At 42.1% G+C, this 288,358-nt stretch overlaps 2 protein-coding genes, 3 long non-coding RNA genes and 3 pseudogenes across 37 annotated transcripts in view; 5 read left to right on the forward strand and 3 right to left on the reverse strand.

Moving 5' to 3' along the window:
* Positions 1-3,119, reverse strand: part of LOC147376136 (uncharacterized) — a 3,620-nt gene extending 501 nt beyond the window's left edge. The window contains exons 1-3 of one of the 2 annotated variants that reach the window (XR_015161658.1): positions 2,124-3,119; positions 1,593-1,712; positions 1-596 (exon numbers count right to left, since the gene is read on the reverse strand). The exon at positions 1-596 is cut by the window's left edge and continues 501 nt beyond it. This is a non-coding gene — a long non-coding RNA (uncharacterized LOC147376136). Of the gene's footprint in view, positions 597-1,592; positions 1,713-2,082 lie in introns of both variants that reach the window. The other variant, XR_015161657.1, reaches the window with a different exon arrangement.
* Positions 3,120-8,530: 5,411 nt separating this feature from the next.
* LOC147376137 (galectin-related protein pseudogene) lies at positions 8,531-14,587 on the forward strand (annotated as a pseudogene).
* Positions 14,588-37,707: 23,120 nt separating this feature from the next.
* SLC22A15 (solute carrier family 22 member 15) lies at positions 37,708-151,339 on the forward strand. 13 transcript variants are annotated; one of them, XR_015160767.1, is made up of 13 exons: positions 37,708-40,937; positions 58,930-59,142; positions 95,205-95,337; positions 95,976-96,140; positions 104,820-104,949; positions 109,712-109,927; positions 115,284-115,424; positions 122,380-122,465; positions 137,905-138,025; positions 139,525-139,597; positions 142,212-142,400; positions 142,942-144,216; positions 144,603-144,666. XR_015160767.1 is itself a non-coding variant. In XM_086392030.1 (12 exons), the coding sequence occupies exons 1-12, from the start codon at positions 40,851-40,853 to the stop codon at positions 143,029-143,031; spliced, it is 1,644 nt and encodes a 547-aa protein (XP_086248156.1). In that variant the 5' UTR covers positions 37,708-40,850; the 3' UTR covers positions 143,032-151,339. The 13 variants fall into 13 exon arrangements, 10 of the variants coding, with proteins under 10 accessions (XP_086248156.1, XP_086248155.1, XP_086248157.1 ...); XR_015160768.1 differs by having other exon boundaries at positions 139,525-139,601; positions 142,942-151,339; XR_015160769.1 differs by lacking the exon at positions 142,942-144,216 and having other exon boundaries at positions 139,525-139,601.
* Positions 90,779-94,017, forward strand: LOC147376139 (baculoviral IAP repeat-containing protein 2 pseudogene; annotated as a pseudogene). Its single transcript, XR_015160766.1, has one exon. The product of XR_015160766.1 is annotated as a baculoviral IAP repeat-containing protein 2 pseudogene (transcript).
* Positions 151,340-162,854: 11,515 nt separating the features above from the next.
* Positions 162,855-172,090, reverse strand: LOC147376140 (uncharacterized). Its single transcript, XR_015160774.1, has 2 exons — positions 171,935-172,090; positions 162,855-170,463 (listed from the first exon to the last, which is right to left on the reverse strand). It is a non-coding gene; the product is annotated as an uncharacterized LOC147376140 (long non-coding RNA).
* A 3,368-nt stretch (positions 172,091-175,458) lies between these two features.
* On the reverse strand, positions 175,459-185,433 carry LOC147376141 (endogenous retrovirus group K member 6 Env polyprotein-like; annotated as a pseudogene). Its single transcript, XR_015160770.1, has 2 exons — positions 183,303-185,433; positions 175,459-177,819 (listed from the first exon to the last, which is right to left on the reverse strand). The product of XR_015160770.1 is annotated as an endogenous retrovirus group K member 6 Env polyprotein-like (transcript).
* Positions 185,434-195,791: 10,358 nt separating this feature from the next.
* On the forward strand, positions 195,792-242,734 carry MAB21L3 (mab-21 like 3). 12 transcript variants are annotated; one of them, XM_086392041.1, is made up of 8 exons: positions 195,792-195,839; positions 196,676-196,731; positions 196,840-196,903; positions 206,512-206,652; positions 210,926-211,217; positions 215,897-216,075; positions 216,538-216,732; positions 221,103-224,284. In XM_086392041.1, the coding sequence occupies exons 3-8, from the start codon at positions 196,868-196,870 to the stop codon at positions 221,334-221,336; spliced, it is 1,077 nt and encodes a 358-aa protein (XP_086248167.1). In that variant the 5' UTR covers positions 195,792-195,839; positions 196,676-196,731; positions 196,840-196,867; the 3' UTR covers positions 221,337-224,284. The 12 variants fall into 12 exon arrangements, 9 of the variants coding, with proteins under 9 accessions (XP_086248167.1, XP_086248172.1, XP_086248174.1 ...); XM_086392046.1 differs by lacking the exons at positions 195,792-195,839; positions 221,103-224,284 and adding exons at positions 195,846-196,068; positions 232,769-232,898; positions 241,474-242,734 and having other exon boundaries at positions 196,676-196,903; XM_086392050.1 differs by lacking the exon at positions 195,792-195,839 and adding an exon at positions 195,931-196,068.
* An 11,828-nt stretch (positions 242,735-254,562) lies between these two features.
* Positions 254,563-260,807, forward strand: LOC147376143 (uncharacterized). Of its 7 annotated transcripts, none has more exons than XR_015160777.1 (5): positions 254,563-254,690; positions 255,275-255,513; positions 256,323-256,421; positions 256,561-256,669; positions 259,497-260,807. It is a non-coding gene; the product is annotated as an uncharacterized LOC147376143 (long non-coding RNA). The 7 variants fall into 7 exon arrangements; XR_015160778.1 differs by having other exon boundaries at positions 254,564-254,941; positions 256,564-256,669; XR_015160779.1 differs by having other exon boundaries at positions 254,564-254,941; positions 255,288-255,513.
* Positions 260,808-288,358: the final 27,551 nt, after the last annotated feature.

Consider the following 288,358-nt stretch of genomic DNA (forward strand, 5'->3'; position numbering starts at 1 on the left):
GAAGGCCGTTGGAAAACCCCGTCTGATTGGAAGTTCCTCCTGAAAGCCAGGTCTCAGGGTTCTTCTACAGATGCATCCAATTCCAACTGATAGGAGAGCCATAAGGACAGCCTTGTGAATGCCCCTCAGAGACCTTATGGCCCAGATTCCAGAGCATTCTGGGACCTACAGACCCAAGGAAAAAGTGGGGAAAGAACTGGTTTGCTTTCCCTCCTTCACTCACTATGGAGATATATTGCATAATTGGATGCAGCTTCTTTTTTGCATTGTGTCTCCTCTTTCCCTGATTCCTGCCTGCCTTGCCTTCTGTTTCTATTTCCACTCTTTTCCAAGATGTTCATTTCCAGAACTGCTTCTGTGCTTTCTTCTCTGGGCATCAGTCTACCACAGTATCTCCTTTCTCCCCTTTCTCTCTTCCTTCGTGTCTCTCTTGAGACAGGTCTAGTGGCCTGGTTGCCATCTGCTGCCTTTTTTTTTTTTTTTTATGAGGTTGAGATCAGATGGCATCTAATCGATCGTCATGGTCTCCATGGTTACCAGGGTGACAGAGCACTTGGGAGAGACACATTCTCCAGCCTGGGGCTGTCAGACCATTCCTGAGAGGGAGAAAGAAAATAAAACCTCTTCCATCATATTTACACATTTACATCTTTCTCAAATGCAGCAGGACACAGGCCCTGTTTATGTTTTACATAGCTACCTAGTGGCTTGAGGCCAGGGAATTCAGAGTGACTTTTTTCTATCCAAAAAAAAAAAATGCACAAGGACGAAAGTAAAGATTTTTTTTTGAATCTCAGAATACCCCCATCCCAACTCCCCACACACAGATTATCACCTTTTTTCCTTTTGCTTTGTAATGTCTGGGCCTTAATTTCTTAATTCTAATGAGGTGTTACCCTTCCAATAAATCACAGAGTAGTTCTAAAACTGACAATTGACAATTATTTGCTTCAGAAAAAGGAAGAGCCACTTATAAAATCAGCATCACTCTAACCTTTGATTAAAATCAGTGATGACATTAGTTGTGACTTGTTCTTTGGCCAAGAATTATTTGTAGTGCGGGAAGCCATTCTTCCCAAGAACAGCTGTCACATATGATGAAATGTAGGCGAAATAACCCTTCTTAATGCAAAAAGGTTCCGGGGCATAACTGGTCGGTAACGCTTTAATGCACAGGGGCTGGCCAACCCGGGCCTTATTATAATAGAATATGCTGGCATTGACGGCCCAGGTCTGGTTGAAAGAGATGTGAGAAAGGTCTGGGTAATAAGGATGTATAACTAATGGAACAAAGGCTAGATTTTTGGAGAATCTGGGAGAGAAGGAAACAACCAATCTTCATATCATTAAATAATGTTAAAACTGCAACTGGAATGCGGTCTTTGATTTATTCACACACCTTTAATGCTAGACACAGATGACCTGGGGCTATTGGCTGTTTTACTTCCTCTCCTGGTAATATTTTATGCTTCATAACACTTATTGGAAATTCTGCTCTTTTTTCATCTTTGTCTGAGAAAACTAAACTTAAAATTATGACACAGGTCCAAGGCCTATAAGTAATTATTCTTCATTTAAAGTAAAAACATCACCTCGAATGACGGGCAGTGCCTGTTTCTTCCCTTTGTCTCTGATGTCACTTCAGACCTCCTCCATCTCCTCTGTATAGTATCTTAGTAAGATTCAGATATATTCATCTGCAGTGCCTTTGGCTGTTAAGCAAATATCACACTGATATTTGAAATAGAAATGATGCCATCAATTGGAGGAGAGACTTTAATATAAAGGGGAAGTAATTTCTTGTGAACACAACCCCTCTTACTCACTTCACACTTCTGCCCGTCTTTGCTAATGCCTGCTTCTCTTCCCGCTCTGCAATTCTTCCCACCCTCCCCCTCTTTCCTGGTGACTTCTGTAGGATAGCCAGGGGAGTCCCACATCCTCAGAAAAGCCCTCCCCCCAGGCCCCGTGGCTCAGAGACCAGTGGTGCCTTATGGTCTTGCTGATGTGTTCGTTATGGATACCTCTGGTCTCTTAAGCTCTAAAGGGGCCCTTGCTTCTGGCTCTTCCCTTACTTTCTACCTGGTTAGCCCTCATGAAGGCTTGATGAAGATGATGGCAACCTGTTTTATCTACCATAGTTGGCTTTCCGTTTTAAGGCCTTGGATCTTAGCATTCTTGATCTGCAGAGATTTCACTTGCTTCCTGGCCTCCCAGACTCTTGCATACAAACGTGCTGCTCAGAGGTGTGTTCCCCCTTGGAATGAAATGAGTCGTTTCTTCCCATCAGGACGACTGCCGCAGCATGGTGTCAACGCACTCCTGCCTTTGGTAAATTGAGTTTGTCAGTGCTAAGCCACACAGCTGAGTGAAATGTTGTGTGATGTGGGCTGTCTCCTGGGAGAGAGAAACTGGCATAAACCACATCCTAATGGGATCCAGAAACAAAGAAGCGTGAATGAAGTGTTAATTGCATTCATAAAGACATTAACAAAGGAATTAAAATGGCAGCGGCTTCCTCCTCCACTCAAGATTCACAGGAAAACATGTGACCCCAAAGAATGCTTTAACGATAATCATCAAAGTGTATTGTTTGCCCACTGCAGAGATGACTCTCCACAAATATTAACTTATCAAAGAACAAACATTTTTTGTTCATTATCTTAAGTACATTAACTAGCAGACAGTTTAACTGTACCCCACCTCCAATTCTGTTCTCCTTCCTCGCTGCCTTTGTATGATTTAAGTTTCCAAAGAATCAAGAGGCATGTTCAATGCTGCTTCATTAACCATAAGGATGTCTGTTAACAGTTTGAACCTAATCAATCCTACAGTTCTTATTAGAGCAAAATGCTCATTATCTGGGAGATTTTTTGCTTTTTAAAGTAAAATGATGACTGGGGGTTTGTTTTGCAGTCCTTGAATATTCCAGATATCATCAGCAGTGTGGGCAACCTGGGGCTCCCTCACTCTGCCCTTTGGCAGGGCCCTCAGCTGCTGACAGCAGGGCTAAGCTGCAAAAGGGCAGAAAGCTGCATTTGACTGAGGATGGATCACATTGATGAATATTGCGCCTGTTAATGAAGTTGAGGCCACAGATTTGGGGCCTTTTATGGTTCTTCTCACTCAATTTCACCCTCACAAACCACACCACTAATCCCAGTCGGTCATTCTGTGTATGTTTGCAACTGGTGACTCGGGGACTAGATAAAAGTAAATGAATCTCATCTAGATGACAGTGACCAGAAATCTCAGTCTAAAATGGAAACAGAACTGGAAAATGTGTTCACATAGAGGATCTCATGTAGTGCACGCTACTCCAGGAGACAAATATAGGAGATATTCCTACCCTTGTCCTGCAAATAAGAAAACAAAAACCTAGAGAAACTAAGTCAAGTCCTGGGATTAGAATTCAGGTATTTTCGATCATCTGACTGCTCTTTCTACTGCGGGAATCTCACTCTCTTGGGATCTCCTTTGATTCTCAGAAGAATCCTGTGAAGTAAGGTAGGCTGTATAAACAAGGGAGCCGATTTGCCAGCAGCCATATTAATGCAACCAGAGAAGCAGGTGCTCTGAAACCCTTGCCTAGAATTTGGCCGAACAACTGTAGTTTTCATTCTAGCCTGAGTCAACCATATTCATAGAAAGTGGCAGATTTAAGTGACAAAATTCTAGTCTGTTGTGTGTCCAGGCTGATCAACATGGGTCAATCAGAAGAAGCAGCTCGGAAGTGCAGGCAGCATCTTAGGAGAGCTACATTGCAGTCATCAGAATCAGACCCAGTGAGTCTCTGGTAGCTTCTATCTCTGTTGAAAATATTGAGGGCATTTCTTTTTGGATATTACCTGTACATTAAATTTAAGGATATCACAAAATTCTTCAAATAAAAAATTTGGGATTCTGTGTTGCTTTGTATTAGTTGTTCTTAGTTTCATATCTATATTACCACTCAAAAATGATTGACTTCATACAAGAACACTTCATCTATAATATTGAACCCATAATCTTCAAGCAAATTTTGCTCCAGTGTAGACATACCACCAAGTTGTTCAGGAGTCTGATTCAAACATCAGTTTGAATTAATTATCTAGATGTTATTATTTAACAGTAAGTTATTAATTAATTAATTATTTGCCTAAAAATGTTGACTGAGAATGTGAAAGAGTTTGATGCTATTAATATAAGCATCTACTGATATTCAAAACACATAGGTAATCATCTAGTAAAATACCTGGTTTTTATAAATTATTTTCCTTTCATTTTGTCATTTGGATATTGAAAACACACACTCTGAGATGTCACCCAAATCCTGGAGGGGAGTGAGACTTTCAGGCTTTTATTCATTCTATTTATGTCAAAATTAAAAGAATTAATTCATACTTCTACACCAGAATTGTGTCATTATCATACAGTGATCATTTTGATCGTTCTTTTCCATTCATGGAAATCCAAATGGATGAAGTCATTTTACAAGTCTGTACTGTCCATTATGGGTAGCTACTAGTCAAATGTGGCTGTTTAAATTAAAATTAATTAAGATTAAAAATTAAGAATTAAGTTTTATATTCTAAGTGCTCAGTAGCTACCTGTGATTGGTGGCTACTATATTGAACAGTGCAGATTTATAGAACAGTTTTGTCACCATGGAAAGTTCTATTGGACAAAGTTGTCCTACATCAAAAGATTGAAACCCACACAGGCTACAGAAATACACCCCATACCCAAACATCTATTTATAGAAGAATATAGTTTCAGTGGGTCTTCCCAAGTGATGTTAGTGGTAAAGAGCCTGCCTGCCAATGCAGGGACAAAAGAAAAGTGAGTGTGACCCCTGGGTTGAGAAGGCCCCTGGCGGAGGGCACGGCAACCACTCCAGTCTTTTTGCCTGGAGAACCCCATGGACAGAGGAGTGTGGTGGGCTACAGTCCAAAGAGTTGCAAAGAGTTGGACACGATTGAAGTGACTGAGCACACACACACGCATAGATCCACTGAGAGTGACTTGTAGGACCAGGCTGCTAGGGCCTGGGCATCAGTGAGGAGGTGGCCTGCAGCCTTCTTTCTCAGAGTGAGACCTGGCCGTGAGTGTCATGAGAGAGGATGAGCCTAATCTCTAGAGAAAGGGCAGGTGCAGATGAGCCGTTTCCATTTTCCACTCCTGCAAGTCCCAGAACCTCCAGTCAAGACCGGCCGCCAAGTTGTGCTCACACAGAAGCCCAAACCAAAGAGCATTTTGGATTAATTTTCTGGCCGTTACTTCTTTGCAAAATCTATCTTGTGCCTTTGATTAAGGATTTTCTTTCTTTTTGCCATGAATTTAAATGAGTCTAAACCTAACAGTGTTTTCCACCAGTCATGATATTTAACATAGGCATTGACCAACAGAAAGAAGGCTTTGGACAAGCTAGGATTATAAGAGACTGAACAGTACAGTCTGGTGTTCCTGGGCTAACATCGTTAAGTGAATGCCATTCACTGACTCTGCATCATTGCAGCAAGTAAACCTATGCACAGACTGAAGTTCTTCCTCTAAGATGGCAAAATGGGAATAATCCCCAGTGTTTGCTGCATTAGCCACTTAACCTTGTATAAACTTATAAAACTTAAAAGTACTACATCACCAATCATATCCTTTTCTCTGATGTATCATATGAGGACTATCTTTACTATATCAAGAATGAGATTGAGATGGGATGTCTTTTATAAGATTTTCAGTCATTTGCAAAAAACACATGAGATAGACAATTCTCATTGTTTTAATCACACACTTCTTCAAAGTGGGCTTATTGGGAACATATTTTATATTCTTAGTAGACTCTAAGCCCCTTGAAACTGCTAATACATATTTGTATCCCACAAGTACCTGATACAGTAGGAGTTTCTCAGAACCTTGCTTCAATTCCATTAACAGATATTGCGTTGGCAAAAAAATTCATTCGTTTTCATTTACTGAACAAACTAATGAATGAATAAGAAGATTATGGGTGACAAATTTGTCTTGCCTGGTAACTTTTAGCTAATATCTGTAGGAAGTTGGAGGGCATGGGGAAGAGTTTCAAATTTTGAGAAGAAACACAGATCGAGAGCTTTTTGAAAGTGTATCACTTCAAAGCTTCCTTTGACTTTCCGTAGGATTATAAGGAGAGAGAAAATTTTTGAAGGTCAACTGTTTTTCAATTGATGCAGAAGAAGTTTGGTGATATGCATCTAGCCTATTCTGTCCTTTACAGAATTTCCTTTCTGACATTGTTTCTGGAAGTAGGGAATCTAAAGGAATGTCTGACTGCGTTTTGTATTGATGCCTGAATGACACAATAATGGAGTTAGCTGACATTGAAAATGATTTACATGATTGAGCCCAAGCCCATAAACTTTTTTGTAAACGTAATGAAAACAAATTCAGAAATTAAAGTGATTGCAGGAGAACCTTGAATTCCATCCCCATATTTCTAATCATCCTTGATAAATCAGAATCCAACCCGATCTTCAACATTTCCAAGGAAACAGAACCATAGGTATATGCTAAAGGCCATAACAGGGCCTTTTAAAAATATGATAACCTCTTTTGTGTTTTAACAATGCCAGTCACCTATGTAAACACATACTGTGATGAAGCTTTCTAGGTCATGCATCTTTAAATCACCATGACTCATATTTGTCTCTTGTTCCAACTATTTTTCTGGTTCTCTCTTGCAGAAATGGTTTCAATTAGAGCCTGGAAAGGGTTGATGCAGAACTCTTGCTCAGTGCTTGCCAACATGGGAATTGGTTTTAAACATGGCTGTTTCTCATCCAAAAAAAAAAAAAAAATCCCCTCTTCCTGCCCTGGAGTTAAAAGAGATTATTCTCAGACAGGCGTTTAGCTGATTTTTAATGTCAAAGAAACTTAATTTGCAAACTCGTTAGAAACTCTTTAGTAAAAGCTGCCTAGTAAAACAGATGATTAATATTGGTAAGCTCCTCATTTGCATATTAATGAGTCTCCATACTCAACTAATTAAAACTGCACTGCCTGTTTGAGGACTTCTAGACTGCTGGTCTTGTTTCCATGTACAAGCATGTATTTTAATGAAAATAAGGGTTAGTAATCATGTCTGAACTTTTCTGATGTACCGTTCCCACCTGTGACACTTAGGACTCCTTGAGAGGTCATAGAACTATCTCGAAGCAGCCATTTCATTGGCCCAAAGGTCACTTTTGTTCTGGGATTTGTGTGCTCCTTGAGGTTTTGATGGGAAGAAAATTGTTGGATTATTCATGATTGAAATAATCGAAAATAAGTAAGAAAGTCGTCCCATTGTATCTCAATATTTGTTTTCCTGAAGAAAAAGAAAGTGAAGTCGTTCAGTTGTGTCTGACTCTTTGCGACCCCATGGACTGTAGCCTACCAGGCTCCTCCATCCATGGCAAGAGTACTGGAGTGGGTTGCCATTTCCTGCTCCAGGGGATCTTCCCGACCTAGGGATCAAACCCAGGTCTCCAGCATTGCAGGCAGACGTTTTACCATCTGAGCCACCAGGGAAGCCCCTAAAGTCTTACTCTATAAATGTATCTTTCCAGCATAGTATTTTTTGATATTGAACCTTAGCTACTCTACAATTTATTCTACTTTTTACTACTTTTTAAGAATTCTAATAAAGAATTACTGGGTGGGGAAGTAGGCTAATCTGTTTCAGAAAATTATGCTTGCAGAAAGCCTAGTGACTTGGTCACAGATCCCTAGCTCTCATTGTTGAGAATACATTGCTATTTTCACTGTACACAAAACAAAACCAATGAGACAAACAAAAATACCTGTGAAAATGAAACACCTTTTATTACAGTGCCCTCAAATGAGATTCATGAGAAATTGTATTAGTCCCAACAATCAAGTGACATTGGCCAAATTGCTGAACATTTCACTCATCTATAAGAACCAAAAATAAATGTGCAATGAGTGTTTACTCTGTCCCCAAACTGAGCTAGGTGCCGCTGCTAGGTTCTTCAGTGTTTGCTGTTCTAATAGACCACATCCTGTAGTTTTGTAATCATAGGCTTATTTATTTATTTATGCTTTTTACTGGAAAACTCTCCATAGCAAGGCCTCTGTCTTTTTCATTGTTATATTCTCCAATGCTTATCCCAGTGATAACTGTGCATGTGCTAAGTTGCTTCAGTTGTGTCTGACTCTCTGTGACCCTATGGACTGTAGCCCGCCAGGCTCCTCTGTCCGTGGGATTCTCCAGGCAAGAACACTAGAGTGGGTTTCCATGCCCTCCTCCAGGGGATCTTCCCGACCCAGGGATCGAACTCGTGCCTCCTGCATTGGCAGGCAGTCTCCTGCATTGCAGGCAGATTCTTTACCATTGAGCCATCAGGGAAGCCTCATAAGGTTCTTGATGACTTAGCTTTAACCAATCAGATGAATACTGTGAAAACTGACTTTAAAACTAAATCAAGTGGGAGAAAAGGCAGTAACTTGAACTTTTGCTGGTGTGGATAATAGCAGCTGTGGCATAGCTCTGGGGACAGCAGTCTTGGGTGGAGTTATGTCCCGGATGCATGGCTTTGAAGGTATGATCTCAGAGTCTGCAGTGGATGTGGCATTTTCTAGACGCTTAGCATGTAAACTGTAGCAGAGGGAGCAGTTCCCTTGGCAGGCAGCTTCCAAGGTGAGGTTTGGAGCCATTTTTCCTGAAGATCTTGTCTAAGCCTTGGCCATCTAGCCCTTTCAGGAGTTTTGTAGGCATCAAATTCCTTTTCTTTTTAAAACAACCAGCATAGTTTCTGTTTTCTATACTGAACCCTGATGGGTAGATTTCTTCCCAGGATTATTATGGAGTTTCCATGAAACATTTTATGTAAAAGTGACTGGCTCTTAGTGAGTATTTAGTAAGAATTTTCTTCTCTCATAATTTGTATATATAAAATCACAGATGAAACAGGTGTTTTGAGATTCTGATGACTATCTCTTTGTTTTCAGTTGACCTATAGACACAATCTTCAATCAAAAACTTGGATTCACACCAACACACAAACATAGAAATATAGAGAGGCAAAATACATCCTTGTTTTATTCATTCTTTTAGCAAAACCTTATTGACTACATTTTAAGATCAAGCGCCTGATCCTGAACTTGGACAAATAATTTTCTCTCCCTGAGTCTCAGTTTTCTCATTTAAAAAAATGAAAATGTTGAACTATATCATTTCTAAGTTTTCTGTCTTCTTTGCTTCAAAATTGTGTGTTCTTTATATCACTAAAAAATTAACTCTCAATTTGATCTATGCATATGCAATCTCAGTTTGTCTCAGGGTTGCAGGTTTCTATAATGGTTTGGAATTACATGAGAAGGGTTGAACATTTGTTTTTAAGTACTTGTTATTTCTCAAATCAGCTAGGACCACCTCCCCCTTATCAATAATAATACATTGTCGTGACCCAGTGAATCATGGATCTAACACTCTTAAGCATAATTCTTTCCTCCCTTTAACATTTAAGAAAGCAATGTCATCATCATTGGTAACATGTATTAAACAATTACTATTTATTATGTACTTTGTATTTTCTTATGCCCATGACCTAGTGCCCATTTAACATCTACAATGCTCTATATACTTTTTTGATATGATGAAACTAAGGCTGAGAGAAGTAAAGCAAGTTGCCCAAGATCATAGAACTAGTAAGTGGCAGAGCTAAATCTTGGCTAGGTTTATTTGAACCTAAGGTCTCTTTCTTAACTACTACAATAGATGACCTCTCAATAATAATAGTGATCATGATAATAATAATAATAATTAGTAGTAGTAGCTTTGAAAATACTGATATTTTATTTATTATCTTTATTGAGCATTTAATACCTTTATTGAGTGTGTGTGTGCTGTCACTTCAGTTGTGTCCAACTCTTTGTGATCCCATGGACTGTAGCCCACCAGGCTCCTCTGTCCATGGGATTCTCCAGACAAGAAGACTGGAGTGGGTTGCCATGCCCTCCTCCAGGGGATCTTCCCGAGACAGGGATAGAACCCCCATCTCTTCCATCTCCTGCATTGGCAGGCAGGTTCTTTACCACCAGCACCACCTGGGAACCCCACTGAGTACTTACCCTAAATGCCAAATACTCTGCTCTTTTATTCATATTCTCAATTCATTCTCATAATTTACAACCTAAAACCTATTATAACCTCCATTTTATAGATGAAGAAATGGAATCTTATTGGTTTTAAGCACCTTGACCAAAGGTTCAGCTAATCATTTGTGGAGCTGGGCTGTGAGCTTAGGCAATGTGAAACCAGTGCCTTATGGCCTCTGGTAGCTTATGGCCTTCTGTTTCCTGTATCGATGGGGTTGAAGGAAGAATATTGACTTTGCCTTAATTTATGGAAGATGTAAATTGTTTGCATACTTGAAAGTCATATAAGTAACAAGTACCCATGGCACTCCCCACAAGTGATTCTGTTCATCTGTGTGCTCTGACACCACCAGGGCTGGTGACCCCTACAGACTTGTGAGCACAGAAAGAATGGATCAAGTGGTCTATGATGCAAGAAGTGCTATGCCATGGACATGCATCCTGCTTCTCAAATTGGTGTATGACGACCTCAACAACCCTTTTAACTATCCTTCCAGAGCTATAGAGTTTCTGACTCTGTTTCTATCAAGGTGATGGTAATTATGGGAGATCACTTTCTATTTCTGTTTTAAACACTATTTTTAATGTTATGTAGACATGTGTTTAAAATGTACATTTTTGCAGGCAGGAGGGGAGAGTATGACCATTTAAAAATCTGAATCTTATAAGTGACCTAGATGCCAGCTAAGAATTTAAGAAGGAGAAAAGTTGCAAATCCAAGCAATTAATTATTAAATATTTAAAAGCCAAGTATAGTACCTCTGGGCAGAGAGGCCCTTTCCTTTGAGGAGGTAAAAACTAATTGCAAACACAGAGCTGTTGAGCAGTCACACTGTGAAGCATGGGGTGCACTTAGCAGTTATCGTCTTCTGTTGGCTGAGCCACATGAAAAGAAAGGTGAAGATCCAACAAAAATGTATTTCAAACCCCTTGGGAAATTTATTCAATAAGTCTACATGAAAAGGAATAGATGGTAATGAAAGCCAGGGAGAAAGGCAGATGGGGGATGTTTACTCTGAGTTGCAGGGAGGTTTGTGAGTTCTGAGGCTTTCAATCCCTGAAAGAGAGATCTAGCACATAATAGGTGCTCAAAAATTATTAAAATAACTAGCAAATCAATGAATGGATGGATAACTTTCCCCCCTATGTTTCAGAAAAGAGGAAATTTAATAAATATTATTGAAAAGAATACTTGTGATGGATTGAATTCTCCAATTCATATGTTGAAGTTCTACCCACCATCAACATGATGGAATTGAGAGGTGGAATTGGCATTTGGGAGGTAATTAGGGTTAGATAACAGCATAGGTGTGGGGCCTTGGTCTGATGGGATTAGTGCCCTTATAAAAAGAGACACTGGAGAGTTTGGCCTTCTTTCTCTCCCCCACTGCACAAAGAAGAGGTTATGTGAGAATGCAAGAAGAAGGGAGCCATCTGTAAGCCAGGAAAAGAGTCCTTCCCAGGAAACAAAGAGCCTGGCACCTTGATTTGGGACTTCTCAGCCTCCAGACTGTTAAAAATAAATGTCTGTAGTATTTGTTATGGCAACCTGAACAGACTAAGTCCTTATATATCTTTAAATATTACTCTACTTGAAGTTTTAGTCATTCAGTCATGTTTGACTCTTTGTGACCCCATGGACTATAGCCTGCCAGGTTCCTCTGTCCATGGAATTCTCCAGTCAAGAATACTGGAATGGGTAGAAGTGAATGGGAATTCACTTCTCCAAGGGATCTTCCCGACCCAGGGATTGAACCCACGTCTCTTGCATTGCAAGCAAATTCTTTACTGTCTGAGCCACCTTGTAACTTGTATAGTTATACAATAGTGTGTGTGTATATATATATATATATACACACATACATACACACATATATATGTATATGTATAGATTGATCATTTTAATGATTTTTTAATTAAGTAGTTAATTTGAATGTGAAATAACTTGCCAGTTGAATGAGAATCATAATATTTTCTATGACTCAGAAGTCCATGTCCAAGAAGAAATTGGTACTCAGATCATAGGAACAATTCTAGAGCCCTACAGTCAATGTGGTGGCATAATACCAACATGTAGGCAGCATACCAAAGAAGAAATTCTAGTTTCTACACTACAGCTAAGACATAAACTCACTTTGCAGTCACTTTCTCTTCTTTTTCCTCTCTTTCTTTCTTCCTTGTATTGGACCTTTGGGACACATAACAGATAGAAAAGCAAACAGAGGCCATGGGGCTTTGAGACAGGGTATGCTGGATACATGATAACTGCCATAATAAGAGATTTCAGAGGGGACTCAAATCCCTCAGAGCCTTCTTCCTGAGGTCAAGTTTCTGGGGTTGCAGAGTGTCAGCAGACATATTTCTTTCTCTCTCTCTCTGTCCTCCTCACAGTGCATACAAACCATTCCTTAACTAGCAAAGTGCGGTACTAGCAAATTTTAGAAAGTACTAGCAAATCCTGGTTATGAGAGCTCTTGCTTCACCTGTGGGAGCAGTCCTTTCTTTGGGTATACATAGCCAGGAGCTGATAGCTTTTCCTAAAATTTGTCCTAAAGATGGTATAGTAAAAGAGCTGTTGAATCCTGGGGACTAGGGTCAGATCTCATGTCTATTTCTTATTGACTATGATCCTTAGTACCTCACTTAATCCTTCTGAGACTTCCTCCTTCTCTGTAAAATGGGGCTAGTAATTTCTTCCCTACCTGCTTCAGTGAGTTGATCTCAGAAACAAATGAGGCACATTTGGATGTACAAAAGCGTTTTGTAAAACATAATACTCTATGCTGGTGGTGGGCAAACTCTGGTTTACAAGCCAAATCCATACATCCCTCTGCTTGTTCTGTATGGCTCGCAAGCTATGGCTGATTTTTACATTTTTAAATGGTTGAGAAGATTTTATGACATGAAAATTATGAGATCAGATTCAGTGTTTGTATGAATGAGTGTGTATGCTCAGCTGGTAAAGAATCTGCCTGCAATGCGGGAGGCCCAGATTCAACCCCTGGGTCAGGAAGATACCCTGGAGAAGGGAATGGCAATCCACTCTAGTATTGGACAGAGGAGCCTGGAGAGCTACAGTCCACGGAGTTGCAAAGAGTCGGACATGACTGAGCGACTAACAGACACACACACACACACACACACACACACACTCTAAGAACAGCACATATGCCAGCTTGTTTAACCCTTAAACTGTACTGTACTGGTAACCACCATTGCACACTGCCTATGACAGAGGAGAACAGTCCATCAAAAGCTCAGCATGGAGCCTCACTAGAAACAAAAGCAGGTAAGATTGCAGTGTGGTTCTAGGAAGTAAAGTTTATTTTCTGAACCAATGTTTTGCAGATAAGGAAGCTGGTTTGAAGACTGGTCACACATGACAAATGACAAATAACCCAGTTCTTTGTCTGATAACCCAGGTCTGACCATATCTTTTCAGTGTACAAGGTCATTATTTTCACCTACTTATGCTATCAGAAATTAAAGTGATAGATTTGACCCTACCAAATCTCCATAATACAACTCAGCCATACTTGACATTAATATCAAAAGCATCTTGGAATTCATCCAAAGGATTTTGTTCTGGAAGGACCATAAAGATATTGATCACTTTTTAATGTAGAGTACGGTCAGTGGTACAAATGCTGAGATGACCTTTAAAGTAGGCAATGTACTCATTTTAACTGAGCTTCACCTGTGTTGCAATGTACTCATTTATGAAACTGGTCCACCCACAAGCCCTTGAAGAGAAAGACCCACCTCCATCCAGTCCCTGTAACTGAAACAGACACTTGTTATATTAATTGCCACTGCCGATGAGCCTTGGACGATTTGCTCGAAGGCCACAGGTTTAGAGACTAGCCTATGGCTTTTGCAACGTGTCTTAAAAAGATGGGCCATGGCAGCCCCGCCACCCGGCCGCCAGTTGCCACCCCATCGTGCTGTGCAAGAAGACGGTGGGGTCTGTGGCCGACAGCGATGCAGTGGTGAACTAGATGATGCGCATTTAAACAACTCCTTGGGCTCTCCAGTTCAAGCCGACATATACTTGCCATGACTGAGCGTGCTATTTTGTGGGCACATTAGAGGTGGCATGAGACCAGGCAAGAAAGTGTTAGTGATGGGCATTGTAAACCTCAACCCAGAGAGCTTTGCCATCAGATTGACCTGTGGTGATTTGGAAGATCCTCCCGCAGAGGTGGCAATTGAACTCAAAGCAGTGTTCACAGATCGGCAGCGACTCAGAAATTCTTGTATATTTGGGGAAAGAGGTGAAGAACAGTCAGCGATCCCTTACTTCCCATTCATCCCAGACCAGCCATTCAGGATGGAAATCCTTTGTTAGCATCCGGGTTTCAGAGTGTTTGTGGATGGACAAACACTTTTTGATTTTTACCACCGCATTCAAACGTTATCTGCAATGGACACCATAAAGATCAATGGAGACCTCCAGATCACTAAGCTTGGCTGATGTTGTTTAAACCACATCTGTTTCAGAGCATCAGGTGCCACAACTGTCTGACTGTTGGTCTGAAAGAAGTGTCCTAGCAAGGTCTGAAGACTTAAAAAGAAAACAAAAAGGCAGACTTCACTGTTTCTTCTATCTGTGCAGTTTAAACCCAAATGACTTCAATGGTGGTTTGCCCTTAGGAAGCTGTCAGAACTAAGACACGGAGCCATCATTCCCAGAACAAAGTAATACATTTATGCTGGATTTTATTCAGACTTAACTGAAATGGATTTGTGATTTGGTAACAAGTTATTCATCTTTTCAAAGCAAGGTGATATTTAGAACAAAAGTACCAAAGACTTAACAAAGATGGCACATAGGAATCAACTCATTTCTGCACTCAAGTGGAATTGTGTAGCACAACCAACATTTTAGTCAGGGTATTTAGCATAGAATGTAGGTTGTTCAAGGTTTTTGTTTTTTTTTTTTTCCTTTTTGCACAGCATAATGTTAACTCAGATTTTTTTAAGCTTTCTTGTAGTTATTTCTACTAAGTGTATGTGTTAGAGAATGATTAATGTCTCAGAAACAGTTAGTTATGAACTTTTGAATGTACACTTGTCTTAGGTCTGGGTAGGGAAATTACCTATTACCGTCATAAGAAAGGTGATTTTCTACCTTAAAGAGTCGAGTCTTATCCTCTTACCCCTAAACTTAGGATCTCTTGATATAAATTGCTGTTAAGTGCTTTTGGGAAAACTTTGCAACAGTTCAGTAAGACTGCTTTTCAAAGTTTTTGATGATTATGTAAAATTCTATTGCTTTTTATCTTTACTGTGAATTAGCACAGTATGGCTTCCTTAAGACTAAATACTTTTCCCTAGATCTACATAATAGCTCATGGAGTTGTTATTAACCTAATTGAAAACACATTAACAGGTAATTGCATTGACAGTTTTTAAAATGGACTGTTAATATACATTTTTAAAGGTATAGTATGAAAATGATTTGGGAATGCAATGGAAAGCAGAAGCAAATGGGCCCAAAGAACTTACTTGGAAAGAATTTATATCAACTTAAGCTGTTAGCTCTTTGTATGACTTTTATTATGTGACCCTCACCCATCCCTAAGCAATGACTTTGGAGCTTCAGAGTAGAAGATGCTTCCTACTGCGTGGGCTCTGCTGAGATAGTACGATAAGATAGGATCCAACCTAGGAAATGATCCACTTAGTTTATCTGAAAAGTTAACTCCCAGGACTCGAGGTCTTTGAGTCCAGCCAATAGTGTGAATGCTCCAGTGAAGCTCTGGGATTTTCCCTGTACTTGTGGAACTGATTAGACCGCAGGGAGTCTCCAGGAAAAGCCTGCAGCGATACACATGTCACTGCAAGGCAAGGGATGGCTGGAGTCCTAGGTGCTGGATTTCATAAACTGCATTGGCCTTGGAGAGAAGGACCCTTGGCATTGCTCTGGTCAGCTAGTGGCGGCAGGGGAAAGGGGTGCTGGGGTGGGGGTATGAAGTCATTCAGTCTTGTCCGACTCTTTGCAACCCCCTGGACTATAGCCTACCAGGCTCCTCTGTCCATGGGGTTTTCCAGGCAAGAGTACTGGAGTGGGTTGCCATTTCCTTCTCCAGGGGATCTTCCTGACCCAGGGATGGAACCCAGGTCTCCCGTATTGTAGGCCGATGCTTTACCATCTGAGCCACCAGGGGTGGGTGTGTATTTATATATAATTTAGGTTTTGTTTGTACAGCATACTGCGTCCTGTTATGACACATCCTTGTCCTGCTTTACTTTTTGAGTTTTTTTACACAACATGCAGAGGCACTGAAGGGGCCACGTCATTTCACGTGTCAAGAATGTAGACAGTGTTTCAGAACCAAAGTTTAAGAAAAAGCACGCTAAAATTGTGAATTTTTTAAATAGGTGATATATTTGGATTCTCCTCAACTTTGAAACTGTTCAGCACAGTTCCATTGTGTTATGTAAGGAGATGCTTTATCCAACAAGACTGGCTGAGCATTGAAAAGCTTTATGTCCCAGCTGACTTAACCAGCCATGTTCAGCCAGAAGGGCTGTGCTCTGGCTCTGGGTATTTGGAGCCCATGACCAACCTTGTGCAGCCACTAGATTTTGTTGTGTTTGTGGAGAGACCTAGAGGGCACCCTGAAATATATTGGTAGGGGTTTTGATTCTCCTTGTGGTAGAAGACACCCCCAGCCCCAACAGGATGTTTTCTTTGAGGGGGCATCCATTCCCACCCACTGCATAATTCAGCAGAAACTAGAGTTGGGAGTATAACTGTTGGAACTGACACTGTTCTCTCTACCTATCAGGGACGGGTTGGCAGCCAAGCCCTTAGGCAGCTTTGTGTAAAGATACACTGTAAACCCTTCATTGTTCTGTGGGGTCAGTGAGAACCTCTTGGTTAAGCCTATTGAAATTAATCTGAATGATGTGATGGTCTGATTTAGGTATAATTAAGTTAGTGGTGGGGCGGGGGCGGGGGGGGGGGGAGGTTAGTCCAGCTGTCCTAATTATTAGCTGTAAACCGGAAACTGTTCACATCCTCTCATCAGCATGGGAGGTCTAAGGTGGGAATTCAGGATGAAAAGTACAATTCTAAGCTTCACAGGAAAGCATCTGGATATGTAAGGTGTTATTTCTGACCAGAGCCCTAATTCTGCAATATGACCAAAACCAAGGAACATAAATAACAATCAGGCTCTGGGGGAATAATAGGCAGGCTTTAGACAATCTGTTCATTTCTGCATCAAAATCAGAGTGAATGTATGTATTCTACTTAAAAGTTGATAGAAGTGACCTCTACTTTCTGGGCTATCCCAGAATTGTCTTAAAATTTTTGATTTCTTTTAATTTGAAATCCCATTTCAAATCATGCCAACCTTAGTTCAAAACCTCCAAAGACAGCACTCTTAGAATTGGTAATTTGCTAAAATGGCAAATCCTTTCATTTGTATTAAAAAGAAAATATCCAAAAAGAGGGAGGGAGCCTTTTTGCCTCGAGAGAAACAGCCTTGGTATTTTCCAGCTACATTATTAATGTAGAAATAATATTTCTATGATGACATATTTTCAAAGAAACACTTCCTTATTTACTGCATGTCAAATGTTGCTAAATGTTTTCTTTCATTATGATGTCACTGCTGAAAGTTATTTGCACTATAATAAAGGAATTTTCTACCAAAAACAAAAGATGGGCCATGCAAACAGCTCTCATGGGAACCAGAAACTGGGAAACTGAGAGACTGAGCAATGCAGTCACGGAGCTGAAGGGAAAGGGAGGCTCTGATATCAAACTGATTTTAAAAATCACATAAAGCTAATGTTAAAAGGAGGTAAAGTCTGTGCTCTGTAAAACAGAGGACATGGGAACTGGCTGGTGGAGAGAAGTGGACAGAAAGACATAGAGATGCTCAGAGACAGAGAAAAAGAAAGTGGAAGGGCTGAGCAATGGAGGGGAAGGAAGCAGAGACGCTAAGAGAGACCCAGGCTTGGGACTTCCTGGGTTTTCTGAATTTCCCAGGAAACTTTGGTGAATCTCTATTCCATACGACTACAAGGTCCTGTTTGAAAAGCTCTTTCTCATCAGTCTTTAAATAGGAAACTTTGGGGGGCTTCCCTGGTGGCTGAGTGACAAAGAATTTGCCTGCCAGGGCACTGACACAGGTTTGATCCCTGATCTGGGAGGATCCCACATGCCAGAGAGCAACTAAGGCCGTGGGCCACGAATACTGAGCCTGTGCTCTAAAGTCAGCAAGCTGCAACGACTGAGGCCTGCGTGCCCTAGAGCCCATGCTCCACAAGAGAAGCCAACGCAATGAGAAGCCCATGCACTGCAACTAAGAAAAGCCTCCACTCACTGCAACTGGAGAAAAACCCGCGCAGCAACGAAGACCCAACACAGCCAAAAATAAATACTTTTTTTTTAAAAAAGGAAATTTGTGAGCTAATTGGTCCTTCATCTTTTTGGTTTTAGGGGCTTCCTTGGTAGCTCAGCTGGTAAAGAATCTGCCTGCAATGCAGGAGACCTGGGTTCAGTCCCTGGGTTGGGAAGATCCCCTGGAGAAGGGAATGGCTACCCACTCCAGTATCCCAGCTTGGAGAAATCCATGGACTGTATAGTCCATGGGTCACTTATCCCATTCTTCTTCTTGTGACCTAACTAATCCAAAGTCTGGAACCAAGAGGAAAGTGAAATGGGAAGCAAGAAGTCAGCGTATTTCATAGAAGACTCAGACTCTGAGTGGTGGAACCTGATTACATTGTGCTGAGACTTGGGTTTTTAGAACCACTCTGCTCCCCTCTGTGGATAAAGGCAGAATTGAGAGTATTTTTCATCCTATAAATTGTAAAAGCAGAAGCAAAATGCATTCTTTTTTTCCTCCTTCCATTTCAGGACTATGAACCAAACACATCAATCCACTTCGTTACAAAATATCTTTTTTTTTCTTTCTTTCTGATTTAACAACTTGCTCTACTATGTCTAAGGTATTCTAAACACCTGGACCCTTCTAAAACCCTGCCACCCTGCCAGGCAGGTGGTTCTAGTACGAAAAGCCACAGTGGGCAGTCACTTCGCTTTACGTTGTATAAAAGACTACCACGTTTCTCCTTCACACTAATTTGCTTCAGACCAAAGCCTTGTCAGTTAACAATGCCTGAGGGCCCCCTCTTCCCCACAGTAATAGTCTGCCGGAACAGCCCAGCTGATAGAAGCACTAAGGATAGTTTCATGTTAGGCTGTCATGCAATCCACAGAGAAGGGTCTCCCAGGCTCCCCCGAGTTCTTGCACCTCCTACGTGCTGTTGCTCTACTTTGCTTGGCAGAGCAGGAGTTAGCAAAGAAGGACTGAGGTGCAGTGCTTATTCTCCGGACTCTAGACGCGAACTACCAGGCCTCCAATCTTGCTTGTGCCACTTAAAAATAGATAGCACTCTCTGAACCTCAGTCTCCTCCTCCGCGAGATGTGGATGATGATATTTGTTTCCACTGTGGGACTAAGGGACTTAACATCCATAAAAGGTTCAGGATAGTCCCTGATACATGATGCACCATGTGCTTGTTAAATCATTAAACAGACATGCTCCAAGGAAAGGAGACGACTCCTCCCTGACACAACAGCCAGGCTAGTGAAAACAGAGCTTGAGTTGAGAAGAACTGAATTGTGTTTCAGGTTATAAAGTGATCTTTTTTTCCTCGCAGGAAATTTCCATTTGCTAATTCATCTCTATTAGACGACTGAATATTTTTAAAGTAAGACAGTGTTTCAAATTACAGGCAACTTGTTTTTAGGGGAAAAAAAAGGAAATTAAACACAGAAATGCACCATTTAAATAGAGGTTAATTAACTGGCAATTTAGAGCATGGAAGTTGGCAACAGGGAAAAAGAACGGAGGACTTTGAGGTGGTTCTGCCAAAAGACCTGGGCTGCAAGCTTTTAACTGTTTGACCCTTGGCAAGACCCTCCCCCTTGCTTAACTTCAGTGTCTACATAATGGGGATACTCATCCCCAGCTGACAGCATGGTCGTGAGGATGAAGTAAGAAACACAGCCCAGTGCAGGATATAGTGTGTGGCACATACTGACTGAAGCAGCGCTTGAACTTGAAAATAGTTTCCACTGAGCTCAGACACACAGCCCTTCACTGCTGGGCTCAGGACTTAATGACCTCTTCTTTGGAAAAAATTCAAACCAGGACACCAGACCTACAAAGGAGGAAGCTCACTGACAAGTGAGAAGGGAGACAGGGCTGAAAGAGATGATAAATACATAAAGAAGGACAAAATAAAACATTTTATAAAAATAAGACAAAATGCCGAAGTTTAGTAGCCTGAGGTCTTTTACTGTACATAAAAATAGCCCTCCAGACCTAAGTTGCCTCTGACGGATTCACTGTCTCATAGTCTCGTGCAATGATTAACATTGACATGTCTAAAGCCCCTTGGCAACACACAAAGATACACAAAGAATATCTCTGAAATATCCTGTTAGGACTGCACGTGCCTGAACCCCAGGGGAAAGGGACAAGGAGGAGGGAATCACTGTATTGTCTCAGATAATTTGAAAATGAATCACAAGACTAGGGAAGAGGCTGCCTGAGGTTCCAGCTCCTCATGACAGGACCTTAAAAGATTTGAAAAGCCTGGGAGGAAACCCTTTCACTAACTACATAAGGGAAGAATCATTCTGAGCTTAGTTAAGATATGCTCCCGTCTCCTGTACAGGAAACAGTCAAAGAGGGAAAGAAGACCCTTGACAGAAAGGGCTGTCTGGGAAGGTGGGAATGGTCCCGCCCCCGGGCAGGTCTCCAGTAGAGATGCTCAGGACTGAAGGCAGGCAGACCCTGGTCACAGGTGGCTCCGTGCTTGGCTGCTGGAGCCAGGTGTCTGGGTTCCAACCCAGGTCACCCTCTTATTGCTTGCATGACCTCCTGCTTAATCTGACTTAAGCTGTTCTTTGTGAAATAAATATCTGACAGCACTGTTGTGAGAACAACTATGTGAAAGCACTTGACAGACTGCCTGGTAACCTGCAATAACTTAGCCAGTGTTGGTTCCTGTCAAATGTAACTTTGGTATATGTTTTACTTTTCCGTACTTCTAACAATGAATGATTGGGTTGCCTCAGCTCCTCTTATCAAAAACAATCTTGTGATGAACACCTTCAGAAGTCTGCTCAATATACATTTATTGAGTGCCTAAGGTATGATAGGCAATGCTTTTCTTCAGTCCTATGCAAACTAAACTCTGGGAAACTAACTCTTCTTATAGCCGGGAATGAGTTACTTACCTAAATTCACTGAACGTTGGTCACCTGCTCACAAGTTCACACGTTTGCTGCCAGCACATGAGGGCTCTTGTGCTTTCTTTGTCAACATCCAGTGTCATCAGACTTTGAAAATTTTTACCAATCTGATTGGCAAAAATGGTATTTTAATTTTCAATTCTGAAGAGAGTGAGACTGAGCACATACTTATTAGCTAATCCTATATCTTTTCTGAGAATTGTCTATAGGTACATTTTGACTCTTTTTCTATTGGGCATCCTATCTTCTTGTGGTTGATTTGAAGTTGTTTCTTATATATTTTAGAGATGTAGCATTTATTAATGTTGGATATTGGAACTATCTTCCCTCAATTCATCACCTTTTTATCATCTATGTTTAGATTTTCTTTATTGAACAGAAATCCTGTGGTATACCCAGCCCGCTTCCTGACTGATTAACCCTCCATATCTATTGGCCTATTGACATAAATACTATCTATTCCAGTCTCAACTGTTTTTCTACACACAATGTCCAGCATCCGATAAAAATTATAGGATATACATCAGAGAAAGACAAATACTGTATGATATCACTGATATGTGAAGTCTAACAAACTAGTGAAAACAGCATAAACAAAGCAGACTCATAGAGAACGAACTAACAATTGGGGTGAGAGGGAACTGGGGGAAGCGGGGTTCGAGAGACAGACTATTGAATACACAGTAGGCTCAGGGAGGTATTGTTCAACATGGAGAATATATGTTTGGTAATATTTTGAAATAACTGTAAATGGAATACAGTTATTCCATTTTGTAATAACTGTAAATGGAAAGTAACTTTAAAAAGTTATATTAAAGAACTTTAAGTCATAGAACTAAAAAGGAAAAATTATAGGGCATACAAAAATTAAGGGGAAAAAAACAGTGTCAAGACACAAGCAATCAAAGAATCTGATCCAGATATTCAAATGATCAGAAAGGGACTTTAAATAACCATGATTCACATGCTAAAGAATCTAATAGAAAAAAAAAAAAAGAGGACAAGAAGCATGAGAGAATTTCAGCAGAGATTCTGAATCTCTGAATCAGAGACCATAATAATGAGTCAAAAAGTTACACGTTCTATTTTTATTCTCCTAGTTGTTTCACCAAATTATTAAGTCTTTTTTCCTCTTAGTAATATCAAAGTCAGACATTATTTATTATGTCAATGGTCACTACCCTGAAATACTCAGATTCAGATCAGGTATTTTAATATGTACTGAGCTTCAGTTTTACTGCAATTTTTCCATAGCTCCCATTTCCCTTCATTCATTAGACTAGCTATTTTAATATCCTAGCCACAAGGTACAGATTGTGTATGTGTTCAGTCACTCAGTCATGTCTGACTCTTTGTATCCTATGGACTGTAGCCAACCAGGCTCCTCTGTCCTTGGGATCTTCCTGGCAAGAATACTGGAATGGTTACCATTTCCTCTTCCAAGAGATTTTCCTGGCCCAGGAATCCTCCTCTCTTGCATCTTCTGCTTTGCAGGCGAAGTCTTTACCACTGAGTCTTTACTACTGAGAAAGGCCACGATAGGGATTACTTGGGGTTAAAAAGAGTTTTTTTCTGAAAGTTTTGCACATCAACCAGTTTTGCTCCATCACATTCCATCATTGGAAATAAAGAAAACTGGACCTGTGGAGACAGGACATTGAGATGCCTTCCTCTGGGCTACTTATCCATCAAGCACTGAAGGCATTCTACCTTCAGCTTCTGAGTTTTTTATGGACTTTCAGAAGTGTTTGAGACCTGAAAAAAAATTGTCTCTCAAATACCAAAAGAAAATTGTGTGCTTGATATGCTGTGAAGTAGGGTAATGGGGCTCCAAAGGAAAAGTACTTAGAACACATGCAAGTCTTAAGTCAGTCTTGAACCTCTTGGAAATGGACTTCCACCTACTTTGGTTTTAGTTTACAGCTTGTTGATTGAGACCACTGGCTGATAGAGCACAATGGAGAATAACAGAGAATTAGAATATTTAATGCTGAAAACTACAGAAAGTGAAAGTGAAGTCGCTCAGTCGTGTCCGATTCTTTGCCACCCGATGGACAGTAGCCTGCACCAGGCTCCTCCATCCATGGGATTTTCTAGGCAAGAGTACTGGAGTGGGTTGCCATTTCCTTCTCCAGGGAATCCTCCCAACCCAGGGATCTAACCCAGGTCTCCTACATTGTAGACAGACGCTTTACCATCTGAGCCACCAGGGAATATCTATTCAGATTTTCAAACTGTGCCTTAGATGCATAAGAAAGGCTGAGAGAGTAGGGCTCTGGTTCACCCTGTTTTTGAACCTCCATCTCCTACAACTCCCTGCCCTGACTGCTATCAGAGCAGCTCCACTTGGATCTGTTCAGTGTATCAGGATTTGCAAAGTTTTGCTTGGAAAATGAGTTCGCTGCTTAGTGTTAGAAAACCACTGATCTATTCTGACTCCCTCAGTTTACAAATGAGTGCCCCGTGGCTCAGAGAATTTAAGTAAGTTTTCCAAGGTCTCCCAATAGCTAAGAAAGAGAAATGTCCAACCTCAATTCAGGGCTTTTTCTTTAGGCGGAGATTGAGGTGAGAAATGGAGTTATTTCCTGCCATATCAGTAAACAAGGATGCCATAGTCATCAGTGATTCCAGCCCTCCAAATGTGAATTTCTGAGCACTGAGGGCACCTGGGATAGAGGACAATACCTGCCATCTGGCAGCCACAAGGCTGCAGCCACTCCCTATGGTAAACACTGAGGAACTTACAGTGTGAAAAAAATATGAGATACTGGCCCCAGGCAGCTGAGATGCATATGAAAGGAATGATTACAGTGAGCCCAGACTCTTGCATCTTCCCATACAAAGAAACTCAGCAGCTGAAACTCCAATACTTTGGCCACCTGATGCAAAGAACTGACTCATTGGAAAAGACCCGGATGCTGGGAAAGATTGAAGGCAGGAGGAGAAGGGACAACAGAATACGAGATGGTTGGACGGCATCACCGACTCCATGGACATGAGTCTGAGCAAGCTCCGGGAGTTGGTGATGGACAGGGAGTCCTGGAGTGCTGCGGTCCATGGGGACGCCCTTGCATCAGACTTGACTGAACTGGACTCATAGAAAAGTGTTAAATTCCTTAACTTGAGATAACTGGTTTTCTTTAACTGACAATAATCTTTTGACGTTCAGACTACTTGCCCTTTGTTGTAAGACTTCTATATAACCTAGCTCCTTCCCTTGGCTCCTTGGAGCAGTTCTCTAAAGGCTACTTGAGATGCTGTCTCCCAGGCTAAGTCCTGAAAATTTCCACTGAAAAAACCTTAACTTTCAACTTTCAGGTTGCAACTATTTTTTAAGTTGATAGAGGAATCCCAGATATAACAAGTTTATTTCACAGTCTGGTCCTGACCTTGTGCTGAGAAGGTGTTACTGCCATCCTGGGAAGCATGTAGGCTTTGCTAGAGCAGCTGTGATATGGCTCCATCACCATTTTCCATGTGCGTCTTTCAGACCAAGGTCACATTCTGAGTCTTGGAGGAGATATTTTGAAGGGCTCAGAAAGCATCTGTGAAGCTAACCAGGGAAATAAAAATCATCTTATCTCATTTTTACTACTTTTGAAAGGCACCTCCAGTGAAACCAAACTTAAATAAATATTTATCTGATTAAAGGTTTGTTTTAGACAGGACAAAAAAAGAAAACTTCCAGAGATTTCTGTTAGGCAAAGTCCTGAGCAACACAGGGGCTATCCTATAGGTTTTCCTCTGACTTTCATTAAGAAGAAGTTCTTGATTCCCACTGGAAAAAAAAAATTTTTTTATAATCTCTAGAAACAAAGATTTGTTTTTTAAAAACAAAGATTTACAGCTAATAAGAAAACCGATAAGCAAAACTACAACAAAATCAGAGACATATATAAAGGAGTAAAAGAGTGTGTCTTTGATGGCAAAGAGCCACTATTGACTAGTTTTGTTGTTTACTTGCTAAGTTGTGTCTGGCTCTTTGCAACTGCATGGACTGTAACCTGCCAAGCTCCTCTGTCCATGGGATTTTCCAGGCAAGAATACTGGAGTGGGTAGCCATTTCCTTCTCCAGGGGATCTTCCAGACCCAGGGATCAAGCTCATGTCTCCTGGACTGGTGAAGTGAAGTGAAGTCAAGTCAAGTCACTCAGTCGTGTCCAACTCTTTGCGACCCCATGGACTGTAGCCTACCAGGTTCCTCCCAAGGGATTTTCCAGGCAAGAATACTGCAGTGGGTTGCCATTTCCTTCTCCAGAGGATTTTCCCCAGCCGGGGATTGAACCCGGGTCTCCCGCATTGTAGGCAGACGCTTTAGCATCTGAGCCACCAGGGAAGCCACGTGCATTGGTAGGTGGATTCTTTAGCAATGAGCCACCTGGGAAACCCAAAGTTTTGTTAGTCATCCAGAAAGACTAACCAACCCACATAGTAGCTGCTGAGCATATTGACTACTGAACACTTGAAATGGGGCTGGTTCAAACTGTGATGCTCCAGAGGTATGAAATATACACCAGAATCAAGGCCTAATATTAAAAAAAAAATGTTCAAAGAATGTAAAATTTTCTAATAATTATTGATTGATTGGTATTGAAATGATATACCCAATGGTATATTGGGTTAAGTAAACTGTATCATTAAAATTAATTTCACTTATTCTTTGTGCTGTTTTTAACATAGCTTTTAGAAAAATGTCAACTACATATTTAAATAGAATGTTTGTGTTATATTTCTATTTGGACAGCACTGGGCTAGAAGTAACTAATTCATGTCCATGGCAACTGAGCTGAGAAGTCTGGGGTTCTTTCTAGGAATAGCTTCCTCCTTACCTGATCTAGGTCTGAAACTAACGGTCTCCATCAGAGAGCAGCTCCAGGCTCTGCACGCAGGCTCTCAAATTATGGCCTTCAGGGAGCTATAATTAAAACTATTTCCGTCAGAAACTTAACCGGGGGATATGCGGTTGAACAGGTATTCAGGGTTATGAGAGAGCAGCCTCAAGGGCAAATTCCACTTAAGTTGCTTTTTAAGCACCACAACTGTGAAGTTTCAAAACAGAATAGCAAAAATCTCCCTACCATAAATGTCTCCATTCTAAATAGGTGGGCCTAGATCTGTTAAGAGCAGAAACATTAAAACCTATGTTGCTCAGGACTTTGCCTCACAGAAATCTCTGGAAGTTTTCTTTTTTGTCCTGTCTAAAACAAACCTCTAATCAGATAAATATTTATTTAAGTGTAGTTTCACTGAAGGTGCCTTTCAAAAGAAATGCCTGACAGAAAACAAAGCTGAAGTGTTTTGTTGGTTTCGGATATACTTCCTCTTTCTTAGAAAAACAAAATTTTGGTCTATGAGAAATGAAGAAAAGAATAATAATGAAGAGCCTGTTAGAGTTATAACAATAAAGCAACTCAAACAAATAAAGCACTTGTTTTTTTTAAAGAGATAACATGATAAAAAATTCAAATTTGAAGTGGACGCATGAGAGACTGGGCTTCCCAGGAGGCACTGGTAGTAGACAACCTGCCTGCCAATGCAGATGTGAGAGACGCGAGTTTGATCCCTGGGTTAGGAAGATCCCCAGGAAGAGGGCATGACAGCCCACTCCAGGATTCTTGCCTGGAGAATCCCATGGACAGAGGAGCCTGGCAGGCTACAGTCCACAGGGTCACAAAGAGCTGGACACGACTGAAGCGACTGAGCACAAGCACGCATGGTAGACTGAGTAACGGCCCTCAGAGACACAAACTTCCTATTCCCTGGAAGCTGGAAACGTGGCCTTTTATTGCAAAAGGGACTTTGCAGGTGTGAGTGAGTAAGGTTCCTGAGCTAGGGAGATTATTCTGGATTATTCAGACAGCACTTAATGTAGTCTCAAGTGTCCTTACAAGAGAAAAACAGAGGGAGATTTGATCACAAAAGAGAAAGTAATGTGACCGCAGAAGCAGAGACCAGAGTGATGTCAGCAGGGGATAGATGACCTAGGAATTCAAGGGTAATGGCAGACATAACTGGTCCCTTTTCTCCTGGTGAACAGCCAGGAAGTATCAGGAGGTAGAAAGCTTCTAGCTAAGAAATATGCCAGTAATTGAAGCCTTACCAGTAGAGATACCTTCCTTTCGGTTTGGAAATTTTATCTGAATATCTTCCATCCTCCAGGAAGCATTTTTAAACCACTATCAATTGATACTTCAGTTGTTGTTTTGTTGTTGTTCAGTCGCTAAGTTGTGTCTGAGTCTTTGTGACCCCATAGACTGCATCATGCCAGGCTTCCCTGTCCTTCACTCTCTCCCAGAGTTTACTCAAATTCATGTCCATTGAGTTGGTAGTGGGAATAAGTTTTCTAGACCTGTTTCTTTCATTCAACATTTGCTGCATGCCTTCTTGTGCCAGACAGCTCTGCTTAGTGTGCTACACGTGTGTGGAGGAAGGGAGAGAGCCTCTCCCTGCTGTCTTGGAGCACAGTAGTGATAAAGTGCTGTGAGAGAACATCACAGGGAGCAAACAAGAGTGGTTCATAGGATTCCCCAGAATGATCTGGGCAAAAGAAGAAGGCTTTAGGGAGGAGGTGGCACTTAGGCAGGAAACTGAAGGATCAATAGGAGTTGGCCAGTTAGTGTGTATATAGGGAGGAACTGAAAAGGTGTATTCCAGGTCTGCCTAGAGTCCTATGGAATTAGCATGCTAGAGGAACTGAGAGAAGTTCAGTGCACAGAGGTTGAAACGAAAATTGGGAACTTCCCTGGTAGTCCAGTGGCTAAGACTCTGAGCTCTGAATGGAGGGGGCTCAGGTTTGATCCCTGGTCAGGGAACTAGATCCCATAGTGTTATAACAAAGGGTTCATAGGTGCAACTAAAGATCCTGTATGCTGCAACTAAGACCTGGGAGCAGCTATATATATATATATATATATATATATACCAGATCAGATCAGATCAGATCAGTCGCTCAGTCGTGTCCGACTTTTGCGACCCCATGAATTGCAGCATGCCAGGCCTGCCTGTCCATCACCAACTCACAGAGTTTACCCAAACTCATGTCCATTGAGTCAGTGATGCCATCCAGCCATCTCATCCTCTGTCGTCCCCTTCTCCTCCTGCCCCCAATCCCTCCCAGCATCAGAGTCTTTTCCAATGAGTCTACTCTTCGCATGAGGTGGCCAAAGTACTGGAGTTTCAGCTTTAGCATCATTCCTTCCAAAGAAATCCCAGGGCTGATCTCCTTCAGAATGGACTGGTTGGATCTCCTTGCAGTCCAAGGGACTCTCAAGAGTCTTCTCCAACACCACAATTCAAAAGCATCAATTCTTCGGTGCTCAGCTTTCTTCACAGTCCAACTCTCACATCCATACATGACCACAGGAAAAACCATAGCCTTGACTAGATGAACCTTTGTTGGCAAAGTAATGTCTCTGCTTTTGAATATGCTATCTAGGTTGGTCATAACTTTCCTTCCAAGGAGTAAGCGTCTTTTAATTTCATGGCTGCGGTTACCATCTGCAGTGATTTTGGAGCCCAGAAAAATAAAGTCTGACACTGTTTCCACTGTTTCCCCATCTATTTCCCATGAAGTGATGGGACCGGATGCCATGATCTTCGTTTTCTAAATGTTGAGCTTTAAGCCAACTTTTTCACTCTCCACTTTCACTTTCATCAAGAAGCTTTTGAGTTCCTCTTCACTTTCTGCCATAAGGGTGATGTCATCTGCATATCTGAGGTGATTGATATTTCTCCCAGCAATCTTGATTCCAGCTTGTGTTTCTTCCAGTCCAGCGTTTCTCATGATGTACTCTGCATAGAAGTTAAATAAGCAGGGTGACAGTATACAGCCTTGACGTACTCCTTTTCCTATTTGGAACCAGTCTGTTGTTCCATGTCCAGTTCTAACTGTTGCTTCCTGACCTGCATACAAATTTCTCAAGAGGCAGATCAGGTGGTCTGGTATTCTCATCTGTTTCAGAATTTTCCACAGTTTATTGTGATCCACACAGTCAAAGGCTTATATACACATTTTTTTTAAAGTGAGGCTAAAGAAGAGAGGACCACAAGGGTAGTAATCTTGGAGGCCCTGGTAAATGAATTTGGACTCTACCCTAAAAAGAAAGAGAAGCTGTTAATGGGTCATAAGCAGAGGAATCATAGGCTCAAGTTTGCATTTCAAAAAGATCATCCACGTTTTGGTGTAGACAGTGGGATTGGAAGTAAATAAGTGAAAATGACAGAACATTCAGTAGGTGATTATTTGCCTTTAGGCAAGAAATGATAGTGGCTTGGATGAGGATGAAAATTTCCTAATTGCAGAGCCTACCTAATCTTTGCATTTACACTTATTTATAATTTACATTAAATATCAAGTCTTTATCAGTGAAGTTAGCCAGATACTGAGTATAACTTTTATTCCTTTGCAAAGAAGTAACATAATATTTTTATACAAGTGAATTTCAGTTTCAAGCTGCATTGTTATAGAATTCGTAAATTTTACTTCAGTCGCTTTAGGGGGTCTTGCCATCTCTTTGGTATGGATCTGAACGTGGTGGGGGGGTGGTATGCTGAGATCTTGCACAAGATCTTGCACAGGTGAACAATCTTGTCCCCTTGATGGTGTTCTACCCTGAGATCCACCGACATATCCTTGGTCTTATCTGACCTATGGTCAGAGGTTCACCCAGGCTTCTGCTGCACCCCCATGTCCATATTACTTTACAATGTTGTGTTGGTTTCTGCTGTACAACATGAATTAGCCATAAGTATATATATTTCCCTCCCTCTTGGGCCTCCCTCCCATCTTTGTCCCATACTGATACCTCCTTATATCCACTGATTCTTACACCGTGTCTAAACTGTTCTCCAAAGGAAAATATTCTGCTTCTTCTCAATCTGGCTGTGGAAAACACTTGGAGGCCTCTCGGCCCTGCTACATCAACATGCCACGTATCTCTCTTCTGCTCTAGAGTCATGCTTAGTATCCAGGACCGATAGTTTCTTATTAGATATTGGGGACAGAGTCAAAAGATATTTAGAAGGAAAAATGTTTGTACTTTATGATTTATATACGTTGAGAAAGAGGCTTCAAGAATGACTCCTAGATTTTTTTTTTTTTGCATGAGAAACCAGATGGTGCCTTTCAATTAGGCGGGAACCTTGGAAGAGAAGCAGGTGCAGAGCAGTGGGCTGGAATCACACGGTCACTTTAGAACATGATGTTTGAAATGTTCAAGATAAGCAGTAATTGGTAGTGGGGAGTCTGGAGCTTGAAAAAATTCTGGGGTTGAGAAAATACACAATTGACTCAGTGGTAAAGAATCCACCTGCCAATGCAGGAGACCCAGGTTTGATCCCTGGGTCAGGAAGATGCCCTGAAGAAGGGAATGGCAATTCACTCCAGTATTCTTGCCTGGAGAATCCCATGGACAGAGAAGCCTGTTGGGCTACAGTCTGTGGGGTCGCAAAGAGTTGGATATGACTGAGTGACTGAGCCAGCTGGTCACTTGCTGGCACGGCCAGAAGAAAGCTCCAGGACTAAATCCATCCTTACCTTCTATATCCAGCTTCAAATAAAACATATCCATCAGCTCATCTTCTCTATGTGCAAATCACTTCATTGAACAGAAAACTTCTCTGCTTAAGTGATGTCTCATTATCAGCTTGTATTTTGGTATCCAACAAACTAAAAACTAAAGTTTTCAGTCTGGTGCAATAACTTTCCATTATATGTTATTTCAAGAGACACCCATCTCCTTGCAACAGAGTGTGTTTTTATATCACAAACACACACACAGCTGAAAAGAGCAATGATAAGAAATAAAAACTTAGGGACTTCCCTGGCGGTCAGTGGTTAAGACTCTGCACTTCTAATTCAGGAGGCACAGGTTTGATCTGTGGTCAGGGAACTAAGATCCCATATGCTGCACAACACAGCCAAAAAATTAAAAAGCAAAACAACACCCCCCCAAAAAAAAACCCAAAAACATAAACACAAAACAACTTAGGTATCTTTTATCAAATATCTTTATTGTCCATTACATTATTTTATACCATAGACATTTTGTTCCTAAAATCTCTTCTTTCACTTACTTTAGTTCATCATTTTATCTTCAACGGACATAACTCATGTCTCTACCCTGGGAAGAAGATAGTGAGGAAAAGGCAAGCTGGTCACTGGGATGCTGTAAATGGCAATGCCACGTCATTAGGAACACAGTCATGTAACAGACCAGGCCGAGAATACATCATTAAGAACCCAGACAGAAGATCATCATCTTTCACAGTCAAGTGAAATTAAAAAGTACCTCCGAAGGAACTGTTTACTGCTTTGTCTGCAAAAAGTGCTCCGAACAGTAAACCAAAGAGACAAAACATCCTTTAGCGGATTGTTAGAGCACTTAAGGAGGTGTAAATTGTAATTAGCCATATGCTAGACTTTCACAGCCCAATAAGAGAGACGCCTGATGGTGTAAGATCTCTGTGGCCCAGTTTTTCAGGTCAAAAGCAAAGTGGCTGTTGAGTAAGGAATAATCCACCAAGGAAAGTTATAGCACTATTCCATCCTCTGGCTTCAAACACAACAGATGAGAACTCCTTTTGCATGTGTTAGAGATTGCAGTCACGTTGCTGAGTTATTATCTATGCCCAACTAGAGTGTCTGGCCTCAGAGACAGGGAGGGAGGGCCCTATTCAGTTAAAGCCCCAACCTTAAAATCATGGATCCAGGGACACATTTACTCTGTTTACAAAGGAATCAGAGTGCAAATGTGTTAACAAAGATAATATTGTTCTGTATTAACATTTCCAGGTAAGAAAAAAGTGGTTCTGAGATGGGACCTGTACCAGAGAACGGTTTCTGTGAATAAAAACAAACAAAAAACAAAACCAAAAAAATAACCCACTAACTTTGGAGAACTTTGCTTCATGTCCTGCTGTGCCAACTATGTGACTTTCAGTATGTCCCTGAACCATCTTAAACCTATTATCTAACCTCCCATAGCCTTAATTTAACATTTTTATAATGTGGGGAGTGGGCTCAGTGATTTCTAAAATGACATTCAAAATGTGTGTATGAGTGTACCTTCTCCAGTACTCTCATTTTCCTGAGAAAAACCATTAATTTCATTGGATTTGCACAAGGTGCTGTGACTAAAAAAAAGGTAAAGGGAAAAGAATAAAATAATGCTATTTGCAGCAACGTGGACTGACTCAGAGATTATCATACTAAGTCAGTCAGACAGAAAAAGACAAATACTGTGCAATATTGCTTATATGTGGAATCAAAAATATGACATAAATGAAAGTATTTACAGAACAGAAACAGACTCACAGACATAGAAAACAAATGTACGGTTACCAAAGTGGAAAAGGTGCTGGGGAGAGATCAATTAGGAATTTGAGATTAATAGCTACATACCACTAAATAGAAAACAGATACACAACAAAGACTACTGTATAGCACAGGGAACTACCAGAGAAGGCGATGGCACCCACTCCAGGACTCCTGCCTGGAAAACCCCATGGACAGAGGAGCCTGGTGGGCTGCAGTCGCTGGGGTCGCGAAGAGTCGGACACGACTGAGCGACTTCCCTTTCACTTTTCACTTTCATGCACTGGAGAAGGAAATGGCAACCCACTCCAGCATTCTTGCCTGGAGAATCCCAGGGACGGGGGAGCCTGGTGGGCTGCCATCTATGGGGTTGCACAGAGTCAGACACAACTGAAGCGACTTAGCAGCAGCAGCAGCAGGGAACTATATTTAATATAATAACCTATAATGGAAAATAATCTGAAAAAGAATATATATATATATATGAGTCATTTTGCTGTACACCTGAAATGAACATAAAGTTGTAAATAAATTATAATTCAATTTTAAAATTTCTTTATTAAAAAAAGAAAGGTGAAAGGGGTTTCCTTAGTTGAAGAATCCACCTGCCAATGCAGAAGACACAGGTTTGATCCCTGATCCAGGAAGATCCCATATGCTGCAGAGCAACTAAGCCCATTCGCCACAACTACTGAGCCTGTGCTCTGCAGCCCATGTGCCACAACCCCGAAGCCTGTGTGCCTAGAGACTGTGCTCTGCAACGAGAAGCCAGTGCAGTGAGAAACTCATGCGCTGTAACTAGAGTAGCCCCTTCTCTCCACAACTAGGTAAAGCCCGTGCAGCAACAAAGACCCAGCTCAGCCAAACAAATAAATAATTTTTTTTTTTTAAGGTGAAGGAAGAATCCCAGGGCTAGTGAGAGGGGCAAATAAAACTGACAATACTCAGAATCTTGTGCCAGAACAGATAATTAACAGGAGGATTTGATTTGCTCTGTTTGGCTGAGAATAATATACTCATCTCATTCAAATGAAAACTGATGAAGAGTTGTTTATATAATTTAAGATGCAATATGATCTTCTGGCTTAAATAGCTAGATGCCAGTAATTTAAGGATTCACTTGGTTCTGAAAATCATGTGAATTTATGCACTAATGTAACTTTCTAAGTGACTTTCACTACTGTAGGGAGATAATAAGATTTGGCTAATTCTTCCTAAGGCAGATAAAGATACGGAGAAGAGCCTTTAGACTGAAGAAAACATAATGAATGCCATCATTCATATAATCTATTTGGTTCACATTGTTATCTTTTGATTTGGAGTCCATCTCATGATCAGATAGTAAAGCAAGGATCAATTTCCATAGACTACAATTCCTCCTCCTTGCTCTCAGCCCACCCATCCCATCCAGTACGGCAGCCAAGAGTAAAGTCTTCACTGGAAGGCAAGGGCCACTAGGGAGAGGGAGAGGCTTTGCTGGTTTAACACTGTATTCCTCACACCTTGAACAATGTGCCCAATACAAAGTGGTTGTTCAGAACACATTTGTTGAATGAATTCTCACGCTTAACGATTTTCAGAATGGTTTCAGGATTGGTGACTTCTTTCTGAGACTGAGTAGACCCAGTGGATCAAACTTGATTCGCTGAAATTTACTTTGGCTTCCTACTTTTTGAAAACAATGTAAATTTCTGGTTTTAATTTAGAAAGCCCAGTTGGAGATTCAGACTGTTAATCTGCAGGTTATCATCATGTTTTTCTGATATTCAATCAACTCTAGTGTTTTAGGCTGGAGAAGGCAATGGGACCCCACTCCAGTACTCTTGCTTGGAAAATCCCATGGATGGAGGAGCCTGGTAGGCTGCAATCCATGGGGTCGCTAAGAGTCAGACACGACTGAGCGACTTCACTTTCACTTTTCACTTTCATGCATTGGAGAAGGAAATGGCAGCCCACTCCAGTGTTCTTGCCTGGAGAATCCCAGGGTCGGGGGAGCCTGGTGGGCTGTCGTCTATGGGGTCGCACAGAGTCGGACACGACTGAAGTGACTTAGCATAGCAGTGTTTTAGGCAATTCCAATAGCATCCAGATTTCAAGCCTGGGGATGTTTGGGGCAACTGGCAAATTTTTATCACTCCTACTGAATCATAGCCTCAACTGATCGATCCCCGTGAGTACGGCAAATTCATCATTTCAGTCTGTATTGCGTTGTTGTAGAACTCTCCTATGTAAGTAGCACAGCGACAATAACAGCAACAACAACCCTGACATTTTCATTAGAGTTGGGCACTCAGGAATGAATCTGTTGAATTAAATGAATGTCCTATTATCTAAGCTCAGTGCCTCTTGGGACAGCATGTAAAATTGGACTCTTAGCAAGCAAAACACTCTACGATCTAAATTCAAACATAATTAATGACTAATTTCCCTCATATTTCATCTTTCTCTGCTGTAACCTCCTGAATTTTAGTCCTAATTCTATTCATATTCTTTTATTGCTAAGGTTTGAGACATGGAAATGGCCAACTCCTCCATATTAAATTTAGATCTATTTTAGTATACGCTTTCATCCACTTACAGATGGTTTTTGAATGATAGCTGTTGGTTTGGGAGGCCAGATGACAGAGATACGTCCATCTCACTGCTAATTCCGTTTTCTTTTTGCTTTTCCTCCCTTTGTCTTTTTGCTCCTTCCTCCCAGACGGCTGCCCTCAAAATCTGGATTCCTTGTGATCTGGTCACTCCCATCACATTCGCTGTGTTTATACCAACTTAATGTTGACAGAGGTATTTGCCTTTTGGCTATCTTTATTAAGGAATGTTGCTGTGCAATACTAACAGTAGTTATCCAGCATGAAGCCTTATGTAAAAGGAAAAATGTTCTTCAGATTAAAAAAAAAAAGACTCATTTTGGGTACATTTAGGCTGGTAAACATTAGGCTGGCAACACTGATTCCAAGGATTTGAAGCAACACTTAACACACCTGAAGTCTACTAGCTTGCAAAGCAAATTTTAGTAGTCTTCTGGGACATCAAATTACCAAAGAAGCAAAAGGCATGACACAGTGGTGAAGTGTAACAAAAGAAAGAAGATAATAATATCTGGATATATTTGCTTCAAGGCTTTCTGTAATTTACCAGATAAGTTACCTTTCTTCCTCACATCCCAACAAGTGTATATTTGATACACACAGTATTTTAAATATTATTTTAATTTTTTATTATTCAAAAAACCCCAGATGTTCATTACTTCTGAGTTATAAAAGGAAATACAGGTACTATATTAAATTATGGTAGAAAAGAACTTGAGAAAAAGAAAAATGAGTAAAGAATGGTCAGATGGGGAAAATATGCTCTCAAAATGGAACTCTTTGCTAAGAGCCACAGATGCAATACCTTGAGCCTCAGGAGAGCCTTAATTAGGCCAGCTCTTCCTTCAGCGCATGCTCAGAAGCTCTGGCACAGACTGTAAATTAGGGCAAGGAAATCCAGCAGGGGCCTTGGTGGGTTAATGCGGGGGAAGGGCAGGATCTTAAAGGGGCAATGGCCATTTAAACGAGCAATGCCTCTTGGCCCCACCATTTGTCTGAGGCCTCTAGACCTATCACCTCCGTCCTACTCCACCTTCTGTTTTCCCTACCTCAGTTAATACTACTACTTCCATTTCCCCAGTTATTGACTTCAAAAACATAAGAATCATTGCTGATTCCTCTCTTACGAGTCTGCAAAATGAATGACTATCAATTTTTGCAGATTTTACCATAAGTTTGACTTCATTTCTCAATCACTATTATCACTGGGTCCTGCCTGGGCTTTACTGCATGTGTGTTAAATGGCTTCAGTCGTGTCTGACTCATTGTGACCCCACGGACTGTAGCCCACAAGGCTCCTCTGTCCGTGTGATTCTCCAGGCAAGACTACTGGAGTGGGTTGCCATGCCCTCCTCCAGGAGATCTTCCCAATCCAGGAATCGATCCCACATCTCCTGTGTCTCCTGCATTGCAGGAAGATTCTTTACCGCTGAGCCACCAGGGAAGTCCCTGGGCCATTACTACAGTGTCTCCACTGGTGTTCTGTGCATTTTCCACTGCTGCCAAATCATCTTTTAAAAATCACACCACTCAACCTTAAAAAACACTTCAGTGGTGCCCATTACCTGTAGGAAAAGGTTAAATAAAGCTCTTTAGTACTGCATACCTGGTCTCTATCAACCCACAGACCTCATTTCTGACACTCCCTAGATTGTATCTTCTGTCCTCACAATAACCAATTGCTTTTAGCATATATGTTCCAATATAATGTGAATTAACACTGAATATATAGAAAAGTTTCTGACTCATTTAAAATATATAAAATTTAATTAAGATGAAATAACCCAATTTTTAGTTAACAATTTAATTTAGCTATGTATCATAAATATTGATTTATAATTTTTCATTCCCACACATCATAATCTCAAAGGAAAATTTCAAAAGTTAAAAATATGACTCTTGTACCTACATAGAATGAACCCTTGTCAATGATTTTAACTGATGAAAGAACAGGTAGGATGGTAAAGCTGGTTCCAAGAGCATTTGAAAAACTGGTTACTTCTAGGGGGGAAAAAAGATTGCTAGGTTAGATATAAAACAAGTTAATGTTTTACTCCTTGGAAGAAAAGTTATGACCAACTTAGATAGCATATTGAAAAGCAGAGACATTAGTTTGCCAACAAAGGTCTGTTTAGTCAAGGCTATGGTTTTTCCAGTGATCATGTATGGATGTGAGAGTTGGACTGTGAAGAAAGCTGAGCACTGAAGAATTTATGCTTTTGAACTATGGTGTTGGAGAAGATTCTTGAGAGTCCCTTGGACTGCAAGGAGATCCAACCAGTCCATTCTGAAGGAGATCACCCTGGGGATTTCTTTGGAGGGAATGATGCTAAAGCTGTAACTCCAATACTTTGGCCTCCTCATGTGGAGAGTTGACTCATTGGAAAAGACTCTGATGCTGGGAGGGATTGGGGGCAGGAGAAGGGGACGACAGAGGATAAGATGGCTGGATGGCATCACTAACTTGATGGATGTGAATCTGAGTGAACTCCAGAAGTTGGTGATGGACAGAGAGGCCTGGCGTGCTGCGATTCATGGGGTCGCAAAGAGTTGGACACGACTGAGCGACTGAACTGAACTGAACTGGACTGAATGTTTTACAGGGCAATGAAATAATAATTATTATCTTTCCTATTAGACATAATTATTTACATCTCTACCAAACAAAAATCTACAAATTTACATGTAACTGCACAGTATCTTGGAGAAGGAAATGGCAACCCACTCCAGTATTCTTGCCTGGTAAATCCCATGGACAGAGGAGCCTGGTGGGCTACAGTCCATAGGGTTACAGAGAGTCAAATTCATAGTAAATAGCCAGGTCAAATACAGGTAAATTTTCCTACTGAATTAAATAATTAAATAATTCTGGGGGTGGGCTTGTTGAATACTGCTTCATTACTACATTGAAAGGACATATAGTCCTCTTCTTGCTTTCTTATTATTTCTAAATGCAGGATAATTTTCCTTAACAATAGAAGGGTTTTTTTTTTTTTTTTTAATTTTAATTAAAACACAAACACTTCACATTAGTCTTCTTTATCAGTGTTTTGGCACCACAATAGTCACTTATTGAGTCACCTAACAAAGTTTTCCAAAATATAACATTTTATGTCTCCTATGTTTTCTCAGATAAAGCATTCTTGGAATCTCGGGTAGTTTAAAAAGAGAATAGATATATTAAGTAACTATCAACATGGTAGAACAGTAGTTCAGTTCTGTAGATGTTAAAATGTTGAGTAACTACTAAAATAATAACTGTGCAATCTGTAGCTCCCAAAAGTAGCAGAAAGAGAGAAGGATCATATAAAAACGTCTTTAAGACTCCAATAGATGGCCAGGAAGTAAAAAGAAAGAAGATGGTAAACATAAAACAGGAAATAGTAGAAATGACTCCAAATATATCATTCACAATAAATATACATTGATTTAATTTACCTGTTAAAAGACCAAGATTACAAAATTGTATAAACAAACAAATTTAAAAAGCTTTCCTTTAATAAACATGTCTAGAATATAACAAAACTGAAAATATGAGATAAATAAAGGGATTACAAGGAAAATAACAACAACAAAAACCTGACACAGCAATATTAACACTAAACAAAACAAAACTTAAGACAAAAAGCATTAAAAGTAAAAAGAGGTATTTTATCATGATTTAAGAGGAATGATTCAATTGGTACTTTTACAAACTTTCACAAATAAAAAGACAACTTGATAAAAACTCAAAAATGATAATCTCTAGGTCACAAGAAAATTCAAATGATTTCCAAGATTTCAGATCATCTTCATACACAAAGCACTTAAATTAGTAATCAACAATAAAAAGATAGTTAAAAAAGAGCAACAACCTTTAATTGGAAACTAAAGAAATATGAACTAACAAACAGCTCATTGGTTAGAGAGGGGACATTACAATGTCATGGAATATTTAAAACTAAAGACAATGTAAGCACCACCCGACAAAGTTATGGGATAGAGCAAAGTAGCACCGAGAGAGAAATGCATAAGTCTTATGTATAATTATTCCTATAAAAGGAAAATTGAAAGCAAAAAGCTAAACTTTCAAGTCACATAGGTAGTAAAAGAATTATAGACTAGCAAAAATAAGAAACAAAAATAATTCATATAACCCATAAAACAGAAAACAAAGACAAATTTTTAAAAAATCACAAAATAAAAACTGGTTCTTCAGAAAATAATACAGTAGACAAACTTCTAGCAAGACCCATAAGAAAAGGACAATAAAAAAGAGTAATAAAAAAACAAGGCATAAAAACAGCTAGAGCATAATTAAAAACCCTATGAAAACAAGATGAACAAGTTTATTCCAAAAACAATAGAAAAAGTGGATAAAACAGTAACACTTCTAGAATAAACTAAAAGTGATTCAAAAACAAAAGTCCAAAACATATGTGACAAAAATCTCTACGTATCTTTATCCATCTCTGTAATAAAGAGGCTCCCCCTGCAAAACAAGCCTAGATGGCTTGAAGTTTTACCAAACACCTGCAACTCATTTTATTAGGCTACGATAATCTTCCAGCCAAACCTAGACAAGAACAGTAACAAGAAAATTATAGGCCTATGTCACTCTCTTTATGTGTAAAATTCTAGGTAAAGCATTGCTAGTCACCTTTTCTGTTCAATATCGTATTGGGTGGCATGGCCTGCAGAGTGGAATACTATGCAGTTGTTAAAACCAACCTAGGGAGGTGGAGAAATGAGGGGACTTAAACCAGGTGACCGGTGTCTCTAGGTCCTGCTGCATTTTTCTCAATTGCCAGCCTTTCAAACTGCTGTTTATCCTTCAAACATTTTAGCAGCCATCACGTCCTGTCCCACAAATTAACCTTTCATATTTTTTACTTCGTGCCTATTTACATAACCAAATGTATCTCAGGCTTTTGCAAGAATTTGGTTACCTGTGGCCTGACCACATAGCAAGCAGGGAGCAGGAGGAAAGAAATGTTAAACAGCACTCTTCTCCGAAGGATCTAGAACCCATTTCCACTTCCTGTATTTAAACGATTTGTACAAAAGGACAAATTTTACCAGCGGGCACCGGGTCTCCCAACCGTCATTGCGCCCCACAGCCCCTGAAGCGGGGGGCGGGCAGGCCGTGGCTTAGACGAGGAGGCTGCCCTTCGCCTTATTTCTCCATCAGAGAGGATGCCTACACCGGAACCCACTTCCTCTTTTCTCTCATTTTAAGCCGCTTTAAGCTCCGTTTTAACCCACCCTCTCAGAAGGAAATCTTTAACAGAAAGCCTAGAGGCCCGGGGAACCCGGCATCCCGCCCCAGACTCGCCAGCTCACGCGGCCCTCGGCCCCGCCCGCGCCAACGCGCCGCCCGCGCGCCCCGCCCTGCCCGCGCTCTCTCGCCGCTCCTCTCTGGCTGGGCCAGGCGGATGCCTGGCGCACCGGGCCGGCCGGGGAGGGCCACGCCGGGCCGCGCCGGAGCGGGGGTAGCGGAGGGCGGGCCGGGGCCGCGGCCGGGCTCCAGCTGGGTGCGGGGCCGGGGCCGAACGCTCGGCCCGCCATGGAGGTGGAGGAGGCGTTCCAGACGGTGGGCGAGATGGGCATCTACCAGATGTACCTGTGCTTCCTGCTGGCCGTGCTGCTGCAGGTGAGTCTCCTGCAGCTCCCACCGCTGCCTCTTCCTGGCCACCCAGCTTGGGGCGAGGCATACCGCACCCCCCCCCCCCCCCCCGCCCAGCCCCGCGATTCCCCAAAGCCCGGCCCAGATGCCAAGGCTCTGCAAACCCCCAGGTGTGGCGAGCCTCCCCCGCCTCCACCTCCACCTCGCGCGAGGACGGCGTTGGGCTAGGCGCCACGCTTTGGCCTGCGCCAGGGAGAGCCAAGGTCGCTGGCCGGCCTGTCAAGCTTTGTCCCCGCCCAAGCCTCGGATCCTCGCCCCATAGGCGCCCTGCTCCCCTCACCTGGAGCAGGGAAGGAATGTGTGGAGAATGAATACTTTATCTGGGGAGCTGGTTAGTAAGAGATGCAAAATCCCCTTGTTAGCTGGAATACTCTGTGACTACGGAAAGGGAATTTCTAACCTGTGGCGCTGTCCCCTTGAAATCTTAAACAGAGAGGGCCCTGGTCACCCACTGACCAAAGGGCCCATCCGCTCTGGTGTCGACTTACTATCTTTTCCTTGACTTGAGGCGGCTTCCCTGGTGGCTCAGATGGTAAAGCGTCTGTCTGCAATGCAGGAGACCCGGGTTCGATCCCTGGGTTGGGAAGATTCCCTGGAAAAGGAAATGGCTAACCCACTCCAGTGTTCCTGCCTGGAAAATCCCATGGACGGTAGAGCCTGGTAGGCTACTGTCCATGGGGTCACAAAGAGTCGGACGCGACTGAGCGACTTCACTCACTCCTGTTCCAGGGGCTTTCAATGCTTCTGGTTTCTTTCTGGTTTAAGTTCTGCTGGGTCATTCTGCCCAGAGCCACTTTGGGCTTGACACTATTTTAAGTCCATAGTACCATCTACAATGGGTGGTGTAAAAGGGAATCAGTTCTTCGTGGTACAGAATTCTCCCAAACTGCCTGCACACCCCATCCTAGAAATGTGAGTTCTGTATGCTCAAGGTCACTACAAATACACTTTGCCATGCAAAAGTTACTCTTCCTTTTCTTTTTTAAATGGCCCTTTTGACATTAATCACTACTTTTATTCTAGTGGCATTTTATTCATAGATCCTTTTTAGTATCTACTATGAGTTGGCCATTTTAGTTTTTCCTTTATTCAGCATATAGTGAGTGCCCACTGTATGCTTAGCAGGGGCTGCAATGTTTATAAACCGAAATCTCTTTCCTGTGAAGTTTGCATTCTTGTGGCCTTGGGGTGAAGCAGTGTGTGCTAAGTTGCTTCAGTCGCGTCCCAGTCTTTGCGACCCCCATGAACTGTAGCCCGCCAGACACCTCTGTCCATGAGATTTTCCTGGCAAGAATACTGGAGTGGGTTCCCATGCCCTCCTCCAGGGCATCTTCCCTACCCAGAGATTGAACCCTCTTCTTTCATGTCTCCCACAGAAGGCAGGAAGTTAAATAATTACAATTAACCTGTGATGGTTAATTGAATTAGTTATTCTGAGGTAAGGGACAGGGTGGTCATGGATATAAGTACCAGTCCACCAGTTGCTTAAACCTTGCATAAGTCAACTGCTCAGCAGGAAGATTGGGAGGGTTAGAGGTGAGGATTGACTAAGTGATTCTCTTTTCCACTAAAAAGTTTGAAAGTTCAGTTGATTTCATCATCTGGCAGTAGAACCATCTAAATGATGCACTCATAGATTAGGTCAGTTCTTTCTCTAGCAAAACAAGTTCTCAGTTCACAAATATGCAATTTTCTGAAGTTCCTTTAAGTGTGTTGTTTTAGCTTTAAATGCAGTTTACTGTGGAGAAAAAGTGTTTGTGCTAAATCATAAAAGAGTATTTAATGCCAAAAACAGAATTGTAAGCATGATGCCTGATGGGTGCTTATTGGGTTGGCCAAAAAGCTTGTTCAGGTTTTTCATAACATCTTACGGGAAAACCCAGTATAATATTTTCTCTTTGAGAAAATTCTTTTCCTATTCTAACCAAGAATTTCAGGAACAGGAGTCCCTCTCTGAGTAACCTTACCTCCCCATCCCTGCACTCTACCTCCAATGTCATTATCTTCTCACCTGACTGGCCAGGTATTCAGTGACCTTGAATAACTTTGTCTTGAGTGGAGTGTGGCACTAAAAAGGCCACTATTCCTGTGTTCAGGACCTGTTAAATTTCCACCACTTACCTTTTTTGGGGGGATTCCCTGGTGGCTCAGACGGTAAAGAGTCTGCCTGCAATGCAGGAGACCTGGATTTGATCCCTGGGTCGAGAAGATCCCCTGGAGAACGAAATAGCAACCCACTCCAGTATTCTTGCCTGGAAAAACCCATAGACAGAGGAGCCTTGCAGGCCACAGTCCATGGGGGTTGCAGAGTCAGACACAACTGAGCAGCTTCACTTTAACCTTTTTTTTAATGGTTGACCCAGGTGGTTAGAGTTTAGTACCAGAGTGATCTAAGCCCATGACCGTTCATTGAACCCTACTTGTTATGTGGTCAGCATTCATCATAGAAGAACTAGCTCTTAGAGCATTAGGCATGAGTAACTGTTTATCTTGTGGGTATGGGCTGGGAAGGTACCTGGTAGCTGTGCTGATCCCAAAAGATATTAGATGCCCATCCAAGCAGAAGTGAATTATTCACAGCTGTTACCTGTTTGTGAGGACTTAACTACCCCATAGAGCTATATCATCCAAATGGTCCTAGGGTCACTCACAGCTATCCTGGATATGAGAATGGAGCTCCCCAGAGCCCATTCTACCAAGTCTACTTGGTAGACTTGATGATTTGGGCTAGGGGAGCTGGCCTGCAGAGTGTGAGAACTGGAGAGCCCCATAACACAGTTGTAATGTGATGCTTTCATCATTCATGTGGGGGTCGCTTTCTCTACCAAAGGAAAAAGCCATTTTTAGAGTTGATTGGCTTTAATGGAAGGAGGTTGATGGCTTGTCTGCTTTTAAAACTGAAGCCCTTGTCTTCCCAGTGCTCAGCGAGGGTACAGACCAATGGTTTAGCAGCCCTGCCCGAGACGGGGAGTCCTGCACATTAAGACTGCACATTGTGGACTGCCAGGGAGAGGGACTGTGGCGGAGGGGGGTGGGGACTGCCTCAGCAGGAGCCTTTTCTGTGTCTGTGGTTTGGTGATGACCAGCTTCATCCAAGAAACACCAAGCTAGAGGGACAAAGATGGAAACCTTACAGACCCTTTTGCATTTTCTTCTTTCTAGGATCATTAAAAAAAAAAACAACTCCCTGTACTTCAAACACATCCAAGTTACAACTGAGAGGACAAAACCAAATTATAAGCCACATCTAAAGGTCTTTAGGTTAACTGTTTTCTTAGATTGTAGATACCATCATGTAACTCCTCAAACATTTTCTCAATATCCAATTTCCTTTGGCTAGGAGACCTACCTTCCCTTGCTTTGCAAACACAATCTTTGGAATCCCCATAGTGGTCAACTATCTGATACATAGAGAATAAATGCAGGTTTTGTAGAGTTCTTATCATCATGATGGGATCACATGCCCTGATAATAAGGATGCTTGGTTTTAGTGTCTCCTGCCTTGCAGATGGAATCTTTACCCTCTGAACCATCGGGGAAGCCCACATTTTCATTAGCAGAAATCTAGAGGAGAAAAATTGCCTTCTGTGAAACTAGTCATGTTATAAACAAGCAATAAGATTTCTAATTTTTTAGTTAGAAAAATTCTTACCCACCCCCGAAATATACATACCCTCCTTTGTGTACGCTCAGTCGTGTCCAAGTCCTTGTGACCCCATAGACTGTAACACGCCAGGCTCCTCTGTGCACGGGATTTTCCCGGCAAGAGTACTTGAGTGGGTTGCCGTTTCCTACTCCAGGAGATCTTCCCACCCCAAGCTGCGTCTCTTACATCTCCTGTATTGGCAGCTGGATTCTTTACCACTGTGCCATGTAGGAAGCCTTGCCCTCCTTTGGGCAGGAGGTAAATATTTGTAATATTAATATATGAATAATTCTATTTATTACCATCTCTATTTTCTAGTCGTGATTCAAAATTGATGCTGTCATCACTGTTTTGTATTTGTGTTTGTGTGCGCTTATTTGCCAGACCGTTTGGAGGAAAGTTGGAATACAGATCTTTGCTTCTCGATCCCTTTGGACATAAAGTGGAAAAGGACCCTACTCCTTTGTTCCGAGTCAGAGATTTCAGCTCCCTCATTTTGCTCAGGATTATGAATCGTAGGTTGTGGTATAATTTGCACAGAATTTAAAACACCCATTAATTAACAGGAACATGTAACCTGTAATAAGCCTTCATTTCACCTGCAGAATTGAGATGCTGCTGTGAACCTCAGCTTGAGATACAGTACTCTGGTGTTTCGGAGTGCATTATTTTTATATAAACTCTTAATAACCTCAACAATACTTTTCAGCTCCTAAAACTGCCAGTATTTTCATATTGTTCATGCAATAAATATCTTTTCATGGTGCTTTAGAAAGTGGAATGATAGAACAGATATTTTGCAGAAGAGGAAACTATAATAGTCAACACATAAAAAGATGTCTACCTTCAGTGGTCATCTGGGACAGGCATATTAAAATAACTATGAAATATGATTTCACACTTATTAGGTTAGCAAACATTTAATAATCTAACAATACAAGCGTGATGAAAATGAGAAGTAGAAAGTATCCCACTTAGAGAACAATTTGGCACTGTCTAGTAAAATTACAACCAGCATTGGACTCCTTGGTGTATGTGTGATAATATCTCTTGAGCTTCTGCATAAGCAGATACGTGTAGGATGTTTATTACAGCACTATTTGTCATGATAAAAACTAGTAACCACCTAAATGGTTGGTGGTTCAGAGGGTAGAGCATCTGCCTGCAATGCATGAGACCCGGCTTCAGTCCCTCGGTTGGGAAGATCCCCTGGAGAAGGAAATGGCAACCCAGTCCAGTATTCTTGCCTGAAGAATCCCATGGACGGAGGAGCCTGGTAGGCTACGGGGGTTGCAAAGAATTGGACATGACTGAACGACTTCACTTTCTTTCTTTTCTTTCTAAATGATTCCCCAAAAGGAACTGGATAATTAAAATGTAATATAAATTTGATAGAATAAAACAGTTAACATGAACACACTAGGTCTACACACGGCCACATGGATGAATCTATTAAAACACAATGTGAAATGAAAAAAAAACAGTGTGATATATACAATGTGAAACATACTCTCATAACAAATTTTTAAAAATTAGGAAACAATACTTACGTGGCTTATGAACGTATATGAACAATGTAGAAGCATAAACATGAAGTAGATTGACACACAATTCCCTCCCTCTTGGGAAGGAAGGGAGGGGATGTGAGAAGGGATGGATACAAAGGAGATTTCCTCTGTATCTGTAATATTGTGTTGTTAGAATCTAAGACAAATATGATAAACTGCCACTAGTTTGTTGTGGTGGTGGGTTCATGAATCATTTTTATTTGTTCCACTTTTCTGTGTTAAAATTTTTTTTTTTAAATTAAAATGGTAAAAGAAGATCTGCATACCTTGGAGAGGATGCTACAATATGAGAATAACAATTCACTTTCATTGCTCTTCCTTTAACCCATTATGACTGTGAGTTGTGGTCATTTACTACTCAGGAGTGGGGCTTCCCCTGTGGCTCAGTGGTAAAAGAGTCTGCGTGCAGTGCAGGAGACCCGAGTTCGATCCCTGAGTCAGGAAGAACCTTTGGGGGAGGGCATGGCAACCCACTCCGGTATTCTTACCTAGAGAATCCCATGGACAGAGGAGCCTGGTGGGTTACAGTCCATAGGGTCACAACATAGTCTGATGTGACTAAAGCAACTGAGCAAAAAGTAAATACTCAGGAGGAAGAGTGGGTTTTGTTCGGGATGCTTTATTGAACTTTGTGTAGAACATTATCCCATCTCATGGCTCCTACCTGCTAGTATTTATCTTTATGTCCCTTCTCCCCAGGAGATTCATAGGAAGACTCCCTTTCCATGAGGTGTCACGGAGGTGGATAGCTTATGGTTCTAACCTCTCAACCGTAAGTGAGTGATACAGTCCACATCATAAGCCTTAGTGAAGACCTTATTGGACTGCAATCACTAAGACCGTCCCTTAGGCCCCAAGGAATTCTCACCACCACCTGGCGTTCAGCCATGATGAGAACCTGTGGCCTTAGAGCTTTTGTCAGGACTCCTAAGATGTGGGACCATCTACCAGAGATCTCTGCTTGTCTGAGCCAGTTTTATGCCACACTTACCCTCAAATTTAGTTCTGTCTGCCTTGAGACAATGGCTGAGAGCTTGGATGATAATCTGGGGAGCTTTGCCTGGTGTTCCTTCCATCAGTTTAGGTGAATGGGTGCCGGTAGGTCAAGGAGACCATAGTTACTCTTGTCCCCAGTATGATCTCAGGAAAACTGTTGTCTACAAACAGACACTGCCCCCTGGTGTAAAGCAGAGGAAGCTGCAGATTATCAGACCCTCCTGTTTCCATTTGGGGAGGATATGGAGATACCGGGAGGCCTCCAAAAGGTGTGAAAGTGAAAGTCGCTCAATCGTGTGTCCGACTCTTTGCTACTCCATGGACTATACAGTCCATGGCATTCTCCAGGCCAGAATACTGGAGTGGGCAGCCTTTCCCTTCTCCAGGGTATCTTCTCAATCCATGGATTGAACCCAGGTCTCCTGCATTACAGGAAGATTCTTTACCAGCTGAGACACAAGTGAAGCCCAAGAATACTGGAGTGGGTAGCCTGTCCCTTCTCCAGGGGAACTTCCCAAGGGAGCTCCTTAGAGCCTGGAGGGTCTCAAGAGCTAGGATGCGCCTTGGGAAGCAACTGACATCATTGTAGCACCCAAGCCCCCAGCAGCATGCTGGCCAGGGCTACTCGCAGCTGATTGATTACACGCCATGAGAGAAGGTGTTACACTCTAAGACAGCACAGAAAAGCATTTAAAATATGAAGCCAGGCAACGTGACTATGACAGTATAAACACTAGACTTGAAGGCTGTGACACCGCTGAGAGGTGGCTGAGTCAACTCATGCCGTCGACCCCTCAGTTTTCTTTGTGCTCTTGGAAATGGCTGGATCGTGAAAGTTTAATTCATTTGTTTTGCAAGGTCAGAATCTCTTAAAGTTGCCTTGCGCCTATCAATTAGTTGGCATTGTGTTAGTGTTGACTTTGGGATTGTCAGAATACTGGCTTGATTCATCCCCACAGCTAGAGGCGGCTGCCTTAGAAGAAGGAGCCGTCAAATCCAAAGACACACACAGCTCAGAAATCTCCTTTCTCATTTCCTTGACCAAACACTTAAACAGAAACTAACGTCTGCACTAATGGGAATTGTATGGGGCTCAACAAATAGTATATGGTGGCTGTAGAAAAAAGAGAAAATATAGGATAAAAATTATCAGAACTTCTGCCACCCAGAAGTAAAATATGCTCACCCTTTGGCATACAGATGAGCTTCCCAACTTTGTATTATATAAATATGTACATTTGTCTTTTGTGCAAAAGTTTTTATCTTGACCTGATTTTGTCTGTCAATAATATTGCAAATATCTTGCTGCACTCACAGATTAACAACTCCGTATTTTTTAATGGCTGCAGCATGGTGTCCCAATGTGTGGCCATATCATAATTTGCTTATTCAGTTCTCTTTTGTTGCAAATGTAGATTGGTTGGTTCCTCTTTTTCTGTATTCTGAAACTCATGACTTTTTGGTCATCCTTTGACTCAGGCCTTCACTTCTTCCAGTCAGTTTTATCACTCTTTTTAAGCCCAAATTTCTGATGTTTTGGTTCCTCTCATTTCCCCCAGATCTTCTTTGTCTCAGCTTGATGGATGAGATGGAGGTTACGAACGTAAACTTCATAAGCATCCTTTCCTTTAACTTCAGAATTAATTTTTTATTCTTGTCTATGTTTCTCCACAGTGTCCAAGAGGAAAACATACCTCTGCCTTCTTTTCAGGGATATCCTCTCACTTTTGTTCTTGATTCTATATTATTCTACATCAGCTCTTTCTTTCTTTTTTTTTTTTTTAGCATAGTATTATGTAGACTTTATTTTTTAGAGAAGCGTTCAGTTCAGTTCAGTCGCTCAGTCATGTCCGACTCTTTGCGACCCCATGAATCGCAGCACGCCAGGCCTCCCTGTCCATCACCAACTCCCGGAGTTCACTCAGACTCACGTCCATCAAGTCAGTGATGCCATCCAGCCATCTCATCCTCTGTCGTCCCCTGCTCCTCCTGCCCCCAATCCCTCCCAGCATCAGAGTCTTTTCCAATGAGTCAACTCTCCACATGAGGTGGCCAAAGTACTGGAGTTTCAGCTTTAGCATCATTCCTTCCAAAGAACACCCAGGACTGATCTCCTTTAGGATAGACTGGTTGGATCTCCTTGCAGTCCAAGGGACTCTCAAGAGTCTTCTCCAACACCACAGTTCAAAAGCATCAATTCTTCGGCACTCAGCTTTCTTCACAGTCCAGCTGTCACATCCGTACATGACCACTGGAAAAACCATAGCCTTGACTAGATGGACCTTTGTTGGCAAAGTAATGAGAAGTGTTAGGTTCACAGCAAAGTTGAGCAGAAGGTACGAAGGTTTCCCCTGTATCTCCAGGCAAGAATACTGGAGTGGGTTGCCATAGCTATTGCCTTCTCTAGGAGCCTTCCCAACCCAGGGTTTGAACTCAGGTCTCTTGTACTGCTGGCAGATTCTTTACAGTCTGAGCCACAGGGGAAGACCTGAACATATACAGCCTTCTCCATTGTCAACATCCCCCATCAGAATGGTACATTTGTTAAAACTGATGAAACTAAGCTGACACATCGTCACCCAGTGTCTCCAGTTTACATTAGGGTTCCCTCTTGGTGTTGTACATTCTATGAGCTTGGACAAATTTATAATGACAAGTATCTACTATTATAGTATCATATTTAGTCTTTCTACTGCCTTAAAAATCCTTTGCACTCTGCCTTCCATTTCTCCTTCCTAAGCCCTGGCAACCACCACATCATTTATTTCTGATCTTCCAGCTTTCCGCATTCTCTGACATCCCAAGGAATGGACTGCATGGTAGATTTAGGTGGTATATGGAAATGTTTTTAAATAGCATTAACGCATAAAATAAGAGGGGTACTTCCTTGTGAATCCTTGAATCCTTTTGTTTATTTAAGAAAAAAGTGCTAGCACTTCTCAAAACATTAGCAAATACCTCTTTTAACAAAGGGACTGAACCAGAATTAAGGAAGGTTCAGACTTTGTATAAAAACATTACCTAGTTAGGACTGAACAATATTATTCTGTTTTTATTGCATTTATTATTCATTTATTATTTATCATTCATTTATCATTGCAATTATTATTTCTTTTTTTTTTTTTGGCCATACCACGTGGCTTGCAGGATCTCAGTCTCCCATCGAATATTGAACCCAGGCCACAGCAGTAAAAGCCTAGGATCTTAGCCACTAGGCAACCTGGGAACTCCCCTATTACTCATTTTTTTAAAAAAAACTTTCAAAAATTATGAAACATTTCAAATGAAATACAGAGAATAATATCACAAACACACGTATACTTACTTCCAGGTTTAATAAATGCCTGTATTTTGCCATGTTTGTCTAAGGTTGTGTTGGTCATAGTTCAACCAGAGAAAGAGGAAACAGAACTCCTAGATAGAGATACATGTTTGTATATGTGTGTGTATCTGTGTTGTATATATGTATACGATTATATATGTGTCAGTGAATAATTTGTTCTGAGGATTTGACCTTATACCGTTGTGGGAGCTGATTTGGCAGTCTCTGTAAGGCTGTTGTCTCGGTGTTTGAAGCTGGAGCTTGACGTCTGCAGGGAAGGCAGCCTGGAGCCCATCAGAATTGATTGGAATCAGTGTCATTCTCACCGCCTGCAACCTTGATGAAGCAAATGGTATCATGGAGCTAAACACACGTCTGGCCCAGGAATCAGAGCAGCTGAAGGAGGGTCCAGGGGAGTATAGATCAGAAGCAGGTCCAAACGAGGCAGTGGCTGTGAGGAGCAAAAGCACTGACCCCAACCTTCTGAGCATGCTCCCTTGCTTTCACCCCTCCCGGCCAAAACTTGCCCCAAAATATCTCTTGTGTCCTACCTTAAATAAAAATACTCCAGCTAACACTTACATTGTAACAGGGTGTTTATAGTTACATCTGGATGATTATATTTGTATTGATATACAATTTTATTTCTCTGTAAGTTCACTTAAGTTAAAAAAATTTGAGTCAGTTTAAAAGCAGACCATTAAGTAAATAATAAAAAACAGAAATGGGCATGCAGCACTCTTGCAGCTGGGGTTACTCAGGTGACTGAGTTTGGCAAAAGCTGAGCCTGCCCTGTACTACTTCTTCAAAGAACACTAAGAATGTGTTCTTTATTTTCCTGGCTCTGACTGGACTTCTTTGGCTTAAGAATTCTTTCCCTGATTTTTAAAAAATAATTTTAATTTTAATTTTGGCTGTGCTGGGTCTTCACTGCTGCTCGGGCTCTTCTCTGGTTTCGGCACGTGGGCTCATTAGTTGTGGCTCCCCGGCTCTAGAGCACAGGCTCAGTAGTTGGGGCACTTGGTCTTAGCTGCTCTGAGGCATGTGGATCTTCTGGGATCAAGGATAGAACCTATGTCTCCTGCATTGGCAGGTGGATTCTCTGCCCCTGAGCCACCAGGGAATCCCCTTTCCTTGAGTTTTGTTTTGACTAAACCCCTCCCAGTCTTTCCCTGCCTAGCCCAGATGTCACAGTTGCAACCTTTCTCTTATTCCCTGAGTTAGAATTCACATCTGCTTTTTTTATGCTCTCATTAATTTCATTTCTACTCTGGCTAATAGAGCATTTGCTAAATGTGCCTTGTATTTATATTTTTGGGCATATTTGTTGCCCTTACCTGAATGTATGTGCTCAGAAGAAAACAACTGTTTCTTATTCATCATTGTGATCACCCGAGGCTCATGATACACTGTGTTGTGAAGTGTTGGTGCTCACTAAAATTTTTTTAAAAAGTAAACTATAGTAACAGAAGGCAGGTGGTCAGGTGGTGGCATTTCCATTTAATTTGGGAGATTGAGAGTGAAGCAGATGCATATCAAATATGTGTCCAAAATCTTAATTACTGGCTGGTCCCAAAATTACTGGTTTTTAACCCATTGTCATTTTCTGTGCCACATTATGCAAGGAATTCATTAACAAAATGTATCTTAGACTGTTAGACACACAGTAGTGTGTTGGTTTTCTTAAAAGGATATAGAAATACAAGTCAGGGTTTCTTCTCTTCAGAAGATGATCAATCATTAGCAAAGGAAAATGTAATTCTATCTATACTGTTAAATAATGATGCAAAATAATATTTTCCGAGTAAATAATGGAGAAGGCAATGGCAACCCACTCCAGTACTCTTGACTGGAAAATCCCATGGACAGAGGAGCCTGGTAGGCTGCAGTCCATGGGGTCGCACAGAGTCGGACACGACTGAGTGACTTCACTTTCACTTTTCACTTTAATGCCTTGGAGAAGAAAATGGCAACCCACTCTAGTGTTGTTGCCTGGAGAATCCCAGGGACGGGGGAGCGTGGTGGGCTGCTGTCTATGGGGTCACACAGAGTCAGACACGACTGAAGTGACTTAGCAGCAGCAGTAAGTAATAGAACCATTGAATGCTTTAGACATTAAAAAAGGAGGAGACATATATATACCTGTGGCTAATTCATGTTGATGTTTGGCAGAAAACAACACAATTCTGTAAAGCAATTATTCTTCAATTAAAAAATAAATTAATTAAAAAAGAGACATCACCGTGGTCCAGAGTGATTTGTTGAAACTTCAGAAGAAGAACTGAGCTCAAGCTAAACTTTGAAGGTTGGGTTTAGAGAGAAGCGGGAAGGTCATTTCAGGTGGGAAGACATAGCATTGGAGAAAGTATAGAAGAGGGCATACCCTAGACCCTTGCTACACAAGGTGTGGCCCAAGCCATCAACACTGACACCACCAGAGCTTGTTAGAAAAACAGAATCTCAGGTCCCATCCCAGCCTACAGAATCAGTCTCTGCAAGGTAGAGTTTGGGAGGCTCTGATAGGTGCTATTTGGATGGAGCTGTAAGATTTACTGTACATTGTTGGCTAAAGAAATATCCCCTTTGACCTTCAGAATAGGCTAGCTAGATATGAATGAATTAGATAAAGATGTACTGCCAGTGTCCAGTCTTACTAGAAGGAAACATGAAGTTTAGAAAAGTTTTGATTTGCTGGAAATTTACTAGAGCTGCAGTTCAGACTCAGGTGTACAGATTGCATATGCTTTTCACAGCACACCGTGAAAAGTCCTGTTTGGGGAATTCAACAGGCTAGTTCAGAAAGCTTGAATGTGGATAAGGTAGCAATTGTGCCAAGTGGTGGAGATTTGGATGCTAGGACATCTAGTATTTATCCATTAATATGATTTAACCAGAAGAGTTTCATGAGGACTGCATCGAGGAGACTGCTCTGGTGGCATTATGTAGATAAGAGTCAGGGAGGAAATGGGACTTAGAGACACCAGTTATTTAGAGCATAATTAAAATTTTTAAACACAAAAAATAGTGTCAATGGGACTTCCCTAGTGGTGTAGTGGTTGAGAATCTGCCTGCTAATGTAGGGGACACAGGTTCAACCCCTGGCCTGGGAGGACCCCATATTCCTCAGGGTAAACCGGCCCACCACAACTACTGAGCCCATGCTCTAGAGCCCATACTCTGCAACAAGAGAAGCCCCGGTAATGAGAAGCGCACATGCAGCAGTGAAGACCCAGTGCTGCCAAAAAGTAAAATAAATAAAAATAATTAAAATAGTATCAGGAAATTCCCTGGTGGTCCATTGTTTATGACTCTGTGCTTCTGTTTTGGTCCTTGGTTGGGGAACTAAGATCCCACAAAGCTGTGTGGTGTGACCAAAAAAAATATCAGTAATCACCCCACAGATATTTATTGAACACCTACTTTGTGCTGGGCCATGGGCATTTAGTGCTGCCTTCATGATGTGGTCATGCTCAAATAATGCTTTTGGTTGAGTCAATTAGATAACTGAGTACTAAGTGCGTAAAATATTAACAGTGATGACCATCATGAAGTCACCTTGTTTCCCCTCTCCCAACTTTTTCTCTGAAAAAAGTTCTGGCCCCAAAGTTAGGTGGCTCCCAGTCACATCCTGGTTTTGCCATTAGTGTGTTACATAATTGCCCTGTGGCTCATCTTTCCTACTTACAACATAAACATCACATTTACCATGACATCACAGCACAAGATATTGTGATGAGATAATTTATGGGAGACATTTTTCATTTCCTGAGCATGATAAAAGCTTATAATGCTGTTAATATAAAATTGCTTCTAAAACGTTCACTTTTTGAAACTTTTAAAATTTCAATCCCCCAGTGCCTCTTAGTCACTTTCTAATTATAATTATACTGAGAGGGAAACAACAATCCCGCCATCTGTGGCACTTGTTTTCCTTCCCTGGAGGTAGCACGAGTGAGGATAATGATTTATTTGAGATGTTGTTAGTCCCACTCCGAAGGAGAGTGGATGGTGGTTTTTCATCGTGGCTTTAAGGCCCATCTGCAGATGGGTGTGATTCTCTAGACAAGGCTATATGGTGAATGTGCACAGTGTCACAGCAGAGGGAAGACAGGAAAATGTCCTCGGTGGAAGAAGCAGGATGAGCACTCTGGGACGCCGTCACAGCTGAAGAAGGCAAACCGAGGAAAACCACTCTGTTCTTGTGTAGGTGGCACATCCCTCTGACCAGCTAAGGGCTAAACCATCTTTGACTTCATAGCACCATGTGTGCCATGTCTGTGGCTCTGGTGTAAAGGACCTAACAGTAATCTGTATGCAAAGTTTAAGCATCTCCACTTTTACCTAATCCCTGTATCCCTATCACCTTTCGTAGTTAGCATGCATCATGCAGTATCATAGTTACCAGGCTACTCGGTCTCTTTTATCTCTAGCAAAGCCAGGTGACCATCTGTGTCAAAGACAGAAAGGCTGATACCATGTTATATGTAAGTATAGTGCAGTGAAGCAAATGATGTGGGTTCCAAGAAGGGTCTAGATGGATCTTCAGGGGGTGAGCAGAAGCAGGAGGGGCTTCCGGAGGAACTGGAGGGAAGACAAGGACGTGGGGTGGAGGAGGTGGCACTGAGGGAAGAGCTGCAGGCTTCGACCCCTCTGGTGACAAAGCTGTGGCCCTGTGTGTTCCCTGAGGTGTATGTGTGCGCATGGGGGTAATGAGAACATTGCGGAGTGGTGGAAGGAGGGCAGAGAAAGTGAGAAAGGAGGAAGATTTAATCAACCTGCAGAATGATAAGAATGATACAGATAATACCAATTAGCTAGGTTTTACTGCTCCCTGTGTTATATTCCTGTGTTATGTATCAGCTCCACCTCTTTTGTTTTTTAACTCTTTTTCTACACATTGTAGTGTCTTCCAGGAATGATAGCCTCCACAGTGAAATATGCCTCAGATTAGAGGATCCTTTGGAGGATTTCCTCCTTTACCTAGAACATTACTTATCCTAGAATAATCCAGATAAAAATAAGATGCATTAATATATTTTCAATAAGCACTTAGAATGGCGCCTTTTATATAGTTAGAGAAGTGCTTGCTGCTATTATTGGTATTCCCATTCTGGTCATTCATTCATCCATTGACTTGTTGAATATGTGATATCATCTATTTGGGCCCTTAGTTTTTTGCGTCAGGAGCCTGAAGGTGAATCTGATGTAGATCCTGCCCTCAGAGAGCATATTTCAATAGAAAAAACTAAAGCAAGCAAATACATAAATGTATAGTGCAGTGAAGAAAATGATATGGGTTCTAAGAAAGTTCTCAATCGAGTTTTCAGAGTGAGTGGAAGCAGGGGAAGGCTTCTGGGGGGTTGGAGGGAAGGTGGTGGTAGGTGGGGTGAAGGAGGGGTATCTGAGTTACATCTCAGAGGTGGGGAAAGAGTCAGACATTGACAGCAGGAGAAAGGGCTTTCCAGGAAAAGTCAGTGGTACAAACCAAAGCAGAAAAGAGCATATTTAGAGAGAAAATACCATTAGTTAGCTTTGCTGGATTGCAGGCTGTGCATTTACCAGAACATGTGTTCTGCCTCATCTCCTGAGTTCCCTTTGCTGTATTTTTTTCATTTCTTTACCCATGAATTAAGTTTCAGCAGGTTGTAATCAGGAAGGGCAGTTACTAAAATGGGTGCAAGTGGCTTTGTAATTATAGCTGCTGCTAAATGCTGCTCTTGCAATTATTAAGGTTTTCATTTTTGTAAGCTGATTGCCTCCTGTTCTGAAAACTTCCTTAATAATATGCAAATAGGGGCCAAGAAGCAATATAAGTCTAGAAACATGTTTTCCTTTGCATTTTACAGTAAACCACACACACAGACTGACCTGTGGCGACTTTGTGCATCTCCAGAGGCCCATAGTCATTGGACTCACATAGGTTGGGACTGCTTACATCCTTGCAGCCTTGGCAGACAGGGGAAAAATCACATCTTGGGTTTTAGCTTTCTGTTATGACATACACAATGTCATGATTTCTTTTCTCTTTCCTTGCCAGTAATTTCATCATCTACTTGTGATAAATTACTCTGCCTTTGGCGCTTCAGCTTATCCACTTAACAGCTGAATATGCCCCTCCAGAATGGTGTGGAAGGAGCTGGGAGTTCCCTGGCAGTGGAGATAAATCTGTGAGCAAGTCTCTCCACCTTTTTATGCCTTGGTCAACTCATCCATCCAGTTAGGTGTTACTAGGTACTATACAGAAATCATATACTTTGTGTTTTTTAAACACTTAATCTGTTTAAAGGTATTTTTAGACTTTAAGTTCTAAGTTAATAGTGATAATTTTTTAGCTTAAATTTTTTATAAGTACTGTTAATTTCTTAGAGTAAGATTGTTTCACAATGGAACAAACTTCCTGTATTTTCCTAATAAAATTTAAACTTGAAACAATCATCACGAGAGTAACATAAAATGGATCTATAGTAAGTCAGGTAGAGAAGGAGAAATATAAGACAATCTTTATAAGCAGAATCTGAAAAGAAATGATACAAATGAGCTTATTTACAAAACAGAAACAGAGAGAATGAACTTACGGTGGCGGGGGGAAGGATTGGGGGAAGGAATAGTTAGGGACTTCGGGATGGACATGTACACGCTGTTATATTTAAAATGGGTAACTGACAAGGTCCTACTGTGGGGCACAGGAACTCTGCTCCATATTATGTGGCCTCCTGGATAGGGGGGAAGTTTCGGGGAGAATGGATAGATGAATGTGTGTGACTGAGTCCCATCCCTGTCCACCTGAAACTATTACAACACTGTTAATCAGTTATACTCCAATATAAAATAAAAAGTTGTTAAATGGAAAAAAAAATTAAAATGGATCTATAGCATAAAAAGGTTGCACAGGGCTCAACAGCTTACAAACCCAGTATGGCTTTGTGAATAGCCATAAAGCCCAAAACATTCAGTGACAAATGTCATATATGCTCAATAAATAATCACTGATTGAATGAATGAGATATTTTTTCTTTAGAGGGAAGCTCCGTTTAGATTAAACAACAATTACAGCTAAAAGCCTGGGTGAGCACCTAGGATTTTGAGTTGTTCACATCTTGCAGGTGGTATAGGATACCTTAGTACCTACTCAAGTGCATATAATGCTTCCCTGCTTTAACAGAGCATGCGTCCTTCCTCCCCCACGTGTGTGTATGTGTATACACACACACACATAGACAACAGCTTATGGTGATCAGTGCTGCCGGATTCGTGGTCTCCCAAGGAGAAGATTTAACTCTGGGACCAAAGGCAGTCTCAATCACTCAGAGCTTTGTGTAGATTTTATTAAAGTAACAGGGATAGAGGCACTGGAAGTGGGCAGGAGAGCACCCGCCTCGCTAGTTTAAGCAGAGCCTTCTATACTTTTCTGCTAGCTGCTGAGAATAGAAAAGAAAATACCTCAAGGCTGTGAAAATGTTGCCCAGACCTTCTCCCATAGCGTGGGCTTCCCTGGTGGCTCAGAGGGCAAAGCGTCTGCCTACAATGTGGGAGACCCGGGTTCGATCCCTGGGTTGGGAAGATCCCCTGGAGAAGGAAATGGCACCCCACTCCAGTACTCTTGCCTAGAAAATGCCATGGACTGAGAAGCCTGGTAGGCTACAGTCCATGGGGTTGCAAAGAGTCGGACACGACTGAGCGACTTCACTTCACTTCTCCCATAGCGTACATCCAAAGTTCAAAAAAAGGCATGTCCTTGAACAAGAGATACTGCTGCCCATGAGGCCTACTTGTCTAATGTTTATGTCCTCCTTAAAGGGGCCTTAGGCTTGGACCTCTTATCAACCTGCCTGAGTTAACTCTCTCATATATATGTATATACAATCTGCCTAGAGTCACTGTGTGGTCTTGTTGATTTATATATATGTACACACACATACTGTTTTTGGAAACATTAACTATGCCACAACATGTTTTCTTGTTTAGATCATGAGTCCAAGACCAGGACACTCCTGTGCCCTGGTAACTGCTTATCTGAACTAATGTGTGGTGTTGAGGAGAAAATAACTAGAATGTTAGTCTAAGTCAGGGCAGGTAATATCCCTCCTCCCCTACTCCCTGCGAGTGTGGAACCATTCTATGCTGTGTCCTCAAATCTGATGTATCTCAAATGCAGAAAAAACCCTTGAAGGAACTACAGGGTGCTTTACAGATGCGATAGCTGATGGTTCCGTTTGTAGTAGATCAGGAAGCTTCCTTCCATTTTCTCCTTTGTTTCTAAAGTGTCTCATTTGTGTAGCTCCTGTCGCACAGAGTCGGACATGACTGACGCGATGTAGCAGCAGCATAGCAGCAGCACAGACACAAAAGCAAGACTGCTCATTGAAGGTTTGTAAACTTGCTAATTGCATTTCCAGCCTAGATGGCTCTGTGTGTTTCCTCTTTCAGCTCTACGTGGCCACGGAAGCCATCCTCATTGCGCTGGTTGGGGCCACACCGTCGTACCACTGGGACCTGGCCGAGCTCCTGCCCAACCAGAGCCACAGCAACCAGTCGGCTGGCGAAGACCAGGCCCTCGGGGCCTGGCTCCTGACGGCCAATGGCAGCGAGATGCACAAGCATGTGCACTTCAGTAGCAGCTTTACCTCCATCGCCTCTGAGGTAACTGCGGGAGGTGGGAGGGCCCTCGTGACCACTGAGTGACCCACTGGGAGCCACCGTGTGGTCTGGTTGATTTAAATTTCAGCCCATCTTCAAATCGCTTTCTAGTAAATTTGAGAGTTAAAGAACATCCTTGGAAAACACTTTCTTCTTCCTTCTTACTACAAATGGGAGAAGCGTGAGTCCTAACCAAACTGGTTAGATTAAGTAAGACACAAACAGAAGGGGTCTCCCAGGTGGAACTCACTGGTGGTAAAGAACCCACCTGCCAATGCAGGAAACATAAGAGATGTGGGTTTGATCCCCTGGAGAAGGGCATGGCAACCCCCCCCGTATGTTTGCCTGGAGAATCCCCGTGGACAGAGGAGTCTGGCAGGCTACAGTCCATAGGGTCACAAAGAGTCAGATATAACTGAAGCTACTGAGCATGCATACACGAACTCTAGAAGAACCCCATTTTGACTAGTGTGTCCTTTAAAAAAAAGTGAATTAAAACTTTCATGTCTTTTTCTTATATCCACAAAAATCAACAGAGTAAAGAGAGAAGTATAATGACTCACCTTTAACATCCACAGTTCATGCTTAAGTGTAGTCCTGCATGTGGACCGCCTGGGGGCTCCTTGACTGTACAACATCAAATGCATATGGTACCACCCAGTGTGGGCAGGAAGCCTTATCTTCAAGGGGATTTTGGTAGCCAGAAGGTTCTGATAAGGAAAGCGCCTTCTGGGCCAGCCTGAGGTAAATAAGCTGAGTCTACATAGATGGGTGAGGGCTCCCCTGGTGGCGCTAAGTGGTAAAGAATCACCCAGCCAATGCAGGAGATGCCAGAGATATGGAGAGAGGAGCCTGGTGAGCTACAGTCCATGAAGCGCAAAGAGTCGGACATGACAGAGTGACTGAGCCCACAGTCTGGTGCAGAGAAACTCTGGAATAAGAGCCGCAGGGCCTGGACACAGCTGGTTGTTAAAAAGTAGAAATCCTCAGTGTCCTTTGCCTGGTCCCCACAAGCTATCCATTTGCCTGCTGACACCCTGGCCCAGTGGGGTTTTCATGACAACAGTTCAGCACCCCTTACCCAAAAACCTCCAGTGGTTCTCCCATCACACACAGTGAAACCCTGTATGTTACATTCAGGGCCCTTACCCTCCCCAGCTTGGTGCTGGTATACTTTCCAGCCACGTTCTGTATTTCCCTCCGCCTCCCCTGCTTCACATACATGCCACAAGCTCTCAGACTGCACCTCTTACCTCAGTTAGGACAGCCCCACCATTCACCCGCTCCTCTGCCCGGTGACATCTTGACTTACCCTCTCCCGCTCACATGACCATCGCCTTCCCTGGTAAGTCTTTTCTGACCAGCTGCCCAGAAGTAAATACACTTTTGTTTCTGCTCCAGTAACATTTTGTTTGCACTCACATGATACACTGTAGTTTATGGTTCAACTCTATATTTTTAAATCCTTTGAGCTCAGAAACCTTATTTTGGTCATCTTTGTGTCTCCATGGCTTCCTCGCCACCACCACAATAACTACCCTCACCACGCGTATCACCACTACTCACCTATAACAATAGTAAGTAGCCTTGTGCTACTTAGTGACAACAGTGAGCCAGGCATTGTAATATTTTACAGCCCTTGTTTCGTTTAACTCTCAAGATAAGTTATGAAGTAAGCATTATTTCCCCCATTTTATAGATGAAGAAATTGAGACATCTTGAGGTCAGCTAATAAGGGCAGAGCTAGGATTTCAACCCAAATTTCTCTTAACCCAGAAGCCTATGCTCTTAATATTGTACTTTTTAGGGGCCTATCCAATTTAAATCACTGCACATGGTGACTGCAGCCATGAAATTAAAAGACGTTTGCTCCTTGGAAGAAAAGTTATCACCAACCTAGATAGCATGTTTAAAAGCAGAGACATTACTTTACCAACAAAAGTCCCATCTAGTCAAAGCTATGGTTTTTCCAGTATGGATGTGAGAGTTGGACTATAAAGAAAGCTGAACACTGAAGAATTGATGCTTCTGAACTGTGGTGTTGGAGAAGACTCTTGAGAGTCCCTTGAACTGCAAGGAGATCCAACCAGTCCATCCTAAAGGAGCTCAGTCCTGGGTGTTCATTGGAAGGACTGATACTGAAGCTGAAAATCCAATACTTTGGCCACCTGATGCTACGAACTGACTCATCTGAAAAGACCCTGATGCTGGGCAAGATTGAAGGTGGGAGGAGAAGGGGATGACAGAGGATGAGATGGTTGGGTGGCATCACCGATTCAATGGACATGGGTTTGAGCAAGCTCCGGGAGTTGGTGATGGACAGGGAAGCCTGGCGTGCTGCAGTCCATGGGGTCGCAAAGAGCCAGACACGACTGAGCGACTAAACTGACTGATCCAATCTAAATTAGTATCCACATCTTCCTTCTTTTTGATTGGTTAACAAAAGCTGAAGGACTTTAACATTATTTTATTTGGAAATAATTTCAAACTGACAGAAATTTCAAGAATAGTTTAAAGATTACCCTTATATCCTTTAGTTTCATCTGTTGTTAGTATTTTACCTCATTGGTGCTATCTGTTTTTCTTAATTTTTAAAAGCCACTTGAAAGCTATAAGTATTGGTATTTTTTTTACAACCAAATGCTTCATTCAGTATGTGGGCTTCCCAGGTGGCTCAGTGGTAAAGAATCTGCCAGCCAGCGCAGGAGACACAGGTTCAATCCCTGGAGAAGGAAATAACAACCCCCTCCAGTATTCTTGCCTGGAAAATCCTGTGGACAGAGGAGCCTGGTGGGCTGCAGTCCATGGGGTCGTAAAGGAGTCGGATATTGGATATAACTTAGCAACTAAACAAGGACAACTTCAGTGTGTATTTCCTAAAAATAAGGACATTCTCTTCGAAAGCCATAGTACACTTACCAACTTCAAGAAATGCTGATGTTTTATCAAATCTGCTCTCCGTGCCCAGCTTTCCCACTTGACCCAGTGATATCCTTGATAGTGCTCATTTCCCCTCTTCCATTGAGTTCAGTTTAGGATCACATACTACATTTAGTTGTCATAGCTGTTCAGTATCTTCAGCCCTTTCATTTTTATGATATCAATACTTTTGAAGAATACATGATACCTCCCTGTTAAGTAGTTAGGGTGTTCTTCATTTTCAAACTTTCTGATGATTCCTCATTCAGGGTGCTCATCCACAGTTAGAAAAACACATAAGTAATGTTGTGTCCACAGGGGATCACATATAGAGATACACAGTATTCATCTGCCCTTTTGGGGTGATGTGAAGTTTGACCATCCATGGCAGATATTACCTGATTTCTCCCCTGTACAGTTACTGTTTTTTTGTTTGTTTGTTTGTTTGTTTTTATTTCAAGAAGTAAGGAATCTATGGGGAGTTGAGTCACTAAGATTACGCTAATTTGCTATTCTGTATCAGAACCCCCTCCCTCCAGTTTAGCATCTATTGATCTAGCTTCATAAGCCAAGCTAGACTATGATGGTTACAAAATGATAAATTCTTAACTCTAGTGCTTCTTCCATCTTTGCCAGTTGGGTTTTTGTTTTTTTAAATTGAGGTACAGTTGACATTTAACATTATATTAATTTCAGGTGTACGACATAATGATTCACTATTTCTATTATTGTGAGAAGATCACCATAAATCTAGGTAACATTCCTCACCATACATGGTTGCAGAAAAAATTTTTTTTCTTGTGATGAGAACTTTTAAGATCTATTCTCTTTGGAACTTTCAAATGCACAATAGGGTATTAACTGTGATCACCATGCTATCTGTAGCATCATTGTGACTTAGTTATTTTATAATCAGAAGTTTATACCTTTTGACCCCTTCTCTCATTTCCTGTTTCCCTTCCCCTCCCACCTCTGGCAACCACCAGTCTCTTCTCTGTATCTAGGAGCTTGGGTTTGTTTTTTGGTTTTCATCTTTTCGGATTCTCCTGTAAATAAGAGCCGTTTTCTTCTCCCTTGTTTGTCTCCATTTCTCTCTGTCATTAGTGTGTGCTAATGGCTTCCTGAAAGAAAGTGAAAGTCTTAGTCACTCAGTTGTGTCTAACTCTTTGCAACCCCATGAAGTCTTTTCAACTATTTATAATTTATTATAGCCTTCAGCACTTGCCCTGGTGGCTCAGATAGTAAAGCGTCTGTCTACAATGCGGGAGACCTGGGTTCAATCTCTGGGTTGGGAAGATTCCCTGGAGAAGGAAATGGCAACCCACTCCAGTACTCTTGCCTAGAAAATCCCATGGACAGAGGAGCCTGATGCAGGCTACTGTCCATGGGGTCTCAAAGAGTTGGACACGACTGAGCGACTTCACTTTCACTTTTTAGTTATTTTGCTGCTCAAATTATTCCCAGTTTACCAGTAGGAACCTCTTTGAGGTGGCTCTTTAGTAATTAAAATTTTTGTTTTGAGATAATTGTAGATTTACATGAAGTTGCAGTAAATAATACGGAGAAATTCCATGAACGCTTTACCCAGTTTTTCCCAATGGTAGCATCTTTTAAAATCATAATATAATATCACAACCAGGATAATGATGTTGATATGGCTAAGACACAGAGCATGTCTATCACCACAAGGGTCTGTTGCCATGTATATTTATATATAGACATACCCACTTTCCGCCCTCCCCAAATGCTATCCAGTTTCCCTGGTAACCACTGATCTGTTCTCTTATACTTTAATGTTCTCATTTCAAGAATATTATAAAAATGCAATCATGCAGGTAGCCTTTTAGGATTGGCTGTTTTTCACTCAGCTTACTTCTCCGAAGACTCATCTAGGTTTAGTTATATTACTTTAGTTATATGATAAGTCTTTTATGCAGATAGATTGGTTTCTCTCACTTTATTCTTTTTCAAAGATTGCTTTAGCTATTTTAGTTCCTTTGGCTTTCCATGTAAATTGTAGGATAACTTTTTTTCTGTATCTGCAGAAAATCTTGCAATTTTGATAGGAGCTGCATTAAACCTGTATATCAGTTTGAGGAGAAATGGCATCTTCACTCTGTTAAAACTTCCAGTACATGAACACTGTATGTATTATTTAGGGATTCTTGGATTTTAGTGTTTCGTAGACTTAGCTTATAAATCCTGTACACATTTTGTTAGATTTATCCTAAATGCTTCTTTTTTTGTTGTTGTTGTTGAGCGATTGTAAGTGGTATTGTATTTGAAATTTTGGTGTTCGTATGTTCATTGCTGGTTTGTAGAAATACGGTTGATTTTTGTATGTTTAATCTATGTAGTTATGAACTCATTAATTCTAGGAATATTTTGAAGATTCTTTGGAGATTTCTAGATAATTTTATAAAAAATAAGGACAGTTTTATTTTTCCCTTTGCAGACCGCATGGCTTTTGTGTTTTGTTTTGTTGCTTTATTGCTCCGCCAGAATTTCTAGCACTCTGTTGTATATATGGCATCCATGCATTATTCCCAGTCTTATGGGGAGGCTGTAGTCTTTTACCATTAAGTTTAATGTTAGCCGTTGGTGTTTGTAGGTATTTTTTATTATGTTGAGAAAACCCCTTCATTCCAATATTATTTTTTATCGTGAGCACGTATTGAATTTTGTCAAATATACCGCTTTGTAATTTTCTACATAAGTTGCGGTGATCATGTATGTGGTTTTCCTTCTTCACCTCGTAATGTGGTGGGTTGCACTGTTTGATTTTCAAATACTGAACTAGCCTTATATCTCTGCGTGGTAGATACTTCTTTTTGTGTATTGCTGAATTTTAACTGCTAGTAATTTGTTAAGGATTTTTGCTTCTGTATTCATTAGGGAGATTGGTCTCTAGCTTTCTTTTGTTTTGTACTGTCTTTGTCTGGTGTTGGTATCAGGATGATAACAAGCTTCATAAAATGAATTGAAACACGGTCTCTCCTTTTTTGTTTTCTGGAAGGGAGTGTGTAGAATTGGTGTTAGTCCTTAAAGCATTTGGAAGAATTCTTCAGTGAAATTATCTGAGTCTTTAGTTTTCTTTTTGGGGAGTTTTAAAATTACGAATTCAGTTTCCTCAAAAGATGTAAGACTAATTAAATAATCTGCATCGTATTGTGAGTTGGGGCAGTCTGTGATTTTCACAGAATGGATTCATTTCATCTAAGTTTTCAAATTTATGTATACAGAGCTGTTCATTGTATTACTTTATTATCCTTTTGATGTCTGCAGAGTCTGAAATGATATCCTCTTTTGTTATAGTATTGGTAACAAAATATCAGTATTGGTGATTTCTGTCCTTTCTTAATTACTTGTCATGATGGGATTTTGTCAATTTTATTGATCTTTTTAAAGAACTAACATTTTGTTTTATAGATATTTTTTTCTGTTTTCACTTTTATTGATTTATGTTCTTGTGTTTGCTTTGAGTTTCTTTCTCTTTTTTCTTTTTTCAGTTCTAGAGGTGGTAGTCTGTTGATGAGAGTCTTTCTCTTTGCAAAAAAGGCAATTAGTAATGGAAATTTCCCTCTCAGGACTGCTTTAGCTATGCCCCACAAATTTTGATATTGTATTTTCATTTTCATTTAGATCAATGTGGTTTTTTTCCTTCTTGAGGTTTGACCCAATGTTATTTAGAAGTATGCTCCGTAGTTTCCTAAATGTTTGGAGATTTTTTTGTTAGCTTTCTTTTTTTGATTTCTAGTTTGATTCTTCTATAGTCAGAGGACACTCTCTGGATAATTTCAATTCTTTTAAATTTGTTGAGGTTTCTTTTATGGCCTGGGATTTGGTGTCTCTTGGGTGTATGTTCTATTAGCACATGAACCAAATGTATATTCTGCTGCTTTGGGATGGAGTACTTTATAAATGTTATTGAGATCCTGTTGGCTGATGGTATTGTTGAGTTCTTGTATATCCCCGCTGATTTTCTGTTTTGTTTCTCTATAAACTGTCAAGAGAGGAGTGTTTATGTCTTCACTTATAATTATGGACATGCCAAGTTCTCCTTTCACTACTCTCGGCTTTTGCCTCATGTATTTTATAGTTCTGTTGTTTGTTGTATGTATGTGGATTTATGATTGCTATGTCTTCTTGAATCCTGACCTGAAAGATTAACCTTTTTATCATTTTATAATTTCCCTGATCATTTTCTTGTTCTGAAATGTGGTTTATTTGATATTATTATAGCCACTCCTGCTTTCTTTGATTAATTTTGGTATGATATATATTTTTTCCTCCTTTTACTTTCAGTTTGCCTATATTGTGATATATAAAATTAGTTTCTTATAGATAACATATAACTGGATCAAGTTTTAAAATCCAGACTGTCAATCTCTGTCTTTATTTGTGTATTTAAATAATTTACATTTAATGCAATTCTTTGTATGTTAGGGCTTACCTCTTTCACTTTATTATTATTTTGTTCTCTGAGTTTTTATTTTTCTCTTTTATTTTCCTTGCCCTCTGGTAGATTACGTGAACATTTTTTAGAATTCTGGTGACTTATCTATAGTGTTTTTGACTGTATCTCTTTGGCCAGCGATTTTAGTGATTGCTGTTTGCATTATAGTGTGTGTGTGTATGTGTGTGTGTGTATGTATCAGTTCAGTTCAGTCGCTCAGTTGTGTTGGACGGATACACACACACACACACACACACACACACACACACATATATATAACTTACCACAGTCTACTAATGTCAGATCACCAGTATGAGTGACAAACAGAAACTTTACCTCATCTTATATCCCTTTGCCCTCACGTTTATAATTGTCTTAAATGTTTTTCTATATACTTGTAGAACCATATTATAGTGTTATAATTTTTGCTTCAACCATTAAACATAATTTAGAAAACTCATGATGAAAAGAAAAGTCTATTATATTTATTCTCATTTTTTGTTACATTTTTCTTTCTTCCTGATGTTTCAGAATCCCTTCTTTTGTGTTTTTTTTTTACTTTCTAGAAAATTTCCATTAGCTGTTGTTTTAGTGTAGTTCTGATGGTGACAGATTTTTTTTTCTTTATCCAATACTATCTTTTAAAAAAATTATTTTTAATTGAAGGATAATTGCTTTACAATATTGTGTTGGTTTCTGCCACACATCAGCATGAGTCAGCGATGGGTATACATATGTACCCCCCTCTTGAACCTCCTTCCCCCCTCCCACCCAATCCTACCCTTCTGTGTTGTCACAGACCCCTGGTTTGAGTTCCCTGAGTCATATAGCAAATTCCTACTGGCTATTTTATGTATGTTACTGTATATGTTTCCATGCTACTCTTATCCAAGACTATCTTGATTTCTTCTTCATCTCTTATTTTCACTGGTTAGAAAACTCTTGGTTTAGAATCTTTTTCTTCAGCATTTAAAATTTCCTGTGCCACTTCCTTATAGCCTTTGTGGTTTGTGATGGAAAATATGGTATTATTTGAATTGTCTTTTTTCCCTCCTGTATTCAGTTCAGTTCAGTCGTTCAGTCATGTCTGACTCTGCAACTCCATGGACCACAGCACACCAGGCCTCCCTGTCCATCACCAACTCCCAGAGTTTACAGAAACTCATGTCCATTGAGTCGGTGATGCCATCCAACCATCTCATCCCCTATCATCCCCTTCTCCGCCTGCCCTCAATCTTTCCCAGCATCAGGGTCTTTTCAAATGAGTCAACTCTTTGCATCAGGTGGCCGAAGTATTGGAGTTTCAGCTTCAACATCAGTCCTTCCAATGAACACCAAGGACTGATCTCCTTTAGGATGGACCGGTTGGATCTCTTTGCAGTCCAAGGGACTCTCAAGAGTCTTCTCCGACATCACAGGTCAAAAGCATCAATTCTTCAGCACTCAGCCTTCTTTATAGTCCAACTCTCACATCCATACATGACTACTGGAAAAACCATAGTCTTGACTAGATGGACCTTTGTTGGCAAGTATCTCTTGATACTTTTAAGGTTGTTTATTTTTGGAGCCTTACCAACTGAGCCACCACGAAAGTCAATATGTAGAAGTTAGACTGTGATGTTTCCTGACGTTGATTTCTTCAGACTTACCTTACTTGGGATTTACTGAGCTTCTTGGATCTTTAGATTTTTATCTCTTGACAGCTTGGAACATTTTCTGCTGTTATTTATTCATGTACTTTTTCTTTCTTTCCTTTTTTTAAATATTTCCTTCTTTCTCCTTTCCTTCTAGAACTCCAATGACAGAAATTTTAATTCTTTTGTTTTAGCCCTAGAGATCCCTGAATTTTTGTTCATTTTTTTAGTCTGTTTTGTTTTCAGATTGAGTGTTTCCTATTGTTCTGTCTGTTTTCAAGTTTACTGATTGTTTCTTCTATCTCCTCTATTCCTCTAGTCTGCTGTTGAATCCATTCATTGTATCTTCTAGTTTAGTTTGGATTTTTGGAGGCTTCATTACCATGATCAATTAAATCATTGGCTATTGGTGATTAATTTAAATTTCATCCCCTCTCCTGTCCCTGGAGTTTAGGGGGAGGGATGGGGGTTGAGACTAAAAGATCTAACCCTCTAATCACAGGGTTTGTTCTCTCAGCAACCAGCCTCCACCCTTTTGTGTGCATTAGTCACTCATATGTCCATGTAAGTGGACAACTCTTTGCAACCCGATGGACTGTAGCCTGCCAGGTTCCTCTGTCCATGGGATCTCCAAGGCAAGAATACTGGAGTGGGTTGCCATTTCCTCCTCCAGGGTGGGACCCAAAAGTCACCTTCCCTGAAGCATTTTTCAGGAACAAAGGACAAGAGACAATTACTCCATTCAGTTCAGTTCAGTCGCTCAGTCCGACTCTTTGCGATCCCATGAATCGCAGCACGCCAGGCCTCCCTGTTCATCACCAACTCCCGGAGTTCACTCAGACTCACGTCCATCGAGTCAGTGATGCCATCCAGGCATCTCATCCTCTGTCGTCTCCTTTTCCTCCTGCCCCCAATCCCTCCCAGCATCAGAGTCTTTTCCAATGAGTCAACTCCTCACATGAGGTGGCCAAAGTACTGGAGTTTCAGCTTTAGCATCATTCCTTCCAAAGAAATCCCAGGGCTGATCTCCTTCAGAATGGACGGGTTGGATATCCTTGCAGTCACTTGGACTCTCAAGAGTCTTCTCCAACACCACAGTTTAAAAGCATCAATTCTTCGGCTCTCAGCTTTCTTCACAGTCCAACTCTCACATCCATACATGACCATTGGAAAAACCATAGCCTTGACTAGACGGACCTTTGTTGGCAAAGTAATGTCTCTGCTTTTCAATATGCTATCTAGGTTGGTTATAACTTTTCTTCCAAGGAGTAAGCGTCTTTTAATTTTGTGGCTGCAGTCACCATCTGCAGTGATTTTGGAGCCCAAAAATATAAAGTCTGACACTGTTTCCACTGTTTCCCCATCTATTTCCCATGAAGTGATGGGACCAGATACCATGATCTTCGTTTTCTGAATGTTGAGTTTTAAGGCAACTTTTTCACGCTCCTCTTTCACCTTCATCAAGAGGCTTTTTAGTTCCTCTTCACTTTCTGCCATAAGGGTGGTGTCATGTGCATATCTGAGGTACTCTTATGCTAAGCTCAGGAATTCCAAGGGGTTGGGAGCTGTGAACCAGGAACTATGAATGAAGACCGAATATATGTGACAGATATATCTGCATTTGGTCATCTGAATGACCAAATATATATATTTTCCTATAAATTACAAAATCACTTTATGTTTACTCCATCTTCCTGGAGCTGAAAATTCTGTGTCTTTTGATGTGCCCACTTTTTTTCTTTTATGAGCACTTTAAAATTTTTTGGCATAACAAGATAGTCTGGGTTTATCTTGCATCTTCCTACTCTAACTGTGGGACTAGGCATTTCTCCAAAAAGCTCTGGTTCTATTTATTGCCCCCATAGGATTTTGCAAAGGGTGAAAGCCATAAGTCTGCTCTCCAACAAGTCCATTAACCACATTATAGTGAAAGTAGATCTCAAACCACATTCCACCACAGGTATAAATGGACTTATTAACTTATTAACTCAATTCTTATTCTCAGAGAAGTTCAAAATAATCTTTCTTTCAGGCTTTAAAAGTCTCAACTCTGGTTTTATAGGTGTTCTGTACTTTGCTTACATGGCAGGTCACTACAGGCAAACCCCAATTTTCCGTAGTCAGGGTGCACATACCCACCTTCCCACAGCTTCAAACACAGAGAACTTTCCAGAGCTCATATTGGCTCAGGACCAAGCAGGGGTTTTAACCTAGGCATCACCTCTATAGAGTACAAAACATACTGGGTTATCTGAAAAATTCATGGAAAGTTAGTGAGTATCTTTCAAATATGTTGAGCTAATCTGGGTATCTTCACTGTCTAATTTCACTAGGGATGGCCCATTTTTTATACTCATCATTGCTAGTCAACAGGCCACTATTTTAATCAAGAATAAGCAAAGCACCCTTTGTTGATAGAGACGATGATGGAGAATTGGCTTTCTGAAGAGAAGGCCAGCTGACCAGCACTGGACAATGCAACCTTGATGAGAATGCTCGTGGTACCAGGGTGAAAGCTTGACCTAAGTAATACTGATGCATAACATCCCGCTGAATGTGCTTAATACTTTAAAGTAAATTAGATGACACAGTGACGCCATGCTTCAGCATCGTAGACATGCAACAAATTTCAGTGGAATTAAATTAAATTAATACTTAGGAAACCTGTAATTAGGAGTCCTTTTAGATATCACTTGAGGGACACCATTCTTAGCAAATGTCATTGAGCAACTACTGCATGCCTGATGCCAGAGGAAGCCTTGATATGAAGAAGGAGAGTACTGTTAGACCGTATCCTCTAAGACAGCAGCAGTGGGCACTTAGTCAACAGCTGGCCTCCTGTGCTGGCACCTTGGCTCTTGGGAAGCTCACCTATAGCACAACTTGACTAGAGACTGAATAAGAAGGGAAGGGACCCCAGAGGGCTACTATTCCCAAGACAGAAAGTTGGTAGATGCAGGAGAAATGGAATTAAATATCTTCCCTAGCAAAGTGCTGAAGGTCTTTAGAGCAGCTTGGAGAAAGAGGAGATAAAGAGCTGACTGAGATGGCCCTTTACCTTACCTTCCCGTGATAGTAGCCTCAGGTCCCTCTTATCACTGCTTGTGTCTGTGAGTCGTTATCTCTCCTGCCATCTGTCTTTGTCATACTGTAACTCTGTCTGCTTCCTGCTTTCCTTCCCTCCCTTCTCCTTTTCTCTCTCCTGTTCCCTGTATCCCTCTGTCTCTGTCATTTTGTCTTTCTGAGCCCCTGTCTATCCCCACCTTTCCCATCCCAGTTTCTGTCTCTCTGTATTTATACCATTTCTTCATCTCTGCCTTTGTCTGTGTCTCTGTCTCACTGGCTGTCTCTAACTTGTCTTTCAGTCTCTTTCTCTGATGTCTCTGTGTCTTTCTGTGTGTATCTCCATGTGTCTTTCCCTTTTTCATTCTTTCTTCCCTGCCCTCTCTCCCTCTCCCTGGTTACTCACCTGCCCTCTTTCCCATTCCCACCTATGTAACTCCACGGAGATGTACATACTAGCATATATCATTATCCATCCTGCTTATACGTATATCATTGTAGATTTATAGATACACAATACTTTCCCCCATGGTATGAAGTGAAGTGAAGTAAAGTTGCTCAATCGTGTCTGACTCTTTGCGACCCCATAGACTGTAGCCTGCCAGGCTCCTCAGTCCACGGAATTTTCCAGGCAAGAGTACTGGAGTGGGTTGCCATTTCCTTCTCCAGGGGATCTTCCCAACCGAAGCATATATTTGTGCCCATGCTGTTGCCAAGCTGTCAGAAGGTCAGAACAGTTCTCTACCTCAGAAATGTGTCTCAAGGCACAAACATCCCCTGTGCAGAAAGTGACCTTCAGTCTCCACCTGGTGTTCCAGAACTATTGGGGGAGGGGGGGAGGCAGAGATCTAGCCAGCTGCATAGCTTGTTGGTACGAATATACCTCTCTGTGTGATTCCCAGGGGATGTTCCGTGGAGACGGTGGGGTCATGGTTTAGGAGGAATTCTCTGAGAGCATCTCAGATGCTCAACCTATGCTCCCAGCCTGTGTGAGTTTGTGATGCTTCCAAGGGTGGCTGTGGCCTGCCCGCCGTGGTGATGGAGCACAGGTGGCGTCTCTGGCCGCACAGTGAGACAGAAGTCCACTGTCCCCAAGGCTCCTCAGCTGCAGCAAGACTGTTCATACTTCGCAGGGAGTTTGTGGGTGAGATGACGCGTCTTACAGGGTTTAGTAGGTAGAGGGGAGTCAAGAGGCAGATAACCCTGACTACCTTCCAGGGCCGTGTCGTGGGAGAGGCTCTCTCCCAGGAGCCTTCCCTGTGTGGTGCTTGTTTACTCCTGCCAACAGCCCCACCCTGTGGATTCAACAACTGACATGAAGACAGTTTTTTAAATTAGCCCTTTTTAATAAGCCACTCATCTGGGGACTCAGTGAGCCAGCCCATATTCTTCCCATTGTACCAGTGATCTTCAGACTCCTTTTTTTTTTTCCTTACAAAACAGAAGCCTTTCGTTTTTGAATGGCATCTCGTTGACATCTCAATATTGGAAAGAGCTGGGTGCTGTGCTGTTGCATTGAAGGGAAGCAGAGTCCAGGGCCCAGTGCTCAGCTGCCACCAGCCAGCCCTGCCAGTGCCACAGGCAGTGGTGAGCAGGGCAAGTGCTTGGCTCTGTCTGGGAGGAGGGGCGGGAGTGTGGTGTGTGGGGCGCTGAGAGAGAAGACTCGCGGGGGGACCGTGGGGGACCGCACATGGTGCACACGGGTTGGACTGAAAGCAAAGTAGATTCTCATCTCCCCCAGCTGCCTCTGACAGAGTAAATTCTAGGGGAGAGAGCAAACAATTGTAATGTTTGTATTGTGGCTGGCAAATTAAAAATATAAGAGTGCACAGGTTCAGAGTAGCAGGACGACTTAGTGTCACAGTGGTGAGTGGAGGTGTGTGGCCACTGATTTCTGTGGTCTTTCTCCAGTGGCATGTGACAGAGGCAGGGAGTCAGCCCACTTAGGAATCTGCCATGGTCTGGTCTTCTCTAAAGTGATGTGGCTATCAAGATATTTATATCTAGTTCATGAGGAGCCTGGCGAGTGGTCCCACACAAACATCACACAAGTACTACAGAAGTAGTAATGATTCCATTCAGCTTTCATAATTGTCAAGCCCCAGTAAACTTACAGGTGTCCTGATCTAACAAAAAATCATGAAGAATCAAATAAAATGAGCAACAACTCCTGTGCCGCTCTGCCATTCACCCGCATGCTCAGAACTCAGCGCCTGCTGCCCTGGTGTTCATAGGGTCACCCCATCTCTTTGCATGTGTCCACGCAGTACCAAGATGAGGCATGTTTGCTGCGTATTTTTAGTGCAGAATCTCCTGTTTTCCCTGAAGTCATTTATTTCGAGATCCAAAGAAAGTGTCCCCCATGCACCCTCATCTCCAGCCCTCAGAGTGTGTGAGTTCCCTGTGGGTTCACATGCTCCACTTCTGTCTTGGGCACCACAGCCCTAGTCAGGTGGTGTTCCAAGTTTTGGAACAGGAGCAGGTGGTGTGGGTGGTGTCCAGTGTTCTTGCCTCCTCTACCAGCATGACTAGAGTCAGCGGAGCAACAGCAGCAGGGGCAGAATGATGAGATGATGATCAGGAGGCAGCGGTGCCAGGAGGGATGGCGGTGGCGGCCGCTCTTCAGCCGGTATCCTTTAGAAACTGCTGCTCTCTGCACTCACGCGAGGTTCATCCATAGTTACAGTGGTGGAGTGCAACCCCAGCCAAGCACTCCACATAAAGGCTTAAAATTACTTTTTTTTCCTTGACTGCTGCTTGGCATGTGGGATCTTAGTTTCCCTCTTTAGCATTACTTTAGTTTTGATTACTACTCTAGTTTTTCAGTTATTCTTCGAAAACTCCAAAGTGATAATCTTAAAAGCAGCACCCAAACTTTGCCAGTAAGTTGGTAAATATCCTTGGTATACAATCTGTGTTTGTAGACAATATGTAGTACATATTGAAATTATTTGGTATAAAATGAGAGTTTAAAAAGCAAGTAGAGGGACTTCTTTGGTGGGCTAAGTCCAGTAGCTAAGACTCTGGGTTTCCAATGCAGTCCCCCACAGTTCAATCCCTGGTCAGGGAACTAGACCCCACATGCCGCAACTAAAGATCCTGCATGCTGCAACAAAGAACAAACATCCCGTGTGCCTCAACTGATACCTATAGCTCAGCCAAATAAATAAGTAAATAAAAATGTGAAAAAGTATAAAGTCTTTTTGTCTTTTCATATAAAATACTTGAAAATAAATACCAAGGTAGAGTCTGCAGAACTCGAGTTTAAGGAGATTGTCTTATAAACACGCACTTGAAGACTCCTACCCTTATTACATTCAGGTCAGGCTTTGCAGAAGTTATTCATGGAGGATTTTGAGGAAGGGTGAATAAAAGATTATGTAGATGTGATTAACTTGGTATTAATGCAAAAAAACCCCCCTCTAATCTAGGAGTCTTGACTACTTTAAAATGAGCTAATAGCCATTGGGGTGAATTTATGTAGCAAATTGCTGTCTGCTGTATTCAAATTATTCCCCGAGCTCTGACTCATTCAGAAAGCACCAAATATCACGGAGACACACAATTATCATGCTTAATTAATGTTTGCCACCAAAAAGAGTAAGGTTGGAATCTTTAATATCATTGTAGATATTGAAGAACTGAAATTGACTGATTATTATCTGGAGATTAATATATTTTCCCCAAGCCATACCCTGGGGTCAAAAGACAGAGTGTTAAAACTATTGGAAAAATTCACTGCAATAATTGCTTTAGGGGCTAATTTTTTTTTAATGTCTTGCTTCCTTACGCCTGTACTACTGATTGTTATCGGCTACACACTTCACCCACTAAGTGGTAATTCAGAGTGACAACTACATTGAAATGAAGCAAGTTAGTTAATCACCATGAAACTGTTCCTGAACTACCCTGTCCAAGCACTCCCTAATCACAGGAGGCCCCTGAGGACCTGACTTTCTACTGAAGGGAGATTTTCCTGTGTACAGAGCCGTAAATATTATATTTTTGTGGGATATACAGGACAGCGGAGTGCTGAAGTTTGGTTAAAATTGTTACCAGAACAGTTCAGAATTTTTCTCAGCTGAGCCCTGGGGGATGTGCTATAGTGGTGCAGGGGAAGCCACTGTCTGATTCAGCCCCACAGCCTGGAAATACTGACAAGTGAGGAGCCAGTCTGGGTGGGGCTGTGGTGCTGGTAATCTGACTTCTTTGTTGTTCAGTTGCTAGGTTGTGTCCAACTCTTTGTGACCCCATGGACTGCACCACACCAGGCTTCCCTGTCCTTCACTATCTCCCAGAGTTTGCTCAAACTCATGTCCATTGAGTCAGCAATGCCATCCAATCATCTCATCCTTTGCCCCCTTCTCCTCCTGCCTTCAGTCTTTACGAGCATCAGTCTTTTCCAGTGAGTCAGCTCTTCGCATTAGGTGGCCAAAGTATTGGAGCTTCAGCATCAGTCCTTCCAGTGAATATTCAGGGTTGATTCCCTTTAGAATTGACTGGTTTGATCTCCTTGCAGTCCAAGGGACTCTCAAGAGTCTTCTCCAGCACCACAGTTCACAGCCTCAATTCCTCGGTGCTCTTCTTTATGGTCCAGCTCTCACATCCATACATTACTGGAAAAAACATAGCTTTGACTCTATGGACCTTTGTCAGCAAAGTGATGTCTCTGCTTTTTAATACGATGTCTGACTTGGTTTCACCAAAGCAGGACTTTGGGTGACAGGAGCTCAATCAGTAACATGTGCCCAGTCTTGTTTGGCCGCCCAGTCTTGTTTGGCCACCCAGTCAGCCCATGGAAGCTGCTTTAGTCTTAGTTTTTCTTTATGGTCAGGCAGGCTGTGTCCCCAAGTAGCCATGGGTTCATTTTCCTTTCTGGGAAAGGCTACATTGGACTAGTGATCTCCTCTGGGCTAGTGAGTGAGTGTGCCTTTTGAAAGGGACACAGCAGCCAGGTGGTGGGGAGAGGGGCTTGAGTCCCTCTCTCTGTCCTGCTTAGGCCCCTGCCTGGCTTGTTGGCTCGTTGATGTTCTGTGTATTATATATGGCACTGTTCTTACGGCTGTGTGATCCTTGTGCTCCTCTCAGAGGGGTATCTGTGGACCAGGGAAAGTGCGTTCAGGGCCGTACTGCTTCAGTCCCTCGGGCATTGGGAAGTAGATGTTTCAGTGGCAGATTTTGCCTTGACAGCTTTTTCAGCCAGGTTTCCAGTACACTGCCATATTTATATTTCTCCTTAGCTTTCTTTCTCATTGATGTTGGGCTAAGCTGAAACCAGAATGTTCCATGTGTCAGATTGGTGCTAGGAGAAAAGAAAACCCCTCAAATCCCAAATCTCTCTCGTACACCAAATCTTTTCTTGTACAAGAAAGCCATTCATTCAGTGGCTCCAAGGAAATGATGACAAGCTAGGTGGTTCCCCACTTGTCCATCAACTTACAACTTGATGCTTGAAGTCATGATTTTGAGATAGTGTATATGAAGATGCCTATAAGACTATAACATTTATGAGATAGTGTATACAAACTCCTATTATATAGATAATGCATCAGATACTTAATTTGTGCTGGTACTGTCAGTTAAGCACTTGGGATGATATAACTATGCACTTAGGAGACTCACAGCATCATAGAAGAAAGACAAGTAAACCGGTAACTCACCACACATCCATCACGTGCTGAGTTGCTTCAGTCATGTCTGACTCTTTGCGACCCTATGGAACAGAAGCAAAAATAGGAAGGAGATGGCAGAAGGGCTAGAGTGGTCAGCCCTGTTCCTACAAGTCAGGCAGGACTTCCCAGGAGAGGAGGAAAGATGAATAGGAGCCCACCAGGAGACCAGGTGGGGTTGGGGGTGGGTACACGAGGCAGGGGCACAGCCCATTCTAAGGGTAGTCAGTTTCTCTAAGGTGGCAGGCTTCTCGGCAACAGTGGAGTGAGTAATGTTTGTTTTCTTTGGGGAGCTGTGCCCTCCCTGGGCACCTGCAATTCTCAGTCCTACATTATTCATGTGTGGCTAACGCAGAGTCATTCATCCACCGATGGCCAAAGCAAGGAGGACCGGAAGGTCACAGCCTCCTCGGGGAGGTACATGACCCACGCTCCAGAAAGCTTAGGAGAAAGGGCTTTTGTTTACCATGCGCCGCCCCTTCCATTAGAGTGGTCTGTGGTTACAGCACGTTTCTCAACCCTTGTTTCATGAAATGTCACCAGACATTAGTAGGGGAAAGGGGCAGCTCAGGTCACAGGAGGAAACTGCCACAGAGGCGGACAAACTCGTGACAGTGACAGCCAACGAGAAGTCGCTCCGAGCAGAGGCTGGTTGTGTGTCTAAAGATCCTTCTTGCTCTAAAGTCTTCCTAATGTGTGTAACCAATTTAAGAAATATCTCTTATAATCGCATTCTAGGCCAGTGAGGAAGGTTAAGGCAGCACAGCACTATTCAGAGGAGGGAAGACAAGAAAGCAACCTGGGGATGGTTTGTTTGTATCCCTGTGGCTATACCAGGATGTCAGACAGTGTGTAAAGGATAAAAGTTCAGTTAAAAGTTAGAAATTTTATTAAGTATCTGTATTTAAAACATGCACTATAGAATGAGCTAAATCTACAAAAAAAAAACAAACAACTTGGAAGTTGATTTTAAAATGGATTATTCCTATCTCCTCACCCCCAGCCTTCTTATCATTTCCCAAGTAGCCAGGCTACAGAACCTCCACTCCAAATTTCACATGCCATCTTCCTTTTCTACCTTTTCCTTCTCCTTTCTGCCAACCCCTGGTGCTGTTACCCTAAGCCACAATGACCTGCTTATTTCTAGTATTCCTTCTAATGATCAGTTCATTTTTTCATAGTTTCCTGAATGGAACACATGCTAAAAAATAGCCTTCACCCAGCATGTTGTAATCTCTTTGCTTGTCGTTTAACACGCTCAAATACACCATTTTATCACTAGTTAGCTCCAGAATTCTAAAACTTGTAATTTGAGCATATAATGCTCAAGGAAGATTTTGAGGCAGGTGTCTTGGCATTAGGACTATAATCCATTGCCCTCTCTAATAAGATTGTATCTGAGCTGCAGTTGGGTCATCTATAAAATGGAAATAGCAAATACCTATTTTAAAAGGTGGTTATTTGAGATTAGAGGAAAATATTATATAAAAGTTGGATGGTTACTCATTATCTAGTTGTAAGCAGCATACCCCATTTGATACATCTTTTTTAATTGAGGTATAATTGACCTTCAACATTATAGTAGTTTCAAGTGTACAATGTAATGATTCAATATTTGTGCAATAATATTGTGAAAAGACAACCACAATAAGTCTAGCTTGCATCCCTCACCATATATAGTTATAAAAAAATTTGTTTCTTGTGATGAGAATTTTTAAGATCTGTTCTCAGCAACTTTCAAATATGCTGTCTAGCATTAACTATAGACATCATGCTGTATATTACATGATTATATTATATTAGTAAGTCCCATGACTTACCTATTTTATAACTGGAAGTTTGAGCTTTTTGACTCCCTTCACGCATTTTGTACCCCTCTCCTCTGCCCTCTCTGCAACCACTAATTTGATCTCTGTACCTATGAGCTTTTTTTCTGTTTTAGAGTCTTCATATAAATGAGATCATACAGTATTTGTCTATCTGTCTTTTTCTGTCTGACTTACTTCACTTAGCATAACACCTTCAGGTCCCATCCTGTTGTTGCAAATAGCAGAATTTCCTTCTTTCTCGTAACTAAATAATATTCACACACACACACACACACACACACACACACACACACACACATATATATCTCAGATTTTCTTTATTGATGAATATTAGGTTGTTTCCATACCTTAGCTATTATAATAATGCCACAGTGAATATGGCGGTGCCTGTGTCATTTCTAGTTGGTGGTAGTTTAGTCACTAAGTCGTGTCTGACTCTTGTGACCCCGTGGACCGTAGCCTGCCAGGCTCCTCTGTCCATGGGATTTCTAGTTAGTGTTTTCATTTTCTTCAGAAAAATACTTAGAAGTAGAATTACTGGGTCATATGGCAGTACTGATTTTAATTTTTTGAAGAACCACCATACTGTTCTCCACAGTGACTGTACCAGTTTACATTCCCACCAACAGTGCATAAGGGCTCCCTTTTCTTCACATCCTCACCAGCACTTGTTTCTTGTCCTTTTGATAACAGCCTTTCCAACAGGTATAAGATGATAGCTCATTGTGGTTTGATTTGCGTTTCTCTGATGATTAGTGATGCTGAGCACCTTTTAATATACCCGTTGGCCATCTATCTGTCTTCTTTGGAAATTTGGCAGATTGTCTGCCCAGTTTTTAATTGGATTGTTTGGGGGTTTTGCTATTAGGTTGTATGAGTTATTATATATTCTGGATATTAACCCTTTATCAGATATATGCTTTGCAAATAATTTCTCCTGTCCAGTACGTTGCTTTTCATTTTGTTGATTGTTTCCTTTGCTATGCAGAAGTTTTTTGGTTTGATATAGTCCAACTTGTTTATTTTTACTTTGGATACTTTTGCTTTTGGTGTCAAATCCAAAAAATCATCACCAAGATCAATGTCCAGGAGCTTATTAACCCTGTTTTCTTCTAAGAGTTCTATGGTTTCAGGTCTTGTGTTCAAGTCTTTAATCTGTTTTGATTTTTTTTTTTAATCTTTGTATATGTTGTAAGATAGAGGTCCAGTTTCATTCTTTTGTATCTGGTTTTCTCAACATCATTTATGGAAGAGACTGTCCTTTCCCCATAAAACATTCTTGGTTCCTTTTTTTGTAAATTACCTGACCATATACATGTGGATTTATTTCTGGGGTGTCATTCTGTTCCATTGATCTGTATGTCTGTGACATGTCTTTGATATATATTTTTATTACTCAGATATTAATTTTGTTTTTAGAATTATGTAAGCATGCAATCCATTTTAAAGGAATAATTTAGTTTTTGCAATTATATTTCTGCCATGTCAAAAAAACACGATTGATTTGCTTTGTGATGGTCCCTTAAGGCATAAGGTTTGATGATTTCAAGGGAATTTCTTAAAACGTATTTTGTTACCACCTTTAAAACTTATCTCTAGTTCCATTCAATTTGAGGTTGATCTCATCCATGCTAATGGTATCAGATAATACTTGTTCATGGATGAGTCAGCCTAAGTATTTCCAGCTTGAATCTGTTCTCTTCTCTGAGGTCTCCACCTTGTCCAGACTGGCCTAGACCACTGCAGTGACTTGACAGGTCTTTCCATACCTATGCTTACTATCATTCTTCCATTCTTTGACGTGCAGCTAAATCAATTTAAAAAATTATTTTCTTGAAATATAGTTGATTTACAAAGTTGTGTTAATTTCAGCTGTACAGCAAAGTGATTCAATATGAAGGAGAATATACATATTCTCCTTTACATTCTTTTCCATTATGGTTTTTCACAGGATATTGAATATAGTTCCCTGTGCTGTATACAGTAGGACCTCACCATTTATCCACTCTGTATGTAAATATTAGTTCAACTTTTCTTGACATACACTAATACTTTATCCCTTTTTGAAAGGTGCCATTCTCAGTCTCTAATCAGTAAGAATCCTAATATTAAACAAAAAACCTCCCAGATGCTTCCTTAATACCCAGTCAGTGGTTACTGTCTCAACTCTTCACTTCTGTTTTCCTGCCTTTTACCCTCTTTGAGAGCTGGAAGGCCTTGCATGCCACCTGGCCCCATACTCAAACCCATATTTACCATATTTTTGTTCCTTTCAAGGCACCTGCTGTTGGTGCCTATTCCCAATTGTGCCCAATTTTCTCTCAGGTCTGCTTTCTTTAGATGAGTGAATGATTGTACCAGTGCTGTTAATGCCAGGCCCCTTAAATCCTTTTTGAAAATACAGTGTTATTAACTTAAGAACTCAATATAGTGATGGTGGTAAGCATATGAACAGAAATACAGATGTTGGTTATGAAATAAAAATAGATAGGTCAAACTGATGAACTGAAAATACCTTAATTTTACATTCTTCCTTTTCTGTATGATAAAAGAAAAGTAGATTTCCTGCCTTTTCAATTTGCAAGTGATTTTTCAATTTGAAATGAATTAGTATAGAAAGGAATATTCTGTAGCTTTAGAATTTGGCTTGTCATTAAAAATGAGAGGAGAGTCATCACTTATAATCTCTAGCCAATTAAGGGTTTGAGTGACTTATAAATTTATGATTTTTAAAATTTAAAGCCTCATAAAGAACACATTTTTCAAGAATGTCACAGTCATCATATTTAGGTTTCTTATAGTTTAGTTTCTGATACCCTGGTTTGGGTTTTGCCTTGGTACTAAGTATTGACCAAAGGGCAAGAAAATAACCTAGTAATTTAGTCTAACTTGGTGGGTGACCTCTTTGGTCGGTGGTAAAGAATCCGCCTGCCAGTGTAGGAAACATGGGTTCAAGCCCTGATCTGGGAAGATCCTGCATGCCATAGAGCAGGTAAGCCCGTGTGCCGCAACCACTGAGCCTGTGCTCTAGAGCCCGGGAGCCGCAACCACGGAGCCTGTGCTCTAGAGCCCAGGAGCAACTGCTGGGCCCGCTACTGCAACTACTGAAGCCCGAGCATGCCAGAGCCTGTGCTCCGCAAGAGAAGCCAGCGCAACGAGAAAGCAAGCATCACAGCTAAAAGGTGCCCCTGCTCTCCACAGCTAGAGAAAGACTGCTCAGCAACACAGACCCAGCACAGCCGAAAATAAATAAACAAATAAATAAAACTGGAAAAATAGGTCATCTCCTGATAAATTTTCTCAAATGCTGTGAGGATCACTCTCCCAGTGTATTTTGTCTGCACTTTGACAAAATAAAACTCTTTAGATTATATAGTAGGTATGTGATAAGCATGTAAACTATATTTGGAAAGGTTTTAATATTGAAAACAGGACAAAACATTCAAACCAAAATTGCGTAAGTTCAGGGGACAGGGAGTGTGGGAAACTGACTTGTAAACACACTATCCTAAGTACGTGCCTTGGCATTCCCGAGTCGGCCATCCCTAGTTCACCTAGATTTGTCAGTGGGTCTTCCAGGTTCCAGTCGTCACATTCTCTAATTTGCTTTTTAAAAATCGGGCAGTGCTTTTCAATTTTTCTATAGGTTCCTAACTGTTTTCCAGAGATGTAGGAAGATGCATTAGTCCAGCTGGCATTAACCTGAAGAAAAATTACTAGAAATTACTTTGACACTTAGAACTAGCAGGCTGAGAATTAGAATTTGAAATTTCCTGGTGAAACATCCCTTGGGCCATGTCTTCCTAAAACTGCCATCCAATCTGATAGCTGTCTGGTGGCTGGAAGGTTAGTATTACAGCCTTTTTGATGAGTTTGAGAAGTTCTGCAAATATGATTCACAGAATAGTTGGTGATGGAGCAGTCATGTTGGTCTTTCCTTATTGATTAAGTGCAAAACTGATCAATGCAAGTCTGAACCTCTTGGCCATATAAACAGAACAGCGGAATTGAAGTGCAGGATAATCAAAGCTAAACTTGCAGGCCAGATTTTAAAGGCATGAAAGCACCAAAACAAACACCAAGCATCTGAAAGACATAAAAGCACGTGTTTGAACACCAGGGTGTTAACAAGACCTGGTTGCACTTGTTTTTTATTGGCTGTTGTAAGAGAAGGGATATAGCCTGTGACACATACAGCCCTTTCTTCTCTAATAAACCAAGCTAATATTTAATATTTGATTCATTTTTCAACCTGAAAATTGTCCCCCTATGCATTCCTTGTAAGTTGAGAATTCTATCACAGAACGATTGTCCATACATCCAAAATAAATTAATTTTTCACAAAACAGAATTTCTCCTTCAAATTCCAAAACTTGTAGTCATTTTGTGTGAAGCTTTAAAATGTATTTACTCATTCCTTACAGATCCTTAAATCAGAGTTTCTTAACATCACTTCATTTTTTTTTTTTGATCACTCAGGCCGTGCTTCCTGAAGTACTTGGTTAACTGGAGGTCTTGAAGAGGTTGAAGAATGCTTGGAGTAGGGGCACTGGAGGAAGTGGGTGGAAGTCTGGGGAATGGTGGTCTGAGACTGGAATGTGCATAACCAAGAGTTTATAGAGGTGATGCTGTTGTTGCGGATGACATGGTCCAGATGAGTGGGTTAGGGGATTCTTAACCCAATTGCCTGTGAGAATCATCTGGACAACTTAAAAACATGCAGTGCCTTGGCTCTACCACAGTGTTGTCAGGGATTAGCTTTTGACCTCACCATCACTAACATGTGACCCTCTTCATCATGGACTCAGGTAGAGCGCCCGCTTTCTTTTCTTTTTCTTCTTTTTTGCATACACACGTTACCTTTTTAATTTTTTAATTATAGTTGATTTACACTGTTGTGTTAGTTTCAGGAATACTGCACAGTGATTCAGTTTTATATCTACACACATATATATGGGCTTTCTAGGTGGTGCTAGTGGTAAAGAACCCCCTGCCAGTGTAGGAGGCATAAGAGACATGGGTTTGATCTCCAGGTTGGGAAGATCTTTTTTAGATTATTTTCCCTTATAACAAAATGTTGAGTAGCATTCCCTGTGTTATACAGTGGATCCTTGTTGGTTATCTGTTTCATATACAGTAGCGTATATATGTTAATCCCATCTTCCTAATTTATCCCTCCCCCTTCCCTGGCAGCTCAAACAGTAAAGAATCTGCCTGCAATATGGGAGACCCGGGTTTTATCCCTGGGTCAGAAAGATCCCCTGGAAAAGGTCATGGCAACCTACTCCAGTATTTTTGCCTGGAAAATCCCATGGACAGAGGAGCCTGGCGGGCTACAATCCATGGAGTCGCAAAGAGTTGTATACGATTGAGTGACTAACACTTCTTCTTCCCCTTTGGTAACCATAAGTTTGTTTTCTATGTATGTGGATCTATTTCTGTTCTGTAAATAAGTTCATTTGTATTTTTTTTTTTTTCAGATTCCACATATAAGTGACATCATATGGCATTTGTCTTTCTCCGTTTGACTTCACTTGGTATGATCATCTCTGGGTCCATCCATGTTGCTGCAAATGACATTATTTCATTCTTTCTTATGGTTGAGTAATATTCCATTGTATTTGTATAACACATCTCCTTTATCTATTCATCTGTCAATGGACATTTAGGTTGCTTCCACGTCTTGGTTATTGTAAATAGTGCTGCAGTGAACACTGGGGTACATGTGTCTTCAAATTATGGTTTTCTCCAGATATATACCCACGAGTGGGATTGTGGGATAATATGGTTGCTGCTGCTGCTAAGTCACTTCAGTCGTGTCCGACTCTGTGCGACCCCATAGACGGCAGCCCACCAGGCTCCCCCGTCCCTGGGATTCTCCAGGCAAGAACACTGGAGTGGGTTGCCATTTCCTTCTCCAATGCATGAAAGTGAAAAGTGAAGTCTCTCAGTCGTGTCCGACCCTTAGCATGGACTGCAGCCTACCAGGCTCCTCCGTCCATGGGATTTTCCAGGCAAGAGTACTGGAGTGGGGTGCCATTGCCTTCTCTGGGGATAATATGGTAACTCTCCTTTTTTTTTTTTTAAGAGATCTAGCTTTCAAATAGACATTCTAAGTAGATTAGTGGAAATAAAGAAGAGACAGAGGATAGATCAGCCATCTCTTGAGACCATTTCCTGGACACAGCGACGTGATGCTTCCAATTATGTTTATTGTGCAGAACTTGATAGTGTGGCCATCCTGATTGTCAGGGAGATTGGGAAATTTAGCCTTTCTTCTGGGGAGCCATATGCCCAGCTAAGCATTCTCTTCCTGTGAAAGAAAAGAAGAATGGCTGTTTCAAAACAGGCTAGATTCTGTGCCCCAAAAAGCTAGTAGGTTACACAGTCTAATGATGTGGTCTTCAGACAAGCTGATAATTTTGGAGTTTGGTTATCTGCTCACACCTCAGGTTCTCAGGTCCTTGGGTAAAAAGGAAAAGCAGCCTCCAGTTGAGAGGGACCTGGTTCAGTGGGTGAATTTCCTCTGTGGACAATCGAAGTTCAGTAAGAGCAAGAATGGAAAGTACAGAGGAATTAAAGAAGTAGGGGATTTCCTGAAGGTGGGACATTATTTCACCACCCACCATCCTGCTATGTCTTCCTTTTCTCCTTTTCTCAGCATAGATTTTGTTATTATAGTAAATAGTCCTTTGCAAATCCCCACAACTTCCTGGTGCCTCGTTCCCTGTGTAATACTTCTGGGAAACCCCTTGACTCCTCCCCGCCTAGAACTCGAGTGTGCATTCACCGTGCCCTGTGACATTTCCTTTGAATGGGCCATGTCCCCTTCTGAGAAGGGCCTGCCTTCTTCCTCCTTAAACTTTAAGCTCCCCCTCCGCTCACACTCCCTTCAGCCGTCAACCTCACTTGATATTTCAGTGAAAAAGAACTGAAGCAATCCAGCAAGGTCCCTTTACTGCCTGCTTCTGAATCCACGTTCTGTCTTCCTCCCATTTGCATTGGAAGTTCCTCCCTTCTGTGAAAAGCTCCCTTCTCTACTTTGTGCCATCAAGACCCTTCCTTCTGCTTTTCCTGGTTTGTTTCTCCTGAAGGTGGCGCCAGTGGTAAAGAACCTGTCTGCCAGTGCAGGAGACATGAAGAGATGTGGGTTCCGTCCCTGAGTCTGGAAGATCCCTGGAGGAGGGCATGGCAACCCACTCCAGTATTCATGCCTGGAGAATCCCACGGACAGAGGAGACTAGTGGGCTATAGTCCATGGGGTCACAAAGAGTCAGATGTGACTGAGCATACCCTCTCTACTTTGTACCTTCAAGCCCTTTCTTTCTTGCTTTTCCAAGTACTTTTCTCCTACAAGGATATCTTCGCTACTGTCTTTCATTAATGCATATACATGTCAAAAAATACACCAGTTATCTCTGACCCCCATCTACCTGTCCAAATACTGTCCTGTTTCCTTACTCTTCTTCACAGCAAAACTCATGGAACCCATTCTGTGTACATCTGCTGCCTGCAGTTCCTTAAACTTGTCTAGTTCTTCAACCTTCTCCAACCCAGCTGCCCTTAGCACTCTACTGAAATCGCTGTTCTTGAAGTGTCCATTTTGTTTCCAAATATAACTGCACACCCCTGTCCTCATCTTAACTTGACCTCTAAAGCAACATTGGATATACTTGATTACCCCCTTCCTCCTTCAGTCACGTCTCTTCTTGTAGTGATTGTGACACCACCCTCCCCTCTGTTTCTTGCTCTCTCTGACCCCCTACTGCTGCTGCTGCCGCTGCTGCTGCTGCTGCTGCGTCACTTCAGTCGTGTCCGACTCTGTGTGACCCCATAGACGGCAGCCCACCAGGCTCCCCCGTCCCTGTGATTCTCCAGGCAAGAACACTGGAGTGGGTTGCCATTTCCTTCTCTGATGCACGAAAGTGAGAAGTGAAAGTGAATTCGATCAGTCGTGTCCGACTCTTAGCGACCCCATGGACTGCAGCCGACCAGGCTCCTCCATCCGTGGGATTTTCCAGGCAAGAGTACTGGAGTGGGCTGCCATTGCCTTCTCCACTGACCCCTACTAGTAGTGAGTTTTAGTTCTCTTCTACTCAGCCACCAAATGTGGACGTGTACTGGGCTCCTGAGCCTCCTCCTTCATCTCTATTTTCATAAGCTCTCATTTCCTCTCCCTTGAGCTCAAGACACATCCAAATGCTTGATGAGCATTTCAGTATGAATGTTTTTATAGGCATCTCAGTCTCCATCTCATCCTCAAAATGTGTCTAAACAGAACTCTTACTTTCCCACTATGTTACCTGATAACCCTTTTGCAGCTTCCTCTACCTCAAAATGTCACCACCACGTATATACAATGGAATATTACTCAGCCATAAAAGAAATGAGTTGGGTCATTTATTAGTGATGTGGATGAACCTAGACCCTGTTATACAGAGTGAAGTAGGTCAGAGAAAAACAAATATTGTATATTAACACATACATTGGTACTGATGAACCTCTGTGGGACAGGAAAGAGACACAGATGTAGACAACGGACTTGTGGGCATAGTCGGGGAGGGAGGGTGGGACGAACTGAGAGGGTAGTGCCTACGTGCATCCACTGCCAGGTGTGCAACACACATCTAGTGAGAAGCTCTGTGTAACACAGGGAGCTCAGCTCCGTGCTCTGTGACCACCTAGAGGGGTGGTATGGGAGTGGAGGGAGGCTCGAGAGAGAGGGGATATATGCATACTTACAGCTGATTCACATTGTTGTACAGTAGAAACTAACCCAGCATTGTAAAGCAGTTGTCCTCCAATTTAAAAAATATATATCCTCAATATAAAAAAATAAAAATGAAAAAAATGTCACCACCATCTCCTGAATGGCTAAAGTTAAAAACTTGGGTTAAATCCTTCACTCTCCCTTTCTCTCCTCCCCGCTCCACATCTCACTCATCAACAAGTCCTGCTAGTTCTGCCTTCAAGATCCCTCCATGTTCACGTGATTCATGTAATTCCATCATTCTTGCTTTCATCCAAGCCACATCATCTCCTGGACTATTGTAGGAGGTTCCCTGCTCCCACTTTTCCTATCGTATTATATTCTCTAAGTGTGAATGCTGAGCTTTAGAAATGTAAGTCCAGGAGTGCAACGTCTTCCCTGTGCCCTGGACTAAAATCCCAGCTCTCTACTGTGACTCAAGGTCCTGCATGACCTGATGCCTGCACAGCTCTCTGGTCTCATTACATCCCACCCTGCAAAAGGCACTCTGACATGTCTTCAAGGACCTTATGGCCATTGCCATATCCTCATGTTCCCCAAACAGCTTTTCGGTGTTGATCACTTCCTCATCATCCAGGTCACAAATGTCACCTCCCCAGAGAAGCCTTCCTGGATACCTTATTTAAAGAGATTTTCTTCCAGCCTATCCCTATATGTTTACTTGTTTAATGTCTCACTCTACTAGAACTTGCACTCCATGAGGGCAGGGACCAAGTCTAGCTCATTTGCATCTGTATTCCCAGTGTTTACAATAGTTTTATTAACCTCTATGCTATGCTAAGTCACTTCAGTCGTGTCCGACTCTGTGTGACCCCATAGACGGCAGCCCACCAGGCTCCCTCGTCCCTGGGATTCTCCAGGCAAGAACACTGGAGTGGGTTGCCATTTCCTTCTCCAATGCATAAAAGTGGAAAGTGAAAGTGAATTCGCTCAGTCGTGTCCGACTCTTAGCGACCCCATGGACTGCAGCCTATCAGGCTCCTCTGTCCATGGGATTTTCCAGGTAAGAGTACTGGAGTGGGGTGCCATTGCCTTCTCCATTATTAACCTCTAGTAGAAACTAATCAAGTACTTATTAAATACTGGGATGAAAAAAACCTGGAGTGTAGTTCAGTTTTTGGTCACAGATCTTCCATCACTCTCTTATTTAAATTATGACTGCCACCAAGAGCAGTAACTGCCTGATTACTATTTTTAAGGGCAGTAGCAGTCTAGATTATTATTTCTAATCCATGAAGGGCTAGGAAAATAGTTAATTAATCTTGTTAAGAACTGCATGTGAAGGACAGAAGAACTCAGAAGTAGTAAAGCACAGCATTAGTGAGGGGCTTCATCCTTGTTTATTTTCCAGTGCCTAAATGTTTGTGTGTGTAGTTGTTGCCTAAAGATGTCTTGTCAAGATCTTTATCCATCTGGTCTTGCAGGAAATACAAGAGAAGGAGAGGAGTTAGATGTGCTTTGGGCCATAACAACTGATTGTCAAAGCATGGGACAGGAGCAGTTTGAAGGATAGAGAAGGGACAAGTAAGGGGTGTCTCCATGCAAGTTTTTGAGAAGGGGCTTTGTTAAACTTGTCTTTGCTGAGCCCAGGAAAGGGGCTGTGGGGGGGAGAGATGAGCAGTCTCTTGGTTCTCTGAGGTCACATCTGAGACACAGGTTGGCTTTCATCTCTGTTAGCAAAGGTCACCGTAACACGTCACTAGCTAGGTCTAAAGATAATGGCATTTTAAGTAGAAGGTGATTGCTTTCTCTTTGAGCTTGTAAGTTTCCCTAATGGTAAAGAATCTGCCTGCAATGCAGGAGACCCGGGTTCAGTCCCTGGGTTGGGAAGATCCCTTGGAGAAGGAAATGGCAACCCACTCCAGTATTCTTGCCTGGGAAATCCCATGGACAGAGGAGCCTGGGGGGCTACAGTCCATAGGTCACAAAGAGTCAGACACGACTGAACAACTAAGACACACAGTACTCCAGGGATTATTTTTTATTGTGGTAAAACATACATAGCATAAAGCATGTCATTTTAAAGTGTACAGTCCAGGGACATTAAATACATTCACATCTTTGTGCAAACATCACCACTATCCACCTCAACAACTCTGTCATTATCCCAAACTAACAGGTAACTCCTCACTCTCCCAGCCCCTGGTAACCACTATGCTGCTTTGTCTCTGGGGATTTGATTAGTCCAGGTGAAGGAAAAACACTCCTCCAGTATCTCCTCTACTGGCAGCTACTTCCCTTCAGACACTTCTGCCAACAGATACGTGTGGGTGGGAGTTAGGGGGCAGGGTGGGGTTCCCACATCAGGCTGTTCTGCCATACCAGCAGGGTGTACTACAGTTTGGTTCAGGTCTGATACCATCTACCTGAGTTAACATCAGGTCCCACAGGTCAGGGTTCCATCCCACAGGACTGCCCCCTCTGCCCCCTTCAGACATCAGTCACAAGTTCAGGCTATTTCCTGTGCTTCTGATAAGCTGATTGTAAATCAGAGGGTCCTCTTACCTCCTCCTTTGGTTGGATTAATTTGCTAGGGAATTTCCCAGAACTCAAACATTTTATTTACTAGACTACTGATTTATTATAAAAAGCTGTAACTCCAGAACAGCCAGGTAGAAGAGGTGCACAGGGCAAGGTGTAGACGGATGGAAGAGAATAGAGCTTCCACACCCTCAGAGCTCAACTGCCCTCCCAGTACCAGCACAAGTTCAGTGACCTGGAAGCTCTCCAAACCACATCTTTTTGGATTTTTTGGCAGCTTCATTATGAAGGCATGATTGATTAAGCCTTTGGCCATTGGCAGTTGATTCAACCTCCAATCGCTCTCCCCTGCCCAGAGGCCTGGAGGGAGGGGCTGAAAGTTCCAACCCTCTTTACATGGTTGGCTCCCCTGACAACCAGCCCCTATCTATGAGGCTTTCCAAAAGTCACCTCATTAACATAATAAGCTCGGTGTGATTGAAAGGGGCTTGTTACAAATGATAAAAGACACCTGTTTTAGCTTTATTGCTCTGAAGCTTTTTCAGGAACTGGAAAAATAAATCTTATAAAAAAATATACCCCCTGAGGGGAGAGTTAGGGAGTTTGGAATGGACGTGTACACACTGCTATATTTAAAACGGGTAACCAACAGGAACCTACTGTACAGCATGTGGAGCTCTGTTCAGTGTTACGTGACAGCCTGGAGGGGGAGGGGAGAATAGGTATGTGTACATGTGTGACTGAGTCCCTTTGCGTTCACTTGAAATTGACACAACATTGTTAATTGGCTCTACCCCAAAATCATATAAAAAGTTTTTTTTTTTTAAAGATAGCCCTGTCGGCGTGGGCCTCGCGCGGGCGGGGAGCCTGTGGCGCGCTGGAGCCCAGCCACCCGGCCGCCCCCTTCTGCCGGCGTCGCGTTCAAGGGTCTGAGGAGGCTCCGGGCGGCTGAGCAGTTTCCGCGTCTGCTGCGCCGGCCCCGCGATTTACAGCCCTGAAGAATCTACTTTTTCCCCCTGCAGTAATAAATCCCATTATGGACACCCAGAAACTTTATAAAGGGATATCGTTTGAATTCTGCGGAGTGTAATTTTGTGTATGACTTATACTTTTAAAATATGAAGGGTTTTCAGAAACAAGGCTAGTAGACTTAATTACTGGCATATTATGCATAAGCAGTGTTGGTGATAAGATCTTGTTAGGCATTTGTGATAATACTAGAACAGTCAAGCTGTATCTTGATAAACTTGATTTACCTTTAAATACAAAATGAGTGATATTGTAGATGCATGATTCTTAAATGAAAGACAAGTTATGTAAAAAGGTTCTGCTGTAGAAACCTTATGGTTAACTAGTTTATGGAGGCAATACCTTCAGTTGACCAAATATTATAAAGTGGTATGCAAAGTTAGGAAGAAAGACAACATAATGATGCTGCAGGAAATGAAAACAAATATAGACAGTATTAACAAAGATGAGTTAGTGGCTTGTGAGTTTTAACATCGTACACAGTATAACAGATATAGGTTCAACAATGCTTGTAGGTGTTGACATCCTCCAAAATTGTTAACTGAAGCTACTTTAACTTTCTTAAGTAAATACTATGATGATAAGCTATGTGAAATTAGCCTTTAGATAATGTGACCATATGAAGACTTATTGTTTACTAGAATAAAAGATTTTTTTTATAAAAAATATATTAAGAGTGCTTGGAGGGAAAAAAGTCTGCATATAGTTTTTTTTCTCTTATAGGATGGCCATTAATTGGCTTGATATCCAGGCTATGTGATTTGTAACCAAAAGCAAATTAAAGGCATAAGTATTGTGTCTTTGTTTAGAATTTTGGGAATATAAACTTCCTTGAAAAATCAAGGAGTGTTAAACATATTTTCAAAAGTGTCTCAACTTCTTTCAGTCTGCTTAGTATTATACCAAATAGTGAACAGAAATAGTACTTGAGTTAATATAGTCCTAAAGAGTATTAAATAGTATTTTGATAATATAGGAGATAGAGTCATCCTGCCTGAGTGTAAATTCAGATGTAAATCCAGTAAAGAAGGTGTAGTGAATTTTATGTAAGTAGGAGCCTATCATTTGATTCTTTTTTAATGGTGAAAAAAAAAAAACTAATGTGAAGAGAAGAAAAATTTCATGTAAAGGATTTTTGCTGTCAAAAAGTAAAAATCAAGAGTGTGATGGAAGACAGCACAGTCTTGTCAAATTGGACGATTGGCAACAAACAAAAAATGACATACGACTTTTCATGTGAGCTCTACCGAATGTCTACATATTCAACTTTCCCCGCCGGTGTTCCTGTCTCAGAAAGGAGTCTTGCTCGTGCTGGTTTTTATTACACTGGTGTGAATGACAAGGTCAAATGCTTCTGTTGTGGCCTGATGCTGGATAACTGGAAACAAGGAGACAATCCTATTGAGAAGCATAAACAACTGTATCCGAGCTGTAGCTTTATTCAGAATCTAGTTTCTGTTACTAGTCTGGAATCTACTTCTAAGAATGCTTCTTCTCCAATGAGAAACAGTTTTACGCACTCATTATCACCCACTTTGGAACATGGTAGATCATTCAGTGGTTCTTATTCCAACCTTTCACCAAACCCTATTAATTCTCGAGCAGTCGAAGACTTTTCCCCATTGAGGACTAACCCCTACAGTTATGCCATGAGTACTGAAGAAGCGAGATTTCTTACTTATCAAATGTGGCCATTAACCTTTCTGTCACCATCAGAATTGGCAAGAGCTGGCTTTTATTATATAGGACCTGGAGACAGGGTAGCCTGCTTTGCCTGTGGTGGGACGCTAAATAACTGGGAACCAAAGGATGATGCCATGTTAGAACACCAGAAACATTTTCCCAGCTGTCCATTTTTGGAAAATTCTCTGGAAACGCTGAGGTTCAGCATTTCAAATTTGAGTATGCAGACACATGCAGCTCGCCTGAGAACATTTATGTACTGGCCATCTACTGTATCAGTTCAGCCCGAGCAGCTTGCAAGTGCTGGTTTCTATTATGTAGGTCGCAACGACGATGTCAAGTGCTTTTGTTGTGATGGTGGCTTAAGGTGTTGGGAATCTGGAGATGACCCATGGGTAGAACACGCCAAATGGTTTCCAAGGTGTGAGTTCTTGATACGAATGAAAGGGCAGGAGTTTGTTAGTGAGATTCAAGCCAGATATCCTCATCTTCTTGAACAGCTCTTGTCAACTGCAAATACTTCTGGAGATGAAAATGCTGATCCACCAATTGTTCATTTTGGACCTGGAGAAAGTTCTTCAGACGATGCAGTCATGATGAATACACCTGTGGTTAAAGCTGCCTTGGAAATGGGCTTTAGTAGAAGCCTGGTAAAGCGGACAGTTCAGAGTAAAATCCTAACAACTGGAGAGAATTACAAAACAGTTAATGATATTGTGTCAGCACTTCTTAATGCTGAAGATGAGAAAAGAGAAGAAGAAAAGGAGGAAGAGAAGGAAAGACAAACTGAAGAAACAGCGTCAGATGATTTGTCATTACTTCGGAGGAATAGAATGGCTCTCTTTCAACAGTTGACGTGTGTGCTTCCTATCCTGGATAATCTTTTAATGGCCAATGTAATTAATAAACAGGAGCATGATATTATTAAGCAAAAAACACAGATACCTTTACAAGCAAGAGAACTGATTGATACCGTTTTAGTTAAAGGAAATAGTGCTGCCAACATCTTCAAAAACTGTCTTAAGGAAATTGACCCTACATTATATAAGAACTTGTTTGTGGAAAAGAATATGAAGTATATTCCAACAGATGTTTCAGGTCTGTCCCTGGAAGAGCAGTTGAGAAGGCTGCAAGAAGAAAGAACTTGTAAAGTGTGTATGGACAAAGAAGTTTCTATTGTATTCATTCCTTGTGGTCATCTGGTAGTATGCCAGGAATGTGCCCCTTCTCTAAGAAAATGCCCTATTTGCAGAGGTATAATTAAGGGTACTGTTCGTACATTTCTCTCATAAAAGAAAAATAAGCTGTATGTTAGCTTATGTATAAAAATCTTTAAAATATTGTCTGAAGTTGTTTGAAGTAAAAAAAGAATTACTGACTCCTTAAAAAAAAAAAAAAAAAAGCCCGGTAATTCTTACATAGGAAATTACAAGGGCTTCAAGAGCTATGTTATAGGAACAATGGTTAAAAACCAAATATATATTTCTTATTATAAATTGCAGTGTCACACTCATAAATGTAATCACACAATATTTTTTCTTTTTGTCTGTTTGTTTCACTTAGCATAAAGTCAGAGTTCATCCATGTTGTAGCTTGCTAGAATTTCATTCCTTTTTAAGGCTGTATAATATTCCATTGGATGTATATACCACATTTTGTTTATCCGTTCATCTGTGAATGAACATTAGGGTTCATTCCACCTTTTGGGTGTTGTAACTAATGCTGCTATGAACCTTAGCACACAAATACCTGTTTGAATCCCTGCTTTCAGTTCTTTTGTATTGTATACTCAGAAGTGGAATCACTGTATCATATGGTTTGTTTTTATTTAATTGCGAAGTCATGTCCAACTCTTTGCGACTCTGTGGACTCCACCAGTCTCCTCTGCCCATGGGATTTCCCAGGCAAGAATACTAGAGTGTGTTACCGGTTCCTCCTCTGGGGAATCTTTCTGACCTAGGGATCAAACTCAAGTCTTCTGCATTGCAGGATTCTTTAGCAGTGAGCCACCTGGGAAGCCCAATCATATTGTTATTGTATAGATCATTTTTCAAGGAAAATACTCAAGGGATTTAAAGCCCATTAATTTATTGGAGAAAAGGACCTTTCGTTTTTGGCCTCATATATGTCATATAGTATGTTAGGTGTCAGAGAAATGGAAACTAATGGCATACAGCTCTTCCTGTATTCAGGGACTAAAAATGCAGGGACTTGGAGTGAGGACATAGTCAACAGACGGGTAAGTAATTAGCTATTACATACTGTACTGTGTTCAGTGCTGTAACAGCACGTTTATAGACTACTGTGGGAGCAGATTACAATGACAATTTCTGGGGTTTCTGAAGACAGAATCTCCTTGGGTGTTGTCCTGGATGGATGTTCTGTTGAATTCTGGTGAATAGTGGTAATGCAGTGGAGAAATTCTAGTATACAAGTTTTTGTTGTACATTTGCTTTTTTAAAATAGCTAACTCCATCCATCTGTCTTTTCTGTGCCTTAAACGTCTCCCCTTTGTTTTTTTTCTTCCTCTAGTGGTTTTTAATTGCCAACAGATCTTACAAAGTGAGTGCAGCAAGCTCTTTTTTCTTCAGTGGTGTGTTTGTGGGAGTTATCACTTTTGGTCAACTCTCTGATCGCTTCGGAAGGAAAAAAGTCTATCTCACAGGTAATCTGTTAGTGTTCATGAACTGAATAAGAGAAGTTATTTTCCTAAGGTTCCCAGAGAAATAGTAAGGAGACCATTTTCTTAAGTTTCTCAGGGAATTGCTGTGTGGACCCAGAACTGATTTTTATTTCACTGGTGAGAAGCCAGGTGCTTCTGGCCAAGCATTTTAAAGCACACCTGAGAAAGGCCAGGTATCTGCATTATAAGCATTTCCTAGTGGTGCCTTCTGCAAGCTGTGGGTCCCAATTCATGCCATGCTTCTACAGAGAACAAAGATTGAGGCGATTTGCTAGTCCATTTCCTTATATCCATTTCCTTATATCTTGTATGTTGATTCATGCAGATGAGCTCCACAGGACTCAGCATAGTTCACTTGACAAGCTGAGTATGAGCTAGGAATTTTCAATTTTCAGCATTATTGGGAATAGTTGAAAACTGCACATGAGGACAGAAATCAACTTGTAACAAAGAAAACCTCAGTTTTTCTTGATAATCTTTAAGAGGAACTGATTTAAATACAAACCATAGCTTAGAAAATTTAAATTCACAAAGATTTATCTTTACAAATTAACATATATATTGCATTCATCAAGTGTGTTTTGCCTCTGGATTATTGCATACTGTTCTTCTCTTTCTAGGTTTTGCTCTTGACATCTTGTTTGCTATCGCAAATGGCTTTTCCCCCTCATATGAGTTCTTTGCAGTAACTCGCTTCCTGGTGGGCATGATGAATGGAGGGATGTCGCTAGTGGCCTTTGTCCTGCTGAATGAATGTGTGGGCACCGCCTACTGGGCACTCGCAGGTACTGCTTCAATCCAGGCCGACTTGGAGATGGGGAGGGGCTCCAGAGAACTATGTAGGAACCAGCTTAGCCCTCGTGTCTAAAAATGCATCTAGATTTGGGGTGCTCTATCCAAATACTGACTCAATGGACGTGAGTCTCAATGAACTCCAGGAGTTGGTGATGGACAGGGAGGCCTGGCGTGCTGCGATTCATGGGGTCGCAAAGAGTCGGACACGACTGAGCGACTGATCTGATCTGATCTGATCCAGATACTAGATTTGCTTTCTTTCTGGATTTTTTTTTTTTTTAATTTTTTGACCATATGGGCTCTTAGTTCCCTGAGCAGGGATCCAACCTGCATTCCCTGCCTTGGAAGCATAGTTGTCATCATGGGACTGCCAGGGAAATCCCTAGATTTCCTTTCCTGAGTTCTGTGTGGCCTTGAATGAGTCATTAGTATTTTATTTTATTCCCCTATTGATACTCTCCCCTGGGGCCTACAGATGGTGACCTTTTCCCTATACTCACAGATTGCCTGAAGGTATTCGTTAACTGCTTTTTACCATAAAGTGAAAACTAGTGCAGAGGAAATACTAGAAACTCCTGTTTCAGTGCCTTGGTATTGTATTTTATTAAATCTTTGTCTCATAGGCCTTTTTACTGTTCTCTTCAAATCAGCAGGTAGTACTCTTGTAGTATTTCTTTAGTGATGTTTAAGTTTCCAAATGGAGGCCATGTTCTGTATTACTTTTAACCATCCCATCATCTTCTCAAGAACTATCAATGATTTTAAAAGCATCCTTGACTTAATGTCTTGGGAGGGTGATTGCACTAAGATTCTACTTTGTGGACTATAGGTTTGCAGTGAGAACTTTGTTTTGCTTTCCATTCATTTAAATGTTATTGAGTACTATAGATGTTCTTATACTAATATGGGAACAAGTTGATTGTGCAACTGTAGAAATGAGTCTACATGAGGATGTAGGTGATAGAATGCCAGCTGTCATTTGCTGAGCATCTGTTATATACCAGGAACCAAGCTCTGCATCTGGCCAATGCCTCTAATATTCCCAGAACCTACAAGTTAAGAATTTCTACCTTCATTTTACAAATGAAGACACTTCACTGCTGAAAATGTTGCAGGAAGGGGAGCCCTTCTAGAACCTGAGAATGGGCTCTTGTCTAACACTCAGAAGTGAATTGTCAGAGGAGACACCCATGCTGATAAAGCAAGAGACTTTATTGGGAAGGAGCGCCTGGGTGTAGAGCAGCAACGTAAGGGAACCCAGGAGAGCTGCTCTACCACGTGGCTCTACCACGTGGTTTTATGGTGATAGGATTAGTTTCTGGGTAGTCTTTGGCCAGTTATTCTGACTCAGGGTGCTTCCTAGTGGCATAAGTGTTGCTTAGCCAAGATGGATGCCAGTGAGAAGAATTCTGGGAGGTCGTCGGACACAAGGTGTCTCCTTTTGACCTTTCCCAAACTCTTTTGGTTGGTGGTGGCTTGTTCCGGGTTCCTTACTAGGACCTCCTGTCATAAAATACTGCAAATGGTTACTGGTGCCTGGCTGGAGTGGGTGGTTTCAGTCAATATGTTCCACATAACAAAAGGAGAGGTTGTGTGCCTGTTTTCACACAGCTCATGACTGTCAGGGCGAGGATGATGCCAGGCCCATGTCATCCCACTTTTCCCTGAGGACTCCCCTCTTGTATCTTCCATTTATTGTTGTTCAGTCACTCAGTCACGTCCGACTCTTGCAATCCCATGGATGCAGCATGCCAGGCTTCCCTGTCCTTCACCATCTCCCAGAGTTTGCTCAAACTCGTGTCCCTTGAGTCTGTGATGCCATCCAAGCATCTCATCATCTGTCACCGCCTTCTCCTCCTGCCTTCAGTCTTTCCCAGTATCAGGATCTTTTCTAATGAGTTGGCTTTTCACATCAGGTGGCCAAAGTATTAGAGCTTTAGCTTCACCATTAATCCTTCCAATTAATATTCAGGGTGGATTTCCTTCAGCACTGACTGGTTTGATTTCCTTGCAGTCCAAGGGACTCTCAGGAGTCTTCTCCAACACCACAGTTCAAAAGCATCAGTTCTTCAGCACTCAGCCTTCTTTATGATCTCACATCCGTACATGACTACTAGAAAAATCATAGCTTTGACTTTATAGATCTTTGTCAGCAAAGTAATGTCTCTGCCTTTTAATATGCTGTCTGGTTTGTCATAGCCTTTCTTCCAAGAAGCAAGCATCTTTTAATTTCATGGCTGCAGTCACCGTTCTCAGTGATTTTGGAGCCCCCAAAATAAAAGCTGTCACTGTTTCCATTGTTTCCCCATTTATCTGCCATGAAGTGATGGGATCTTAGTTTTTTGAATGTTTAGTTTTAGGCCAGCTTTTCCACTCTCCTCTTTCACCTTCATCAAGTGGTGCTTTAGTTCTTCTTTGCTTTCTGCCATGAGGGTGTTGTCATGGGTCACCTCATATGAATACTGGTGGCTTGGCCCTTTTTTGTCACTGGTCATGTCTTTGGAGTTAGTAAAGGCTAATGTATTGAATTGGAAGGCAGAGGCAAAATAAGCTCTGCTGTATTATGTCCACCGAACTGCTGTCCAAGCTGAAGGACACAGAGGGTTGAACAAGTTAGAACTAGACTGGGGAGGAGGAGACACCAGCTCCATCCTCAGAGGACAGGCTTCTTACCTGCTTCTTACACATCATGCTTCATAATTCACTTTGTCTATATTAGCTTTCAGCAAAGCCATTAGAGGTGGGCTTTTTTTTTTTTTTTTCCCTAGCTCAAGTCCTAAGTTAGGATCAGTGAGAAAACATCCTTTGAGTCTTCAGTTTGCATTGAGACTGTTAAAGTCATTTTTGCAAGTAGTGGGTTCAGACTTGCTGGGACTTTGCCAGAAATGAGTGATGATGGTGTTCATGACCACTCACATTATCCAGGGGAAGACACAAAAGCACCCTCTCCTGGGGTTTTCGTTTCCCTGAGTCCAAAATCTTGCTCATACAAAGCATCATGAGTACGTGTTCTTCATCTTCCTGGCACATTCGTCTATTAAAATATTCACATTTGCTTCTAGTTGTTCCATGAAGAAGATGCTTTCTTACAAAACATGTATACTTCCCCCACCCTACCAAGTTCTCTAGGATGATTCCTGTCCCGTTGCCTACCTTCAGCAAAAAGAAAGACCTCTTGGTCTCTTGCTACCTTTCCAGTTGCCTGAAGCCAGTGAAAAGATTTCTGTTAAAGTGCTTTCACCTTCCGTTCTTGTCCTTGAGGCTGAGTTAAAGTAAGACTATTAAAATTTTTATAGCAAAGGGAAAAGGAAGAAAGGGGAAAAAACTGCAACAGTGGTACCAGATGGTTGCCAAATTCAATGTGAAATTCAGAAGGAGCTTGAGAGAGTTCCCAGAAGGCCAGTGCACTTGACCTGCACCCAGGACAGAAATAAGTTTCTGCTGCCCCTAAAACTCTTTTGCGAGGAGTTTCCTCCTTCCCTCTCCCATGAGCAGTCTTCCCCCAAAGTTTTGTCCTTCACCTTTCTTTCCAGGCTGTTCTCTCCAGCACAATTAAAAAAAAAAAAACACACATTTTTATTTTGTTTTGAGGTATAGCTGATGAACAACATTGTGATAATTTCAAATGAACAGGGAAGAGTCTCAGCCATACATATACATGTGTCCGTTCTCCCCCAAACTCCCCTCCCATCTAGGCTGCCACATAGCATTGAGCAGCTTTCCATATGCTATACAGTACATCCTTGTTGGTTTTCTGTTTTAAATGTAGCAGTGTGTACTTGTCCATCCCAAACTCCCTAACTATCCCTTTCCCACCCAGCAGTCATACATTTGTTCTGTAAGTCTATGAGTCTATGTTTTGTAAGTAAGTACATGTGTATCATTTCTTTTTAGATTCCACAAATAAGGGATGTCATGTGATATTTCTCCTCTGTCTGACTCCAGTCAGTATGACACTCTCTAGGTCCATCCATGCGGCTCTCCAGCATGATTTTATATACTCCTATAATGTCAGATACGCTCAGAACTGAAAGAAATTGAGGGGAAAAACCTAAATGATTTGCAATAGGGGATTCATTGGAGGAATCCAATGGACAGAGGAGCATGGCAGGCTATACAGTCCATGGGTTGCAAAGAGTCGGACATTACTAAAGCGTCTTAGCATGGCACGGCACCCTGATTGTTTAGCAGTAAAAAAAAAAAATTTGTTTTGAAAAATTGTGCATGATTACAAATAATATTTGCAGTATGTATAAAATACTATATAAAGTACATATAACAAAGTATAAGTGCAAACTGAAAACATCCATTTTTAACCAGTTGCAGTGTAGTGCTTAACAAGAATAAGTAAAATTGATTGAAAATTTTTGAGAGTAGAAAAGGTAAAATACTAAAGCTATGAAAAATGTCATATTAGTATATTTGTTTTTAATTTTCTTATATAAATACCTTATATCAAAAGTTATTGATGTTCATTGTAAAAAAAAAATCAAGAAACATATAGAAGTGAAACATAAAGAACACATATAGTCCTGCTCACCCAAAGACCACAATTGTAAACAGATTGCTGTGCGTCCTTCCAGAGCGTCTCCTTTGCATATCTGTTCTGCAACATACATTTATTAAACAGACCTGGCCATGTACCAGACACACTGCTTTTTAAAAAACTTTTCATGGAAATATCATTGATTTACAATGTTGTGTTAGTTTTAGGTGGACAGCAAGTCAAGCAGTTATATATATTCATGTATCCACTCTTTTTTTAGGTTCTTTTCCCATACAGGCCATTACAGAGTACTGCGTAAAGTTCCCTGTGCTATTCAGTAGGTCCTTGTTGGTCATCTGTTTTGTATATTGTAGTATGTATATGTCAATCCCAATCTCTTAAGTTGGCCTTTTCCATTTATTCTTTTCTTATTGGAATATAATTGCTTTACGATGTTGTGTTAGTTTCTGTTATACAACTGAGTCAGCTGTATGTATACATATGTCCCCTCCCTTCCCCCACCCCATACCAGCTCTCTAGGTCCTCACAGAGCACCCAGTAGAGCTCCCTGTGCTATACAGCAGCTTCCCACTAGCTGTCTATTTTACACGTGGTAGGTATATATGTTAATGCTATCCAGATACTACTTTTATAGACAGACACTTGGGATAAAAGAGTGAACACGCCAGGCCTGGGTGGGGGAAGGTCCTTGCTCTTATGGAACTTATGTTTTAGTCAGGAGAGGCATAACCAATGTGAAGTAATTTCTGAAAACTTTAAGTGCAGTGAAGAAAATTAAACAGGATAATAGAGTAGGCAGTAAGTGCAGGGGACAGTTACATTAAATAGGATAGTTAGAGGAAACTTTGATGTAGGTATTTAATCAAAGATGTGAATGATGCAAAAGACCTAGGGGGTGTGATTTTCTGAGCAAACATTCCAGTCAGATAGAGTGGCAAGAACCAGGCCCCTGAGGGCAGGAATGAGCTTCTCTGAGCACTTGAAAAGATGCAGTGTGGAAAGGCAGGAGGAGGCTGGGCTGAGATCAGGCTGGAGGGGCTGAGTGATGTAGCGTAATGGGCCAAATTAGGGATTTTTTTTTTTTAACTCAAAATGCAATGAGTAGCCAGTGACTGAATTAAAGAGAGGAGCCATAGAATTTTACATAGAGAAAGATTACTCTGGTAGGTGTAAGCAGGCTGGATCGTAGAGAAGCAAGAGTAGAAGTTGAGGGGCCATTCAGGAGGCTGGTGTGGTCACCCCTGTGGAATCCGCAGATGTTTTGTACCAGGTGGGAGTAGTGAAAGAGGAGGAAAGTGCATACATGGTGACCTGCTAAAGAATCAGCAGAGAAGGCAAGAGAAAAAGGGACCAAGGGGGCTTCACGGCCTTCTCCTTGAAAGCTGGATGGATCATTGGTGCTGCTTAAAAAAATGAAGTCATCACTGTACATTATCTTCTCACCTGCTGAAATTTGACTTTTGCTAGTGCAAACTGACCAGGGGTTGCAGACTTGAAATTAATTAAAAATAAGCAGAAAAGAAATCTGAAAAATAGATGTAAATAACCAAAGACCATGGGCGCGTGTGTGTGTGCTCAGTTGTGTCTGACTCTTTGTGACGCCATGGACTCTGCCAGGCTCCTCTGTCCATGGGATTTCCCAGGCAAGAAAACAGGAGTAGGTTGCCATTTCCTCCTCCAGGAGATCTTCCAGACACAGGGATGGAATCCGAGTCTCCTGAGTCTCTTGCATTGGCAGGCAGATTCTTGACCACTGTGCCACCTGGATAGGCCCATAAACAGCTACAAAACCACCTATGGCATTCCAGAGTTACAAAATGCAGAAGTGGTGATTTGAAATGTTCATTTTTTTTTTAATTAAATTTTTCAAATAGCCTAGAGCCTTACCACATCTTTATCTCCTCGCCTTATTCCTGTTGTCATTTCCGGGCATATGTGTGCAACCTCTGGCTGGGTATCATGTGCAGATGTCTGTTGACCCCTCAAGTTAAAGGTATCGCTTTCTTTCACCTAAAATCTACATTCTTTTCTGGGACTTCTATCTATAGCCATGTCATCATGGTATTTAAGTCATGAAACTAGAACCTTTGAATCCTTTTCCTCCTGTATACCATATCCAGCTGATAACAGGTCTTTCTGTGACAGAGATTCAACTGTGATGAGTTTAGATGCAAAGGGAAATCTTTTGGTTAACACACCCAAACCAAGAAGAGCCAGGCCTTGGCAATGCTTAGAACCAGGAAGTTAGGTGCATCTCATTTCTGTTTCCCGTTGTCTCTGAGAAACTTCCCCTGCTCAGTCAGGGATGAGGCCCAGCAGGTCATTGGTTTCACTGCCAAGTTCAGTATTTGAAAACCCTGAAATACTGGTAGGAACTCTGATTGTCCCAGCTGGGGTCACCATGGTGGAACCACGATTGATGTCTCCCCCTTGAACCACAGGGATGAAATATAGGGAGGTCATCTTTCCAAAAAAAAGGAAAGGATTCTTGGAGTTAGAAAGGAGTGCTAAGTAGGCAACATTTTATAACAGACACTCACCAGAGGAGGCTTCCAGATGGCATTTTTGGGGACGTTAATTGATATAAAGGGCTATGCCCTTTTTACAGTAGGACTGTATAGCTAACATTTGTACAGCATGCATTAGTTCATTTGAAACTAATGACTCTACTTTTTGAGGTTTGTATTATTATTTCTTTTTCATTTATGAGAAAACAGAGACTCAGATATTTAGGGATTTTCCCAAAGTCATATGGCAGTGTAGAGAAGAACTGGGGTCTGAACTTGGTCCCGCTGAAATGGCCTCATCCTGTGGTCCTTTGTCTTTTTGCCATGTTGTCAGTGGATACCGAGTACTCGGAACTGTTCTGAGCAGTGACAGAAAGCCTTGTTCTTGGAAACCAGGTGCTATTTGGTGCCCTGTAATGAATCTGTAATAGCTATTGATTATCTAAGTTTCTAGGGAAATCACAGGGAATGGAAATCCCATTCCCTTACTTAGCAGACCGCATGCCCTGACTGGTTTTCTGTTCATGCTGAACTTACTGTCACATTAGCCTTCCCTTCTGCATCCCCTTTTCCTCACTAGGGCAGACAGCAAACAAGTCATTGTGTTTTGTTGTAAGCTGATAATCTGTGGACAAGAATAGGAGAAATGTTTGTCTTGCAGGATTGTTGTAGAAAATTCCTGTAACAAAGTCGTGTTGCTGTGGGATGCGCACAGGAGCCGGCCTTTCCCTAGAAGGGTGACAGGGGACAGGAGCGGTACGGAGTGCAGGCTGTCCAGTCAGACCAGGGGACAGCACCTCCTGGTGGGGCCCCTACAGCCCCCTGTCTTAGACCGCAGCACCTAACTTTCTCTGAGCTATTTCCTCCGTCTCTAGATAGCTAATAGTGGTACCGGCTTTATGGGACAATGTTTATAAAGTCTAAATCTCAACCAATAGTAGCTGTTATATAAATAAATAGTGATGGATGCTCTCTACTACTAATAGTAGCAGTTACAGAAAGCATGTCAGAGGCGCAGAGTTTGCAAGTATACTGGGCAGCACGGTGGGTTTGTACTCATTTGTTATGTATTTAAAAATCATAAGATCTTAACAACCCCGTGGTTGATGTTTTTACTGTCAGTGTGCTGACAAAAATTCATGCTTTGTGGAACTTACATTCTACTTGGAAGAGAAAGACAAGAAACAAATGTAAAATGTCATGTGTCTGGTGGTGATAAATGGGGAAGGACCATATGAGAACTGGGGAGTAGGCTGTGACTCAAGGATTTCAGGGACAGCCGCTGTGAAGGAGATGCAGGCCCAACACTGCCATAGTCTCGTGACCTAAAAACCTCCCACCACACAGCAAGCAGTATTTCCAGGCCTCAGCCACAAGTTCAGGCAGATGTCAGTGCAACATCAACGAGAAAGCACTTGGGCAGCCCTTAAAATTTATCTTGACCACATGCGGTTTGTATTTTTCATCTGTCCTTCCTTCTTTCCCACTGATCTCCTGGCCTCTCTTCTGGTTTTATCATCTGATCCTCGATGATATCTGTGTAGGTTTTTCTTTCTACTGACGTCTCAGAAAGAAAGGACTGGTTCCGTGACCTGGGTTGGAATGGGGTTGCAGATGGTTCTTTCTCCAGTAACAAGTCTCTTTTCCTGAATTAGGGTCAATTGGTGGCCTCTTCTTCGCAGTTGGCATCGCCCAATATGCCCTGTTGGGATACTTCATCCGTTCCTGGAGGACCCTAGCCATACTGGTTAACCTGCAGGGAACCGTGGTCTTTCTCTTATCTTTGTAAGTAGTTTTTCCTCTTAGACTTTTAATTTAATAAGCAGAAGGAATGTCTTAAGAGGATGCGGGTCAATGAGCAGCGTTATTCCCTTTCAGGAGTTTGCCTGAACTGACTTTGGTGAAGAACTAAATTCCGCAAGCGCTCCAATGCTTGGCAGCTCCTGGGAAGAGAGATGCTTAATTAATTCAGAATGCAGGTATCCCTTGTTTAAAGTAACCTCTCAACCTCTGCATTTTAACCTTCAAATTCTCAAGGGAGGGTACTAGTTTCTTTTTTAACCTAATGCCTTAAGCTTAAAAATCTTCAGGCTGGATCAGATCCTGTGCTAGGGGTGTGACCAAAGTATGATATTATAGACCAGTCTATGCATATTGAATGTATAGTGATACCTCCTCATTCCACAGATGACTGTCATCTGAGGGCCTCTACAGGTGGACATGGGAAGATGCTCAGATATGGGAGAAATCCTTAGAGTGCATGGATTCAAAGCAGTACAAGGATGATGCCCTGGTCTAGGCAAGATATCACACCATGCTCCTCTTAAGGCTGTAAGATGAGCCACCAACTTAGGCCTGTTTCTCCAGAAGTTTGACTGTGCTTATGAAAGGTTTTCTCCCTTTAGATATCAGACCTTTAATCCAAAACATCAAAATCTTTTGGATAAATAAAACTTTCAGCCAGCGGCACCAGCTTTCTTCTGTGCTGTAAAGTGAGATACCTGTAATAGAATTTTCATTGAGGCAGCAATTCGATTTAGTAATTCTTTATATAAGTTCTACTAATTGAGATTTGGTGGGGATTGAGCTGAAATCTGTTTTCATTCTCTCTTTGAAGTCAAGAGAATTGTTAAGTGCAAAAACAAATATAATAGAAATAGTTAACCTATATTTATTGATGTTGTTGTTTAGTCTCTAAGTCATATCTGATTCTTTTGCGACCTCATGGACTGTAGCCCAGCAGGCTTCTCTGTCCATGGGATTTCTCAGGCAAGAATGCTGGAGTGGGTTGCCATTTCCTTCTCCAGGGAATCTTCCCTACCCAGGGATCGAACCCATGTCTCCTGCTTAGCAGGCAGATTCTTTACCACTGAGCCTCCAGGGAAGCCCCCAACCTATATTAGAAAGGTAAAATTTATGAAATGCATTCAGTTATGTGAACTAGAGTGAGATAATTTTATTAGAAAGGAAAACTAGCCTTATTTTATTACGCTGTATATTGTAAATTTTTGGGAAAAATGTATTCCTTGAATTAATAAGCATTCTTGTTCATATTAGTAAATAAATGAATTTTATTTTTAAACATTTAATAAACTGCCTACTTCGTAGAGCTTTCCAGGTGGCACAGTTGGTAAAGAATCTGCCTGCCAATGCAGGAGACGCAGAGACCATGGGGTCGCAAAGAGTCAAGCACGACTGAGTGATTGAGCACACAGGCATACTTTTTAATCCAGGCTGGTTCTCATCCCTCCTTCAATAGTAGAGTGACTTCACTGGTTGATCCGAGGCATTCTTTGAGTTTTCAGAATGTATATTCTGTTTGTTACTGCTTAGTAGTCGGTGGGGACTTTGACTTGATGAGAGATTAATTCTGGTCGTGAAAAATGGGAAACGGAAGAAAGGACGTAAAATCACTCTATACCATCAAGCCTGGAAAGTAAGGCTCGCTGCAGTCAGCCTCCAGTTTATCCCCTACCCCATCTTGTGTTCCCATCAGCATACTAGGCTGCTCACTGTTCCGGTTTACCCCTTAGGCTGGTCTGCCCTGGTGCCTCCTACTCAGTGCTATGGCCAGCTCCTTCAGTGCCCTTCTCGCTATTTCTCTTATTTATTAGTAGCCTTCCCAGTTTGCTTAAAAGCCACCCGCTCCAAGCTTTTCCTGGTCAGATACCAATCATTCACTTTCTTGTCTGAATTCTGCAGTACTTACTTGGCGCCCTTCCAGTGGTCCCTTATTTCTGCCTCACACGGAGCCTAACCTCTATAAAACGAGCTCTGAACAGCCCCAGCTCTTTGCTCAGCTGCATTTCCCAGCACCAAAGCCCGGGGCCCTTCCATAGACCAGATGCCTCCTGTCCATTGGACAGATGTTGGCACAAAAACCTTTAGAATTAGCCTTCATTAACCGTCAGCAACATCAGAAACAGTCATGTCATTTTAGAGACATACCTTTTTTGTTTTACTAGAGACCTTGTTACTTAGCTCGAAAATTCCTCGTTTTTACAATACTTGAATTAGAACAGTTTTATTTTAGAAATCAGTGCCCCCTTAATTTAAAAAGGGCACCTTGAAAGAAATTGACAGGACATTTTCAAGCAGAGGCCTCAGTGTTAAATTAGCAATATAGCTTCTAAAAGTGATCAGGACACTGTGTAGAGGGCAGCATATTCAAGGGCCTCCTTTTCCTTTTAGAAACATGCCCTGCTGTTTTGTGGAAATAATGAGCTCACATTAGAACTCATATTCCTAAAACTGTCCATTGGCAACTGGGTGGGGCTTTGTTATTGAGAAGCTTATCGGCTTCTCAAAATGTGGAGAAATATCAGGTCCTATGTTTAAATCATCCAGATAAATCCAAGTAGAAATAATTTTATTAACACAGAGTCAAATTTCTAAAACCTGAGTATCTCTCAAATACCATCTTTAAACATGATTTACAAAGTTTTAAAAGTGACTTTATTGCTTATAAACAATTCTGAAAACACAGAGAACCTTAATAGGAAGGGGGGAATAAATTAGTCAAAGATATAATAATAGTGACTGCTAATGTGTTACTATTTCCTTCTTGGTCCTTTTCCACTCCTCTAGTCCTCCTCAGTTTTAATTTTTACTATAATAGATTTTCTGTTATTTCAGTTATATTTCTATCCCACGTATACTCTCCATATCACCCCACCAGTCTTATGTTCTTTTTATTTGTATTTAGGCTTGATCACCAGAAGGCAATGGCACCCCACTCCAGTACTCTTGCCTGGAAAATCCCATGGACAGAGGAGCCTGGTAGGCTGCCGTCCATGGGGTTGCGAAGAGTCGGACACGACTGAGCGACTTCACTTTCACTTTTCACTTTCATGCATTGGAGAAGGAAATGGCAACCCACTCCAGTGTTCTTGCCTGGAGAATCCCAGGGACAGCGGAGCCTGGTGGCTGCTGTCTGTGGGGTCGCACAGAGTCGGACACGACTGAAGCGACTTAGTAGTAGTAGTAGTAGTAGTAGGCTTGATCAGATAGTTTTACATTGTACCTCATATATGGCCCTGTGGATAGGACCAGTTGATCAGATGATAATCATCGGCTGGCCTAACTTCCAATCAAATGGCATTTTACTTGATTATTTACTTGTGTATTAGTAACAATAATCAGATAGCAGTGAAAAGGTGAATAAAGGAATTTTTTCAGGAGGTTATAGAAGCCTTTGTTCCTGCTTTTGTTGATAACCAAATGTTGTGCCTCAATAGTCTCTCTCCCTAGCAGAACTCCTGGGAAAATGCCTGCCTTTTTTTGTTTCCATTGTCTCTCCTCTCAGCGCCTATTACATCGCTCATGCAAAATGAAAGCGCTCACATGGTTATTGAGGAACTGGCTCTCCATGAAGTCACAAACTGTGTGGTGTTTGCTGCCCTTCACTCTCCTTACTGAAAGGCAGGGAGAGTTCTAAAAGGCACTTTAAATATCCTTCAATTAAAAACAAGTACATCAAAGAAAAGTAAATGCATACAGGTTTCATTTTAGTCAAATAATATCAAACTAGATCAAAAGGTTTGATGCTGTGTTTTATAAACAAGGTGTCCATGTTCCTGCCACCAGTTGGTTTTGAAAGGTCCCCTAAAAATATGCAGAACTGTGAAGAGGAGAAAAGATGCATAATACCTGTCTTGAAACTGATGAAAGAGAGCTGTGGCAACAGAAATGTTCGATACTTTGTTGCTATAGTGAGAAACAACTGTTATTTTTTGGAAATGAAAGTTAACCAGAAAATAAGCTTTGTTTCTTGAAGGACTTGGGAGATCAGGAAATATCCTCAGGACATATTAAAGTGAGTGTGTCAGCTGACTGGAAAATATTAAAGCTTTAAAAGCTCTAAAGCTGCTAAAATGTGATCACTTCTTTTTCATTTTTATATGTAGTCTTCAAATAATCTCTACCTTTTAAATAGCATCACTATGTTAAAAACACTTTAAAAATTCTCTTCTGATGTATAATAGAGATTTTAATCTTTGTGAGGCTTTTTCAGAACTTTAAAAACTCTGTATTATGTTTATTAATATTATTCTAACAACACTTGACCATGATTTGGAGTCTCATCTCTGATGCATGTTTTTTGAAGAATTACTCAGTATTGTATTACTGTTTATATATTATTTATATGATTTATAAATTATAAATTGCTATTTATATATTAAAATTTGCTGAAAAGTAAATGCATCATGTTGATGCTTAGTAGAAACCAACACAATACTGTAAAGCAATTTTCCTTCAATTAAAAATAAGTAAAAAAAAGTAAACGCATAGTCTGCTTTTTTCACTGCAGCTTTGGAAGCATGTTTTTGGTTTCCAGTCATAAAAGAGGCCATTATTAATGTTGGCAGCTGTTGACAGCTGCCCTCTGTAGCCCTCTCCCTTCCACTTGTCATTGGGAGAGTCAAGCTTTAACCCTAATATGGAATCCACTTGTGGTCTGGGGACCATGTCCTGCGTGGGGGATCTGTCTCCTTCCGGTGCGTATGTACCTGTACGAATATACAGCCTCTGATGACGTCTCTTTCAGATCCATTCCTGAATCCCCTCGTTGGTTATACTCCCAGGGTCGGCTGCTTGAGGCTGAAGCCACTCTGCGCCTCATCGCCAAGAGGAACCGGCAGCTCAGGTGCAGCTTCTCGCTGGCGCGCCCAGCAGGCGGGAGCTGCGAGGAGGCCGGCAGCGTCCTGGACCTCTTCCGTCGCCGGGTGCTCCTGGGGCACACGCTGACCCTGATGTTCATCTGGTAATTCTCTCTAAGGGCTCTGCTGTGGTCCGCAACCCAGGTTACTGATAGTCTCTTCTTTCTTCAGGGTTACAGAAAATTTCACTCTTGCGTTCAGCATGAGATTGTTTTCAGAAAAAACAACCCTCCCTGCCTCCCTTAGGCATTGTACTCACCTGAGCTTTCTCAGCATCCTCCCTTTCAAGGAGGAAATAATGGTGTCTGCCAGGAGGTTTAAAGAACTTACAGATGTCAGAAACACATCTTTGCTTATGAAGTATCTAATGTAAATTTTAAATCCCCCAGTTCAGTTCAGTTCAGTCGCTCAGTCGTGTCTGACTCTTTGCGACAGCACACCAGGCTTCCCTGTCCATCACCAACTCCCGGAGTTCACCCAAACTCATGTCCATCGAGTCGGTGATGCCATCCAACCATCTCATCCTCTGTCATCCCCTTCTCCTCCTGCCCTCAATCTTTCCCAGCATCAGGGTCTTTTCAAATGAGTCAGCTCTTTGCATCAGGTGGCCAAAGTATTGGAGTTTCAGCTTCAACATCAATCCTTCCAATGAACACCCAGGACTGATCTCCTTTAGGATGGACTGGTTGGATCTCCTTGCAGTCCAAGGGACTCTCAAGAGTCTTCTCCAACACCACAGTTCAAAAGGATCAATTCTCAGTCCTCAGCTTTCTTCACAGTCCAACTCTCACATCTATACATGACTACTGGAAAAACCATAGCCTTGACTAGCTGGATCTAAATCCCCCAACCCTCCTCCTTAAAAAAAAGGAAAGCAGCAGACAGACCAGGGACAGAAGAGTTTCTAAGGAGAACTTTGAAGTACCTCCCCTTGGTTTTGGCCTCAGGCAGGTAGCACATTCTAATTGAACATTCCCACTCACTGACTCAACAAGTGAGCTGTTATCCCTCCTATCAATGAGATCCTAGGAGTGTCCTAGGAGTGCCACATGACAGCCTCAAAAAAGCCTCAAAGCCCCGGTGCCAGTCAGTGAATGAATGGGTTAGCACTCTCCAAACCTGATTTTCTAGTTTGGCTAATTCTGACCTGCCGTCAGAATGTTCTTAGCATTAATGTAGATTGCACTGAATGGTTCAAATGGTTCCATTGAAAGAATAAAATTGTGGAAAAGGGAAAAATGGATAATCCATATGTAGAATTTGTAGAGTACCCATGTGTTTTAATATTATCCATTCCATTAAAGTGCCATAAGTGTAATTTGGTCCAGGATTGGACACGAACATCATATTTACTGGCCTAAAGGATGGATGTGCTGTGGTTTGCATGTATTTGGCAAGAAGGCTACATAGAAACTTGTATTTTTCACATGGGAAGTCATTTTATATGAAGTTAATCATACATATATAAAGCTAAAAAGAACAGTAGATTGAGAAGAAGAAGCTGCAAAGATAGTTTTCTATAGCATGATTCTCTTTTCCCACCCAATCAAACCCTGGCTACCACCTATATGGTTAGGGGTCAGGTCACACCAGCTCTCTGAGCCAGCTTGCTGCTGGAATATCATGGAAACATAAGAAATGTTGAATGAAGGACACAAGCTTGGAGGCATGGGGATTCAGGGAGTAAGGGAACCTGTTTTTAAAATAATCAATTGATTAATTAATTTAAAATATTTATTGGCATACAGTTGATCTACACTGTTGTGTTAGCCTCAGGTGTGCAGCAAAGTGAATCAGTCGTGCATATACGTATATCCATTTTTTTAAGATTCTTTTCCCATATAGGCCATTGTAGGGTTTTGAGCAGAGTTCCCTGTGCTATACAGTAGCACAGGGCAGGACTGTTAGTTATCTATTTTCTATGTAGTAGGGTATGTATGGGGGCTTCCAGGTGGTGGTAGTGGTATAGAACCTGCCTGCCAATGCAGGAGACGTAAGTTCGATCCCTGGGTTGGGAAGATCCCCTGAAGGAGGGCATGGCAACCCACTCCAGTGTTCTTGCCTGGAAAATCCTGTGGACAGAGGAGCCTGGAGGGCTGCAGTACACAGGGTCACAAAGAGTCAGACATGCCTTAGCAAATGAGTTCAAGCACACACAGCAGCCCCCCACCTACACACACACACTGTGTATCTGCCAATCCCAGTCTCTCAGTTTGTCTCTCCCCCTTACCCCTGATAACCATAAGTTTGTTTTCTACATCTGTAACTCTCTGTTCTGTAGATAAGTTTATTTGTACCCTTTTTTTTTTTGATTCCACATATAAGCAACATCACATGATATTTATCTTTCTCTGTCTGACTCACTTCACTCAGTATGCCGATTTCTGTGTCCTTGCATGGGAGCTACTAATTTGAGGTTCTATCAATTGTAAAGGAAATACTTACAAAGTATGTTCAGGTACTTTAAGGCTCCATAAAACTGCATTTGCATGTCATGTAGACAGTCAATCAAACCCTCTGCCTTGAAGGAAGCATCTGCTTTCTTAGGGGTTACTTACTTACAGTTTTTAAGGTTTTTTCCCAGGAATATTAACTTTTGGGTTCTAGACTTCAGGGGATAAAAAAAAAAATAGACAAACTAGACCCAGAGTCAGGGAGAATATTCCTGTTTATTTTGTGTCTTACACAGCCAAATGAGCTCTTCTCAAATAAACTTCTGCCCCCAGGGCTCACAATGTTAAAACACACGATAACAGAGACAGTGTCATTCCACATAGAGCCGTTCTTTTTGAAGATGCTATAAAATTCTAAAATCTTTTCTGTGGATCTGTCACTGAAGAAAGCCTTAACTGGGGAGTGAAATTATACCTCTGTGTTTAACATCTGTTCCTTTGCTGTTTCCCACAGTAGTGTGGGATAATAATTCCATGATGCCCTAAGTATACTGTTAAATATTATGCAAGCATTTAAAATTTTTGTTTGGGTCCCATAAACAGGATTGAAATGATTTTAATAGCTGTAATTATGCATCCAAATGACCAAATCTGCCATCAAGGAAATTTGTAGGCAGGGTCCCCATCTCGGGACCAGAGGCCTTCCTTGCATGTTCTCCCTATTTTCTCTTACCACCAGCTAAGCTCCTCTAGTGTCTTGAACTGGCTTTGTTTGTTTGTGCCCTTCTTACTACCTTTACAGCCTGAATTAAATATGTATGTGTATTTCTATGTCTGGAATTCTTCACTAGGACTTCTGTTTTAAATGCAGAATAAATACATACCAACACATACAATACATTAGGAATAGCACTAAGTAAGAGGAGGGTCTCGTCTCTACTGCAGATGGGAAGGATTTAAAAAATACTTTAGGAAGGGGATTCCCCTGGCAGTCCAGTGGTTAAAACCCTGTGCTTCCGATGCAGGGGACACAGGTTCAATCCCTGGTTGGGGAACTGAGATCCCACAGGCTGTATGGAGTGAAGGAAAAAAAATTAGGAAAATATTTCAGTTTGCTCAGCTTGCTGCTCACAGCAAAGTACTAGCAGGCAGGGAAACCAGACAATTCCCTGTTGCCTTGCATCCTTACCCGTGATGCCCCAGCTGTGACTCTGCTCGTCATCCATAGTTTATGAATGACAGCTCTACCTAGGATGAAGTAATGGGAAGTAGCTGCTGCCGGAGCTCATTTGCCAGAGAGGGATGAGTCACTAAGCAGGCCGTCTCCAGGGACCGCTCTCCCTGCCTTCCCTCTCCCTGGTTCCTGTGGCCCATTCCAGGGACCGCTCTTCCTGCCTTCCCTCTCCCTGGTTCCTGTGGCCCATTCGTAACCTTCCCTCTCCCTGGTTCCTGTGGCCCATTCGTAATAATAACCTGGGGCGCTTGGCCCACTCTGCTTTTTTGGCAGAGATGGAAAGAACGCTTTCCCTTTCCTGTTGATCTCTTCATAGTTGTAGCTTATTGGACTTTTTCTAAGGAAAAGAGATGCAACTGGGAGTTTCCTCGTAATTAACACTTGTCAAAATGAACTGTATAAACATAAAAACTAATGAATTTCCAAAACCCAAGTGTTTTACTGTTGTATAGAAATTTTTGGTTTACAAAATGCATTCATGTTTAACAAAGCCTAGTTTCAGGGTTTATTTATGTTCTGTTCTAGTTCGTTTTATTTTTAATAATGCAGTTTCCTAGGCACAAAAGGTTTTGCTCTCTGTGGTTTTCAATTACCTGAGGTCAGCTGCAGTCTGAAAATATTAAATGAAAAATTCCAGAAAGTAACAACTCATAAGTTTTTAAATTGCATGACATTCTAAGTGTATGATGAAATCTCGTTCCCTCCCACTCCATCCCACCTAAGACATGAATCATCTCCTTGTCCAGCATATCCTGCTTGTTAGTCACTTACATTGTCTTACTTATCAGATCGACTATCCGTATCCCAGGGCTTGTGTTCACATCACCCTTATTTTACTTAGTAATGACCCCAAAGCATAAGAGTAGTGATGCCAGCAATTCATATGTTCTATTACGAGGCCTAATATAGAAGTTAAACCTTATTATAGGGATGGCTGTCTAGGGCAAAAAATAGTACATAAAGGATTTGATCCTATCGATGGTTTCAGGCATCCACCAGGAGTCTTAGAACGTATCCCCTGTGGATAAGCAGAGAGTGCTGTATTCCCTTCACTCTGGAAGAAGTTCCTGTTACTCCCCAGTTTGGAGTTTCAGGATGGCCTTTTCTCCAGCGTAGCTTCTGGGCTGTAAGACATAGGCTCCATGCCTGGCACAATATCTGCCACGCAAGGGGTGCTGCCTCGATGTTTCGGCAAAGCTGCGCAGAAATCAGTGCCGGGCTTTGATAGTCCTAGAGGAGCCTGCCTCTGCCATGGCCTCGTCTTCTCTTACCTGTTGTGGCTGTCTGCAGCATATGCACCTGCTGAATGCCAGGAGGGGTTGAGACTATGGCCAGGTGTTAGAGTCCCTGTCACTCTGGCCAGCAGGCCACCCACTGGTGACTCAGGCACTTATTAGCATGTGTTCTCAACACCATCCCCTGTTGGCCTGTCCCTAGGAGTTCTTTTGTAGAATCATTTTCATAATATCACAGTGACTGCTTAGGGCAAGTGTTTATAAATAGTTGAATTAAATAAATTTAAAATAGAGTCATTGTCTCCTAATAAATGCAGAAGTGTGTGATGAGGGCACTAATGACATCTTCTCTGTCAGGGCCTGGCCACTCGTTTGCTTTATAGAGCATCTAGACGTAGCTCACAACATTTCCAAGGCCTCTTTATTTTATTTTTATTTTGTCCTAGTATAGAAATTATATTAGGATAGAAAGCCTAATGAGGGAGTCAAACTTACTCTTTGAGACAGAGGGCATTATTTGAACCAGTGTTTTAATCTTTTCTGACAAATGCTTATGGACTTTCCCATTGTCTTTCTTGTCTTTCACCCCCAATTGCAGGTTCGTGTGCAGCTTGGTGTATTATGGCCTCACTCTGAGTGCAGGTGATCTAGGTGGAAACATTTATGCCAACTTAGCCCTGTCCGGCCTCATAGAGATTCCATCTTACCCTGTCTGCATCTACTTGATTAACCAAAGATGGTGAGTATGGGTGGATATGAAATGTACTGTGTAGAGGACACATACACTAACATGCATAAACACCCAAATGTTCCTGTCGTTGTCCATATGCAGTATCTGCTAAGTATTCCGTGATGATCAGAATTCTTTTCAGACCAGACACATTGAGAATTCATTATTTAGTGCGTTATTCCTTGGGTTTCAAGTTTATGAGTTATTGTGTAGATTTTTTTTTCAATTGAAGTATAGTTGATTTACAGTGTTGTGTTAGTTTTTGGTGTATAGCAAAGCAGCTCAGTTATACATATATATATATATTCTTTTTCATAACTTTTTCCGTTATAGTTTATTACAAGATATTGAATATAGTTCCATGTGCCATACAATAGTGAAAAGTTGTTGCTGAGCCATGAAAGACACCAGGATTCTTGGCCTCTGGAGGAGAGGAATTCAGTCTGGGGCAAGTGACGAGGCTTGATCGCTCAGAACTTTTGTGTGATAAAGTTTTATTAAAGTATAAAAGAGATAAGACAAAGCTTCTGACATAGACATCAGAAGAGGGCAGAAAGAGTTCCCCACCTGCTAGCCTTTAGCAGTATGTTATATCAGCAGGCTGCTAATTAGAGAAAGGAAATGTCTCAAAACTCAGAGTGGCACCAGGCCCCTCACCCACAACATGCATTTTGAGATAACATTGGCACAAGGTGAGGCAGTTCACTTCAGTCCCTCAGTCGTGTCCAACTCTTTGTGACCCCATGGACTGCAGCACGCCAGGCTTCCCTGTCCATCACCAATGTCCAAAGCTTACTCACACTCATGTCCATCGAGTCGGTGATGCCATCCAACCATCTCTTCCTCTGTTGTCCCCTTCTCCTGCCTTCAATCTTGCCCAGCGTCAGGGTCTTTTCCAGTGAGTCAGTTCTTCACATCAGGTGATCAAAGTATTGGAGTTTCAGCTTCAGCATCAGTCCTTCCAGTGAATATTCAGGACTGATTTCCTTTGGGATTGATTGGTTTGATCTCCTTGTAGTCCAAGGAACTATCAAGAGTTTTCTCCAACACCACAGTTCAAAAGCATCAATTCTTTTGATGCTTACTCAGCTTACTTTATACTCCAACTTTCACATCCATACATGACTATTGAAAAACCATATCTTTGACTAGATGGACCTTTGTTGGCAAAGTAATGTCTCTGCTTTTTAATATGCTGCCTAGGTTGGTCATAACTTTTCTTCCAAGGAGCAAGTGTCTTTTAATTTCATGGCTGCAGTCACCATCTGCAGTGATTTTGGAGCCTAGAAAAATAAAGTCTGTCACTGTTTCCATTGTTTCCCCATCTATCTGCCATGAAGTGATGAGACCAGATGCCATGCTCTTAGTTTTCTGAATGTTGAGTTTTAAGCCAGCATTTTCACTCTCCTCTTTAACTTTCATCAAGAGGCTCTTTAGTTCTTCTTCACTTTCTGCCATAAGGGTGGGGCCATCTGCATATCTGAGAAATCTTGATCCCAGCTTGTGCTTCATCTAGCCCGGCATTTTACATGATGTATTCTGCATATAAGTTAAATAAGTAGGGTGACAATATACAGCCTTGATGTACTCCTTTCCTAGTTTGGAATCAGTCTGTTCCATGTCCAGTTCTAACTGTTGCTTCTTGACCTGCATACAGATTTCTCAGGAGGCAGGTCAGGTGGTCTGGTGTTCCCATATCTTCAAGAATTTTCCACAGTTTGTTGTGATTGTAGTAGTCAATAAAGTATAGCTCAGTTGGTAAAGAATCTGCCTTCAGTGCAGGAGACCCCATGGTTCGATCCCTGGGTTGAGAAGATCCCCTGGAGAAGGAAATGGCAACACACTTCAGTATCCTTGCCTGGAAAATCTCATGTACAGAGGAGCCTGGTGGGCTGCAGTCCATGGGGTCGCAAAGAGTCGGGCACGACTGAGCGACTAACACTTACTTACTTGCACTTAGATGTTTTTCTGATACACTGAAAGATGAACTCCTCAGGTCGGTACATGCCCAGTATGCTACTGGAGATCAGTGGGGAAATAACTCCAGAAAGAATGAAGAGACAGAGCCAAAGCAAAAACAATACCTAGTTATGGATGTGACTGGTGATGGAAGTAAAGTCTGATGCTATAAACAGCAATATTGCATAGGAACCTGGAATCTTAGGTCCATGAATCAAGGCAAATTGGAAGTGATCAAACAGGAGATGGCAGAGTGGACATCGACATTTTAGGAATTGGTGAACTAAAATGGACTGGAATGGGAGAATTTAACTCAGATGACCGTTATATCTACTACTGTGAGCAAGAATCCCTTGGAAGAAATGAAGTAGCCATCATAGTCAACAAAAGAGTCCAAAATGCAGTACTTGGATGCAGTCTCAAAAATGACAGAATGATCTCTGTTCGTTTCCAAGGCAAACCATTCAATATCACAGTAATCCAAGTCTATGCCCCAACCAGTAACGCTGAAGAAGCTGAAGTTGAACAGTTCTATGAAGACCTACAAGACCTTTTAGAACTAACACCCGAAAAAGATGTCCTTTTCATTATAGGGGACTGGAATGCAAAGATAGGAAGTCAAGAAACACCTGGAGTAACAGGCAAATTTGGCCTTGGAGTACAAAACAAAGCAGGTCAAAGGTAACAGTTTTGCCAAGAGAACACACTGGTCATAGCAAACACCTTCTTCCAACAACACAAGAGAAGACTTTACACATGGACATCACCAGATGATCGACACTGAAATCAGATTGAGTATATTCTTTGCAGCCAAAGATGGAGAAGCTCTATACAGTCAGCAAAAACAGTACTGGGAGCTGACTGTGGCTGAGATCATGAACTCCTTATTGCCAAATTCAGATTTAAATTGAAGAGAGTAGGGAAAACCACTAGACCATTCAGGTATGACCTAAATCAAATCCCTTACAATTATACAGTGAAAGTGACAAATAGATTCAAGGGATTAGATCTGATAGAGTGCCTGAAGAACTATGGAATGAGGTTCATGACATTGTAGAGGAGGCAGTGATCAAGACCATCCCCAAGAAAAAGAAACGCAAAAGGCAACATGGTTGTCTGAGGAGGCCTTACAAATAGCTGAGAGAAGAAGAGAAGCGAAAGGCAAAAGAGAAAAGGAAAGATATACCCATTTGAACACAGAATTCCAAAGAATATCAAGGAAAGATAAGAAAGCTTTCCTCAGTGATCAGTACAAAGAAATAGAGGAAAACAATAGAATGGGAAAGACTAGAGATCTCTTCAAGAAAATTAGAGATACCAAGGGAACATTTCATGCAAAGATGGGCACAATAAAGGACAGAAATGGTATGGACCTAACAGAAGCAGAAGATATTAAGAAGAGGTGGCAATAATACACAGAAGAACTATCCAAAAACATCTTCATGACTCAGATAACCACGATGGTGTGATCACTCACCTAGAGCCAGACATCCTGGAATGCGAAGTCAAGTGGGCCTTAGGAAGCATCACTATGAACAAAGCTAGTGGAGGTGATGAAATTCCAGTTAAACTATTTCAAATCCTAAAACATGATGCTGTGAAAGTGCTGTACTCAATATGCCAGGAAATTTGGAAAACTCAGCAGTGGTCACAGAACTGGAAAAAGTCAGTTTCATCCCAATTCCAAAGAAGGGCAATGCCAAAGAATGTTTAAGCTACCGCACAGTTGCACTCATCTCACATGCTAGCAAAGTAATGTTTAAAATTCTCCAAGCCAGGCTTCAACAGTATGTGAACCATGAACTTCAAGCTGGATTTAGAAAAGGGAGAGGAACCAGAGATCCAATTGCCAACATCCGTTGGATCATCGAAAAAGCAAGAGAGTTCCAGAAAAACATCTACTTCTGCTTTATTGACTACGCCAAGGTGAATCATCCCGTGCCAGAAAATGATTGATATGAATCTTGAAGAAAGGCAGGTTTCCAAGCAAATATATAGTGTCATTAACATAGATTAGGAGAATAATTGTATGAGTAAAACATACTGGTTTGTTGAGCCCTTATTGGTTCTGAGTCTTATGCAGGACTTGAAGAAAGACAGACTCTAGGGTAAATTCATAGTTCATTAACATAGCTTAAGAAAAACATTTACATAAGAAAAACGCACAGGTTAGCTCAAGGTTTGAGAAAAGTTAAGTTCAGGTGGAACCAGGTGTCATCATGGCAACACAGAATTTTAAGAGAAACCTCCTTTTAATTTTGTATAGAGAAGGGAAAAATCTGAGACTTGCAGTTTATTTCCTCCTGCCGCTTAAGAGAGCGATAAAACACGTCTGACACTTGCAGCCTATTTCCTCCAATTGGAGACCCCTAGCTTTCGTGCCTGTTACCCTCTCAGTAGGACCTTGTTGTTGATCTATTTTATATACAGTAGTTTGTGTCTGGCAATCTCAAACTCCTCTAATGTCTCTCTCCCCGCCCTTCCCCTCTGGTAACCGTAAGTTTGTTCTCTATGTCTGTGTTTTGTGGATAAGTTCATTTGTGTCACCTTTTGAATTCCACATGTAAGTAGTATCATATTTGTCTTTCTCGAAGTAACTGGCTTCCCTTAGTATGATAATATCTAGGTTCACGTTTTATAAATAAGTTCATTTGTATCATATTTTGGATTGCACATATAAGTGATATCATGCTATTTGTCTTTCTCTAAGCGACTTTACTTCACTTAGTATGATAATCTCTAGGCTCATCCATGTTGCTGCAAATGGCATTGTTGCACTCCTTTTTATGCCTGAGTAGCATTCCATTTTATTTATGTCCCACATCTTTATCCATTCATCTGTTGGTGGACATTTAGGTTCCTTCCATGTCTTACCTACTGTAAATGGTGCTTCTGTGAACATTGGAGTGCAGGGTATCTTCTGTTTTTCTCCGGATTTATTCCCAGGAATGGGATTGCTGGATCATATGGTATCTCTATTTTTACCTTTTTAAGGAACCTCTATATTGTTCTCCATAGAGGCTATACCAATTTACATTCCCTCCACACTACTGGTGGGAATGTAAATTGGTATAGCCGCTATGGAGAAAAAGTTTCCCTTTTTTCCACATCCTCTTCAGCATTTATTATCTGTTGAATTTAAATGATGAACATTCTGGCTGGTGGGAGGTGACATCTGGTAGTTTTTATTTGCATTTCTCTAATAATTAGCAATGTTGAGCATCTTTTCCTATGCTGATTGGCCATCCGCACGTCTTCTTTGGAGAAATATCTATTTAGGTCTTCATAGATTTTTAACCCAATATTAAAAGACGTTACCACCTGACTGTTTTTGAGCAGGCTGTGTGTAATTCGTTCATCCCAAATGGGAATATCAGCTCGACATACATAGAACTCCATGACCCAATTAGAATTTCATGACCCACTCATGGTCATTTAGAAGCTTTCACATAAGACAAAGAACTGGAGGAATGAGAAAGACTTTTCTTTCCTTTTAAGTCCCACCGGACTTTGTTGATGGGAAGAGTAGATCCTGCTTTTGCCAATCATAATCAGTGAGCACAGTTTTGAAATATTTTTTAAAAGTTCTTTTATAGAGCACTCATTCCTTGGCTTTCTCAGATTCCTTCTATTACTGAACCGCTGACCAGGGCAGTTGGAAATTGTGAGCTAGAAATCAATTGGCTTATACCATTTATCATTTTCTAGAAGTTGTCATTTTTATTAAAAAAAAAAAAAAAACAGCATTCCTTTAGCATGCACTGGATGCTGTCATTGTGAGTATTGAGGTCAGCTTATTTTAAAGGGCAGTTTTAGATTCCATTCAATTGAAGGGCTTTTCTTTGGGGATTGGGCCCAGTTGCCTCTGCTGACCCCTCTCTTCATGCCTGAGTGTACTCACATCATGGTCCAAGGGCTGAGTCAGGGGACTTATTCAGAAATCTGTCCCAGCATCCTCGGGGGCCAGACACCCCTCAGGTGTTCTTCCTGTTGTAGCTCCCTGTGCCCCCCTCTGATGACCACATACAGTGTCACGAGGACATAGTCCACGGGGTGTCCTGTACGTCTTTGAATCCCTAATGCCTGCCTTGAATGATGCCTATCATTTGAAAAACATTGGATACTGACTGTTAAATTAAGCACAATAACCTGGAGACTAGCATCCTTCCCTGTCCCCCAGCCACCACCACTGGAGTCAGGATTAAAACCTGAGGCAGAGGGAAGGAGCGCCACACTGGGGGTCAGGCAGACCTATCTTAGCCATGTGTTAATTTAATGACTTTGAGAAGTTACGTTCCTTGATGTATTTATCCTTAAACCAGGGATTATGAAAGTCCCCTGGAAAAATTATCATAAAAGTACCGAATAACATTGAAGCGCCTCACAGAGCACCTAGCATATTGCCTAGTAAAGGAAGGCTTGTGACTGTTCTTATCTTTCTTTCAAGTCTAGAGCTCTTATTTGAAAATTATTTCTCCCAAGAAAATGTGCAATGAATTTCATTTAATTCTGGTACACTAACAAGAAATTTCCTTCTGTTTGTCTTTTTAAGAAAGAGGTGTATAAAATTTTAACTGCTTAAGATACAAATAACCAGAAAATGAATAAATGAGCTAAAATTCTCCATGTTTCAGTTTTCTTCTCTAGAAGATGGAGAACCCTTAAGCACATGTCTTAAAGGTTGATTATTAGCATTAAGAAAGATGATAGAGACAGAAAACATTTCCGATAGTGCCTAGAACATAGTAAGCACTCACAAAAGTAGATGGAATGGTTCTCTGTTCTTGTCCCACACACATCATTTAATCCTGCCATCCAGGTGGTTTTCATTTGCTTTGTGATGGTTACTTAAGTCATGTCTTGGTCAGTCACATTTGCTACCCACTCCTTAAGAAAAGATGAACATGTAATACACGTGGGGACATTTTAAAAGGAAGGTTGGAGGATGGAGGAAATGAATGTGTAAGTTTCTCTAGAGAGACGTGAACTTCTCTGTTTTATTTAGGTTTGGTCGGAAGCGGACGTTGGCAGCATTTCTGTGCCTCGGAGGACTGGCTTGTCTTATTGTCATGTTTCTCCCAGAAAAGAAAGGTATGCCTTTCCAGTTTCTACATGGGGGTTTTGAACAGCACTTTTATTACAATGAATCTCAATATAGTGGAGAGATTACCATATGCCATGCTTCATTTCTGTGATTGCATATTATTTAGCAATTGTGTGGGGTATAATGGGCCAGATTCTTTCCATTGCCTAAACTATTCTCTGGGTGAATAATGTGCTTAGAGGTGCACTATTAATTCTTTCAGGCGATTAAGCTACCATCTGGGGTGTCTGGACTGCAGTACTGGTGTTGTTAGAGTTGTTTATTTGATGATGATGAGGGCCATTTAGTTCTGCACAGAAGGAAACTCTGTCCAAGGCTGCAGATTGCCCTCCTTGGTCCAGCCAATCACGAGACCGGAGATGAGAGGCACTGGGCCTCCACGGTGGTTTTGGCACCCCTCAGCATCCCCATCAGTACTTCCAAGGCACCCTGATAATAGCAAGAGCCGAAGAAGAAGAATATTGGTGATGATTGACCTTCTCTCAGTCTTTTGTAAAGTGTGAATAAAACATCCTTAGGAAATGCCGCTATTTTTATATTTGTCGCGTTGCTATGTAAACACAGCTTTAAAGAAAAGTCCCTTTGGCATTCATTTCTAATATGATTCCTGCCCTTCTGTAGAAATTCTATAGATAATGCTGTTTCTCAATTTCTTTTCTGCTGTAGCACACCTGAGGCATGCCCTCTATTGCATCAAGAACTGTGGTTTTAGCAGTGATTTTCAAAGATAAGAAATGGGTCATAATGAACTCTCTGCTTCTGGGGCTTAGGGTACAATGCAAACCCTGTTTTAGAGGCTTTTGGATTTTGTTAGGGCTCCATCATGGCGCTTGTTCTTTAGGTGAGAATCATTGTGAAATGGTTTAACATAAATATTTTTAAGGGAGTGCTAAGCTGGGCAGCTTATAGGGTCTTAGTTCCCCAACCAAGAATTGAACTCAGGCCCAGCAGGTTGGGCTTCCCCGGTGGTTCAGCAGTAAAGAATCTGCCTGCAACGCAGGAGCCACAGGAGACACGGGTTCAATCCCTGGGTCAGGAAGATCCACTGAGGAAGGGCATGGCATCCCACTCCAGTATTCTTTCCTGGAGAATCCTATGGACAGAAGAGCCCGGAGGGCTACAGTCCATAGGGTTGCAAAGAGTTGGACACGACCAAAGCGACTTAGTATACAAGCACCAACAGTGAAAGCTCTGAGTCCTAACCACTGGACTGCCAGGGAACTCTCTAACAAACGTTTTTGTGTGGTTGTTGCTTGGAAGTAATTCTATTTCTTTTTTAACTGTTTATTTTATATTGGAGTATAACTAATTAACAAAGTTATGATAGTTTCAGGTGGACAGCAAAGGGACTCAGCCACACGTATACATGTATCCATTCTCCCCAAACTCCCCTCCCATCCAGGCTCACCCTAACATAAAGTTTTGATAACTGCTAGAAATGCAGCTGAAGAATTCGTTTCCTGTCGGAGCATATCATGTGTTAAGTGCTGCCCTGGTGATGGCTTTTCTTCAGGGGTCACTGAAGACGCCAAGGCCACGTGCCCTAGTTCTGCAGCCCCAACTACACCTGCTGTGCTGTTGGCTGCTGCCTGAGGCTCTGTGCCTTAAGACCAGAGCGCTGTTGGTTCTAGTTAGGATTTTACTCAGTATTTAGTGCAGCCCTACAGTGATTTTCATGGAATCCTGGAAACTAGAGAATTCAATAGGTTTGCCTACTTCTCTCACCTCTAAGAAAGTTGTCACCTGTGCTTCCGCTAGCAAAAGGAGAAGCTTCTCTACTGTGGCCCTGCCTTGAGCTGGGAGAACTAAGTGCCCCGTTCTGTTTGTCTGCAATGAGGCACTGATGGTCTTCAAATCATTGCAGTTTTCAGTTCAACAGATTCTGTTTTTCATAGACAACCTGGAAATTCAGGTGTTTTCTACCTGTTATCATCTCTTATAGAGAGAAACTTTTCCTTTTCATTCTAAGTGCATCTATAAGCTGTCACACCTTAGGCAAGCCTGGCCACTTCATGTCTTTCCTCTCTCCCACATATCTGAATTTCAGGTAACCCACATGGTGGGACTCTACACACAGCCGTTTCTTTTCTTTTTTTTTTTTTTTATTTTATTTTTAAACTTTACAATATTGTATTGGTTTTGCCAAACATTGAAATGAATCTGCCACAGGTATACATGTGTTCCCCATCCTGAACCCTCCTCCCTCCTCGCTCCCCATACCATCCCTCCGGGTCGTCCCAGTGCACCAGCCCCAAGCATCCAGTATCATGCATCGAACCTGGACTGGCGACTCGTTCCATATATGATATTATACGTATTTCAATGCCATTCTCCCAAATCATCCCACCCTCTCCCTCTCCCACAGAGTCCAAAAGACTGTTCTATACATCAGTGTCTCTTTTGCTGTCTCATATACAGGGTTATTGTTACCATCTTTCTAAATTCCATATATATGCGTTAGTATACTGTATTGGTGTTTTTCTTTCTGGCTTACTTCACTCTGTATAATAGGCTCCAGTTTCATCCACCTCATTAGAACTGATTCAAATGTATTCTTTTTAATGGCTGAGTAATACTCCATTGTGTATATGTACCACAGCTTTCTTATCCATTCATCTGCTGATGGACATCTAGGTTGCTTCCATGTCCTGACTATTATAAACAGTGCTGCGATGAACATTGGGGTACACGTGTCTATTTCAATTCTGTTTTCCTCAGTGTGTATGCCCAGCAGTGGGATTGCTGGATCATAAGGCAGTTCTATTTCCAGTTTTTTAAGGAATCTCCACACTGTTCTCCATAGTGGCTGTACTAGTTTGCATTCCCACCAACAGTGTAAGAGGGTTCCCTTTTCTCCACACCCTCTCCAGCATTTATTGCTTGTAGACATTTGGATCGCAGCCATTCTGACTGGCGTGAAATGGTACCTCATAGTGGTTTTGATTTGCATTTCTCTGATAATGAGTGATGTTGAGCATCTTTTCATGTGTTTGTTAGCCATCTGTATGTCTTCTTTGGAGAAATGTCTGTTTAGTTCTTTGGCCCATTTTTTGATTGGGTCATTTATTTTTCTGGAATTGAGCTGTAGGAGTTGCTTGTATATTTTTGAGATTAGTTGTTTGTCCGTTGCTTCATTTGCTATTATTTTCTCCCATTCTGAAGGCTGTCTTTTCACCTTACTTATAGTTTCCTTTGTTGTGCAGAAGCTTTTAAGTTTAATTAGGTCCCATTTGTTTATTTTTGCTTTTATTTCCAATATTCTGGGAGGTGGGTCATAGAGGATCCTGCTGTGATGTATGTCGGAGAGTGTTTTGCCTATGTTCTTCTCTAGGAGTTTTATAGTTTCTGGTCTTATGTTTAGATCTTTAATCCATTTTGAGTTTATTTTTGACACACAGCCGTTTCTACACAGAGCCAAAGGGAATGCAGATTTGTGGTCTCTGGACTAGACTGGTCATCACTGTCTGCTCACTTCCTATCTATCCTAAGAGAGCAGCTGAGCCCTTCATGGATCATGCCCTTGGTGGACGCTGAGTAACAAACAGCACAGCAGAGTCTCAGATGTGCCCTGGGAATAGGATTCCTCTGACACACTTAGAAAAGTGGATGTTGTCTGTTTTTGAAGATTTCCAGAGAAAGACATTCTGTAATGTTCCTTCGCAAATTGTCTCTATTTTTAATAGCCATTACAGTGTTAGAATGAGCCTCTTCCACTACAACGGAGCCCATTTCCTTTCATTTTATTCATCACTAGAGATAGTGAACATATGGTCACCCCTTTTTTGCATAATCCTTTCTGTCTTTGCAGGGAGTCATCTAAGCTATTCCTGAGTCTTCTCTACTTTGAGCTAAAAATATTTGTTCTTTAAACTTTCTTTGAACCTTTCATATTTACTCTTTAAAATATTCTGATGGCTTTCTTTTAAAGCTCAGTTTTTTTCAAAGGGCCGAGGTTTAGGCTACCTGTTATGAAAATTCCAGTAAATGTATATGAAGAAAGAGTCCTGGCCATTCAAAAACTTCTGTTAACATCTTGTACGTGAGTTTGGTGACCACTCACTTTCTTACTGCTTTTCTGCTCATTTGCCCTCACTTTTCCTTATCAAGCATACATTCACTCTTTCCTTTCTGCCAACTTAAGTGGCCCTCTACCTCCCAGCTCTTTTTTAGCATTTGCGTATGATTGTGGTGCTCAGTATCTGAGGCACAGACATAGGTGTGCCTCTACAAGAGACAGCCAGTAAGCTAGAAAATAGATTGCTTGGCGTTCCTTAGCCTGTGTGTCTGTTCAGTGCCTATTTGCACCCTGGTTGGCCTCTAAGTAGATGTTCTCCCCGGGGGCAGTGTTACAAAGTAGTCACTAATTTATTCCACAGATTGGTCGTCATACATTTTACCTGATCGCTATCCTTGATTAAGGGCTTCCCTGGTGGCTCAGACAGTAAAGAATCTGCCTGCCAAGCAGGAGCCTAATTGAGAAGATGGATAGTTAAGCTTGGGAAGGCCAATATAGCTGGAATTTTCTGGGACAAAATCCTGGAGAGGAGTAAGATCTATTTAGGGAGAACCCCAGAGATCTGCAGAAGATCGCTGAGCCCTTGGCTGTTTTCAGATCTGGCATGTGTCTGAGGAAGCTCCTGAGGCTGGAACAGAAGGAACAAGTAGAACAAATCTTAGAACGTGGGGCCACGCCTGGTTTGTGTTCTCTTTAGCCAAATGTGGAGTGTTGGGTGAGACTTCCTGGGCCAAAGTAACCCAACATGATAGGCTATTCCGCTATAGCAGAGCCTGCTCGAAAAGTGCTTCAAACACTCAGAGGATACGGTGATTCCAAGTCACTTAACTGCATTCTAGGAAGAAGAACATCAATATGTAAAGGCATATGACATAATCTAGCACTTAACAGTGTAACATTCATAACCTATGGCATCAGTCAGTGTTGCCAGGTGTGCAAATAAGCAGGAAAGTATCTCCCACAACAAGGGGAAATGTCAATAGAAACAGAACCAAAAATGACACAGATAATAGAATGAGGAGGCAGGAACCTTAAAACAGCCATTATAAGTGTATGCCATATGTTTACAAAGACAGAAGAAAGCATGATCATAATGGGCAGAGAAATAGAAGATAGAAAAAGAGGCACACGTTACATCTAGAGATGAAACATACAGTATATGAAAATAAAAGCAGTGACTGAGATGAAAAACAGAAAAAAAGATGAATGAGGAGGGGACTTCCCTGGTGGTCCAGCAGTCAGGAGTCCGCCTGCCAGTGCAGGGGACACAGGTTCAGTCCCTGGTCTGGGAAGTTCCCACATGCTGTGGAACAACTAAGCCCAGGCACCACAACCACTGAGCCCACGAGCTGCAGCTGCTGAAGCCCGCACACCTAGAGCCTGTGCTCTGCAGCCAGAGAAGCCACCACAGTGAGAAGCCTGCTCACCACAACTAGAGAAAGCCCAAGCATAGCAATGAAGACCCAGTGCAGCCAAAAATAAATTAAATTTTTTTAAAAAATCAGTGAGGAAGACATAGCGAAACACACTCCAGAATGAAACAAACAAAAGTTATAGGACAACACCAAACCCAACATGTATGCAATTGGAACCTAAGAAGGAGAAAGTTAAAAAAAAAAAAAAGATACTTGCAAAAATTATGGGCAACTACTTTCCAGATTTGATGATAACTATAAATGCTTAATGAAAAAGTGGTCAGTTCATCAGAAAGATATTACAGTCCTGATTGTGTGTGCATCCTGATTGTGTGTGCATCTGATAACAGAATCAAAGTTCAGAAAGCAAAATGGACAGAAGTGGGAGGAGAAATAGACAAATCCACCATTATAATTAGATATTTATAATGACTCAATGACTGATAGAAAAAGTAGACAGAAAAGAATTAGGATATGGAGACTTAAACAGCCAACATGAACTAATTGACATTTATCAAACACACATCCCTAAAACGGCAGAATATGCATTCTGTCTGGAAAGTGCGCCCAGAACAGGTACCAAGAGAGACTATGTTCTGGGCCATGAAACAAGTTTCAATAAATTTAAAAGGATTGAACTCTTACAAAAATGAGTTCTTTGACCAAAGGTGAATTAAACTAGAAGTCCGTAGTAGAAAGATACCAGGAAATCCTCAGATCCTGGATTTTAAAAACCGTTCTTTGGAAAAAAACATGGGTCAAAGAAGAAATCACAAAGGAAATTAGAAAATATTTTAAAATAAACAATCAAAGTACAATGTATCAAGTTTGTGGGATGCAGTAAAGCAGGGTTAGGAGGGAAATTAGTGTAGTTAAAAAAAGCATCAGAGGGGACTTCCCTCATGGTCCAGTGGTTAAGAATCTGTCTGTCAATGCAGAAGTCATGGGATCAATCCCTGGTTCGAGGGGATTCCATGTGCCACGGGGCTACTAAGCCCGTGTGCCACAACTAACTAAAGCCTGGCGTGCCTAGGGCCCATGCTCCAGCCAAGAGTTATCCCGGCTCACCGCAACTAGGGAAAGCACATGTGCAGCAACGAAGACCCAGAACAGCCAAAAGTAAGACATTTTTTAAAAGGAAGTTTTCAAATCAGTTATCTAAGCATCTCCCTTAAGAAATTAGAAGGCAAATTAAAAAAAAAAAAAAGTGACAAATTAAACACAAAGAAAGCAAAAGGAAAGAAATAATAAGTATAAAAGTAAAAATCAATAAAATATAAACAGGAGAATAATAGAGAAAAACCAATGAAACCAAAAGCTGGTTTTTTGAGATCAATAAAATCAATAAACCTCTAGCTAAACATCTTATTTCTGCTTTATTGACTATGCCAAAGCCTTTGACTGTGTGGATCACAATAAACTGTGGAAAATTCTGAAAGAGATGGGCATACCAGACCACCTGACCTGCCTCTTGAGAAACCTATATGCAGGTCAGGAAGCAACAGTTAGAACTGGACATGGGACAACAGACTGGTTCCAAATACGAAAAGGAGTACGTCAAGGCTGTATATTGTCACCCTGCTTATTTAACTTATATGCAGAGTACATCATGAGAAACGCTGGGCTGGAAGAAGCACAAGCTGGAATCAAGATTGCTGGGAGAAATATCAATAACCCCAGATATGCAGATGACACCACCCTTTTATGGCAGAAAGTGAAGAACTAAAGAGCCTCTTGATGAAAGTGAAAGAGGAGAGTGGAAAAAGTTGGTTTAAAGGTCAACATTCAGAAAACGAAGATCATGGCATCGGTTCCATCACTTCTTGGCAGATAGATGGGGAAACAGTGGAAACAGTGGCTAACTTTATTTTTCTGGGCTCCAAAATCACTGCAGATGGTGACTGCAGCCATGAAATTAAAAGATGCTTACTCCTTGAAAGGAAAGTTATGACCAACCTACACATCATATTAAAAAGCAGAGACATTACTTTGCCAACAAAGGTCCATCTAGTCAAGGCTATGGTTTTTCCAGTGGTCATATATGGATGTGAGAGTTGGACTGTAAAGAAAGCTGAGTGCCGAAGAATTGATGCTTTTGAACTGTGGTGTTGGAGAAGACTCTTGAGAGTCCCTTGGACTGCAAGGAGATCCAACCAGACCATCCTAAAGATCAGTCCTGGGTGTTCATTGGAAGGACTGATGTTGAGGCTGAAGCTCCAATACTTTGGCCACCTGATGCAAAGAGCTGACTTATTTGAAAAGGCCCTGATGCTGGGAAAGATTGAGGGCAGGAGGAGAAGGGGACGACAGAGGATGAGATGGTTGGATGGCATCATTGACTCGATGGACATGGGTTTGTGTGGACTCCAGGAGTTGGTGATGGACAGGGAGGCCTGGTGTGCTCTGGTTCATGGGGTCACAGAGTCAGACACGATTGAGCAACTGAACTGAACTGAAAATCACTGCAGATGGTGACTGCAGCCATGAAATTAAAAGATGTTTACTCCTTGGAAGGAAAGTTATGACCAACCTAGACAGCATATAAAAAGCAGAGACATTACTTTGTCAACAAAGGTCTGTCTAGTCAAGGCTATGGTTTTTCCAGTGCTCATGTATGGATGTGAGAGTTGGACTGTGAAGAAAGCTGAGCACCGTAGAATTGGTGCTTTTGAACTGTGGTATTGGAGAAGACTCTTGAGAGTCCCTTGGACTGCAAGGAGGTCCAACCAGTCCATCCTAAAGGAGATCAGTCCTGGGTGTTCATTGGAGGGACTGATGCTGAAGCTATAACTCTAATACCTTGGCCACCTGATGCGAAGAGCTGACTCATTTGAAAAGACCCTGTTGCTGGGAAAGATTGAGGGCAGGAGGAGAAGGGGATGACAGAGGATGAGATGGTTGGATGGCATCACTGACTCAATGGACATGGGTTTGGGTGGACTTTGGGAGTTGATGATGGACAGGGAGGCCTGGCATGCTGCGGTTCATGGGATCTCAAAGAGTTGGACACGACTGAGTGACTGAACTGAACTGAAACTAATAAAGGAAAAAGAAAGAGGACACAAATTACCAATATCAGGAATGAAAGAGGGACATCACTATAGAAATTTTAGGCTTTTATAAGGAGATAATTTTGGCATAAATTAGCATAAACATTTTTATGCCAATAAGTTCAACTTAGGCAAAATGGAAAAATTTCTTGAAAGATACAAACTACCAAATTGTATAGAAACAAAGATAAGCTGAATAGCCACTTTATCCAGTAAAGATATCTAATTGGTAGTTTAAAACATTTCCACAAAGAGAATTCCTGGCCCAGATGGCTGGAATTATGAAACACATAATTAGAAACACTGGTAAATTATGAAACACATAAGGAAGAGATAATATAATTCTACACATTCTTTCAGAAAATAAGAAAAAGAATACTCTTCCAACCCAGTGTGTGAGGCCAGCAATTACCCTAATACTAAAACCAAAAAAAGATGTAAGAAAACTGCAGGTCAGTATCTCTCATTAATATAGATACAAGAATCATTACCTAAATATTAGCAAATTCAATTCAGCAATAAATAAAAAGGGTAATGCATTATGATCAAGCAGGATTTATCCCACAAGTGCAATGTTGGCTTAACATTCAAAAGCTAATCAGTGTTATTCACCATATTAAAAGACCAAAAGGAAAAACAAACCATATGATCCTTTCAATACAAGTAGGAAAAGCACTTGTCAGACTTCAACACCCATTCTTTACAATATGGAAATAAAAACAAAAATAAACAAATGGGACCTACTTAAACATAAAAGCTTTTGCACAACAAAGGAAAACATAAACAAGATGAAAAGACAGCTCTCAGAATGGGGAAAAATAATTGCAAATGAAGCAACTGACAAAGGATTAATCTCCAAAGGATACAAATAGCTCATTCAGCTTAATATCAGAAAAACAAACAACCCAAAAAATGGGCAGAAGACCTAAACAGACATTTCTCCAAAGAAGTCATGCAGATGGCTCATGAATACATGAAAAAATGCTCAATATCACTTATTATTAGAGAAATGCAAATCAGAACTACAATGAGGTGCCACCTCACACTGGTCAAAATGGCCATCATCAGAAAAATCTATAAACAATAAATACTGGAGAGGATGTGGACAAATGGAGACCCTCTTGACCAATTATGGGAATGTTAATTGATATACCCACAATGGAGAACAGTATGGAGATTTCTTTAAAAAACTAGGAATAAAGCTACCGTATCACCCAGCAGTCCCACTGCTGGACATATACCCTGAGAAAACCACAATTCTAAAAGACACTTGTACCCCAGTGTTCACTACAGCATTATTTACAATAGCCAGGACATGAAAGCAACCTAGATGTCCATCAACAAATGAATGGATAAAGAAGTTGTGGTACATATATACAATGGAATATTACCCAGCCATAAGATGGGACAAATTTGAGTCAGCTCTAGTGAGGTGGATGTACCTAGATCCTGTGATACAGAATGAAGTAAGTCAAAAAGAGAAAAAAAAAATCATATATTAATGCTTATATATGGAATCTGGAAAAAGTGGTGCTGATGAACCTATTTGAGGGCAGCAATAGAGACACAAACAGAGAACAGACTTGTGGACACAGCAGGGAAAGAGGGAGGCACAGAGAGTAGCGCTGAAATGCATGCATTTCCACATGTGAAACAGATGCTGTGCTCTGCCCAGTTGCTCAGTCGTGTCCGACTCTTTGCCACCCCATGGATTGCAGCCTGCCAGGCTCCACTGTCCTTGGGAATTCTCCAGGCAAGAATACTGGAGTGGTAATTTGCCATATGAGGCAGGAAGCTCAACATGGTGCTCTGTGACGATCAACCTAGAAGGGTCGGGTGGGGTGGGGTGGGGGGTGGGAGAGAGGCTCAGGAGGGAAGGGACATGTGTGTACTATGGCTGATTTATGTTGACGTAAGACAGAAACCACCACAGCATTGTAAAGCAGCTATCCTCCAATTAAAGATTTTTAAAAATGAATAAAAAGACAATAGTATGGTGCAAATGCAAGCGGAAAAAACCTCACAGCAACTAGAAGTCTCCTTAGCCTGATAAAAGAAAACCTATAGCTAACATCACATTTAATGGTGAAAAGCTAAATTATCGTTCCCTAAGATCAGGGGAAAAGTCAAGGATTGCCACTTCTTTGGAGCATTTTACTGAAATTACGGAAATAGCTAGCGAATACAGTGAGGCAATTAAAAAGAAATTAGGGGGATCCAAACTGAAAACAAAGAAGTAAAATTGTCTTTATTCGTAAGAGTACATGATTGTCTCCATAGAAAATACTAAAAAAAAATCTTTTAGGATAAATAAATGAATTTAGCGGTCTTTGGTGCGGTTTTATTTCTGTATGTTCGCAATAAACACAGAGAAGGCACTGGCAACCCACTCCAGAACTCTTGCCTGGAGAATCCCAGGGACGGGAGAGCCTGGTGGGCTGCCATCTATGGGGTTGCATAGAGTCGGACACGACTGATGCGACTTAGCAGCAGCAGCAGCAATAAACAAAAAATTGAAACAAAACAAGGCTATTTAAAAAAAAATAAAAATATTAAATATCTAGGAATAGAATTTTTAAAATATGTATAAAACCTATATAAAACTATAAAATATAAAACATTGGGAGAAATTGAAGAAGACTAAATAAATGAATTGGTGGTAATGGTAATAATAAAATAAATGAAGAGTTTACCATACTCAAGGATCAGGAAATACTATGTAAGATGTCAAGTTCTCCCCACGTCAATTTATCTTCAGCACAATCCCAGTGAAATATTTATCAGGCTTCTTTTTGTTGATACATAGTAACAAGTTCAGAGAAGGCTATGGCACCCCACTCCAGTGCCCTTACCTGGAAAATCCCATGGATGGAGGAACCTGGTGGGCTGCAGTCCATGGGGTCGCTGAGGGTTGGACACGACTGAGCGACTTTACTTTCACTTTTCACTTTCATGCATTGGAGAAGGAAATGGCAACCCACTCCAGTGTTCTTGCCTGGAGAGTCCCAGGGACGGGGGAGCCTGCTGTCTATGGGGTTGCACAGAGTCAGACACGACTGAAGTGACTAGCAGCAGCAGTGACAAGTTAATACTAAAATTTCTATGCAAATGCAAATTATATCCAAAATGATTTTTTATCAAGAAAAATTAAGTTGGAGGATTTTATCCTACCTGATTTTGAAGCTTATTATAAATTTGTATTAATCAAGACAACATGGGGGGTTCCCTGGTGGTCCAGTGGTTAAGCTTTAGTCCTTTCTTTTCAGTAGCCAGGATTCAACCCCTAATTGGGGAACTAAGATCCCACAAACTACGGAGTGTGGCCTAAAAACAAGAAAAAGAAAAAAAAAAAAAAACAACAGTAAGTATGGTATTGGCATAAGAGTGAATGTATAGGACTTCCTAAATACCCAGTGGAAGCAGAAGCATAGATCCACGAAAGGACTTTGATAAAAATGTTCATAGTATATAACAGTTCCCAAATGTGCCCCAGCTGAGGAATGGATAAACAAATTGTGATATATCCATACAAAGAATTACTCACCAACAACAAAGGAAGACATTAAAACCTTCTGATACATACAGGGTCATGGATGAATTTCAGAAGCATTAGAGCTCTCTGATAAATTTTTAACATATTCACAAAATAGATTTTTAGCATATTCAAAAATAGTAGAAATTTGCTGTAATCGCCCAGTGAATTAAGTGGATGATAAAGTTGAACTGTTACTCTTTGGGTCAGTGCAATGTGACTATAATATACTGAGATATGTATTCTGGTGACCCCAACGGACTCTGAGAAAACTTCAGATAACTAGTTCTGAAAATGACATCCTTAGTAGCTACATCATTGGAATTAACTTAAAGCCTTTTAAGTTCATTACTTTGAAGGATATAAGTGTTTTGAAAATTCTGTTTTTTCCCTCACAAAGATAATTGAGCTTAAGTTTTCCTTTTAAAACACTCTTTTTTCTCAACAGTCACTTTGAACATTTATAAATAGCCAATAATATATGATTTCATTTTTGGGTAAAGAACCAAGGTCAGAAATCCAGGGAACCAGCCCAGTGGCTGCAAAGCCTACCTCATCATTGGCTCATGATGACCAACAGCCCAGCAGCTCCACAGGGGAAAGGCTAAGAAATCATTTTGTAGTAATCAGAGCTGTCTCAAATTGACATGAGCTACTCTGGGGAAAGTGAGCTTCCCCACGTTCAAGTGGCCACTGCAGACTCCATTGGCAGGAACATAGAGGGGAAGTTTCAAGCAGCAGATGAGGTGTCGGGCTGATGGGAGCACTCTGTGGGTATGTGGCTGGAGCTGGGCTCCCCAGATGAACTGTGGCTGGAAGTGTCCTGAACCTTGCCAGGGAGACATCTTTCAGCTTGGGGTCTTGTGGGTGTTTAGATGTCGCCTTCTGTGACATATTATATGAATTTAATTTTCAGGATGACAATCCCCTAACCTGTTTTAAAGATGTAGAGTGTCTCCAGCTCTGTTCTGAAAGATGCCGTCCTGTGTGGGTTGAAAACAGTCCCAAAGATCATTTGTAATCAAGCAAATGTGCACATTTCTGTTTGCTTCAGTGCCACTCAAGACACTTCCTGACTCCCCCGGTTTCCTGAAAAATCACTGATGAATTTAATTTGCCCTCATTATTGGTTTACTTGAATTTTTTATATATCAAAGTCCCAGTCCTATACCGTGAACATGATTGTTTTTCCAGAAGCAAGCACCTCATGGCTTGAAATAATATATTCAGTACTTAAAATCGCTGACATAGTCTTCCAAATGGCCTGGCAGAAGAGAAGCAGGCCCCAGATGGTCGAGTTTGGCAGTGCTGGGCCACTGCATTCAGAACATCATCTTTAGAACGCCATCTTTAAAGTAGATGAAGATTTATTTCATAGTCAAGCTGGGAATGTGAAACTTGTATTTTGGAATGGGCTGTATTATGTGCCTCCCTCTTCAGATGTCTTCACTTAAATTAATCCCGGTCCTAGTCTTTACACTTATCCATTCATTAAATATTTAGTGAGCACCTCTGTGCCTCAGACTATGGGAGGTGCCATGAGGGAAACAGACACAAACAAAGCCTTGGCCTCAGAGAAGTCAAAATATATTTGGGGCAGACAAACTGGAAAAGTAAGCAACTACAAGAGAGTGTCTGAAACATGCCAGTTGCGCAGACTGGGGAATAGGGGCCATGAAAGTCAAGGGCAGGAGAGGATATTGCATTTGAGTTATTTAAGGGAAGAGTGGTTTTGATGAACCACGTATGCAGTCCCAAGGAAGGGACAGGCATGTTCTATTACACAGAAATGTCAAGGAGAATGAGAAGCAATTACTTTGGTGATCAGGACATTGCTGTTGACCTTCAAGAATAGGAGTTTCAGGAGAGGATGGTATTGGAAGCCACATTGTAGTGAGTCACAAGGCAGATGCACTTGAGGAAAGGGAGGGTCAGTCACTCAGGTCAGTCACTCATTGGAGATGTTTGATTGTGAAGTGAGGAAAAGTGCAATAGAGCCAATGAGAATTTTGGGTATTTTTGTAGAAGGAGAAATGTGTTATTTTGAAGGTGGAGGCTAGTGGATTGCTGAAGGGAAGAAGTTAAATATTTTTGAGGAATAATTACATTGTAAGATCCCAGAGAAGATAGTTATTAATAAAAAGAAAGAACCACTGGACAGTTGATAGCATTTTAGATAGGGAAATGAACTGGCATAAACTGTATTTTTGCATTGTGTGTTTAAAAAAAAAGGTTACATTAGGAAACTCAAATATCATTATTGATTAGTAATCCAAGTAAGAAGTTGGGGAGGAGGAAGGATGAAAAGTAGTTCCATATTTAGAATCTTGTTCTTTAAGGAACATTAATGTATACCTTCTGGTAATAGTTTAGTGGGGTTATTACTTATCTTTGCAATGGAATGCCAAGGAATACAAACTGAAGATTGGAGTTTGGGGAAATTTACTCCTCTCATGTATCAGGGCTTCTCGTGCTGATCATTGATTGTTGAATGAGGTTGGGAAGAAAGGAGAGGCGGGTAATACCCGTATAGGCAGAACTCACGACTTCTGTGCCGCTCACTCGACTCCAGTACAGATGTTTTCAGGGAGCTCTGTCGTTCAGGAGTGAGTGCAGGGTGTTTTTTTTTTTTTTAATCTAATTGACATATAGTTCATTTACAATGTTGTGTTCATTTCTGCTGTATAGCAAAGTGACTCAGTTATACGTATATATTCTTCTTCACATTCCTTTCCATTGTGGTTTATTACAGGATACTGGATACAGCGCCCTGTGCTGTAGAGTAGGACCTTGTTGTGTATCCATCCTCTGTGTAATTGTCTGCATCCGCTAATCCCTAACACGCTGGGAGACTGAGCACACACACAGTCCCGAACTCCCAGGTTCTCCATCCCCCACCCCCATCCCGGGAAACCACAAGTCTGTTCTCTCTATGTGAGCCTGGTTCTGTTTTGTAGGTATGTTCATTTGTGTCATATTTTAGATTCCGCATGTAAGTGACATCAAAGGGTATTCGTCTTTGTCTGACTTAGTATGATCGTCTCCAGGTCCACCCCTATTGCTGCAAATGGCATTTTTTATGACAAAGTAATATTCCATTGTATATGTAAACACACACACACATATATATCTTCTTCATCCACTCATCTGTCAATGGACATTTAGGTTGTGTAGGTTTAATCACCCATCATGATAGCCACTGTGAAAGATTTCCTGGGGCTGGCCAAAATGCTGAGAAATATTTTTTTGTGCCGTTTGAGATGACTAAACCTTTTGCATGTGTGTCTAGTTATACGACCGCTCTGCTACTTGAGATCACCATGAATGTCTCTTACTCCTTCAGAATTAAGTGTGTCATTCAGAGGGATTTTTCTCCACCGAAGACCTCACAGGTATGACACTTGTCTTCCTCAGACACAGGTGTGTTTGCAGTGGTGAACAGCCATTCCTTGTCCCTGCTGGGAAAGCTGACCATCAGTGCCGCCTTCAACATTGTGTATATCTACACCTCGGAGCTATACCCCACAGTCATCAGGTACGCCTTGCCCTCAGCCTCTGCCTTCACATTTCCTGCATTTTGTTGTAGATTTTTGCATTGACAGAGGCGTGGTCCTCACTTCTAGAGCACAGCCGGTGGGGGCCAGAAGCAACGCAGTAAGCAGTCATGAACCCAGGGCCTGTAGAGGCTCAGTCTTGCCCTACTAGCTGAGGAAAATGTTGCTTTATCTTTGGCTGAATTCCCTGTCCATCTTGTGAGAGAATTACTCTACACTAAGTGTATCCCATCACCCGAATAGTGCTCGTATATTGTTTTTATTTCAATTGCTTGAGTTACTCAGACACCCCTCCCTCCTGTGCCAGGCACACAGTGGACCAGAGAACAAGCTCCCTGTTATCATAGAATCTGTATTTTAGCACAAAATACACATATTTCAAAAGAGATAATCCTTTATAGTTATAAGTGAATATTATATTTACATGTTAAAAGTAGTTTTTAATGAGAAGGACATGCTTATATCAAAAATAACATATTCAAAAACAAACCAAGAAAAGCCTCAACATATTTCTTTCCAAGTTTCCCCTCATAAAATAAATTTGAAAACAAGAAACCAAACCTAATTTGAAGGGCAGAGATGCAGCTTAGTCTTTGCAGAACTGGCTCTGTGTGCTGGGTCTTGGTTCCCTATTTAGCATTTTCCCAATCTTTTTTGAGGATCATTCCAAGTGGACTCCATACAAGAAGACTAATGGTTCTGTCTACCTTTTTCCCAGTAAGAGATCAGATTGCCCACAATTGGCTTGTCATTCCCTGGTTATTCCCAGAAACTGCTTTCTCTGGCTATTCCCTATAAAACTAGGATGGCCATTTGGTTCCAAACTGGGACACTTTTCAGAGTGAAAGTGGACTTGTTAACAATTCAGCTGGGATAACAGAGTGCTGTATGATCACACTACTTATAATCATTATCATTTTCATTTCCTCCCTGCTCCTTAATACCCACACTCCCAGAAAGGTAATGTTCTTGGTTTCCTGAGAAAATATGTTCAGCCAGTTCCTATTTATATGCCTGATCCTTCTGTAGCTAATTAGTTGAGTTTAAAAGAATGGACAGACTTTTCAGACCATAAAGCCTTGGCTTTTCTTTGACTATTTGAACTAATAGGAGACCTAAAACATGAGAACATTTAACAAGAAATATTCACATGCTCGTTTTTTCACCAGCCTCTATAGCTGCACTGTCCAACCTTGCATGTGGCTATGTAAGTTTAAATTAATTAAAAGTGCAGTTCCTCATTCTTACTCACATTGAGCATTGAGTAGCTGCATGTGTCTGGGGGCTTCCATGCTGGACAGGGAACTTACAGAACATTTTCAGCATCATAGAAAGTTCTAATGGGCAGTATTGCTTATAGTATCCTGTACTTCCACTTTGGGATTTGTTATTCCGAGCCCACTATCCCTTAGAGCCTTAAAATTGTCCCCCTAGAACTTACTGGGTTTTTTTTTTTTTTGCTTTTTCTCATACCTTACAGGAATGTTGGGCTTGGAACTTGCTCCATGTTCTCCCGAGTTGGTGGGATCATTGCTCCCTTCATCCCCTCACTGGTTGGTTTGTACCTCCTAGTTTTGTCTTTCTTGATTCTCTGCTTTATAAATGTTTGTGCTCTTGAGTAGAAAGAGGCAGCAAGCAGCTGCCACTGAAGATGAGCCGATGCAAATGTGAACCTTGTGCCTTTTAGATTAAGGATCTGTCAGTGCAGATGGACCCTTCCCAGGGGTTGACTGTGTTCATTGCAGTCAGCTGATGCCAACCTGAACCCTCCTGTCCCTATTTGTAAGTTAGCAGATTAGTGAGCATTTCTGAAGTTTCTGTTGTGTGCTGGGCTCTGTGCTAAGCCTCTTACATATATCGTCTCATGCAGTCTTCACCATAACCTTATGTGCTAGGCATTGGTACCCTGTATTAATAATGAGGAGAACAAAGCACACCACTTGGAAAAGAAAGTTACAAGAGAAATGTGTGAAAGGGAGATATGAATAGTGTAAATTCCATCCCATCTTCAAGTGTCCATGTTCTGCGAAAGATCCCATGGAGCCCCCCGGGCACATCTCTGTTGGTCTTCTCTAGGACTTTCCCAGCCAAGACTTATTGAAACGTGACTAGGTTTGATGTGAGGCTGTGAGCCTGTTCTATAGACAACCACTCATCACTCAGGCTACGACTCACCACACCCTAGTATAGGATATTTCTGAAGTGCCATTGTAGCCTTTTCTTTTCTTGAGGAAGCAGGATATACTTCCTTTTTCTGAGTATCTCTGATACTGAGTCCAAGCTCTCTCTGTTTGCTGAGTGACAGGCCAGTCAACCACTAATGTCTCAACAGAACCATCTTGTCAGAGTCTGAATGCTAGGTTCTTTCATAGAACACAGAGTCAGAGGAGGTGAAGAAATAAAATAAAAAGGCCATTAATCTTGCAAATATCTCCCAGAATGGCCAGCCTGGAGAGGGGATGTGATAATCTCTTCTTTCTTGCAGCAGTTCACAGGTGGCCAGGGTCAGATTATCTTTCTGTGAGTTGAAGAATGGCACTTTAACCCTCAAGCATGGTTCTTTGTGTGCTATGTGCGTGCTAAGTTGCTTCAGTCGTGTCTGACTCTTTGCCACCCTATGGACCGTAGCCCACCAGGCTTCTCTGTCCTTGGATTTCTCCAGGCAAAAACACTGGAGTGAGTAGCCATCCCCTTCTCCAGGGGATCTTCCCGACTCAGGGATCGAACCTGTGTCTCTTATGTCTCCTGCATTGGCAGGCAGGTTCCTTACCACTAGCGCCGCCTGAGAAGCCCAAGGTTCTCTGAGGCAGGCCATTATGTATGATTATAATGACAAAAGCAATGAAAAGCAAGTCAAAGAAACAGATCCAACATGAAGTAAGAATTGACTCTTCCCTGAGACATCTCTCCATGTTTCACACTCAATTTTAGATCACAAGACCCTTTGTATAGGTCTTACTAGTTCCAGTCTGCAAAATGTGTCCAACATTAGGTGTTTATCATTAAAGATACCCTGTTTTGGATGGCTGTCCTAGAACGTTATAAAACCCAACATGGTGTTTCCCCCTGAGTCCGGCTAAGTTGAGAAGAGGCGAGTGTTCCCCTTGGTTCAATCACACACCTGCAGTGTGGTCACGTGTTTGCATGCAGAGGGCCGGAGTCCCCCTCTCCTCCTCCCCTTACCTCCCTCTCCTCCCCCATCATGTCATCACCTTTGAAAAATCAGGAAAAGATGACCAAAGCAGACATTCTAACTAGCCACAGAATTTAGAAGCCCAAACCAGAGATGACAAAACTAGGTGGTTCCCATGCAGGAATTTAGGAATGATAATCAGTTCAGGAATCTCCTGGAGCCCAGTCCTGCAAGGACCATAGTGTTATCTTTGAAATGGTATGTTTGTATTTAAATTTTCCTGAGAATGTCTTTTGGATCAGCCTGCTAGCATATCAAAACCACATGTGTAGGTTTCTCTAGGCTTTTCTCTTCCTTTTCAGGGTGTTCAGTTCAGTTCAGATGCTCAGTCGTGTCCGACTCTTTGCGACTCCATGGACTGCAGCACGCCGGGCTTCCCTGTCCATCACCAACTCCCGGAGTTTACTCAAACTCCTGTCCATTGAACAGCAAGGAGATCCAACCAGTCCATCCTAAAGGAAATCAGTCCTGAATATTTAAGGGTGTTTACACCTTTAACCCCCAAGCCTCTCAGTTCTGGTGCTTAGGGAATCAGCACACGTGTATGAGACTGTTTGGCCAGTTGCAGGGTTGGGAACTTTAGAAGTCATTTGCAGTGTTGCCTGCATGTGGAGATCACCGTGTCCCAGGCCACTCGCCTCAAGTGGGAGCTGAGTGTCTGGCTCACCCTGGCCATGTGTCTACGCTGCCCCTACCACAGCCCCCACCCGAGCATGAAACAGTCTGCTGCTTCTGCTCCACAGCCAGCAGTCCTTTTTATCTGCTCAGTTGCATCGCTGTGCCTGAGGACTGGCTCTGGTTTCCCCCGGTAATTCTCTATGGGAAGAGAAGGAAGGCTGCGTGGTGTATTCTAGTGGGAAAGCAGGACCTGGACAGTAAGCGTGGCAGGTCCTTAGTCATGAGTGCTGATGTCACCTGCCAGGAAACTAACGCTGAGCTTCTGTTTGTTTTCATTCCGCTCCCTGTCCCCACAGAAGTATGTGCAGTGGTCTTTACCCTTCATTGTCTTCGGAGCCACAGGGCTGACCTCAGGCCTCCTGAGTTTATTATTGCCAGAAACCCTTAACAGCCCATTGCTGGAGACATTTTCTGACCTTCAAGTATACTCATATCGGAGGCTAGGGGAGGAAGCATTATCTTTACAGACCTTGGATCCCCCTCAGGTATGACACAATTGTTCTTATCATTCTGCTTTACTACATGATGACAGTTTTGGGGGTAATAAAAAGAAAGAATGTCTGGTTAGAGTAATGTGTGTGTGCTCAGTCACATGGGCTTTGCAGCCCCACAGGCTGTAGCCTGCCAGGCTCCTCTGTTTATCAGGCAAGAATACTGGGATTTCTCAGGCAACAATACTGGAGTGGGTTGCCATTTCCTTCTCCAGGGGATTTTCCCAACCCAGGGATCCAACCTGCATCTCCTACATTGGCAGGCAAATTCTTTACCACTGGGCCACCTGGAAAGCCACCTGGTTAGGGTAATAGAACTGAGCAAAAATGCTGGAAAACAAAGGTGGGATCCAATTGCAGCTTATTTTCAGGGAAATAAAGATGATTCCTTAGCTTTCTTAGAACACTTAAGGGACTAATCCTTAGGGGAATAAATATCATCAGAGTACCTTTGTCAGTTGAATGCTAGACAGTAATTTAATTTTAGAGATGTCATGACACCATTTCCCTACCCGTTTCTTCTCTCCTGCTTTAGTCTGTGGACAAGGAGAGCCCTTTAGGGAGCGAGAGTGATGAAGAGGAAGAGTTTTACGATGCTGATGAGGAGACTCAGATGATCAAATGAGTCCCAGGTTCCTCCTCAGAAGCAGAGGGTCATCTTCCGTGCCTCTGTCAAGGGCAGGTGCTCCTGGGAAATTGCAGAGAGCTGTGGAAAGAAAGGCTTGAACAAACTGAAGGTACTCAGTGTGGCCTGATGTTTTATAGGCACCAAGGAAGTTGGAGAAGAGATTTCCATGAACAGGACATCACTGAGTGAAAAGCTATTAACTTGCCTACAGTTGAGATATAGTGCAGAATCATGACCTTTGGCCAGATTGCTCAATTCTGCATGCCAGAGTGATAAACTCAGTTGTTTCTAGAAGTTTGATTATGTTGCCGTTCAACTTCATTGTGACCTAAAGGCAAATATGTAAAATTTCTTCTCACCATTAAGATGGAATCTGTGTATCAGCTTTGACATCTGCCTGTCTCGATTGCTTCTCATCAGGAATCTTTGGAGGCAAGTTGATGTTAGCATTCCATTCATTTTTGTGCCAGAAGAAAAGCATTGAGAGATCGTTTGTATGACCTGAGGCCCTCCAGCTGTACCCCAAGAGAGGAAATCTGGGCCCTCAGCTTGGCCCCTGGTTCAGTGACTGGTTCCAGCTCCTCGTGTTAATCCGACAGATGACCCTCTAGAAAAAATCCAGCTGCACCAAAGTAATGTTCAGAGTCCAAGGTGTGGCTGCACCCCCGCCCCCCACCCTCAGCAGCTCCCTTTGATACTCAAATTTCCATCTCAGATTCTAGTACCAGCGAAACTTCCAAACATGCCCAGTAAATGATGACGTTTTATAGAGGGGAAGGGCAGTTAAAAAGTGACATGTTGAGCCCTTTTGTTGAGCCCTTGGATGTTTGAAGGGGAGAAAAAAGATGCCATTTTTAATAAGGAAGAAAAGAAAGTTACCTTTCACAATTTTCTGTTTGTTTTGTCTTCAGTGTTGTGCAAGGAGGAACTTGGGCAACCTTTAAGGACTGGAACTCATTTAGTCCTAGGTCAGCCCCAGCCTGTTTAGTTTAGCTAGAATGGAAGGCACAGGAGTTTCCTAGGAAATGTTGGTTTTCGTTAAGAACCACTGGCTTTCAAATAAAATCAGTCATACTCTGTTTCCTCAAATCATGTGCTGGAAGTGTTTCCTGTGAAACTCCAGTGTTATCTCAAAAAGAAGTGTTATCTTGGAGTCAACAAGCTTGGACCGCATTGCTTTAGGTCAGTTTCCCAACGGGGACTGTTTCTGTGTTTTCAGAATTTCCGTTTCTGCTAATCTCTTGGAGAAAAAGAAATTTCATTAGAAATAGAAGTCATCACTGTGTCTGTGTCTGGAAATCTTGGAGGACTCACCTCGAATCAGCTCCAACCCTCTCCTGTCTTCTTCCATTTACTTCTTGGTTTGTACTATACTAGCCTGTACCTTTGTATTTGTTAAAGTGTTTTATATCCTTCATGCCCTTAATGTATTGGGCTCTTTATAAATAGGAAGCATCTCTACTACTGTTTATTTCTCTCCGCTGTGCCCAGAACACACTATGTATTGCTGTTTCTAGCCATCAAGGAAGTTGTAGAACTCCTGCCAGTATCGCTTTTGTCCATCACAGGCAAATCTGCCCCAAACCCCCAGACTGTGGAATCTTGGCATCTTTCTCTGGGAGATGGAGACCCTGCCCACCATCAAGAGGAGACGAAAGGAAGAACTTAAAAGGACACTTAGAAGCTCTTTGTCGTGACGTTAAATGGAAAACAACAAGCTAACATTTGGTCGTTCTTGGCTGGTTGTCAGCCTCTTTGCATTATAAGAGTAATGACCCCATTATCAAAAAATGTGGAAACTAGAAGTTAAAAAAATGTACTACTCATAGACTCAACACCCAGAGTCAGCCAGTGTTGTGGCTTTGTTCTCTTTGAAGACCAACTGGTAACCCATCTTTTTTGTTGGTACTGGGGTTCCCTCTGCCTCTGACTAGATAAATAAGGATTCCATTAGTTCTGTCCCTAAGTATTCTCTTTTTCCAACTCTAGGATAGAAGAAGGGAGGGAAGGAAACACAGTTTGAACACATGTTGCTAAGGCTGGACTACCAGCTGCTCGTGTCAGATGTGCCACTAAATTTCTTTAGTGTTTCTTTCTTGATGGTCTTTTGGCAAAGTTTAATAATTTGCCTTTTATAAAAACAGATTTTTTTTCCCTTTTGGTGTTAACTGTTGAAAAATAGTGATTGTGGAGATTGTGCACATGAGTACATTTGTGTTGATTAAATTATCGGAAAACTCTTCATTTATAGATAACATATGTTGTTTGTGCAGATGATTTGTAAAAGGTTTCCTTTCAAATGTCTGTATTGTATTCAAAATTAAATTTCTTTTCTCCAGAAAAGCAACAAGAAAAATGTAAGACACATCAGAAATCCCAGGGCTTCCAGCATCTAAGGTCTTATCAACAGCTTGTCCAGAACTTAGGCACCACACAGATGTCTTGAAAGAAACTGTGCTATAGTTTTCTGATCAGTGGGTTAAAAACCACTGCCCATTGAAAATGCAGTATTTGTCATTTGGCTGATTTCAAGTGATAACAGACATTCTTTAGTATCTAAAAATAAAGAAAAAAACACAAATACAGTAAGTAAGAAGCAAATAAATGTTCCTGGGACACTGCCCAAATAAATTTGATCCAGACAAGTATTTTTATAGAGGTCAAATTGATAAAGATACTTCTAATAGATTTATATTCTTAACAAAACATTGCAATACTTCTCTCTACTAAACCAGAATTAAAATGTAGCTTTCTAATAGAACTGACTCCTCCATTACAATTTTTTATTAGCTCATTAGTTCTTAAATTGGACATCTATATTTTTTATTAGATAATTAGTTCTTAAATTGGACATCTATAAAGGATTTTTTTCAGTAAATAAAATGCAGTTTTTTTGGCTTGTGAATTTGATAGAGAATTGTAAAACATAGGCTTTTCTTTTGTTCTTACAGAATATGTCAGGATGTATATAGTAGCATCTTTGACAAATGGAACAAATATAGAATATGCTAGAAACTATGGGTGGTTTGTGGGACAGGGGCTATAGCAAGTTTAAGGAGTTGGTGGAAACAGAAGATAAGTGTAAAAATATATCTAGGAGAAAAATGCAAAGATAGGGCATGGTTAGAAAATTTATCTGTGTAGTATATTAGACCTTATGGTCATCTCAATAGATGTTCTTAGTTGCTCAGATGTGTCCGACTCTTTGCGACTCCATGGACTGTAGCCCACCAGACTCCTCTGTCCATGGGGATTCTCCAGGTAAGAATTCTGGAGTGGGTTGCCATGCCCTCCTCCAGGGAATCTTCCCATCCCGGGGACTGAACCCAGGTCTCCCACATTGCAGGCAGATTCTTTACCATCTGAGCCACCAAGGAAGCCCATCTCAATAGATACATGAAGATTATTTGGCAAAATTCAACACCTATTTAAAATAAAAGCTACTAGCAGATAAGGAATAAAAAGAAACTTCCTTCTCAGGATAAGGGATATCGTAGTACATAAGGTTAATTGGGACATAAGATCTCATCACCTTCCCAGAACTTTGGCCTTCGGACTTTACTGATAATGACCACAATAACGAATGGATTCTTTCTCTTCCCTCTTCTTCCACCTCTTTCTAATCTCTGTCTCTGTTTTGCTCTTTCTTCTTGCCTTACAAATGCCTACTAGATGAAAATACTTAAAATGCATTAAAATATGTATATAAAACTTTCATGAAACATGTTTATTCTTAAGATAGCATATATTCTGTTGCACTTTGTTTTTTAAAATGCCATTTGTGATCCCCTAAACCAATTCCCACTCTAGTGCTCTTGCCTGGAAAATCCCATGGACGGAGGAGCCTGGTAGGCTACCGTCCATGGGGTTGCAAAGAGTCGGACACGACTGAGCGACTTCACTATCACTTTTCACTTTCATGCATTGGAGAAGGAAATGGCAACCCACTCCAGTGTTCTTGCCTGGAGAATCCCAGGGACGGGGGAGCCTGGTGGGCTGCCGTCCATGGGGTTGCAAAGAGTCGGACACGACTGAGTGACTTCACTTTCACTTTTCACTTTCATGCATTGGAGAAGGAAATGGCAACCCACTCCAGTGTTCTTGCCTGGAGAATCCCAGGAACGGGGGAGCCTGGTGGGCTGCCGTCTCTGGGGTCACACAGAGTCGGACATGACTGAAGCAACTTAGCAGCAGCAGCAGCAGCAGCAAACCAATTTCATGACCTACTATAACATGAAAATCCATGGTTCTTCTCTTGTACTTCTTCTTGTACTGCAGAGGCTTTAAAGCTAAGATGTACATTTCCCAAACACCCTTTGCAGCTAGGCTTCTAGGTGCAATTAAGTTTCCGTCACTCAGATTCAGGTGGAATTGAGAATGTGGGAGTGAGGTGGAGGCCGTACTTGTGGTGGATCATTTTTTCCTACTGGGGTCTACAAAGATGGAGGCATTTGGTTTTGCTGAGGCAGTTTCAGCAGAAATGTTGACAGTCAGGGGCAATACATATTAAAACCTTAATAAGATTTTTTTTTTTTTTTACACAGAACCTGGAAAAATAACTCTAGTTAAGGAAAAGTAAAGATTCAAAAATACTCAACAATCCCCAAAATATAAGACAAGCAAGAGACTTGACTTCCCAGATATTAAAACAAAGCTATGGTATGAGTGTAGCAATAGATAAGCAGATCAGTAAAACATAATAGAAATCTCAGAACAAGACAAAGGATATATAACAGTTTGGCATTTTCTGAAGATGGTATGACAACTCAGTGGGGGAAAAAACTGAACTATTCAGTTATTGTTGAGCAACTGTTGGGTTTCCATATCAAAAAATAAAATAAAATTACACCCTTTCTACACACCATAACAAAAATTCCAAATGAATTGAAGAACTTAATGGAAAAAGGCAAAACTTAAAAAAAAATTATAAAATGATATAGGAGAATGTTCTTATGACCTTGAGGGATAGATGGATTTTTCAGACAGAAAGTAAAAATCACAAATCATTTTTAAGAAGATAGGTTGATATGTTTCACTACGTCTAAATGTAAAACTTCTTTCTATATGACTAGACACACCACAAAATTAAAAGCAAAGCAATAGATTAGGAAAAGAATTTTGGCAACTTCTGTAAAAGACAAAGATCAGTATCCAGAATGTAGAAAGAATTAGTGCTGATCAAAAAGAAAAATAAGGAGGAAGCTTATAAAATATATTTTTAGGTAATTTACAGCCTCACTAGAGGATCAGAGAAATGCAAATTGAAACAATGTTAAGTTATTCAAAATCTATTAGATTGGAAGAAAAGAGTTCTAAAACATAGTTTTGAAAATACGAAGAAGAAGGAATTTCTCTACATTCTGATAGAAGTATAAATTTACTTATCAACTAGATTGTCAATAGCCAGTGAGGTTGAAAAATGTAAACATTCTGTGACACAGAGATTCTACTTCTGTATCTATTAATATGTCATGGAAGAGTTTTCAGATATTTTGAAGGAAACCATTTCACGCCGTGCCATACATAGTGCACAAACCTACATATACACGTCCATATGTACATATGTGCCACCAATAACTTTCCATTAAATAATACCATTACTAAATGCATTGCACTGTATTTTCTATGCTATTGTATTTTACTTTAAAATGGAAAGAATATTGGTGAAGACACACAAAAGTGATTTTACAATTTATAAGCAAATAAAAGCATGCAGTTGCAAGAAGTAAAGCATAATACCTTTCATATTTACCTTAGTACTTGCCTAGTGTGCTTGTCTGCAAGTAGATATGTACAGAGATGTCCATTATAGTTGTAATGAAACAATGAAATACCTTCAGTAGGGAAATGTATAGATACCATTTTATATTCAGCAAATGGAATTAAATCTGGGACTTCTATGCACTGAGGTGGATGGATGTTCAATGTTGAATCAAATGTTAGCTAATCTTTTCTAGATCAAAGTTATTTCATGGTTAACTTCTTTAGTGAGTGACAGGAATATTTGCCAGTTATTTAGGCCATACTTTACAGTCAAGACTTGATATTCTGTTGCAGAAATACAAGTCTCACCATTTTTCCTACCCAAATGAAGAGTTATCCCCCTTCCCTCTACGTCTGAATTTCTCTTGGAAAAGAGTTTGCATCTGTGAAAACATTTAGACCACTTCTTAACTGAGACCCTAGAGCTCTGTAATATAAATCTTAGAAGAGATTAGTCATTTATTGAAAAACATCAGGGGCAGATGTAGCCAAATGAGTATTAAAATAACTTCAGTCTGGACCTTGCAGAACAATTGATTTTGAATAGACTAGATTCTGATGGAATTGCTTTGCTTCAAAATATAACTGGGTGAAATGATTGTGTAAGATAGGTAAAGATGCACACTCAACTTGGAGGTGAATTTAATAATAAATGAATGATTTACCAGTATGTGGGCAGAGCTTCCAGAAACCACAGAAGAGAAGGCAGTATGCAGAAGGAAGCCCATTGATACAGTCTGCACAGGTCAGCCTCCTAGCCCCAGCACAAATTGAGGACAGGATCCACAGAGGTAAACTGTTCAGCACGGGGAAGCATTTGAGAGTTGGTAAATAGTTGTCACATCAGATTAGGGTTTTTAAATGGTAGAAGCCAAAATATGCTTGCTGGTGATGATACAATAAATTCATTTGCTTCCTATAGGTACATTTCACCATGTATAGGGTGTTTGCTTTCCTATTTGCTATAGCAGGTGGCATGCATCCATCCAGTTATGTAGCAGGATCCAGTTATATGTGTGTGAATGTAACAGAAGAGGGACTGTAACAACAGCGATTCACTTTCAAATAAAATTCTTCCCATACTATGTATTATCATTAATACATTATATTGTAGTTTTCTCTGAATGTGTACTATAACCAAGAGAGAAAACAAAGAGTATTTTGCTTCTACAGGTAGAATAGCAGCAGAATACACTGGTGGTTAGAAATGTCAATCAAACTAACTTTTCCATAAAGATTCCCAAGACTCTTTTAAAAAAAATATTTATTTATTTATTTGTCTGTATTGGGTCTTTGTCACTGCGTGGACTTTTCTCTGGTTGTGGTGAGCAGGTGCTACATTCAATTTGCAATGCCCAAGCCTCTCACTGTAGTGGCTTCTCTTGTTGGGGAGTGGAGGGTCTAGGGCACACAGGCTTCAGTAGTGGCAACACATAGGCTCAGTAATTATGGTTCCCCAGGGCTTCCCTAGTAGCTCAGATGGTAAAGCATCTGACTGCAATGCAGGAGACCCGGGTTCGATCCCTGGGTTGGGAAGATCCCCTGGAGAAGGAAATGGCAACCCACTCCAGTATCCTTGCCTGGAAAATCCCACAGACAGAAGAGCCTGGCAGGCTGTACAGTCCATGGGGTCACAAAGAGTCAGACACGACTGAGCAACTAACACACACAGCTCTAGAGCACAGGCTCAGTAGTTGTGGCCCATGGGCTAGCTGCTCCATGGCATGTGGAATCTTCCCAAATCAGGGATGGAACCGATATCTCCTGCATCGGCCAGCAGATTCTTTACCACTGAGCCGGCAGGGAAGCCTCCAAGACCCTTTTTAGTTTACATAAGTAATTGTATGCTGTATTCATTTCCTATTTCTGCTGTAACAAAATATCATAAACTTTAGACAACACGGATTTATTCTATTACATATTTGGAAGTCAGGCAACAAAGTGAATTTTAAGGGGTTAAAATGAAGATGTCAGCAGGGCTGTTTTCCCCCCTGAGTTTTCCAGGGGAAATCCGTTCCTTTGTCTCCTGCAACTTCTAGACAGTGCAGTGTTCCTCAGGCCTGGCCACAGCACCCCAGCCTCTGCTCCTGTTGTCTGACATGGCCTTCTACTTGCGCCAGTCTTCTGCCTCCTTCTTATTAGTACCTCTGTGGCTACCTCAAGCCCTCCCAGATAATTCCAACTCATCTCTCCTTTTCAAGATCCTTATCTGCAAAGTCCCTTTTGCTGTAAAAGATAACATTCACAGATTCTGGTGATTAGCATGTGAATATCTTTGGGGCCCAGCAGTCAGCTTATTACAGGTGTCTTAAGTGTGTGTCACTGAAGTTTTCTAAGTGGACAGGACCTGCTGGCATCATCAGTGTATACTTGGAAGTTTTATGGGAAAACCTAGTCATTATCAAGATAAGCTGTACTCAGACCATGGGTAACAGCCAAAAATCTACTTTTATTAATGAGTTTATAGACACACTTGGCTAAACCTGAAGTCTCCCAGTTATTGTTTGAAAGAATAAAGTGCTTACAAAAGAATTTAAACCTACTAAGACTTTGTCTCTGAGTTTTATTTGTTGCCGTGTCTTAACTTCCAGTAGTTTTCTTATCAAAAGCAATTGTTCTCTCTACCTTTGTTGTATATTCTTAAGCATTTTGTACTTTTCCGTAATTATAGTATTTATTGTGTAATCTAATAAATGATTATGTCTTCCCTATTAAGCCATGAGCTGTATGAAAACAGGGTACATGTCCATCTTTTTTCCTACTGAATGCCCACCCATAGCACTGGACCCAGTGTGTTATTAGGCATTCAGGTACTTTTTTTTTTATATTGGAGTATAGCCAATTATAGCCCAGGTGGCATAGTGGTAAAGAACCTGCCTGCCAGCACAGGAGATATGAGAGATGTGGGTTTGATCCCTGGGTTGGGAAGATCTCCTGGAGGAGGGCATGGCAACCCTCTCCAGTATTCTTGCCTGGAGAATTCCATGGACAGAGGAGCTGGTGGGTTATGGTCCGTAGGGTCGCAAAGTTGGATATAGCTGAAGCGACTTAGCACACATAGCTGATTAACAGTGTTGTGATAGTGTCGGGTGAACAGCGAGGGGCTCAGCCTTATATATACGTGTATCCATTCTCCCCCAGACTCCCCTCCCAACCGGTCTGCCACATAACATTGGACAGAGTTCATGTGCTATACAGGAAGTCCTTGTTGGTTATCCATTTTGATAATAGCAATTTGTACATGTCCATCCCAAACATTTAGGCATTTTTGAAGAAATACATGGATTCCTCACCACTCTTTCCTATGAGCTCTGTCACTACATTGAACTCAAAAGCTACCAAAGAGGCTGTATCTTACTCATCTTAGTACCTCTAAGAACTAGCACAGTATTGGGGACATGGTAGGCATTCATTAAATTTTTAAATGAGTGAATACCTAGACACAAGGGATTCAAGATTGGCTTAACTGACCTATCAGCTAGTGTTCTTAAACAGGATATTCTTCCCCAAGATCAGTTTGAAAAGAAGGTCTGTGGAGTGTTTAGCTCTGAGAAAGCTACTTATAGGTTACTTAAAAAAAAAAAAAACAACCTTCATTCCACATTAACCTTCCTATTACCTAAATCACCATTGTGAGCAAAGTTAAAGTTGGGATTAGAGTATGTTCAAGAGAGAAATGATCCCTTTTAACAAGGTCTAAAATGTCTACCCTGAAAATAGAAATAAGCAAAGAAGGATTAATTATTAAATAATGATCTTATCCATGTATTTATTGGAATACAATTGCTTTACCATATTGTATTAGTTTCTGCTTTACAACATGAATCCTGTATAAGTATACATAACCCTCTCCCTCTTGAGCCTCCCTCCCACCCCTGTCCATGTATTTATATACCTATTACTAAAACACCATTCATCCTACTGAGTTGTAGAATAAATCAATCTAGTGATTCTTCTCACTGAGGCCTCTCCCAGAGGATATTCTTTGGGGAAGTTTTTGGTATAACCATCAATGGTATAATAATCAGCTCTCCTAATATAATTCATCTAGTGGAAACAACATTTAATGTTTCAGAAATGCTGTCAATTCGATTCCAGGCATTTGAGGGCTCAGCCCATTAACAAAAAAGTTATTAGGAATTGGATCAATGTCTTGATTTTCCTGTTTGCTAGGTGATTCAGAGGCTGGCTCGCAGGTGTTGACTATGTTTCCCTTAATTTATCAGAGGAATGCAAAAATACCTGAAAACATCTCAGAGTAAAGCCTAAGGGGATAGGTAGGCTAGTTGTATTTACTTCTCCATTCTGTCATGTGCAGAAACTTTATTATTGATAAGTAGGTTCCAAACTATCTTGAATTCAAGGCCAGGAAATGGAATCAGATGCTGTTGGGTTATAGAATTCTATAATGATTGATTTGCCAATATCAAAGCAGAGTCAGAACATAACAAATGCATTTCCAACAGTAGAAGAATTTATTATCTTCCCAATCCAGTCCATCAGGAGAGAGATGAGGCTTGATAAGGATTTAACTGATTAAGAATGACTAGGTAAAAAGTTGAAGACCTGGAGAATGTGGGGGGAAAAAAAACAGAACAAAGGTAATGTTGTTTTGTCTTGTGGAACAAAATGTCCAAGTGAAGCAGAGGTATAGAATCATTAACAAGTTTTGTTGACAAAGGTGTCATAAAATGACATCCAGTGAAAAGAGCGACATCTAGGCTTTGCATGTTTGCGTTCAAACCACCCCAGATAGCTTCAAGATTATCCTAGGAAGATGTGCACAAAATATCAAAAGATTTCCTTAACTAGTTTCTTATATTCAAGAGGAAAAGTAACAGGGGAAAATAAATTATTCCTAAAATATTTAGAGTGCCTACTGTGTGCTGTGTCCTATTCTTGGTGCTGGGTTAGGAGAGAACATGTATTGAGCATTATTCTAAACAGTTTGTTTCTTGGTATATACAATCTTCAGAAGAAAACTATGAAATGTATACCATGGATCCCATTTCATAGGTGAGGAAACTGAGGCCCTAGTTAAGGACCCCCAGGTCAGACAACTAATTGTTGGCAAAACCTGGATTATCTGACTTCAGAAGTCACTTCTTAAGTGACTAAGCTATACTGCTACAATTCTAAAGTGACGAAAGTCAAAGTGACGTCGCTCAGTCGTGTCCACCTCTTTGCGACCCCGTGGACTGTAGCCCACCAGGCTCTTCTGTCCATGGGCTTTTCCAGGCAAGAGTACTGGAGTGGGGTACCATTTCCTTCTCCAAGGGATCTTCCGGGGTTCTTAAATGTTAGCAGGCCTTGTATTTTCCAGGTACTGTTTGATGACAATGGTGTTTATAACTACTATACATTGACTGCCATGCATCATGTCATCACGTCACCACGTCTACGCGGTCTATGATTATGTCTTAAAATTCTCACAACAATTCTATTAGGTAGGTGTATACATCTGGTTCTGCTGATGACAGCAACAAAGTTTAGGGGCGTTATGTAACTTTCTCAGGATCACAGCTGGTAAGAGGCAGTGTTAGGTCTACATCGCATTCTGCAAGGCCCAGACGTTTTGATTAGGCTCTTTGAGGAGGCAGAATATTTAAAGGATTCTAATTAGTTAATGATTCTCCCTGTATTTTAGAACCATTAAGGTTTTTTTTTTTTTCCTTTCCAGAATTAAATCAATAAATGAATATAATTGTCAGTCAAAAATATGGATTGAGAAGCTCATTAAGATTCATATGGCTCATTAATGGAACAAATGCAGTTATGATCTCATAGAGAAGACGGAAGAATTCTCCATTTCTGAGTAGTCGTTGGGGTTACTTTCATTATTCACTTTAGGGCAACTATTAAGCTACCTTTCCATCAAATATATTCAAGAAAAATTCACTGAGTACCTACTGTGTACCAGGCATTTCCATAAGCTTGGAGCTGTCAGAGATCATTGAGTGGGTTTCTTAAGCTGTGAGCCGTCCCAGGGTCTTTGGTCTAATTGGTGGGATTTAAGTCCAACAAGTTGAAAAGGACTTAGTGGAACTGAGAGACCTTCTGGGATCCAAGTTTGGGAAACTGGCTGGTGCCTGAAATGGATTTCTTTTTCAATGAGGAAGTTCTTGAGAGGGGAGGTCTCAGCCTGGGACTTTTGATAGTGGTTTCATTTGATAGTGGTTAATTATGCCAACAACTAACAGGCTAACTAAAGCCTGTTATCTGAGGAGAGTGAGCTTGCTGCTATCAGCAAAGGGACACCTAAACATTTCCTCTTGTAAATACTCTTTCCCTTTATCAGATTAGCCACATTTCAAAGTCCTGTGCAAAGACCAGGACTGCCATCATTTTTTTTTTTTTTCATATTCTTCATTAAAATTCTTTATTTGATAACTTAATAACTTTTAACTTTGGAGTAGTTCAACATGCTCCCAAAAGATATTTTAAAGACCCTCTGAAATCTTCTCAGTATTGCAAGAATACAGTTTTAGAATCAGATTTTTAAATTTTCTTTTCCTCTTCTTTAACATGTAATATTAAGACATCATATGTCCCTGTGCTGATTATTAAGTGATGTGTATATAAAACAGCTGCCAAACAGGAGAGCTTCAGTAAATTCTACTACCTAGAAACTGCCAAAGATTTTTAAACAAGGATTTAATACACACCTTTTAAAACATGCTTTATTTTATTTTTTTGGCCACGCTGTGAGGCTTGTGGAATCTTAGTTCCTGACCAGGGATCGAACCTGCACCCTCTGGAGAAGAAGCACAAGGTCCTAACGAACTTCTGGACTGCCCCCAAATTCCCAAAAAATGTTTTAAAGAAAGTTAACTCTCATGATGACATATATATATATTTTTTTTCCAAAATGAAATTTATATTGAATGTTTCAAGAAAACATATTTTCAATCTGGCCCAGTTCATTTGCCACCTAATCATGTAAATGAGGAAATAAGGCTTTTGTAAGACCACTTCCTTTTTCTCTATCTTCCTTGAAGATCTGGAAGCTCCCTTCCCCTTTTCCCCTCCCACTTTCCTGAGGAATCCGGGTTTGGGGAGGAGGCAGTAGCCTCCCTGTGGGAGGAGAGGAAGGACTATAAAATCCATTTCTTCTAACGTTGGACCCCAGATCTTCTCTCTTTCCCTTTTGGAAGCAGCTTGGAAGGGTAAGTGTGGGAGAAAAGTAATTGGGGAAGTAAAGTAATCGGGCAGTGTGTGTTCCCACCTAGAGCTCCACAAGGGACCCGGGGAGAGGAACTCTGCTTGCACCTTCCCTGGGTCATAGGGAGAGTGATTCTTGAGGATTCTTTCCGTCCATAGGTGCACTCATAAAGAGTGTGATCTGGTCAGAGTGTCACTTGTGATTAAATCATTGAAACTCAAGGGAGCCTTAGGTGAACAAACAGGAAGCAAATTCAGTTACAATATGTGGACCACACTTAAGGTTGATGAACAGGTCTTACTATTTTGAGAACAAGCAAATATTTCCAGTCATTTGTATCCAGTTGTTCACATGAGTTCTATTCCTTGCCCTTTTCCCTTTTCACTTTGTATACTCTCCCTGAGCAATCTCTACTCTAAATACTGAATTTTACTTATATCTTTTCTCTAATTATAAAAATTTCAGTATGTTAATTGTAAAAAAAAAAAAAAAATCAATGGGAAAAAATCTAATATGGAAATTAAAAATTTGACGCACTCCCACCACCCAGAGAAGACCACTTTTATTTCATGGGTAATGTTTTGTGACCTACTTTTTTCTGTCAATAATGTCATCAGCATTTTCTTGTTATTAAATATTCTTTACTGTATAATTTTTAAAGGCTGCAAAGTCTTCCATCATATAAATGTATTATAACTTATTAGCCAGTGTCCAATTTTTATTTAGTTTGTATCCTTTGTTTCCTGTTAAAATGAGGCATACAGAGAGGTGGCATACCTTTCAAGCTTCTTTCATATAAATTTTAAGATGCAGTCATCGAGTTAGTGGGCATGATTTTTAAAATTTTGATAAAAATTTTCCTGTCAGTTTACATTACCGCTGTTAATATATCAGGGCCATATTCCCCACTGGCTTCTAAGCATTATTACCTTTCTCTAATTTTTGCCAAACTATCAAATTAGGGGAGGGACCAGATGAAAGACTGTCTCATTGTTAGAATCTAATTTGCCTGTTTCTGTAACTAGAGATATAATAACGGTTTGGGAATTTTTTGTTTATTAATTGTCTGTATTTCTTCTTCTATGGATTGTCGTCTCGGATTCTATCCTTTTTCCTACATTGTGAAATTATGTTTTCTAATTTTGAAGTTTTGAATTTTTATTTGACATCTTCAGTTCCTTCAGCATATGTTCTTTATATACACAAGTTTAGGTAAATGTTGACCGCCTACCTCCTTTTCCCTCTGATTCCTTTTGTGATTTGTTTTTGTATGTAACTCTTTCATTTACTTGGAATTTATTTTGCTGTATGAGGAATATGGGCTTCACCAGTGGCTCAGTGGTAAAGAATCTGCCTGCAACTCAGGAATGCAGATTTGATCCCTAGGTGAGGAAGATCTTCTGGAGAAGGAAATGGCAACCCACTCCAGTATTCTTGCTGGATATCCCCATGGGGTATCCCATGGGGAGGAGCCTGGAGGTCTATGGTCTGTGGGGTTGCAAAGAGTCAGATAGACTTAGGGACTAAACACCAGTGAAGGGATACAGGGAACTGGCTTTATTTTTTTATTTTTTTTTTCTAAATAGCTGAGCATTTTTCTTTCATCTCAGGGGTTCCTATTATCCTCACAGATTAAAAGCTTCACCTTTAAAAAGAAAACAGCCTGTAAGGATCCAGAACTCATGCATGGTCAGGATTGTTAAAGCAGAAGAAGGGAGATGGGTGGGAGGAAATGGGGCTTGAGAAAGGCAGTCAGTGAGGAGACTTCAATTTTATGAGAATTATTGTATCAATTATACTTTTTTTAAAAAAAAAGATCAGTAGTAAAAGTGACAAATGTTTTCATTTGTAAAGTCTGGATATTTGGACCTAGAAGTATTTTCTATGTTTTTCTGGCACTCTGAAAAAATTTATGGGAACTGTATATATCCTGGAGTCCCCAGTAAATGGAGCCTGGCATCTTCTTAACAATTTTATTATTTCTTCTATAGTGGTTGCCCTTAGAATGTTCTTACTTCTTTTGAGTTGATTTTCCTCGTTAATTTTCTTCTAGGACTTCACCCACTTTATTTCAGATGTTGACTTAATTAGCATATGGTTTAGAAGAATAATCTCTTTATACCTGTGACTGTATCTTTCTGATTTCAATTTTTCATACTGTAATTGTCTTTTTATTTGATGAGATTAACTGAAGTGTCTTTGTGTTTCTGTTTTAAGTTATTTAAAAAAAATTTTTGAGTAGTTGGAATTATTTTGTATATAATCATTATTTTTCATTGTTGTTTTGCACTGGTCAAAAGATGTAGTCAGTACAGTTTCTTTTTAGAATATTGAAAATTCTCTTTGTCATGATTTTTCCATATTTTTTGTGAGCATTTGATAAGACTGTTCGTTTCTGCTTTAATTTTTACCTACTTGATCTGCCAAGGACTGAAAGAGGTGTGTTAAAGCTTCCTATCCCAGCTGTGTTTATGCCAAATTCTTTTTGTACTTCTAGTAGTTTATGCTTTATGTGATTATTCTTAATATTAGCAATGGTTCGTGAAGATTCTTGCTTGACTACTACATATTCACAGTGCCTATTGAAAACAGCAGAAAATTGAAATTAATGTGTTCCATATGAGAGTCTATAGGGAGTTTAACCCACTGATATTTATTGTCATAATTGCTACTTTGAACTTCTGTCATCTTTTCTCGCTTGTATGTTTTCTTGCTATATTATACATTTTCTATCTTTTTCTATATGTTGTATTTTTCATTGTGATGAAATATACATAACATAAAATTTACCATTTTAATCACTTCTAAGTGTACAGTTCTGTGGCAATAAGTACATTCACATTGTTGTACAACCATCGCCTCCATCCATCTTGAGAAATTTTTCATCTTCCAAAACTGAAACTCTATTTAATAAACACTAAACCTCCATTCTTTCTGTTCTCAGCTCCTGGGAACCGCTTTTCTGTTTCCCGACTCTGTGACTCTGACTACTGTAGGTACTGCATACAAGTGGACTTGCACAACATTTGTCCTTTTGTGACTGGCTTACTTCACTCATAATGTCTTCAAGCTTCACACACGTTGTTGCATGTTGTCAGAATTTCCTTCCTTTCTAAGGCTGTGTGCTATTCCACGGTTTATGTAGACTATATTTTGTTTATCCATTCATCTGTTGATGGACGTTTGGATTGTTTCTACCTTTTGGCTGTTGTGAATAATACTGCTGTGAACATGGGCATGCAGTACCTGTCCAAGTCCCTGCTCTGATTCTTTTGAGTACAGTACCAAGTGAAATCACTGGATCAGGTAGTTACTATAAGTTTAATTTGGGAGGAAATTAAATTAAAATTAAAATTTAGAAGTTAATTTAAAATTAAATTTGTGATACCATTTGTCATAGCCAATGCCCAATTTTACATGTCCAGCAGCAATTTCCCTACATCCTCACCAACTTTTATTATTTTCTGATTTTTTAAATTATTGTTGTCTTAAAGGGTGTGAAGTAGTGCTTTATCATAGTTTTGACTTGTATTTTCCTAATGATTAATGATGCTGAACATCTTTTCATGTGCTTTTGGCTATTTGTAGATCTTCTTTAGAGAAATGACAATTCAAGTCCTTTGCCCATTTTTAGTTGAGTTTTTTTGTTGTTTCTGAGTTGCAGAAGTTCTTTATACCTACCTACTATAACATATATCCCATCCTTACTATTATTAAAAGCAATTAGCTCCTGGTGCCTTCCAATTTGTATCCCTCTGCAGGTTGTGACAAATGGATAATATCACCCCTTAGTTCCAGTGTGAATTAGAAGACAAACATATTTTTCTTTTTCATTGGTCAATTCAGTTGTCTTGAGGCTGAGAGTAGGGGAAGATTTTTGATACAGGGGCTTATTTTGCATTTCACTGTACATCTATGGTCATTCAGAGCCTCCTAACTTAATATCTCTATTTTGTTGCCATCTTTCTGCCATCAGAGGGATTTATTTATAGATGCAAATGTTATCATTTTATTCCCCAGTTTACAAACTCTAAAGGCTTCCCCAGTACCTACAGGACAAAGTTCAGACGTCTCCTGGTGTTAGGCCCAGCCATTCTCTGGACACTGACGACCTCTAAGGTTTCAGATCAGACCACTCTTCTTCACCTTACTCTAGCAACAACAAATTCATTCCAATTGCTTAAATACCTTAAGCCTACTTTCTGCTAAGTGTTATGCTAGACTCTGCGAAAACAAAGTCTTTCCAATAAATTCTAATTTTAAGGATCTTATAAGACTGGATGAGGAGACAGAAGATTATATCAGTTTTATTATCAATCCAGTTTTGAGAATTCCTTTTGTGCAGGTTTGCAGGAAGCATATAGAGAATGCTTTAGGGAAGTTGTTATGACTCCATGTTTTTTTATTAAGATGTAATTCACATACCATAAAATCCACTCTTTTAAAATGTATGATTCACTTTTTTTAAAGCATATTCACAAGGTTATGTAACTATTGCCACGATCAAATTCCAGAAAATTTTTTTATCACTCCAAAAGAAATCTTATACCCATTGGCAGTTGTTCCTCATTCCTACTTGTCCCCAGCCACTGGCAATTACTAATCTCTTTTCTATCTTCATGGACTTACTTATCACATATTCAATAATGACTTCATATAATTTGTGGCTCTTTGCATCCAATTTATTTCATTTAGCATGTTTTCAACCTTTATTCATGTTGTAGCACATATGTATTAGTATTTCATTCCTTTTTTATTACCAAATAATATTCCATGGTATACATATACTACTTTTTATTTATTCGTTCATCAGTCAGTGGACAATTAGGTTGTTTCTACTTTGGAGCTATTAATAATGCTGCTGTGAACATTCAGGTACAGATTTGTGTATGGACATTTGTTTTCATTTGTCTTGGGTATATACCTAGGAGTGCTGGGTCATAAGATAACTCTCTAATTAACTTTTCGAGGCCCTGAAAAGTTGTTTCCCGATGTGGCTGCTCCATGTTACATTCCTACCAGCAGTTTTGAAGATTCTGACTTCCCACATCCTCCCAACATTTGTTATTGTCTATCGTTTGATTATAGCCTATCCTACTGAAAGTGAAGTGGCATCTCTTTGTGTTTTTTTTCCTTTTTGTCTTTTCTTCTAATTATGAAAATATAACACATTTACAGGAGGCTTGGAAAATATAGAACAAAAATGCATATAGTTCCACTATATATTACAGTTGTCTGTTTTAAGTAGATAAATTGTTGTGGTTTTAATTTGCATTTTCCTAATGACTAACGGTATTGAATATCATTTTGTGTGCTTATTGACTTATTTGTGTGTCTGTTTTGTTGAAATGTGTATTCAGATCCTTTGCCCAGTTCTTAATTAACTGTCTTTTCATTGTTGGTTTTAAGATTTTTTGTAGATTCTGGATAACAAACAATCAGAAATATAAATTTGCAAATATATTCTCCCATTCTGCAAGTTATCTTTTCACTTTTAAAGATAGTGATCTTTAAAGCACAGTAGTTTGTAATTTTTATGAAGTCTAATTTATATTCAATTGCTTAATTGCTTGTGCTTTAGGTATCATGCCCAAGAAATAATTGCTATTTCAAAGTAGATCAGAAAACATAAGTCCTACTTTGTTCTTATTTTTCAAGATTTCTTTGGCTATTCTTTGTCCCTTATATTTGCATGTATATATTTCAGAATCAGCTTGTCAGTTCTGCCCCAAAAGGTAGCTGGAATTTTTGTATGGACTGTACTAAATTTTTAGACTGGTTTGGGGAGTATTTCCATCTTAAGAATAGTAAGTCTTCCATTTAATGAACATGAAATATTTTTCTGCCTACTTAAGTATTATTTAATTTCTGTCAGTGTTTTTCTTTTAAATTTTAAGTGTACAAGTCTTAGGCTTTTTTGTTAAATTTGTTCATATTTTATTCTTTTTTATGCTATTATAAGTTGAATTATTTTCTTAATTTTATTTTCAGATTGTTCATTTCCAAGTGTATGTTAATAAGACTGACCTACCTGTTTAGTAAACTGATTTTGATCTTACATCCATCAACTTTGCTGAATGTGTTTATTAGCACCAACAGATTTGTGTGTGTGTGGATTCCTCATGAATTTTTTATGTCATCTTCAAATAGAGATTATTTTACTTAAACTCCCTCATAGAGTCTTTTTCACCTTTCAAGTCTCAGTCTAAATATTCCTTCTTCATTGAATTTTTCCTTAACCTGCCAGGCAATATTGATGTTATTTACTTTAGCACAGTTAATGGGCTTGCTCGTACTTATCACTGTTGTACATGCTACTGTCCTGTGTTACAAATAAGTGTCTGTGTTTCCCTCATCATTAAGACAGGCCCTTTTGTTTCCCTTCCATGAGTGGAACTCTTCAGTGTGGTGTCATATTCAGTGTAAAGAAAAGTGTCCTCAGTGTCCTATAGTTTAATGTAAATGCACACAGCTACCCTCAAAGATTGTACTTAAGCCTTTAAAGTAGACAATACAAAATTCACTTATTAAGAGATGAAAACCAACTTATCAGTAGACCTCCAAATGGCAGACATATTTGTCAATTATGTGTTCTTCTCTACACTTTACATAGCAGGGTTGGCTTTTACTCAGTTCAGGGTTGCAAACTATATGACGAATAATTACTCTGCCCTCAGCTTGTGGAGAAAAGCGATTATAATTCCCTCATAATTACAGCCATGGATTGTTCTGTCTTTAACTGAGTCATCTCAAATAAACTGAAATATTTTTAACAGATATTTTGGTTTAGGAACCTTCTAGAAATAGTTCATCAAAAGGAGTTGTACTGTCCTGGGCACCCAAGCTGAGGTTAAAACAACTGCAGACATAGTTGGTGTCTATGATATTACTCTCATTTTCTTTTTGTAAGTCCTGTGTGTGATTAATTTGCTGCCTAGTATCATTCAGCATTGCTTTTTATTTGGGATCATTTTAGTCTCATTTAATGATTGAGCTATAGTTGGATTTAGCTGGGAAGCTGACGATTTATGTAATCTTACCCTTAATTGGATATTGAAAAGGAAATAAGAATCTAAGCAATTTTTGGCACCAAGAGCCCAGAAGCCCTTGTATCTCTCCAATGTTGATGACTGGCTACTTGATGTTGTAATAAGGCAAGAATTTATACTGAGAAACAAGATCATTATTTGAAATATACCCGCATGAGCTGAGGATAAAGGCTTACGCTTTCCTTCTTGGTTGATAGTATTCTGGCTGCTTATGACTGATGGGGGTTGTCATGGTGATGAGAGAGAATGAACTGGGTGGTGGCTGGGATAGACATTGCAGTGTGGGAGAAGGGGGCTTAACCTACATATCCTTTGTTAATAGGTCTTTGTTATAGCCTTCCTCTGAAGAGGGCTTTTAATATCATGTTGCCTCTCCTGATGCTGGAGTGTGAAATGAGGACAGTAAAAGAATCCTGTGGTTCTGCAAATCAGACTTGTCTCTGTATTCACTCCATTATCCCATGACCCCAAGGAGGTTTGTATCCTGAGACAGAGACTTGGTAGTAAGAAAAATGTTACTGTTTATATGATAAAGCAAAATGTAAAAGAGTTATTTCAGGAGGTGCCAGTCATTTGGCACTTTGTTCTACCATTTTTTGAAATAAAATGTTTAATAATAAAGACTCCTTGATGTTGAGGTATCAAACTTCATTCATTCTTTTCTATTCTTGTTACTGTTTTCTCTGACTGGGTTGACCTTGATCACTTTTATTGAAGAAACATATGCCCAAAAGGCCAATTTTTATTTTCTCAACATTGATTGTAGATTATAAACAGCCATAAACATATGGTAAAAAGCTGTGTTTTCCTTGTCATTTTGTTTCCTTAATCATGTTTCAAGAACAAATATTGTGGTTTCTGACTAGTGAAGCAGAGAAGTGGGGTCTGAGTGTTCCTTTTGGTGACAAAACCTCTGGCAGGCACTCTGAAAGGTTTTACCTTTCTCAAAGAGTGAGCTTTCTGTGGTCTTAGGATTGAGAAGTCCTAGGACAGGGAAAAGATAAAGCTGTCCCCAGCTTCTAGTAGAGGTGGAGAGAGTGGCAGAAACATGACCCAGAAAAGTAAGAAACTCACCCTTCAGAAGACACTGGCTGAAAGGTTGTTGCCCTTCCTGGAGCAAATAGTTGACTGACATCATGGAGGGAGCAAAGGGCGGTGCCTCTAGGCGGCCTGGAGAGCCCTGGGGAACTCGCTGAGCTCTTCAGCAGAGATATACTGCTGTGCCACGGCTGCTGGGACAAAATACTGCAGACTGGGGGGCTTAACAATGAAATTTATCTTCTCATGGTCCTAGAGGTTAGAAGGCCAAGATCAAGGCATCAGCAGGTTTGGTTTCTCTTGAGGGCTGTCCTTGGTTTGCAGGTGGCCACTTTCTCACTCTGTCCTCACATGGCCTTTCCTTTGTTCAAGTGCATGTTGGTGTTTCTCCCTCTTTTCATAAGGGCACTAGTCAGATTGGATTAAGACCCACTCAAATGGCTTTATTTTAATCTTATTACCTCTTTAAAGGCCCTCATTCAAAATATAGTCACATTCTGAGATACTAGGGATTAGGAATTCAGCATAGGAGTTTTGGGAGGATGTAATGAAGTCCATAGTAAGAGGAGACAGTAAACTCTACCATCTGGGGGGGCAGTGAAGAAGGGGAAAGCCTACAAAAAAAAAAAAAGACTTGTAATTGCCTTGGCAACTAAAGAACATCCAAGTATAGTCAAAAGAGCTGAGACCTCTGGGGGTAGTTGGGAACTTTATCCCCACTTATCTTTCTCCTGGAGCAGCAGGAGAAGGCGACAGCAACAGTGGTCCTGGTAGGAAAAATGCTAATTCTCCTGGAGATACCAGGGTTAGCAACTTATCCAATCAGCCAGAGATCTGTAGAGCACTCAAGAGACAGCTGAGAGGTAGAAGACACAGTCTCAGACATCAGAGAGCATAAAATCTCATTAAGGTACAAGTAGGGCCATGTGGAAAGTTCCTAAATTCAGAGAAATGATCCAAGCACTTACCAAGGTTTTTGTTTGTGTTTTTGTGAGATCTCTGTGTGTCCAACCCTGGGCAAGGAACTAGGGATTCACTGAGAGCCAAGCAGAGCTGGTTCCCGACTGCTTGTGGCTCCCATTCTAGAGCAGGGAACAGACGTGCTCTATGTCCACATATGTACGTGCTCTATATACACATATCATCTCAAACTCTGATAAGTGCTCTGAAAGCAAAGGACAGTGGGATAGGATTGAATGTGACAGAGGGAACGCATTCTGATCCAACTGGAAGGAGTCCTGAGGAACTGAAATGTAAGTTGAGCTCTTAAAGATAAGGAAGAGTTAGCCAGGCAGAGGATCAGAGGATCATTCTTCCAACAGGAAACACTGAAGACAGCTTGGAAAAAAAAAAGATAATGTAAAAGTTTTTTTTCTGATTATATAAACAGTGACAATTTTTTCATAACTTATTTATTCATTCATGTATTATTTTTGGTTGCACTGGTACAATGCAAGCTGTACATGGGCTTTCTCTCGTTGCAGAGAATGGGGGTTACTCTCCCTTGGGGTGTGCAGGCTTCTCATTGCGGTGGCTTCTCTAGGTGCACGTGGGCTTCACTTGAGGCTTGTGGGTTCTAGAGTGCAGGCTCAGTAGTTGTGGCATAGGGGCTTGGTTGCTTCCCAGACCAGGGATCCAACCCGTGTCCTCTGATTAGCAGGCAGATTTCTAGCCACTGTACCACTGGGGAAATCCCATGAAAATGTTTTTTACATTTAGAAAATGTTTTTTTTTTTTACTTTTAGAAAATGCCTTTTTTTTTTTTACCCAGGGATTTATAAAAACTTATCAGAAATTTCACTTCCTTGAGGTAATTGCTATGAGAATATATGCTGTTTTATATGGTGAAGAGCAGCTATAAGCTTCTTTTCCTTTTTTTAGCTTCTTCCTATCTTCCCTCTGCTTCTTCTTTTTGTCTCCCACTTACGAACCATTTGTACCCCATTTCTTAGCTAATGTGTGTATATTTCTGTATTTTTTTCATGTTAACATATATGCACCTTTTCCATGTGTTACTGTATGTTATATACGTTCAGTGTGTGCTCATTCATGTCGTGCTTTTTGTGACCCCATGGACTGTAGCCCACCAGGCTCCTTTGTCCATGGGATTCTCCCAGCAAGAATACTGGAGTGGGCTGCCATGCCCTTCTCCAGGGGATCTTCCCAACCCAGGAGTCAAACCTGGGTCTCCTGCATTGCAGGCAGATTCTTTACTGCTGAACCACTGGGGAAATTATGTTACATATACTGTATGTAATATATGACACATAAGTATATTATATCTATATAGTGTATCTATAGACCCTAAACATAAATATAGTATAAAGATATAGATACACACACTCATATTGAGGCTCTTTGTCCTTGTTTTTAAAAAATGGCATTACGTTATGTATGCTTCTTGGCGTCTTTGGTGATTTGTTACGGACATCCCTCCAAGGTAACTACCAAATAGAACTCAGTGACTCTCACCCTAATTGACACCCAGAGACTGATTTAGTTGGTTTGGGGTGGGACCCCAGCAGCTATTTTTCAAAAGCTACTCAGATAATCCCGTGTGTAACCAGGGTTGAGAACTAATCCAAATCATTCTTTTAGTTACACACTATTATATGATATGTATGGTCTAGTTTTTAAAATATTTTTATTGAAGTATAGTTGCTGTACAATATTATATGTTACAGGTATACAATATAGTAATTCACAATTTTTAAAAGTCATACTCCATTTACAGTTATTATAAAATATTGGCTATTTTTCCATGTTGTACAATATATTCTTGTAGCTTAGTTTATACCTAATAGTTTGTATCTCTTACTCCCCTAACCCTATATTGTGCCTTCCTCCTTCCCTCTCCCACTGGTAACCACTGGTTTGTTTGCTGTGTTTGTGAATCTGCTCCTTTTTTGTTATATTTGTTGTATTTTTTATATTCCACATATAAGTAATATTATACACCATTTGTATTTCTCTGGCTTGTTTCACTTAGCATCATACCTCCACATCCATCCATGTTGTTGCAAATGGCAAATTTTTTTCTTTCTAATGGCTAAGCAGTATTCTGTTTATATATTCACCACATCGTCTTTATCCATTCATCTGTTAATGGACAATCAGTTTTCCTCCATTGGATGGTCACATTTTATTCAACTCTTCCAGCAATGATAGGCAATCTCTTTGTCCTTATTATAAATGATATTGTGATAAACATCTTTATATTTTCTAGTACACTTGTAAAATGAGGAAAGTAATAGTATTTACCTTATTGGGTTGCCATGTTGATAAAATGGCTTAATATTTGTAAAACATTTTAAACAGTATCTGGCATATAAAATGTGTTTAGTATATGTTGGCTATTATTATTGATGGTATTGTTAGTATTACTTGTATCTGGCATCCTTATATGTGATTACTTATTTCTTTGGATTAGATTCCCAAGGTTAAGGTAGTGAAGAAATGGAAATGGCAGTCAGGAGGAATGGGTGGATGGACTGAAGAGTTATTTTAGAGGCAGACGGGACTGAATGGAAGATTGAATGTGGGAGGTGAAGGACAGAAGTTTAAAGATGACTTTAAATTTAGGATGATGGTGGCTTCTTTTTCTGATCTCCATAAAACTGGACAAAGAGCAGATTTGGGAGAAATATCAAGAATTTAGTGTGAAAAAATGAAAATAATCATAAAGAAATATGATTATATAAAAGTCCATGGCAATAAACTTGAAAATTTAGAGGAAATGGATGATTTTTGACTCAAACATAAACTGTTAACATTGACTCTAGAAGAGGTAAAAAAAAATTAAGCATATCAATAGCCTTGGGAGATGTTAAAAAATAGATTTCTCACTTTGAAAAGGATCAAGCCAAAATGCTTTGGCAGCTGAGTTGTATCTAAGCTTTGAAGAAAAGACGTTTCTTACATTATTTAAGCCATACCATACTCTCAAAAAAATATAAATGAATTTCAACATTGCTTGTTTCCAGGTAGAAACCTCAAAACAAAGGGAATGCCCAACAGAAGTGGAATAAATTATGACACGATTGTCTAACTGTTTAAACAGTGAATTCTGTCTTTAACAGTAAACATGGCAGGGTAAGGGAATGGGAATATCCACTCTGTATTGTTAGAGAATGAGATGCAGAAGAAGTGTATATAATATTATCTTATTTACTCATCAAGCCATGGAACTTTGTGAGGGGTGCTTCTTCCCAGAAGACCTTTTTCACACAGGTATGGTCAGCTCACCAAGCACTGGGCTTGGAGGACTGAGTCTACCCAGAGGGGCCACCCTTTCTGCTTTGCACAGTGGTGGTGAAGCAGCTAGAATCAGCCCTGAGTGTGTTGACATCAGTGAATCAGACACGATCTATGCCTGCAAAGCTACAGATGGATAGAGATGGATAACCCTATAGTGCAAAATAAATCACTCTAAAGAACAGTTTCTATCTTATCAGTGCATGTTCAAAATCCTTCAAAAGCTCTCCATTGCCTACAAAGAAAAACCAAAATACCTTAGGCTTGAATTCAGCATCTTGTGTAATCTTTTCAAACTAATCAGGCATCTGTCAGGTGTGCTGCTTTGACCACAGTTCTGGCTACTTCTTTATGCCTGTTCCCAGCTGTTATCCCTGGCTTAGGATGCCCCCTCCCATCTACCTCTCATCCCTCACCTCCTCGGTGTACACTAAGCCTTCCTTCCCATGCTTCCCTACAGCAATTCCTGTCTGGGCCAGCTGGGATTTGACCCTTCAGTACAGGGCTGGTGATACCACTCTTTATACTATGGCCTCCATTCTCTAACTTTACCTAAGAGAGAAACCTATGGCATCTATGGGATCTTTGCATTTGGGGCAGCCAGCATAGGACTTATACAAAGCAAGAGGGCATTGAGTTTGGGCGTATCGTCCGAAGATTCTTTTAAAATTGCCCAGTGTACTTGGCAAATATTATATGTTTGCCCTTGAAATTGTGTAGCTACCTTGAAAAGTTAGATGTGTACTGTGAAATGATTTATGGATCATTATGGCAGTTCTCTCACTGCCTCTGACCTACATATATTTTTGTTTCTTTTTTTGATTATTTATTTCCTGCCTCAGCATGATACAACTGATAGAGAAAGCCCACATAGAAGTATATACTTTATACTACTGATAGTATTTTCCTACTTTTTAACATTTATAAGATTGATGTTTTCTAATTATGCAAAACAATGTTAGCAAAACTGGAAAGCAAATATAAAAAGAAGCACCAAGAAGTGAGTTCATTTTGTTTTTAAATACCATTTGTATTATTTTTACCTTTTTTCTGATTATAAATAGCATATGCTCATTGTAGTAAATGTATACAAACCGATTCACCAAAAGAAATAAGCTTGTAATTGTTCCACCATCCCAAAATGACAACCATTAATTTTATTGCATATTTTCTCCACTTTCTCTTTCTTTGACATGTTCTTAAAAATTTGTTGTTGCTATTTAGTTGCTAAGTTGTGTCCGATTCTTGGCAACCCCATGGATTGCAGCACGCCAGGCTCCTCTGTCCTCCATTATCTCCCAGAGTTTGCTCATACTCATGTCCATTGAGTTGTTGATGCTAGCTAACCATCTCATCTCTGTTCCCCTCTTCTCCTTTTGCCTTCAATCTTTCTTAGCATCAGGGTCTTTTCCAATGGGTCGGCTCTTTGCATCAGGTGGCCAAAGTGTTGGAGCTTCAGCTTCAGCATCAGTCCTTCCAATGAATATTCAGGGCTGATTTTTTTAGGATTGACTGGTTTGATCTCCTTTAAATTCTTAAAAATGTTATCTGTTTACTAAAATATATTTTTAGAAAGACCACCATCCAAAGCGGTAATAGCACATTTACATATCCAGAATGACCTGCCTGATCTTTCACTCATAATATTAGATTTAATTATTTAAATCTGACTTATTAGCCATCTTTTTTTAAAATTTAAGTTATTATTAGTATTTTAATAATTAGCAGTATTTGAGCTCTAATAATGAGAGTTTGAAATAACACCACTGGATGTCTGCTCTCTGGTTCCACATGTAGAGCTTGGAAGTTGCCATTTGATCCTCACAACAACACAAAAGGCTGAACAGACTGAAAAGTCAACAACTCTTCTTGGATTTGTAAGAGAGGAGGTAACACAAGATAGCCACTGTCTCCAAAATTGAAGAGACAGACAAGCAAGTACAGGGAGACATAGAGCAGAGATCTGGATGTAGAAACCACCAGGGAACCAGTACCAAGGTAGACAAGCCTGCACTGTAACTGATGGATTGCTGGAAGCTCAGTGTAGAAAACTCCAAGGACTTGCTGATGGGGGGCCGCCACAGTTTTGTGAGATTTACCTCTAGGTTCTCCACCAGATCCTCACAGTAAATATCAGGAGGGAGAAAAAAGCCTGGGTGCTTCCTGCAAGGGAGAATAAAGGAACCATTTTTAAATACACCAGATCAATGTATTCTTCTTAGCAAGGCCTATCCTCAGCAGAAACTGGTCAACCAAAACCTAGTCTGCTGCTATATTGTCAGGCCTGGGAGAAGGGAAGTACCCAACTCTAGTTAGTAGTAACCTCTAACCTTCTACAAGGGAGAAGGAGAATAGCCAACTCCAGCCCACTCAGCCATCCTGTCCCAATTCAGGAGAGAGAAAAAAAGGAAGGCTGAGAAGCACTAGTGAAGTCCATGGTCCAAAAGCACAGGCTCGCTAAAAGGTTGATCTTTTAGTCATAGGACTGGGCTTCTCAGGTGGAACTAGTGGTTAAGAACCCACCTGCCAATGTAGGAGACTCAGGTTCCATCCCTGAGTTGGGAAGATCTCTTGGAGGAGAGCATGGCAACCCACTCCAGTATTGTTGCCTGGAGATTTCCATGGGTAGAGGAGCCTGGCGGACTACCTGGCAGTCCATAGGGTTGCAAAGAGTCAGACATGACTGAAGTGACTTAGCATAGCACAGCACGATCATAGGACTATAGAATTGCCACCCCACCACCACCACCACATTACGTGGTGCAGTGGTGAAGAAGCCACCTGCCAATGCAGGAGATGCAAGAGACAGGGGTTCAGTTTACATCAGTTCCTTACACTCAGTACATTATGACTGACAAGAAAAAATGACATCTGAAAAAGCATAAGAAAAGACAAGAAACAATTTGAATCAGACATGGCAGAGGTGTTGGAATTTTCAGATAGGGAATTTAAAGCAACAATGATTAATATTCTAAGGGAGTCCCCTGGCGGTCTAGTGACTAAGACACCAGGATCCCAATGCAGGGGACCTGGACTCGATTGCTGGTCAGGGAACTAGATCCCATTTGCTGCGACTAAGACTGACACAGCCAAATATATAAATAAATATTTTTAAAATATGCTAAGGTTCTATTGGATAAAATAGCATCTAATAACGGATAGGTAATATAAGCAGAAAGATGGAAATCCTTAAAAAAGAAAGTGCTAGAGATGAAAAAAAAAAAAAAAACAGAAACAGGAATGAAAATGCCTTTCATGGACTTATTAGTAGACTGGGCGTGACTGAGGGAAAAAATCTCTGAGCTAGAGGCTATTTCAATAGAAACCTCCAAAACTGAAAAATAAAGACAACAAAGGCTGTAAAAAAGAAACACTTAAGGACTGTGGGAAAACTACAAAAGGTGTAAAGTACACATAATGAATATATCAGAAGGAAAAGAGAGAAACAATAAATATTTGAAACAATAATGACTGGGAATTCCCCCTCAATAAATTGTAGATACCACACCACAGATCAGGAAGCTCAGAGAATACCAAGCATAATAAGTGCCATAAAAACCACACTGAGGCATATCATATTCAAGTTATGGAAAATCAAGGAAAAGGAAAAAATAGCTAAAGAAAATACACCTACCTATAAGGAAACATGGAGGAGGGCATGGCAACCCACTTCAGTATTCTTGCCTGGAGAATCCCCATGGACAGAGGAGCCTGGCGGGCTACAGTTCATGGGTTGCAAAGAGTCGGACACAACTGAGCGACTAAGTGTGCATAAGGAAACAAGAGAAAAGAATTATGGCTGATTTCTTAGAAATGATGCAAGTAATAAAAGGGTGGTGCGAAATATTTAAAGTGTTGTGAAAATAAAAACCACCAACATAGTATTCTGTACCCTATGCAATTATTCTTCAGAAATGAAAGAGAAAGACTTTCTTGGACAGATAAAAATTGAGAGAATATGTTGCCATTGGATTTGCCTTGTAAGAAATGTTGAAGTTCTCTAGAGTAGGAAAATAAGTCAGAAACTTGCACCTATATAAAGAAGAGCATTGTAGAAGGAATATATGAAGTAAAATAAAAAATTATTTTTAAATTAATTGGTCAAACAAAACTGTTCAAAATAATAATGGCAAGAATGAATTTGATTATGTATATTTCTGTATATTATATATGTGCATCTAATTATAATAAATTTATATATACACACACACTTATGTTTGCTTATATATAAATAAAATTAATGATAACAGTGATACAAGGGATGGAAGAAGTAAGAGGAAGGAATTAGGATTATTCTGTTATTATAAGGTATTCACACCATCTGTGAAGTGCTATAGTGTTCTTTGAGAATAGACTCGAGTTAGTGATATATTGCAAACTCTAGATCAACCACTAAAATTAAAAAAAAAAAATAATTAATTAACTGACACTCTAAGAAAGGATAGAAAATTATATCATATAAAAAGCTCAGTTAAAACCCCCAGAGGCAGAAAGAAGAGTGGAAGACAAAACAGCCACAAAGAATGAGAGCAACAAATAGAAAACTGTCACAGACATGATAGATATAATCCAACTATATCAATAATCATTTTGAATGTCAATTGTCTAAATTCACCAATTAAAAGCCACAGATTGTCAGAGTGATTCAAAAACCAAGGCCCAAGGCCCAGCTATATGTTATTTATAAGAAAAATACTTTCAGTATAAAAATAAAAGGTAAATAAGTGGAGAAAATACTCCATGAAAAGCAAAAGTGAAATTTGCTCAGTCGTGTCTGGCTCTTTGTGACCCCATGGACCATACAGTCCATGGACTTCTCCAGGCCAGAATACTGGAGTGGGTAGCCTTTCTCTTCTCCAGGGGATCTTCCCAACCCAGAGATTGAACCCAGGTCTCCTGCATTGCAGGCAGATTCTTTATCAACTGGGAAGCCATGCTAACTTATAGAAAGAAAGCAGAGGTAATTATATAAATTTCAGACAGGGCAGACTTCAAAGTAAGGAAAGTTATCAAGGATAAAGAAGGACATTACATCATGAAAAGGAGTCAATACTCCAAGAAAGCAGAGCAATTTTTAACATGTATGCACCTAACAACATAGTATCAAATTACATGAGGCAAAAACCAATAGAATTGCAAGGAGAAATAGATGACACCATTATCATAGTTGAAGACATCAATAACCCTCTATCAGAAATGAACAGACCCAGCAAACCCATCAGTAAAGACATAGTTAAACTCAACCGCACCATCAATATGAGATATAATTACCAGAAAAGAGGGAAGCAAAGAGGGTAAAATAGATGAAGGGAATTAAGAGTTACAAACCTCCAGTTATATAATAAGTTACAGGGAAATATCAATAACCTCAGATACGCAGATGACACCAGCCTTATGGCAGAAAGCAAAGAACTAAACAGCATCTTGATGACAGTGAAAGAGGAGAGTGATAAAGTTGGCTTAAAACTCAACATTAAGAAAACTAAGATCATGGCATCCGGTCCCAACACTTCACGGCAAATAGATGAGGAGACAATGGAAACAGTGAGAGACTTTATTTTGGGGGGCTCCCGAATCACTGCAGATGGTGACTTCAGCCATGAAATTAAAGGATGCTTGCTCCTTGGAAGAAAAGCTATGACCAACCTAGACAGCATATTAAAAAGCAGAGACATTACTTTGCCAACAAAGGTCCGTCTAGTCAAGGCTGTGGTTTTTCTAGTAGTCGTGTGTGGATGTGAGTTGGACTATAAAGAAAGCTGAGCACTGAAGAATTGATGCTTTTGAACTGTGGTGTTAGAGAAGACTCTTGAGAGTCCCTTGGACTGCAAGGAGATCCAACCAGTCCATCCTAAAGGAAATCAGACCTGAATATTCTTTGGAAGGACTGATGCTGACGCTGAAACTTCAATACTTTGGCCACTTGATGCGGAGAACTGACTCACTTAGAAAAGACCCTGATGCTGGGAAAGATTGAAGGCGGGAGGAGAAGGGAGCAACAGAGGATGAGATGGTTGGATGGCATCACCAACACAATGGACATGAGTTTGAGTAGGCTCTGGGAGTTGGTGAAGGACAGGGAAGCCTGGCGTGCTGCAATCCATGGGGTCACAAAGAGTTGGACACGACTGAGCAACTGAACCGAACTGAGCTGAACAGGGATGTACTATTCAACATCAAGAATATGGTGAATGTTATATTATATGGGGATAGATGGTTGCTAGACTTTTCATGATGATCATTTCACAAAGTGTGCAAATGTTCAATCATTATATAGTAAACCTGAAACTAACAATATTATATATCAACTATTTCAATAAAAACAACTATTTAATTAATATAATTGATATCTATAGACAACAGCAGCAGAATACACATTATTTTTAAACTCAGATGGAACATTCACCTAGACCACATTCTGCATCATAAAGCAACTTTAAAAGAACAGAAATTGTACAGTATCTGCTGTCAAACCATAATGGAATTAAACTCAAAATCAATAACAGAAGGATAACTGGAAAATCCCCAAATGCATGGAGATTAAATAGCACATTGGATTAAGTAATACATTGGTCAAAGAAATGTCAGGAGAAATTTTAAAATATTTTGAACTAAATGAAAATAAAAACACAATCTATCAAAATTTGTGAGATGCAGTGAAAGCAATTGAATGGATATATTAAAAAATAAGAAAGATCTAAAATCAGTAATCTAAGTTTTCATCTTAAGAAGCTAGGGGGAAAAAATCCAAAGTCCACTGAAGAAAGAAATAAGGATTAGAGACAACACAAAAAAAGAAAACTATAGGCCAATATCACTGATGAACATAGATCCAAAATCCTCAACAAAATTTTAGCAAACAGAATTCAGCAACACATCAAAAAGCTCATACACCATGATCTAGTTGGGCTTATTCCAGGAATGTACGGATTCTTCAGTCTACACAAATCAATCAATGTGATACACCATATTAACAAACTGAAAGATAAAAGTTATATGATAATCTCAATAAATGCAGAAAAAGCCTTTGACAAAATTCAGCTCCCATTTATGATTAAAACTCTTCAAACTTTGGGCACAGAAGGAACCTACTGTTGGGGATTTTCTCCCCGGGACTTGGAAGCGATGAACCTGAAAGAAGGACACTTGGACAGTCTCTTGCAAGGACTGACAAGTTTATTTCTGCAGTCAAGCCTTTTTATAGAAGTAGGAACAAAGAGCTTAGAGTATACAGCCAGCAGAGTGCATACGGGGTTAACACCTAATCAGTAAAAATACTTCAAGGACAGCGTGCTCTAAGTGACCCATGTGCTTATCCCATAACCCATTTTCTCAAGCAACATCCTTAATATTTATTATTAAATCTTGGCGCCGAGCATAACCAAAGGCAGGAGATGTTTTTCTGCCCGAGCACACCAAGCCAGGGTATTTCTGGCCCTTCACCATTTTCCGGAGGACTTCCTCCAACCAACTATTTTGTACTAGGCTTCCCAAGTATATCCTCCTTTTGTTTTTAATTTAAGCATGGCAGCTGCTAGTTGGACTCCATTGTGGGAGGCATGGAGTCTTGAGTAGAGACATCTATATCTTATAAGCAATGACAGAAAAAGCAGGGTGATTAATACGTATATAAAAGTGTCTTCCTGAAAACCAAGCTCTAGGGTCTAGAGACAATAGGGTTTTGGTTAAAGTATCATAAAACTGAGTGCTGTACAATTCCTTAGGTACCTTAACTTGAAAATTAGCAACTTGTTGTTTCAACAAATTGATGTCTAAACTTGAGTTATCTGTGAGATCCTGCAAATGCGCTTTAACTTTATCCCAAGGATATTCAGTGCTATTATAGGGCATGTTAGTCAGACAAAAAGAAGTAAAATTCCAGTGACAACTTATACGTGTTTGGAAAGTCAGTTGCTGCACTTGATCTCCTAAGTGGATAACCACAGTTTGTAATTCATTAATTCGTGTTTGTAATTGCTGATCTATTTGAGCTTGTCAAGTCCAAAGATCATGAGAGTCTTTGTGCCAAGCAGTGATAAAATCATGATTTTGTATAGAATTATGTAAAGCCATACTGGACAAAGTTCCTACAGTCACAATAGAGATAAGGCTTAAGATGCCTGCAATAATCCACCCAATGATGCACTTAGATCGCCTAAGTCCAGTTTTCAACAATACAGAAAGAAATACAGAATCAGTCCAAGGCTCAGTTAAGTTTATGGGAAGCCATAACTCAGATCTTTGTTTAACTAGCGCAATGCTAGCATTGTGATATGAAATGGTGTGATTAAGGCAGGTATACAATGCACATGCAGTACAATTGACAATCTTGGTTGATAAGTCAATATCAATAAGTCAAAATGCCCTATAATAAACAAATATGGAAGGTGAACACATGATTGAATATAGCCAGTACTATTGTATAGGAAGGTATCATTAGAAGGACAAAACATACCCACAGTCCCATAAACACTAGCGAAGTGCTCTAAGGCTGCTGGAATTTTCCAAATGTGCCATTGCTTTGGCCCCACAATGGGGACGACAATCCTGGGTCATGGGGGTGATAAGCCCCCATTATACCAATTCAGCAATATGTCCTTATCAGTCCAGAAACTTGTCTTAGACTTATGAAAGCCTCCAGTGCTTGATCTTTTAAACCAGGAGCAGTTATGATGTTCTTCCTGCTCTTCAGAACAGTTTACAAACAACCCGTGAGGTCCCCAGTCAACAAATTTAAATGTATGATTAGTATGATTTTGCTGAATTATAGAAACTTTCTCAAATTGGCCTCGACAATCAGACCAATGTAACGGTTGTATCTCCTGTTTTCTTCTCCAAGATACAGTATGACATGAAGTTTCCTCTGGTTGAAAAAGTGAGTTCGAATAGTTGACTATCTGGCCTGGATAATGTCGCTCGGAGGCATTAAGTAAGAAAGATGCCGTAGCAAACATTCCCAGACACAAAGCAGTCCCATTGTTGGCAGAGTATGCCCTACTGTGGGAAGATAGTCATGCAAAGGGGATGAGATCCGAAACAGATAGGCAAGGTTTTGAATCCCATGGAAATGTTGATTGGCTTTCCCTCATCTTCTTCATGAATTGGTCGCTTTGTGGACCAGGGACTTGGAAAATGCATGCTGTCATTAATAAAGATCATAGGGGCTTTATCTACCCAATCCACTATGGAGAGAAGTGGTGGGTTGGGTATGTATGCCCAATAAACATATTCTGCACTTACCCCAGAGGAACAGGAAAGAACAGCTAACATTGCCAGAAACAGCTTATCTGGAGTCATAGGAGTTCCAGTACTCTTCAGTGTCTGCTCAGCCTGATGAGTCATGTTTTTCACTTGAGCCCATATTGGGTAAGGATTCAGACGATGGCGTTTCCTCATTGGCTCCTCCAGGGTCATTGACGAGACCCTTCGCGTCAACTTCATCACTTCCCGAGGGAGTCCAGTCTTGGGGTCCCTCTCAGTAATGGACATGGCAAAGGGGAATCCAGATTTCCTCTCCATCTGCAATGACAAGACCATAACCCTTGCCTATGAGTCGTGAGATTCCTGGCAGCCACTGATTAAATTGCTTATACCATATTGGTGTATTGATTTCTAATTTGCTGTTTTTGTGTTCTGCAAAATGTCTATCTGCACGAGTATCAGGATTATTTTTTGTTAAGGTTAAAAAATTCAGGGAATAAAGAGTTAAAGATAATAGTAATTGAGGGTTCATGGGATAAGAAGTGTATCTCCTCTTCCATATTCCCCTTTTCTGTTTTAATAAATGAGTTTTTAGGGTGTGGTGGGCTCTTTCAATAATGGCTTGACCCTGAGGATTATAGGGTATTCCCATAATGTGTGTTATGTTCCATTCTGATAAAAATGAACGAAATGAATGCGAGGTGAATGCAGGTCCATTGTCTGTTTTCAAGACAGAAGGAATCCCCATAACGGGGAAGGTGAGTAAGAGTGCGGAATTGGCATGTTTACTGGATTCTGAAGAGACAGGTACTGCCCAGATAAAGCCTGAAAATGTATCAACTGAGACAAAAAGCAAAGAAAACTTTCCTAAGGAGCAGTGAGTGAAATCAGATTGCCAAAGGGAGTTAGGCTGCTGCTCCCAGGGATTAACTCCTGAAACGTAGTTCGTAAGCACAGAGGGGCACAGACATCACAGGTTTCAATAATATGCCCCGCTTCAGTGAGAGGAATATGGTATTTAGAGTGCAATCTGTTAGCATTGGTATGAAGATTAGCATGTTCATCACTGGCAGATGTAAAAATGGGAGCTATGAGCCTGTCAACAGCAACATTTCCTGCAACCAGAGGGCCAGGTAAACCTGAATGAGCACATATATGTGCAATCAAGAAAGGTTCCGTATGTGAGCGAATTAAAGCTTGAGTCTGTGAAAAGAGAGTATATAATTCTTCATCTAGGTTGTATAAAAAGGCGGTAACAAAATCAGGAAAAAGGGAAGCAAGGTATTTGGAATCAGTATATACGTTGAAGGATAATGGTTGAAGTGACAAAAGAGCATATAAAGCATACAACTCAACTCTTTGTACTGAAGAATAGGTAGTGGGTAATTTCTCTTTGATATCAGGGCCAACAATCCCTGCTATGCCTTTCTTGTTGCCATCAATGAAATAGGTGGGTGCATTGGAAATAAGCTGGGATGCAATGATATTAGTTACAATGAATTTAGTACATTGTAGAAAGTCCCATAATTTTCCTTTCGGCAAATGAAATGAGATAACATTTTGAAAATCACTTAATTCCATTTGCATGGTCAAGTTATACTGTAAGGCATCAAGGGAACGTGTATTGCATATGGATCAAATCCAGTCAAAGTTTGTATACGGCTTCTTCCTGACACAATTAAGTGCCCTATTTTCTCAATATATGATACAATTTTTTTAGACTGTTTAGTGTGTAAATATACCCATTCTATTGGGCTATGCTGAGCTATAACTGCAGTGGGCGAATGCTCAGTGGGGAATATATATAAAGAAACTGGTTGATCATAATCTAGCCAAGTTGAAAAAGATTGTTGAATGCGTTTCTCCATTAAGGCCAGTTCTTCTTTGGCCTCTTTTGTTAGCTGCCTAGGGCTATTAGGGTCAGGGGATCCCTCTAAAATTTTAAATAGATTTTGTAAGGCATAGGTGGGGATGCCAACAGATGGCCACAGCCAATTAATATCTCCTAGCAATTTTTGAAAATCATTCAGCATGCGTAGAGACTGCACAGAAATTTGAGTTTTTTGAGGTTTGATTTTAGATTTTTCCATAACATGTCCTAAATAATTAAAGGGTGCTTTCCACTGAATTTTATCTGGCGCAACACGCAGGCCATGATTTTGAGGAGTAGTAGTAACTTCATTGTATAACTGTTGCAAACAGAGTTCAGATTCCATAGAAAGAAGTATATCATCCATGTAATGAATTATAAACTAAGTAGGATACTTATCTTTAATGGGTTGTAATAAAACAGATATGAGATATTGGCAAATGGTAGGAGAGTTCATCATTCCCTGAGGTAGCACCTTCCATTGAAATCTTTTAACAGAAGCCATGTGATTTATAGAAGGAACTGAAAAGGCAAAATGTTTTCTATCTTTAGGGTGCAAAAGTATAGTAAAAAAGCAGTCTTGTAAGTCAATAATAACTACAGACCATCCTTTTGGTACCATAGAAGGGGAGGGCAATCCGGGTTGTAAGGGCCCCATAGGTAACATGGTATTATTAACATTTCTTAAATCTATCAACATTCGCCATTTTCCTGATTTCTTTTTTATTACAAAAACAGGGGAATTCCATGGGGAAAATGAAGGTTCTATAGAGCTTTTTGTAATTGTTCATTTACTAATTGTGTAAGAGTTGGCCCCTTTAGTTAGGGGCCATTGAGGTGTCCATATTGGGGTACCAGATTCCCAGTCGAAAGGCAGTGGTGTTAACTCAATGGCCCCCATTAAGTTCATTTAAAGAAATTGTGGCTTTCGTTTGTTCAAGAAAATCCTGTCCCCATAAATTGATAGGGATATTAGTAATATATGGTTTAAGATAAGCTACAATTTGATCAGGGCCATATACTTGTAAATAGGATGCATTTGAGAGGGTAACAGGCAGGAAGGCCAGGGGTCTCCAAATGGAGGAAATAGCCTGCAAGTGTCAGACATTTTTATCTGTCTTAAGCGGCAGGAAGAAACAAACTAGCTGTATTTTCTTCCTTCTCTATACAAATTTAAAGGGAGGTTTCTCTTAAAATACTGTGTTGCCATAATGACACCTGGTTTCACCTGAAGTTAGCTATTCTTGAGCCTAGAGATAACCAATGCCTTTTTCTTATGGAAATGTTTGTCTTAAGCTATGCTAATGTACTATGCCTTTACCCCAAACTCTGTCTCCAAGTTGGTTCTGCCTCTTGGCCCAGAACCTACTTGACAAACCAGTATGGATATTGTTCTCCTAATCTATGTAAATGAAACTATTTGTATGGTGATCTGCCCTTCTTCAGGATTCAAGTTAATCATTTTATGGCCCAGGATAAACCATTTGGCGCCAAGACTACTCCAAAATGCATCTTATGGGTGAGGGGCCTGGTGCCATTCTGAATTTTAAGACATTCCTTTCTTTGATTAACAGACTGCTAGTGACTATATAACATCCAGCTGAAGACTAGCAGGCGGGTACTCTTTCTACCCCCTTCTGATGCCTATGTCAGAAGCTTTCTCTATCTCCTTTATACTTTAATAAAACTTTATTACACAAAAGCTCTGAGCGATCAAGCCTCGTCTCTGGCCCCGGATTGAATTCTTCTCCTCCGGGGGCCAAGAATCCCGGTGTATTCGCGTGATTCAACAACAACCTTTCAATCGACAAAAGTTTGTGTGGCATCAGTTTTACTCACTCCTAATAGTCTAGAAGGAGCCATAATCTTACCCAAATCAAGGGGCCATTCTGCAGCTCTAATGATTGAAATGTTAGCTCCAGTATCTAATATGCCTGTGAAATTTCTTCCCCGTATGCGTAAAGTAAGTATGGGTTTCTGATGTTCCTTTAATAAGGAGGATAGTGCAGCAGTAAGGTTGGTACTGCCAAAGCCTCCCTGCCGAACTTTATCAGATGCTTTCACTGGTTTGACATATGGCAAAAGTAATAATTGTGCAAAATGTTCCCCTATTTATAAGTATATATTTCCCATTTTCACAACATTTACCATAACATGTATTTCCCCTTCATAATCTTCATCCACAACACCAGTCAATACCACTAAACCTCTCATTGTGCAGCTACTACGTCCCAAAATCAGTCCCACTGTCCCAGGTGGAATCGGGCCATAATATCCAGTGGGAATTTTGTGGGGGTTGTATAATTCTATTAGTTCCATATCATAAGGACTAGGTATATCAATGCAAGCACTCTTAGATGTAGCTGCTTGTAGCGTCATAACACTAGGTCCTCCTTTTGTAGTGAGGCTAGAGGATGGTCCCTTTATTAGTTTCCCTGTTGTTTTTGTTGTGCACTGGGGTTCAAAGTGTTTCCATCCTTATCAAATTTAGAATGACATTCATTCAGCCAATGGAACCCCTTTTTACATCTTGGACATACTCCTGGGGGTCTCTTCTTATTAGAAGTAGTATTATTTTTTTTGGCCTGTGTTGGCATGTGACATTGTTTTTTCATATGGCCGGGCTTCCCACAGTTAAAACATTTGGCATTAGTAGCTTTCTGTACATTAAAGGTTTCTAATGTTGCCAATTTTGTTCTATGGGAATTAGATCTGATATCCTTATAAGCTTTCAAATATTCCATAAGAGAGCTAGTCTCTTGAATTGGTCTAAGCATGGATTGACATTCCTCATTAGCATTTTCAAAAGCAAGTTGTTTTAAAATAATATTTTGTAAAGTCACATCCTTAATAGATTTCTCAATTGCATCCTTTAATTTTCCTATAAATTGAGAATATTCCTCTTCATGTCCTTGAATAATCTTAACAAATGAACCATCAGAGTTAGTGCTATCAACCTTTGCTTATGCCCTGCAGGCAGTTTCTTTAATGAAATGTAACATCTGAGGGGTAATATTAGCTAATTGCACAATCATATCAGCCATGGCTCTTGTTCCAGTGAGTATATCATAGGTTAAATTGGCAGGGTTACCATGAGATTGCTGGTCAATCAGCATTTGTTGGGCTTCATCATTAACCCATATTTGCCATTGAAGTAATTGTTGAGGATTTTGAATTATCTTTGCTATTTGAAAAAAATCATATGGCGTCCAATGGTCAGCCCATCCTCCGAGAAATTCTATACAGTAAGGAGAAGTAGGTCCATACAGAGTGCATGCTTTCTTAAAGCTAGACAACATGCCAAAATCTAGATTAGCCCAAGTATTTTGGTCTTGGGCAGGTTGAATAAATTGCATTGGGAAAGCAAAAGCGCAAGCAGGCATCTCCCGAGGAGGAGTGGAATGATTAGTACGAGCAAAGTTAGCAATTGCTGTTACAGGCAAAGCAGAAGGAAAAACCTCAGATTTGGGCTGTCTGTTGAATGAAATGACCTCCGTTCTAAGTGGCTTCAGTTTTGACACATCCTGTATACATGTCTCTGAGTTGTTTTTCTAAGGATTGTGTCTGATTGAGCATAACATTCTTATATTTCAAAGCACCTTGCATGTCTTGTTCCTTATGCTCATATTCATGTAAAGATTGAATAGTTTTTTACTTCCAAATTAACGTTATGCCCTTCAATTTGTTCTGTGATAGCCCGTTTGAGTGACCATGTAACCCTTGCCGACATGCTTGCAAAACATTATTTTTAACCCTTTTCTATATGTCTAAATTGAGTGTCCCCTCTTCTGGGAACCATGAATTGTTCCAGTAAAATATGATAGCAGTCGTTCAACTGATCTCTTGAAACATTAACACTGTTTTGTTTCAAAAAATGATGCATTATAGAAATGAAAGGAATTTCACTGCTATGTTGTCCCATCCTGCTTACCTCTTTCTGTAGGGGCTCATCGCTTTGTTCAGCCTTCCTTTCAAGTCCCTGTTCTGGCGCCACTTGTTGGGGATTTCCTCCCTGGGACTTGGAAGTGATGAACCTGAAAGAAGGACACTCGGACAGTCTCTTGCAAGGACTGACAAGTTTATTTCTGCAGTCAAGCCTTTTTATAGAAGTAGGAACAAAAAGCTTAGAGTATACAGCCAGCAGAGTGCGTACGGGGTTAACACCTAATCAGTAAAAATATTTCAAGGACAGCGCGCTCTAAGTGACCCATGTGCTTATCCCATAACCCATTTTCTCAAGCAACATCCTTAATATTTATTATTAAATCTTGGCTCCGGGCATAACCAAAGGCAGGAGATGTTTTTCTGCCCGAGCACACCAAGCCGGGGTATTTCTGGCCCTTCGCCATTTTCCCAAGGACTTCTTCCAACTGGCTATTTTGTACTGGGCTTCCCAACAGCTACCTCAACACAGTGAAGGCCATATATCATAAGCCTACAGAAAACATTATTCTCAATGGTGAAAAACTGAAAGCATTCCCCCTAAGATCAGGAACAAGACAAGGGTGTCCACTTTCACCACTATTATTCAACATAGTTTTGGAAGTCCTAGCTACAGCAATCAGAGAAGAAAAGGAAATAAAAGGAATCTAGATAGGAAAAGAAGTAAAGCTCTCACTGTTTGCAGATGACATGATACTGTACATAGAAAACCCTAAATATAGTATCAGAAAATTACTAGAACTAATCAGTGAATCTAGCAAAGTTGCAAGATACAAAATCAATACACAGAAATCACTTGCATTTCTATATACCAACAATGAAAAATCAGAAAGAGAAATTAAGGAATCAATCCCATTCACCATTGCAACAAAACGAATTAAATATCTAGGAATAAACTTACCTAAGGAGACAAAGGAACTGTACACAGAAAATTATAAGAAACTAATGAAAGAAATGGAGAGATATTCCATGTTCCTGGGTAGGAAGAATCAATATTGTGAAAATCACTATACTACCAAACACAATCTACAAATTCAATGTGATCCCTATCAAATTACCAATGGCATTTTCCACAGAAATAGAAGAAAATATTTCACAATTCATATGGAAACCCAAAAAACCCCAAATAGCCAAAGCAGTCTTGAGAAAGAAAGATGGAGCTGGAGGAATCACCCTTCTGGACTTCAGGTTATACTACAAAGCTACAGTCATCAAGACAGTATGGTACTGGCACAAAAACAGAAATATAGACTGATGGAACAAGAGAGAAAGCCCAGAAATAAATCCATGCACCTATAGGTACCTTATTTTTGACAAAGGAGGCAAGAATATACAATGGGGCAAAGACAGCCTCTTCAGTAAATGGTGCTGGGAAAACTGAACAGCTACATGTACAAGAATGAAATTAGAACAGTTACTAACACCATACACATAGATAAACTTAATTTAAGACCAGAAACTATAAAACCTAGAGGAAAACATAGGCAGAACACTCGATGACATAAATCAAAGCAAGATCCTTTATGATCCACCTCTTAGAGCAATGGAAATTAAAAAAAAAAAAGTAAACAATGGGACCTGATTAAGTTTAAAAGCTTTTGCACGGCAAAGGAAACTATAAGCAAGGTGAAAAGACAACCCTCAGAATGGGAGAAAATAATAGCAAACGAAACAACTGACAAAGGATTAATTTCCAAAATATACAAGCAGCTCATACAACTCAATGGCAGAAAAACAATCCAATTAAAAAGTGGGAAAAAGACTGAAATAGACATTTCTTCAAAGAAGACATATAGATGGCTAACAAACACATGAAAAGATGCTCAACGTCGCTCATTATTAGAGAAATGCAAATCAAAACTACAATGAGAGATCATCTCACACCAGTCAGAATGGCTGTCATCAAAAAGTCTACAAGCAGTAAATGCTGGAGAGGGTGTGGAGAAAAGGGAACACTGTTGCACTGTTGATGGGAATGTAAACTGATACAGCCACTATGGAAAACGGTATGCAGAGTCCTTTAAAAACTAGGAATAAAACCACCATATGACCCAGCAATCCCACTCCAAAGCATATACCCTGAGGGAAGCAAAATAGAAACAGACACAAGTATCCCATTGTTCATTGCAGCACTATTTACAGTAGCTAGAGCATGGAAGCAACCTAGATGTCCATCAACAGACAGATGGATACAGTTGTACATATACACAATAGAATATTACTCAGCCATAAAAAGGAACACATTTGAGTCAGTTCTGATGAGGTGGATGAACCTAGAACCTATTGTACAGAGTGAAGTGAGTCAGAAAGAGAAAGATAAATATAGTATTCTAACACACATAATTGTACTGAAGAACTTATTTATGGGGCAGCAGTGGAGAAATAGACAAAGAGAATAGACTCGTGGACTTGGGGAGAGGGGAGGAGAGGGTGAGATGTATGGAAAGAGTGACATGGAAACTTACATTACCATATGTAAAATAGATAGCCAACGGGAATTTGCTGTATGGCTCAGGAAACTCAAACAGGGGCTCTGTATCAACCTAGAGGGGTGGGGTGGGGAGGGAGATGGAACAGAGGTTCTAAAGGGAGGGGATATATGTATGCCTATGACTGATTCATGTTGAAGTTTGACAGAAAACAGCAAAATTCTATAAAGCAATTATCCTTCAATAAAAAAATAAATGAAAAAAAAAGAATTAGAGCAGAAATAAATAAAATTGAAAAGTGGAAATCAGTAGAGAAAATTGGCAAAACTAAAAGTGATTCTTTGAAAAGACAAATTGATAAACTCCTTGCCAGACTATGAAAAAAAGAGAGAGGATGGAAATTAATAATATCAGAATGAAAGAGGAGAAGAAAAGCATGAAAGAGGGTATATCACTCTAGTTCCTATGAACATTAGAAGGATAATTAAGAAGTATTATGAACAACTCTATGACCACAAATTTAATCACCTCTGTGAGCAGAACATATTAATAATGTTGAAGGAGAAAAAAGTTGGAGGACTGACAAAACTTGACTGCATAACTTCCTATAGAGTGACAGTAATCAAGACAGTGTAGTATTGGCAAAAGAATAGACAAATAGGTGGGTGGAACATGATGGAGAATCCAGAAATAGACCCCTGTAAATATAGTCATTGATCTTTAACAAAAGAGCAAAGGCAATACAATGAAATACAATCTCTTCAACAAATAATGCTGGGACAACTGGGCATGCACATGGAAAAAAAAAAAAAATCTAGAACATACAAAAACTACCTCAAAATGGATAATAGACCTACATATAAACACACTATAAAATCCTAAAACATAACAAGAGAAAACCTGGGTAACTTTGGGTGTGGTAATGACTTTTTACATACAATACTAAAGGCACCATTTATGAAAGAATTAAAGAATAAGTTGGACTTCATGTAAAAGTAAAAACTTCTGTACTATTATAAACAATGTCAAGTGAATACAAAAACAGTCCACAGACTGGGAGAAAATATTTGCCAAAGACATATCTGATAAAAGACTATTACCCAAAATATACAAAGAACTCTTAAAACTTAAGAAAAAGAAAACAAAACCCACAATTAGAAAATGTGCCAAAGACCTTAACAATTAACCTCACCACTGCCATACACATGGCAAACAAGCATATGAGAAGATGCTCCACCTTATAAGTCATCAGGGAAATGCAAATTAAAACAATGATGCCTGGAAAAGGAAATGGGAACCTACTCCAGTATCCTTGCCTGCAGAATTCCATGGACAGAGGAGCCTAACTGCTACAGTTCATGGGGTCCCAAAGAGTCAGACATGACTTAGTGACTAAACAATGACATATAATAAGATGAGGTTTTCATCATTGGGGAAATGATGTTTTAACAATCAGTTATCTTCTCTCTCAAAAAAAAAAAAAAGCATACCTAGACGTTACAAAGAAATATGAGACAATGGTATTTAGCAGCTCTAATTGTGAAATATATGAGAGGCAAGCACAGAAAGGAGAAAGGCTTTACTGAGCAGGACATGGAGCCCTGGAAGACATGAAGACAGTAAGCCAGCACATGCAAAGATTTAAATCACCTATGGCATGGCAGAAGGTGCCAAAAAGATGTAATAGACAACTGGCAGAAAATCACTACGCCTATGAATAAATATGTCATTTAAGAACAGAATGCTATGACACATACGAAGCAGTTGGGGGAATAGGTAGTGCATACCAACAGGTGTGTCATGCTCAAAGAACTCGAATAAGGAAAACATATTAAGTTCTTAACCCCATTAGCCAGAAAATTTACAAATTTATAACACATCTTGACTCTCAGATGGATTAAAATCTAACCTGGTTAATATGCCATACCTGTGGAAAACAGGAGGCTGTTGATCATTACATGTATAGATGCGTCTCCTCTGGTTTGAGGTGACAATGTGGCATGACCTGTCCACTCTATAAACGTGTGTTCTAATTCTAGATCTAGGAGTTTCATCCCACTTGAATCAATATATAAGGATAAATAATGTTTATTGCAAAGTTGTTTTAATTATGACACAAATTGATGAAGTTGTGATTATTCAATACAGTATTGTCCAGTTAGTAGAAAGATGAAATTCTATGTATGCGCCTATGGAGTATTGTCCATACACAATATATTAAGTGAAATATGTGATTTGCAGAAGAAAAAAACAAACAGTGAAATGCCACTACACAGCTATGAGAATGGGTAAAATCTGAAACATTGACAGCCCAGAATGCTAGAGAGGATTGGCCAGCACAAACTCACAATCATTGCTGCTGGAAATACAAAATGGTACAACCACTTTGGAAGCCAGTTTGATGGGCTCTTACAAAACTAAATATATCCTTGTCATTTGTTGGTTTTGTTTAGTCGCCCAGTTGTGTCCAACTCTTTGCGACCCAATGAACTGCGGTATGCCAGGCTTCCTTGTCCTTCATGGTCTCCCAGAGCTTGCTCAAACTCATGTCCACTGAGTCGGTGATGCCATCCAACCATCTCATCCTGTCGTCCCCTTCTCCAGCATTCAGTCTTTCCCAGCATCAGGGTCTTTTTCAATGAGTCAGCTCTAGCAATTGTCCTTGGTATTTACCCAAAGGGGTTGAAAAGTTATACACATAAAAACCTGTAACTGGATGCTTGTGGCAGCTCTATTCATAATTTCCAAAGTTCGGAAGCAACCAAGATATCTTTCAGTATGTGACAGATAAATAAACTGTGGCATATATAGACACTGGAATATTATTTAGCAGCAAAAAGAAATGAGCTATCAAGCCAAGAAAACGAACTTAAATGCAAATTACTAGGTGAAGAAGCCAATCTAAAAAGGCTATACACTGTGCGATTCCAACTACATGACATTTTCGAAGAGATCTCTAGTCTTCAGAATGTTCAAACTACCGCATAATTGTTCTCACGTCACACGCTAGCAAAATAATGCTCAAAATTCTCCAAGCCAGGCTTCAACAGTACGTGAACCATGAATTTCAAGATGTTCAAGCTGGATTTAGAAAAGGCAGAGGAACCAGAGATCAAATTGCCAACATCTGTTGGATCATTGAAAAAGCAAGAGAGTTCCAGAAAAACATCTACTTCTACTTTATTGACTACGCCAAAGCCTTTGACTGTGTGGATCACAACAAACTGTGGAAAATTCTTCAAGAGATGGGAATACCAGACCACCTGACCTGCCTCCTGAGAAATCTGTATGCAGGTCAAGAAGCAACAGTTAGAAGTGGACATGGAACAACAGACTGGTTCCAAATTGGGAAAGGAGATTTGCATATTGTTAAGGCTGTATATTGTCACCTTGCTTATTTAACTTATATGCAGAGTGCATCATGCAAAATGCCAGGCTGGAAGAAGCACAAGCTGGAATCAGGGTTGCTGGGAGAAATATCAATAACCTCAGATATGCAGATGACACCACCCTTATGGCAGAAAGCGAAGGAGAACTAAGGAGCCTCTTGATGAAAGTGAAAGAGGAGAGTGAAAAAGTTGGCTTAAAACTCAGCATTCAGAAAACCAAGATCATGGTATCCAGTCCCATCACTTCATGGCAAATAGATGCGGAAACAATGAAAACAGTAAGAGACTTTATTTGGGGGGGTGGGGCTCCAAAATCACTGCAGATGGTGACTGCAGCCATGAAATTAAAAGACGCTTGCTCCTTGGAAGAAAAGCTATGATCAACGTAGACAGCATATTAAAAAGCAGACACTACTTTGCCAACAAAGGTTCATCTATTCAAAGATACGGTTTTTCCAGTAGTCATGTGCAGATGTGAGAGTTGGACTATAAAGAAAGCTGAGCACTGAAGAACTGATGCTTTTGAACTGTGGTGTTGGAGAAGACTCTTGAGAGTCCCTTGGACTGCAAGGAGATCCAATCAGTCTATCCTAAAGGAAATCAGTCCTGAATATTCATTGGAAGGACTGATGCTGAAGCTGAAGCTGCAATACTTTGGCTACCTGATGCAGAGAACTGACTCGCTAGAAAAAACCCTGATGCTGGGCAAGATTGAAGGCAGGAGGAGCAGGGTCGACAGAGAATGAGATGGTTGGATGGCATCACTGACTCGATGGACATGAGTTTGAGTAAGCTCCGTGAGCTGGTGATGGACAGGGAAGACTGGCGTGCTGCAGTCAATGGGGTTGCAAAGAGCCAGACACAACTGAGCGACTGAATTGAACTGATAGGACATTCTGGAACGGGCAAAACTATGGAGACAGCAAAAAAGAAGAGTAGTTGCCAGGAGTTGGGGTAAGGGTGATGGAGGAGGGATGAAGAGACAGAACACAGACTATTTTTAAAATAGTGAAAATACTTTGTACAATATTGCAATGATGTATACATTCGTCCAAACCCATAAATGTACAACAATGTGAACCATAATGTAAACTAGGAGTTGGGTGACAATGACATGATAGTGTGTGTTCATCAGCTGTGACAAATGTCCTACTCTGGTGGCAGATGTTGATAATGGGGGAGGCTATGTATATGTCGGGGGAGGGAATATGTGGGAAATCTTTACCTTTCTCTCAGTTTTTTTGTGAACCTAAAATTGCTCTAAAAAGATTTTTTTAAGGGCACTACTTGATTTCACAGTACTTATATTTTCCAATAAAATAACAGAAAATATTACCTATGAGGACCTAGTAACTCTATTATGTTTTCATTATAATCAATGTCCTTGGGTTTCTTTACTTTAAAAATAATCTATAGTAACACTTTTTTTCTACTGAAAAGTTCTAGGATTTTAATGTGTATACAGATATATGAAAACCCCACCAAAATCAGAACACAAAACAGACCATCCCTAAAAGCTCCCTCATACCATCCGTTGATAGTCACGCCCTCACCTCACCTCAAACCCCTGGCAAACACTAATTTGTTTTCTACCCGTATAACCTGATCTTTTTTCAAGAATTTTTTCAAGAAACTTTTCAAGAATTTTTTCCAAATTAATGAAAAGTGAAAGCATTAGTAGCTCAGTCGTGTCTGACTCTTTGCAACCCCATGGACTGTAGCCTGCCAGGCTCCTCTGTCCATGGGGATTCTCCAGGAAACAACACTGGAGTGGGTAGCCATTCCCTTCTCCAGGGGATCTTCCAAGGAATCTTCCTAGGGATTGAACCCGGGTCTCCTGCATTGCAAGAAGCTAAATTAATGGAATTATACAATATGTAACTTTTGAAATTGGGTTTTCTCACTCAGCACAGTGTATTTAAGATTGATCCAAGTTGTGGGTACCAATAGTTTGTTCCTTTTTATCGTTGTATATTATTCTATGGTATGGATCAATTCACCCCTTGATAAGCTTTGGAGTGGGGTCCAAATTTTGACTATCACAAGTAAAAATGCTGTGAACATTCATGTACATGTTTTTGTGTAAACCAAGTTTTTATTTCTTTAGGCTATGTACCTAGGAGTGGAATTGCTGGGGCTCAAATATGTATTTGTAACTTCATAAGCAATTACCAAACCATTTTCCATTCCCATCAGAAATGTATGAGAGTTTCAGTTGCTTCAAATACTTGTCAGCACTAGGCATTGACAGAACTTTTTCATTTTAATTGTTCAAAAAAGTATGTAAATAATTGTATCTATTCGTGTTTTTAATTTGCATTTCTCTAATGTTTTATGATACTGTCTTTTCACATTTTTATTTGCCATCCTTATACCCTCTTTGTGAAATGTCTATTCAAGTCCTTTACTTTTTTTTAAGTTGTGTTGTTCTCTTATCATTGAATTTGAGAGTGCTTTACATATTCTGGATACAAGTCATTTGTTGGGTGTGTAGTTTTCAAATATATCCCCCTAGTCCATATCTTGGCTCTTCATTCTCATGACAGTATCTTTGGAAGAACAAAAGGTTTTACATTTATGAAGTCTAATTTATCAATTTTTTTTACATAGATCATCTATTTGGTGCCATTCCTAAGAACTCTTGGCCTAACCCCAGATCACAAGGATTTAGCTTATGCTTTTCATTTAGACCTATGATCCATTTTGAGTTAATCTTTATGTAAGGTATGAACTTTATATCAAGGTTTATTTCTTTTCCTGTCGATGACCAACCGGTCCAACACACGTTAGTGGAAATATCTTCCCTCCACTGAACTGTGTTTACATTTTTATCAAAGATCAAATGACTATGTTTGTGTGAGTCAGTTTCTGGACTTTCTATTTTGTTCTATTGATCTCTATGTCTTGATCTTCTGTTTGGGTTTCCTTTAACTAAAAACAGACAAATTTGTCACGTGTCATGAGCAAAGAGGGTGGGAGGAAAAGCAGTTCCCTGTGTACCCAAGAACTGTGAATAATTAATTTCTCCCATCGTCTATTTCCTGCCACTTCCTCACTTAGGTATCACAGAAACTGAGGTCAACCAGCTAGTCTCATGGGATAGCAAACTGATGAAACCAAATGTCTTCTTCCTGAAAGGTTTTCTTCACTCCCAGTGTTTTTTCTGGTCATGTCAACTGAAAAATAGGCCAGCGTCGTACGACTTTGAGCAGAGGCAATAGAGTAGTACTTAAGTACTATTACTTTCCCTGACTTAAGGGAAAGTTTCAGGTGAAAATATAACTCTGTTTACCAGGTAGAGAAATATGAACATGGAAATACCTTACTATTTAACTTGAAAATAAAATATCATCCAAGTCATAGTGAGAGTTTTATTATGTCGACAGCTGATCTCTGTTCAAAATAAGTTTCTGGATTGCCTTTCAACACTGGGCCTTTTGAATGAGAAAGATTCAGAATGACATCCATAGGCCTAGACAGTTTCCTTTTCTTTCCTCTAGCCCAATCTGGGATCACTGAGTATATACTATTTTGTAACAGGTCATCATTGCTGTTTTATGCATCTCAAAGTTATTTTATTTATTAGAATGGTCACTTTAGCATTTAATGCAACAAAATATTCACCACTAGGTATTAAGGGTCAGTTATGTCTTAGGTACCAGGCTACCCATATGACACAGAACAGAGTCCCTGCCTTGCTGTTCATTATTGCGAGCTTCCTAACAGCTTAAACAATTATCTCTATTTGGTCCTCTGAACTGTCATGTTTGAGTCACCCCAGGATTAAAAGAACTCTTTGAAAGAATAAGTCAGAATTTGTAACCTTGGTGAACTTTAACAAATTTGTATATTTAACATTGATTTGGATCAAGCCAACCCTTTCACTTTTGGGTATGAAAATTCTGGCCACTAAGGCTAAATCTGTAAGCAAACAGCTTTGCTGGTGAACCAGGTGACATGATCCTCCCAGGGCTTCTCATATCGATGGTTTAGAGTTTGAATACCTTGTTAAACTGCCTGTAAAGGATGACTTCTTGGTCCTCACACCCGAAATTGAGCCAACACTGGTTTACATGTTCATTCTTGCATTTGATGTGAGTCATGGGAAACGAGGATATTTGTTTCCTGAAGAAGGAGGAGAATATGAGTCTGCAGTGAATCCCTCTCAGTGACACAGCACAATGCCTCAGGTAGTCTGTTGTTCAATAAATATTTGCTGATCCCATATCCAATTAGCCAGAGATCTCTATCAACGAAAAAAAGCTTGCCTTTGCCAACCTCTCAGTGTCTGTGTTTGGGGATCTGCCCTGTATTTCAGAACCTTTGCCCGTAAGGAACCATATCACAAAGCAGGGAACTGGCTGTGTTTATATAACGCCCTGTTTCCTGGGTACAGCATCCAGTCTAATAAGTCACCCTGTACGTGTTCCTTCTTCTTCCTTGCCGGCGTCCAGCCCCGGTGGATCCAGGGAATTCGAAGCGGGGACGGCGTCGGCGAGGATCAGGAAACAACTGCTTAATTAAACGTTAATTAAGGATATAAAGAGTAATAGAATAAGGATAGCTCAGTAGGAAAATTCAGTGAAGAAAAGAAGCTGAAATAAGGAGAGCTCAGTGAGGAAATTCAGTGGAGAAAAGAGGCTGAATAATTCAGCCAGAAGGTGAGAGAAAGAACGACACGGGGAGACCAAGTTTCGGTGAACAAGGCCCGCACTTTATTTTCCAAAGTAGTTTTTATACCTTAAGTTATGCATAGAGGAAAATGGGGGAAGGGGTAGAGTCATGCAGCAAGCCAGGCTTTCTTCCTGCAAACTTATCATATGCAAAAGCTTAGGTGATTTGCATCATCTTCTGGCCCGGAGGCCTGTTAATATTTTAAGACCCTTTCTTCAGAAAACTTATTTTTCTCTAAAGGTGATTGGTCAGGAGCCACCCTCCAAAAGCATTAGATAAAGTTGCATTCCTACAGAGCAAAGGTGTGGTGGGCTATAACAAGAAAAAGAATTAACTCAAGGGTCCCAGGTTACAAACATTAAAGCTACTACTTACACCAATTATATTAATCAATACACTGCCAGGGACACAGCAGGTAAGGGATATGGAAACTTAGCAGCAAACATTGGCCCGACAAGTGAAAATCCCTTCACCAATACAATTTCTAATCAATCTTTTAACTACTCAAAGGAATCTGTGTTTAGACAGTTTAGAACATCTCCTGCCTCTCACAGTTGGGAGGCTCTGAACAATCACATGTGGCCGGAAAAACCTATTCAGGCAGGCTAGAGGATTTCCAAAGGAGTTTGTAGGTTGAAACACTGTCACACGCAGGAATTATTAACTGGAGCTGTAAGCTAACTCTTTTTTCAGAGAGAGGTAGTGGGGGACAGCCCCCTGTAAAGTCTGAGGTGTAGGTGAAAGCACAAAGCAGAAAGTAGGCAGACTCTGGTTTTGGGGGTAGATGCTCGAGAATTTCCAGGGAGATTCCTGAAGCTTGATCCCGCCTTTGCGTATGCCAAGCCTCCTTCCTCATGACCTTTGCCACGGGAAGAGTTCCTCACGCTGGCTCCCGGCAGTGATAGAATTCCAGTTGAGCTATTCCAGATCCTGAAAGATTATGCTGTGAAAGTGCTGCACTCAATATGCAATATGCACTCAATATGCAATACGCCGGCTCGCAGCACTTCCTAGCTTCTCACTTGGCCCTGTTCATTGCTTTCACTGCTCACTCCAGGCCAGTGTCACTGGACCCTAGCATGAGAGAAGAATGCTACTTTCAGCTGTCTGATCAGCTGTAGGACTGAGCAATCGCAGTAGGTAGGACCACCTCAAGCACAAAAGAATGAAAGTTTGTGCATCTGATGACGGGCATCTGGAGGAACCTTAGACTAGAAGGAAAGGCCCCACCATTGGAAAGGGACGCCCATGTTAATGCTTACAGTGAAGCAGCAGAAAGGAAAAGAGCAAAAACACCCAGGAAAAGCAGGACAACCTTGGTGAAGTTGAAAATGAATTGGAAAGAGAACTCAGAATCGCAAGCAGCTCAGAGGGAGAGGCTCTTGTTCCTCCTATGAAAAACCGATAGTTTGGAACAACTAGCCAGCAGTAAGAGAAGGCAAAGGAAGAAGATTCAGAAATATTTGGGAGCATTTGCTATCAAAAGCAGGAGATTTAAAATTACAAATAGAAGAAAATGAAAAATCGAGGGAGTATTGAGGAGTGCTGGCTTTACCAGATGTATTAATATTAATATATCGGTGTACAGGTTCCCGCTCAGGGCTTCCCAGGTGGCCCTATGGTAAAGAACCTACCTGCCAATACAGGAGACTAAGAGACAACCGTTCCATCCCTGGGTTGGGAAGATCCCCTGGAGAAGGGCATGGCAACCCACTCCAGTATTCATGCCTGGAGAATCCCATGGACAGAGGAATCTGGTGGGCTACAGTCCATGGGGTCTCAAAGAGTTGGACCCTACTGAATTGACTTAGCATGCACGCACACACACACAGATTCCCAGAGGTGAGCTGTAGAAGCTGGACAGAACACTGGGATTAGTGAGGTGGGTGGAGCACCTGGCGAGCAGCCTGAGCTCTGATGTGGCTTTCAGATGATGCCAAGTTCAGGAAATATATGCAAATGCTGTGGTTACAGAACATAGAGTGGCCCAGGCGTCCAGCATGGCTGCTGAGCACTTAGAGACAGCGCTCAGAGGTGGGTTTGGGCAGACACTCGCCTTTGGAACATTGCTCCGAATAGAGCTGAGCTCCCCGAAGCACTGTATTTTCTTTAGATCATCCAATAGCTGACTCTGGTGTTTACCAAGTTCAGAGAGCAAGCCATTTTTTTTTTTTTTTCTGTAATAAAACTAGCCTCAGCCAGCCAGGTTGGGAATTTGCTGCCTGAGCTGTTTTCCAACACGGATTTGCTGGCAAAACCAGATGTGAGTGTTTCCTCAACTCCTGAGGGGCCTGTTTGCACTGACTTTATTTTTACTGCTAGCTTTCTGGGGGGAAGGCCAGCAGGTGAGCAGGAGGATTCTTGTCCTGCCGTTCCTGGGTATGCTTGTGCGTGTGTGTGTCTCTGTGCTTGTGTCTGTGTGTGTCCACACCTGTGTGTGTGTGTTTCCACTTGCGAATTGTTGTGTCCTGATCACTTGTCTTAGACATAATAATGGTGCCGCTGGTTGTTTGGCAGTTTCCTATTTGTTTATTGTAAGGAAGGTAGATTCATTTGCAGGATTTTCTGGGTGGGAGAGCAAGGAAACTATTTACTGTCAATAGGATTAGAACAAGGAGATATAAGATACCGAGCTCACAGAGGCATCTAGTGTCAGGATAAGAGCATAAACAGGTGGGAAGAAGCCACCTACAGGCATTTCTATCTTGAATGGAACCTTTGAGTATTTGAGTGGAAAATACAACTTGGAAAATTGCCCTTCGGTCAAAGCATCTGTCAGTAGAGCTGAATAGAGTAAAATTAGGTTGGACTCGAGTTCAATTTCATCAACTCTCCTTCTTCAATTCTTTTCTGATTTTTATTTCCCAAAGATAAAAGACGGATGCTCACAATTTGGAAATAAGAACTTGAATGAAGAATTGAGAGGGTAAGTCTCTGATCCACACACACATTTCCAGAGAAACTCAGCCCGAAAGCCACACAACAAGCACGGTCTCCAATGACAGACAAACTGAGACGCTGCTGTTCTGCTCAGGATTGACCAGGAAGCCGTGAAATCCCGGATGGAAGGAGACTTAGAAGATTGCCTGCTGAATAAGGTAAGGACAAATACCAGTCTCTTCCACATGCTCTCTCCCACTCCTCCTACCCCACCAACCTGGATGCAGAAAGGATTTCAGGCTGATTCCAAAGACATAGAAAATGCCCCAAGACCATCACCCATAAGAGTATTCAGGGATTTACCATATTTCAGTCCTGTCTTTGAGATTCCAGTGCAAGAGGTACCTTGGGTATATAATGTGGAACAAAGAGTTACAACTTGGCTGGAACTCTGGCTCCCCACTGATGCCTGGGTGCATACAGGTATGCTAAATCACTTCAGTGGGGTCTCTGCGACCCCATGGACTATAGCCCTCCAGGTTCCTCTGTCCATGGGATTCTCTAGGCAAGAATACTGGAGTGGGTTGCCGAGCCCTCCTCCAGGGGATCTTCCCAATCCAGGGATGGAACCCTTGTCTCTTAGTCTCCTGTATTGGCAGGCAGGTTCTTTACCACTAGCGCCACCTGGGAAGCCTGATGTCTGGGTGGTCATGAGCAAAGCACTTAACCTGTCTAAGCCTCAGTTTTTTCTCTGTAAAATGGGAGTGATCACACGATCTTAGTGGGGGTCTTTGAAAAAGAGTGAATAAGACAGCTTTTTGAAAACTGTAAAACTGCTAAATTAAAATATAAAGGTGATGGAGAGGGAAACCTGGTATGCTACAGTCCATGGGGTCGCAAAATCAGACACAACTGAGTGACTGAACTAATTGACTATATTTTTAGTACACATGGATGAAGAACCAATTAATTTCTTCTTTGTAGAGTCATAGGCTCTTAGGATATTAGAACTTGAAGGAACCATAAATATTATCTAATTTAAGCCTGTTTACAGATGAAGCTGCTAAGACAGCACCACCCTTGAAACTAAAACATTAAGAGTTAGAGATTAGTTTAGTGTTTTCATGCCTTTATAAGTTAACAAAGTAGAATTCATTATTATAGTGATAAATCAAGTTGATTTCTTAGCCAAATCCATTAAGAGAGATAAATAGGGAAAAAACTTATGATAATAAAAATTATAGCAAACAAAGTGATTTCTCCCTTTGGAGAAAGTGTGTAACCTGGCATTTCCCCATGGTCCTGTGTGTTCTGAAAGAAAAAAGTTCAAATATTTTAGCCTGGCATTCAAATAATACTTATCTTTCTACCTGCTTCCCTGCATCTTCAATCACAGAAATTCTAAACAAAAGCTCTCTGTTGACTCCAGCCTGTGCATGCGTTTTCTTTGGCCCACAGAGAATTTTTCAGATTTTTCAATTTTGTTACGAGCATTTCCAAATAGTGAGATTTTGCATACAAAGTCAGATTTCCTTTCTCTCTGGAATAATAATAACAATAAATCAAACTATCTGTGGCATCACTTTTCCAGTCAGTGCAATGCAGGTGTTGAAACCAGGTCCTGGTTTTTTGCCTGGCAGCCATGGCCTGGAGTTGAGCGTCTGTCCTGCTGGAGGCTGTGGCGCTGCTGAGCCTGACAGTCCCCCTCCCCAGCCCTCCCTCTCCCGGGTGTGCCCACTATTCTGCCCCTATGGGTGGTTGGGTCTGACAGTCCTGTCCTAGAAGAACTGTGGCCCGAAAAGGTCTCAGGCTGAAGCTCTCCCTCCACCACTCAGGGAGACATCCCCCTCTTCTTCATTTTTCTGGCTCATACTCATCCTTCAAACTCAGCTCTGAGTCCACCTTCTCATGAAAGATTACAACACAAAACATTTGTGCCTTTCTATGACTTCCCATCATAATCATCATTGATAATATTTATTTGGCCATCAATTGTATCTTAGCTCCTGACACCTTTCCTTTTGTTATCTTGGTGGTGACTTAACTATATCATTGTATTCTGTAGAAGTTTCCAGAAGGAAGAACAGTGCCTTGGATATCTTTATTCCCTCTTGACATTCACATAGGACCATTGCATGCATGTGGTTAGAAGTATCTTCAGGCCTCATTGAAGATAATGCGAGATGAGTGTTTAAGGTGCTGGCAGGTTGAGGCCCTACTGTGTGTCATGTAAGCAACAACCGTATGATCCATGCACAGAAAGGAGCAGAGGCTCATGTGAATTCAACGTGTCCAAAGTCACAGAGTTAATGAAGGTGCTGAGGTTTCAACCTACTCTGTTATGCACCAAACTACGTTTCCTCTGCTAAACCCTCTATATCACCATAAACACACACAGCCCAAAACACAGATCTGGATGTGGCCTGCTCAGTGCGAGAGACATTTTGTGTTTGGGTGTCTTTAAGGGTGGCCCTGTCTCACCTGCAGATTTTGCACATAAGCCCAAAGCTAAAAGGAGGAAGTTCCCCATGCAGACAGGCAAATGTTTAACATCGCAAGTGCTACACAGAGATTTGAACAGGGTGCTGGAGGGGAAGAGAGCACTGTGAGCTCTGATAGGAGAGGTCTTCCGCAGAGTGAAGACAAAGCCTTAGCAGCACATGCTAAATGAGTCGAGTTTTAACAAGCAGAGAGGACTTCCAGCGCAGGGAACCCCATTCAAGCAGTCAGCATGGGTTTCATTCCCAGTCGCCTTGTCCTTGGGAAGGCAGAGTGGTGCAGTGGTTGTGAACAAGGACACTGTCTGGGTGTGGATTCCTGTGACTTGCCAACTCCCAGACCTTGGGTAAATTACTTACACTTTCTGAACTTGTTTTCTCCTCTGTAAAATGAGGATTACCAGAGCATCCACCTTAAAGGATTATCCAGAGGCTCTAAGGATCTGTATGCGTGTTTGTTAGTCACTCAGTTGTGTCCAACTCTGTGACTCCATGGACTCGGGCCCACCAGACTCCTTTGTCTGTGGGACTTCCCAGACAAGAATACTGGAGTAGGTTGCCAATTCCTCCTCCAGGGGACCTTCCTGACCCAGGGATCGAACCTGGGTCTCTTGCATTGCAGGCGGATTCTTTACATCTGAGCCACCAGGGAAGCCTCAAAGGAGCTAAGCCTTATAAAGTATCTTTTACACTGCAGTGCCTCACCAGCCTCGCCTCTGCAGGGCTGCTGTTACTATAGCTTCTGCTATATATATGAATTGCAGATATCCTGTGGGGTCCAAGCATTTGGGGCATGGAAGAATTAGTCTAAAAAGATAGGGAATGTGATGTCTTATCTGTATGGATCACTGAATTTAAGTTTCCAGTCCTTTAAATTGTTAACTGCTGAAAGATAGAAACAGTGTCTGTCCCATGACCACCACTTCTTTTTTTGAGGGGGAGGGGTTATTCTGAGAGTTCGTTGTGGCACACAGGCTTCTCCAGTTGTGGCACATGAGTTTCGTCGCCCTGAAACTTATGGGATCTTAGTTTCCTGACCAGGGATTGAACCCACATTCACTGCATCGGAAGGCAGATTCTTAACCACTGGACCACCAGGGGAGTCCCACACCACCACTTCTTAAAACTGATTATTGGAGTTAAGGCAATTCCAGAATTTAAAGTCTGACTTCCTGTTGTTTAGAAAGCCGTTCTCAGCCTTTTCCCCCGATGGCACTCCTTGTGGACGACATTTGCACGGGCCACTTGCTCGTGGGTGTGGCCAGCCCCGTGTGGCATTCCTGTCACGCTATTTCTAACACCCCTGCCTCTTTCAGGAAAGTATGCGGGAATACAAGTGAGTCAGATTGATGTTGTTTTAAGGAATACACTTGAATTGGCAATAATTTATATTTGAAACAGTAAACTGTTCACAGACTTGAGCTATTAATAGTAGCAAATGATGTGGGCCCACAACACGCCTGACGTTGCACCTGGGGAGGTGGACACTCATGTGGGCATGTAGACACACCCTGGAGGGCAGGAGGTCTACAGCAAACGGATGGCCAAACCTTGGAAGTGCCAAGTCTGATGACTGCTTCTGTGTAAACGCTGCTTACAGTGATTGAATCTGCGTGCTAATGAGTGTGGCATAACTTTTCCAGTCAGTACAATGCAGGGGTTGAACTAGATAATCTAGTTCAACCACAGACACCTAGCATCCTGGGCCTGGTTAAATTATTATACTTCATTTTTGCTTTTGCTCTGTCGCATCCACCAATGATCTCTTTAGAAACAAAATGTTTCTCTTTAGAAAAAGAGACACACCTTCGTGCATTGACCTAATCAGCAGAGAAAGTGAATGAAACTTAAACAGGTATCTGAGGTCAAATTTGGACGGAATGGGGGAATTCCCTGGTAGTTCAGTAGTTTGGACTTGGCGCTTTCACTGCTGGGGGTCAATCCCTGGTCAGGGAAATCCCGCAAGCTGTGTGGTACACAAAGGGGAAAAAAAAGCTTGGACTGAATGAGCTTTGATCCATCTTCAGTTTGCTTCAAAGCTTTGCCATGAAATAAATGTAATGACAAGGCTGCTTTGAGGTTGCAATTGGTGTCTTAGCTTGCTTCCTGAAGTCTGAGAGCCATCAAAGGGATTCTGAGGTTGGGCTAGCGACTGGTCTCTACTTGTGGTGGAGCCTCTTTCTTTCACCAAGATTGCTCCCTGTAAAGCTGCTTCCGGCCCCATTCCCTGCTTTTCTGCACCCTGAATTAGAATCTTCTTGTTATACCTCGCTAAGCCACGGTCAGGACGAGCGAAGGGAAGCAGCTGGGGTTTCTGGGTTGTGGTTTAGACCAGGGGTCCGCCACCTGTGGGACCGAGTGCCTGATGAGCTGAGGTGGAGCTGATGTAATAATAATAGAAATAAAGTGGACAATAAATGCAGTGTGCTTGAATTATCCTGAAACCATCCCCTCTCCACCCCAAGTCTGTGGAAAAATTGTCTTCCACGAAACTGGTCCCTCATGTCAACCATGCTGCGGACTGCTGGTTTAGAGGAATAATGAGTGAGAAATTATAGGTGTCTTCTAAGGAGTGTCTGAACTTGTCCTCACCAGTGAGAAGATTCTACCACCAAATGGTGGCATAATTTGTAGAAGAGATTCCGAATGGAGAACTGTTTCCAAGAGGCACCACCTCCCCCCACACACACGCACTTTCTCTCAAGGTTTTATCAATTACAAATCACATATCAGTGTCAATATTGTCATAAATCCTCCATTAGTTTATTAACCTGAGAAACAAAATGTGTATGCAGATATATACTGGAGTAGACAGCTATTTCCTCCTCCAGGGGATCTTTCTGACCCACAGATTGAACCCACGTCTCCTGTGTCTCCTGCTCTGTAGGCAGATTCTTTCCCTCTGAGCCACCTGCAGAAGCCTTCCTATTGAGTCACCATTATGTCACTGACATTCAAGTTTTGTGGACTCACATCAATGGAGTTGGAAGATCTGGGAAGTTAGCCTTAGTCCTTAACACATTCTGAGACCTTAACTATTTGAAATGACTATTTCCCAACCATTCTGACTGCAGTTTTCTATCTAGTTAGCCCTTGTATTCCTTTTCCCTGCTATTCCTGGTCAGACATCTGGCCGGTGAACTTGTGCAATATCCTTTAATCTCCCAAACTGACTTCATCCTTTCTCTGCCCAGGCTTGAAAACATGGCCCACCACTGACCCCCTTCCTCTCTCTTCTCCAGATGGTGCCAGCAAACTCTAATTTTTCTTTTTATTTATTTATTTTGACTGTGCTGGGTCTTCACTGCTATGCAGGCTTTTCTCTAGTTGCAGGGGGTTACTCTTCATTGGAGAAGGCAATGGCACCCCACTCCAGTATTCTTGCCTGGAAAATCCCATGGACAGAGGAGCCTGGTAGGCTGCAGACCATGGGGTCGTGAAGAGTTGGACACGACTGAGCGACTTCACTTTCACTTTTCCCTTTCATGCATTGGAGAAGGAAATGGCAACCCACTCCAGTGTTCTTGCCTGGAGAATCCCAGGGACGGGGGAGCCTGGTGGGTCGCCGTCTATGGGGTCGCACAGAGTCGGACACAACTGAAGTGACAGCGGCAGCAGCAACTCTTCATTGTGGTGTGTGGGCTTCTCATTACAGTGACTTCTCTTGTTGTGGAGCACAGGCTCTAGGTGCATGGACTTCAGTATTTGAGGCACGTGGGGTCAGTAGCTGTGGTTTTCAGGCTCTAGACTGTAGGCTCAATAGTTGTGGTGCCTGGACTTAGTTGCTCTGTGGCATGTAGGATCTTCCTGGATCAGGGATTGATTGAACTAGAGTCTCCTGCACTGGCAGGCAAATTCTTTACCACTGAGCCACCAGGGAAGCCCAGCAAACTCTAATCTTAACCTCTCTACTGTTACCCCTGGAGAGCTGAGGGGTATTAGACAACCTCTTACAACCCAGCCCACTGTTAATCCACAGCCTCATGGACACACAGTGGAGTGTTGATACTGCCTGGAAACTTTGCCTGTCTACCATGCATGCATGAGTGCTCAGGCATGTCCAACTCTTTGTGACCCCATGGACTGTAGCCCACCGGGCAGGCTCCTCTGTCCATGGAATTTTCAAGAATACTGGAGTGGGTTGCCATTTCCTTTTCCAGAAGATCTTCCCAACCCAGAGAACAAACCCACATCGCTTACATCCTCTGCATTTGCAGGCAGATTCTTTAGCACTGGCACCACTCAGGAAGCCCGGAACCTTTACACAAACCTCTGGAGACCCAAACAGCCCCTCATCTGTTAGAGAAGCTTCTGCCAAGGTCTGTTACCCGGAAGTCCCCTGCCCTCCTCATCTCACCTCACCGTCAGTACACTGCCTTGTCTCTTGCTCTAGAAAGAAGACAGGCGTCAGGCAGGAACTCTGCGCCTTTATCTGCATCTGCACCCATCTTCCGTCCCTTCTGAAACACCAAGGCCAGCTCCTGAGCAGGTTTCTGGATTTCCACGACTCCTCCTGGCTGGGAAGCACTTGCCTGGGGGGTTTTGCTCTCTGCCTTCCTCCTTTTCCACTGGCTTTTTTCCTCTCAGCATTGAATCCGTGTGTCCTTTTGAAATAAATGTGTTGCTGTCCTTGTTCTTGTTCTCCAGCCAAGCTTCCCAGAGAAGTCGCTTGCTTCTGAGTTTACTCGCTCATCTCCCGTTCTCTTTAAACCCACTGCTGCCTGACTTAACGCCCACTGTTTTCCCCAAACACGTCACTCTGGTTCTAGTTACCAAACTATGGACATCTGGGGACCTTATCTCATTCAGCCACTAACTGTTGACCTTGTTTTTGACATTCTTCTTCCTTTTCTTTCAAGACCTCTCACTGTTTGTTCTCCCACCTCACCATCCTCCTCTAAGGTAACATCTGCTCCAACAAAGTAGAAATAATTGTGTCTCTCTGCTTGTGCTCTTCAGGTTAGGTTTTCTCTTTCTAGAACAATCTTCATGCCCTTCTCTTTCCAGCTAACTTCTGCTAGCCTTTTAAGTTACAACTCTGACACACCAGGCTTCCAGGAAGGCCTCCAAGCTAGAGGCAGCTTCCATTTTCTTTGCACCCACACCATCCTGTGCAAACCTATAGTTAGTACTGTGCACGCATGTGTGCTCAGTCACTCTGTCTGTCCAGCTCTTTTGAAACCCCGTGGACTATATTCTGCCAGGTTCCTCTATCCATGGAATTTCCAGGCAAGAATCCTGGAGTGGGTTGCCATTTCCTACTCCTGGGATCTTCCCGACCCAGGGATTGAACCAATGTCTCTTGGATCTCCTGCATTGGCAGGTGGATTTTTTCCCACTATACCATCTGGGAAGCCTGTATTTAGCACCAGATGGCTATAATTTTAATTTCCAGTTTATTGGTCTGCTGTCAACCTCCTGACAACATTGGATGCACAGAACTTGGCCTAAAGTGGATGTTCAGCAAAAACTGGTCTAATAGAATTGAGAGAAGTCCTACACTGGAAAGGACCCTTCATTATGCTTCTACAAACATTTGCCTTTAGTCTTGGCATGGCAAATGACCTTCCCCTCTCTACCTTCTCTCTTTCACTTACACACTCTGAAAGATGCAGAATCTTGGTAGTTTACAGATGCTCAAGAAAGCTACCCTTGGTCCCTTCTCCTATGGATGAATGTCGTGAGATGAACACATAAAGAGTTGTGGAACGTGCAGAGCCTGGCAGACTATAGTCCATGGGGTTGCAAAAGAGTCGGACACAACTTCTTGCTTGTGGCAAGAAGATGAAATCAGAAGCTAGTATAGGCCTGATCGGGGCTTCTTAGGTGGCACAGTGGTAAAGAAACATGCTGCTAATGCAGGAGATGCAAGAGATGCCAGTTTGATCCTGAGTCAAGAAGATCTCCTGGAGAAGGAAATGGCAACCCACTCCAGTATTCTTGCCTAGGAAATTCCATGGCTGGAGGAGCCTGGCGGGCTACAGTCCATGGGAAGCAAAGAGTCAGACAAGACTGAGCACACGTGCGCACAGACCTGATCATCATAGTTAAGGTCAGACAAGAACCGTGCTACCCAGCATCTGTGAGGGAGATGCTTATCATATGCCAGCCTGTAGGTGCCTCCCATGTAAAATAACAAAGAGCCCCTTCCAGTTCTTGGAGGCTTCTGTGCAGAGTCAGAAGCAACATCATTGCACACCTTTTCTTATGGATCTAGGAGCCAAAGGAGGGAGTGAACACAGGGGAGAAGGGAACCATCATTTATTGATGACATACACGAAGCAAGCTGTGCCACGTTCACATGCGTTAGACTGTTTCATATTCACCAACCCAGAGAGCAGGTATTATTATCCCTTTTTCGAGTCTCACCACAGTTCACAAAACCCTGTGAGATAGCCTGTCCCCCACCACCTTCCAAGTTCATCTCCTTCACCCTCCTTCTTTTCCTGTCATGACAACAGCTTCCTTGCTGGCCCTCAAGCCTTGCTAAGCTGACTCCTGCTTTAGGGGTCTTGGAATCTGCTTTCCCAAGCTGTCATCAGGGCTCACTCCAATGTCACCTCCTTCCAGAAGCCTTCTCTGCCCTCCCAGTCTAAAATAGCAACCCCAGGACTTCCCTTGTGATTCAGTGGTTAAAACTGTACACTTCCATGGCAGGGGGCACAGATTTGATCTCTGATCAGGGAATAAGATCCAACATGCCAGACAGCATGGCCAAAAAGTTAAAAAAAAGTTGCTGTTGTTCAGTCGCAGAGTTCTGTCTGAGTCTTTTGAGACCTTATAGGACTATAGCCCATCAGGCTCCTCTGTCCATGGAATTTCCCAGGCAAGAATACTGGAGTGAGTTGCCATTTCCTTCTCCAGGGGGTCCTAAAATGGTAGACCCTTTATTCTCTAGTCCTTTCGTCTATTTTATTGCTCTTCTTGGGACTTATCATACCTGATCTTACATTATACATGTGTGTGTTTGTTTGTGTCTATATACATATATAGAGAGAGACATATATACATGTATCCTGTATTTTCAACTAGAGGGCAAGCATTTCTATCTTGTTTGCTGTTGTTTTGTCTACTGTCATGCCAAGGACCTAGACAGGCATCTACCACGTGGCAGGTTCTAGATCAATATTGAGAAATTCTCCTATTTCAGAAGAGAACACTGAGGCACCAGCGAGCATCATCAGAAGTGAGTTCATCTCTCCTGGAGTTCTTGGGAAGGCAGGGTTTTCTGAGCTGATTGCTTTGGTCCCCACCACCAAGCCCTGTCTCCTCCCTTCCCCAGGGCCTGATCCAGGTATAACCACCTTTGCTGATCCCTTCACATGCAGGTGGACTTGAGGCGCCAGTGGATTTCCCAGATGGTGGAAGAGGTGCAGAAAGTTGTCCATCACCTGACCACAGAAATAAGCTACCAAGACTTTCGATTTCAAGCCATCCCTTACTGTGACACGTACAATGAGAACATTAAGGTAAGCAGGTCACTTGGCTCCAAGTGCCCACCCGGTGAGCCAGGAAATGGGTGGGTAGTCTCAGTATGTGTCAGGCACTCACACCACTAAGAGTACCAATAAGGCTTCCTAGTATTTACCATCTGCACACTCGTTGCATAGATGTTACCGCAGCTGAGGTCCCACATTCCTACGTAACAGATGATGAAAATGGAAGCTTGGAGAAGTCAAAGGACTTGATCAAGGCTTTTAGACATTAAAGCCAGAATTCCACCCAGGGCTTCTGATCCCAAAGCAAGTCCCAGTGTACCGATTAAAGTTCAGTGAAGCACACATTCATTTATTAAGCCCCCACACAATAGACTAGGCACTGCCTAGAGAGAGGACTCAGGGCATTGATGAGAAAAATAGTTGAAAGTGATAGTCGATGGGCTACAGGTCGGAGAAGAAAGAAAGTAGAAGAGGTGACCCTTAGAGATTGCAGGAGCCTCCTGGCAACCCGGTCCCTGCTGAGGAGTCCCACAGAACTGTGAGCCCTAGGCCCCCTGTGTGACAACCAGCACTCATGAGGCATTGCAGTGTGCCCAGAGCTAGGCTCACAGAGATCACACCCAAACCTGCACACAGCCTAGTAGAAGAGACATTATGGTTGGCTCCCTTTTAGAAATGAGAGAAACGAGGCTCTGAATCATTCTGAATCCCTGTGCTTCCCCCTCCCCCTGCACCGCTTTTAAAAATTTTATGTGTTCCTGGCTATGCTGGGTCTTTGTTGCTGCTCAGGCTCTTCTCTACTTGCGGCGAGCAGGGGCTACTCTCTAGGTGCAGTGCAAGGGCTTCTCATCGCAATGGCTTCTCTTGTTGTGCAGCACAGGCTCCAGGGAGTGAGGGCTTCAGTAGTTGCGGCATGTGGGCTCTAGAGCACAGGCTCAATAGTTGTGGCCAATGAGCTTAGTTGTTCCACAGCATTTGGATCTTCCCGGATCAGGAATCAAACCCGTGTCTCCTGTATTGACAGATGGATTCTTACCACTAAGCCACCAGGGAAGCCCCCCATGCTCCTACATTTTGTTTTTCTTATAACACATTAGAATTAAAGAATTATATTATACTTTAACGTAAGTGAAAGTGAAAGTCATTCAGTCATGTCCGACTCTTTGCAACCCTATGGACTATATAGTCCATGGAATTCTCCAGGCCAAAATACTGGAGTGGGTAGCCATTCCCTTCTCCAGGGATCTTCCCAACCCAGGGATCAAACCCAGGTCCCACATTGCAGGTGGATTCTTTACCAGCTGAGCCACGAGGGAAGCCTTAATATAAGTAGTAAACTTATATGTACACTTGCCCCAGCTCTCACATAAGACCGTGAGTTCCTTGTTTATAAGGATCATGTCTCTTGCTTGTTCCCTTCCTAGTACCCAGCATGGTGGGTGGCCCATGGTAGACACTCAGCTTCTGCTGAATGAATAAGTAAGCAAAAGAATTACTACCTGAACGAAAAACCATTGCTCTGCTAAGTTGCTTCAGTTGTGTCCGACTCTTTGCAACTCCATGGACTGTAGCCAACCAGGCCCCTCTGTCCGTGGGATTCTCCAGGCAAGAATACTGGAGTGGGTTGCCATGCCCACCTCCAGGGCATCTTCCTGGCCCATAGATCGAACCCAAGTCTCTTATGTCTCCTGCATTGGCAGGTGGGTTCTTTACCACTAGCGCCACGTGGGAAGTCAGCCCAGTACATTTCAAGTTTGGTGGGTACGAGGACCACCCTCAAGATTCTGCGACTTGTGGATTTGGGGACAGTATCAGATTTTAGGAAATTTACCCCAGGATGATAATTATAAACTTAGATTGCATCTTGGGACGTCAGAACATCATCTTCCCACCTCTACCACCCTGCCAACCTAAACAGGACAAATATAGGCCAGTGACTATGAATAGAAACATACATCACTTTTTCTAGAACTATATCTGGGGAAATTTCCTGCTGTTGTCTCACTTAGAAGTCATAACTTAAAATACATCTTGCATTTATATACATCATGTCCTATATAATACATTAAGTTTTGAAAAAAATAGTTACAGTGGGGCATATAAATACGCTTTTATTTTCTCTTGGACCAAATTCAATAAGTATGTATTAAGCACCATTTATGTGACTAATAACATGATACTTGGGTTTTGGGATTCACATGCAAGTGGGTTCAAAAAAATGTATAGATTTTGAATGTCATAGTTTAGGTCCCCCTCTTGTTTTAATCCTACCACATTTCAATGGATACCAGAAGTCATGTGGACCTGTTACTGAATCTTGGGGTCTGGCTGCTCACCATTCAAAAGGCAATAAACAGGCCACATTGGTGGAAAGAAAAGTTTATTTCAGGTTCAGTGACTGGTAGGGGAGGGAGGGCGTCTGTCCAAAGGCCGACTCCCCACCTGACAATCGGGGGCAAGAGCTTTTATAGACAGGGAGGGGGCTACTTGCAAAAGCAGCACAGTCATCTCAGATAGTCATCTTCAGATTGGTCCTCGGTGGTCTGACCAGCATCACCTTGGCTGTTTTAGGTACAGTTAATCTTCAGTTGCAGGGTCAGTTTCTTTCTGTTTCTTTGAGACCCATTCTCGGAACTGAGGCAGCTTGTCATGGCTACAGTCTGGTCATTGTGTAGTTAACTTCTCCAGCTGGTGGGGGTTTCAGTATCTGTAAGACATCTCAAGGATACGGCTCAGAATATTAACGACAGCCCCTGAGGAGGAACTAAAGGTCCTTGACCATGCTTCATGACTACATTATTATTATTTCATCTCCTTTGACTGTTTTCCTTTGTTTCCACGTGTTCTCACTTCTCTGATTAACTTATTCTTTGACTAAAGTTTTCCACAGACAAAAGGCAGGCAGAGGACATGGGGGTGGGGCAAGGACCATAGGTTCCTGCTCCATTTCAGACCCGTCATCTCAAGAATCAAACTACTGTTCCCTGAGAATGAGCACGATTTGGTTGCTGCTGATTTCAGTGTTCACCCCTGAATTCTCACCGACAGGTCCCTGGGCAAAAATTATCCAGTTCTATTGCCAGAACTTTCCATGGAAAGGCGGTAGCTCCTCCAGTGTATAACTGAGTGATGGGGAAACAAACAGGGTGGAGCGGGCTGCTGTGTGATGTGGTTAACTATCATTTCCCTTTGGTGGTACCGCACCATTTACCATCGTGTTCTACCTCTTGGACTATTGGTGTGACAACTGCTTACCTGGTTCTTGTAAAAATAGAGTTAAGTAGATTCTTAGTGTTCACCTTTTTTCCCATTTAACTTAGAATCATCTCAGTAACTCACATTTGTCTCAACAAAAAGATTTTCGTTTCTGTGACTCTGTAAGGATTAGTCATTAAAACTGGATCATCAGTCCAAGTAAAAAAATTCTACATTTGGCAAAATGGTCTCACCTCCTCTCCACCCCTTCGCACCCTTTATTATCAGATCTTTCATCCATCCCAGGTCATTCATTCTTTTTTTATTATTATTTCTTTATTTGACTGCATCAGCTCTTAGTTGTGGCACGTGGGTTCTTTAGTTGCAGCAGGCAAGCTCTTAGTTACAACACGAGGGATCTAGTTCCCTGTTCAGGGATTGAATCTGGGCCCCCTGCATTGGGAGCACAGAGTCTTAGCCACTGGACCACCAGGGAAGTCTCCCCAGGTCATTCATTCTTGACCAAGAACCAGCTCAGGAGAGAAAATTAACCACTGAATGAACAATCAGAACATCCAAGGTCAGGATCCAGCTCTACCACTGACTGGCTGTGTGTCCCTGGGGAGACTTTGAACCCCTCCGAGCCTCAGGCTCCTCATTTGGTCAGTGTTAGCAAAACCCAACTCGTGTGTGACTGTGGACACGAGACAGGCAAACGCACAAGCATTGGAGTGCTTGGTATGTGCAGAATGCAGCGACTACTAGCTCCCTTCCCTGCTTTTTCTCCCCTACCCCAACCCCACCCCAAACGGCAGGTGCCTCTAGAGTTCTGGGTCCACTTCACTCTTTTTCTTGCAGATCCATGAAACCCAGGCCTCACTGAGTTAATTTCTTTGCCCGAAGCGTTACAATGGGCTAGTGGCACAACAGAGATGGAATCCTCTGCCGACAGGCGGGCAGGTGGGCGCGGTTCTGTCCTCCTTGTCACATTGCTGAGGGTTGAGTGGTTCACTGAGTGGCCTGGGTCAGCAGGGCGGCTCCCCCAGGGCTTCCGCCACCTCCCGAGTCTAGGGGCTGACACTCCCACTCTCCCCTTTGCTGACCCCAGGTCTTGGCTCCCACCCAGTTCCTCATCACAGTCCCGATGAGAGGCCTGGCCGGGTACAGGGAGGCCCGGCAGCAGCGCTGGCGCTTCTACAGCCTGAAGGGCACCCGTCTGCCCTGCCCCCTGCAGGACCCAGAGGGCCTGCAGCAGTGGCTGGGGGTGGAGCAGTTTCTGAAGAGCCCCGGGCAGTGGCACGAGGCAGACGTGAACATCGAGGGAGACATTGTGCCCGCCAAGGTCCTCCAGGTGTTCCGGAAACTGGTTGAAAACGCGATTGAGACCTGTCACCTGTCAGGTGAGCCAGTCGGGGAGCGTACAAGGGAAGTGTCTAGCATTTCTGTTTTGCTCTAAAAACAAAAGTGTCCTCTGCTTGGGTGTTTCCTGAAGCTCACGCCCCTACATTGAGGATAAAATCGTGTGCTTTTTACATCTGCCTAATCCTCATTACATGAATTAGCTCTTTTTTTTTTTTTTTTTCCTGGTGTGACACACAGAATGGAATTCAAACTCACAACACACATTCGTGGCCTTAAGTGGATTACTGCTCTGGCACAGATAAACCAGTCTTGGGGTTATGCACCCTTTCCAAGACGTTAGCTTCAAAACCTGAGTATTCTCATGAACAAGCAAATTCCTCATAAAGCTCAGATCTTTGTTATTAGCACATTTTCACCACAACACCCTCCAACTGACTGCCGTACTCCCCCAGTGTTCTGGGGCAGCACCCTGGGGAACGCTGACTTAGACCAGAACACACAAGCCAGAAGCTATAAGGAGCCGATTATGTTTGACAACCACAGAAGCTTTTCTTTTTCTTTTTTTTATTGAAGTAGAGTTGATTTACAATGTTGTGTTAGTTTCAGGTGTAAGCAATATGATTCAGTTATAGATATATATGTGTCTTTTCTCTTCCCGATTCTTTCCCTTATAGGGCACTACAAAATATTGAGTATAGTTCCCTGTACTATGCAGTAGGTCTTTGTTGGTTATCCATTTTATTTTTTAGTGTGTGTAGTAGAGTTTTATTAAAGTATGAAAAGGGACATAGAAAGCTTCTGACATAGACATCAGAAGGGGGACAGAGAGTGTCCCCCCAGTTATCTATTTTTTATATAGTAGTGTGTGTATATGCTAATCCCAAACTCCTAATTTATCCCTCTGTCTGACCCTTTCATTTTTGGTAACCGTAAGTTTCTTTCCTATGTCTAGTTTTATTTTTGTATTATAAATAAGTTGATTTGTATACTTATTTTTTTAGATTTCACATACAAGTGATATCATATCTTTCCCTTTCTGACTTTAGTATGATAATCTTTTTTTTTATGGATGACTAATATTTCATTGTATATATAGACACATAGACATATATATACATCTTCATTATCCATTCATCTGTTGATGGACATTTAGGTTGCTTCCATGTCTTGGCTATTGTAAATAATGCTGCAATGAACTTTGGTGTGCATGGATCTTTTTGAATTACAGTTTTCTCACAACCCCCAAATTCTAAGCTATAGTTCATGGGATTTTCCAGGCAAGAGTACTGGAGTAGGGTGCCTTCTCCCATGCCTTATTCTAGGAAGTGTAAATTGGTGTCCCCCCTTTTTTAAAAGGGTTTTTATATTTGTAATGTGCTTACTTGGCAATTCAACAATTCCAGTTCTAAAATACATTCCTACAGATACACAAAGAAATAGGCACAAAGATATCCAGTGAAATAGGCTTGGTAACAGTAAGTAAGCAGAAACCATCTGATGGCTACCGAAGGAACACTGACTACATAAATTATGCTACATCTGCCTAGTGGACTTTTAAGCAGCTTTTAAAAATAATAAAGTTTGTCAATATGAGACTGGGGACTCACATCTGTCTAGGCAACATTATTCACGCTCTATGAGTATCCTGGGGTATATTTCTCCAAGAAGAATTATGTTTGATTTTTCCTGGTACTCCCAGAAGTTCCACCTTACCTGGATGATTTGGGGATGGAAACATTCAGGCCCTAAACACAGAAGGGTGACTAATGCCTTTGAAATTCTAGGGAGGAGGGAAAATCTTGCTTTTTGTTGCTGTTGCGTTTTATATTGAATCAACTACCCAAAGCCCACAAGAAAAATCTATTTCTCTTAGTTCCTAATTTTCCTCAAGATACAGCTTTTCCTGACCCCAGGCTTGTGAGGCTCACCACCTAGCCTTGGCCCATTAGACCCCCTCTCTGCCTCTCTGTGCTGTTTTTATACACAGAAGCTATAAGTATCAAGGGTTAATGCCATCAGGGTATTTTAGCAGTTCTCCCACTTAGTACTTTCCTAGACAGATGTTCTTGCTTCACTGCTAGTTTCATATGAGTCTCCTACTTTCTAGCAGTCTCTTTCCTTACTTGCAAATAATGTTTTTAAACTTTTATATGTCTTAGAGGCCATGGGTTTGGAAATCTCCAATCCAATATATGACTTCAATGGAAATCCCTCCTTTTAATTTCCCTTTTAAAATACTTTGTTGACTTTGGCGTTTTGCATATATTTCTCACTAATGGAGAGAAATTAGGATTAAAAAAAGAATGTGCTGTGTGTGTATACACACAGAATTATGAAAAATTCCCGTGCAACATCAGTTCAGTCGCTCAGTCATGTCCGACTCTTTGCGACCCCATGGACTGCAGCACACCAGGCCTCCCTGTCCATCAGCAACTCCCGGAGTTTACCCAAACTCATATCCATTGAGTTGGTGATGCCATCCAACCATCCCATCCTCTGTCATCCCCTTCTCCTCCCACCTTCAATCTTTCCTAGCATGAGTCTTTTCAAATGAGTCACCTCTTCGCATCAGGTGGCCAAAGTATTGGAGTTTCAGCTTCAACAGCAGTCCTTCCAATGAATATTCAGGACTGATTTCCATCTGTGCAACATAGTTAAATGAAAAGTCAAACTGCTGAACAATATGAAACTCCATCTGTGTAGAAAGCAAAGGATTTGCATGTACTTTTGCTTGTCTAGACAGAAGAGTTCTGAACGATTCTGTAATGGAGATAGTTAATGTTGAATGGTTTTTACACTGTAGAGGATGCTTTCATGGATTATTTAATTTAACACTACTGGCAATCCTGTTAGAGTTAGGATCATTTTTCTAACTGTTCTACAAACAAGAAACTGAGATTTAGAGAGATCAAGTAATAGGCCGAATTTCACACACCAAATAAGCAGAGCTGCAGAAGCCAGGTGTGGGCTAGGCAGGCTGGAGCTAATAGGTTTGCTTACCTCCTCGTTCTGCGCTCAACACTGTTAATAGTGAAAGTGCAAATAAGAGATTCAAACTGGGCCAGGTTGATGAGGTGCTTTCAGTAAATAATGCTGAAGTGCCAGACGTTGTCATGTTCCTGTCTGGGCGGCTCTGATGAGATACAGACAATAAGCTGTTTATCACACCCCAGTCAAGGAGAGGAGTGTTTTCCTTTTGAACAACCTAACACAATTAGTGAATGAGTTTTCATTTCCTTCTTTGAGCAAGGAAAAACAAAATAATAGATTTCGATTCAGGATGGCTCATCCTTATCTATAATGAAGGCAAGTTCAGCTCAGTTCAGTCGCTCAGTCATGTCCGACTCTTTGCTGCTGCTGCTGCTGCTAAGTCGCTTCAGTTGTGTCTGACTCTATGCGACCCCATAGACGGCAGCCCACCAGGCTCCTCCGTCCTGGGATTCTCCAGGCAAGAACACTGGAGTGGGTTGCCATTTCCTTCTCCAATGCATGAAAGTGAAAAGTGAAAGTGAAGTCGCTCAGTCGTGTCTGACTCTTTGCGACCCCATGAATTGCAGCACGCCAGGCCTCCCTGTCCATCACCAACTCCCGGAGTTCACTCAAACTCACGTCCATCGAGTTGGTGATTCCATCCAGCCATCTCATCCTCTGTCATCCCCTTCTCCTCCTGCCCCCAATCCCTCCCAGCATCAGAGTCTTTTCCAATGAGTCAATAATGAAGGCAAGCAAACAAACAAACAAAAAAAACTACAGTGTATCTTTTGAAAGAAAGGGGAAACAGATTAGAAATGAATTCTAGTCTATCAACTGGAAAATGTCCCCAGACCCATTCCTTTTCTCTCCCTCTCTTTGCTTGGTTGGAAAAGACAATGAGGGCTTCTTTCTGCTCATTTGACCCTTTCAGCCAGTGGCCATGACACACTTGCAAGTATTTTATGATTACAAGGCTTACGGTGATAAATCCCTCCAAAGGTGGGCTAGTTAATGGGTGGTGGGAACAAATAGCATCCCTGAGACTAGAACTTGGTTAAGAGACAGGTTAAGCTGAACTCCACCAAAGGCAAATGAATAAGTCAGGGGTCTGAGGCTATCCTAAATGTGGTTGGATACCTGGGTTATAGAAAAATGCTTGGGTTTCATCTTATAGTAGCAAAAACTATTTCTTTTCCTTGTATACTATGCCTCGGTTGAGCCTTCTGGAAAGAGTCAACTGCTTTTTTAGAAAAGGTACAGTAAAACCTTGGGGGGAGAGGATGAAGGAGAAAAGAAAACCCCACCAACAGTGAGGTTTTCTAGCAATATTCTATCAGTATTTACTTAGCTAACTGTCTCATGTTGACATAAACGTGGGCTTCCCTGGTGGCTCAGATGGGAAAGAATCTGCCTGCAATGTAGGAGATGTGAGTTCGACCCCGGGGTCAGGAAGATTGCCCGGAGAAGGGAACAGCAATCCACTGCAATATTTTTGCCTGGAGAATCCCAGAGGAGCCTGGTGGGCTACAGTCCATGGGGTTGTGCAGAGTCAGACACGACTAAATGACGAACACTTTCACTTTGACCTAAACATGCCACCTTGGGGGTGCTAATGAAATTCAGAAAGTCGCTCCACCAGTTACAAGGGGCTGGCCCAAGCCACAGCTCACAAATTCCTTTTCTTCAAACGCTGGTATAGAACCATTATTTGTCTTCTCATTGTCTGTCTGTCATTTACCACCAGACAGGGTCCACATTCTAATGGACCACCTTGTAGTTCGAGTTGTCGTGGAAACCTCTGCAGGTCAGGTGGAACTACAGCTGACCCCCGCAGTGGACATCCCCACCTCCTGGTCCAAGAAAGCCCAGTGGCCTTCGTGTCTGAAGCGCTGGCCTTCTCCAGAGACAGTGCAGTGCATCAAGGTATCATCCTGCAGGGTCCCGGCTCACTAGAGGCGCTCTCAGCTTAACCACCCATCATTGGCCGCCACCCAGCTTCGGAAGGATAACTGAGATTTCACTAGATCCCCAGAACCTGCAGGGGCACCTGGGAACCTGCTACAAATTCAGATTCCTGGGCCCGGCTCTGGGCCTGCTGAAGAGACGTGCGAGGCAGGGCCCAGAATTCTGTGTTCTCAGGAGGCCTCCAGGTGATTCTGGGGCAGGCTCAAGTCGGAGAACCACTTCCCAAGAGAAAGTGGGCGCAGCCTTCCCCGTGAACTGCCCACGTGCAAGGGGCTGGCCTAGAGGCTCCCTCAGTGTCCCCACGTGGGCGGAGCTGCCTGCCCACTGGCAGGGCCCCCACCCTAGTGGGCTGCTTCGGAGATGGCTTTCTCCGGGACCAGCCCCACCCTTCTCACTTCCCGCGGTGTTTCTCTCCCTCAGTCATTCGGGTTCAGCTTGCTGGCCTGTTCAAGCTATCACTGGCAGCTGAGCTTCTTGCGGGCAGAGCAGGTGCTGCTGGAGCAGCTGGATGAGGACGGGGGCTGCCGCCGGAAGTGCTTTCAGGCCCTGAGGCAGATGAAGGAGGACGTCTGGTGTCCGGGGACGCGGCCTGTGATCACGTCCTACCATCTGCAGGTGAGTGGGCGGCCCCAGCGCAGAGGGGCTGGGGCGGGGTGGGTCTCTCTGCAGTGTGTGTGTGTGTGTGTGTGTGTGTGTGTGTGGAGAAACAGCCCCAATGCGTGCCCACAGCAGCCCTGCCCAGGGTTCCCGTCTTCTCCTCTTTCCGCCTCCTCCCTTCCTTCTTCCGGTTCCCCTCTTCTCTTACTCCCTTTCTGTATTGCCTTCTCTGTCTCTCTCTCTCCCCCTATTTCACTCAACAAACCAACCCAAGTGCCCACTGCGTGCCAGCAACCCTGCTGAGGTTCAGAAATGAATTACAGCATGCATTCTCTACCCCGGAGAAGTCTACAGTCTGGTGAGATCTTGTGAGCTGCTCAGACCTCAGGTGGATTCACATTTTCCCTCATGTTATCATGCATTCAGTCTGCACTCTAGCCCAGGTGTGCATGCACACACACACCCACACTTTGTGCAGAGGAGGAAACCAGGAAATGCTGGGGTTACCCCACGAACATGGCAGCAAACCTGAACTTCCAGGTTACAAATCACATTTTTTTTTAACTTTAATTTTATTTAATTATTTATTTATTTTTGATGGTCGTGCGTTTTTGTTGCTGCACATGGGCTTTCTCTAGTTCTGGTGAGCCGGAGCTATTCTTCTCACTGCAGTGGCTTCTCTTGTTGAGGAGCGGAGGCTCTAGGGCACGGGCTCAGTAGTGGTGGTGCTTGGGCTTAGTTACTGTGAGGCATATGGAATCTTCCCAGATCAGGGATCAAACCCATGTCCCCTGTAATGGCAGGCAGATTCTTTACCACTGGACCACCAGGAAGGTCCCCGGCAAGGATTTAGCATTAGACCACTGTGAATGCATTCACTCATTCACTCACTCATTCATTCACCCAGCAAATGTTTCTTGAGATGTCTGTGGGCCAGTCACCTGGCCCCTGCACCTGCTGTGTGCTCTAAACATGGAGGTGCAAGCTGAGCAAACACGACATGGTCTTGCTCTTGTGTAGCTTGTGGTCTAGCAAGGGAGACAGGTGCACGTGGAATTGTGCCACGTGGGGAATACTGGGAAGGAGAGGAGCATTGCTGTAGGAGGATGCAGGGCAGCAGAACCTGACCTGGACTCAGGGATCAGGGGCTCACCCCAGGGAGAGGTCTTTTGATCACACTCTCAACTCCTCATTCTCAAAGTTCCAACCATACTTGGTGAACTGGACGCTCCTATAATACCATGTGCATCACACTGAGGGTGGAGGTGTCTGACTCTTACAGACAGCACAGCCCCAGCCCCGCTGTTACCCATCTCAGACCATCAGCCCTTCTCCCTGACCTTCTGCACGGGAAAGCGCAGGTTGCTGGGGTGTGCTGTGCCCTTCTGCACGCTCCTTTCTGTGCCCCGTCTCATCCAGTGGATGACTGTTTTCTAGTCCCGTGTTACTCTTTCACTCCTAACACAAGCTATTGAAGGGCAGCTAGTACCAAACCCCTTTATCTCTCCCAATGCTTCGTACATAGTAATTGCGCAGTAAATACTTGCTGATCATGGTCATGAATGACCTTACATTTCACCCCTCTTTTCCCCCTGCAGAATCACTAGTTTTTGCTTTGCTTTCTGTCTTTTCTGATAACCTGTTCTCCCTGTCCTGCCTGAGAATCTGTTAACATCTCATTTGCACATATAGCGAGGCCTTCTTCTTCTGGTTCAGCATTCTTAAAGTGTCCCCAAGCATGTCCCCCTAAAAACATACACCTATTCTCCTGGATCGAGGATGCATATTTTCTGAAGGTAGTCTAATTCATTTGGGGGGGTTAGCTTCTTTCTTACATACCTTTCCACAGACCACGCTAGGAAGAGTCAGAGCTGAGAAGGAAACCCTTGGCTATCTCATATCACATCTCATACTCTTAACTAACCACTGACTTCATTGCTCCACAGTCAGGCTGAATAGAAATGCTTTAAGTAGCATGAGTGTTTTAGGAAGATTGAATAGGGCCACCACGGGTCTTCCTACCCTTGACTGCTCTCAAAGCTGTACTCCAGCCAGGGTTTACTTGTATTCCAGTGACTTCTAGCTCATCTAGAGGATTTCAGGGAAACTCCTTAAATGTCTTCCGTTTTAGTCTTCCTTAGCCCACCTGCATGGCATAATAAAATCGAACATTCTTAAGAGTGGGCATTTAAAAGGGCGCGGGGTTGTTTGTTGAGAAATCAAAACAGTACTGACTGCCTTTTCCTCTCGTTGTTCACTCTTGCTCCAAGGGCAGAATTCTCTCATGTGCAGACACTGGGATGGACTTGGCTGATGGCAATGTGCTATTAAACACCACCCTGGGTGATGGCTTGAGGGTGTAGGATTCTTGCCAAGGCTTTAGTCCGGGGAAAGTGGAAGAGACTGGGTTGCAAAACAGCATCAGGAAGGATGTGCCAGTCACGGTCACCTCGTAGAAGGTTGTTACATCCTTCCCAAAGAGGCTTCCCCCACTAACAATATTTTTTTAATTGGGTTTTTAACTTTTTTTTTTTTTTTTGGTCTTGCCTCACATCATGTAGAATGTTAATTCCCTGACCAGGGATCAAACACATGGCCCTGCATTGGAAGCATGGAGCCTTAACCAGTGGGCCACCAGAGAAGTCCCTCCCCCATAGCAATTTCATGTGAAGAAAGAACGTATCTTTCATTGGCTTATTTATGCTTAAACCTGCCCAAAGGCACAGAGGCTTGCTTATAATAGGCTTAAGTGCTTCTGTTTGCTTAGGGAGATAAAAGCTTAACTACAAGAGGAATTAAAACATGTTTTTGTATCTAGGTTATCTTGACTAGCATGAAATTATCTCCAACTCATTTACTCAAAACAATGTCCTCTAAATCAAAACACACTCTTGCTCTGAACCTAAAACTGCTCTTTTACTTTTTAGTAAAGACTATATTTTAAAAATACTCAGTATCTAAACCCAAACATTAATTCATTATTTCACTCCATCAAAAAATGTTTACTAACTACCTCTCATGGGCCAGTCCCTCTGCTGAATGCTGGTAACATGAGTGTGAATACAAATAGGTCTTGTTCTCCACTCACATGGAGTTTGCTGTCTAGCTGTTGTTTAGTCACTAGTCATGTCCTACACTTTGTGACCCCATGGCCTGTAGCCCACCAGGCTCCTCTGTCCATGGGATTTTCCAGGCCAGAACACTGGAGCAGGTTGCCATTTCCTTCTCCAGGAGCTCTTCCCAACCCTGGGGTCAAGCCTGCAGTCTCCTGCATCTCCTGTATTGGCAGGTGGATTCTTTACCACTGAGCCACTTGGGAAGCCCTTGCCATCTAGTAATACACATAAATACACAGGAAAATGACCACTACTGTCATCATTGCTGCTGAAATGATGAGAATGTAATGAATAAATGTGATGAAGAGAGTGTCATAGGGAAGTCTAAGCTGAAGGATGAGTTTCCTGGACAAGTCGGGAAGGAAGAATGCTCCATACGGAAGACGTGGGTTGGGCAAGGCCCTGTGATAGATGAGAGCATGAAATGAGGCCAGCGTGGATAGAAGGAGAGAGAGAGAGGGAGAGCACAGGGTGAGACCGGAAAAAAAAAGGAGGGGCCAAGCTTTGTCCACCAAACCATGCTAACAATTGTATTTTTTAATTAACAAGTAATGGGAAGACTTTGAAGTATTTTAGACAAGAAGAAACATAGATTGATATTTCAAAAACATCACGATGGCTACGATATGGATGGCAATAGATAGGATGGTGCCTAGAAGAGGTGCAGGCTGACTCACAGGGGATGAGGGGTGTGACACTCACAGGGTGTCAGGGGATGATATTATCAGTGATGAAGGTAAGTGGGTGGATTGAGAAATACACAGGAAGGAGGATTGGCAGGACTTGATAGGAGGTGGTAAGGGATCTTGCATAACAGCCTGAATGAACAGCCCTGGAAGCACACCAGGTACATGTGGCAGGGCCAGGAGTTCAGTTTGGACCTGTTGTTGTTTTTGTTCAGTTGCTAAGTCATATCCAGCTCTTTGTGACCCCATGGGCTGTAGCATGCCAGGCTCCTCTGTCTTCCACTATCTCTCAGAGTTTGCTCAAATTCATGTCCATTGAGTTGGTGATAACCATCTAACCATCTCATCCTCATATGGACTGAGATGACTTTCAGATGGCCAAGTGATACCAGGTAAGGAAGTCAGAGGAGAAAGTACCAAAGAGGCAGGGAAACCAGGCGGAGGAGGCTGGGGATCCTGAATCCACGGTTAGAACCCTGGGGCTCCTGTCTCCTCCTCCCAAGGCCACGTGAGCTCAGGAACGCTCCTGAAGACACTCTGCTCAGTGGCCCAGGATGATGTCAGACACCACCTCTTGCTTCCACAGACCGTGCTCTTCTGGACTTGTGAGAAGTACCCCTATCCCAAGGACTGGCAAGTCTTCAGCAGGGGGTTCCTGCGCCTGGTGAGGAAGCTACACAAGTGTGTGAGTCAGTGCTTCCTCAAGCATTACTTCGTGCGGAAGAGCAACCTCCTGCAGTATGCCAGTTCCTGCGAGCTGGACGCCCTGGCCCAGACGTTGGCCTTCTTCCTGAAGGACCCCCAGATCAGCCTGCCCTGATGCTGCCTGGCCTGGGACATTCTTGGACATTTTATTCAAGCTTGACCTCACTCTCCGTGGATGGTTCCTCAGTCAAATGCCAGGATCCTGTCTGGGAGAGAAGCCACAGATGGCAGTGGAAATTACATCTACCCAGCAGCATTTCAGCGGGGGAACTTCTGCCCCATGATGTCTGGTCCACGCTCCCTGCAACCAAGCAAGCCTTTCTGCCCCACTAGCTACCTCTTCTGGGGATGGCTCTCATTGGGCTTCCCTGAGCCATAGATTCTGAACTGATGATGGTTCTGAATTTATTTTCCCTGTCTCAGGCTCTGATTGTCTGACAGGGAGGATGTAGAATGAGAACCCCTGAAAGGCCAGGCATCATCCTGCTTCCCAGGAGTGGTTCTCCAGCCCACTGAGCACAGGCTCATGATTTTCCATTTGTTAAATGGGACTATCCCTTTGCCTCCCCCAGGGCAGGGCTGCGAGCCTTTGGGACTGTGCTGCTGCCCTTTCAAGGGGAAGGCGCTGGATCAACACAACGTTTATTGTTGCTTTAGTGGCTGGGGTTCGCATTCAGAATCAGTAGCACAACTGGTTGAATGATTACATCTGCTAGGTGGTTAGCATGCCTGTGTGGCCCCTGTGCCCTCCAGTTCTCCTTATGCTGGCTGGAGCTTGTGGGTCTCCCTGGTCCCCTGATGTTCTCTAAGAAAGGGAGCATGGTTTTGATGAGTAATGGAGTCGAAGGTGGAAGTGCAGTGATCCTGGTGCTGGCTTCCCATGCTGTGGGTCAGGGGTGGGACTTCTACTTACGGAAGGAACTCAATGCTGTGATCTGCATGGACTGACTTTGGTGTCACCCCCCTCTCAGTTTCTTCCTTTGCTTTACTTGGTTTGCTTACTTGTTCACTGATAAATATACGTTCATTAGGTACTGGGGATGCAGTGAAAGCAAGGTAGACAAGGACTCACCTGATGCAGATGACACCTAATGGTAGAGACAGGAAATGAACACCTGAAATAAATATGATTATTGCAAATGCCCCAAAGGAAATAAACAGAATACTGAAATAGAGCCATGAAATAGAGGGTGAAATTGCGAACAGCTGAAAGGGAAGAAAGGGGGCCAGGGGTTGGCATAAATCAGATCACTTGGCCTTGTAAAGCTGGTAAGGAATTTGTTTTTTACTCTAAAATCAGAGGTGTGACATTTGACCTCTCCAGAAGCAAAAGGTATCATGACTTGATTTGCATTTTAAATGTTCATTCTAGAAACTGTATAAAGGGGGTCTGGGGACCCACACTAGGATGGGGACCCTGAAGACACTTGAGCCCACGTATTTGAATTTCACTGAGATCATCAAGGCCACACGTCCTGTGAAGCACACAGAGAAGGAATTCTAGGAGTTCTTGGGGGATTCAGTTTCTTCTGAAACTCATTTATGCTTCTCAATTCAAGGGAATCCCTTATTACTTAGAACATTTCTCCCAGATATATAATCTCTAAAAGCATGAACTGCTGATTTTTTTTAAAAGAAAAGTCATGTTTGAAAATGGTACAATTATTTTTACAAAAATGCCGTAAGCAAGTATGGGGTCCTTGCATTGTCACATTGGAAATCATGGTTTTAAAATATTGAACAAGCATACCATTAATTTATAGTTTTGAAAAACATGAAATTATGAGCAAACCAATATTTTGTTGGTTATTTTGCATTCAAATTCTCATATTCTTGAGAAACATCATTTTTGAGAAGGTGGCAGATATATTTTTCTAATGATGAAAACAGCTGATGCAAGTTTTAAAACAGTCACAGAATTCCAAAAAGTGAAAGTTGATTGTACCATTGAACTGAAGTGTATGTATGTGTATGGAAAGGAATGGGACTGACATACTCCACAGCCTGATTCCAGTAGATAATTCCCATCTTTCTCTACAGTTTGTGGGTTTTTTTGAAGAAAGTACAACTATGTGCACATTCCTGGGAGTTCCTACTACTAGCCAGCAGAGGGCAGTGGGGGACTGCATATGAAAAGAGCCAGGTTCCCACCCATACAGCGCAGAGCCCAGCAGGTGTCACTCCTCTCAGCCCATAGTTTAAACTGGCCTCTGCAAAAAGGGAACCAAGGGGCGAGGACTTCAGCTGATGCTGAATTGTTCTTTTCCTGCCATTTTGGCCAAAAAATTACCATCTTTCTGGTTAAAGCTCAAACTTAGCAACGGACTCTATGAGAGGATCGTTCATCTATTCCATTTCCTTGGATAGATTACACAGCTCTGAGAAATCTCACAATATTACTCTTTTATTCAGGTCAGATTTTTTTTTTTTAATTCTCCCAAACCCCTTTTTCATTCATCTCCACTCTTCAGGCGTCCCCCAACTATTTTTTTAGCGGAATGGTTGGCATTCAGAGATTGCAGTTGATTTGCTTGCATTCATATCCCACTTCTGAAACTAACTGCATGCCCTTGGCAAGCTGTTCAACCTCTCTAAATCTCCATTACTTTATGGGCAATGTTATGGGCTGGATTGTGTCCTCCCAAAATTCCTATGTTGGAGCCCTAACCCCCAATACATCCGAATGTGACTGTATTTAGAGCTAGGGGCTGTTAGGGTGGGGTCCTAATCCAATAAGACTGATGTTCTTAGAAGAAGAGACGCAGTGGACGGGGTGCAAAAAATGACCGCCTGAAAATTGAGGAGCAGCCTCAGGAGAAACCAGCAATGCTGGCACCTGGATCTTGTACTTATAGCCTCCAGACTGCGAGAAAACAATTTTCTGTTGTTTAAGCTATGCTGTGTAAGTCCGTGGTGTCTTGTTATGGTGATCCTGGGAAACTAATACATCATAAGAGAACATATACCTCACCACTTTGATGGGGGGATAAAGAGAACGATGGATGTAAAAAGCTGTTTGTTTAAAGCTGGCATGTAACCATTGAATAAACGTTTAGCATTTTAGATGCCTATTCCTCAAGTCTATTTGTGCACCTCTGCCATTCCTGATAACTGCTGCCACCCCACAGATAAATTCTTCATTGAGAAATTAGAAATCATCACAAGGAAAACATACCCATAACACTCCACATGTTCCCTAAGCCCATCTTTTCCTTCATCACTCTTGCTACAGTATAGGAAGAGAGATCTCTCCTGATGTCTCCATGTGTGATGGGCTGAAGCCTCCTAGCATCTTGGGGTCATTGTCCCATGTCTTTCTTGTGGCGTCCTCTGCACCTCCCCTGATCATCACCTGCATCTCTTCTCCCCTTTCTCTCTCCAGCTTCCTCAATTATACATGTGTCTCCATTTCCTTACTTCTTCATACTTTTTAAATTGTGAAAAATATCATACATATGAGGGTCTAAACTGTTTGAAGAGTTATAATAAAACAAATACCAATATACTCAATATCTAGGTAAAAAAAATTTTTTTTTGCCACTTCTTTAGAATTGTCCTGGGTTCCTCTTCTGTTCCTCAGGCCCCTCCCTCCTTGACATAGGTCATCGTGCTCCCAAATTCTACATTCATCATTCTATTGCTTTTCTCTAGTTTTACCATATTTCATTGAACCTAAGTCCTCAACAATTGTGAGATGCATCATTATTTCATGTCTAAGAAAGAGAATGTACTCCTAAGGGTAATGACAAAACACCATAAATTGTAAGATGCATCCTAATTTTAGGTTAAAATGTGAAAAAGTATATTTTAGAATCAAGAAAATGTGACCTGTGTACATCCCAATTGTCTTTTTAGTTTTTAAGGTTTATGTAAACGGAACCATCCTGAATGAGGTCTTCTGTGGTTTGCATCTATGTCCGCAGTGTGCCTTGAAGCTCCCATGTGGCATGGTTGTTCCTTTTAGCTGCCGTATAATATTCCACTGTGAGATTATGCCATTTTATATATCTATGTCAGTTGGGCCTCTGGGTTGTTCCTAGTTTCAGTGATTAGAACTCTTTCTATGCACAGTTTTATACATGTTTTCCGATACTCTCAAGTCTCTTAACCATACATACATTAGAGTGAAATTTCAGGTTAAAGGAATATAAATTATGTTTCAATTTATGAAGTAATGTCAATATATCTTCTGAGGTGGTAACACAAATCTAAATCCTTCATTTTAACGGATGTGAATTTTCACTGACTTTCTCCATCATAATGGGGCACATTTTGTGTCTTGTTTAAGAAATCGTTCCCATTTTTTTAAGGTCACAGACATATGCTCCTATACTGTTCTCTACAATTTTATAGTTGTTCCTTTTACTGGATTTAGGAAGTGCCCTCTATTTTTTTCTATTCTCTTCTATTTCAAGCATAAATTATTATTGAAGGTTTGGTAAAACTCCCCTAAGATACTATCTGGGCCTTGTGTGTGTGTGTGTTTGTTTTTTTGTTGTTGTTTTTTTTTTTTTTTTTGGTGAGAAGATTTTAAATTATTAATTTCTTTCCTCAAGGGATAAAGGATATTCAGGTTTTCTATGTCTTCCTAAGCAGGTATTGTCAATTTGTATTTTATTAGAAACCTACCCATTTTATTTGTTTTCAAATTTACTGGCAAACTTGTTCATAATATTTTATTATTATCTATTTGAATTCTGATGCATCTGTGTACATCTTTCTTGGCAATCTGTTAGAGACTAATCGAAGAATCAGTTTTGATTGCTTATCCATTATATACTTGTTTTCTGTTTCATTAATTTCTGCTCATGTCTTTATTTCCCTCTACTTTCCTCAGGTTTATCCTGATGTTCTTTCTATAAATTCTTAAACTAATGCTTAGCTCCCCAGCTTTTCTGCTTTTCTAACTATGTACATTTCCTGTCCATACCATTTTAGTGAAATTTTACGTCTTTTGGTATGTTGTATTTTCATCTTCTTTCAGTTCTATTTACTTATCAATTTCTACCATGATTTCTGCTTTGACTCATGAGGTGCTTAGAATTTTTAAAAAAGTAATATTTTCAAAAATATATTGTGTTCCCTAGTTATGTTTTTGTTACTGATTTCTAACTATATTGCATTATAGTCAGGGATGTCTGAAAGGCCTCAATCCTCTGATACCCTTCAAGTCTAGCTTTTTTAGCCTAGCACTGCTTCAGGGTACAAGTTGACAGGCAATGTTCAAGAAATGTCACCTAGATCACGTACTGCTCAAATTTTCTGTATATCACAGACTACCTTTTGCTGCATTTTCCAACATTTACTGAGACTGTTGTTTTAAAATCTCCCACTATGAGTTGGATTTTTCTATTTCTCCTTATCATCTGTCAAACTTTTACTTAATATACTTCGAGATGATATTGTTAGGAACATACAGATTTAGGATTTTTACATCTTCCCAGTTAATCCAAGATTCTGTCATTGGAAAGTGATCTTTTTTAAACTATTGTAAATATCTTGCCTAAACACTGATTCTGTCTGATACTAATATAGCGACATCACTTTATTTTGTTTCCCTGATGCCTAGTACACAATTTCCCATCCTTTAACTTTCACTCTGTTTGTATCTCTTTTGGTATATTGTATTTTCATCTTCTTTCAGTTCTATTTACTTATCAATTTCTACCACGATTTCTGCTTTAACTCATGAGGTGCTTAGAATTTTTTTAAAAGTAATATTTTCAAAAATATATTGTGTTCCCTAGTTATGTTTTTGCTACTGATGTGGTTAATAACTATCTCCTGTAAATGGCTGATTTTCTGAAAAGTTCCATCTGACAGTTGAGATCTGTAACTCTAATGCTTAGTCCACTTACATCTTTTCTGTTGAATAATGTATGTGGATGTAATTATCTCTTGTTTCTTTCTTTCTGTCTGTCTATTTGACCCATTTCTTGCTCTGCTTCCCACACCACCTTCTTGCCTTTAAAAAATTAATGCTTTTTTCATTCCTTCCCCCCCACACCAGTTTAAAAGGCTCATACCCTATCTCTGTCCTTTTAACGGTTACCAAATCTATACTTAAAGACTAAACTCTATAGTCACATGTTGGCCAGTGCCTTTCCTCTCCTCTCTTAACAAGGAATCTAGAAGACTTGGCTCCTTGCAGTCCCCCTTCCACGGTACCTGCTGCTCTGAGGCAGGATTTTGGTTCTAGCCTGTTTGCCACGGCGCCCCCCTCCACACACATACACACAGATGTAAAATGGATATTTTATTATTATTTATAAATATAATATACTTTCATATATTTATATTGTACCACATCTTATTATATTATAATTTCATAATATAATCTTTTATAAATAATATAAGTAATAATTATCATTTATATTTTACTGACATATTTATCACTATCTGTACTCGCTACTCCTTGAATTTCAAACTTCCTGTTCAGGATCTCTTTCATGCTGCCTGGATGATATGCTCTGGCATGAGCTATAGTGAGAGTCCACAAGAGTAAGCTTTCTGTTTTTATTTGTCTGAAACTGTCCTTATTTGCCTTCATTCTCGAAAGACAGTTTTTCTGAGTGTTATGTTTTAGGATCTCACAGTTTTTCTCAGCACATTGAAGATATTTTCCACTCTCTTCTCTAGCCTCAGTGTTGCTGTTTACAAGTTGATCCCTAGACTATTCGGTGTTACTTTGCTTTTTCTCTCTGGCTGCTTTGAATTTCTTCTCCTCTCCTACCCCTTCCCCCACCCCCTCCACCTCTTCCTATTCCTCCTTCTTTTCTCTCTCCCTCTCTCTTCCCTTCCCTTCCACCACCCATCTTGCTTTTTGTTTGGACTTGTTAAACTTCCTGAATCTGAGGAATGACTTCCAGTGTGTCTCAAAAATTACTGGCATTTAATACTAAATGCTAGTTGCCTCCCTCGCATTCTCTCCAGATTGCACTTGAAAGGGAAACCCAGTTTAAAGGCGTAAGAGAGTTTATCATTCTACCCTCTGTGCTTTCATCTTTTGTAAATTGCGTCTTCTTATCACTCAAAACTGCATTGTCAGTCATTTCTGTGAGTCTGTTGTCTGGTTAACTAATTCTTTCTTCAGCTACATCTAATCTAATTTTAACCCACCCACTTAAATTTTAGTGTTATAGTTCTCATTTTCAGTTCTCATTTAGGCCTTTTTGGTTATTTCTCAAGCCTGCCTGTTCATTCTTTAAAATCTCTTATTCTTGCTCATGTTTTTAAGCTTCTTTTCTATTCATTTAAGTGTACTAAACGTAATTGTTTTATATTCCACATCTGAAATTCAAATATCTGAAATCTTTGGTTGTTTGCTTTTTTTTTTTTTTAACTGATTGTCAGACATAGAGCTTATTTCTTTGTGTGTTTTATAAATTTTTAAGGTAAACTGTGCATTTAAAACTTTACCTGTGAGAATTGTTTGAGGTCTGGATTGAAGTTGTTTGGGGTACCCAGAAAGGATTTCTTTTTAATTCTGCCAGTTATCTGAGAGTACTACCAACCCAAGTCCATTTAAATTAAATTTAAATGCTTGAGATTTTTCAAGGCCAACAGATGGATGAATTCAGACAGAAATATTTGAGGCTAGCTTACGGTTGCAAATCCTGGGAGGATTCATTTCCCTCCACCCAGTGCCAAGGTCAAGGCAAGCTTGTTGCCTTCTTCATGGCAGATTTATTTCTTGTTCACCTTTATTCTGAGGATATAGCCTTTTGAGCTCTGGATTTATGCAGGAGAATACTATAAGACTTCCCATCTTGGGCAGGCCCTACACTTGCACAGCTGCCAATGAAAGGTCCAGATCTCTAGGGATCAGCAAACCCTCAGGGTAAAAGTGAGATTTGACACTCACCTGCCAGGGTTCCTAGTTCTACTTCATTTTGTGGGTCTATGGATTTATTGCTTTCATTCTATCTCAGGGAGACATTTATAAAGGTTAACCCAGCATTTGAGCTCCTTCAGTTAAGGGGTCATCCAGAACACCTAATCTGCTATGCTATTGGCCATTTAGCCCAACCCAAGTGGAGAGTGAAAAAGTTGGCTTAAAGCTCAACATTCAGAAAACGAAGATCATGGCATCTGGTCCCATCACTTCATGGGAAATAGATGGGGAAACAGTGGAAACAGTGGCAGACTTTATTTTTTCGGGCTCCAAAATCACTGCAGATGGTGACTGCATCCATGAAATTAAAATATACTTACTCCTTGGAAGGAAAGTTATGACCAATCTAGATAGCATATTCAAAAGCAGAGACATTACTTTGCCAAAAAGGTCCGTCTAGTCAAGGCTATGGTTTTTCCTGCGGTCATGTATGGATGTGAGAGTTGGACTGAGAAGAAAGCTGAGCGCCAAAGAATTGATTCTTTTGAAATGTGGTGTTGGAGAAGACTCTTGAGAGTCCCTTGGACTGCAAGGAGATCCAACCAGTCCATTCTGAAGGAGATCAGCCCTGGGTGTTCACTGGAAGGACTGATGCTGAAGCTGAAACTCCAATACTTCGGCCACCTCATGCGAAGAGCTGACTCATTGGAAAAGACTCTGATGCTGGGAGGGATTGGGGGCAGGAGGAGAAGGGGACGACAGAGGATGAGATGGCTGGATGGCATCACTGACTCGATGGACGTGAGTCTGGGTGAACTCCGGGAGTTGGTGAAGGACAGGGAGGCCTGGCGTGCTGCGGATTCATGGGGTCGCAAAGAGTCGGACATGACTGAGCGACTAAACTGAACTGAACTGAACTGAAGGGAGCGGAAAGTTAAAACATCAACCCAAACATGGCTTCTGCTTGACCCTACGTGACAGATCGAACACCGCCTCTCAGTTCCCATCCTGCGCAGCCTCTGGGAAGCATTCGGCACAGTCCAGCTCCTCCTTGCGCCATTCTTCTCGGGGTTCCTGTGACACCCCTGTCTCTCCTCTCTCCCCGCTCCTTCCCAGTCTCCTTTCTGACCCCTTCTCTGTCCACCCGTAAATGTTGTCACCCCTCCCTTGAGGGCTCAGTCCTGGGCCGTCTTCTTCTTCAGACTTTCCAGATTCAACCTAGGCAACTTGACCACTCCTGTAGCTCCAAATACCATCCATCATCCCAGGATGGATGGTAACATTTGTCTCCAGTCATACAGCTGCCTTCCCTGTTCTTCCTGGAATATTCTAATCGTGACTTCACCTCAGGACTTTTGTCCTTGCTCTTTTCTCTGCCTGAAGACCTTCCCTAATTTCTTTACATAAAGTAGTATTAGTGGTCTCCATCTCTTCTTCACCCCAGTCTTGACACATTCTACCCTCCTTCTCTGCCTTATTTCTATGGGTACAACCCTATCTGTCTATCATCTCCCACCAGATTGAAAACTCCATAAGGAAGGAACTTTTGATCTGCATTCTTAAGGTTGTTATCTTTACAACCCTGGGCACAGAGTAGGTGCCCGATAAATACTGTGTTGACTGAAGATGCAAAACTTAAAAAAAAAAAAAAATTAACCATTCAGTTCTCAAGTTTCTTGGACTTTGACATGCATTTGGATGTTTTTCTTGCCTTAAAAGCCATAGAATCACAGAATGTTCTAGCTCATAGAGAAAGTAGAGGTCTTCACATTTCCAGGACAGAAACTGAGTTTCATACAGGTTGAATGACTGTTTTGGCTCAAATCACAAACTTTAAGGTGGTTTGTAATTGAAAGTCTCAAGTGCGTTTCCTTTCAGGAGCCCTTGAGACTTCTCAAGTGCAAACCAAAGAAATACAGGGAATGAAGTCTAAGTCAGACTGCGGCCAGTCACGAGTTTTCGGTGATTCTTCCTCATCTGTGCACTCTGCGGTGGTTCACTCCCTCACCCTCCACCCTGTTTCCCCTTTCCTGGTTGTCAAAACATCAGCAATGGGTGGGACCCCTTCTGGGACTTGCTTTTGTTCTCTCTCTCTCTCTCTCTCTCTCTATTTCTCACCCTCCAAAGAATTAGAATCTTATCCTCTGCCTGAAGACCTTCCCTAACTTCTTTACATAAAATAGTATCATCGGTTTCCATCTCCTTTTCACCCCAGTCTTGATATGTTCTATCTTCTTATCACTTCTTTTCTCTGAATTAAAAATATACTGCTGCTGCTGCTGCTGCTGCTAAGTTGCTTCAGCCGTGTCCGACTCTGTGCGACCCCATAGACGGCAGCCCACCAGGGTGCCCCGTCCCTGGGATTCTCCAGGCAAGAACATTGGAGTGGGTTGCCATTTCCTTCTCCAATGCATGAAAGTGAAAAGTGAAAGTGAAGTCGCTCAGTCATGTCCGACTCCTAGTGACCCCATGGACTGCAGCCCACCAGGCCCCTCCATCCATGGGATTTTCCAGGCAAGAGTACTGGAGTGGGTTGCCATAACTAGTGGGTTTAAAAAACATGAGAATGTGGGAAAATAACCCTAATGACCATAGAGAGATCCTGGGGATGGAGGGGGCATCCCCTTCATTTTACAGTTGAGAAGACAGAGATCAAAAGAGAGGAGGAAAAGTTATTTATTATGTCCCAAACGGAATTCTCAAGTTCCCCTCTCAACCCTACCCTCACCTCAGTAAGTAGAATCATTATTTGAATATTTGCTTCAGTCAGAAATCCAGGAGTCACCCTTGGATCCTCTTTCAATCACCGAATACCTTCAATCCACCAGCAGATCATTTTCAGTCTACTTTCCAATGTAGTTCAAGTATGACTCCCCTACACCCCCGAAGCTGCCCCACCCTTGGGCAAGTTCATCCTCCTCTCCCTTCTAAACTCTGCAGGGATTTCCTAATTTGTCCCTTATATTCGTTCTTGCCACACCACCCTATCCCACCAGAGTCTCCTCCACACACGAGCCAGAATGGTCTTTTCCATGTGTCCATCACACCATGTGTTTCCCCTGCTCTAATCCTCCCAACAGCTCCCTTTCACTCAGAAAAAACTTGGAACTCCCTTCCACAGCTCACAAGACCCACGTGATCTGCGTCTCTTGTCTCTGCCCCTGCCCGCTACCGCTCTTCTTCACTCTGTGCCAGGAACAGGGCACCCGTTCTCTTGTCAAGTTCATTCCTGCCCCAAGGCCTTTATACCTCTGCTCAGGTATAAAGGTTTGCCCCTCTGCTCAGAAATCCCTTGCCCTACCTGTGGTCACAGCCCACTCCTCCCTGTGCAGTCTAACAGATAGCACCCTTTCCCTCTGCTCCTGCCCCGCTTCACTCTCCCATAGTGGGTTGCCTGGTCCCCTATTAGAGCATAAACTCCGCACCAACACAGAGGTGGTCCCACTGCTGTATCTCCTGCACCCAGAACAATGCTGGTGCATAGCAAGTACTCAATGCATATTGGTTAAATGAATGAAGGAATGAATTGATTTTGCTCCATGACAGGCATCTACTTCCTGGCAAGGCCTGGACTTGAACTCAAGTCTTCTCACTCTCCCATCAGGCTCTTTTCCCCACAAAGTAACATTTTGAGGGGCTGGAGAATGACAGTTAGCTTTAGAGAAAGAGAAATTACCTCTGGCTCCAAAAACCTTATTATTTTTTTTTTCCAGGAAGGGCCTGGCTCCTCTCGCTGCAGAGCACAGCAGTGGTGCAGCAAAGCCAGGATGCTCACTCATGCTGCAGAGGGGCGGGCCCACATCAGGGCATCTCAGCCTCCCTCCACCGCCAGTGGGGATCCGGGTGTGTATTCATTGCAGACGCTACTACTCAGTCGGCATTCAACACATGCATTTTGTGAACTGTAAGCCACACACACACACATACACTTTGCGTTTAAACAAAGCATGTCAGAAAGGCCCTCACCCTCCCTTCCTGCCAAGCATGGGGACGAACAGTACTGGGCTTGGCAGAAAGTCTCCGAGTATAGGTCATTCATTTCCGCTCATTCAACCAGCTTATTTTTGGCTGTGGGACTTTCGTGAACTTCTGTCTTCTGCACTTGGACCTTGTAATCTATGACTCTCCTGTCAGGACCCACCCTTGAACACGAGTACAAAAGACCAGTGAGAGGGCTCCTGTGAGAGAGAATGTGGTTGTACATGAACCAAAACTCCTGGACAGCCTCGTGCGGAACCCTCGTGGTCACGTGATACGTCACCTCTCTCTTCAGGGCACAGAGGGATATAAGAGTATTGCGTCCAGCACCCAACACAGTGCGTGCTCACTAGAGAGTGCCCCAACCTGTCCTCTCAGGCCTGGGAGACCAGCCAGCCAAGCAAGCCAGGCTGCCCTGGGAGCAAAAAGCACAGCTGGGGACGCTGGTGGTGGCCGTGGGGGAGCTGGCGGGGGGTGGGGGGGGAGGTCAAAGGGAGCTGAACTCTGTGCTTCTCGCCATCATCACAGCCGCTCAGCGGGCCCCTCGCTCTCCTCTTGCTTTTTCTTCTCCTCTCCTGATTCCTTCCAGGATGTTCTTTGCCCACTGAGTGAGATGCGAGGGGCATCAAGACCGCTCCTTGTCCTTGACTGTGTCCAGGGGCTACCGTTAGTGACTGGTGCCCTTGGTAACCAGGACTTGGTCTCTTGAAGGAGTGAGAAGGAGCAAGAAAGAGGGTGGAAGCCGGCTCTGCGCAAGGCGGGCCTGGTAGAGTCCTCGGCAGGCTGGGCTGGGAGGGATGGAAAGGAGGGGATTTGCGGTGCGGTGGCCGTGGCGCTGCATTGTTTAGGGCAGCAGGGGGCGCCCGCGGCTTCCTCGCGCAGACCGGCCGCAGGAGATCGGACCCTGGGGAAATTCCGCCCGCGCGGAGCCAGCCAGCCGCGGGGGCCAGGCCAGGACACTGCGGCCCTCGGCGCCGCTCCGCCCTCGTCAGCTGTCGGGAGCGCGCAGTACCCGCTCCCAACTGCCGCTCCTGGGCCCCGCATCCACAGTTCACTCAGTGCCCAGGAAGGCACTGAGTTCCCATCCGCAAGGCGGACCGTCCTCCCTGGGCTCGTCTTTGCAGTGGGGAGTGTTTACTGCACAAGGGGAGGCATGGTCACCCCAGGACAGACGTCAGCTCCTGCAGACCCATCGGGTGCCGCTGTAGGGCGCTTAGCCGCCTTCCCCGCGAGGCTGGAGGGGCCTCGGGAGAGGGAAGACAGCTGCCGCGCTCCCTGGAGCCCTTTTCCTTAGATAATGCCTGAAGGAAAAGGAGAGGGGAACAGTAGAAGCGGGAGGCGTCCTGGTAGGAGGGTTGAGGAGAGGGTGGAGGAACGTTCCAGGACCGGAAATGAAGCCAAGATGTGCTGAGCCGTCCTTCGTGTGGGGCAGTGTTTGGGGGGTGCTTTGTGCTTTATCGGGCTTCCCTGGTGACTCAGACGGTAAAAAATCTGCCTGCAATGCGGGAGACCTGGGTTCAGTCCCTGGGTTGGGAAGATCCCCTGGAGGAGGGCATGGCAACCCACTCCAGTATTCTTGCCTGGAGAATCCCCATGGACAGAGGAGCCTGGTGGGCTACAGTCCATGGGGTTGCAGAGTTGGACACGACTAAGCACAACAACACAGCACACAGTGCTTTATCTCATTTAATCCTCTCAACAACCCTATGAAGTAGGTGAAGTCGCTCAGTCGTGTCTGACTTTTTGCGACCCCATGGACAGTAGCCAATCAGGCTCCTCCGTCCATGGGATTTTCCAGGCAAGAGTACTGGAGTGGATTGCCATTTCCTTCTCCAGGGGTCTCCCCGACCCAGGGATCGAACCCGGGTCTCCCGCATTGTAGGCAGACGCTTTACCGTCTGAGCCACCAGGGAAGGCATCATCAACTCATTTTGCTGGTGAGCATTTGGAAGCTGAGAGAGAAAAAGGAACTCCCCCAAGGTCGCCCCACTGGAGATGAACAGGGATATGTTTTTGCATTTGGCCTAAGGAATTCTCACAGTGCAGGTGACACTAGAAACACGTGGGGCAAAGCACACTAGGACCTGGGTTCCATGTGGAGACCTTGACCCCTCCTGCTGGCTCTGCCCCGGAGTGAACCTGCAGGAACCAGGGGAAAGGAGCCTGGCAGGAAGGGACCCACACCCTCTGCTCTGAACATAGGACACTCCTCACATGGGCCAGGGTCAAAGTCCTCGGGGAGGGGGGATGGGTGGAGCACAGAGCATGACGTGAGAGGGAGGCCTACTTAGAATTTGCCCTGGGCTAAATTTTTCTAAGTGGCACCTTTGAACACTATAAAAAAAAAATCCTCAAAACTCGCTTTCACAGGAGTTAATCATTCACTCTTTCCACAGGCCAGGTGACCTTTGCCATGTGGTTGGGCTTTTGTTTGCTTTTCTTGAAAGTCCTGGAGTTTGTAATTGGAGCAATGTCCTTTCCATAAAGGAGAAAGGAATTGGGGGTCTAGGGCAAATTGTGATTTTCTTCCTTGCCCGCCATCTCCCAGAAACATTTGCTCAGTGAGAGGTTATGAATCCAGGACTCAGAATACTAAGTGGATCATCTATAGCTGTGGCTCTGGGGGAAGGGGTGCTAGCTATAGGAGACTTTAGGAGACAAAGCATGCCACAAACAAAAGCCCAATAAAATCCAAGCCACCACCCATTCTGCACCTGATTCTTTTAGGAACTTGCTCTTATCTGGGTGGCAACTAAGTTTACCAGTAGAGTTCATTCTCTAGGTGGGCTTCCCTGGTGGCTCAGATAGTAAAGAATCTGCCTGCAATGCAGGAGCCCCCTAGATCCAGAAGATCCCCCAGGAGTAGGAAATGGCAATCTGTTCCTGTATTCTTGCCTGGAAAATTCCATGGACAGAGGAACCTCGTGGGCCACAGTCCGTGGGGTCACAAAGAGTTGGACATGACTGAGCAACTAAGCATGCACGGACACATGGTATCCTAATCAGCTTCACACTTAAAGAGATGCAGGCTAGGGGCTGTTGAATTTGAACACTTCAGTCACCTAAAAGTTCATTGACCTCCTGGAAGAATTAGGGAGGGCAAATGGGCGGTGTGACCTTGGGCAAGTCACCCAACCCCTCTAGGCTTCAGATCCCCCTTCTGAACCTAGGAAGAGTAGGCTCCAAGATCCCCATCAAGGCCAGCACTCTATAGTCCATAATCCTGCAGGCTGCTGTCAAAGGCTCCCCTAGCTCTGTTCTGTCCCAGCTCTATTTTTGGCTCAGTGATTAGAGGGCTTGTCGGCCACACCCATATCTCTAACATTCTGACAGTTAGCTGCACATTTTCACTAGACATCCCACTGGGCTGTCAACCTTCAGATACCCCAGGCAGACACATCACCCCTCCCCTCCGCCTTTCTTCACAGCCCAACTCCTCTGACTTCTTTTCTCTTCCTGGCCTGGGAGTTGGGGGCCTCAAACCATCTTTGCAGGCTTGCTGTCCTTCAGCCGCCATATTGCTTTGGTTGCTGAGACCTGAACAGGCTGGTCTTATGTGAAGTGCTCCGTTTCGGCATGGTCTCACGACTTCTGCCCAGTTCGGGCCCTTGTTGTCTGTCACAGGAGCTCTCACCCCTTCCCCTCACAACCTCAACAGCCCCTCTGCTGTCACTCTCCACTCGACGTATAGGAGGTGTCACTACTGGGTCACTGCCCTAACGCCCTGGCTCTGAACAGCCTCTCCCCGCTACAGACACTTGAATGGTTTCCTGTGGCCAGGTGAACAAACACTGCCCCCTGGGGTTCCCTTGTAGGGTGAGTGTCAGTCTCTTAGTCGTGTCTGACTCTTTGCCACCCCATGGACTGTAGTCCACAGAATTCTCCAGGCGAGAATACTGGAGTGGGTTGCTGCCCTTCTCCAGGGAATCTTCCTGACCTAGGGATCGAACCTGGGTCTCCTGCATTGCAGGCAGGTTTTTATCGTCTGAGGTACCAGGGAAGTCCATCCCTTCATGTAGGCCCAACCTAATTCCCCCTCCACACGCCCCCTGTGCTTCAGCCTAACTCAGTGTCTCTTACCCAACCAGTTGTTCTTTGGCCCCACACTCTTTCTGATGTCTGGGACATGAACAATTCCCATGCTGTGCTCTGCTTATTTGCTCAGTCATGTCTGACTTTGTGACATGACTTTGCGACCCCGTGGACTGTAGCCCACCAGGCTCCTCTGTCCATGGATTTACCCAGGCAAGAATCCTGGAGTGGGCTGCCATTTCCTCCTCCAGGTGCTGAGTAAACCTGAGATTTCATCCCTGCCTCGCCACAGGATTGTTGAGAGATTTTGAGCAAGTTCCTTAATGTCTCTGAGTCTTGGTTTCCTCTAAAGGGGATCATAAAACCTGCCTCACAGAATTGTAAAACCAAATAATGTGTCTTCTCACACGGAAGACAGTATGTGAGAAATTGCTTCCTAAACTAAAATAAAGCTCCCCATATTGAAATCAATTCAGAATTATTCTAGATCCTTGTACTGGCTTGGTTTGGGGAACACTAACGCAGGCTGTCTGCCCCCAAAAGAAGAAAGCTTCTGGATATAGGGATTTTTAAAATAGTATCTCCAAGTCTACTGTTCTTGATTCTTGAGAAAGAAAGGGTCCTGGGTTCACAGGACAACCTCGGGCTACCTGGGGAGCAATTAGGTTTCTTGTTGCTGTTGTTTAGTTGCTGAGTCATGTCTGATTCTTGTGACCCTCATGGACTGTAGTCTGCTGCATGGTTCCTCTGTCCATGGAATTTTCCCCACAAGAATACTGGAGTGGGTTGTCATTTCCTTCTCCAGGGGATCTTCCCAACCCCAGGACTGAACACACATCTCCTGTGTTTCCTGCATTGGCAGGTGAGTTCTTTACCACTGAGCCACCAGGGAAGCCCACATGCTTTCTTACTTGTCCTTAAAATATGTCCTCCTAGGGCTGTGCCTCTTCCAACCATTAGGATTTGTGTTCTAAGCACAGGAGCTACACAATTGGCCTCCCTAAAAACCATGTCCCCGTGCCTCACGCTCCCAGAAAAAAACAAGATGAAGTCATCCTTTGCCCTTTGCTATGATTTGCTCGTGCTGGTATGTGAAAGCTGGCTTCCCTATACTCCCTGCTCAGCGAGCACAGGATACGGAGACCCTGCAAACTTCTCCTTTAGCCCACTGCTCCCTCCCAACAGATTCAGTTTTACATCATCTGTGCCTTGCAGAATCGTCTCATCCCTACAGCCCCTATGCCAGACTTATTCCCGTGAGGTTGGAATGGTAGGGAATGAGTCAGCCTTGGGATGCTGCAGCCAGAATCAAGCCTGAAGCACAATATCAATCCAGCAAAATATAATTCCAGTAGGGCAACCGCTGGGAAATAAACTGGCCCCTTGCTTGTCCAAAGTTTCCTGAGGGGTTCAAACATTTTAGCAAGAGTTCCTTGCAGCACCTTGAGCTGTGATTCCATTTTAAAAGTAAGTCCTTTAAAAATGGCCAGTAAGATCTACTTCTCTGATGAAGAAGGAATATAAGCAATTGCTTGGTATCAAATAGATACCAAGATACTCTAGATATTTGATAAATTATTGTTGTTTGGGCTTCCCTAGATGGCTCAGCAGGTAAAGAATCTGCCTGCAATGTAAGAGACACAGGAGACTCGGGTTTGATCCCTAGTTTGGGAAGATCCTTTGGAGGAGCCTCCTCGCGAAGTTGTGTCTGACTTTTTGAGACCCCATGGACTGTAGCCTGTTAGACTCCTCTGTCCATGAAATTCTCCAGGCAAGAATACTGGAGTGGGCTGCCATTTCCTTCTCTAGGGGACCTTTCTGACCCAGAGATTGAACCCATGTCTCCTACTTGGCAGGAGGATTCTTTACCACTGAGCCACCTGGGAAGCCCATATTTGATACATACTAATACACTAATTGAATTGAACAAGGGGAGATATATATATAAAGTTGCTCATTAGCACATTTCTCATAGGTGTGCTCCCGGTACATCACCCACTCTTCTTGACCACCTCCATCAACAAGAGGCCAGTGGGTGTGCTTCCCCAGGTCCTGCTGTCTCCTCTGCCTTTAACTCACGTGCTTCTTGGAGGAGGGTGGGAGTGGAGAGTAGAGGGTCTCTCGGAGAAGGAGTGTAACAAAGTTGCAGGGGATTACAAAAAATAGGATGAAATACTCTGGCAATCTTCATTCTCACTCCTCCACTCGCACCTCCCACTACTTCCTTGGGACATGGTAGAATACCTTTTCCTCACTGTAGAAAAGAAAATCATGAGATGCAAAGAAACCAGACGGAGAGCAGGCATTCAGAGTGGAAAGCTCCTCTGTTGTCAGTGAACTGAATTCTCAGTTGTGTGGAGTTACCTGCCGTAGCGAGGAGCGCGGCCAGAGCTTCTCTGCACTGTGAGTGCCCAACTCCTTCTCCAGAGAAACCCCTGCAGCCACTGCTGTTGAGCACAGCCATTGCTCCTGGATTCACTTTCTATCCAGAGGACAAGGAATTCACGCCATCTGCATCCAGGGCTACAAGCACAGAGCCAGGAGGTGCTAGTGGGAATCTGGGCTGATGGGACCTTCCACTGAGGGTCTGGACCTGTAGCTTGACTCTCCTCATGAATACACAGGAGGACATTTCACCTAAGACTTAGGTTTCCTGTCTCTAAAAATGAGATCAGTAATTCATGCCTCGTATGATTGTAGTTGAGGGGATTTTGTGAAACGTGTTTGAAAGCACTTTTTGTCAAAAGACAGTGGAAAAGAATATTAAAAAAAAAGATTGGCTATATGTGTATAACTGAGCCACTTTGCTGTACAGAAGAGATTGGCCCAACATTTATCAATTTTATTGATCTTTTCAAAGAACCATCAACATTGTTGATTTTCAACAATGTTCAATAAAAAATTAAATAAGTATAATACAAATGCCAGTTATCATCACAAAGCATACACACGTCACACAAGTTTTAAAACTTTACTGTAGAAATTAACATATGGTAAAATTGACTAGTTTGTGTGTGTGTATACATTTCTGTGACTTGTAATACATGCATAGATTTGTGCACCCATCACCACAGTGACAATATAGAAGACTGTCATTGCCTCATCCACTCACTGGAGGACATTTAGTCATGCTCTTATTGTATTGTATCACTGGATTCAAGTTGCTCATATTTTGTTGAGAATTTTACATATATGTTCACGAGGGATATGGATCTCAAGTTTTCTTGTAATGTCCTTGTCTGGTCTCAGTATCAGAATAATGGTGGCCTCATCAAATTTAAGTAGGGAAGTGTTTCTTCCTCTTCTTTTTGCCCTTAGAATTTGCCAGGAAGCCAACTGGGTCTGGAAATTTCTTTTTTCTTTTTCTTTTTGGCCTTGCCATGCAGCATGTGGGATCTTCCTCCCCGACCGGGGATGGAACCAGTGCCTTCTGCAGTGGAAGCACAGGGTCCTAACCACTGGACTGACAGGGAAGTCCCAAGATCTCTTTTCCAAATGGTTTTAAAACTACAAATTCAATGTCTTTAATCTTTATATGACTGTTCATATTATCTGTTTTATCATGACTGAATTGATAGTTGTGGTTTCTGAGAAATTGGTCCATTTCATGGAAATCGTCAGATTTGTATGTGTTGAATTGTTCATAGTAATTCCTTTATTATCTCCTTAATGTCTACAGGGTCTGTAGTGATATCTCTCTTACATCACTGATGCTTGTAATTATGTGTCGTTTCTCCTTTTTAAGTTAGACAGATGTTTATCAATTTTATTGATCTTTTCAAAGAACGATCATTTGGTTTCACTGTTTTTCTCTATTTTTTTTCAACTTTGCTGATATCTACTCTTGTTTTGTTATTTCCTTCCTTCCGCTTGCTTTAGATTGATTTGCTCTTCTTTTTTTAGTTTCCCAAAGGTATAAGCTTAGATAATTGATTTCATACCTTTCTTCTTTTCTACTCTAAGTATTTAATCCTGTAAGTTTCCCTCTAAGCACTGTTATAAGTTCCATAAATTCTGATATGTTAGATTTTCATTTTCATTTGGTTCAAAATATTTTCTAATTTTCCTAGAGACATCCTCTCTGAATAATGAATTCTTTTTAAGTGTTTCATTTAATTTCCAAGGGTGTACAGATTTTCCCACATATGCTTTTTATGACCATTACACCTCGAATACTGCAGAAATCTAAAAAAGCCATTAGTTTTAAAACTCAATAACTTATTGAGCACCTCCTGTGTGCAAGGCACTAGGGTGGGTGCTGTTTTGGGTCCAAGGCTGCATGAGATTTAATTCTAGCCTTCAGGGAATTGACTGTCTAAGAGGGAAACCAAATCACTCTGACAAGTAAGCGGTGGTCAACGATACACCACTGGTGGTCAGTGATACATGCTTCTTCTGTGTTTTACAGAGCGGCACTGCGATGGACGTCTCTTCCAGCTGAGATGGTCAAGGTCAAGACTGTGAGGAGGGGACTCCCCTGATGGTCCAGTGGTTAAGAATCTGCCTGTCAATACAGAGGACACAGGTTTGATTCCTAGTATGGGAAGATTCCACACGCGTCGGGACAACTTAGCGTGTGTGCCACAACTACTGAGCCTGTGCACCCTAGAGGCCATGCCTCACAACAAGAGAAGTCACCTCAATGAGAAGCTTGCTCCTCGCAATTAGAGGAAACCCATCCACAGCAATGAAGACTCAGAAAAGCCACGTCTATAAAGAGTGAGAGATGGACCTTGGAAATGGGTAGGATTTCTATAGTGATGGTCTTGGTGGGTGCTGGTTTAGTCACTCAGTCATGTCCAACTCTTTCGACCCCATGGACTGTAGCCCACCAGGCTCCTCTGTCCATGGGACTTCCCAGGCAAGAATACTGGAGCAGGTTGCCATTTCCTTCTCCAGTGATGGTCTTAGTGAAGGCCGTTTCTGGCTGGACAGAACTTTGCTTGGTAGTGGCAGTAGCTCCTTCCCTGTGGACACCTCTCCTCCCTGTGCCCAGACAAGCCTACTGCCGGTTCTCACAGTTGACCTGCTCAGTTTACATACGTGTGGGGAGTGGACTCATCAGACTCACTAGATGGAGGCTCTTCTGAAGCTTGGAGGCAGTTCCTAATGCTTTTAGAGAAATGAGTATTGATGCGTCTGGGCCAGCAGAGGTGAAGGTGGGATTATAGAAATAAAATGAAGATGAAAAGAGTATTCTACTTCCCGCACATCCTGCAACCTCACAGGTAGAGTTGGTCACTGAGCTTTGTCAGAAATTGAGCTAAGAACGTGGAGGTAAGGGAAGGAAGACAATAAAGTGATGCTGCCATGTTCTAACTGTGAGTCAAATTAGCTTGGCCCACAGAAGCCACAGAAGAGCAAAATGACAAGGAGTGGGGAAGAAAACATTTGCTTCAGGCCTGAGGGCTTCAGTTCATTGTCTGAAGGAGCAGAGGGAGAAATGTGAGGTGAAAACAGCTCCTATTCCTTCAAGACATCTGAGAGGTCAACCAACAAGAAAGACTTCTGGCCAAAGTGAGAGCTGACAGCCTAAAGTCTTCATAAAGCAGTCCTTTTCATTCTTCCTGAAGTTTCCAGGCTTATGTTCAACTTCCTTTCCCGTTTTTCTTTCAAAAACTGATTTGAAGTTTCTGCTTTCAGCCCATAAAAATAAAACCAAAACAGAATTTACGAAATTTTGGTCTTTGCATATTTTCCATCAATTTTTTTTCACTTGCATATTTTTTTTAACTGAAGAATGATTGTACATGTGTTGATGATTTAACAAGGAAGGGATACTTGTTTCATATCTTCTAGCACAGATTACAATAGCTAGATATGGACTTCCCTGGAAGTTCAGTGATTAAGACTCCATGCTTCCAGTGCAGAGGGGCACAGATTTGATCCCTGGTAGGGGAACTAAGATCCCACATACTGCACAGCACAGCCCCCCAAAAACAACTAGATTTAATTTTATTAAAAGGTTTTTAAAGAAGAGTTAATTTCTCACTGAATTTCTGTAGGCAAGTTACTCTGTTAGTTAGTCTCAATCTCCTTATCTGTAAAACAAAAATAATAAAACCTACCTCGTGGGGTTGCCATGACACAGGGTCAATAAGACAGCAATCTAAAAAGCATCTTACACAGCTGAGCAAGTGTAGAAGCGAGGTACGGATATGAACTTCATGAATAAATCAGTGACAGAGTAAATCACCCCAGTGCTTTATGAATTCCTATCTTGGAACTTCCATATAATGCTATTAAATTGGAACTAATCTTGATACCTTAGTGTCTGGCCCCCAAACGAAAGGTCAGTATGACCTGTTTTCTTGAGCAAATTAGTTTGTTCTAAAGAGAGGTGATTCTAAGGCAAAAGGAATTTTTATAGAAAATTAGTTTCTGATTTATGCAAAAACAAGATGTCCTGAGGGATTTTCTATTTTTTATGATGCTTTATAGTTCATAAAAATGCTTTAACATGCCTCATCTCGTTTGCATTACCAAAATCACCCCTGGAGAACAGGCTGGGAAGGGGTCAATCATTTTGGCTTTACAAATGGGGAAATGAAGACTCCAAGAGAGAGTGGAGAACTCACCCACGGATGGACTTCCCTGGTGGTACAGTGGATAAGAATCTGCTTGCCATTGTAGGGGACATGGGTTCATCCCTGATCTGGAAAGATTCCACATGAATCTAAGCCTGTGTACCACAACTATGAGCCCGTGGGCTGCAGCTACTGAAGACGGCCTGACTAGAGCCTGTGCTTCTCAACAAGAGAAGCCGCTGCAATGAGAAGCCTACACATTGCATGGAAGAGTAGCCCTCGTGCGCCACAACTAGAGAAAGCTCAGGCACACCAAAGAAGACCCAGAGCAACCAAAAATAAATAAGAAAAAAAGAACTCACCCAGAGCTAATAAGAGCTAGAAGTAGTCTCCAAACCTAGACCCTTATGCCCAATTATAAGTCTCTATGGTCTAGAGATGGAGAAGGAAATGGCAACCCACTCCAGTGTTCTTGCCTGGAGAATCCCATGGACAGAGAAGCCTGGTAGGCTGCAGTCCCTGGGGTTGCACAGAGTCGGACACGACTGAAGCGACTTGGCAGCATGGTCTAGAGAACTACCATTAAAGCTCTTCAACGGTAGTTGAAAACGGACCCTTTTGTACTTATTGGTGCATTTTTCTAAAGTGCCTGCTAGCATCTAAGTAAAAGTTTAGACTAATATTTGATTAGTTTTCATGATGACAGCATGAGAGATTTTACCTGTGTTACTTAAATCAAAACATGTGCTCAAACCCCAGATGCATAATGTGATGGAAGTGAAAGTGTTGGTCGCTCAGTCATGTCCACCTCTTTTTGACCCCGTGGACTGTAACCTGCCAGGCTCCTCTGTCCCTGGGATTGTCCAGGCAAGAATACTGGAGTGGGTTGCCATTCCCTTCTCCAGATCTTCTCGACCCAGGAATCAAACTCAGGTCTCCTGTATTGCAGGCTGATTCCTTACCATCTGAGCCACCAGGGAAGCCATGATGGGATGAAGTGGGGGATAAAGAGGGGTCAGGTGGCTGTTCTGCAGCCTGCTCTGGGCTTCCTGGATCAACCACTAACCAAGCCTCTCCACTCCATGTTTCCTGTTGCTTGGTTGTCCACTTTCAATGAAGCCGCCCACACACAGCTTTGCGTCTCCCCCAGTTCAACAAGGGATGGGCCTCAAGGATGGATCTGGCCTGCTCAGGACAGATTATGACACAGTTTGATGAATCTCTGCTTCCATTCATACTCCCCAGGTGATCTTCCAGGGCCGACCCTGCTCTGGGGCAGACCTTAGAAGGCACAAGAAGCTACAGCAAGTCTTAAAGTTGTGCCAGGGATCCCAAGGAAAGCCCAAGAGGGCCCTTCTTTGCCTCAAGGCATACAGTCTCATTTCTCCTATTTGTACCACTTAAACAACTGGATCTGAGAAGGAACTGGTGGTTCTCTAATGCCTTTTATTTCAGTGAATTCCCAACATGATTGCATGTTACTGGAAGCAGTGAGAAAGAAGCATCAAACAGCCAGCCTGTGTGCCTCAGTGGGTCACTGACATGCTGTCCAGGACTGCCCTGAGCATTGCCAGATGCTTAGCATCCTGGGTGCCTGGGCACCAAGTGTGGCTAACCCCTCTCCCCAGTCATCGTGACAACCAAAGACATCCACCCAACCTCTGCCTGCCATTTTGATATACCATATGGCCCATTGAATTAGTTTGACAAGTAATTTTTGTTTGTTTGTTTAGAAATATCTTCCCCAATGACAGGGGAGTTGGCCAGCTATGAACCACTGGTACAACTGACCCCATGGCCTGTTTTTGTGTGGCCCTCAAGATAAGAATGGTTTTCATATTTTTCAAGAACTGGGAGGAGGAAGAGGAGAGGCAGCAACAGAGTCTGCATGTAGTCTGCAAAGTCTAATTTATTCTCTGATCCTTTATAGGTAATGTTCACAACTCAACAAGCAATGACCAAGTATCCAGCATGCTGCCAGGCGGTGGTGATACAGTGATAGGTAGGATATCATTGTTGAACCGTGTGGGAGAAAATAAATGCACCTTCACAGCAAGTGCAATGGAGTCATCTACATGATGCTAGGGAAACAAAGCAAGAGTCACCCAGCTCAGCCCTGGGGACTGTGGGCTGGTGCATAGGGGAGCCTTGCAAGAGGAGGCGGCAGGTAAAATGAATCTGGAAAGACAGGAAGGTAATAGCCAGGAGAAACTGGATGGAGTGGGTTGCTGTAGAAAAATAGTCCAGACAGATAGACAGAGAGGCAGAGAGGTGCAAAAGTTGTGTGTGGGATGTAAGGTAGAGAGCATCAAGAGCTGAAGCTGGAGAGGGCGCTGAAGTCTGACCTCACAGCTGGGTGGTGCTTGGACTCCTTCCAGATACAGATGCTGTCCCCATCCCATAGGACCTATGTGACTTTAAGCAATGTACTTGACTTTTTTGTGCCCCAGTTCCTCATCTGTAACATGTAGCTGGGAAAAGTACCTGTACCATAGGGCTACTAAGGGCATTAGATGAGACAGTACATACAAAGCATGCAGGACTGTGCCAGCCCATAACCAGCCCTTGGCACACAGCAGTGATGGCTGTTGCTGTCAGGGTCACCGCTCTTACTGTGCGATCAATAATAGGAAGGCATTTTAAAAGCTGTCGGCACCTACTATGTGTCTGCCTCTACATGAAGCACCAGAAATACAGTGGTCTTCCTTGTCTCATGACATCTGTATGAGACCTGGACATCACAGAAATTTAGGCAAAAAGTGCTGTGACTATGGGGTTCCCTGATACCAAGTGCCAGAGTGCTCAGGAAATGGTGATGGTCCATCCATCCTTTGATGAACGTGCTTAGGATCAGCTGCAAGCATAAGCGTGTATATCTGAGAGTGCAAGGAGGCAGGAGGGCCAAAAGAAGGGCAATAAGAACCCCTCAAGTTGGGGAAGGATAAAGAATATGTGGTACAATCTCACTACTGGGCATACACCCTGAAAAGTGCAAGTGTTACTCACTCAGTTGTGTCCGACTCTTTGTGACCCCATGGACTGTAGCACACCAAGTTCTCCTGTTCATGGAACTCTCCAGGTAAGAATGTTGGAGTGGGCAGCCATTCCCTTCTCCAGGGTATCTTCCACACTCAGGGATTGAACCTGGGTCTCCTGTATAGCAGGCATATTCTTTGCCATCTGAGCCACCAGGGAAGCTGGCATATACCCTGAGGAAACCATAATTGAAAAAGACACGTTCACCTCAATGTTCATTGCAGCTCTATATACATTACAGCTGGACATTGGAAGCAACCTAGACATCCATCAACAGATGAATGGAAAAAGAAGTTACAGTATATATGCACAATGGAATATTACTCAGCCATAAAAATGAACACATTTGACTCAGTTCTAATAATGTGGATGAACCTAGAGCCTGTAATACAGAGTGAAGTAAGAGAGAGAAAGATAAATATTGTATATTAATGTGTATACATGGAATCTAGAAAGGCGGTTCAGTTCAGTTCAGTCACTCAGTCGTGTCTGACGCTTTGCAATGGCATGGACTGCAGCATGCCAGGCTTTCATGTCCATGACCAACTCCCGGAGCTTGCTCAAACTCATGTCCATCGAGTTAGTGATGCCATCCAACCATCTCATCCTCTGTTGTCCCCTTCTCCTCTGCTTTCAATCTTTCCCAGCATCAGGGTCTTTTGCAATGAGTCAGTTCTTCGCATCAAGTGGCCAGAGTATTGGAGCGTCAGCTTCAGTATCAGTCTTTCCAATGAATATTCAGGACTGATTTCCTTTAGGATGGACTGGTTGGATCTCCTTGCAGTCCAAGGGACTCTCAAGAGTCTTCTCCAACACCATGGTTCAAAAGCATCAATTCTTTGGCTTTCTTTATGGTCCAACTCTCACATCCACACATGACTACTGGAAAAACCATAGCTTTGACTAGATGGACCTTTGTTGGCAAAGTAATGTCTCTGTTTTTTAATATGCTGTCTAGGTTGGTCATAGTTTTTCTTCCAAGGAGCAAGCATCCTTTAATTTCATGGCTGCAGTCACCATCTGCAATGATTTTGGAACCCAAGAAAATAAAGTCTCTTACTGTTTCTACTGTTGCCCCATCTATCTGCCATGAAGCAATGGGACTGGATGCCATGCTCTTAGTTTTCTGAATGTTGAGTTTTAAGCCAGCTTTTTCACTTTCCTCTTTCACTTTCATCAAGAGGCTCTTTAGTTCTTCTTCACTTTCTGCCATTAGAGTGGTGTCATCTGCATATCTGAGGTTATTGACATTTCTCCTGGCAATCTCGATTCCAGCTTGTGCTTCATCCAGCCTGACATTTCACATGATGTACTCTGCATAGAAGTTAAATAATCAGGGTGACAATATATAGCCTTGATGTATTCCTTTCCCAATTTGAAACCAGTCCATTGTTCCATGTCCTGTTCTAACTGTTGCTTCTTGACCTGCATACAGATTTCTCAGGAGGCAGGTAAAGTGGTCTGGTATTCCCATCCTTTTAAGAATTTTTCACTGTTTGTGGTAATCTAACCGCCAAAGGCTTTGGCTTAGTCAATAAAGCAGAAGTTGATGTTTTTCTGGAACTCTCTTGCTTTTTCAGTGATCCAACAAATGTTGGCAATTCGATCTCTGGTTCCTCTGCCTTTTCTAAGTCCAGCTTGAACATTTGGAAGTTCTTGCTTCATGTACTGTTGAAGCCTGACTTGGAGAATTTTGAGCATTACTTTATCAGTGTGTGAGATGAGTGCAATTGTGCAGTAGTTTGAACATTCTTTGGCATTGCCTTTCTTTGGGATGGAATGAAAACTGACCTTTTCCAGGCCTGTGTTACTGATGAGCTTATCTGCAGGGCAGCAATGGAGATGTGGACATAGAGAACACACTTGTGGATACAGTCGGGGAAGGAGAGGGCGGGACAAATAGGGAGAGCAGTATTGAATCATGAATTATCACATGAAAAATTAGATAGCCAATGAGAATTTACTGTACGACACAGGGAGCTGAAATCTGGTACTCTGTGATAACCTAGAGGGGTGGGATGAGGTGGGAGGTGGGAGGGAAGTTCAACGGGGTGGGGGGACATATGTGTACTTATGGCTGATTCATGTTGATATATGGCAGAAACCAACACAATATTGTAAAGCAGTTATCCTCCAATTAAAAAATAAATTAATTTTAAAAATAAGATGTGGTACATATGTACAATGGAATATTACTCAGGCATAAAGAGGAATGAAATTGGGTCATTTGTAGAGATATGGATAGAACAAGAAACTGTCAGAAAAAAAACAAATATTGTATATTAAGGCCTATATGTGGAATCTAGAAAAATGGTAGAGATGATCTTATTTGCAAGGCAGAAATAGACACATGGACATACATGTGATGTACACATGAACAAACATACGGACACTAAGGCAGGGAAAGAGGAGAGTGGGATGAACTGGGAGATGGCCATTGACATGTATGTACTATTGTTACTATATATAAAATAGATAACTAATGAGAACCTACTGTAGAGCACAGGGAACTCTACTCAGTGCTCTGTGGTGACTTAAATGGGAAGGAAATCCAGAAAAAATAGGATATATGTGTGTGTGTATGTGTGTGTGTATATATATATATGTGTATATATATATGTATATATCTGATTCATTTTGCTGTACAGTAGAAACTAACATGACATTGTAAAGCAACTATACTCCAATAAAAATTAATTTAAAAAACCTCTCAAGTCCAGAGCCACACGCTTCCCTCTTTCTCCTAAAAGCAAAATGCCAACTATGCTTAATAGTGGAGGGAAGTGTTAAGTCTTCGTGGTACCAGACTCACACTTGATCCCGGATAGCCTTCCTTTGCCTCAGTGGCCCTATCAAATCAGCAAACTCTGAAATTTCTTTGGCCTCATGGAATCCTTCCATGGGTCTCTGCTTCTTCGTACAAGGAGAAAACCTCTCTCCCCTCCACGTAGTCCAATCCAGAGCTTGGACAGAGAGGGGAGGTCCTCATCCATGAGTTGTGCCCTCCTGGGTTTCTTACCCCAGTGGAGTCCACACCGCAGTGAGGGCTTGCGCTGGACAGAAGGGGAGTCACCGCCTACACTCCTTTGTGGAGCATCCCTCTGGCTGCCCTGCTCAGGGGACCCTCTCAGACACAAACTCAGCCTACAAAAGAGGGGAGGAGGAAATGCCAATTTGTGTCAGGCCAGTACCCCTCACCTCACTTCTCCTGTTGACAGTGGGCTGAGAGGGCTCCCCTCCTTCTGCGGAGCCCTTCCAAGGCTTCTAAGTTGCTCTGAGGCCCCCGGCCACTTGGCAGTTGACCTGTCACGGAAGTTCTGAGGATGCAGTGTTGATGCTGAGTGTGGTGGTGGTGGTGCTGCTGCTGGTGTGTGTGTGTACATGTGTGCTCACACGCCTGTGCGTGAAGGAGTCCTCAGGATGCCTGTGGTCAACATTCTGCTGTTCCCACTCAGGAGCAGCCCGAGCTGGCAGCCAGCAGCCTGGATCCTCCAGCACAGGGCCCATGCAGGTTGGGCTCCAACCATGCAGTTTCTAAGTGCTCTGGACTCCTTTGAGAAGGAGGCATTATCTTTGCTATGATTATATAATAATGAGGAAATGTTCCTGTCTTCTGTGGCTTTCTGGTTGAGCACACTGTTGTCTGTGAGGAAATATGCTGTTATTTATTCTCCCACCAGAATATCAAAGTTGACAGCACAGAGACAGAGATGTGTGGTCAGGGTCAGACCATTGATTTCTTTCTGCCCCACCCTCCTCTCCTTATCAGCCACTCTGTCGCCCGCCCCGGGGCCCCAGCCCCCTCACTTAGGCAGCCACCACTTCAAAGTGCTCCCCGTGCACACCACTAGGCAATTTGTTCAAATGTACCCACTGAACTCTTACAGTAGCCCCAGAAGGTAAGTATTACTGTCCTCATTTCACAGTTGAAAAAACCTGAGGCCTAGAGAGGTTAAGAAGGTTAAGTAACATGCCTAGGGTCACACAGCTAGTCAGCGGCAGAGCACAGATTCAAATCCAGGCTGTGTGACTCCAGAATTTGTGCTTTTAGCCTCGAGCTATTCAGCCTCCAGGTCTGGTGCTTTTTCTGCACCAGTGGATTCTGGTTCAGTCCCTGGGTCGGGAAGATCCCCTGGAGAAGGAAATGGCAACCCACTCCAATATTCTTGCCTGGAGAATCCCATGGACAGAGGAGTCTGGCGGGCTACACTCCATGGGGTCCCAAAAAGCTGGATACAACTGAGCATACACATTACATCACCCTCAGCCTCCAGGTTTGGTGCTTTTTCTGTGGATCAGGGGGCACATCATAGGTGGCATCCAGGCCAGGAGCCTCTGTGGCCACAAGGAACACAATTGACCAGCACTGACCACCATCCACATAAGAAGAGGAACCCCGTGGAAGCTTCAGGCCATTCAAAGCGGACAAAGCTCCCCCGTCTCCCTCAGGCATTCCACAAGCTTCTCAGGTAACCCCAGTTTGTGTGCCTTACACTCTTGGGGGAAGCCCAGCACCTCCGAGCCATTCCTGGGATTCTCAGAGCTTCCCAGAACCAAGCTGCGTTAGAGCAGCTGAGCTCTGGACGACTCAGTGCTGGACACCTGGGTTCTGGGACCAGCTGTCTGGAATGCCCAGTGGTCACATCTTGAGTCTGTCACTGTGCGCCTTTGGGTCTGGGCCTGGTGGGTAAATGGACAAAAATGTCTCTCGCAGTGGTGTGGTTCACTGGCTGTCCCTTTGTGTCTTTATTTTGCCCACTTGTGTGTGTGTGTGTGTGTGTCGCTTATGTCAAATGTGGGTATGTACTCTATGCTTGTGCTTAGTCGTTCATTTGTATCCGACTCTCGCGACCCTATGGAGTGTACCAGGCTCCTCTGTCCATGGGGTTCTCCAGGCAAGGATACTGGAGTGGGTTGCCATTTCCTCCTCCAGGGGATCTTCCCAACCCAGGGATCGAGCCCATGTGTCTGGTGTCTGCTGCACTGGCAGGTGGATTCTTTACCTCTGAGCCACCCGACATACCCGGGAAGTATGTAACCTAAGCATAAAGAAAGAAAGAAATCTGCTCTGTCATTCCCAACTCTTTGTGACCCCATGGACTGTAGCTCACCAGGCTCTTTTGTCCATGGGATTCTCCATGCAAGAATACTGGAGTGGGTTGCCGTTTTCTTTTCCAGGGGACCTACCTTCCCAACCCAGGGATGGAACCCGCGTCTCCTTCATCTCCTGCATTGGCAGGCAGGTTCTTTACCACTACCACCATCTTGGGAGCCCATAAAGTGTGTCAAAGTCTGTGTGTGTGGAAGAGGGACGCTGGAGGTGTATAACTGTGTGTCCATGTGTGTGGGCATGGACTGACTCTCAACACACTCTGAGAGGCTTACAGCCACTTTGGCATTCCTCCTTTGCTGCCCCAAGACCCCCCTGCAATGTTCCAAGGTGATCTGGGCCCTGCCTTGCAGAGGGAGGTGGCCTGGCTTGATTCTGTTCCTGTAGGAGCAGCCACTCCAGCTTTCCCCTACTCACACTGGTATCTCCTCTCCTGCTCTGGCCTACTCTTGTAGACTGCTCCCCACTCACCTCCCACCCCCGCAGCCTCATCAGAAGGGAGCTGGCAAAACATGTGGTACAGAGGCAGCTTTTGAGCCAAAGAAAGGACAGTGCCAAGAGTGCCCAGAGGCATGGCGGGACCATGTCCATGAACCTCTGCATCCCACACTCCATCCCCTTCTGACCTGAATCTCTCCCTCAGCCCTCCCCTCTCTAGTCATTGTGTCTCTGACTGGTTCCAGTGGGGAGCAGCCTCATCCTTCAAGGTGCCTCCAGGCTCCTCTCTAGGTTTCTAGGGAATGTATTCAGTGCTTCCACATTGCCCTCAAAGCTGGGGGAACTGGGGACTGTGGGGGGCTGTTACAATCTATGACTATGTAGACTCTGATGGAGAGGGAGAGACGAAGCTGCTGATGGGCTGTTAGGAGAGAAGTACCAGTTCAAGAGGCAGATGTGGGAGACAGTTCTGCAGCCTGGCAGGGACAGGCAGCTCTTGGCACCGGCTGCCAGAGCATTGATGCAGAGTCACTCTGTCTGCAGCAGCGCTCCTGCATTATTGCCTAGGCTCCCTCCTCCTCAGCACCTGTGCTCAGGGCTGCAGGATGTGAATGACCACCCTCACTGTGCTCTTTGGCTAGTGGGACTTAGGCAGGGTACCTGCAGGTATGGACACTTTTAGGATGAGGAAAGTGATCGGAAAGCTCTGTGATGTCAGACAAAATGCTTAAGCTCTCTATTTCGGTTTCAGTTCAGTCGCTCAGTCGTGTCCGACTGTGACCCCATGAACCACAGCACGCCAGGCCTCCCTGTCCATCACAACTCCCGGAGTTCACTCAGACTCACGTCCATCCAGTCAGTGATGTCATCCAACCATCTCATCCTCTGTTGTCCCCTTTTCCTCCTGCCCTCAATCTTTCCCAGCATCAGGGTCTTTTCAATGAGTCAGCTCTTCGCATCAGGTGGCCCAAGTATTGGAGTTTCAGCTTCAACATCAATCCTTCCAATGAACACTCAGGACTGATCTCCTTTAGGATGGACTAGTTGGATCTCCCTGCAGGGCTGTTTTCTAACCTGTAACTAGAGGATGGAATAGGGTGATGGTGAGAATTAAGTGAGTTACTGTATAGAAGGTATCTGGCATATAGAAAGCACTCAACAATTGTTTGCTACTAGAAGACAATCCCAGAGGTCAATCTGCCTTGATTGACCCTGCCTTGGGGAGTAGGGTGGGTAGGGAGACCTGTCTTCTGTGGTGTCAAGGCTTGGAAGAAGAGAGGGGCAATGTCCTTCACCCCCGGAAAGGATTCCCACAGTCCTGGCATTACTGGGTACATTCAGGAGGCCTGTTGGACCCAGGCTAGGGCTACTGCCCTGTCAAGGCAGGTGAAGGCTTCACAAAAACACACTCTCCCAGGACAAGACCTCTTCCTACTCTTCTCTCATCTTTGAAGTCTTTTCTTAAAGGTCAGTAAAGCAGAGAGACCTCTCTAGAATTCATCTCTGGTGATAAGTGCAGCAGACATGGGATCTAAAAATAAACCTTCATAAGATTTCAAGTACACACTTTCCATGACAATTCAGATCACAATTCTTTTTTCTTTCCTGGAGCAATGTGACCTGTGGTGAAACCCATCCCCACCCAGGAGGAAATGTCAGAGGCTTTCAGAGTGTGGCACTGCATCCTGAATTTGGATAAGGCTCCGCTCTGGGGCCCAGCCTCGCCAGAAGGCCCTCCAGACGCCCCTTTCCATCCCCACCCCAGGGTATACCTGGCTCTCCTGCCTGCACCCCCCACTCCTAGCTAGGCTCCCTGAACAACCTGCCCCCCACTCCTAACTAGGCTCCCTGAACAATCTGAGCCCTGCGGCAGCATTTCGCAACCAGAAGCCAGCAGGGGGAGGAGCAGGTAGACACCTTGTTACATGTCACTGTTTCCTCGGCATGTGGCTCTCAGACGTGGTGTCTGGGAACCACAGAGACTGACTGGTTTAACGGGTCTGGGGCTAGCTTAGTGCGCACACAGGACAGTGAGGAGGCGCTGTGGACTGCCCAGGAGAAGGATCGAAATTTGGGTGTCCAGCAGCTCAGTGGGCCCACTGGGACAAGCCAGCCAGGGCATACTCGGAGATGGCTATCTCCTCCTCAAAGCAAAGCAAGGAAAGATCAGCGCGGTGCTGGGATCCGTCTCAGGGCATCAGCTTTCTGGGGCGTTTCAGACCGGGGTGTGTGGAGAGGGAGGCTGCTCGAGGCAGGGAGGGGAGAAGCAAGAAGGTGGGGAGGAAAGAGCGTTTAAGAGTAGAGGAGAGAAGAGTAAATGGAAAGAGAAAGGAAGGGAAGGGAAGGCGGAGCCAGGGGAGGGGCGAGGAGACGGTGACGAAGTCGCGCTTCGAACTTCCCACGGTGCACCCGGTGGGATCCTTCATTCCCGCAGGGGCACCTGGAGAGGAGGTGTAGGAGCCGCGGGCGGGGCTAAGAGGGGAGAAGGAAGGAGCAGGGGAGAAAAACAAAGGGGTGAGAGCTCGGCGCCAAGGCCGGGAGGTTTTACCGACGCCCTAGGGGGTGGGGTGGAGGAGGTGGGGCTCCTTCACCGGCTCCCACGTGCGCCCCTAGCGCCTCGCGGCCCTGAGGCGCGTCCCGCAGCCGCCCGGCCCGCCCCCTGGGTTGCCTTCCACCTACTGTTTGCTCCTGGCTTTCAATTCAGTGGTGGAATGTTTCCACCATTTCCTTCCTGAGGCTGAAGTTGAGGCCCACTGTCTCCGCTGGTATGAAATATTATTGTTATACTCTTGCTTTTGTCTCTGGTTTGTGATTTGAGGATGGAAAAGGTGCATTCTCTCATAATTAATTTAGGTAGCTGTTAGTGAGGTCACAGCTGGCCCCAGGCAAAAAGCGGAGCCTGAGAATTGAGGTGATGGAAAGGAAAGAGTTACCATGGCCCAATGGAGCCCCAGTGTGAGCCTTATTTAACCCACTGGAGCCCGCAGGCGCTGCCTATGCCTCTCTCCAGCACCCACTGCGCAGAAATACTAACTACTAAACATTTGCTATATCGCCTCATTTAACCCCACAGTCACCCCGTACGTTCGCTTTTACAGTCCTTTTTTATAGGTCAATAAACTTAAGGGATATCAACCCTGAATATTCACTGGAAGGACTGCTGCTGAAGCTGAAGCTCCAGTATTTTGGTTATCTGATGTGAACAGAGGACTCACTGGAAAAGCCCCTAATGCTGGGAAAGATTGAGGGCAGAAGGAGAAGATGGCATCAGAGGATGAGATGGCTGGACAGCATTACCGATGCAATGAACATGAACTTGGGCAAACTCTGGGAAATGGTGAGGGACAGGGAGGCCTGGGGTACTGCAGTCCATGGGGTTGCAAAGAGTCAGATACGATTGGGTGACTGAGAAACAACCAGTTACAATTTGAAGAGGTTAAGTAATTTACTTGCTTCCAGCAACAGGAAAAGCTCAGATCTGAACTCTGATCTCTCCTGTACACCAGGCAGCCCCTCCTGATACCTATCTTTGGAATCCCAAGATTCCCAATTTCCTCCATCCCCCTCTCTCCTTATCTCATCCACACTGAGGTTCCAGGCCTGAAGTGTCCCCTTCTCCTCCCTCCAAAGAATCTAAATCTCAGATTGGGGCTTCCCTGGTGGCTCAGTAGTAAAGTATCTGCCTGCCCAGTGATCACACATTCAATCTCTGGGTGAGGAAGATCCCCTGGAGGAGGGCATGGCAACCCATTCTAGTATTCTTGCCTGGAGAATCCCCATGGACAGAGGAGCCTGGCAGACTACAGTCCATGGGATCAAAAAGAGTCAGAAATGGCTTAGCAACTAAACAACAGCAAAGCCTCAGGTTAAAGGACCAGGTCTTAAGGAAACTGATATAAGTGACAGCCAGGAAGGCAGAGCAGTACTTTGGGCACAGCAAGCCCCACCGGTGACCCCCTCCCCCACCCCACCAGCTCTCAAGGCTTATAGAGCAGCCAGGCCCAGTCCATCCCGAGGCCCTGCTTTAGGAGGTGGGTCTGGAAAAGAGGAGTGGCTGAACCTTAGCTGAGAAGCTCCTGTGTGCCTGACACGTCCTGGCGTGTTCTGCCACACACTTCACAAATGTTACCCCTTTATCCCTCACAGCTACCCACGAGGGAGGGGCTTGCTACTCTCCACATCTCACACAGAAGGAAACCAGGGTCTTCTCGGAGGTGGAAGAACTTGCCCTAGGAAATGCTGCTAGTGAGTGCCCGATGGAATTCAAACTCATTTGTTCAATCATCTGTTCTTTCATTAAGTGTATTTTTATTCTTTATTGTTTTTGCTGTGTGCAGGGATTATGGAAATAATCCTTCTTTCCCTCACTGCTTTTGCTCCGAAGCAGGTGAATGTGCTCAGTTGCCTCAGTCCTGTCCAACGCTTTGTGACCCCATGGACTGCATCCCACCGGGCTCCTCTGTCCATGGAATTCTCCAGGCAAGAATACTGGAGTAGGTTGCCATGCCCTTGTCCGGGGATCTTGACCCAGGGATCCAACTCAGGTCTCCTGCATTGCAGGTAGATTCTTTACCCACTGAGCCACCTGAGAGCCCAGGTGAATCATTTCAGTTCAGTTCAGTCGCTCAGTTGTGTCCGACTCTTTGCGACCCCATGGAGTGCAGCATGCTGGGCTTCCCTGTCCATCACCAACTCCCAGAGCTTGTTCAAACTCATACCCATCGAATCAGTGATGCCATCCAACCATCTCATCCTCTGTTGTCCCCTTCTCCTCCTGCTTTCAATCTTTCCCAGTGTCAGAGTCTTTTCCAATGAGTCAGTTCTTCGCATCAGGTAGCCAAAGTATTGGAGCTTCAGCTTCAGCATCAGTCCTTCCAATGAATATTCAGGACTGATTTCCTTTAGGATGGACTAGTTGGATCTCCTTGCAGTCCAAGGGACTCTCAAGAGTCTTCTCCAACACCACAGTTCAAAAGCATCAATTCTTTGGTGCTCAGCTTTCTTTATAGTCCAACTCTCACATCCATACATGACTATTGGAAAAACCATAGCTTTGACTCAGATGGACTTTTGTTGGCAAAGTAATGTCTCTGCTTTTCAATATGCTGTCTAGTTTGGTCATAGCTTTCCTTCCAAGGAGCAACCGTCTTTTAATTTCATGGCTGCAATCACCATCTGCAGTGATTTTGGAGCCCAAGAAAAGAAAGTCTGTCACTGTTTCCATTGTTTCCCCATTTATTTCCCATGAAGTGATGGGATCAGATGCCATCCTCTTAGTCTTCTGAATGTTGAGTTTTAAGCCAACTTTTTCACTCTCCTCTTTCACTTTCATCAAGAGGCTCTTTAGTTCTTCACTTTCTGCCATTAGGGTGATATCATCTGCATATATTAGGTTATTGATATTTCTCCCGGCAATCTTGATTCCAGCTTGTACTTCATCCATCCCAGCATTTCACATGATGTACTCTGCATAGAAGTTAAATAAGCAGGGTGACAGTATACAGCCTTGACGTACTCCTTTCCTAATTTGGAACCAGTCTGTTGTTCCATGTCTAGTTCTAACTGTTGCTTCTTGACCTGCATACAGATTTCTCAGGAGACAGATCAGTTGGTCTGGTATTCCCATCTCTTGAAGAGTTTTCAAGTTTGTTGCGATCCACACAGTCAAAGGCTTTGGTGTAGTCAATAAAGCAGAAATAGATGTTTTTCTGGAACTCTCTTGCTTTTTCAATGATCCAATGGATGTTGGATTTTGATCTTTGGTTCCTCTGCCTTTTCTAAAGCCAGCTTGAACATCTGGAAGTTCTTGGTTCACGTACTGTTGAAACCTGGCTTGGAGAATTTTGAGCATTACTTTACTAGCATGTGAGATGAGTGCAATTGTGCAGTAGTTTGAACAATCTTTGGCATTGCCTTTCTTTGGGATTGGAATGAAAACTGACCTTTTCCAGTGCTGTGGCCACTGCTGAGTTTTCCAAATTTGCTGGCATGTTGAATGCAGCACTTTCACAGCATCATCTTTCAGGATTTGAAATAACTCAACTGGAATTCCATCACCTCCACTAGCTTTGTTCATAGTGATACTTCCTAAGGCCCACTTGACTTCACTATCCAGGATGTCTGGCTCTAGGTGAGTGATCACACCATCACGGTTATCTGGATCATGAAGATCTTTTTTGTATAATTCTTCCATGTATTCTTGCCACCTCTTGTTAATATCTTCAGCTTCTGTTAGGTCCATACCATTTCTGCCCTTTATAGTGCCCATCTTTGCATTAAATATTCCCTTGGTATCTCTAATTTTCTTGAAGGTGTCTCTAGTCTTTCCCATTCTATTATTTTCCTCTATTTCTTTGCACTGATCACTGAGGAAGGCTTTCTTATCTCTCCTTGCTATTCTTTGGAACTCTGCATTCAAATAGGCATATCTTTCCTTTTCTCCTTTGCCTTTCACTTCTCTTTTCTCAGCTATTTATAAGGCCTCCTCAGACAATCATTTTGCCTTTTTGCATTTCTTTTTCTTGGAGATGGTCTTGATCACTGCCCTCCTGTACAGTGTCACAAACCTCCATCCATAGTTCTTCAGGCACTCTGTCTATCAGATCTAATCCCTTGAATCTATTTGTCACTTTCACTTATTATCATAAAGGATATGATTTAGGTCCTACCTGAATGGTCTAGTGGTTTTCTCTACTTTCTTCAATTTAAGTCTGAATTTTGCAATAAGGAGTTCATGATCTGAGCCACAGTCAGACTGGGAGCCCAGGTGACTGGACGTGAACAAATCCGTACAGTTGGGTGTTGTAGAATAGCTGCCACATACAGTCACATGCGTGGACCACAAACACTACACCGTGGCCAGTTCTCCTTAGTGGGAGGCCGTGGGAAAGTGGAAGGGAGTCAGGAAAAAAAGAAAACCTTCTTGAAAGAGACCTATGCAGCCAGCACTTTTCTTCCCTCCTCCCCCCGTGTTGCCTCCAGAAACACTGATATGGGAGAGGGGAGCACCATGGCCTCAGAGTGGGCCTCTTTGAATGACTCTTGACTCCCTTGCTTAGGGCCACCTGACCTCACCGCTGCATTCTGAGGATTATTAGATCATTATAAAGTGCCTTGCATTTCTTGGTATATTTAGACCTAAATATACAGGAATCACCTTTTTTTCTGCTTCTCCAGTTCAACAGGACATGATTTTAAAATATGCTTGACTTAAAGAATAAGGATTTTTTAAAAAAATGTGGGGAGCCTGAGGTAAAAATGGAAAAGAGATGAAACCCAAAGTATTTTCAAGGTGTCTTTCTCTGTGTTTCTATTTTGCAGGTTTTAAAAGCAGAAGTAAAGTGTAAAGAAGAGGGAAATGGCTCTGATGCAGCATTTACATAAGAAACACATTCAGAAAAAAAGAGGCTGTGATTCTGAAAACGTCCTTATTATACCGCACTAAAAATCTCCCCTGGGATCGGTGGAGGTTTAAATTAGCTGGGAAGAGGAGGAAATAAAATCTGTCTTTTCAAATTGCAAATCTCTCCCAAACTGAACATTTCGCCCGAGGAAACGGCCACACTGTGTTCAGGAGCAGACAAAGCCCTCTTTGAGCGAGGGCCCCACCTTCTCCAGCCTTCATTACAATTCCCTGCCTCCTCCTACATCCGCTGGACAAGTCCTGACACCGCGCTCCTGGGCTATGTCTTAGTCATTGAGAGAGATCTCAAGGAGGCCCTTGTTTTTAGTGGGTGTGCAGTTTGCTCTAAAAATGTGTCCACCGCCCATGTAGTTGACTTGAGAAATCAAAGTCAGTGGAAAGAGCGCAAAATGTCATCCACTTCTACAGGTTTCTTTTATGAATGGGTGTATTCATTTATGTTTTCTCCAACCGCTATCAAATATTTGCGTGTTAAACTGCAAAGAATTTCACAGAATGCCATCAACACAGTGTTCTGGTTGTCTGTGGCTACATAATGCACTTCCCTGAATGTGGTGACTGAAACAGCAACCATTTTATTATGTATTGTGATTTTATATCTCAGGAAGGAGGGCAGGGCTCAGCTGCGTGATTCTCCTGCTCAAGGTGGTGTCAACTGGATCACTGGCTGGCCTTTAGCTAGTGGTGGGGCTGATCTGAAGGGCCCCAAACAGTTTTACTCACATGTCTGGCACCTTGGCAGGGATGGCTGGAAGACTGGACTTCATAGACCCTCTCTCTTCCTGTAGACTCAAAGCCTCTCTGCATTGTCTCTCCAGTAAGTTGACCAGACTTCACGTAACAATTCTGTTCCTGAGTCCCAACTCATACTGCTCCCCACACAACAGGCAAGTAAATCAAGAGATAAATGGTTGGGGCAAGGAATAGCAGCATTATTCAGAAAGCCAGCAGACTGAGAAGGTGGTGGACTAGTATCCCCGAAAACCATCTTACTTGAGTTTGAGTTCAGGTTTCTCCTACGTTAAAAGGGGACAGAGTGTGGTTGGTTGCTGTGAACTTCTTGGTGCCAGAATCCTTTCTTCTGTTCACCTAGGTCTGGTCACAATATTCCTATAAACCTCCAACAAGACAGATGTTATTCTTGTTCTGCAATTTTTATCTCTTTGTGAGTGGAAAATGTATGTCTGACATTATACCTTGAAACATCAGAGCTTTGAGAATGGAATGTCTTATATATTGCAGGCTCCAGGCAGCATTCTTATAGCAAGAGCAATATAATACAAAGGTTAAAGTTAAAGAAACAGGTTTCAATATGGAGTCAGATTTGTTCTTCCCTATTATGGTTCAGATCCCTAACACCTAGTGTTCCAGGATGCATAAAGCCGAAACTGCCATACCCTATTAGAGGCTTGTCTTTGGAGTCCCAAAGTTCCAAGTTTCTTCCTCACACTCTCTCCCCCTACTTCATCCTGACCCTGCTCAGGACAGCCACTTACTGTGCCCAGAACTGGCACAATCATGTCCATTGAAGTCTATTATTGACCAAAGCCAGTTACAGTACAGCCCAGAATAATGGGGAGGGGAAGTAGACTCGCCCCTCTATGAGAGGAATATCAAAGAATTTGTGTCCATTTCGAATCCAGTAGCCAACTATACCGAGTATCAGTAGGGCTTGTGTGTAGTCTATAGGGATAAGAATAGACTATGCAGAATCATAGAATCTTGGATTTGGAAATGACCTTAAAGATTATCTTGTTCAACATCCTAATTTTAAAGATAAGGTAAGCGAGACTAAGAGAGAGTTGGCAAACTGAGTCATGTTGCTGAAACTGTTGTAGCCACACGTTCCGGGAAACAAACTCACTCAGAAGGACAATGCAGATAGTGGAGTGCAGTTTATTACACCAGCGGGCCCAAGGCAGAGTCTCCTCTTAGCCAAGGACTCCGACCAGTTTTTGTGAAAACTTTATATACCCTAAGTGTACTTGCTCAAACCTACGTCCCCAAATTCCTTGAAACTAGTTTGGACAAGGTAAAAGAGAGATACGATCAAAGTTAACCCATGATTCATGTGTCATAAGACTAGATAAACAGTGAATATTTATCAATAGGACTGTGGTCATATCCCAATAAACATAATGGAATTTACGACTTTGTTCTGTTATAGAGGTAATTAGCATATTCTTTTAGGCAACGGAGAGTCCAAGTACACGTCCTGAGGCTCTTTTAGTGGGGGTATGGTTTTCCATTGGTATGCCATTTCTATAGACACCGGACACAAAGTTCAGAGTCCATTGGGAGGGTGACCTTGCGTGTAGCCTAATGTTCGCAGCCTGGCCTAAGATGGAGTCCAGCTCTTTCTGTTTCCTCCTTCAAAACCACAGAACTCAGATGGGATTCAAACCCAGCCAAAACTCTGATTGGGACTTACTGAAGCTCAAGTTCTTTATGTCTTATCACAGAAAGAATTCAGTGAGACAAAATGATAGGTAAGAAGTGGATTTATTTAGAGGGATACACATCCCATAGACAGAATACAGTCCATCTCAAAAGGTGAGAGAGGCCCTTGGAGAAACACAGTCCACAGACAGAATGTGGGCCATCTCAGAATGGGAGAGGCCCCAAAATATGGGACGCTTAGTTTTCTTGTGCTGGGTAATTTCATAGGCTAATGAGTGGGAGGATTATTCCAACTATTTTGGAAAAGGGATGGAGATTTCCAGGAATTGCACCACTGCTCACTTTTTGGCCTTTTATGGTCAGCCTGGAAACTGTCATGGCATTAGGGGGTATGTCTGCTGCTGCTAAGTCACTTCAGTCATGTCCGACTCTGTGTGACCCCATAGACAGCAGCCCACCAGGCTCCGCCGTCCCTGGGATTCTCCAGGCAAGAACACAGGAGTGGGTTGCCATTTCCTTCTCCAATAGTGGATATGTCATTAGCATGGTAATCGTTACAATGAACATATAATGAGGCCCAAGGTCCCCTGAAAGTCAAATATTCTGCCATTTTGGACCTAGTTGGTTCTAACTAGTTTATGTCGTATCCTCAATGACTATGTCATTCTACAAACCCCAACCCCAGCAGTTCTGACTCCAGATTCAAGAAGATATTTATTGAATGCCTACTAGGTTTGCAGTGTGGCACTTACACTGAAGTAAGAGATAACATAGTTGAATCATATGCGGTTCTTGGTATCTCAAAGAGTTTACAATTCAGTGGAGAGGAAGAGTCAATGCATGAAGGTAATACAGGAAAATAAGAATTGCAAATAGCATGCTGTGAAGCCCTATGGAAGAGTAAATCCAATCTAGCAAGAGTTTAGGGGGGGATTTATGAAGACCCGGGTTTGATATGGGTCTTTAAGGACGAGTGACTGTTGACTGGTGGTATAGCAGGAAGCAGCTCCAGCCAGAGCACACTGTGAGCAAAGAAGAGAGACATGGGTTAGCCAGGGCGGAGTGTCAGGGTGAGGAGTGAGGACTTAATTCCGCATCATCCACTCTGACCCAGCTACACTGGAGACCCAGGGTGCACACTGCTTGGATAGATGTTCTGACCTGCGACACGCCTGTGGTGGGTCACAGAGATGCTTTAAACTTAATGCTCCTGCATGAGAAGGATCAACTTTCTGTTCCAGCCGAGCTATCCTCAGCACTGACTGCACAATAGAATCTCTATGGATGCCTGGGTCCTACCCTGGAATGACTGAGTTTGATTCTCGTGAATGGACTCAGGTCTTGATTTTGTTTTTAACTTTTCAGGTGATTTTAATGTACTGAAGTGGTGGTTCTTAAACATTAGCGAGCATCAGAACCACATAGAGGGCTTATCAAGACCCAGATTACTGCCACGGCACAGGAGGTTCTGCTTTAGAAACTCTGGGGAGGGGGCCCAAGAATTAGCATCTCGAACAAACTCCCAAGTGATGCCCATGCTGCTTGTCTTAGACCACACTTTTGAGAACCATTGCTCTAGATGTTTGACCTAACCAGTTACATCTGAATCTACCTCCTTGGACATCCTATCATTGAAAAGAGAACCCCAGTTGCAGATTATGTAGCTCAAAGCCCTGCTATTCAAAGTGCAATTGGTGGACCAGCAGATTGGCATCACCTGGGAGCTTGTTGGATGTGCCAACTCTCAAGCCACACTCTAGACCTGGGGAATCAGAATCTGTATGTTAGAAAATTGACCTGGTTTGAAGGCACAGCACAATCTGACAAGCTGTGCTTTTGAGGTCAGTTCTGAGTGTTAATTCCTACTGGACATGTGACTCCTGATGGCCTTACAAGATGAGAAGTCCCCAGGCAGACTAGCTGTGATGACTCACTGGAGATGGGCACAAAGAGACATGGTAACATAGAAACTCACCTGAGCTTTTTAATACATAAACTCTGAATCTGAATACTAGCAGCTAGATAACAAACACAACAGGTCTGGGGTTTATTTTCATTAATCAGTGAATTTGGCTGCTCAGAGTCTTCACACTTGGACCACCAAGGAAGTCCCTTTTGGTTTATGTTTGGCCCTTTCACCTATGACTAGTTCTACATCTATGAAAAATGCTTAGGGGCTTCCCTGGAGTTTCAGTGGTTAAGACTCCATGATTCTAAGGCAGGGGGCATAGGTTCAGTCCCTTGTTGGGGCACTAAGATACCACATGCCATGCATCATGGTCAAAAAAAAAATGTTGAAATACTCCGCTCAAGCGCAAGTGCGTGCATGCTCAGTCACTTCAGTTGTATCCAACTCTTTGTGACCCAGTGGACCATAGGCCTCTAGGCTCCTCTGTCCAAGGGATTCTCCAGGCAAGAATACCGGAGTGGGTAGCCTTACCTTCCTCCAGGGGATTTTCCCCACCTGGGGATCGAACCTGCATCACCTGCATTGCAGGCAGATTCTTTACGCTGAACCACTAGGGAAGCCACAAGTAAAGAGAAACAAACTCCAATCACTTAACTTATCAGGAATACCTACAACTTTACATTCTCTTCACACCTATCAATGGGCGACCCCAGGCCATTTCCATAGCATTTGGCCCTGTTCCAGACTGGTTGAAGTTTCTTTCTTTCTTTTTTTGTTTTTGTATTTTTTTCTTTTCTGAAGTTTCTATTTGGAATTCATGTGACGATTACTCCCTTCATACTGCTTTCAAAACAATATGCCCCCAGCAAGCTCTGAGTTTCCTGCCTAAGGAGAATTTTTTTCCTTTTTTACAACAAGGAGAGTTAATGATTCAGTTGGCAAAGATTTCACCCAGTGGGTTTGGAATTTGCCTTGTTTTCAGGTGGCTTGCTCTAAAACCAGTGACACCTATGCTTTATCACTGGCAGGATTCTGAAAGCCTCCAGTACCCTCTCAGTATCTGAGACCTCCTGCCTTCGCTTCTAATCCAATTAGTTCAATTTAATCCCTTTCAGTGGAGGGGTCAGGCTGCTACCCCATCTCATTCCCAATTGAGTCCTTCTGTCTCTTTTTGCCAGTCTCATGATCTGTTGAATTGTTCCAAAATCTCTAGTGCAGTCTTCCATAGAAGAGAAAAAAACCACCTGGGGAGGTCATTTCAGGTCTCTTTGTAGTGCAAACAGGTATTAAATGCCACATTGGCAAGGCTCCAACCCAGACAATTCCTCATGGACGTTCTTGCCATTTTCACAGGATGCTGTATGTTTCTAACAAAAGAACACCATTGTCTGGGGATGAGAACAATTTTGGCTTACATGAAAGAAATCAAATCAATGCCGATAAAAAAGTAAAGGCTCCTCATAGAATAATCAGTTTATTTGTCAAGGTATAGGAGCTTCTTAGGTGGCGCAGTGGTAAAAAATTCACCTACCGATGCAGGAGATGCAAGAGGCGTAGATTCAATCTCTGGGTCGGAAAAATCCCCTGGAGGAGGAAATGGCAACACACTCCATTGTTCTTGCCTGGAAAATTCCATGGACAGAAGAGCCTAGTAAGCTATAGCCCATGGAGTCAGCACACATTCACACAGGTGGTTATACTGTGCAGAATGGAATCACTAAAATGATCAGGTGGTTTTTGTTGAGTATTAACTTGTGGCAGGAAAGGAGAGGGTCAACTCTGGTGGGTAAGTTTCTTTATGGGAGTAGACATGTGTGCTCAGCTTTGAGCAAAAACAACGTACAAGAATTAGTTGGTTGTGAACCTGATCAATCAGGGAGGGATTGATTATCTGCTTGTAAAATGAATTTGCCGCCAGTTTCATTAACTACTAAAGGAACTAGGACTTGGAGAATTTGCTTTTTTTATTGAGGTAGAGTTGGTTTACAATATTGTGTATATTTCCAGTATACAAAATAGTGATTCACAATTTTTCAAGGTTAGACTCCATTTATAGTTATAAAATACTAGCTATATTCCCTGTGCTATACAAGATAGTCTTGTAACTTATTTACTTTATACATAGTAGTTTGTAGCTCTTAATTCCCTACCCCTATCTTGCCCCTCCCTGATCCATTTTCCCACTGGTAACCACTAGTTTGTTCTCTGTATCTGTGAGTATGTTTCTGTTTTGTTATATTCAGTAGTTTATCTTATTTTTTAAATTCTACATACAAGTGATATCATGCAGTATTTGTCTTCCTCTGTCAGACTTATTTCAGTTAGCATAATACCTTCTAAGTCCATCCACATTGTTGTAAATGGTAAAATTTCTTTCTTAAAATTACTCTGGCTAAGTAACATTCCACTGTATGTGTGTATATATATATATATGCATATACACAAATATATATGTATACACACATATATGCCATATCTTTATCCATGTACCTGTTTTTCAACAGTATTTATTTACTTTTGGCTATGCTGTCTTCATTGCCTCATGTGGGCTTTCTCTAGCTGTGGTGCCCAGGCTTCTCACTGTGGTGGCTTCTCTTGTTTCAGAGCACGGGCTTTAGGGCATGCAGGCTTCAGGAGTTGTGGTGCATGGGCTTAGTTATCCCATGACATGTGGAATCTTCCCAAACCAGGGATGGAACTCTTGTCCCCTGCATTGGTAGGGGGATTCTTAACCACTGGACCACCAGATAAGTCCCCATTTATCTGTTGATGGACACTTAGGTGCATCCATATCCTGGTTATTGTAAATAATGCTGCTATGAACCTTGGATTGCATTGATCTTTTTGAATTAGTGTTTCTGTGTTTTTTTAAAAAGATATGCACATCCTTTTTGATACGTACACACTGCTTTATTTATTAATTGTTGGCTGTGATGGGTCTTCATTGCTACATACAGGCTTTCTCTACTTGCAGAGAATGGTGGCTACGCTCAAGTTGTGGTGTGCAGGCTTCTCGTTTAGCAGGTCTCTCCTGTTACAGAGCACGGGCTCTAGGCACATGGGCTTCAGTTGTTGCAGCATGCGGGCTCAGTAGTTGAGACTTGTTGGCTCTAGGGCTTGCAGGCTTTGGTAATTGTGGTGCAAGAACTCAGTTGCTCCGAGGCATATGGAATCTTCGCAGGCCAGGGATCCCTGCCATGTCCTCTGCGCTGGCAGGCAGATTCTTATCCACTGCACCACCAGGAAGTCCAGTGTTTCCTTTTCTAATAGGTATATACCCAGGAGTGGAATTACTGGGTCATATAGTAGTTCTTGAAAAGCAGAGACATTACTTTGCCAACAAAGGTCCATCTAGTCAAGGCTATGGTTTTTCTAGTGGTCATGTATGGATGTGAGAGTTGGACTGTGAAGAAAGCTGAGTGCCGAAGAATTGATGCTTTTGAACTGTGGTGTTGGAGAAGAATCTTGAGAGTCCCTTGGACTGCAAGGAGATCCAACCAGTTCATTCTAAAGGAGATCAGCCCTGGGATCTCTTTGGAAGGAATGATGCTAAAGCTGAAACTCCAGTACTTTGGCCACCTCATGCGAAGAGTTGACTCATTGGAAAAGACTCTGATGCTGGGAGGGTTTGGGGGCAGGAGGAGAAGGGGATGACAGAGGATGAGATGGCTGGATGACATCACCGACTTGATGGACGTGAGTCTGAATGAATTCCAGGAGTTGGTGATGGACAGGGAGGCCTGGCGTGCTGCAATTCATGGGGTCACAAAGAGTCAGATACAACTGAGTGACTGAACTGAACTGAACTGAACTGATATATTTTTTTTTTTTTTTGAGAAACTTTCATTAATGTTTTTGACACTGGCTGTACCAATTTACATTCTCAACAATGTACAAGTGTTCCCTTTTCAAAATGGAGCTCTTCTGATGAAAGCTAGATGGCCATGTCTCTGAGGATGATAGCATCTACCAAGGGATAATGTAGTCCAGCATCTATTTCTGGGCCTTGCAGATCAGAAGCTCAGACTGAAAATGTAGTTGACAGGGCTCTGTGGGACTGACTACCACTAACCTAACTCACAAGAGTTCAAAGTATAACTTAGTTGCTAATTCGTTGTTTTCTGTGGGAACTCCCTTTTCCATTAATCAATTCAAAAATTTTACTGGGTGCCCACTATAAGTTCAAATTGCCTGCCCTCATGCTGCCTTCATTTTAGTGGGGAGACATATAAGCAGATAACCTGCATAACATGTTAGGTATAATATGTGCTATGAGAAAATTAGGGTCAGTTTTTCTCTTTTAGGAAAGAGAAAATGTTGGGGTGTAAGTGAGAGAAAGAGTTGTTCTAGTTCACTTAGGGATGTCAGGGCAAGTCTTTCTGAACAAGAAACATCTGAGCAGAAACGTGAAGTAGCTAAATTCAGAGATTTCTGCAGGAGGGGTGCCCCTGGCAGAGTCACATTAAGTTTTAGGTAAACCTGTGCTCGATGGGTTCAAGGAGCTGCTAGGAGGCCAGCCTAGCTGCAGAGAAGTGAGAGAAGGGAAATGGGATGGTGTCAGAGAAACTTCCAGGGCTGGATCACTTGTAAGCCTCTGTAAAGATTTTGGCTTTTGCCCTGAGTGAGATTTTGAGCTGAAGAGTGACATAATCTGATTTACATTTTAATGACATCTTTTGGCTGGTTGTGTTGAAAACAGATGATGGGAGGTGAGGGGAGGAAAGATAAGAAGTAGAGAGATTAAGGTGCTTTTTTTTTTAATGGTATTTTCTTTGTAGTCTTTAAAAAATAAAAATAAAAAATGTATTTATTTGGCTGCACCATGTCTTAGTTTTGGCACAAGGGCTCTTCGATCTTCACTGTGGCATGTGGGTTCTTTAGATGTGGCACGCAGGATCTTTTTTTTAGTTGTAGCATGTGAGACCTAATTCCCTGACCTGGGATCGAACCCCAGGCCCCTGCATTTGGAGTGTGGAATCTTAGACACTGGACCACCAGGGAAGTCCCTAAGATGCTTTGATAGCTGCGGAGGCAGGACAGGAGAGTGGCTTGGACCAGTATTGATGGCAGTAGAAGCTGTGGTCAGGGATCAGGTTCTGGGTACGTGTTGAAGGTAGACCCAGTGGTATGTGCTAATGGTTTGGATGTGGTATGAGAGAGGAGTAGAGTCAAGGATGGGTCCAAGATTCTGGCATGAGGAATGAAAGTGAAAATTACTCAGTTGTGTCCAGCTCTTTGCGATCCCATGGACAATACAGTCCATGGAATTCTCCAGGCCAGAATACTTGAGTGGGTAGCCTTTCCCTTCTCCAGGGGATCTTCCCAACCCAGGGATTGAACCCAGGTCTACCGCATTGGTGGTGGATTCTTTACCAGCTGGGCCACCAGGGAAGCCCAAGAATACTGGAGTGGGTAGCCTATCCCTTCTCCAGCAGATCTTCCCAACCCAGGAATTGAACTGCGGTCTCCTGCATCGCAGGCAGATTCTTTACCAGCTGAGCTACCAAGTAAGCCCTGGAGAGAATGAAATCCCCATTTGCTATAAGTAGGAAGAAAAAGTTGGTCTATATATGTGCTGGATTGCTGGGGAAGAAGAAGGAGCCCAGTTTGGGGGATGTTAATTTTGACATATCCACTACATATCTTGTGATGCATGCTATAGGGTCCATGTCTCTGGAATTCAGTGGAGAGATCTAGACTAGAGATATGAACTGGGGAATCATGGCAGGTAGGCAGCATGTAAAACACTAGATAAAACTATATCCAGTTAGAATGTAGGTAGAGAGGACTGAGCTTTAGGAATCTCTAGTCTTTAGAGGTCAGTGAAAAAAAGAAAAGTCAGTAGAAAAAACTGAGAGGGAACAGTCAGGCGAGAGGAGAACCAAGAGAAATCAGTGGCCAGAAGTCAAAAGAGAGTGTGATTCCAAAAAGGAAGTGATGAGCTTTGTTGGGTACTGCTAATGGGCTGGATAAGGTGGGAACTGGGACTTTACCACTGGAAATAGGAACCAGAACGTCATTGTTGACCTTGATAAGAGCAGTTTCAACAGGAAAGGTGGAAACAAAAGTTGGATCAGAGAAGGATGGGATCAAGAGAAGATGAAAGAAAGGAAGTATGGAGAGTGAGGATGAGATCTCAAGAGATTTGTTATCAAAGGAAACAGAATTGAGGTAATGGTTGAGGAGGAATTGGAGTCAAGGAAGTTTGTCTGTTTTTGGTGTTTTTTGTTTGTTTTTTTGTTTGTTTGGAGATGAACAATGTCAGAGCATATTTACTAATATTTTTTTGAGTGATATTCTTGGATAAGTGAGAGGAGATGAGGTCGAGTGCACAGATGTAGGGATTGACCTTCAATAGGAGCATGGCAGCTCATGCAGAGTGATGGAAAGGAAACCAGACTGTACGAGTACCATGTTAGGTGCGATGGTGGGAGCAGCAAGGTAGTCTCAATGAAATGGGCAGTATCAGTTGAGGTATCAGTTGAGATCGAGGATCAAGTGGGGAGAGGTGGTAGATGTTTGAAAAGAAAAGAAAAGAGGCTGATGGTGTGGTCTAGGACAGTAAGGGTCAATGATCTAGAGTAGTGGTTCCCAGAGTATGGTCCTGGAACCCACAGCATCAGTATCATCTGAGAACTTGTCAGAGATGCAAATTCTTAGGCCCTGCTCTAGACCTCCTGGACCAGAAACTCTCATCTAAGTCTAGCCACCTGTGCTCAAACAGCACCCCCACCCCCAGATGACTCTGATGCACATTCAAGTGGGAGAAGCAGTAGTCTAGGGAGTCTCCGGTACACTGGAAGGCAGTAAGAACCTTCTTAATGTGAGTGGCCATAAATTTAGAGTAAAAGCAGTGTGTTTTATCCCAGCCCATCCTGATAAGGCATTCTCCTTCCAGAGACTCCATTAGAGATGGACCTGTAACCCTATTCTGGCTTATGTAGCAGGAGCAAAAGTCTGCAGAGAAGGGCTTCTAGTGAAGATACCCTTTATCATAAAAATGAACTAAAGAAGACACAATCTGGACTTCCCTGGTAGTACAGTGGATAAGAATCCACCTGCCAAGGCAGGGGACACAGGTTCAATCCCTGGTCTGGGAAGATTCCACATGCCAAGGAGCAACTAAACCCGTGCACCACAGCTTCTGGACTTCCCTACTACTGGACTTACTGTTGTGTAAGGTAACAGGTTCACACTCAGACTCATCATCCTTGTCTGCAAAACAGCAAAACTGAAAATAGCCACCTCCCAAGGGAAGATTATGCCTTTGAAAATAACTTCAACCATTAAGCACTATACAGATGCAAATTAGAAATGTAATTTCCATTAGTGCACTTGTATTTTGATTCAAATTGTACACATTTTGCTCCTCTGCAGTTTTCTAGAAAGTGAGGCATAGTGCTGGGGGAAGCACCAGTGCGCTGGGGGGGTTTCCCAAGGGTGCTCCAACATCAAGCAGTCTGGCCCAGTGAGACTCTTTTTCTCAGGATATCAGCTAGCCTCAGGCAGCACGGAGACACTGGTAAACACAGTCCTGCCCTCTGCAGCCAACTGGGTAGAACAGACGCTGAAAGCAGGTGCAGAAGAGTGAATTCCACGGCTCAGAGCACTGCCACCCCTCACCCCAGTGAAGTCTTTCATGCCTGGGTGCTCTACTCAGTCATGTCCAACTCTTTGTGACTTCATGGACTATCTGGAATAGGTTGCCACTTCCTCCTCTAGGGACTCTTTCTGACCCAGGGATCGAACCTGCGTCTCCTGCATTGGCAGGTAGATTCTTTACTGCTGAGCCACCATCTGCTTCCAAATTCCATAGCCCATTTCAATTCTCCCCTTAAGATTACAAATTGCATTCAGAGTGCCTCCTTCCAAAACAAGCAAAACCACACCTTTGCCATAGCAACCTTCCTTCCTGAATGAGGCACATACACACCTTCACGACTGTATTGAGCCTTCTTATGTCTCCAACCAGAGTTCAGTTCCCTAGTAGAGTCACCTTGTTTGACCCACCATTTTTCCTCCTTCTCTCCTTGCCAGATACTGCTTTGGGGGCCTCTCCCCAAACAATCTCATGTTCCTGCCATTCAGAAACAAGAGGCATTTCTTTTACATCCTTAGTTATCTCTCAGGCTCACATTTAAAATCCAAGTTAGCCCTTCGCATTCCCTTTGAGCTCAGCTCATGGATCTCAGTAGACACCACCATATGGGCACTGCGCATTGAGAGAAGCAGTATTCCCTGGACTGTATAACTTTTTTTTTTTAAGTTAAAATTTTAAAGACTTTTTAAAAAGATTTTTTTGATGTGGACCAATTTTAAAGTCTTCATTGAATTTGTAACAATATTTCTCTGTTTTACAGGGTTTTTTGTTGTTGTTGTTTTGTTTTTTGGCCCCAAGGCATGTGAAATTTTAGCTCCCTGACTAAGGATCAAACCCACACTTCGTGCATTGGAAGGCAAATTCTTAACCACTTGATCTCCAGGGAAGGTCCCTGTATAACTTAAGTTTAGACTTTCTCCCTTGCACTTGGCTGAGGGGTTCTCTAGTTCCACACCAAACAGATTGACACCTAGGCCGCTGGCACTTTGACATTATCATTCACTGTTTTGCTCTTACTTCTTCATGCTGCTGCTGCTGCTAAGTCACTTCAGTCGTGTCTGACTCTGTGCAACCCCATAGACGGCAGCCCACCAGGCTCCTCCATCCATGGGATTCTCCAGACGAGAGTACTGGAGTGGGGTGCCATAGTCCTAAATGTTGTTGGTTCTGCCTCCACCCCCTGTAAAAAGCCTCTCACCAAAGGTGGCATCAGGAGAGACTTGGTGAGTCCACCCAGGGAAGGAGGCATTTTACATCCCTAGGAGGCAGGAAGAGTACTAAGAAGGAGAAACCAAATTGCATGCAGTACCCATAATAAAACTGCAAAAGTGAAACAATAAAACAATTCACTACAGGGACAGGGGCCAGAACTACACACAGAGGACAAGTGACCCAGGGACAGTTGGCAATGCAGTCTGGCACAAGGGACTTCAGCCTGTCCTGATTGGATCTCCCCACACCTGTTTGCAAAGAGCCAGTCTGAACTGGCTGGTGTAGGGTGGCACCTAGATGTGAAGATCAGCCCACACCCCAGGCACTCACAGGGACCACTGTGTATGCCGCAGAGGACCAGTTTGCTCTCCAATAGAATTGCACCCTTAGTGGGATCGTGAATGGCAAGGACCTCTAGCTCGGGCCATGTTACCTGGGGTCTCTATCTAGGTGCTCTATCTTTATGCTTCCCAGGTGGCACAGTGGCTAACAACCTGCCTACCAATGCAGGAGACACAGGAGACTAGGAAATGGCAGCCTACTCCAATATTCTTGTCTGGGAAATCCCATGGGCAGAGGAGCCTGGTGAGCTACAGTAGACAGGGTCACAAAGAGTCGGACACGACTGAGTGATTGAGCATGGGATCACTATACAAACCAGGGACCCAGGATGGATCTGGCATCTCTAGGAACACAGAGGACTAGTTGCTTAATCTATATGCTCTTCTACTGGACCTTGGGCAAGGCCATTCTTAAGCTTGTGGACTGTATAAAAACAGGCAAAAAGCCAGATGTGACCTATGGGTTACGGAGTACTGACCCTTGATGTAATGCATCAAAAACGGCTCACTTCCTGTTTTCAGTGGGAATAAGCCTAGATCTGTTGGGTCACTTAATATCCATTGGGAGATACAGTGCCTCAACAGCTGGATCATCTATACTTCTTCCCAGTGTGTGTGTGTGTGTGTGTGTGTGTGTGTGTGTGCCACTGTTCTGGATGCCTGGTGTGTGTGTGTGCGCCACTGTTCTGGATGTCTGGGTGTGAGGGGAGCAGTTTCTGAGTCCAAGGAAATTGCAGATACACTTTTAGGAATATCATTACTTTTAGGTGAGAAAGAGATGTATAGACTGACAGCAATTTGAAGCTGATTTTTCTTTCTACCTCCTCCATCCATCATCACTCCAGTGCTTTTTAAGGTCATAGTGGGAGATCATAAATTAGTCTGAACCTGGGAGAGAGATAGGGTAGTGAGGAAAGATAACAGGTGGTCAAGAAAAAGATTTCTCATGACTTTTTACATATTTTAGTGCATTTTCGGAGAAGGCAATGGCACCCCATTCCAATACTCTTGCCTGGAAAATCCCATGGATGGAGGAGCCTGGTCGGCTGCAGTCCATGGGGTCGCTAAGAGTCGGACTTGACTGAGCAACTTCACTTTGACTTTTCACTTTCATGCATTGAAGAAGGAAATGGCAGCCCACTCCAGTGTTCTTGCCTGGAGAATCCTAGGGATGGGGGAGCCTGGTGGGCTGCCGTCTATGGAGTCACACAGAGTCGGACACGACTGAAGCGACGTAGTAGCAGCAGCAGCAGCAGCAGCAGCAGCAGTGCATTTTAATTTACTAGGCTCTTTCACGCCCTTTAGTTGACTTATTCCTTACAACCACAGAGCATAATTGACTTCCCTGGAAAAAACTATAGACTGATGAGCTCTGGGGGTTTGCTTTCTGCCACATGGGGTTTACATGGTAGAGCCAAGACTCAGATACAAGTATTTCATCCAAAGTTTATTTGTTCATTTATTCAGTAAACGAGTTTTGAGGGCACCAAAGGTCAGGCGATGTGCTGAGGAGGAGAAATATAAAGATGAATAAGACCTGGTTCTTGTCCCGAGGGTATCACCATCTAGCTGGGATTCTCAAGCCTGCCTTCTCAACACTTCCCCTGCAGATCTCTACAGTGATGATTCTCAGCCCAGTTTCTATGGGATACATCTGGATCTGCAGTCCAGGGCAAATTCTCTACGAAGAAAACCCCACAAGCTGAGAACCTTCTTTCAACTCCACCTGCTCAAGGCTCCAGACCATCTTCTGTCCAGGTGGGAGACTGTTCCTAGAACTAGGATTTAGTGTCAGGGACTGTTAGGCATTAGGGGCCTAGACATCTTTTACAATGAAGACAAGCCTTAGGTTTCTTCCTGCAGCAGTCTTTGACAGGAACTCACTGCAGAGGGATAAAGACTGAAATTCACATTTAATTACTTAAAATGTCATAGAACTCAGCCTCTTAATGTATTTTGCTGACAAATGATATTTGGGGGACACTTTCTGATTTTTATATACGTTTGCAACATATCCTCTTTTGTTTTGTTTTGCTGTTCTCCCGTAACAGTTTCAGCTTTTGTAACCTTCGTGTAAGATCCCAATCTTTGGCTTTCCTGGCCCCGCCCTTCTTCCTGGCCCCGCCCTTCTTTTCTGGTCCCAGAGCAGAGGCTCTGCCTGTGGTCTCCTGATTGGCTCTGCTTTCTCAGAGGAGGACATGGCCCTTCCGATTGGACACACAGCTCAGAGCCTAGGCAAGGCTGTTTTCTTTCTAGATGGCGAGCTTCTGTCTCATTTTCGTATATATATATATATATATATATATATATATTTACCTCAGTTAGTTGTGGTTTTTATTTAATACTTAGATTGAAATAGTTGATTGCTTCAAATGGGCTCTGGAGTTATTTATTTTGTTTCTGATGATTCTGTCTTCTGATCTAAAGTATTAAATCCCTCTCTGTTTTGGGATTTACAGTCTAGCTACTCCAGGTTCACAAAGCTTTTCCATTAAAGGTCTCTCTTCTCTGCCAATATTTATTGCTAGAGTCACCGTTTGCCCAGAAGCTAATGTCTGCTGCATCTTCTGGGAAATGAAATTTATGTCTCCTGGCACTGATGGGGGTGACATCACTGAAGCACTGATTACTTCACCAAGTGGCATAAACCGTGAGCCCAAGCCTCCAATGGGTGGTAAAAGTGACGGGCGGGAGCAAACAGTGGGTTTACATAAACAGGTCTCTCTCTTCCTGCCCCTCCCCCAACACCATTCCACCAGCACTTGTATTGACAGCATCATTATATAAGTAATGAATCTCTTAAAATTGACACCCTTTCTTAAAATAAGTATTGAGGGGCTGGTGTGGAGGAGAAGGAGGCCCAGGCTTTGTGTGGAGGGTGTCTGTTCAGAGGGTAACAACTGTGCCTTCCCTTTGTAGCAAGTCATCCTCATATAAACTGCGACACATGTTTTGCTATTCTTTGCTGAGCTAAGTAAGGCAGAAGAACTCAGTTTTGCTAGTCCATTGAAGAACTGGGATTTTTTGAGCTCAACTTTTCTGACCTGGGGCTCTCTTCTCTGCATCCGTGATCTCCTGGTTAGGTGGCATGTGCCTTGATAAGGGTGAGTGGAGCTCTCAGCTCCAGCCCCTCTCTATTTGCCCTACATGAAAGTCATCTCCAGTCTCCGATGCAAGCTGGTGTAAGAGAGAGAGAGAATGCCTTGCAGTGGTTTGCTGGGGACATATAGCCTCCACCCACTCTCTTCTCTTTTTCCCTATTTAGCCAGCTTTCTCCCACTGCATCATGTCTATTTTCTCCAAAAAATATTGGTGCCATCTTCACTTTCTCACATCCCATTCAATTCTCAGCCTACTGCATTCTCTTCCTCCTTTCTCCTTCCCACTTCACCTGAATTGACCAATGATCTCCCAACTGCCCAGTTCAAAGGACAGCTTTGGGTCCAAGGCTGATTTTATGGACATGGGATAAACGCATTTGCAGAGGGCCCCACACTCGGAAGGGCCCTGTGCTTGTGTTTAATGCTTCACTGTTCTGTCTTGAAATTCTTAATTTTGAATAAAGAATCTTGAATTCTCATTATGCACTGAACTCTGCAAATTATGCAACCGATCCTCTTCAGACCCTTTAAAAATGTAACATTGGCAACAGACATCATTGTCTTCCCAACACTCATTCTTCTTTCTTTTCTCCAACAGAATTCCATTTTTATCATTCACCATTGAAGACCCCCTTGATGGTAGAGAATGAATCTGATTAAAACATGTAAACCACTGGCTGGCTTCACACTGGTTGCGCCTCCTTAGGTTGTCTCAATAGGTTGTTGATTAATCAAACCGAAACAGCACCCGCTTAAATCAGTTTTGCCTCCTTAAAAAGGTTGTTGATTACTCAAACCTGTGGTTATTTTACAGAGATGGCACTGCGCATGTGCAAGATGGGAACTGGCGTTTTCGAGTTGACCTCAAACAGAGAGTCTTCAGTCTAAGGCAGGTGTTTCCAACCTTTTTGATACCAGGGACCGGTTTTGGTGTGGGGGAGAGAGTGATTCAGGTAGTAATGTGAGGAAGCGATGGGGAACGGCAGATGAAGCTTCCCTCGCTGGCCAGGAACTCACCTCCTACTGTATGGCCTGGTTCCTGACCGGATGCAGACTAGTTCTGGTCCCTGGGGGCTGGGAACTTCTGGTCTGCGGACCTCAAAGAACAGAGATGTTGCCTCTAGAGCACTTTAAGAGCGAGAAATACTTTGATAAGGAGATTGTGTCTTCCAGCAGCTGAGTAGCTCATATGGACTAATTCAAGACTAGTCAATCAGCTTCCAAGTTTGACAGTCTCCTAATACCTTAAAAATCATCCTGAACCCTGGATCAAAGATGCAGGTTTGAGTGTCTTGCCCCCTGTTTCCTTTTCCCTCCATCTTGTGATAAACCTCTCTTTTTCAAAAGCTCATGCCATGGTATTGGCTTCTGTGTGAGTAAGATGGCAGGTCCTTGCTGGGTAACAGAATCTCCAGACTTTGGGTCAGTAATTGATCGGAAAGTGACTATGTGACCTGCTGCTGCTGCTGCTGCTAAGTCGCTTCAGTCGTGTCTGACTCTGTGTGACCCCATAGACGGCAGCCCACCAGGCTCCCCTGTCCCTGGGGTCCTCCAGGCAAGAACACTGGAGTGGGCTGCCATTTCCTTCTCCAATGCAAGTGAAGAGTGAAGGTGAAGTTGCTCAGTCATGTCTGACCCTCAGCGACCCCATGGACTGCAGCCCACCAGCCTCCTCCGTCCATGTGATTTTCCAGGCAAGAGTACTGTGTGACCTAGATCTCATCAAAGAAAGCAAAGTGAAAGCTTCTGGGGGAAGTTCTGGCTTTCCAGAGAAAGATGGGTGGACTCAGCTAGTCTACCTTTTGCCCATGCCCCTCCTTCTGCTGTGGATGTGGACACAATACTTGGAGATACAGCAGCCATGTTGTGACACAAAAAGGAAACTCAACTCTGTAAATGGTGAAGAGAAAGGATCTGGACCTTTGATGGCATGACTGAGCTACTGCCTTGTCTTAGAATATCTCCCTCTGAACTTCTTGTCATGCACCAAACAACAACATCAAAATCATTACTTCTTTTAAGTTATGGCTGTGGCATTTTTCAGTTTTACTTCCAATCAACTGTTTTGTAATTGCTGCAGCTTCTCAGCAACATTTATTACAATGTCTATTTCCCTCCATTTAAAGCATTCTTTCTTTGGCATTCATGATGCCACATTGCTGGATTTTCTGATTCCTTCTCGTCTTCCCCACTTTAGCTCAGTCCTTGATGATGGAGTCCGGCAGGATTTAATGGCTCCTTCTTTTATCCATTGCTAGGTATTGACTGAGTACACCTGTGCTGAGTGTGGCAGATGTGGTCATGACCACTGTCCACACTTCTCCTGGACAATCTCATTTACTTCCTCAGCTTTACCACGTGCAGCTGTTTCATTTTGCATCTTCTGATGCAAGACTTCACGTTGACTTATCCAATTAACAAGTCAACAGATCCTCCTAGGAAAGAGAGGCTGAACCGCTCTTGGTGAGTCAGTCATGAAACAATTTTTTACTTTATATTCCCAGCCAAGATATGAAGACAAGACATAAAAGAGTTGGCTACCTTTTCTCATACTTAAGCTCCAACTTTATTATTCTGCAGCCCTCAGATGTATTAGAGAATTCTGTGGTAGTAAATCCTCCTGACAGAATTCTGCCATATGTGGAGATTTTCTTTATTTCCCATAAAAGGTATTGAAAGTTCTCATCAGGTTTAATGGTTACTGTACTGTCAGTACCACCAACCCTTCCCTTAAGCACAAGATGTGATGGAAAACAAGAAGCACTAGGAAGAGAAAATGTGTCAAATTCCCCTAGACCATTAGTGAAGGAAGACTGATACTATTGATCATAGCATTTTTAAAAGATGTGCTTCATTTAGGAAAAGTTTAAAATGAAGAAGCTAAAAATAAAATGGCAACACACTAATTTAATTTACAAGAATATTAATGGGGGATTTTACCTAAAGCTGTAATTCAAATGACAGAAGATAATTGATCCATAAATATGTGTATTATTTATTAATGATAAAAATTGGGAAAAACATGTTGTTATCCATGTAATTCACTACATTCTTTTTAGTATGTTTTTATTGATGTATAGTTAACATACAATGGTGTGTTAATTTCTGTAGTACAGTAAAGTGATTCAGTTATATGTATACATAATTTTTTTTATATTCTTTTCCACAATAGTTTATCACAGGATATTAAGTATAGTTCTCTGTGCTGTACAGTAGGGCCTGGTTGTTTATCCATTCTCTATATAATAGCTTACATCTGCTGACACCGACCTCCCACTTCATGCCTCTCACATCCTCTCTCTCCCTTGACTGCCACAGATCAGTTCTCTATGTCTGTGAATCTGTTTCTGTTTTATAGACAGATTCGTTTGTGTCATATTTTAGATTCCACATATAAGTGAGATCATATGGTATTTGTCTTTCTCTTTCTGGCTTCACTTAGAGTGACAGCCCCTAGTAGTAGTAGTGTTAGTCGCTCAGATGTGTCCAACTCTTTGTGACCCCATGGACTGCAGTCCGCCAGAGTCCTCTGTCCATGGGATTCTCCAGGCAAGAATACTGGAGTGGATTGCCATTCCCTTCTCCAGAGGATCTTCCTGACCCAGGGATCGAACCTGGGTCATGATAACCCCTAGTTCCATCTGTGTTGCTGCAAATAGCTTTATTTTGTTCTTTTTACGACTGAGTAATATTCCATTATGGCACCCCACTCCATTACTCTTGCCTGGAAAATCCCATGGATGGAGGAGCCCGGTGGGCTGCAGTCCACGGGGTCGCTAAGAGTCGGACACGACTGAGCAACTTCACTTTCACTTTTCACTTGCATGCATTGGAGAAGGAAATGGCAACCCACTCCAGTGTTCTTGCCTGGAGAATCCCAGGGACGGGGGAGCCTGGTGGGCTGCCGTTTATGGGGTCACGCAGAGTCGGACACGACTGAAGTGACTTAGCAGCAGCAGCATGTGGTGTGTGTATATATATATATATATATATACATATATACATATATATATATATATATACATACATCTTCTTTATCCATCATCAGTCAATGGACATTTAGGTTGTTTCTTGGCTATCAAATTTACTATGTTTTTAAAGGACAAACACTGTATGATGATCTTAATAAATGCCTTAAAAGTACTTATTTAACTCAATGACCTTTCCTAATAAATATATTTGGTAAGCCAGGAATAAAAGGGAAGCTCCTATTTTATAAAAGGTATATTAAAACCTGCAGCAAATATTATACTGAACAAGGAAGCAGAAAAAGCCTCCCATGAGTTTGGTAAAACATCCTATGGATACTTAAGAGCTGGGACTATGGTTAGGTGAGTGATGAATGTACTTGAGTTACAAAATTTAAGCATGTGCCAAAAAGCTCAGTAATCAGTGGAGTAAAGAGTATTTTAAGGAAATATTTTAAAAGATCAAAATGTAAAAACTCAACAAAATATGCAAAATAGACAAATTTTAAATATAGACAGGATTGGTATTTTTTCCTGATTTTTCCTCTTGCCTCCAGCTCTTATTTGGCTCTCACATTCATTAAAGTATTCTGTATCCTGATTACTGAGCTTTTTTGGTACCTCTTTAAATTGTGCACCCAGGGCAAATGCTTCACCTCATCCTGGAGTTTACTGAGATATAAATGAACTTCACTGTGGTCCTCTGTAGTGGTTTGTGTAGGACAGTAACCCATCAGTAGCATCCTGGTTGTCTTCACCCTAACCTGCCGTTTCTGCCAACCCCTGCATCCTTTAATCCAGTTACTGAAAAAGGCCTAGAATAGGGGTCCATTTTCAGCAAATACTTAATAGACATCTTCTATTCATCAGCACTAGAAATACATTGATTCACATACTTCCGTCCTCTGTGGAGGTTAAAAGTGATTGAAAGAGAACAATTAAACAAGCAATAACAATGAAGTGTGGTAAGTGCCATGGTGGGACAGGGTGTCTTGGGAATTTTGAGAGTACTTGGCAGGATTCTTGGCTTGGTTTACCAAATCAGAGGAAATGAGGTCCAATCCCAAGCTTGATGGTTGATTAGGAGCTAAAGGGATGGGGGTTGTTGCCTATGGAGAAAGATGCAATGTCCCGTATGAAGACACCTGCTTTATGAAAAGGCTTATTTGGGAATGTGAAAGAATTACAGCATGGTTAGAGATCTCAAGAGAGAAGTGTGGTGTAGAAAGAAGTAAAGCTGGAGAGGTAGACGGGGGCAGATTGTGAAGGACTTTGAAAACCGTGTTTAGGAATTTGGGATTGTTCCTAAGAGCAAGGAGGAGCCTTTGAAGCAGAAGAAAGCCTGGATTGAGTGTGTGTTTTCTTTTTTTTTTTTTATATGACTGTACTTTTTTTTTTAAAAGAAATGTTATTTATGTATTTTTGACTGCACTGGGTCTTTGTTGCTTTGTGTGGGCTTTCTCTAGTTACTCTTCATTGCAGGGCATGGGCTTCTTATTGTGGTAGCTTTGTCTTGTGGAGCACAGGCTCTAGGGTGCTTGGGCTTCAATAATTGCTGCGCTCGGGCTCAGTGGTCGCAGCTTGTGGGCTCTAGAATGAGGGCTCAGTAGTTGTGGAGCACAGGTTTAGTTGCTCTGTGGCAGGTGGAATCTTCCTGGACCAGAGATTGAACCCGTGTCCTCTGCATTGGCAGGCAGATTCTTTTCCACTGCACCACCAGGGAAGCCTGAGTTCATGCTTTACAAAGACCATTCTACCTATGCCGTGAGGAATGCAGGAAGATAAAACTGCACTGAGAAGACCAGCTGGGAGGTTGCTACAAGTCATTCCTATAGATTGAATGTGTTTATTCCCTCAAAATTCCTGTGTTGAAACCTAATCCTTAATGTGAGGGTATTGAAGGTGGGGTTCTAGGGAGATGGTTAGATGATGAGGGTAGTGGCCTCATGAATAGCATTAATGCCCTTATAAAGGAAACCCCAGAAAGTCCCTAGTCCGTTTAACCATGTCAGGACACAGTGAAAAGGCAGCCATCTGTGAATCAGGAAGTGGGCCTTAGCAGACAGGCAGTCTGCCAGACTCTTGATCTTAAATTTCCCCATCTTCAGGATTTGAGAAAAGATTTCTGTTGTTTATGAGTCATATCAGTCTATGGTATTTTTTAAGTATCCCAAATGGACTAAGCAATCTAGGAGAAAATGCTGGTGGTCTGGATGAGGGTGGTCACAGGGGGATGTTGATACATTTTAGAAATATCAAATAGGTATAAACAATAAGATTTGGTGATTAGATGTGGGAAGTACAGAAAGAATCAAGGATGAATCCAGGTTTGTGATGTGTGCAACTGATTTCATATATATATATTAGTATTTAGCAAACATTTGTGAACATTCTTTTTCAATTCTAAAACACAACTAGATTTTCTATGTAGATAATTTTATTGCCTGCAAGTAAGGATGGTTTTTCCTTTACCTTCATTTGTACTGATATGTTATCCATCAACATTCACTTAGGGAAAGAGAAACTGCTCTTTGTATTTCAAGCAACGAGATTAAATAGAGAGGATTGGATGCTGACACAACTGTTGGGAAAATGAGAGGAGGGATAGCTGCGATAACTTTTAGGTTCACCACAGCGGCTGTGGTCCTACAAATTAGAAAATCGTTGTTGGCATCCAGGTCAGAAAACTGAAGGAAACTGCCGCCTATGATCAGAGCTATCCTATGGTGGTGAATCGAATAGTTGACAAGGATACTTTGAGAACTTTGTAAATCCTCCCTTCTGCTGCTGCTACTGCTGCTAAGTCGCTTCAGTTGTGTCCGACTCTGTGCGACCCCAGAGACGGCAGCCCACCAGGCTCCCCCATCCCTGGGATTCTCCAGGCAAGAACACTGGAGTGGGTTGCCATTGCCTTCTCCAGTGCAAGAAAGTGAAAAGTGAAAGTCAAGTCGCTCAGTCGTGTCCGACTCTTCGAGACCCCATGGACTGCAGCCCACCAGGCTCCTCCGCCCATGGGATTTTCCAGGCAAGAGTACTGGAGTGGGGTGCCATGCCTTCTCCAATCCTCCCTTCTACTAAAGCCCAAACATTAACAAGCCAATATTAGAGACAGACTAACACAGTTTACTTCCGACTGCCTTCTACCCCCAAATGTGAACAAGTGCATCTCACCAGCTGAATGTCGGTGGTGTTCAAAACCCTGGAGGTAAAGGAATGAGTAGTTCCCAGGCTTTCAGCCCCTGTAGTATACAGATGGTAAAACTAAAAGCTAATTGCAAAAAAAAAAAAAAAAAATCCAACCCAAGAAGAACCAGTAGCCCACATGGTTTTGCCTTAATTTGTTAAGCCTGTCCTTTTGCATGTAAGGTACCCAAAACACTTTCAAAAAGAGTTAAACTCTTCAATACTTTACTTGCCCTTCTCCCTCATGCTCATTGTATTCTAGGAGATGCACAAAATGACATGCAATCTTCCAAACACATTTCTCTGCCTTTGCACTCATCCTATCATGAAAAGTTACCTCTCCTCTGCCTGGGAAGACTCTTCCCATTCCTCCACCGCCCTCTCCGTCCCTGCCCCATCCCTGCATCAGGCACAAATTGACTTGTACCACTGCAGGATCTCCCCTGAACTTGGCTCACAGTTCTGTTATGGCAGCTTGTCCTAATAAATTTCAGCTTTAAGCCAAAAATATCCATCTCTTCCAATAGACATGAGCATCCTAAGGTAAGGGACCTCAACTTCTTTTGTGTTTATGTTCCAAGGACCTATGACAATGCTTGGTACATAATAGGTGTTCATTGAAGGCTTATTGAATGTATGAAGGACTGTATCTACATGGTCGCTCAGGGTAAGCATCTGAGGTTTCACGAAGAGCAACCACCTTCACAAATAGGTATGCCACTTGTTCCTGAAAGGGCGTCTAACCAGTGGTAGAATCCTACAGGGACACAAATTCATGTTTATGAATTGCTTATTGATACTAGCTTCACCTTCTAAATTCTTATTTTCTGTTAATGTTGATTATTTTTCCTTTCTGTTCAAGTTTCTACCATCTGTCTTTGCTTCTGAAGCTTGTAGCACTGCTTTCCATTAAAATATAATTCCCATGTAACATTCTGGTTGCTCCCACCACATCAAATTAATGCCATGACACTTAAGCTGCTGGAAAAATATGCATCATTAATGTTGCTGACAGTAACACTGACAGTGACACTGAAGCAGGGACAGAGCACATCTTCATAAGGGATTATTTACGCAAAAGAGAACTCTAGAGTTTGAAGTGTCCTTTGAGATTGAATCCTTTTGTTTATACAAAAATGGAGACTGAGAATTTCCCATGATTCCTTAGCACAGCGTAAAACTGGTTTGCAAGGCATCCTCTCCTTCAGGTGTGGGAAATCTCTACAGTCAAGCCTCTGAGACTCCCAAGCATGCAGTACAGTGCTAGATGCATAATAAGCAGTTAATCAATTTTAAAAGGGTGCATGGTTGTCCTACTTATTAAATCCCTCAAACTGACCATTTGCCCAAGGTAACCTGGAAGGTCTTTGTTTTTCTTTGTGGCAGCTTCTATGTATTGGCTGACTCAGCAGCCATTTCCAGCCTCATTTCTCTTGCGCACCTTGTTTATAAAGTCCAAGGAAGCTAAGTACTTTTCCAGCCTCCCTGCACTGGAAGTGACCAGGTAACAGATTTGGGTTGAATAAACAGAAGCCTGCAGGAATTTTCTGTGAAAATTTTGTTTTCCTGACGGAAGGGAAAGAGGAGGCAGGTGCTGTCCTTGTTCCCTTTCCTGTCTGGAGGGTGAATCTGTTGGCTCCACCTACATCAGTCTTCTTGTGCCCATGAGGGAAAGGCCAGGAGGAATACAAAGATGTTGGCCCTGATATTGTTAAGCAGCCAGAGCATCACCAGCACCACCTACCTCCTGACTTCTTGTTATGTGATAGAAACAAACCCCTCTTTGTTGAAGCTACTGAGTTTCTATTCCTTACTCCCAAGTGCTTTTCTAATATTTGCCCTCTACCAACCACAGAACCTTCCAACTCATTGCCCGAAGCAGGAAGGACAGGTCCACATCTATCAGATAAGATAGAAGTGGACATTACCATAAACTCACTCTACTAGTTGAGTTCTGTAACGTTTACTTGTTACCATGTTAATCTATAAGAAAAAGAAAGGTTCTTCCAGTGAATACATAAAATTTGAAAATAAAGGGGAAACCAATGGCTGTTGCGTTCTTATATCAACCTCATCATTCAATGTATTTTTTATTGAAGTATAGTTACTATACAATATTATAAGTTATAGGTGTACAATATAGTGATTCACACTTTTTAAGTGTTATATTCCATTTATAGTTATTATAAAGTATTGGCTCTATTCCCTGTGTTGTATATTATATCCTTGTAGCTTATTTATTTTATATATCATAGTTTGTGCCTCTTAGTCCCTTATCTCTCTCCCTTCCCCTCTTTCCCCTGGTAGCCACTAGTTTGTTCTCTATATCTGTGAGTCTACTTCTCTTTTGTTATAGTTTGTTTTGTTTTTTAGATCCCACACATAAGGAATACATCATACAGTATTTGTCTTTTTCTGTCTGACTTACTTCATTTAGCATAATACCTTCCATGTCCATCCATGCTGTCACAAATGGAAAAATTCATTCTTCTTTATGGTTGAGTAGTATTCCATTATATATATAGGCTTCCCTGGTGGCTCAGTAGGTAAAGAGCCCACCTGCAATGTGGGAGACCTGAGTTTCATCCCTGGGTTGGGAAGATCCCCTAGAAGAGGGCATGGCTACCCATTCCAGTATTCTTGCCTGAAGAGTCCCCATGGACAGAGGAGCCTGGTAGACCCTGGTGGGCTACAGTCCATGGAGTTGCAAAAAGTCAGACATGACTGAGCAAATAAGCACAGCAAGCATATATATCACTGCAGATGGTGACTGCAGCCATGAAATTAAAAGACGCTTACTCCTTGGAAGGAAAGTTATGACCAACCTAGATAGCATATTCAAAAGCAGAGACATTACTTTGCCAACAAAGGTTCATCTAGTCAAGGCTGTGGTTTTTCCTGTGGTCATGTATGGATGTGAGAGTTGGACTGAGAAGAAAGCTGAGTGCCAAAGAATTGATGCTTTTGAACTGTGGTGTTGGAGAAGAGTCTTGAGAGTCCCTTGGACTACAAGGAGATCCAACCAGTCCATTCTGAAGGAGATCAGTCCTGGGTGTTCATTGGAAGGACTGATGCTGAAGCTGAAACTCCAATACTTCGGCCACCTCATGCGAAGAGCTGACTCATTGGAAAAGACTCTGATGCTGGGAGGGATTGGGGGCAGGAGGAGAAGGGGATGACAGAGGATGAGATGGCTGGATGGCATCACTGACTCGATGGACATGAGTCTGAGTGAACTCCGGGAGTTGGTGATGGACAGGGAGGCCTGGCGTGCTGAGATTCATGGGGTCGCAAAGAGTGGGACACGACTGAGCGACTGATCTGATCTGATATATATACACACACACCTCATTCTCTTTATCCATTCATCTGTTGATGGACACTTGGGTTGCCTCTATATCTTAGCAACTCTAAATAATGCCCATCCAATGTATTTTCAATTTTTGTTTTAATTATAGAATATTGAGAGAATCTTAATTCATGCAAGTAAGTGGTTGCAAATATATCAGTTTTTCACTCTACAATTTCAGATCCAAGAGTTTGAAGGAAGGTAATGAGGACAAGTCCCCTTCAAAGTGGTCAATAACAGCATATCTGCTCTCATTCCTTAATTGGCAAACATCAAATCTGGAGGGAGGGAGTTTTGTTGAACAGCTTTTTCAGCAAAATAAATCTTCATTGTCCAAAGGAAAATACAGTATAGTGAATGAGAGTCCAGATTCTGGAGACAAACATTGTGGGTTCAAATCCTGGATTACCCCTTGGTGGCTGAGTGCCTCTGTTTCAGTTCTTCCTCTGTAAAATAGGACACATTAATTGTACCAACCTTACAAAGTTGTTGGGTGAAGTGAAAGTGAAAGTCACTCAGTCATGTCCTACTCTTGTGACCCCATGGACTATACAGTCCATGGAATTCTCCAGGCCAGAATACTAGAGTATTACCAGAATACTGGTAGCCCTTCTCTTCTCCAGGGGATCTTCCCAACCCAGGAATCGAACCGGGGTCTCTTGCATTGCAGGTGCATTCTTTACCAGCTGAGCCACAAGGGAAGCCCTGTTGCTTTAAGTTTATTCACTTATATTTTGGCTGCACAGTGTAACTTGCAGGATCTTAGTTCCCTAACCAGGGATCAGACTTGGTCCACAGCAAGTACTAAGTACCTAACCACTTGCCCACCAGGGAATTCCCTGTTGGCTGGTTTAAAATCAGTCAATACAAGTGAGACCTTAGAACAGTGCTGGATACATAATAACAGCAATTGTGAATAATTATAAGATGTGCAGTGATGTCTCAGGTTTTCCATTGCCTATCTCTGTTAGATATTTACTCAGAATTTTAAAATAGACAAATTCATTTTGCTTAGAGCACTGAATATATATTTTAGGTATTAATATAAGGTCTTTGCTGACCAATTTTCTAGGATTAACCCAGAAGCTTTACCTTGTCAGGGTGAGCTTATTGTCTTTAAAAGGGAGAGAGAAGCATTCACATTTTATAACAAGTGCTAAAATTATACATAATGTGACACAATCTTTGTACCACATTTACCTTTTTTTTTTAATTTTTTTATTTTTTAAAATCATGTACCATAATTACACATGGGCTGAACAAAGGTATATTTCACTGACACTTAATTTCACAGGGCCCATGCATGGCATATTTGATACTCATGTGTGTAATTTTATGTAAACAGACATGGGAAAGCCTGCATTTAAATAATAATATACAAAGAACCAGTGCAGAGCTGTTCATTCTGAATAAATGAACATGTACAAAACATTTATGTCAAGAGCTGTATACAGAAGCATGTAAAGCTGGAAGCACAATCTAATAACTGATTTGTCTCCAGTATATAATATTTTGTGTGAAATATTTAACTGTGATTTTTTTTAATTGAGAAATTTAAAATTGTAGAACACAGTTTGAAATGAATTTGAATCAAATATTTGTAGGTTTCTAAAGCATACCTGCATAACTGTAGGGAATCCATTGGTCTGAATTTTTTAAACCCCCTAAGTTATCTTAAAAGTCTCTTCTAAAATTT

Source organism: Bos grunniens, chromosome 3 (assembly GCF_055505025.1).
Source record: "Bos grunniens cultivar Pamir isolate PY7600 chromosome 3, Bosgru_T2T1.0, whole genome shotgun sequence".
In the NCBI taxonomy this organism is placed as follows: Eukaryota; Metazoa; Chordata; class Mammalia; order Artiodactyla; family Bovidae; genus Bos; species Bos grunniens.

What these genes read in the sequence shown, in the direction of transcription:
- MAB21L3 (XM_086392041.1), top strand. Translation starts at nt 196,868, where the DNA reads ATGGAAGGAGACTTAGAAGATTGCCTGCTGAATAAG. An exon ending in CGTACAATGAGAACATTAAG is followed by an intron (nt 206,653 to 210,925) that starts GTAAGCAGGTCA and finishes TGCTGACCCCAG; the next exon opens with GTCTTGGCTCCCACCCAGTT. An exon ending in TCACGTCCTACCATCTGCAG is followed by an intron (nt 216,733 to 221,102) that starts GTGAGTGGGCGG and finishes TTGCTTCCACAG; the next exon opens with ACCGTGCTCTTCTGGACTTG.
- SLC22A15 (XM_086392029.1), top strand. Translation starts at nt 40,851, where the DNA reads ATGGAGGTGGAGGAGGCGTTCCAGACGGTGGGCGAGATGGGCATCTAC. An exon ending in GTTTCTCCCAGAAAAGAAAG is followed by an intron (nt 122,466 to 137,904) that starts GTATGCCTTTCC and finishes TGTCTTCCTCAG; the next exon opens with ACACAGGTGTGTTTGCAGTG. An exon ending in AGACCTTGGATCCCCCTCAG is followed by an intron (nt 142,401 to 144,602) that starts GTATGACACAAT and finishes TGTCCATCACAG; the next exon opens with GCAAATCTGCCCCAAACCCC.